We start from the raw sequence: 287500 nt of genomic DNA, 5'->3' as shown, positions 1-287500 counted from the left end.
ATAGAAATGCCACACCCTGACCAAAATAGCAGAGTTCACCTGGTCAGGGCGTGACAATGACTTACTGTTTTTATACGTCAATGAACTCCTTGCTATTTCCCATAGACTGTTCCAGTATAAATAATGCAATGTATAGTGTTTAAACTGGTGTTTCCTTTTAAAGTGATCATAGTTAGAGTTGCTTCCACACATCTGAATACAAAATAAAAAGCCAGACTTTGACACCGTGGTTGGATGTCCCATGTCTTTGTATCTGATAATGGTACACACAGCCCTATCCATTCTGCAGGACTCTACTGAATGTTCTGGTACATATGTACTTGTCTGAAGTGTGATTCCCTCTTAACAACAAATACCTGTGGAAGAGGATGTCTGTCTGTGACCTCAGGGGGCCCACCCTATTGGCTGGCTTTGTGTTCTAACCCATCATGGGAGCCAATCAAAAGACAGCCAAGGGTGGTGACCCCGTCAAAGTTATCATCTTCGAAGACAGCTAATGATCCAAATGAAAGAAAGTATTTATACACTGTTGCTGTATTTTTTACTGTATTAATTGTATGTCTTAATTCCTAAATAAAGACAGAGTAATGTAAACGGTGTGACAGTCTGTGTGAGCGTGTCAAGAGGAGCATGCTATGAGCTACGTCTGGCAGATCTGCATGGGAGAGACTCCAGAGGTGTAAAACATGTTATCATCTAATTGAAGACTTCATGTTAATGTGGCTGCTGGCACTGAAGCACTAACTACAGCTGCAAAGCCACATTTAACATATCCCGGACTATCATCTTGGTAATGTACAAACATGCAGTCATCCAGAAATATCATCCTGCTGACCTCCCAGTCACACACTAGATATTAATGGAGAGGATTTCAATCCTTAAATGTAAATAAACAGAAGTGAATGAACATTTAGCTGTACTGCATGAATTGTCAATTCATCAAAGTGCCCTTGTTGGCTACACACACAACTAGGCACACACACACACACAGTCTTGTACAGCTAACCTTGTGGGGACACACAATTCAGTTCCATTCAAAATCCTATTTTCCCTAACCCCTAAACTTAACCGTAACCCTAAGCCGTACTCTTACCCTAACCCTAACCTTAACCCTAAACTTAACCCAAAAACCTAACCCTAAACCTAACCCTAGCTACTAACCCTAACCCTGAATGTAATTCTAAGCCTAACACTAATTCTAACCTTAACCCTAAACCCCCTAGAATTAGCATTTTACCTCGTGGGGACTAACACAATGTCCCCAGTTGGTCTCACACACACACACACACACAGGCACACACATGTATTTGTGGCCCTCCCTCCCCAGCTGGGAAGCCAAGGAGGCTGCCTGACTGGTTGTCTGACTCTGGCAGTCCTGGAGCAGACTCTTGGCCAATATTGATTAGCTTGTCTGTGTGGAGACAGATGAATGCTTTAGTACCCAGCTCACCATGCCACTGGAAATATATTAACTTGGTGTATTAGGCACCCTGTCTGGTTACCATGGAGACACACCGAGAGAGAGAGATGGGGAGAGTGGGGGTTGTGGGGGGAGGGGTAGGGGATATGGGATGTGATGAGGCAGTGGGCTTGATTGGTAGTCTCTCTCCCTCTCTCTGTTCTCCTTTATCTCTCTGTTGTCTCGTGATCTCTCTTTTTCTCTCTCTTCCATGTCTTTAACCTTTTTTCAATCTCTCTCTCTTTCTCTCTCATTAATTAGGGATTGGCACTTTTTCCATCACTCATTATCTCAATGATTTCAGTGTCCTCCACTGCTCAGGGTTTATTTCCCTTTCTGTTTCCCTCTCCCTCTCCAGACCACCAGTGAGCCTATCTTCTTTCATTATTGTTTTGGCTCCTTCACAGACAAACTTCTACTCTGTATTGTTACAGTTTCATGAGCATTTTACACTCGCTCTTCACTCCCCCCCTAGTTTCCCCTCCCTCCCTCCCTCCCTCCCTCTGCTCTGCAGTAAAACTGGTGCATTGTGGTAGCAGAGAGAGGGGACCAGAGACAATGGAATTGAGAAGAAAGGTGGGGAAACTGAGGCAAAGGGAAGGCTTTGGTGCTCTTCCTATACCTAGCCATGAAGTGGAAGAGCATTTAACATGTATTACACTGTCATTGTCAGATATAAGTGGAGTGGTTTAAAGACACTTACACCTCAAGTGAAGATGAACATCTGCTCTGCACAAAGCACCATGGGCTCAAAGACACGGCATTTCATTTAGTGTGTCATGCAAATGGAATATCCATGGAATCTGAATTAGAATTCTATGTGAATTTCTTGTATCTCAGTGACATCCTTTATGACATCATACATTCCCATTCAACACCACAGTAAGTTTTGGAACCTCAACTGACCTTTCCCACCTGACAGCACATCATCCTGAAGATGTGGAAGTGGGGTTTGTGGGTTCTGTATGCCAGCACGTTGTTCAACCCCTCTTCTAGCTGCTATCAGTGCTTTGTGGAGGTTGAAGACAGCATACGTCTGTGTTGGGGACACGTCCTCACCGAATACAACATACGAAATGTAGACTCGTGCTTTAAAAAACTAGGGAATATATTCAATAACAACCAGAAAGTGATTGAGGCAGGGCGAGTTGGTGAGAAAACTGATCCTGTTTTATTTAAGCACTGGGATTTGGCTTCCTAGGTGGGTTATAAAATAAGAAGATGATAAGAACTCAAACTTTGTATTTCTCAGGGAAAGGTTATGATCAGAAGCTGAAGGAGATCCTAAATGCTGAGATCATGCCCATGGCGGAGGAATTTGACAAGAAGATGAATGATGGTACAAGTCCTGCTGTCTGCGTCACTCCCAACAAAATAGTCCTTTCCTCATGTGCTTTCCTCACTGCTAATGGTGTTTGCTAATGGTGTTGGGAGACGACATGAAATAATTGTTTTTGGAGAGAGAGTTAGATTATTACTGTGGATTTTGTTTCTGCATACTGTATCACAGTCATGAATGTTCAAAGTTTGATCAGAAAGAATACTTTGCCTTCCAAGAATGGAATGGACATTTTATTTGATGCACACAACCACCATTACTAGGTATGACTGTGAGATGTGGTTGTCTTACCGAGCTACCTTAAGATAAATCCTCTACAGATGTAGGATCATTATTTGAGACAGTTTGCTACAGCAGGAAAAGAATCCTGCAGCAACAGGAAATGTGATTTAGTATGTGGATCATAATTAATGGACATTTGTGTAGGGGTTGATATATTTTTCTTAAGGTAAAAACAAGTCTGAAATGTCAAAGTGTAAATTGCAAACTTCAGAAGTATTAAAACCTCAAATACACAACATGTTTTACATTTCATGCTTTGCAGGGATGTTCCCCTGCAACAGGGTGATCAAATTAAAATCCTACATCTGTAACTGTAAGTCGCTCTGGATAAGAGTTTCGGCTAAATTACTAAAATCTAAATGTACTGTTAATAACTCTCTCTCAAACTTCCCCACTTCCCCATGCTTTTTGATTCCCTTGTTTTACACTGGATGTTTTACACTGGATGTTTTACACTGGGGTAGTGTTTTACACTGGATGTTTTACACTGGATGTTTTACACTGGGGTAGTGTTTTACACTGGGGTAGTGTTTTACACTGGATGTTTTACACTGGGGGCAGTGTTTTACACTGGATGTTTTACACTGGGGGCAGTGTTTCACACTGGATGTTTTACACTAGGGGCAGTGTTTTACACTGGATGTTTTACACTGGGGGCAGTGTTTTAGACTGGATGTTTTACACTGGGGGCAGTGTTTTACTCTGGATGTTTTACACTGGGGTAGTGTTTTACACTGGATGTTTTAGACTGGATGTTTAACACTGAGGGCAGTGTTTTACACTGGATGTTTTACACTGGGAGCAGTGTTTTACACTGGATGTTTTACACTGGATGTTTTACACTGGGGTAGTGTTTTACACTGGATGTTTTAGACTGGATGTTTTACACTGGGAGCAGTGTTTTACACTGGATGTTTTACACTGGGGGCAGTGTTTTACACTGGATGTTTTACACTGGGGGCAGCGTTTTACACTGGATGTTTTACACTGGGGCAGTGTTTTACACTGGATGTTTTACACTGGATGTTTTACACTGGGGCAGTGTTTTACACTGGATGTTTTACACTGGATGTTTTACACTGGATGTTTTACACTGGGGCAGTGTTTTACACTGGATGTTTTACACTGGATGTTTTACACTGGATGTTTTACACTGGGGGCAGTGTTTTACACTGGATGTTTTACACTGGATGTAGCAGCAGACTATAAGATCAGTTCAGCTCTGGTAAAAATGGACACTGTAGACACTCTTTACTGTAGACACACACACACACACACACACACACACACACGCACACAGACACACACACACACACACACACACACACACACACACACACACACACACGCACATTTCCATGGGAGCAATTGAGATATATTTTTCTCTCCTTCTCTCTCTATCCATCAGACACAGTGTATGACGAGAGGTTACTGACAGCTGCAGACAATTTCATTGCGGCTGCCTTCAAACTGCCTAGAGGTGAGACATGATCCCCTCCTCTCCCTTGTATTTCCTTTTCCTCACTACTACCTCACACCATATTTCAGAACCTTTCTTTCATATCCAAACCTCCGTTACTTGCCATGGGGTAAGTAGCATCAGAGAAATGTCTTCATTCTTACCTTTTCCCAACCTGTCATCTGTATAGTATGGGCTCTGTATAGTATGGGCTCTGTATAGTATGGGCTCTGTATAGTATGGACTATGTATAGTATGGGCTCTGTATAGTATGGACTATGTATAGTATGGGCTCTGTATAGTATGGGCTCTGTATAGTATGGGCTCTGTATAGTATGGGCTCTGTATAGTATGGGCTCTGTATAGTATGGACTATGTATAGTATGGGCTCTGTATAGTATGGGCTCTGTATAGTATGGACTCTGTATAGTATGGGCTCTGTATGATATGGGCTCTGTATAGTATGGGCTCTGTATAGTATGGGCTCTGTATAGTATGGGCTCTGTATAGTATGGGCTCTGTATAGTATGGGCTCTGTATAGTATGGACTCTGTATAGTATGGGCTCTGTATAGTATGGGCTCTGTATAGTATGGGCTCTGTATAGTATGGACTATGTATAGTATGGGCTCTGTATAGTATGGACTATGTATAGTATGGGCTCTGTATAGTATGGGCTCTGTATAGTATGGGCTCTGTATAGTATGGGCTCTGTATAGTATGGGCTCTGTATAGTATGGGCTCTGTATAGTATGGACTATGTATAGTATGGGCTCTGTATAGTATGGGCTCTGTATAGTATGGGCTCTGTATAGTATGGGCTCTGTATAGTATGGGCTCTGTATAGTATGGACTCTGTATAGTATGGGCTCTGTATAGTATGGGCTCTGTATAGTATGGGCTCTGTATAGTATGGACTCTGTATAGTATGGGCTCTGTATAATATGGGCTCTGTATAGTATGGACTCTGTATAGTATAGGCTCTGTATAGTATGGGCTCTGTATAGTATAGGCTCTGTATAGTATGGGCTCTGTATAGTATGGACTCTGTATAGTATGGGCTCTGTATAGTATGGGCTCTGTATAGTATGGGCTCTGTATAGTATGGACTCTATAGTATGGACTCTGTATAGTATGGGCTCTGTATAGTATGGGCTCTGTATAGTATGGGCTCTGTATAGTATGGGCTCTGTATAGTATGGACTATGTATAGTATGGACTCTGTATAGTATGGGCTCTGTATAGTATGGGCTCTGTATAGTATGGGCTCTGTATAGTATAGACTCTGTATAGTATGGGCTCTGTGTAGTATGGACTCTGTATAGTATGGACTCTGTATAGTATGGGCTCTGTATAGTATAGGCTCTGTATAGTATGGGCTCTGTATAGTATGGGCTCTGTATAGTATGGACTGTATAGTATGGGCTCTGTATATTATGGGCTCTGTATAGTATGGACTCTGTATAGTATGGGCTCTGTATAGTATGGACTCTATAGTATGGGCTCTGTATAGTATGGACTCTGTATAGTATGGACTCTGTATAGTATGGGCTCTGTATAGTATGGGCTCTGTATAGTATGGACTCTATACAGTGGTGGAAAAAGATTCTCATTTGTCATACTTGAGTAAAAGTAAAGATACCTTAATAGAAAATGACTCAAGTAAAAGTGAAAGTCACCCAGTAAAATACTACTTGAGTAAAAATCTAAAAGTATTTGGTTTTAAATATACTTAAGTATCAAAAGTAAATGGAATTGCTGAAATGTTCTTAAGTATCAAAAGTACAAATAAAAGTATAAACCATTTCAAATTCCTTATATTAAGCAAACCAGACGGCACAATTAAAAAACACTTTTTTTTACGGATAGCCAGGGGCACACTTCAACACTCCATAATTTACAAAAAAGCATTTGTGTTTAGTGAGTCCGCCAGATCAGAGGCAGTAGGGATGACCAGGGATGTTCTCATGATAAGTGTGTGAATTAGACCATTTTCCTGTCAAAATGTAACGAGTACTTTTGGGTGTCAGGGAAAATGTATGGAGTAAAAAGTACATTGTTTTCTTTAGGAATGTAGTGAAGTAAAAGTAAAAGTTGGGAAAAATATAAATAGTAAAATACAGATACCCCAAAAAACTACTTAGGAAGTACTTTAAAGTATTTTTACTTAAGTACTTTACACCACTGGCTCTGTATAGTATGGGCTCTGTATAGTATAGGCTCTGTATAGCTCTGTATAGTACTTTTATCAGTCTAACGATATACTTGGTTCTACACTGAACCATGTTAATCAAGACAACTTGTCATGTCGATGTTCATCAGTAAAAATGTTGTTGTTGTTTAAATAGTTTTCTCTGCCTCTTCTTTCTTTCTTGTCATTTTTTTGTTTTCCCCCTATTATCTCTACCCAGCTTCTGGATGTTTCCCTCCATGTGGTGAGTGACTGTTTCCTCCTCAATTGTTCCTCCTCGCATGACCTTCCTGTTGAACCTCATGAACTCTTAGTAGCTCTGCTCAGCTATGGCCTCAACGTGTTAAAAAGATTCCAACTATTCTATGAATCAATCTATGATAGCAAGCTAGTTGTGACATCTGCTGTCAATATAATAGTTCGTTAAATAGTTATACTAAGACATGTTATACGAAGTATTAAATAGATTTAATTTCCTATTGAATTCCTATGGTATTTCCTTTCTATTCTACCTTATTCTAGAAACATATAGGCTGTGTTGCATTTCCTCCCATGGGTTCTTCAGGTTTTCAGGCTTCTGGTTATGTCTACAACTGTATCACCTGTCAGTATGACTCCTGTGAGTTCCCACTTGACTGTCCAAGTGAGTAACAAAACACCACCACATCAAATCTATTGACCATTCACACCGATTTGTTTCATAACTCAAATACCCTCATCTGCCCAATGCCTGGTTAAAAGACTTCATCCTAAACCAGCCTTAACACTGTCTGTGCAGCACTGTCTGTGCAGGACTGTCTCTGCAGGACTGTCTGTGCAGGTCCGTTTGTGTTGGACTGTCCTTGTAGGTCTGTCTGTGTAGGACTGTGTATGTAGTTCTGTCTGTGTAGGCTATGTGTTACATAAGTGCATTTTCCCCTCGTGAAAACATCCACTTGGTGCCTTTCATCCTTGAAATGTTCTTAGCAGTGAAGTCTGAGGGTTTTTTGCACAGAAAGCCTCCCCAAGGTACCCTTTAAATCCTTGGCTTCTTTATGTAAGGTGACAGTCCCCTCCCACACACCATGGTATTCATATCCACCCAGTGCTGCACAATTACTGTTCAGCATATCATCCCTTTCAGTGCACCCCGCTAGAGGCTGTATTTAAATATGATCATTAGGAGGGCTCAGACTGCCGCTGTCTGCTGCCCCCTGAGAACAGCTTCACCACAAGGTGAGAGGGTTTCACTGTGTGTGTGTGTGTGTGTGTGTGTGTGTGTGTGTGTGTGTGTGTGTGTGTGTGTGTGTGTGTGTGTGTGTGTGTGTGTGCGCGCGTGCGCGTGCGCGTGTGCGTGCGCGTGCGTGTGCGTGTGTGCGTGCGTGTGTGTGTGTGTGCGCGCGTGCATGCTTGCGCGTGTGTGTGTGTCTACAGCAAAGAACATCACAGTCCTGGAGAACAACCGGACACAGATGAGGTGTGACGTCCCCTTTCCCCTGCCTTATGAAATGAAAGTGGTCTGGAGGTTTGCAGAGGAGGTTGGTGGATGTTATGGGATGTAGCTAGTTCTCCTATCCTTAGAGTGCCAATGCTGGAGATAATGGCCTAGCCCTAGCATGTCCATCATTATACAGTACCCACTACAAATCCTCACAATCAGGACCCAAGTATGTTTTTAGATGAGAAACTCTCCCAAAAAGATGAGCTGAATTATTAAAGTCATATTATAAAACCCTCCCTTTTCCTGAAATTTCCATTTAGACATGATTCCTTTGTAGTGTGAAAAGATCAGAGGATTGTGCAGTCATGTTGTCCCCTGACTTGCAGATCAGGACCCAGCAGGTGGATGAGTTTGAGGAGGTGACAGTAGGGATAGACAGGCTCTACTCTATCCCCTCAGCTGGTCTGCGACACCAGGGAACATACCAGTGTGAGATCTACTCTGACCAGCGCTCCTTAGTCAGACTCTACTACCACCTCATAGGTGATGATAGTGTTGTAAAGAGACGTTCATTCAAGTCCCATATTCCTTTATGTGTGTTGTATGGTGGTGACTCCCCATTCACCATCAATGTGTAGCACTGTGGCCATTTTGTGCCAGAGAGCTTCACCACACATCTTTGTATATATCTTTATAGTCGATGTATACCCTCTCTTTTTCTCTGTTATCTCCTCTTTCTATCTCTCTGTGCTCTGAGTCTCTGACCTCACTCTACACCATCTCTATCTCTCCCTCCATCTCTCCATCCCCCTTCCCTTCCTCAACCCTGTCCACCCGTCTTCTCTCTCTCTGTCCATTTCTCTCTCTCTCTTCTTCATCTCTCTATCTCTCCTTCCCCCCTCTCTCTCTGACCCAGTCATCCCCCAGGTGGTGGTAGGCCACAGTGAGCTGCAGGAGATATTTGATCTGTCTCTGCTTCCAGGGGGTCGAATTGTCCCTGTGCCTGGTGGATGGTCCCTCGCCCTCCTCCGTCTCCCCCCTCCCTCTCTCCTCACGGCCTGTCTGACTTCTCTGCTACTGCTGCTCTTCCTCTCCCTGGGGTAAGTGAACAAAGCTGTACAGTACTGTAGATATACCCTTCACTGCCCACATACAAAGTACACTGTTAGAAAAAAGGGTTCCAAAAGGGTTCTTTGGCTGTTCCCATAAAAAAACCTTTTTGGTTCCAGGTAAAATCCTGATGAAGACAGCTTGGCTGTCGAAACGATGTTGCTCCTAGAGTGTGCGGCTCTCCTTTTCTTTTTCAGTAACTATTTTTTGTTCCATGTAGAACCCTCTGGGGAAAGGGTACTATGTGGAACCCAATAAGGTTCTACCTGGATCCAAAACGGTTCTAACCTGGAAACACATTTTTTTTTCAAAGGCAGCGTTTCCCAAACTTGGTCCTCGGGACCCCAAGCTGTGCACATTTGGTTTTCTGATTCAAATGATCAAATCTTGATGGTTAGTTGATTATTTGAATGAGCTGTGTAGTGCTAGGACAAAAAACAAAACGTGCACTCCCAAAACAGCCCTGTCCTATGGGGACAGCCACAGAACCCTTTTAGGTTCTAGATAGCACCTTTTGTATACACCCTATATACCCTCTGTGTCAGTGTCCCAGCTCACATTCACAGAGCTGTAGATATACCTTTGACTGTGTTAGTATCCCTCCTCCCTCACAGATGGAGACAATCATTTATATTCTATAGGCTATAGTATAGACAGTTATTAATGCAGAAAGTGCCTTAATACCCCTTAGCAGTGGCATATTCACCATACCGTGCCTCTTCAGGCCTTATTGCTTTATTAAAGCCATGTTGCTTTGACAGCATTGGATTGCTTTTTTGCCATGCTGCCAATAAAGATTGTTTGAATCTGAATGTGACTTACCCAGAGAAAGAGCTGTCCCTGTCAAATACGGACAGGCAGTTTCAAATCCTATCATATCTTGTTTCCGGAACAGTACAGGTTCATGTTTGCTATGTAACTGTGACACTATATCTAATTTCTTGGGGCCTGAAAAGATATGGCCACTGAAAGCTCCTAAAGGACCAAAAATATTAGATTCTCCCTCAAAAATCACACATATCTATTCTCATATGATAGCCATCATACCTAATTCAGCATTCATACCAGAACTGTTTTATTTATGCATTATGTCATGTGTATATTACAGATATTACCAAGGGGATATCCTAGTCTAGACATGGGTATAGACATGGGCTTACATATCATGGAGAAGCTCTCGTCTGGACTAACTCATCTCCGTGTACCTGGTTGTTACAGGATTCTGCACTGGTGGTCGATAAAGGAGAAGAGTGATGTGGAGCAAGCTGAAGACGATCCAGATTCAAGGTGCCCAGTGCGGGAGATATATCTACTGCAATAAAAACAGTCTGATGACACTCATCCATTCCCTTGTCTGTGATGGTAAAGAATATCTGGGTTTGGTCAGAGTAATCGGTCTTTAGCTGGTTTCACCACTAGAGGGCGATAAGCACATGTTAATATCTACAACTTCAGTGCTTTAAGGCAGGAGTCATTAAGATCGGTTGCCTTACTTTCCTGATGTAAGACATTATTTGTTATAATGACAATGATTAGGTTACTATTATCACCACACTGTGGCATGGTGAGACCAGTGAATGCTTCATGGGACAGATTCAACACATTTTTATTTGTTCAAAGACCCCTACTGTTATGACAGATTCATTGTGATACATAATGTGACGTTTTTAGTTAAGAAATCCTCAAACCTCAACCCTAACCTAGCCTCAACCCTTACCGTAACCCTAGTTTCATTTCCACATCCTGGCTCAACCCTAACCTAGCCTCAACCCTTACCGTAACCCTAGTTTCATTTCCACATCCTGGCTCAACCCTAACCTAGCCTCAACCCTTACCGTAACCCTAGTTTCATTTCCACATCCTGGCTCAACCCTAACCTAGCCTCAACCCTTACCGTAACCCTAGTTTCATTTCCACATCCTGGCTCAACCCTAACCCTCAACCCTAACCCTCAACCCTAACCCTAACAAAAAAAATATTATACACGGATTGTTAACTGTTAACTGATCATTAACTGTGGCAGACGGATGGGTTAAAACAATTGTATGAATTAACCCCTTCATTGGTTGAAAAAGATAGATCTAAAGAATGGTTTAAGCAATTTAGAAAATACAAAGTAATCTATTGTATTGTGTTTAATATAGAACTTTATTTTGCCCTGGTGAGGCAGACAAAGTTATGCTACAGTATTGAGTATTACTGTATTATAAGTTCACTGTATTCTGGCTAGGTGGTTGTGAGACTATTGTGACACTGACCATACCATGATGGAGGGAACATGATCTGAGGAGAGGCGGAGCGTTACTGGCGTTATAAACCCTCAGTGTGTGTCTAAATATATACAGACATGACTCATCGTTTAACCCAGCCATTTAACAGGCGCTGAGGGTGTATTTTTTTCCTATGGGTTGTTCAGTTGTCTGGGCAATGGATGATGCATCAAGGGGCCTCCTAGCTCGAAGTGTATTCTGGATTTTATCAAACCTGGAATTAAAGTTTCCACTTCATGATTTGCTGTTGTGGTTTGTGGCTTTTTGACCACCTACCGGACCAAACACTCTTTTTATTTTGTTTTATTTAACCTTTATTTAACTAGGCAAGTCAGTTTTAAGAACACATTTTTATTTACAATGACGGCCTACCCCGGCCAAACCCGGACGACGCTGGGCCAATTGTGCTCCGCCCTATGGGACTCTCAATCACGGCCGGATTTTATGGAGTTAATGGAGAAACCAAGGTAGAATCTCAAATTTGATGAAAATCAAAATGTGAAGTCCACTATATACAGTTGAAGTTGGAAGTTTACATACACCTTAGCCAAAAACATTTAAACTATCATGACTTCTGCCGAAGTCGGTCCCTCTCCTTGTTCGGGCGGCGTTCGGCGGTCGACGTCACCGGCTTTCTAGCCATCGCCAATCCACTTTTCATTTTCCATTTGTTTTGTCTTTGTTTTCTACACACCTGGTTTCTATTCCCCAATTACATGTTCATTATTTAACCCTCTGTTTCCCCCATGTTTGTGTGCATGTTTGTATATAATGTTCAGGTCGTTACTTGTTGGCTGGTATTGTTTGCCGGGTTCGTTATTACGCCCGTTATTTACGAGTGACCGGTAACTTCACGCACCTTTAGTATTTGTTTTATACTGTTGCTGTTCGTGGAATAAATTACCTTGTACACTCACCTCTGCTCTCCTGCTCCTGATTCCATGCACCAGTTACCCACAGCCTGACATAAACTCAATTTTTCATAATTCCTGACATTTAATCCTAGTAAAAATTCCCTGTCTTAGCTCAGTTAGGATCACCACTTTATTTTAAGAATGTGAAACGTCAGAATAATAGTAGAGAGAATGATTTATTTCAGCTTTTATTTCTTTCATCACATTCGCAGTAGGTCAGAAGTTTACATACACTCAATTAGTATTTGGTAGCATTGTCTTTAAATTGTTTAACTTGGGTCAAACATTTCGGGTAGCATTTCACAAGCTTCCCACAATAAGTTGAGTGAATTTTGGCCCATTCCTCCTGACAGAGCTGGTGTAACTGAGTCGGGTTTGTAGGCCTCCTTGCTCACACACGCTTTTTCAGTTCTGCCCACACATTTTCTATAGGATTGAGGTCAGGGATTTGTGATGGCCACTCCAATACCTTGACATTGTTGTCCTTAAGCCATTTTGCCACAACTTTGGAAGTATGCTTGGGGTCATTGTCCATTTGGAAGACCCTGAAAACAAGGCTCCCTAAATTTTATCAGCATATCGAATGCGCGACCCGGGCTGGCAAAACCCCGGATCATTGTTATTCTAACTTCCGCGACGCATATAAAGCCCTCCCCCTCCCTCCTTTCGGAAAATCTGACCTCGACTCCATTTTGTTGCTCCCAGCCTATAGACAGAAACTTAAACAGGAAGCGTCCGTGCTCAGGTCTGTTCAACGCTGGTCCGACCAATCGGATTCCACGCTTCAAGATTGCTTCGATCACGTGGACTGGGATATGTTCTGCATAGCGTCGGACAATAACATTGATGAATACGCTGATTCGGTGAGCGAGTTTATTAACAAGTGCATCAGTGATGTTGTACCCACAGCATCTGTTAAAACATTCCCCAACCAGAAACCGTGGATTGATGGCAGCATTCAGGCAAAACTGAAAGCGTGAACCACTGCTTTAATCAGGGCAAGGTGACCGGAAACATGACCGAATACAAACAGTGTAGCTATTCCCTCCGCAAGGCAATCAAACAAGCTAAGCGTCGGTATAGAGACAAAGTAGAGTCGCAATTCAAAGGCTCATACACAAGAGGTATGTGGCAGGGTCTACAGTCAATCACGGACTACAAAAGGAAAACCAGCCCCGTCGCGGACCACGATGTCTTGCTCCCAGACATACTAAACAACTTCTTTGCTCGCTTTGAGGACAACACAGTGCCACTGACATGGCCCGCTACCAAAACCTGCGGGCTCTCCTTCACTGCAGCCAACGTGAATAAAACATTTAATAAACGTGTTAACCCTTGCAAGGCTGCCAGACCAGACGGCATCCCCAGCCCTGTCCTCAGAGCATGCGCAGACCAGCTGGCTGGGGTGTTTACGGACATATTCAACCAATCCTTATCCCAGTCTGATGTTCCCACATGCTTCAAGAGGGCCACCATTGTTCCTGTTCCCAAGAAAGCGAAGGTAACTGAGCTAAATGACTATCGACCATAGCACTCACTTCCGTCATCCTGAAGTGCTTTGAGAGACTAGTCAAGGACCATATCACCTCCATCCTACCTGACACCCTAGACCCACTCCAATTTGCTTACCGCCCCAATAGGTCCACAGACGACGTAATCGCAATCAAATCAAATTCAAATCAAATGTATTTATATAGCCCTTCGTACATCAGCTGATATCTCAAAGTGCTGTACAGAAACCCAGCCTAAAACCCCAAACAGCAAGCAATGCATGTGAAAGAAGCACGGTGGCTAGGAAGAACTCCCTAGGAAAAACTCCCTAGAAAGGCCAAAAACCTAGGAAGAAACCTAGAGAGGAACCAGGCTATGAGGGGTGGCCAGTCCTCTTCTGGCTGTGCTGGGTGGATATTATAACAGAACATGGTCAAGATGTTAAAATGTTCATAAATGACCAGCATGGTCAAATAATAATAATCATAGTAGTTGTCGAGGGTGCAACAAGCACGTCCGGTGAACAGGTCAGGGTTCCATAGCCGCAGGCAGAACAGTTGAAACTGGAGCAGCAGCACGGCCAGGTGGACTGGGGACAGCAAGGAGTCATCATGCCAGGTAGTCCTGAGGCATGGTCCTAGGGCTCAGGTCCTCCGAGAGATAGAAAGAAAGAGAGAAAGAGAGAATTAGAGAGAGCATATTTAAATTCACACAGGACACCGGATAAGACAAGAGAAATACTCCAGATGTAACAGACTGACCCTAGCCCCCCGACACATAAACTACTGCAGCATAAATACTGGAGGCTGAGACAGGAGGGATCAGAAGACACTGTGGCCCCATCCGATGATACCCCCGGACAGGGCCAAACAGGCAGGATATAACCCCACCCACTTTGCCAAAGCACAGCCCCCACACCACTGGAGGGATGTCTCCAACCACCAACTTACCGTCCTAAGACAAGGCCGAGTATAGCCCACAAAGATCTCCGGCACGGCACAGCCCAAGGGGGGGCGCCAACCCAGACAGGAAGACCACGTCAGTGACTCAACCCACTCAAGTGACGCTCCCCTCCCATGGACGGCATGGAAGAACACCAGTAAGCCAGTGACAGCCCCTGTAATAGGGTTAGAGGCAGAGAATCCCAGTGGAGAGAGGGGAACCGGCAAGGCAGAGACAGCAAGGGCGGTTTGTTGCTCCAGCCTTTCCGTTCACCTTCACACTCCTGGGACAGACTATACTTAATCATAGGACCTACTGAAGAGATAAGTCTTCAGTAAAGACTTAAAGGTTGAGACTGAGTCTGCGTCTCTCACATGGGTAGGCAGACCATTCCATAAAAATTGAGCTCTATAGGAGAAAGCCCTACCTCCAGCCGTTTGCTTAGAAATTCTAGGGACAATTAGGAGGCCTGCGTCTTGTGACCGTAGCGTACGTGTAGGTATGTACGGCAGGACCAAATCGGAACGATAGGTAGGAGCAAGCCCATGTAATGCTTTGTAGGTTAGCAGTAAAACCTTGAAATCAGCCCTTGCTTTAACAGGAAGCCAGTGTAGGGAGGCTAGCACTGGAGTAATATGATCACATTATTTGGTTCTAGTCAGGATTCTAGCAGCCGTATTTAGCACTAACTGAAGTTTGTTTAGTGCTTTATCCGGGTAGCCGGAAAGTAGAGCATTGCAGTAGTCCAGCCTAGAAGTAACAAAAGCATGGATACATTTTTCGGCATCATTTTTGGACAGAAAGTTTCTGATTTTTGCAATGTTACGTAGATGGAAAAAAGCTGTCCTTGAAACAGTCTTGATATGTTCTTCAAAAGAGAGATCAGGGTCCAAAGTAACGCCGAGGTCCTTCACAGTTTTATTTGAGACGACTGTACAACCATCCAGATTAATTGTCAGATTCAACAGAAGATCTCTTTGTTTCTTGGGACCTAGAACAAGCATCTCTGTTTTGTCTGAGTTTAAAAGTAGAAAGTTTGCAGCCATCCACTTCTTTATGTCTGAAACACAGGCTTCTAGCGAGGGCAATTTTGGGGCTTCACCATGTTTCATTGAAATGTACAGCTCTGTGTCATCCGCATAGCAGTGAAATTTAACATTATGTTTTCGAATGACATCCCCAAGAGGTAAAATATATAGTGAAAACAATAGTGGTCCTAAAACGGAACCTTGAGGAACACCGAAATGTACAATTGATTTGTCAGAGGACAAACCATTCACAGAGACAAACTGATATCTTTCCGACAGATAAGATCTAAACCAGGCCAGAACTTGTCCATGTAGACCAATTTGGGTTTCCAATCTCTCCAAAAGAATGTGGTGATCGATGATATCAAAAGCAGCACTAAGATCTAGGAGCACGAGGACAGATGCAGAGCCTCGGTCTGACGTCATTAAAAGGTAATTTACCACCTTCACAAGTGCAGTCTCAGTGCTATGATGGGGTCTAAAACCAGACTGAAGCGTTTCGTATACATTGTTTGTCTTCAGGAAGGCAGTGAGTTGCGGCGCAACAGCTTTTTAAATTTTTTTTGAGAAGAATGGAAGATTCGATATAATCAATCACACTGCACACTGCACTGCAATCACACTGCACACTGCCCTAACCCATCTGGACAAGAGGAATACCTATGCAAGAATGCTGTTCACCAACTACAGCTCAGCATTTAACACCATAGTACCCTCCAAACTCGTCATTAAGCTCGAGACCCTGTGTCTCGACCCCGCCCTGTGCAACTGGGTCCTGGACTTCCTGACGGGCCGCCCCCAGGTAGTGAGGGTAGGTAACAACTTCTCCACCCCGCTGATCCTCAACATTGGGGCCCCACATGGGAGTGTTCTCAGCCCTCTCCTGTACTCCCTGTTCACCCATGACTGCGTGGCCACGCATGCCTCCAACTCAATCATCAAGTTTGCAGACGACACTACAGTGGTTGGCTTGATTACCAACAACGACGAGACAGCCTACAGGGAGGAGGTGAGGGCCCTTGGTGTGTGGTGTCAGGAAAATAACCTCACACTCAATGTCAACAAAACAAAGGAGATGTTCGTGGACTTCAGGAAACAGCAGAGGGAGCAGCCCCCTACCACATCGACGGGACAGTAGTGGAGAAGGTGGAAAGTTTTAAGTTCCTCAGCGTACACATCACGGACAAACTGAAATGGTCCACCCACACAGACAGCATGGTGAAGAAGGCGCAGCAGCGCCTCTTCAACCTCAGGAGGCTGAAGAAATTTGTCTTGTCACCAAAAACTTTTACAGATGCACAATCGAGAGCATCCTGTCGGGCTGTATCACTGCCTGGTACGGCAACTGCTCTGCCCACAACCGTAAGGCTCTCCAGAGGGTAGTGAGGTCTGCACAACGCATCACCAGGGGCAAACTACCTGCCCTTCAGGACACCTACACCACCCGATGTCACAGGAAGACCAAAAAGATCATCAAGGACAACAACCACCCGAACCACTGCCTGTTCACCCGTTATCATCCAGAAGGCGATGTCAGTACAGGTGCATTAAAGTGGGGACCGAGAGACTGAAAAACAGCTTCTATCTCAAGGCCATCAGACTGTTAAACAGCCATCACTAACATTGAGTGGCTGCTGCCAACATACTGACTCAAATCTCTAGCCACTTTAATAATGAAAAATTGATGTAATAAATGTATCACTAGCCACTTTAAACAATTCCACTTTATATAATGTTTACATACCCTACGTTACTCATCTCATATGTATATACTGTACTCTATACCATCTACTGCATCTTGCCTATGCCGTTCTGCCATCGCTCATTCATATATTTTTATGTACATATTCTTATTCATTCCTTTGCACTTGTGTGTAAAAGGTAGTTGTTGTGAAATTGTTAGGTTGGATTACTTGTTAGATATTACTGCATGGTCGGAACTAGAAGCACAAGCATTTCGCTACACTCGCATTAACATCTGCTAACCATGTGTATGTGACAAATAAAATTTGATTTGATTTGACATTTGATTTGATTTGATTTGAGACCCATTTGCGACCAAGCTTTAACTTACTGACTGATGTCTTGAGATGTTGCTTCAATATATCCACATAATTTTCCTACCTCATGATGCCATACATTCTGTGAAGTGCACCAGTCCCTCCTGCAGCAAAGCACCCCCACAACATAATGCTGCCACCCCTGTGCTTCACGGTTGGGATGGTGTTCTTCGGCTTGCAAGCATCCCCTTGCATTTTACTTCAGTCATATACTGTAGATTCATTCAATCAAATGCATTCAATTCAATATTTGAAAAAAGTACTTTTATTTTCATTGAGTTGACATGAATTGGCTTGAAAATTGACCACAATCCTGTACAACACATGATCGCAGCATTTTATCATTAAGCATTAACCTTACCTTAGAGCGACCGATATCGCAAAAGCTGAATATATGTCACAAATTAGCCCTACGTTAGAGCCGACCCCAGCCTCGACCACACCTGTAGCTTTCATCCTCATGGGGCTCTATGTCACTCTGACATCACTGACCTTTACTGTCATTTTACCAGAGAAAGGGTAGTGTTATGTAATCACATCAGGTAAACCTGTCACTTGGCTATGTTTGAAGTCTCCATTGAAGTTCCCAGTACTCTACAGTATAGCCATTATCCTAACAGATAATGATGGACTGCACCCTCGAATTGTATTTAGCTTTTATAAGGGAGTCAAGCTGAGACCAAGGTCTCTTTATTTGATGGACGATTTGGCTGCCTTTGTGTGTCCGTCATCGTTTGGAAAGGATTATGCTTTGGAAATGACATGCATTACACACAAACTTATGTCTTGGTATCTGGGAGCCTGATCCTTTTCATCTCAACAACGAAGGCCTTTCCTTCAACTTGACTGGCACAAAGCATGATTGTAATACAATTATATCATCAGGTTGACATCTTTTGAGACCTCATGGTCAGGTTGTTGTAAAATAAGGTTTTTAAATGTCTTTTTAACGACCAGAAAAACACTTCTTTACCTGGTTATCTGACCTGATACCAATCAAAATATGACATATATCCCAGACGTCTCGATGTCGTGGTGATAAAATATGTACAGTATTTTGGGTGTAATAACGTCTGACGTCTTTTCAACCAGAAAAACTATTTACAACCAGAAAGTTACGTCTTGCCAATTGTCCCCTGTCCATAAGCATCTCAGCCCATAGAAAGAATCAGTGTAGTTGGAACCAAGACAAATGTTTTTGCGATGATTCCAGTAACGGATTGTGACCTCACCAAGTGAGTGTGCAGTTTGTTGCCTAACCCAATCAACCCTAAGGAACTCTCAGACAATCCATAGGCTCCCCAGCCTGAGGAAACTCCCTTAGCTACAGGCGTTGAAATACAGTATGACAAAAATAACCACTGAGAAATGGTGTAATCTTACAGGATATTCCATCCTCCACCCATTGTCTATGGTCCTTTTCTCAACTCTGAGAGGCAAACCTGGAGGTTTTACCGTAAATCTCACTGGGTGGGAAAAGTAGCATTGTTTCCATAGCAGTTGTTGTGTTTTAGTGGTAGTTAGGGGTAGTTAAAACTAGTGGAAGTCCATTTCATTTGCATTACAATGCTTGTCCCCTGTCCTCATTTCACTTTTGTCCTTCTTGCTGTCTTCGTCTTTCATGCCTCACAACACGATTCACCTAAGACCTCATCATCTACTGGTTTCTCTGCATCTAATGAGAATCACGATCATATGGATTGCATTTACATAGCACTTCTCACAAGGCCTCAAAGCACTTCACTGTGCGTTGTCATCCCGTCCACAGTGAGTTGAGAACATCAGCTCCATTGATATCAAAGTGGGTGACTGTTGATATGGAATGACTTTGAAACCTTGATTGGGAGGAGGAGGTGGGAAGGAGATAGATCCGACCCTCAAACTTGCAATACACACACACTCACCACATCTTTCAGTTTAGTCACATTACTGTGCTTCCCCTTTTAATGGGAGCAGCATGTCTCTCGTTGGGCTGCCAGCTGAGAGCACTCCTCCCTGACGCAGGGCAGGAGGCCTAGACAGGGTGGGGGAGGAAGGGATAATTTGAACCAGCTGCCAGGGGAAGTGATCTCCTGCTTCGTCACACAGAGACCTCCTCAGCACTAGCGGTTCTGTGGGGGGGCAGGGGTGGTACCCCTGTGACAACAATTTTGGACCCCCTTGTGGCCCCCCTAAATGTGGAGTATGAAATCATTTTTACATAACAAATTTTTGCTATCGTTCTTTTTTTACATCCGTTATTAGACAGTGGCAACAATGATGATTATGAACATGGTCTTTTGCCTGCTAATGCAGTGAAGAAAACGATATGACAACAATAACGTCTAATGTAACTGGCCCCTCTAACAGTACAACTGGCCCCAGCTTGGCCCCCCCAGTTGAAATGGTCTAGAACTGCCACTGCTCCTCAGACCCTGTGTGACCAACTAACAGCCTGGGAACCCTGGCCTGGGTCCCAACATAAACCCAGCCCCTCGTATCAGCATCCTCCATCCACATCTCTGCATCTGGGCTTTCACAGACGGTCAGGGCGTTTGGGGATAGTCACGTCAAATATGTCACCTTATCAGATAGTATATATATCACATAGTCCCCCTCCGAAGCCAAGAAGTTAGTGAAGTCAGAGGTCTATAACATGATATCAACCCACATCTAGTGAGTGTGATGAGTAATGGTGATGACATAAACAGCACCCATTCAGACCCTCACATACTCACCACAAGAATGTTTTGACTCATTTTAATCACCACCCTTGTTGTACTCGCAGTGTTGACCAGCACTGGCTATCACCAAGGAGTACTCTCCCCTCTTTGGTTAGATTGATACGGTTCTAATACTGAAGACAGGGAAGCTGTCCAAAGTCATCATTTCTGCATATCATTTTTTTTTTTTTTTTATATATTTTTTTTTTTATATATATATGTTTTTTACCCCTTTTTTCTCCCCAATTTCGTGGTATCCAATTGGTAGTAGTTACAGTCTTGTCTTATCGCTGCAACTCCCGTACGGACTCGGAAAAGGCAAAGGTCGAGAGCCATGCGTCCTCCGAAACACAACCCAACCAAGCCACACTGCTTCTTGACAGAATGCACACCCAACCCGGAAGCCAGCCGCACCAATGTGTCGGAGGAAACACCGTACACCAAGCGACCGTGTCAGCGTGCACTGCGCCCGGCCCGCCACAGGAGTCACTAGTGCACGATAAGACAAGGATATCCCTGCCGGCCAAACCCTCCCTAACCCGGATGACGCTGGGCCAATTGTGCACCGCCCCATGGGCCTCCCGGTCGCACAGAGCCTGGGCTCGAACCCAGAATCTCTGGTGGCACAGCTAGCCTTAGACCACTGCACCACCCGGGAGGCCCTATTTATGCATATAATTAATGTCATGTTAGTGCTCCCACATCTTGCACCAGAATGTGTTGAGGTGAGTAGGGGTTCATGATCCATCACCAATTGTAAGGGAAGTTTTCCATATATTCAAATAAAGGTTGCCATATCTTAACAAAAGTACTAAGTTTGTTCCTTAGAACACGGTTTCCCAAAGTGGGGTCCAAGCAGGTACAAAATAAATGAAGAAGAAGAAGAAAATGTATGAGTATTGCCAGATTAAGCACATTTTGGACAAGGGATCTGTGCAGTGGTTTGGAGGGTGCAATACAATACCCTGTAATATTATACAATTAATGTTCTTAATTTATGTTCTTGCTTTTATGAATTATGTTTATTTTGTTACTGTGTGCTGAATTAAATTGTTTTATACACATATACATGTATGTTTTATTATTCTGTTTTTATTGTAATGTATACAGGGCTCTCCTGTAAAATAGATTTTTAATCTCAATGTGATTCCCTGTTAAAATAAAGGTAAAAAAATAAAATTTAAATAAATACAATTAATTGGGAGATGCGATGCATAGGGATATTGATACGCCACAGTATCAATCTCAATACCATTTCTGGGTAAAAACTTGCAAGAAATTAGCTTTAAATTGCAAGAAATTAGCATAAAAACGAAAAACAAATCCCTGCCCCAAGGCAACATATTTTGAATTGCAGGAAATTTGCTTTATAACTGCAAAATGTTCTCTCTGATGCCAACAGGGTAGCCTTTAAAATGTTTTTTTCCCCAGGACCCGAGTGTTGATTAATTAAGCCATGCACTGCAGAAGTCTTAGTAAAACTGCAACAACCTTTCATTCAATAGAATAAAAGTACAGTACAGAAATAACGGGTATCAGAATAAAAACGTCAATAACAACAATAACGTCAACGACGTCAATAATAACAAAAAGTTCATTTGAGTATGTTTTGTCCTAATAAATAAATAAATAAGCAAAAAAGGACCAGGCTTGAAAAACATCTGATTGGGTTTTAAGACCTGTTGTTGTGGACTATAGATAGTGTAACTACTACAGAAGATATCTGTCAGAACTTACTGTCACAGAGACTCACTCAGGTGCAGCCCTGTATCATGTAATGCTGACTGACTGACTGATTAGTAGGATTTGTGTTATTATATTATGAGGGGGTCTCTGATGAATTTGCTATCAAAAAAGGGGTCCCCGACGCAATTTTTTTTGGGAACCCCTGCCTTAGAATATAAACTCAGCAAGAAAAGAAATGTCCTCTCACTGTCAACTGCGTTTATTTTAAGAAAACTTAACATGTGTATATATTTGTATGAACATAACAAGATTCAACAACTGAGACATAAACTGAACAAGTTCCACAGAGATCCGGGCTCTTCGCTGGCCATGGCAGAACACTGACATTCATGTCTTGCAGGAAATCACAGCAGTATGGCTGGTGGCATTGTCATGCTTGGAGGGTCATGTCAGGATGAGCAGGAAGGGTACCACATGAGGGAGGAGGGAGGAGGATGTCTTCCCAGTACGGGGAAAATAATGTATGAAATATATGCATTCACTACTGTAAGTCGCTCTGGATAAGAGCGTCTGCTAAATGACAAAAAAATGTAAATGTAAGCTAAAAAGATATGGAGACGGAAGAGGAAGAAAGAACTTCCCTGTAACGCACAGCGCTGAGATTGCCTGCAATGACAACAAGCTCAGTCCGATGATGCTGTGACACACCACCCCAGACCATGACCCTCCACCTCCAAATCGATCCCGCTCCAGAGTACAGGCCTCGGTGTAACGCTCATTCCTTCGATGATAAACGCGAATCTGACCATCACCCCTGGTGAGACAAAACTGTGACTCGTCAGAGAAGAGCACTTTTAGCCAGTCCTGTCTGGTCCAGCGACGGTGGGTTTGTGCCCATAGGCAACGTTGTTGCCGGTGATGTCTGGTGAGGACCTGCCTTACAACAGGCCCACAAGCCCTCAGTCCAGCCTCTCTCAGCCTATTGCGGACAGTCTGAGCACTGATGGAGGGATTGTGCGTTCCTGGTGTAACTCGGGCAGTTGTTGTTGCAATCCTGTACCTGTCCCGCAGGTGTGATGTTCGGATGTACCGATCCTGTGCAGGTGTTGTTACACGTGGTCTGCCACTGCGAGGATGATCAGCTGTCCCTCCTGTCTCCCTGTAGTGCTGTCTTAGGCGTCTCACAGTAGGGACATTGCAATTTATTTCCCTGGCCACATCTGCAGTCCTCATGCCTCCTTGCAGCATGCCTAAGGCACGTTCACGCAGATGAGCAGGGACCCTGGGCATCTTTCTTTTGGTGTTTTTCAGAGTCAGTAGAAAGGCCTCTTTAGTGTCCTAAGTTTTCATAACTGTGACCTTAATTGCCTACAGTCTGTAAGCTGTTAGTGTCTTAACGACCGTTCCACAGGTGCATGTTCATTAATTGTTTATGGTTCATTGAACAAGCATGGGAAACAGTGTTTAAACCCTTTACAATGAAGATCTGTGAAGTTATTTGGATTTTTACAAATTATCTTTGAAAGATAGGGTCCTGAATAAAGGACGTTTCTTTTTTTTGCTGAGTTTGTTATTAAAGGAATGCATTTATTCATTTACACACTTTTTTGCTACACAAAGAGCAATCTTAGTAAATGTTACATGACAGATTTGGACCAGTGGTTTAACCAGTTGATAATGCTGTTGTCATTTTCATTTAACCGGTTGATAATGCTGTTGTAGTGTTCATTTAACCAGTTGATAATGCTGTTGTAGTGTTCATTTCGGTCCGTTACACATCTATAAACGAAAGACCACTAATAAGTCAAGAACAATCATTATTGTCAAAGCAATATATCTGTTTATTAACATTTTGATAACATCACAAGGTATTCGCTTATAATCTTTAAAGTTAGCTCTGACAAGCTCGTTCAGCTTATCATAATTGGGAAAGGAGATACCTAGTCAGTTGCACAACTGAATGGATTCAACTGAAATTTGTCTTCCACATTTAACCCAAACCCTCTAAATCAGAGAGGTGCAGGGTACTGCCTATAATTGACGTCCACATCACCTTGTTGTTGGGGGTTAACTGCCTTGCTCATGGGCAGATCGGCAGATGTTTCAACCAGGGATTTGAACAAGTGACCTTTTGGTTACTGGCCCAACACTCTTAACCGCTAGGCTACCTGCTGCCCTCGGCATGATGCTTCACACAGCTAATATTTTCTCTGCAAGACAGGCTCTTTAACGCTCTGTTAGTGTTACATAGCAGCGTTGAAAAACAAATGGGTGTCACTTACACAATTAACCAGTCGATAAGGCTATTGTAGTGTTCATTTAACCAGTTGATAATGCTGTTGTAGTGTTCATTTAACCAGTTGATAATGCTGTTGTAGTGTTCATTTAACCAGTTGATAATGCTGTTGTAGTGTTCATTTAACCAGTTGATAATGCTGTTGTAGTGTTCATTTAACCCGTTGATAATGCTTCTGTAGTGTTCATTTAACCAGTTGATAATGCTGTTGTAGTGTTCATTTAACCAGTTGATAATGCTGTTGTAGTGTTCATTTAACCAGTTGATAATGCTGTTGTAGTGTTCATTTAACCAGTTGATAATGCTGTTGTAGTGTTCATTTAACCCGTTGATAATGCTATTGCAGTGGTCATTTGACGAATTGATAATGCTGTTGTCGTGTTCATTTAACCAGTTGATAATGCTTCTGTAGTGTTCATTTAACCAGTTGATAATGCTGTTGTCGTGTTCATTTAACCAGTTGATAATGCTGTTGTAGTGTTCATTTGACCGGTTGATAATGCTATTGCAGTGTTCATTAAACCAGTTGATAATGCTGTTGTAATGTTCATTTAACCAGTTGATAATGCTGTTGTCGTGTTCATTTAACCAGTTCATAATGCTGTTGTAGTGTTCATTTAACCAGTTGATAATGCTGTTGTCGTGTTCATTTAACCGGTTGATAATGCTGAGGAAGTGTTCATTTGACCAGTTGATAATGCTATTGCAGTGTTCATTTAACCAGTTGATAATGCTTCTGTAGTGTTCATTTAACCAGTTGATAATGCTGTTGTCGTGTTCATTTAACCAGTTGATAATGCTGTTGTAGTGTTCATTTGACCGGTTGATAATGCTATTGCAGTGTTCATTAAACCAGTTGATAATGCTGTTGTAATGTTCATTTAACCAGTTGATAATGCTGTTGTCGTGTTCATTTAACCAGTTGATAATGCTGTTGTAGTGTTCATTTAACAGGTTGATAATGCTGTTGTCGTGTTCATTTAACCAGTTGATAATGCTGTTGTAGTGTTCATTTCGGTCCGTTACACATCTATAAACGAAAGACCTCTAATAAGTCAAGAACAATCATTATTGTCAAAGCAATATATCTGTTTATTAACATTTTGATAACATCACAAGGTATTCGCTTATAATCTTTAAAGTTAGCTCTGACAAGCTCGTTCAGCTTATCATAATTGGGAAAGGAGATACCTAGTCAGTTGCACAACTGAATGGATTCAACTGAAATTTGTCTTCCACATTTAACCCAAACCCTCTAAATCAGAGAGGTGCAGGGTACTGCCTATAATTGACGTCCACATCACCTTGTTGTTGGGGGTTAACTGCCTTGCTCATGGGCAGATCGGCAGATGTTTCAACCAGGGATTTGAACAAGTGACCTTTTGGTTACTGGCCCAACACTCTTAACCGCTAGGCTACCTGCTGCCCTCGGCATGATGCTTCACACAGCTAATATTTTCTCTGCAAGACAGGCTCTTTAACGCTCTGTTAGTGTTACATAGCAGCGTTGAAAAACAAATGGGTGTCACTTACACAATTAATATATACAGTAATTAACTGTTTTCAGCCTCTTTTAGAACTTCCACCCGCCCAGACCTGTCATAAAATGTTTGTATGGAACAAAAACAGCAACAAAGACTCTCCTCCCTCCACCAGTCAAATGAAACCAATGCAAAGCAACTGGCCCTCTAACTGCCCTGAGAGGTCAGAAATGTTGACTCTACATCAGTAATTATACCTCTTGATGAGCAACGATGACCCTCCTGATGATAGATGTCTCTAACAGAACCACGCATTTCTCAGATTATCATGTGTTGCACAATGGAAATGTCACGTCTTTCCTACAGTCAACAGAACCATTAGTGGATAGCACATCATGCAGACTTCCATTGTAAACTAGGGGCCAGTATTAGGGGCTACAGTAAAGGAATAAATGGTAGATTATGGGTAATAGAAATGATTGGAATTACTCTTACCTATCAACTGTCAGGGAAATCAGGGGTATAGTTAGCATTGATAGTGGAGTCAGATGAAGCAAACACTAAGACACTGATTTCAACATCCTAGATTGATAGGATCATTGAGAGATGGGTGTGGTAACCAAAACAATCCCTCCTCAACAAATCAACAGTAGGCTACTGTACTTCATTTTCCTCACAAAATACATCATTTTTATTTAATCATTTTGATCAAATTCCCAAAACATACATACATTCATTCACATTTGCAAAATAATATGGTAAAGGAAATCATCACATACAATGAAAAATGTGCATAAACAATGAATACCGATGTGCTCAGTCAGTTCAGTTCAAACCGAGCCAGGTGCATCTCTCATGTTTATACTCAACATGACAGCAGAACCACTGTCCATCTATCTCACAGGGCTTCACATGTATGATTGTCTTACTACGGAGTCTGTCACTATTATTTACACTGAAATAAATAGTTTCACTTCCAACCAACCACAAGACATTTTGCTAGTTTGCTTCCAAGGTAATGTTTAAAAAAAAGCTGTGATTAAAATCCAGTCCAATTTCCAGTGCATTATTGAGAGAAGTATATTTAAAAACAAAGAAAAGCTACTATGTCTGATATGGTATTTTGTTGTGTAAGGCACATATCAAGTCATGTACAGCGTGATCTAATAACGGTTCAATAATGTTGTGCTCAAGAGAGATTACAAATCCTTATATTAAACAAATGTAACACTCGTTCGTTAGGCAGTCAGTAGAAATAAGCAACAGCAAATCAAGAGCCATCTAGAATAGATTATTAGTCTTATATCGTCAACTGCTGAGAGGACTCCTGAGAGGTATACTATACTGCTTCTGTATACAGTTTCAGTTATAAAGTATGTGTAAAGACAACTGAATGTCAAATATTCACTCACTTAACAACTAACAACTCTATTCTCCATCTTCAGTAGCACGGCAAACTGTAGTTATCAACAATATATTCTCATCTTTGACACTATTCTTGATGAAGCTTCCCAGAGTCTAGGTAATTGTTCTCATATACAGTGCATTATATCCATTTATATATTCTCTGGTTCAGTTGATTTAGCAGCTGTATAAAGTTTATCTGTTCACAAACAGCTACTGTACTGCAAGATGAAATAAATAAATGAAAAAGATTTGATGTACAAAATACTAAATAAATACTAAATATCCCGTTTTTTCTCCTTGTATAGAAAACTGTCCCTATACGCTTACGTCATAACTTTGTGAGCGTTTCCTACACAGCCTGCGGATCCACACCCAGTAGAGGAAGATCATGAGGAACCAGTAGCAGACGTACGCCACACAGCCGTAGATCAGAAACCTGGTCTCTAGTACCTTAGCCGGCGTGAACCAGCCCTTCTGGCTCTCCTTGTAGATGGTGTAGCAGGACCCGCCCAGCAAGATGGCCGCCCACACTGACAGAGGCAGCAGGGGGATGTAGTTCCCAACCATCTTGCGGCGGCCCGACGTGCCCCAGCTGCTCTTGTTCATGGTGATGATGGCAAAGTACTTGGCGGGCAGCAGGCTGGTCATGTAGAGGGCAGAGTAGAGGGACATGAACACCATGACCAGGTCACGGCGCAGGATGCAGGCATAGGCCGCCTTGATGAGGCCGATGAGCTGGATGCAGCAGAGGACCCAGAGGATGTCCCACAGAGTGCCTGACCAGAACAGCTGGATGATGGTGGCCGTAACGAAGAAGGGGAAGACACCAGAGACGATGGACTCGTAGGTCATCCACAGGTGGTGCTTGTGCCACCACATGGCGTTGTAGAGCCACTCGCGGAAGTAAGACTTGGTCCAGCGCGTCTGCTGGTTGAGCCACCGGAGGAACTGGCCTGGCGTCTCCGTGTAGCACTTGGAGCGGGCCGTGTATCTGAGAGCAGAGGATGGATGATGATGAATGAGTCTATTATCATCCTATCTCCAGTAAAGTGTTGTGCTTCAGTTTATTTGTGTATGAGGAGTATTTGTGAAGAAATGTATACTCACTTGGTGGCATAGCCCATGCTGAGCATGCGGTTGGTGAGATGTCTGTCATCCCCAAATGTACAGTGAGTCCCCAGGAACTTCTGGTTGTACCAGGACTCTAAGAATTGCTGGAGGAGGTCATTCCTGTACAGACCTGAGGATGAAACCAAATCTATGTTATAGTACTGCACTTACTGAATACAAATAACATAATATTACACGACTCCCAGTAACATGAACAAGAGAAGCAAGGTTATGACTCATGTTTATCGCGATCACAGGAAAGTGTAATTTCCTTACCCAGGGGGCCGCTGATGCAGGAGACACAGTTGAAGAAGGACTGGCAGGACCTCTCGATGTTGAACGCCATCCAGTAGCGCAGGCTGCTCATGAAGCTGATATAGGACTCCTTGAGGTTGAGGATCATCACGTCTCCTCCCACCGCCCCGTACTTCTGGTTGCTCTCCAGAACCTTACACAGCTCCACCGTAGCCAAGGGGTCTAGCTTGGTGTCAGAGTCACACACCTGGAGGAGAGAGAGAGAGAGAGAGAGAGAGAGAGAGAGAGAGAGAGAGAGAGAGAGAGAGAGAGAGAGAGAGAGAAACAGAGAGAGAGAGAGAGAGAGAGAAACAGAGAGAGAGAGAGAGAGAAACAGAGAGAGAGAGAGAGAGAGAGAGAGAGAGAGAGAGAAACAGAGAGAGAGAGAGAGAAACAGAGAGAGAGAGAGAGAGAGAGAGAGAGAGAGAGAAACAGAGAGAGAGAGAGAGAGAAACAGAGAGAGAGAGAGAGAGAGAAACAGAGAGAGAGAGAGAAACAGAGAGAGAGAAACAGAGAGAGAGAAACAGAGAGAGAAACAGAGAGAGAAACAGAGAGAGAAACAGAGAGAGAAACAGCGAGAGAGAGAGACAGAGACATTATTATTAACATTAACTATTAACAATTATTAACATTATAAGACAAGAAACAGAATGAAGATACTGTGTGCTCTGATCCAAGGTGTTTAAAAAAAAAAATTGAAATACAGTATTTCCCTAATGTCAGGAGATGTAAATCAACTCCTCACCTGTATGTAGTCCACCGACTGTCCCAGTGCCTTGAACGCTGTGTACATCACCTCCCTCTTTCCACCCCACTTCTGCATGATGCACACACACCTCCTGCTGTTGATCAGATCCTCCACCTCCCTCCTCTGGGGGTCCTCTCCCAGCCCATAACTAGCATCCTGGGTCTGGGTGGGGTCCCATGTGTGGTAGTTATTCCTCCACACATAACAGCCAGGGTCCTGGTCTGCAAACACCTCCCTGAACATCTCCAGCATGTAGAGGTCGTCCCCTGAGTTCCCATCCACCACCATGATGACCCGCAGCAGCTCTGGAGGGTACTTGAGGGCCCGAATGGAGTTGAGGCACTCGCGCAGGTACTCTGGGTCCTCCTGGTAGGCTGAGATAGTGAAGCCAATGGTCTTGGTGAAGGTGCAGGCCTTGCTTCGGGCCCTCATGCGGCGGTGCTCCACGAAGGCGAAAAAGCTCTGGACCAGGATGTGGAGCCCCAGCAGGAGGCCGTAGAAGCCAAAGGAGATGATGCCATATGGGGAGGTGGCCAGCTGGAAGCCCTGGACGTAGGCCCACACCATCACCCCCAGCACCACCAGGGCAAAGAGGAATGTCAGGATGGCACGGACTATCGAGCCCACCTGCCTTAGCAATAGTTTCAGTTCCATTTTTTCCCCCTTTAGATACCTGTTGTCAATCAAGGAAGATGAACATTTAAGATAAATACATTGGAGGAGGAACAAATATGCTAAATTAAAGATAATATTTAATTTATTGAATTAAGTGAATTGATTAATTGAATTAGGCTACTGAAAATACAACTGAACGTTAACAATTAGGATAGCTTATTACAAGATAGAAAAAAATTGTTGGGCTTCATTCTGTCAAGTAAGTTCCAGATAACTATAAATACCAAAGATCCTACCACAAAAGCGTTATCATGAAGAAAAAATGTCAATCTTCAAAAGATATCATAAAGAAGTTACCTTGTTTCTTTGTGACGTAAACAATGTACCGCAAAACGAAACTGTATTTCTAATGGTAAAAAAAACTAAAAACAAATTTGGATTAAAAAATGTATAGCCTTACCTGACTTTGGTGCCAAATTACTCCACTCTTGAAATGCCCTTTCCTCCCTGTCTCCTACTCCCGCTCTACTCTGCAATTTGCGTGAAGTTGGATTACTTTATAAACTTGAGAAACACGCTTACTCCAGATGCTGCCAGATGTGAGCGCACATACAGTGGCCCAAAGCAAACCATCATAGGTATAACGCCCTTAATACTGGGCTTGTGAGTCAGCACGTGCTGCGTCAAAGTAGAAAGGAGGTCCATAGTGAATTCGCCAAATATAAATCAACAGGGATTAGTTTTACCTCGGTAAAAGTAGTTATAGGCGTACATTTTATAGATTTGTTTTAGGCTATTGTTTGTTTTGTCGATAAAAAATATTGAACTTGATCAATTATAGGCTACTTATTTACAGTTCTGTAATTCATTTTGGTCACATTTTAGAATACAGTCATTTAGATATTATTCACTTGACTATTGGATAGAATAGAGTAGAATAAAATAGAATATCCTACTAAATTTTTCCCATAGGGAACTTGTGGCATTTGGATTCGACAATAAATACAGCACAATTCACATATGACGCAAACCCCTTATACAATATCAACCAAAAGTGTGGGAAATATGACTACCCTCATCTCCATCATACATTTCCATTGAGGAACATGACTACCTTGTCCTGACCAGTCACTGCCATGATCTGTCAAGAAGTTGAATGATGCCCTCTGGTGGCACAATAATAACCCTGCATCCTTTCTCTTGTACTGAACATTGTCAGGCAATGCCAGTCACAAGGCTAACAAATGTATATCCACCACCACACATGAATGGTGCATAGAGATGGGCACATCAAGCAGTGTTTAAGACCATATATGACCATATGACCATATCTTATCTCATGGATCAACCTGAGGGTCTTTGTTTTGGTTCAGTGACAGTGAAACATGACACTCTATAATACTGCCTCAGTCATGCACATTCCTTGGTAAAGAGGCTGAACATACTACAGTAAAACCATGGGAGTATTTGACATTGACTTGTTTCCCAAATGGTGGGTCGGAACTCGTGCCCCATGGTCAATCACCACTAACTCCGCTTGGGATGCAGACTCCCAAAATATTGGTTTTATTTGTGGTTTTGCATGGGTCACAAGGAAACGCCAACAGCCTCAGAGAGCAAATAACTTGGGAACCACTGCCATATGTATTTTGGCAGGTTTAATATCAATGACCTCGAAAGACCTTGCTGCAGTGGTGTATAAAGTACCTAATTGTCATACTTGAGTCAAAGTAAAGATACAGTACCTTAAAAGAAAATAAATAAAATACTACTTGAGTTAAAGTCTAAAAGTATTTGGTTTTAAATATACTTTAGTATCAAAAGTAAATATAATTGCTAAAATATACTTAAGTATCAGAAGTCAAAGTATGAATCATTTCAAATTCCTCATATTAAGCAAACAAGACATCATGATTTTCTTTTCTTTCTTTTATTTACGGATAGCCAGGGGCACACTACAATACTCATAATTTACAAACGAAGCATTTGTGTTTAGCCAGTCCGCCAGACCAGAGGCAGTAGGGATGATCAGGGATGTTCTCTTGATAAGTGCTTGAAATGGACTATGTTTCTGTCCTGCTAAGCGTTCAAAATGTAACAAGTACCTTTGGGTGTCAGGGAAAATGTAATGGGGTAAAAGTTACTTATTTTCTTAAGGAATGTGGTGGAACAAAAGTAAAAGTTGAATAGTTGAAAAATATAAATACTAATGTAAAGTACAGATATCCCAAAAAAATACTTAAGTAATACTTTAAAGTATGTTTACTTAAGTACTTTACACCACTGCCTAGCTGTCCATTCTACTTTATTTACCCTGACTACATCTTCAGGGACATAGAAATGTGTTGACGAGATCGTTGAAGGCCCACACCCATAGCCACCGGCACTGTTGTGAATGAATCTACACGCCTCAGGTCAGACCCAAATAGACTGCCTCAGGCCACAGGGCCAACAGAACCCTTGGCCTGGTCACTATGATGTCATGGTGAAGGGTGTGGTACTTGGGGTATTTTGGATGGTGGGTGGACTTGACAAATCTGGGTAGTCTACCGTATTGTGAGAATATTCCCACACTGGAAGACTGACTAAGACCATAGTCTAAATGGAATATGTATTCTTTGCTTCTCTTTGCTAGACATGATTTGGTCATCTTTTTTGATTATCGCTTAAGATTGATCACTGTTTATCCAGCAGAGGGAGCCAAGTGTTCCATTTTTATCTCTTAAACCCTCTAGCTAGCGCCTTCACGATAGCTCAAATTCTGATCTGACTTTTCTAAATCCTCTCATAAGAAGTCAACCCTAACGAAGACCACACAATAAAACATTCAATAAACAGACACTCTTTATTTGATGTCGTCAGTTCAAATAGTTAATTTCATGATATCAGGGCCAGCCTTTGCTACTTAGCCAGATGTCATGGTGTTTTGGATCCATGACACATAGTTGCAGACTTTGGTGTAGATGCCAGGCTTCTTCCTGAGAGCACAGCCATGACCCCAGGACACAACACCCTGCAGCTCCCCATCACACACCAGAGTGACCCTGAGAGTGGGGGTGGAGAGAGAGAGAGAGAGAGAGAGAGAGAGAGAGAGAGAGAGAGAGAGAGAGAGACAGAGAGACAGAGAGACAGAGAGACAGAGAGAAAGAAACAAACAAAGAAACAAACAAAGAAACAAAGAAAGTGACAGAGAGAGGTGGGGTAAGATGGGGAGGTGATGGGAGAAATAAAGAAAGAGAGAGCGCAACGAGCCAGAGTGACTGGAACAAAACAGAGAGATTCAGTGACAGAGAAAAATGAAGAGAGACAAGAAAAGATATAACCAGAGATCAGTGTAATGGCATCATGGTAAAAGCTGTGAAAACAAGAAGTTGAAATATGAAGTATACAGTGAGGGGAGAAAGTATTTGATCCCCTGCTGATTTTGTACGTTTGCCCACTGACAAAGAAATGATCAGTCTATAATGTTAATGGTAGGTTTATTTGAACAGTGAGAGACAGAATAACAATGAAAGAAATCCAGAAAAACGCATGTCAAAAATGTTATAAAATGATTTGCATTTTAATGAGGGAAATAAGTATTTGACCCCTCTGCAAAACATGACAGTACTTGGTGGCAAAACCCTTGTTGGCAATCACAGAGGTCAGACGTTTCTTGTAGTTGGCCACCAGGATTGCACACATCTCAAAAGGGATTTTGTCCCACTCCTCTTTGCAGATCTTCTCCAAGTCATTAATAGGTTTCTAGGCTGACTTTTGGCAACTCGAACCTTCAGCTCGCTCCACAGATTTTCTATGGGATTAAGGTCTGGAGACTGGCTAGGCCACTCCAGGACCTTAATGTGCTTCTTCTTGAGTCACTCCTTTGTTGCCTTGGCTGTGTGTTTTGGGTCATTGTCATGCTGGAATACCCATCCACAACCCATTTTCAATGCCCTGGTTGAGGGAAGGAGGTTCTCACCCAGGATTTGACGGTACATGGCCCCGTCCATCGTCCCTTTGATGCGGTGAAGTTGTCCTGTCCCCTTAGCAGAAAAACACCCCCAAAGCATAATGTTTCCACCTCCATGTTTGACGGTGGAGATGGTGTTCTTGGGGTCATAGGCAGCATTCCTCCTCCTCCAAACACGGCGAGTTGAGTTGATGCCAAAGAGCTCCATTTTGGTCTCATCTGACCACAACAATTTCACCAGTTGTCCTCTGAATCATTCAGATGTTCATTGGCAAACTTCAGACGGGCATGTGTATGTGCTTTCTTGAGCAGGGGTACCTTGCAGGCGCTGCAGGATTTCAGTCCTTTACGGCGTAGTGTGTTACCAATTGTTTTCTTGGTGACTATGGTCCCAGCTGCCTTGAGATCATTGACAAGATCCTCCCGTGTAGTTCTGGGCTGATTCCTCACCGTTCTCATGATCATTGCAACTCCACGAGGGGAAACCTTGCATGGAGCCCCAGGCCGAGGGAAATTGACAGTTCTTTTGTGTTTCTTCAATTTGTGAATAATCACACCAACTGTTGTCACCTTCTCACCAAGCTGCTTGGCGATGGTCTTGTAGCCCATTTCTGCCTTGTGTAGGTCTACAATCTTGTCTCTGACATCCTTGGAGAGCTCTTTGGTCTTGGCCATGGTGGAGAGTTTGGAATCTGATTGATTGATTGCTTTTATACAGGTAACAAACTGAGATTAGGAGCATTCCCTTTAAAAGTGTGCTCCTAATCTCAGCTCGTTACCTGTATAAAAGACACCTGGGAGCCAGAAATCTTTCTGATTGAGAGGGGGTCTAATACTTATTTCCCTCATTAAAATGCAAATCAATTTCTAAAATTTTTTACATGCGTTTTTCTGGATTTTTTTGTTGTTATTCTGTCTCTCACTGTTCAAATAACCCTACCATTAAAATTATAGACTGATCATTTCTTTTTCAGTGGGCAAACGTACAAGATCAGCAGGGGATCAAATACTTTTCCCCCTCACTGTAGTACAGGTCTATTATGTCAGATACCTGGCAGGAGTCCTTGCCTCCCTCCATGAATGTCACGACTTCCGCCGAAGTTGGTCCCTGTCCTTGTTTGGGCGGCGTTCGGCGGACGACGTCACCGGTTTTCTAGCCATTGCCGCTCCACCTTTCATTTTCCATTTGTTTTGTCTTTGTTCCCACACACCTGGTTTACATCTCCTCATGAGTACTATGTGTATTTAGCCCTCTGTTCCCTCCATGTCTGTGTGGGGTATTGTTTATTGTCTAGGCTGCCACGCTTCCGGCTGGTTTGCGCCGGGTTTTATTTTGTACCCGTGATTTGTGGCAGCCAGTACTTTGTACTTGGTTGTTGTACTTTGTGCTGCCTCACTTGTTCTTTGGGCATTTGTTTTTGTGACGCGGTTGCGTTTTGTTCTTATAATTGCTTCAGTAAAGTGCTTCTTTGTTCACTCATCTGTGCTCTCCTGCGCCTGACTTCCATGCGCCAGCTACACCCACCGTTGACAATGAAGCAAGCACAGATCATGTTCTCAGTCATCTGGAAGAAATAGACTTCCAGGCAGGTGTTATCTGTCCAGAAGGGGACCTCCACACACTGCAGTGTATCAGGGTACCTCACTGGAACAGAACATTAAAGAAAGTAAGAGGGAGCAAGAAAAGACACAGACATGTAACAAGGCATTAAGACTTTCCATTTAAATAAATCAGAAGTGGAAAACTTTTAAAAGACTGTAAAAGTACCAATCACTGTAAAATAGCTGTTGTCCTCAGCTGTTAACCGTTTATAACCAAGGCAGCATGGTATCTTATCAGGTTCTGTACACACTGTGCAAGTAGGTCACCTGGGGTAAAAGACACAGCTGTTTTACACACCCACACAAACACACGCACAAATGTTTGTATTATTATCGTTTCTTATTTCTTATTGTTGTTGCATTGTCGAGTAGGAACCTGAAAGTAAGCATTTCATTGGATGGTGTATAACATGTGTATCCCGTACATACGACTAATAAAACTTGAAACTTGAAACACACATTCCACTCACAGCCTTCGTTGCTGGCACGAAGGCTCCCCAGCCAGAGACCTGGCACATGGCTCCCCAGCCAGAGACCTGGCACGAAGGCTCCCCAGCCAGAGACCCGGCACATGGTTCCCCAGCCAGAGACCTGGCACATGGCTCCCCAGCCAGAGACCTGGCACGAAGGCTCCCCAGCCAGAGACCTGGCACATGGCTCCCCAGCCAGAGACCTGGCACGAAGGCTCCCCAGCCAGAGACCTGGCACATGGCTCCCCAGCCAGAGACCTGGCACATAGTTCCCCAGCCAGAGACCTGGCACATGGTTCCCCAGCCAGAGACCTGGCACATAGTTCCCCAGCCAGAGACCCGGCACATGGTTCCCCAGCCAGAGACCCGGCACATGGTTCCCCAGCCAGAGACCCGGCACATGGTTCCGGCAGCGCCACACTTAGTGGGGAGAGACACAGAGCTCACATAGCTGTTGAGGGTGGCAGGCTGGCTTAGCTTGATCAGCGAGATGTCACTATCCTGGGTACCGGAGTTGTAGTCTGGGTGGCCTTCCCTGTGGCTCAGTTGGTAGAGCATGGTGTGTGCAACGCCAGGGTTGTGGGTTTGATTCCCACGGGGGCCAGTATAAAAAATGAATAAATAAATGCATGAAATGAAATGTATGATATGTATGTATTCACTACTGTAAGTCACTCTGGATAAGAGCATCTGCTAAATGACTAAAATGTAAATGTAAAAATGTGGCGGATGAACAGGGCAGACATGATGTGCTGCTCTGTGTCCTCAGGCTCCTTGATGTTGTGCTCCCCCAGACAGACCTGCAGGGTTATAGCCCGAATGGAGATTATACTGTGGTTGTTGGAGGGGAAGGAGTGTCCTGCACTAGGAATCTTGTTGGATTTGCTGTATGCTTGGTTTACCCATTTCATGCAAACAGTCGGTCTAAGATCCGAATGGACTGAACCGTTAAACATGATATTACAAAGAGCAAAGCATACAATTCTAGATTAAATGGGGTTTTTAAGGCCTACACCACCTGAATGTTCATAAAAATAAAATTCTGTGTAAAAAAAAACATTTCAACTATTTTTTAAGTACTCTAGCACATAGTAACTCTGCAGTCTGAACTTACGATTTGTAGCAGTGGGCAGCAGAGAGCACCCATTCACTAGAAACGCTGTACACAGTTGTACCCTATGTACAGAGACACCTGGTAGGGAACAGAGTTCTTCCTGCACTCATACCCTGCTACAATCTTGTCGTCCCCCTCAAGGGCAAATAAAATTCAAAGGAAAAAAAATATATAGCCTGATATAGCCTGATTGAGATTAAATGACGTCTTAGGTTTTTCATCAGAATCCGGTGTTAACATCGACCAGCAATTTCTTATGTTATGTATTCTGAGCAAATGTTTAGGTAAAATAACAAGTTACTCTCCAACCTGCCCCTCCAAACAGTGCCAGAAGAATGAGAAGTTTCATGTTCTTGTTTCAGTCTGTTTTGCTGACAGGATCAGTGTGTCTCCCCTCTCTCTTTTTTTTGTTTCACTCCTCTAATCTCACCTGTTTCAAGGACTTTCTTTATCTCAATTTGGAGCTCAACTTGAACCAATGACACTCTTGGGGATAATAACTCCCCCCTCCCCCCTCACTGGGAGTCACTGATAATAACATAGACAAGTCATGCCTGCATATAATCATATCGAGCTGTAACTACCTTACTGATGTATGAGTAATAGTTAGACTTATTTGTTAGGTTCTAACCAGAAATACATCAGTCCTCTACACAGTCTAAATTGTACATGCTTTAATTTACAACATTATAAGGAAAAGTGTATGCTTCCCAGTTATAATGTAACTTATTGACACATTGTACACTCATAGAAAAAAGGGTTCCAAAAGGGTTATTCAGCTGTCCCCACAGGTAGAACCATTTTTGGTTCCTGGTTGAACCCTTTTGGGTTCCATGTAGAACGCTCTGTAGAAAAGGTTCTATCTGGAACCAAAAGGGTTCTACCTGTAACCAAAAAAGGTTTATTCAAAGGGTTCTCTTATGGGGACAGCCGAATAACCCTTTTACGTTCTAGATAGCAAAAACATTCTAAGAGCGTATAGGCTACAACTAGAATGGAAGTTGTCCTCAAGTGAACAGTAAATGAACTTGTTAGGTGTTGTTTGACAATTGGAATTTCCTCCTAAGATGTGCTTGTCCTGTTTTCAATTATACTTTCAATAAAACTGTTTTCTAATGGGTAATCACACATATTTCCCTTTGTCCTGTTAGAACATGTGAATTCAAGCTCAACTGATGTTGAATATGAATCTGTCATAAAATAGAAAACTGCATGGGCTAAACATCAGGCAGTGTGTGTAGGTTGGTTCCTTAAAACTCTGTCATTTCAAAGCCAAAGATAGCAGTGTGTCATTTCTATATGACGCCACACATGAGAATGTTGAGCAAGAGTGGTAAACCTGCAGATTACTCAAAATGTGGTTGTAGTTATAGATGTGGTCATGACATGCTGAAAATGATGCTCTTCTTCCCCAAAATTACATCATTCCAAGTGTCACCGAATAGTTGTAAATTAGTAACAAACTGCAATATGAAAATATGCCCCATAGGCCTACAACTAAGGGGCAGAGTGTGTTACCCTGTATCTACTAGTTACCGAGTTACAGAATACTGGAAAACCATATAATTATTCACAGAATATGACAAGCGATATATAGATTTTTTACAGCAGTCAAATTATGTTATCTTGTGAGTGGAGCATGAGATGACTAATAAACAACAATATTACAATACTATCTCCATGACAACAACAATCATGTTCAGCGGCAGAGCGTTGCAAATCAGGATGAAATCAAACACTCATCATGAAACTGCATTTGGGTTAACTCTGTGGTATGTGGAATGATAATGTTATTGACGATGGCGATTGTATTGTACCTTCCCATCCCTTGAGTATATGGTGTGCAGTGCAGTGTTGCTCAATCCTCAGGGGAAAGATTAGTGATTTTACTTCCTGCAGTCATCATTAATTTTAGATGCGTGACATGTTGAGAGACAGGAACAAACACAAGTTCTTCTTTTTGAGGGACAGTTTGTCCATTTCATGACACAATGTGATTTCATAAGGTGGTGTCCTGAATGTTTCAGAGATCAAACACAATCACATTATTTGTTGATGGTTTATGATCACAGATTAAAGAAGTTGGTGCCTCTCCTTGTTCGGGCGGCATTCGGCGGGTCGACGTCACCGGCTTTCTAGCCTCCACCGATCTACATATCTTTTTCCATTTGTTTTGTCTGTATTGTTCACACCTGGTTCCCATTTCGTGTGAATTATTTCCCTATTTAACCCTCTGGAGCCATCATGGTTTTGTGCGTGTTTATTGTTGTCAGTTGTCTCGTTTATGTGATTCTGGATTTTCATTCTCCTTGTTGGAAGATTAAAGTTACTATTCTTACTCATCTCTGTGTCCTGCGCCTGACTCCGCCTTACCCACATCACCTAGACTCTGACACTTGCTGGAGATGATGCAGACAATAGACTGCATGAATATAGTCCAGCTCACATTACATGCCTCTGAAATAGTATTATTAACATATCTAAAATATCTTTCCTGAGTCAATTACTTCAGGAAAGTAAGAGGTAGAGAAAACTTCTACCACAGTGTGTGCCAAGGTGTTTATCAGCACCTAACAGGGTGCATTTAGCCATACCCTGTGATTATATGCACTTACAGTTTAAATATAACACACTCCCATCCAGCAAAGGCAAGTTGTTCTCTTCATTTGCTGTTTGTCGCATATCTTAAGTCTGGGAGAATAATGCCTCATTCTTTGTGTATATTGAAATGTATTTTGTGACCTCCTCTCTCTGACTATGTTGACATTGATGGATGGTTTATCAACTGGATTTTTTTCAAGAGTCACTACAGAATACATTTTTTTTTATTAAACTACAGCTGAAAAACTACAGCTGCATATTGTTCGGGCCAATCAAGTAGCTCAGCCTTTAGATTACAACATGTTTCTGTCAACAGTTGGGTTGGATGGATCACCTTTCACCAGCATCAACCAGCAACATCCACAGCGCCTGCAAAATTGCACAATTTGCAATAAGCGGAAAGTAGTGCTTTCCTCTTCGTCTGATATCAAAGTTGAAAATCTGTGTAAAAAGTATTATTTAGTCACCCAACATGGGAGTGCACACAGTGGTGTACACACTGTACCATGTGTCACCCAGATGCCCGCTTTCTTGAGGCTCCGCAAAACAGAGCTCACTGGATGTGGTCAACAGGCAGGGGAAAAGCAGCAAGAAATATGTCACAGTCCTCTCTTATGCGGCCAGAGGAGGCTATTGACCTTGACAGTGGGCCAGCACCGCTGCTCACATTTTCCCCAAAACACACATATTCACTTCCTCCTTGCTTTTCACAGCCCTTTGAGTCCAACGAGGGACAACAACCCTTATTCTTCTCTTCATCTTCACCATCTGGGGCTCGCTCCTCCTGTTTCAACCTCCCCCTCCCAACCCTCCCTACCCATCCCTCCCTCCCCCCTTTCTCCCAGATGCGCTGGAACACAGACTGTCAGAAGGTCCTCTGCCACAGATCTGTATGGCACATGTCCCCGTCATCTTGTATGATGTCAGTCTCTGCCATGCTTGATCATTCTGTGTCCCTTAGGTCTGCCCAGGGGGGCTGGCGTTGTGGTTGGAAGTAGGGACATACTCTATTTAAGGAAATCGTTGGAGTAGTGACGTTCAGCTCTTTCTTCACTTGTGTGGTGAAACTTGGGGGAGCGTTACGGGTTTGAGCGGTGAGGGGAAGGTCGGAAGTCATTTTGACTCAAAAACAAAATTCCTGACCTCTCCACGCCCGTGACACTACAGCCTGATTTTCGGTCAGCACCGCAACTAAATCAACAAACTTTAGAGGTTATAGGACCAGAATAATCCCACTGTGTATTGGCTCTCTGTCTTCAAGACAAGACAACTGGAATGTTATGGGAGCTCTGGCAGCTCTCTGCAACACCATAAGGCTTTCACTCCCTCAACAAACAGATTTGGGAGATGTAGAAAAGCAATGAGCCCACATTTTCCCCCCTCGACAGCTACGAACACACAGGGTGGATCACAACATGGCTGTGAGCTGTGTCATTAGTTTGTCACTACCCTTGGGCTAGGCAATAACAAGTGAATTTAGCCTGGCTCTCTCTTGTTGATGCCACACCCTCTCAATACAGCTGTTGTGAAGAATAAAACCCCCAACACCAGTCCAAACCTCCCTCCCCCACATTTCACCACCCTCCCCCAACCTCTCCCCAAAAAATCTGAATTCCCCTCAAACTCCCACTGGTTGTTTTACACACCCAAATTGGTATTTGTGCAGCCCGGCCTAATTACAAGTTTGGTTGGTGAATCAAGAAGTATGGCGAAACATGGTCTGAGAAAGCTTCCCTCAAACTATAGCTTAGGGATAGCTATTAATATCCACTCCAGACACTGTCGTTTTGAACCACTTGCTATAGAGCTGCACAGAATGACTGGAGAACAATCAATTAGAATAACACTTTCAACAATAATAACCAGAGAGATAAGATGTTAATTTAAAGGCAAAATATATGACTTAAATACAGTATTTCATCCGGTCCGGACATCAGTACAAAGAAATCTGTAACGCCCTGGCCATAGAGAGGGGTTTTTTGTTCTTTATTTTGGTTAGGCCAGGGTGTTACATTGGGTGGGCGTTCTATGTTCTTTTTCTAGGGTTTTTGTATTTCTTTGTTTTGGGCCGTGTGTGTCTCCCAATCAGGCACAGCTGAAGTTCGTTGTTGTTGATTGGGAGTCACACATAAGGAGCATGTTTTTCCTTTGGGTTTTGTGGGGGATTGTTTTCTGTCTCGTTCGTTTTTGACCAGACAGGACTGTTTGCTATCTTTGATGTTTTGTTTATAGTGGTTCATTTTATTAAATATTCGTAATGAATCCACAACCTCCGCTGCATCTTGGTTTTCTTGCGACGACAGCCGTTACAAAATCCACCAGAAGTGAAACATATGGGCCACCTCAAGATTACATAAGCACAGACTTATCAGTGCATTCCTTGAGGATAAATCAACATAGAATCAATTCCCTTACTGCTTTGAACTGTCCCCAGCAGGGCGGAAAGAATTGCTTATGTTCCAGTGTCAGATATCTCTCCTGTGGCAAAATGTGCAGACACTGAATATTTATGCATGAGTGAAAAAAGACAATGAAACGAGAAACATGAGTTCTCCCACACACACAAATGTGGGTGTTGTTCTGACTCAAAGCAGAGGTTGACACACACGCATGCACACACAGCCACACCAGCACATGCGCACACACACACACACCAGGGGCCTTCATTCTCTTCCCCCTCACATCTGCTCTTTGGTAGTGTGCAGAGTTCCTGCGTGGTCTGTTCACTGGCTGGGGATCCAGTTTTGGGTTGGGTAAACACTAGCCGCTCACCCTGGGAAAAAAGTTTGATTGCTCCAAGCTTTTGGGTTTGATTGCGTTCAAGCAATGTGCAGACAAGTTTCTGGGGTGCAAATGCTTTGGATAATTAATGACGACAAGCACCCAGCAGTGTTGTGCCAAGTCAGAGTGTGTATGTTTACAATGGAAAAATGTCCAAGAACCTGGTTAGACTGTAACTGTGTACTGTTTTGGCAGAGTGAAAGTCCAAACTCTTCCTACATTCGAACACACACACAAGAGACACCCACATCAAAGCACACCTCCAAGACCCAAGTCTCATTCTCAGTTGCATTTCCTAATGAGGAGAATTGAAATTGAAATCAAGTTCAGCCTCCTTAAAGGATCAGCATAAACACATTCTGGTTCCCAAACTCTAGGCCATGACCCAAGTCCAACATCATACTGTCTGCCAGCACTTGTTTAAACACTTTGGACAACTTTTAGTGGAGATGGAGAAAGGTCCACAAAGCATCGGCCAAAATTCACAACCGCCCTCCCCCACAGATGTATGCTTGTCTGTGTGGTGTGGGTGTATAATGAACGGTGAGGGGGAACAAGTGGGAGGAAACGAGCCGAATTGGATGTTGATCAAAAGTTCTGTACTTCCTCCCGTTTGGACTGTGTGTGTTTGTGGCAGGGCTCGGCTCACAGTTCCTTGGGAAGAAGCGACGGAGGCGGAATCTGTAATCTCAGCAGTCAGCACTCACTCACCTCCATGTCTACAGCTTGGACTGATTATGATATTCCCATGTTCCTCTCCCCTACGGTTTAGTTCAGGTGGTTTGTTGAGCGGAGGAGGACACATGTAAGCTACACACAGTACTTCAGGGCTGATCTCCCCTCCCTGGCCTGGTCTGGGCTATGTGTGGGTGGGTCTATGGATGTGTGCACTGATAAATCTTAAGTGTGATTCACCCCATTTCTGTTGTTTTAAGACAAAAAACATTTGGTTTCTGTCTCATCATTGTAAGCGGTTGTGAAAGAGAGAGATTATAATATTTAGAGAATGACCAGCTGAATTTAACCCACTTGACCAGCACAAATAGACCTATTTATACAAGCTATCCATACAGATTGGATAAACGCAGTGGACATGTCTCAGTTTCCCCTCTGGGATTAATAAAGTATTTCTTATTTTATCTCATCTTATCTACAGTATCTCAGCATACTTTATGTCAAAGAATTGTGTCTTTCCTCAGAAATAATGTGCATTTAAATAGTTAGGGTTCATGTCAAGGTTAGCCTTAATTCTCAATGAGGAAGTGATCTTTGATTTACTGTGAGCTTGTGTGTGTTTCATTCTGGGACACTGTAAAGTCCAAGGAGAATAAGAGCACCTCCTCCCAGCTGCCCACTGCACTGAGGCTAGGAAACACTGTCACCTCCGATAAATCCACTATAATTGAGAATTTCAATAAGCTTTTTTCTACGGCTGGACATGCTTTCCTCCTACCCCGGTCAACAGCCCAGACGATAGGAAAGAGAGGTTGAACAGGCTAGTAATAGGGGTTGCAACAATTTCGGCAGATCATTTTAGAAAGAGAGGGTCCAGATTGTCTAGCCCGGCTGATTTGTAGGGGTCCAAATTTTGCTGCTCTTTCAGAACATCAGCTATCTGGACCCCTACAAATCAGCTGGGCTAGACAATCTGGACCCTCTCTTTCTAAAATGATCTGCTGAAATTGTTGCAACCCCTATTACTAGCTTGTTCAACCTCTCTTTCGTATCATCTGAGATTCCCATAGATTGGAAAGCTGCCGCGGTCATCCCCCTCTTCAAAGGGGGAGACACTCTAGACCCAAACTTCTACAGACCTATATCTATTCTACTCTGGTCTTTGAAAGCCAAGTTAACAAACAGATTACCGACCATTTCGAATCTCACCGTACCTTCTCCGCTATGCAATCTGGTTTCAGAGCTGGTCATGGGTGCACCTCAGCCACGCTCAAGGTCCTAAACAATATCATAACCGCCATCGATAAGAGACATTACTGTGCAGCCGTATTCATCGACCTGGCTTAGGCTTTCGACTCTGTCAATCAAAACATTCTTATTGGCAGACTCAACAGCCTTGGTTTCTCAAATGATTGCCTCGCCTGGTTCACTAACTACTTCTCTGATAGAGTTCAGTGTGTCAAATCTGAGGACCTATTGTCCGGACCTCTGGCAGTCTTTATGGGGGTGCCACAGGGTTCAATTCTCGGGCCGACTCTCTTCTCTGTAAACATCAATGATGTCGCTCTTGCTGCTGGTGATTCTTTGATCCACCTCTACGCAGACGAAACCATTCTGTATACCTCTGGCCCTTCTTTGGACACTGTGTTAACAAACCTCCAGATGAGCTTCAATGCCATACAACTCTCCTTCCGTGGCCTCCAACTGCTCTAAAACGCATGTAAAACTAAATGCATGCTCGTCAACCGATCGCTGCCTGCACCTGCACGCCCATCCAGCATCACTACTCTGGACGGTTCTGACTTAGAATATGTGGACAACTACAAATACCTAGGTGTCTGGTTAGACTGTAAACTCTCCTTCCAGACTCACATTAAACATCTCCAATCCCAAATTAATTTTGCAACAAAGCATCCTTCACTCATGCTGCCAAACATACCCTCGTAAAACTGACCATCCTACCGATCCTCGACTTCGGCAATGTCATTTACAAAATAGCCTCCAACACTTTACTCAACAAATTGGATGCAGTCTATCACAGTGCCATCCGTTTTGTCACCAAAGCCCCATATACTACCCACCACTGCGACCTGTACGCTCTCGTTGGCTGGCCCTTGCTTCATACTCGTCGCCAAACCCACTGACTCCAGGTCATCTACAAGTCTCTGCTAGGTAAATCCCCGCCTTATCTCAGCTCACTGGTCACCATAGCAGCACCCACCCGTAGCACGCGCTCCAGCATGTATATCTCACTGGTAACCCCCAAAGCCAATTCTTCCTTTGGCCGCCTCTCCTTCCAGTTCTCTGCTGCCAATGACTGGAACGAACTGCAAAAATCACTAAAGCTGGAGACTTTTACCTCCCTCACTAGCTTTAAGCACCAGCTGTCAGAGCAGCTCACAGATCACTGCACCTGTACATAGCTCATCTGTAAATAGCCCATCCAATCTACCTCATCCCCATACTGTATTTATTTATTTATTTAGCTTGCTCCTTTGCACCCCAGTATCTCTACTTGCACATTAATCTTCTGCACATTCTATCATTCCAGTGTTTAATTGCTATATTGTAATTACTTCGCCACCATGGCCTATTTATTGCCTTACCTCTCTTATCCTTCATCATTTGCACATGCTGTTGATAGATTCTTTCTACTGTATTATTGATTGTATGTTTGTTTATTCCATGTGTAACTCTGTGTTGTTGTGTGTCGAATTGCTTTGCTTTATCTTGGCCAGGTCGCAGTTGCAAATGAGAACTTGTTCTCAACTAGTCTACCTGGTTAAATAAAGGTTCAATAAAAATAAAATAAAATAAAAATGGTGCTGTTCTGCAGTGTAATGTTCAAACCTAAAAATGGCGAGTCAAGTGTAAAGGCTTAAACATTAACATTAATCAAGTTTCACGTTTTCTTCTACAGTGAAATGCCTTTCTTGCAAACTCAAAACCCAACTATGCAATAATCAATAACAATTTATTACTAGAAAAAACACAAGAAATAAGAAGAAATATGAAGAACACAATAAGTAAGAAAATAAGCCTATTATATACAGGGTCAGTTCCAACACCATGCTGTTGTGCAGGGACACTGGAATGATGGAGGTATGTATATGGGTAAGGTGACTAGGCAACAGGATATAAGATAAACAGAGTAGCAGCAGCTTGTATGTGAGTGGGTGTGCGTGTGTGTAGAGTCAGTATAAATGTACAGCGCATTCGGAAAGTATTCAGATCCCTTGACATTTTCCACACTTGTTACGTTACAGCCTTATTTTAAAATTGATTAAATCATTTTTTTGCCCTCATCAATCCACATTACAATACCCTATAATGACAAAGCAAAAACAGGTTTTTAGAAATGTTTGCAAATTTATATATAAAAAAAAACTGAAATGTCACATTTACATAAGTATTCAGACTCTTTACTCAGTACTTTGTTGAAGCACCTTTGGCAGTGATCACAGCCTCGAGTCTTCTTGGGTATGATGCTACAAGCTTGGGACACCTGTATTTGGGGAATTTCTCCCATTCTTCACTGCAGATCCTCTCAAGCTCTGTCAGGTAGGATGGGAAGAGTCGCTGCACAGCTATTTTCTGGTCTCTCCAGAGATGTTTGATCAGGTTCAAGTCCGGGCACTGGTTGGGTCACTCAAGGACATTCAGAGATTTCATTCACTCCTGCGTTGTCTTGGGTGTGTTCTTAGGGACGTTGTCCTCTTGAAAGGTGAACCTTCGCCCCAGTTTGAGGTCCTGAGTGCTCTCGAGCAGGTTTTCATCAAGGATCTCTCTATAATTTGCTCCATTCATCTTTCACTCGATCCTGACTAGTCTCTCAGTCCCTGCCACTGAAAAACATACCCACAGCATGATGCTGCCACCACCATGCTTCACCAATGGGATGTTGCCAGGTTTCCTCCAGACGTGACGCTTGGCATTCAGGCCAAAGAGTTCAATCTTGGTTTCATCAGACCAAGCCTCTCAGAGAATCTTATTTCTCATGGTCTAAGAGTCCTTTAGGTGCCTTTTGGTAAACTCCAAGCAGGCTGTCATGTGCCTTTTACTGAGAAGTGGCTTCTGTCTGGCCACTCTAACATAAAGGCCTGATTGGTGGAATGGTGCAGAGATGGTTGTCCTTCTGGAAGGTTCTCCCATCTCCACAGAGGAACTCTGGAGCTCTGTCAGAGTGACCATTGGGTTCTTGGTCATCTCCCTGACCAAGGCCCTTCTACCCTGATTGTTCAGTTTGGCCGGGAGACCAGCCCTAGGAAGAGTCTTGGTGGTTCAAAACTTCTTCCATTTAAGAATGGTGGAGGCCACTGTGTTCTTGGGGATCTTCAATACTGCAGAAATGTTTTGGTACCCTTCCCCAGATCTGGGCCTCATCACAATCCTGTCTCGGAGCTCTATGGACAATTCCTTCAAACTCATGGCTTGGTTTTTTTCTCTGACATGCACTGTGTGTATTGTGTGTAGATTGATGAGGACATTTTTTTATTTCATCCATTTTAGAATAAGGCTGTAACGTAACAAAATGTGCGTGCTCAGAGTCCTAACCCAGAGTCCTAAGCTTGGTGACAAGCTTGGAGGGAACACTGTACTGTAGTCAGTGAACAGCATTCTCATCTAGGTGGGTGAGGGCAGTGTGGAGAGCAATTGAGATTGCATCATCTATGGATCTGTTGGGGCAGTATGCAAATAGGAGTGGGTCTAGAGTGTCTGTGGAGTTAATGTGTGCCAGCCTCTCAAAGCACTCAAAGCACTTCATGATTACAGAAGTGAGTGCTACAGGGCGGTAGTCATTGTGGCATGAAGCCTTAGAGTTCTTGGGGAAAGGAATGATGGTGGTCATCTTAAAACATGTGGGGATTACAGACTGGGACAAGGAGAGGATGAAAATTACTGTGAATATGCCTGCCAGCTGTTCTGCGCATGCTCTGAGAATGCGCCGTGGAATACCGTTGGGCCTCGCGGCCTTGCGGGTGTTGACCTGATTAAAGACCTTTCTTGCGTCGGCCTCACAGAGCGAGATCACCCAATCCTCTGGGTCGGTGACGGCCCTCACACCCTGCATGATGTTGTTGTTGTCAAATGCATAGAGTTTGTCTGGTAGAGAGGAATTGTTGGGCAGATCATGGTTGGGTCTTCCTTTGTAATCCATAATGGACTGTAGCCCCTACCACATCTGGGCGTCGGAGACTGTGCAATATGATTCCACCTTATTCCTATGTTGTCGTTTTTACAAGTTTTATGACTCTGCAGAGGTCATTGCCGGAATTCTTGTACTTATTCCTGTCCTCGGCCGTAGACTCAGGGTTGTCTACGATAGCGCTGTGTTTAGTTTATTGCCAACCTTGTGTTAATCCAGTGCTTTTGAGGTGGTTAGCTCGTCAATATTACTGTCGGAGTCTCCAAACATATTACAACCAGTGATAACAAAGCAGTCCTGTAGCATAATCTTTGATTCTGGTGACCATTTCTCAATGGAGAAAGTCACGGGTACTTCCTGTTTGAGTTTCTGCTTGTAAACAGGAAGCAGGACTACGGACTCGTGGCCTGATTTGGCGAATGGTGGAAAAGGGAGGGCTTTGTATGCTTGCTTGTGAGTAGAATAGCAGTGGTCATTATCGCCCCAAGTGGCGTTGGAGACGTGTTGACGGAAGTTGGGCATCACGTGTTTTAGTGACGTGGAATTAAAATCACCGGTAACCAGAAAAGCAGCCTCTGGTTGTAGGTTTTCTTGCTTGTTTATAGCCTTGTACAGTTTGTTAAGGGCCAGTTTGCTATTTTTCTTGTCCTGAGGTGGAATGTACACAACAGTCACGATAACAGCTGAAAACTCCCTTGGGAGGTAGAAGGTATTCCAAGACTATCAGATATTCCAAGACGGGTGAACAGTGGGTTGACACTTCCACCGCGCTGAAGTTAGCACACCATTGGTGTTGATGTAGAGGCAAACACCTCCCCCCCTCAATTTACCCGACTCCACTGTCCTGTCCTCCCGGTGAATTGAAAATCCATCGAGTTGGATAGCCATGGTGGGTATCTTATCCGAGAGCCATGTTTCGGAAAAGCAAAGAATGTTGAGGTTTCGAGAGTCCCGTTGGTAGCATATTATCTCCTCCCCCCTCCGCCCCCCTTGCCTTTGTAATGCCGACGTTTCCTCTTGGGTAGCTCGAAAATTGGGTCGGAATTACAGGGCAGATGAGTCAAAGTTGAAGCCGGAATTGGGGTAAGTAACTGCCGATCTGATGTTCAAAAGTTATTGTCGGTTGTAAGAAGTAATAGAGGATACATTTATTGAAAATAAAGTAAAAATAAACAACAAAATAATCACAAAAAAGCTAAGTTGGGTCGGAGCTTCAGAACAGCGGCCATCCAATACGGTGCCATCTTTCTTCAGGATGTAAGTGAGTGTAATATGCTGTGATCGTCAACATCAAATTTGACCATAGAAGTAGCAGTTCATGAAGGTTCCTGTCAATGAATGACTGCTGGTAGGTCACTTTTGGATTGGACATTCTTTTACAACGTGTTTAAGAGCAGACATCCAATATGCAAAACTGCTAAAGAAAGTGTCAAAAGGTCAGTGGAAGCAATATTCTGCAAACGTTAAAAAACACCACAAAGTCCACACTAATCAGGAAAAGGTGAATGACAAAATGACGCATTCGCAGCTGGCCTAGATATTAGGATTTTATCACACAGGCCAGACAAGGTCATAAAATACACATTTTTGTATTGTAACTTGATATTCAAATGTAACTTTTAGTGCACTTGTGTAATTCACTCATCTCACCAAGCAACGGAGATAAAATAAGCTGTGTATGATGTACGTAAGTCTGGGTGTTCAAAATCCAAGTAACGATAAAAGAGGGAAGTTCCTTATAAGAAAGTGACCTTTGTTGTTTGCATAAACTTTTAGTCCCATTATATTTTATATCACACATCCGTATTATTGTAAAACAGGCCCTTGACAGTTACTGAGTAAATGCTGAGAATGGGGTCAACTTGATACTGGAGTTTCTTGGTAATTGTGCCTGAATGTAGCACTATATATTTAGCAAATATACACATTAAAAACAAAGACTACATAAAGTATGGCCATGTTTTGATGGATCCAGACAACAGGCTGTCTGTGTCACCAGAGCTTCTGGTTTTAATTATAAAATGCAGAGGCAACATTATGCCCATAATGTCCAGCTCAGGACTCAGTGGACACAGCAATGGAGGGAGTAACCTGCCATTTGAGAGAGCTGCGGTGGGCACACCAAATTACTGACAGATGCTGTGAGTTGCTTGTCACATGCTCGGCAGTGCAGAGAGGGACATAAACACATGTATATGTCCAGATGTTGATTCAAACAGTCAACACAGAGTTATTACACTGAACCTCAAGCAAACATGAGCTCACCCCACAAAGAGCGAAACACATTGCAGTCATGCAGGCCACAGCCACCCTTTTCAGGGATGGGTTTAGGAGTCGGTGGCCTTTATAGGTAGTCTGGCTCAAGGTCTGTAGGGCTTTAGCCATCTATTCTAAATACTGTTGTCATTGCCATACAAAACCACATAAATGGTAACAGGCTTTAGCATCAAGGTGCATGACATTGTTCCTGGACACCTGGCCAGGCAGCAACAGAACATAGGCTAATTCACTCACATAGAGCTACACTGAGTGTACAAAACATTAAGAACACCTGCTCTTTCCATGACATAGACCGACCAGGTGAATTCAGGTGAAAGCTATGATCCCTTATTGATGCCACTTGTTAAATCCACTTCAATCAGTGTAGATGAAGGGAAGGAGACAGGTAAAAAAATATATATTTTAAGCCTTGAAACAATTGAGACACGGATTGTGTATATGTGCCATTCAGAGGATGAATGGGCAAGACAACATTTTTAAGTGCTTTTGAATGGAGTATGGTAGTAGGTGCCAGGCGCACTGGTTTGTGTCAAGAACTGCAACGCTACTGGGTTTTTCACATTCAACAGTTTCCTGTGTGATCAAGAATGGTCCACCACCCAAAGGACATCCAGCCACCTTGACAACTGTGAGAAGCATTGGAGTCAACATGGGCCAGCATCCCTGTGGAACGCTTTCAACCCCTTGTAGAGTCCATGCCCCGAAGAATTGATGCAACTCAATATTAGGAAGGGGTTCCTAATGTTTGGTATACTTAGTGTATATTGTTGATAGGACTAATTGCAACCTAAAACATCTCTACAAACTATGCTTAAAATCACCAACAAATCTATAGATACTCCCAATAGGCTATTCAAGTTTCAATGTACCCATAGGAACACCCATTTGGCTTTCAACCATAATAAGTGGATAGATTGTAGTTAATGAGGAAATATTGCAGCATAGTCACTTAGCTATATAAAGACCATTTCTACCCTCAAAGGAAATGGAAGAACTTTCTCTGGTTACAGATTCCAAACCACATTTTGCTACCTCTCTTCCACCACAGAGAAAATCAGGTGTTCTTTGTTTTTGTGCTGCGTTCAAGTCCTATTCGGAACTAGGACACTTTGAAACGTACGACTTGCTATATAGTTGTAGTTATACACGTGCAGTGTTCAACGAATCAGACTTTTCCGAGTTTCCTATGTTCCAAATAGCATGTGAACGCGGCATCTATCAAGGTTGACGAGTACGCATGAATGTCATACAAGTTGTGGCGGTGATGACTGTCGTATAGCGCCACTAGCCTTCTCCATAATGAGAAAATGGTACGCACGGCTCTTAAGCGTGGACACCACTGTTGCTGCTCAATAGCAATTCCATTGATTCATAATTATTCTAATTTGGAGAATTGTGTAGTTAGGCTATATAAATTGGTTCCTGTGTCCCCTGTGGCTCAGTTGGTAGCGCATGGTGTTTGCAACGCCAGGGTTGTGGGTTCGATTCCCACTGGTGACCAGTACAGAAAAAAAAATGTATGAAATGTATGCATTCACTACTGTAAGTCGCTCTGGATATAAGCGTCAGCTAAATAATGTAACTGTGTCATAACATTTCAGCTACTTTTGTAATTGTGGGTAAGCAATGCGTTGCTCTACACACAAACACTTAGCCAACAAACATTGTGTAAAAATGTATATTTGTTACGTGTTGAATTCTGTGTTTCTTGCACAGAATGTGGATATTTTCCTTCGAAAAGCATCTCATGTGAAGTGCCTCTTACAACTTTGTCTTCCAGCTGAACATATGAAGAACTGACGTCACACACTTCAAGATACTACACAGTCTGCGCTCCTGACTACAGCAGTGTAGTCGTAGCGGTTTCGTGCCAGACAACGTCCTTCAAGCTGAAGAGACAACTCCGTTCGCCTCTTCTGATTGGAATATACACGTTATTCAAGGTATGTCTATAAAAAAATTCACGATTCATTGGAGTAATCATATTACATTGGTATTTGTAGGCTTCTACGTCAACAGTTGATGAACGAATAAAACAATAGAAATTCTGTACCATCCGTTTTAAAAACTTTGCAAATAAATAGCCTACCGAGCAACAGTTACATTCATATCATTTGTATGTGTAGCTTATGTCTTATGGTCACGATATACTAGTTGAGGGTAACATTAACTTATTAATAACAAACAATTGAGAAGAAATGCTATAATAACGGTATGAACTGTAATAAAAAAAGAACTGAATGAATCCATAATTCCTAACAAATTTGAATAATCAATACTAAATCAATAAATGACTCGTACAGGATAAATAGTTAACTTAAGCAGTGCATTTTATAGGCATATTACTCATTATCCAACTAGATGAGAAATATCAACTGAATTACATTTTCATTTTCATTCTATATGAAAAACCTTCCTTCCTCATTCCACAGTTCTATTCCATAGTATAGAAGATAGGCTACTGTACTGTGAAACTCTGAACAAATCCTTTTCCTTAATTACTCCCCCCAAAAATCGAATTATAGAGTGCACATTCTCCAGTTTTATAATGGTCTTGGGGTTTCCAAAATGTTCTATCTTTGTGGCTTGTGAGGGCAAGTTAAGGAGATATACCTTAATTAAGAATTTCACATTATTGCACAACACATTTGCTGCTAAATTCATGCATTCTCAGCACATTTAAAGTGTGTCAGTGAACTCTAGGGGATGTAAATAAGAACAGCAAGTAGTGGGGGGGGGGAATAAATTGTAAAGCAGCATGCCTGAAGAATGGTGAAGGTCATTTATCCAAACAATAGAACAACATACTAAATATGAAAATATTAAATGGTTTATGCAGATTAGACAACTTTGCGCATAATTAATTTACTGCATATTATCAAACTGTCATCTTCCCTGAAAATAATTTTTTTTTTTCTTTACCCTCTCAGGTTCTCAAACACAATGATGGCCTTAACCACAACTCCTTTGTATCCTGAGATCTGGACAGAGCTGTCTCACAACGACTCCTTGCCAGGCAACTCGACAGACGACTATGAGGACTACGCTGACGAGTATGCAGAGCTCCGGCAGTCCCTCAACATCATGTCCCTCATCGTTTACTGCCTGGCCTTCGTGCTGGGGGTTCTGGGAAATGGACTTGTCATCTGGGTCACGGGATTTAAGATGAAGAAGACGGTCAACACGGTGTGGTTCCTCAACCTGGCTGTGGCCGACTTCCTTTTCACAGCGTTCCTGCCTCTAAGCGTATCCTACACAGCCATGGACTTTCACTGGCCTTTCGGCAAGTTCATGTGCAAGCTCAACTCCACGATCAGCTTCCTCAATATGTTTGCCAGTGTCTACATCCTGGTGGTCATCAGCGTGGACAGGTGTGTGTCCGTGGTGCTCCCTGTCTGGGCCCAGAACCACCGGAACATACGCAAGGCATCCTGTATCAGTCTGGGTGTCTGGCTGTGGGCCCTGGTCCTCAGCTCCCCCTACTTTGTCTTCCGGGATATCGGGGCGTCCTACAAGAACGAAGAAATCCTCAACTGCTTCAACAACTTTGCTTTCTCCGATGACTACGACACAAAGGAGGTGGCAGAGCTGCAAGTGTTCCGCCATCAGGCCATGATCGTCACCCGCTTCCTATTGGGCTTCGTGGTGCCCTTCGCCATCATCGTCACTTGCTACGCCATCATCATCCACCGGCTCAAGAGGAACTGCAACCTGGCCAGCCACTCCGGGCGGCCATTCAAGATCATCGCCGCTGTCATCACAGCGTTCTTCCTGTGCTGGGCCCCCTACCACATCATGGCCCTGATCGAGATGGTGAACAACGCGGCCGCTGAGTTCAGCTACACGTTAGACCACGTCACCACCATCGGGGTCCCCATAGCCACCAGCCTGGCCTTCCTCAACAGCTGTCTGAACCCCCTGCTGTACGTGTTCATGGGCCAGGACTTCAAGGATAAGCTGCGCAAGTCCATTCTGACGGTTCTGGAGAGTGCCTTCACTGAGGAAGTGTCAAGGTCCAACCACACCTACACAAACTCTTGACTCACAAGCCGTTGCAAGGAGTAGTCCTATTCTGATGCTGAGGTATAGGGTCTTATATTATAATGAGAAAAATGTTATTGACCACACAATCTTGAAATTTGACTTTGGCTTTATGATAATATGATTGACATCCTTTAAAGCAAAGAAAATACAAACATTAGAAGACCTTGTCATTAAGGTAATTCAATAATGTTTTCAAACAGCTCGAGACTTAGTTTAAGGGAAAGTTTAAGGCAGGATTTCAGAATTTGAATGCTGAGCATGTACTCAGTTTTAACAAGGTGAATCTCCAGGACTGAATTCGAATCAACAAGTTTGATTTCAATAATCTTTTGTGTCTCAGAAAATGATGGGGTCTGTGGACACATTTCAGCACTGTTTTTGAATGAGCAATACAGTTACTAATGAGAATGTTGAAAGTGGGGTAGACTGTTAATAAAATAGTGGATAAGATCAGAATAGTTTGTATGATACACATTGGTCAAGCTGAATATATAAATTGTCTGTCTTTTCATTCAAAGCCACTTTTTGTACATGCTTGTTTTTGTAAAAAATGAGGCTAATATAATAACAAGGTGACTATTATCTGTGGTTTAAACTTCTATAGTCTATTATTGAAGGAATGTTGTTTTTCCTTAATACTTTGATGTTTATGTTTGTATTTGTATACGTTTCTATGTATGTATGATGTTATTAAATGGTTGACTAGATGACTACTTATTCATTTCTATTTTCCAGAAATCTTTCTGAAGGCAGCACTTGGTAGCAGCAAAGCTCTGTCACAGTTAGAATAAATAGAAACGTAATTTTGAAAAGAAATCCTCTTTGCCTTGTGTGGAAAATCCATCCCTATCTATTTAGGATTATCCCTGTCATGTTTTTTAATTTACAGATTGGATATCAATTCATACTGTATTGCTTTGACCTGTCCAATGGCATTAGATCAATGAGGGAGGAAGCAATTAACAATTTGATTCCCCCTCTCATTTCAACTGGGTTTAAACCTTTTTTTCCCCAACCATTTCTAGGCCAATTGAACTTCATGCATTGCAGCTTTAGAACAGTAAATGTTTTCATGATGATGATGATCATCATCATCACCACCACCATCATCATCAACACCTTAATCATAACTGAATTTAACTTGATTTTATCAACTCTTTAATCCTTTCACATTTTGTAGAAGTTCAACTTGCTACAGGCAAAATATGATGGTGTCCTTCAAGGTAGCCTGTTTTTATAACTTCAGTCAACCTAGCTATATTTCTGCTTCAGTAGGGTGAAGGCTATAACTGATATTTTGGCCACAATGTATCACAAGAGTAGTGGTCAGCCCAGCCACAGTGTACGAGTTTACAAGACTGAGACTGGTAAAATAATAGCTTATGGAGTGGCCATGAGGTGGGGGTAAGATGGTGGACAGGAAAACATTTAGAAAAGTGGAACACACTACAAAAGTATGTGGACACCTGCTCGTCGAACATCTCATTCCAAAATCATGGGCATTATTATGGAGTTGGTCGTCACTTTGCTGCTATAACAGCCTCCACTCATCTGGGAAGTCTTTCCACAAGATGTTGAAACATTGCTGCGGGGAATTGTCTAAAATGTCTTTGTATGCTGTAGCATTAACGTTTCCCTTCACTGGAACTAAGGGGCCTAGCCAGAACCATGAAAAACAGCCCCAGACCATTATTTCTCCACCACCAAACTTTACAGTTGACACTATGTATTCGGGCAGGTAGTGTTCTCCTGGCAGCCCAGATTTGTCCGTTGGACTGCCAGATGGTGAAGCGTTATTCATCACTCCAGAGAACGCGTTGCTACTGCTCCAGAGTCCAATGGTGGCGAGCTTTACACAACTCCAGCCGACGCTTGGCATTGCGCATGGTGATATTAGGCTTGTGTGCAGATTGTCGGCCATGGAATCCCATTTAATGAAGCTCCCGACGAACAGTTCTTGTGCTGATGTTGCTTCCAGAGGCAGTTTGGAAGTCGGTAGTGAGTGTTTTAACTGAGGACAGACAATGTTTACACGTTACACGCTTCAGCACTCAGCAGTCTCGTTCTGTGAGCTTGTGTGGCCTACCACTTTGCGGCTAAGCCATTGTTGCTCCTAGACGTTTCAACTTTACAATAACAGCACTTACAGTTAACAGGGGCAGACATTTGACAAACTAACTTGTTGGAAAGGTGGCATACTATGATGGTGCCATGTTGAAAGTCACTAAGGCCATTCTACTGCCAATGTTTGTCTATTGAGATTGCATGGCTGTGTGCTCGATTTAATACACCTTTCAGCAACGGGTGTGCCTGAAATAGCAGAATCTACTCATTTCAAGGGGTGTCCACAGACTTTTGTATATACACAGTAGTGTATTATAAGTAAATATGGAATGGGGGCATGCACAAGCCATCTGGAAGATCTGATGAAGGAGAACATGGCGGACATTAAAAAAGGAGAAAAGTGGAACATGTTTTGAATGAACATGGAAAGGTGGATCACACATAACTTTTGGAAGAGCTACAGAAGGAAATTGAATGTGACCAGTGTGAGGATGAATTAACTGCGGTGGCAGGTGCGGTGAAGAACGTAGAGTTTGATCCTCATTGTGATTATGACAAAGAAGATTCTGGCCCAGTGGGAGTGATATTTTTGGAGAGAATGGATCCTTGCCTTCTGACAGATCCATATATGGTGTCAGATTGGGTGGTAAAGAGGTTTGGGAATGTTGGGTCGGTTTAAGTGACTCAAAGTGGAATCGTGCAGATTTTTTGCGTTTCTGCCTTCCAGAGGGAGCGTGCGATCTGCACCACACGACTGGGTACAATAACTGTGACTTGTTTTCGTCTCCGGAGCAGGGCGCCATTAAAAGGAGTGATAACTGGAGTGGTGTTAAGCGTTATGTGGATCAACTGAAGTTGAAGATGTGTTTGGTGCGACGCAGACCCGGTGGAGAATGTGGTGAAACAAAGAAGACACTGTCTGTACTTCTGAGTTTTGATGCAGAGTTTGGATGTGTCATGTTAGCTTTTGTCCAAAATCCATTACGGTGTTTTAGGTATCAAGCTTATTATCATGTAGCAGCACTGTGTAGGAGGGAGATTCCTCGATGTGCGAAGTGTGCAGGAGGACATGAGACAAAGGAATCTGTAGTATTGGTGGAAAAAGTTGTGTGTGTAAACTGTAGAGGTACCAATGGTGCTGGAGATCAGAGGTGCCCGGTGAAAGAAAGGCAGTTTGAGATTGCCAGCATCAGAGTAGTGCAGGTGTTGTATACTGAGGCTGCGAAGAGAGTAATAGAAGAAGATGAATCCCTGTGAGTAGGCCGAGGCCAATAGAGAGTGATAGGAATTACATGTAAGGTAGATTTTTTGGGGCATTCAGGGCCATGGTTGTCAATTGTACCGCAGGAATGGAATGTAAATTACAGAGGATAGATGTTCTGGTGGCAGCTGCTGAGAAGCACTTGGGTGTACACGATTTTACTGCAGCGGAGTCACAGATGTTTTGAACGATAGTGTCCTGTCCTCCCAGGTTGCAGGACCCCATGTAAGATCAGATAGGGCCAATATAGTGGAATAGTGGTGAGGTTTTAATGGGTGCAGGGTTAGTTGGTAGGGCAATTTTTCACAAAGGTAATACATTCATTCTACAGAATAGAAGGGTGATACACAGCCAATACAGTAGGTGGCGGCATTCGCCTATAATATTTGTTTGCGGACCGCCATAATACCAAAGAAGAAGAAGAAGAAGAAGAAGAAGAAGAAGAAGACGAATAGGCGATGATCTCCGCCCCTTTCTCCTCCCCTGATTCTTATAATTACTATGTAGAAAAAATGGGGCTAACTAGTGGGGAACCGGGTGGATACAACACGATTCACAATGTAACATAAGTGGAGCGATATAAAGAATGGGCAGAGAAAGTCAAACCTAATCGGACTTTAGAAATGTGGTAAGTACATTCCAGAGTTCGGTCCGATACAAGTGGTACCTAACCTTGTTAGCTAGCAAGCTTTATGGACGGTCAGATAGGCCTCGCGCAATCTACGCTAGTTAACGTAGTTGTAGCGGTGGCATTATTGCGCAAACAAAAGCGAAGAATTGAGCGAGCTAGCTGTCTTGCCGCTGTCAACCGGTTGTCTCTTTACAAGCCAGATGCAATGCATTTCGTTTAAATACATTGTTGTTTTTTTCTCTAACAACGTAGTTCGCTAAATAGCTTTTGTAGAGTTTGAGGCAAGCCACAGCCCGACATTTTGTTGTTATCAAGACAGCTGTCACGATGCTTTAACTCTGGCTGTTCTCTGCATGTGTGGCCATTGGCCAGACTGTCATAAGGGTATCTAGTGAAGTGTTATATACCAAAAAATAAAAAAATAAAAATAATATATATTATATATATATATAGATTTATTTGTGCATAGAGGGTTGTGAAAGGTATCTAGCTAGCTAACTCCGTTTAGATAAGAATACAGTTCATGTAGCTACGCTAGCTAGCCAACTTATTCAAAATGGACACTTCTGGTGTATTTTTGAGTATGGATAGCTAGCTAGCTGATTTAGGTAGCTAAGTTACATGTTTTTAAAAATTATCTGACATCTCTAGCGTTTTCAACTGTTACTGACTTATTTTTCATAACTGTACAAAAGTTTTCATGAACTGTAAAGTTAGCTATTTTGTAGAACCTGACTGATATGAGATGTTTGGATCTGCTTTTAGTTTGGAAATGTTCACCATAACCAATATATCTGCCAAGGTTTTTATTATTATAGCTGGAATAAAAAATTAAAACAATTCTGTAAGTATTGTGCATAAAACAGCTCTACAAAGGTACCTCAGAAAACAACATTTAATGTAAGCACCATATAACATTTAGGAGCACCAGAAAGGCAAAAGTATTTTTTGGGGGGGAAATGTTTATTCAGGGGAAAGGAGGGTAAACTGCAGAGATTCCAGCAAAAAATGTGCCTCTGAAGACTGAGCTGCATCATGCTAGCCAGTTGGAAAACAACGGACAGGACAAGTTTTCTATGTTTTGGTATTTAAAAATGTTTTCATCGATTGTACGGCTGTAGACACTAAATTCTGGTAATTGTCAATTGAAAGGAAAAACTTAAATGAGCACGGTTACGTGCACACAATATGATTATTGTGGATAGTCAGATTAATATAATAGTTTTTTTAAAACAATGCATTTCTCAAATCCTGTTTACATGGACACATTTGAAATCAAGCTACTTGATGGGACTTACATAAATGCAGAAAATTGCTAATAAAAATAAACGTCCTAGCACCTTGACAGTGTTCATTTTTGCAAAGCCTATTTGATTCGGATCAAATACACAGCTGGAAAGCCGATTTAAGCTGTTTACATGTCTTAATAAATCGAAAGATTGCTCAGAAAACCAGGTGTTTAATTTGGTGCATGCATGCTTCGATTTTGACCGTACGCCGATTAAGATAAGCAGATACGTTTCGAGTTAGGTCAGGGGTTATGGGTAGGATTTAGCGTAGGGATGTCCCAAGGATACCAGGTGGCACTAATCCTCAGTGAACGGTGTCAAGTACTCTCACGCAGCTAGTTAGCTGGCTAGCACTCGTCATGGAAATGCGGGTGGCGAAACGTGAATATGAACCAGTCTCTGACAAGTGTCAACCCATACATTAAAACTTAGCTACGATGCGCTACTTTGTAACATTCTATATCGTTTGTACCTATGAAAACATTTGAATGACAGAGCTTGAGGAATACCCTTTGCAAAGATGAAATACAGTGCATTCGGAAAGTATTCAGACCCCTTCCCTTTTCCATATTTTGTTACGTTACAACCTTCCTTATTCTAAAATGGATAAAAATGAAATGTAAATCTACACACGATACCCCATAATGACAAAGCGAAAACAGGTTTTTAGAAATGTTTGCAAATTTATAAAAAAAATCAAAACAGTTAACTTATTTATATAAGTATTCAGACCCTTTACTATGAGACTCAAAATCGAGCTCAGGTGCATCCTGATTCCATTGATCATCCTTGATGTTTCTACAACTTGATTGGAGATGGCCAAGAACCCGATGGTCACTCAGAGAGCGCTCCAGAGTTCCTCTTGGAGATGGTTGTCCTTTTGGAAGGTTCTCTCATCTCTGCAGCACTCCACCAATCAGGCCTTCATGGTAGAGTGGCCAGACGGAAGCCACTCCTCAGTAAAAGGCACATGACAGCCCACTTGGAGTTTGCATAAAGGCACCTAAAGGACTCTGACATGAGAAACAAGATTCTCTGGTCTGATGAAACCAAGATTGAACTCTTTGGCCTGAATGCCAAGCGTCACGTCTGGAGGAAACCTGGCACCATCCTTATGGTGAAGCATGGTGGTGGCAGCATCATGTTTTGGGTATGTTTTTCAGCGGCAGGGACTGGGAGACTAGTCAGGATTGAGGCAAAAATCCCCAAATACCGGTGTGCCAAGCTTGAGGCATCATACCCAAGAAGACTGGAGGCTGTAATCGCTGCCAAAGGTGCTTCAACAAAGTTGAGTAAAGGGTCTGAATACTTATGTAAATGTGATATTTCGGTTTATTTTTAATACATTTGCCAACATTTCAAAACTTGTTTTTGCTTTTTATTTAGGGGGTATTGTGTGTAGATTGAGTGGGAAAAAGTAATGTAAGAAATTTTCGAATAAGGCTGTAACGTAACAAAATTTTGAAAAAGTGAAGGTCTGAATACTTTCCGAATGCACTGTATAACACACCAGTTTTCATGGGCTTCACTAAAGGTCTGTGAGGTTACCAGAGTTTAACGTTCTCAGAACGGCACATGCTTTACATCCGTTGTTTGTCACGATACCCAACACCCTTCCATGGCACTTCAAGTAACAGTAAATGGCTGGTGTGCATTTTTGGCACTTTACTGAGCTGGCAAGCTTCTATCTATTCAGCACTCACCGTAGACGCAGTAACAGTTAGTTCACAGTAGTTCACTCTCCTCTCTGACAGGTTTAGTTGCGTTGGGTGATATTGTCTTATACAGTCTTGCTGTAACGCACTAAGGCAAGTTATAGCTATAATCCTATGTAAAGAGCTCACCCTTCTGCAAAAAGAAGTCAATTTCTATGAAGAACTAGGTGTTTTAACAGTTTATGCTTACTTTGCTTAGGACCTTATGCTAATTTAAGATAATCAGAGGAAAGTGTTTACATGACTAATGCAAAACTCTGAGTATTGCCATAATCAGTTTAATATTATTAGTAGTTCCGGGACGATGCCAGTATTGCAATACTCATTAGTAACGTGACAAGGAAATAAACACAAAGCATATTTAATTTCTTTAGGAAGTCAGCCCTAATGTTGGAAACAAGCATGATTATGTTGTCATTGAGTCACATTTATTTATTTTCCAAGCTATAGCACACAATATTTCACATACATCATGTTTTTAAAGGACCAAAGAGTTTGGTCTGCTTCGTGTCTTCATTTTTGCCATGGAAAAAATATTGCAGTAGTGGTATCGTCACAGCCCTAATTATTATTGACAAAAGTGATTTTTACGAAATTTAGTTGGTTAGCTAATTTGGATATGTCTCAGACACAAATAGGCCTATGGGAAGCTGTATTTTCCTCAAGAGTAGCTAGTGTATATGCATTGGTAATCTGTCATTGCTAACATCTTTCATCTGTAAAAATATGATCTGCATTATTCCTAGAGCGGGTACTAATGCTAAGGTTGATGTTAAATGATTGTACTTGTATGCAATAAAGCCCAGCAATTTTAACGTAGCCTAATGTCTGGAAACCACATGTTGCTGCGCTCCACTCTAATAGTTTAGATAGGCCATTTGTGGAACTTTAACAATGTTTTGTATATATATTGTAAAAAACAGCCAGGCACCAAGCTGCTAGCTATGTAGTGTGAGAGATGGTCTATGGAAATATCTCGGGAAGTGAACGATAGAAGTGACATGCAGCCAAAATGGATGTGCACATTTGCCACACTCAAGGGATACGAATGTTGTCATGGACCTGCTGAATTTTTTTACTCTGTGTACGCCATAAGTGTTCCGTATACTTCACTGTGTAAAGCCGCCTTGAAGACGCTGTAAAGCACAAGTCTAAATGCTTAAAAGATTGAGGGTGTGCGTACCATTCACTTTTGTCATGGGGAAACCCGTTGGATGACATTTTTTACTACAAAAAGTGGACTTTCATGTTTTGCGTCAGACTGGGTTAAAAAGGAGCATAATTTTAATCATTACTGTGTCCATTTCCTACCAATCTCTGAAATGTGTTTGATAGTTACTGTCACATAAAACTTGATCACTCATCCATCCTTACTGGGTGTGAAGAAAGCTTATCAAAATGGTTGACCTGAGGGTATTGGAAGCAAAGTAAGGTTTCGATCAAGGTAACTGTTTGGCTGCTCTTTTTAGGCTGTTTTGATAATAGGAGGAGCTAGTATCCGGACAATACAGGTGTGTCAATTGTCTCCATCTAATTTGAATGAGACTGAATTCCTTTGTTTCAAAAAGTGTCAGCCTTTTTAACTGAATTGAAAGCCGATATAGGAGAGGCTTTGCAGCGCAGGAGAGGCTTTGCAGCGCAGGAGAGGCTTTGCAGCGCAGGAGAGGCTTTGCAGCGCAGGAGAGGCTTTGCAGCGCAGGAGAGGCTTTGCAGCGCAGGAGAGGCATAGAAATTTGTAGCATCCAATAATTTTTGTTCCTACTCATGGTGTTGTAATAAAACTGTTATAGTTAGTCAGGACCAGCACCCCATATGTTTGGTGAAGTAGTAACTTATTTTTTCTCTTTCAGTTGTTGACCAGACAAAGGAAGAGTTCTACAAAACAAGGTGCTCATGAAGAATGGAACTAACCATGTTTAACATTGAACTTTGATCATTGAACACACCCTAATGGATTACGTAAGCTCCGCTGAACCAGATGTTGATGCCTTCATCTGCACAGAATGTGGGGATGGCTTCAGGCGCTACCTTGACTTGGTTAAACACATTACTGTTCATGAACGACTCAGGACTCATGAACGAACAGATTCATTTTCCCTTGACAGTTTGCCCAATGGGTTTCAAGTTCCCCGTGAGTATGCTCTCCATGAAAATGGAACTTTCATAGTGGTTGACAGATCTGGACCATCAAACAACCCTTCTTCTGTCAAACAGCCATCTTCAACTCCTTCACCTTATCAGAATTCAAAGACCATTGTACTTACAACTAAGCCAGCAAAAACTGATCTACGTGTTAACACAGTATCTCACCTCCAGTGCCGCAGTGTCTCTCCTCTAAAACAGTACCGATGCGAAACATGTGGAAAATCGTTTAACAACCAGCTGAGTTTACAACGCCATCAACAGTATCGGAATTTAGAGCAAGGTTATAAGTGCACCTTGTGTTGCAAGATCTTCACAGATAAAGAGAGGCTAAGGGAACATCTCCAAGAACATGCCCATGAAATATTTTACTGCTGTGGTCAGTGTGGAAAACGCTTTCTGAAACAAGAGACCCTGTATGCACATCAAAAAGAGCAGCATGGATCGCTGGGGCTCAAACAAATGGGGAAGTCAGACAATGGTCAAGAGAACATAATACAGAAAACATATCTCTGTAAGAAGTGTAATCTATGTTTTTTCTGGCTCTCTGACTTGCAGAGCCACTTACTCAGTCATTCCAAAGACAAACCATTATCTGTGAACTCTTCATCCAAAATCGAGCAACAGTCTCAGAAAGATGAGCTATCACATACCATAGAGTACAGCGACAGCACCCCTACCGATGTGACCAAACAGTACAGCAGCGGCACCCCTACTACCGATGTGACCAAACAGTACAGCAGTGACGCAACTGTTGATGTGAAGACCCACAATGGCAAATCTGATTCCAAAACACCATCCTCTTTCAGACCATACCGCTGTGGTTTGTGTGGAGACCGCTTCCAGCAGTTAACAGACTTGAAGGAGCATCATCTTACCCATCAAACACAGGAAGAAATTGACAAGTTAAATAAGGATTCAGAGTCACAAAGAGTTGTAAAAAAGTGGCAAAGGTATACTCGCATTGAGTGCATCGTAACAAAAGCACCTGCAAGGAAGGGAGGAAGGCCGCCTCTTTATAAAAAAGGCTCTGGGACAAAATTACATCCATGCAAACACTGCCACCGTGTATTCAGTCACTCTAGTAGTCTGTCTCGGCACAATAGATCCCACAAGGGAACTCTTCACACTTGTGTTCTCTGTGGGAAACATTTTCCACAACGCTGTGATGTCCGGAGGCATATAGCCATGTATCACAAACCTGAATTAGAGAAGAAGCCAAGTCTTAAGTACTTGGCATTGCATTCTAAACCAGATGGCGGTTCCCAATTGAATTCTGATGTGTTGGAACAGAATGCGTCATCTGAAATAAAACCCAAGAAGTCTTTAGACGGTGTTGTTGCAGATTTGGACAGTGACAATGGTGAAGATCAGCAAACCACATCTACTGGAGAAGTGTCCGCTGCTCCTAAGGTACGGAGGAACTACAAGTGTGACGAATGTGGGAAAACGTTTGGGCTGCTGTGTGTGTACCAACGGCATTTGCGGTACCACAAAAGGGAACCGGGTAGTGAAATGGTTATGTGCCCTCACTGTCCAAGTCGCTTCCGGAGTTCTTCTGCTCTAGGACGCCATCTTGAGATTCACCCAAGTCAGTCAAGGGGGGAAACGGACATGGAAGGACAGGCATCTCCCACTGCTGACTCCAATCCAGACCTGGACTCTGACCAAGACAATGTAAAGGATTTAGTGGGTCATGGGGACATTGACGATGTCAAGGGTGGGAATGGTGAAAAAATTGGTCCAGCAGAGGTGCTGTATGAATGCACTGAGTGTACAGAGACTTTTTCCTCCTTGCAGAAGTTTCTGAAGCACCAGAGTTCTCATGGGTCCGATAACCTTGGATAATGGAAACTATGCATGGTATTTATCCGGAGGTCCGAACCCTAACTTGAGATCGATGCACATACCATATATTGTTGCGCTGTTATGCAGACCTCAATTCATGATTTACGGAAGTCCGAGTTACGTGCACGTCTGAAGTTAGGATTCTTTCCTTGATGATGGAGCAGTTTAACAAGTGTTAAAAAAAATTTTTTTAAATTAACAATGAATTGAGGAACTACAACCAGTATGGTTCTTGGGTTGGGTGGGTCATTCATTCTGAACCAGAGTAGGATGACATTGATGTAGCGCTGCATAGATCGAGATGGTGTCTTAAGAACTGGGAATTACTGAGATTTTTTATGTATTTTCTACAATCATGTGAATTTGAGGTTTGTTTTGTATCAATGTTTTAGATTGTTTTGGTTACTTCAGTTAAACCTTTGACATTACCCCTGGAAATGCTATGGTGTGGGAATAATATCTTAATATGCTCTGAGAGCATTATTGAAGCTAGTAGTTGAGCACAATTTGCTAAAGACCAAGTGGCAATAATGTTTTTGCAGATAGATTTGGACACATGCAAACCGTTAAGATGGTCTGCGGTAATAATGACTGTCCATTTTGTAAAGTAATTAGAAAAGTTTTTTTTTACATGTGCAGTTCCATTGGGATTTCACTTTAAAACAATTTAAGAGATTATTTATTTGCAATTGCCAAGCCTTTAAAACCATGGTGTCTTTCTCAAGATCAGAAAACCTGTCAAGGTGAGGTGTTCCCAAACTACCAGACCAGGAATGTTGGTATCATTTTGAAAGGCTTTCTCATGTATCATCTTTTCACTATATTGTGGTCATGTTTCTCAATTCACAAAATGGTTCTGCTACCTAGATCAGTGGTTCCCAATGAGGGGTACTAGGACCCCTGGGAGTACTTAGCCTATCTAGAAGAAAAAGAAACGCACACCTATTAAGGCGAGGTGCTGGCTAGCGGAGTAGAAAACTTGAAAATAAGGGAGAGTCGCACACTCTAGGAGCTCAGATGCTAAAATGTAATATCCAACGTTTCGACAGCCAAGCTGTCTTCATCAGGGTATCATCACAAACACTGCGAGATGACTCGTTTATATAGTGTCAGAAGACACACAGGTGTCTGTAATCATGGCCAAATGTGGCCTAATATCATTGGTTAACTCTGAAATATAAAAATGGCATACAAAGAACATACAAAAGAACAAATGGATAGCATACGATCATAGATACATTTTAGACTACACAAGCTTACAAACAATTACAATGGCAAAGTCACAATAATCACAAGAATGGCTTCAGATCAAAGTCTACGTTGAGACCGAAGGGAGCAAGGGTCTTTAAATTAAAGATCCAGGCAGCCTCTCGTACTTAGCCTATCCACAGGGGGTACTTGAGAAGACTCATGAGACCATAGGCCTACTGGTAAAATGCACATGGGGGGGCACTTCAGGGGTTGTCTGGGCTGAGCAAAATTCAATTGGTGGTACAGTAACCGAAAAAGATTGGGAACCACTGCTCTCGATGATTTATGCTGCCAGTCTGTTAACACATGATCATGTTTTTCCTTAGGACACTGCAAAGACCAGTGATTCCAATGCAAGCCACACGTAGCATTGTGATGTAAATTTGCCTTTTCAAATGGTACTGTTGCTTCCTTTATTGCCTACCAAATGTAAACAAATGCATTGGCCCTGATTTAAATGTTACTTTTGTGCCATTAAAGTTGAAAGAAATACATTTTTTCCTAGAAGTCAAAGATTGACCCTTTTTTTAAATGACCCATCAGTCATGGTTTTCAACTAATGATGAATGTTATCATGTGGAAATTTCATTTTTGTGACTTTCCAACTCGTGGTAGGCTAGATATTATTCTGCCAGTGCTTTGTTGCCTACACACTGGAATGTTCATCCTACACAAGTTATTATAGAAGCACCATGTCTAGGATCCATAGGATGATGGTTTTATATCAATTATATGTAAGATAGGATGTAGTTTCTCGACTATAAAGAAACATCATGGCGGGTTCAGACTTCTAAATGGATCTGTGTTGAACACAAGCAATTCAGTAGATCAGACTTGTTCAGAATCATGTAGCCAGAAGGACAGAGGTGTCTTTGGGGAATAGGAAAATTGCCTCTTTATGACAAGCGTGATCTTGTTCCAGAAACTTCTGCCCAAATGCTCAAAGAGTCTGGTGGATCAACGAGTCAAACTTGGCCTTTGTTAGCCAATACAGAAAGACCGGGAGAAACTCCCAGTGCATAGGCATTGATTGGTTCAATCTGCTTAATCTACCAACCAATCATCTTCCACAAACACTTCCCCATAACCTCGCAGTCGTGTGATTTGCTCAAATTAAATAATGACAAATACTTTACTCAAGTCACTCTTCTAAGGCCAACTTTGAACCGTTCATATCCCGGGCTTAGATACACTGTGCGCAATAGCCTGGGGACAAGGTTATGACAAGCGTCACTGTCCTTTGCACTGGTCTCTCCTATTGTGCCTGTCCTTCACCTGGCAGGTCTCCCTAGGGCTGCTTCCTGATTCCTGACCCTTCTCCCAGAAGTGGGCACTGCCGTCTATACAATGGAAACTAATGCTTACACCAATCCAATGCCTTGAGGGAGCATGAGCAAGTGCACACTTTGGTGAGAAAGGTAGAGGATCGCTGTATTCAATGGCCCAATCCAAAATCGACCCCTAGACCCTACCTCCAATGCACTTTTGGGGATTTGACAGGTGTTTGCAACATTGTGAAACTTCCACCTAGCCCATCGGTGAGCAAGTGGAGCTATTGCCATATTGCTTACACCTGTCAAATCCTATCAAATCCCCACAAGTGCGTAGGGGTCGATTTGGGATTGGGACAATGTGTGCACGATTTGGCTTGCTGGATGGGTGGAGTTAACACGTTACAATCAACTTACACCAAATGGAACGGTTCCAAAAGTGCATACTCAGTCAACAGGGGGTGCTCAGCTTAAGTGGGTGCATTCCAGCTCAATTTATTGGTTTTGTTCCCTGTTGACTGAGTATGCACTTTTGGAACCATTCCATTCTGAGCAGAGGAACACGGCCGTTGTTACCACAGCCGCGAAGGTCCGTGCACATGACTCATTTTCATACCGGATGAAATACAGTCCTGGAGCATTATCTATTGCTTCCCAAAAGCAATGAATGTCCTGTGCAAAGCAAAGGAAACAACAACCGCAACACTTGCATGATGGACTCTACTAGCGCACCACCAACTAGCTAGCGATTCCACATTGGCTACATAAGTGTCTATGTAAAGGACGTGTAAGTAAGTACCAATTTCTCCTGATTAGGCTTGCACTAAGGCTGAGACCTTTGCCTTACTAGTGCACTTACTAGCCCTCCTGAAGTGTCTTACCAGTTGGACGATTGCAAAAAAAACTAGCTATTTGCTGGCAGAAGTGGGGACACTACAGGCTGAGAGTAATTTTCACACATGCCCATGTGCTATGCTCACTCATCAAACTTACTCAATAGTGACCCCAGTGCAACTATAGATCTGGGTCACGGCACCATTGTAAAGGACGTCACGCTGCTTGCTTAGCGAGTACCACTTTCGCCTGATTTGGCTCACACGAGGCTCAAACCCAAGATATCTGCCTTGCTAGCACACGTGACCGCCCTCCTGAAGTGTCTTACCAGTTGGTGCCATGCAAAAAGCTAGTTATTCGCTGGCGCAAGTGGGGACAGTTCACGTAAATCATTCATTAACGCCAATGGGAGACTTACAGAGAAATTTGTTTTAAGGGTACGGATCTCAAGGCTGAGTAACCTTATTTACTTTTCTACAATCATTGGTTAGCTTGTATGACCGGTCTTTACACCGATAATCAATCGGTAGTGAGTCAAGAAAGCCTTGGGTTTTCTCCACATGATCAGTCAAAAGCACACTTCATTCCAAGAAGCCACGCTGATCATCATGGATGCACCCACTTTAACTTACTGTAGCCAAATTCAATCAAGCGGTTTCATCCATATGAAGGTGACGGTATGCTTGTAGGCCTGTCTATTTTTTTTTTACTGATGTTACATTTATTTGTGTCATTGTCCCTCATGATGTCCACACCCAAGGTACATGCTGACCTCAGGGTTAGAGCAAAAAAACAAATGTGGATAGCAGTTCTGCAGCACCATGGCCACCTACTGGTGACGTGATGCACTGTGCATTCTATGATTAGTGTGAAAAGTGCATTTGTTACTTACATTGAACACATCAGCTCCTCCCGTTTTACCTGCCTTGCGTTATTTGTCCAATAGAGACATTCATCATTGAACCTCTTACAGATCTCGCCTTGTTCATGAATATGCCCAATTTGTGGCCTTGTCAAACCAGCTTCTAAGGATAGATTGACTCAGGATTTGTTTCCTCTTAAATCACCTGTAAATTGCATATTGGTTTGCAGAACCATGCAGTCCAAACTATCTCAGGTCATACCACTGGCTATCAAGTTTCATTGGAGTTACATATAGTATTACACAATTCCTATTGTTTATGCCATATATTGGCCCTCAATTTGTATCTTAGGAAGAGAGTCTAGTTTTATTTACCAAACCAATAGTTCTTAACTGGATTGATTTGACACAAGAATGCTTTACATTGGGGGTAGCTTAGTTGTTGGTTAAAGAGTGGTGTGTACAGGTCCTTGACAATCCATGATGTTCTCAACCCCCGGTGTAGACTTTATCTTATCAATAGCACCATTCCAACCTATTGCTTGGTTAAATATAATGGATTTGCAGTTGGTTTTGGAATAAACATACCCCAAAAGACAGTGAATAGCACTAACTGGTCTATGGTAAGGCTCTTACATGTGGCCCAGGCTTGCTCATAGAAGACACGAGTGGTTTCCCTTTATTTTTTTGTACAAATTCTACTATATGCTTGAAATACTGTCCTTACTAGGACATGGCATGTCATTTTGGTATTTCACTTCACTGGTATGATGTAAAGTGGTGCCGTTGCTGGAGCCCATAAAAAAAAATAAAGCCACCATTTTGTCTCCAGTCCTTCTTGATTCTTGCAACCAAGATGGTGGCAACTAGGCAGAAGCTATCCAGGGCAGACCTAAAGCAGGTAGACTGCTGGTTGTTGTTCTGCTATGTAGACCAACCTAACGGGCTGCTCTGAAATTGAGATGGGATTACACATTGGTTCTTAACAACACAAGTGGGGAGAGCAACACAGGACAGCAGTCGTCGCCTGCTTTTGAGCGAACGGAGTCATGGCACTCTCCGCAGTAGCAGCCGTCGTCCTGCACGCATAGCGATCACACAGAAGCCTTGATGCACGCGGCAGGATGTGCGCAGAAGCTGTACTGCGCAGCCATAGAACGTGTAGGGCGGGTACTTGCAAGGTTCTCCTTCCTTTTCATTGGTTCTAATAGCATAGAGTCATAAATGTTCCCGGGGTTCGGGCACATTGTGTGATTCGATAAAGAGAAAAACAAGAAAAAGACATTTCTGAAAAACGACCAAATTATCAATATGTTCACGGAAATGTCTAGCTAGGTAGTTACCTAAAGCATCGTGGGACCGTGGATAACAACAGGAGTCAGGACGGCGGCACGCAAAACTGAATTGCCTGGTGAGTGCGGTTCTGAATTGAGTTCTAGATTAGAACCATTGTAGTTTGTATGGTAGTAGCTAGTTAGCTAGCCTGCCTGGAGGCAGTAGATGACAATTGCCAAGCGAACATAAGCACATTTTAAGCATTGCAAGTGATGCCACCCTTTCCACTGACATGAAACCATTATTTAGAGTTATTTTGTTTATTGAGTGGTTAGTTAAATGCATGCTTCTTCAGACATTCTGCTTTCTGGCGACCTGGCTGGGGCTTCACCCCTACCCACTAGGCACAGACCATACGTCAATTCAGCGCACATTCCACGTTGGTTGAACGTAATTTCACTGAAATTACGCGGAAACAACGTTGATTTAACCGGTGTGTGCCCAGTGGCAGTGGGTAAGGTCTAACGTTGTTGTAGTTGCTAGTAAAAGTACTTTAGCAATTCCATACAAACCTACCTGGGGTATACATTAATTACGCCGATTCTGTTGCAAACCGTTTGAAACCGTTCACTCTCAACTCCAAACATTTTTCATCTTCAGTTGGGCCCTCGTCGTTCCGCTTGGTTCTTAAACGGTAAACTTAAAGTTATAAGACATAATGAAGACACCCCTGGATGGTACATTGACGTGACCTGTAACTAGCGAGGTAATTAAATGCATGATATCATGCATAGTTTATGTTAAACGGCACGCAATTCCTTATTCCGTGTACTGTTAACCAGAGAATAGCTAAATCAATTTACTTAGATCAAGTTTCACGTTTCCTCAATGTTTGGGAAGTAGAGATAGGCATGGGTACATGTTGAACTGTGTAACCCATGTAGGTAGGTGTGTGATGGAAATACTGCTACACTGGGATTATTGTAGTAAATTCCTTTTTTCCTTTTTTTTGTTGTTGCAGTAGACAACCTAGCCAAATGATATCTTATTTCTGCATGCAGAAAGCTGAAACATGTTTTTGTTGTCACCACACAGGTTAGGCCTAGTTACTAATATAAGTATGGCATTATTGATGTTATGATGCGAATGTAAGGAAATCAAACACCCCTGCCATTATAAAATTGTGTTTCTGAGTATGCAGCTTAAGTCACTTGAAAAATAGTGCAGATACGTTCATGCTGCTTTTCTGCTTTAACACCAGTGTTAAACTAGTTGTATACACCTTGCTGTTATACTAGGTGTATACACCCTGATCCATATCAGAGCAGGTCCGTTGGTGCCATGACCCAGTGAGACATGGGTGCCAACCTGCGTAGATGGAAACAAGTCTGAGCCTATTGGGTAAAATATTGTCAAAGACCCCAGCCACCCGTCATAGACTGTTCTCTCTACTACCGCATGGCAAGTGGTACCAGAGTGCCAAGTCTAGAACAAAAAGTATTCTCAACAGTTTTTACCCCCAAGCCATAAGACTCCTGAAAAGGTAATCAAATGGCTACCCGGACTATTTGCACTGTGCCCCCCCCACCCCTCTTTTTACACTGCTGATACTCTGTTTATCATATATGAATAGTCACTTTAACTGTACATTCATGTACATACTACCTCAATTGGGCTGACCAACCAGTGCTCCCGCACATTGGCTAACCAGGTTATCTGCATTGTGTCCCACCCACCAACCCCTCTTTTACGCTACTGCTACTCTCTGTTCATCATATATGCATAGTCACTTTAACCATATCTACATGTACATACTACCTCAATCAGCCTGACTAACCGGTGTCTGTATGTAGCCTCGCTACTTTTATAGCCTCGCTACTGTATATAGCCTGTCTTTTTACTGTTTTATTTCTTTATCTACCTATTGTTTACCTAATACCTTTTTTGCACTATTGGTTAGAGCCTGGAAGTAAGCATTTCACTGTAAGGTCTACACCTGTTGTATTCAGCGCACGTGACAAATAAACTTTGATTTGAGTTGGCTGGATGTCCTTTGGGTGGTAGACCATAATTGATACACATGGGAGCATGTTGAGTGTGAAAAACCCAGCAGCGTTGCAGTTCTTGACCAACTCAAACCGGTTCGCCTGGCACCTACTACCATACCCTGTTCAAAGGCACTTAAATCTTTTGTCTTGCTCGTTCACCCAGCGGACTTCCATCTTATACGCAGTGGTGAATTTAGCATGTAAATCTCGGTGGGGCACACATTTCTTTCTTCAATGCATGCCAGCAAAGCCACTACAACAGTAAACAATACATTGCACTATAACGGTGACAAACGGTTCCCACTAACTGTTAGGGCCTACAGAAAGCTGTCCCAACACCTTACTACTGCTACACCTGACTATCAGCGGAGCCTTGTCTGGCAGCGAAACAGTTCATTCAGCCTCATTTACTGCCTTTTAAAAAAAACTGCTAATATGGCTGACTTGCTTAACCAAATGTGGTTTCTTCTGACAACTGACATGTACAAACCGTGGCATAAGGGGACAACAAGCGGTTAAGAGGCAATCCGTAATTGCGATTTTAAGACATTAATGTGCGAGCTAGGACGGATGTAGTCATAACTATTTGTTCAGCACTTTGAAATGTACAGCGACAGAATTCAGACCATGGACCTTTCTTACAGTGTTCTCCCTGTACACCAAGTCAGAACTGCAGGATACATAAAGGGGGTATATAAGCAGACAATGAAAGCTCTTAAAATATTCAATGATGACTTTTCTCTAAAACAGGCTATAGGCTACATGTGCACCACCAAGTCAGAACAGTAGGTGAAATTAAGAGTGGTGTGAATAGACCAAATTATTAGGGTGATGCACTTGGGCTACTAACAGCTTACTACACAACATACAATTAGTATTACTTTCTTAGCTGCAGTATACATATCTCCCTGTCATATTACATCATTTATGCAGCAGCATACAATACATTTTTGGGCTCAACTTGTTGTCCTGTGCTCACTTGAACAGGAAGGTGGCACAGCGGTCCTTTGTGGGGACATTTTGTCATCAAAGTCTGGCGTTCTCTGGATTTATGGTGCTTTCAAGACAACTGGGAACTCGGAAACAAACAGGGTTGAATCATGATGATGTCAGTGATCTTCAGGTCGGAGCTCTAGAAATAGGCCCGACTTCCCGATTTGGCATTCTGAGTTGAATGACCGTTCAAACGTATTTTCCCAGTCTGAGCTAGTTTTTTCCCCGAGTTTCCAGTTGTCTTGAACTCACTGATGTCTGAGATTTCCCAGTTCTGAATTTCCAGTTGTTTTGAATGCGGCAGAAGTCATGCTGTATTGACAGCATGACCAATGTTGAATGTTTATCCTTTTAAGCTTGGAAAAGAGACCCTTAAACTTGGACCATACACCCACTCCACGGAATAGCAGGCTAGTGATTGCTTTTCAATGCTTGCAGTTAGCCACTGATTCCTTCCAAACCACTCATTGTTGAATTTGCGATTTCCAACTTGTGTAATGTTTATGTCCAAAGGCCGATGAGCACCGATACGGCCATCTTTGCCATCGGGCCAAACAATCAGCCAAGCAAGGGAAGTTGGCAACGTAATCCCCTCATCCCTCATTTGTGATCGAGTTTGCAAATGTACAATTCTGTTCATTCCGCAATAATTCAAAAACTGGTATGTAAAGGCTGCCAGAACCTTATGTATGTTGGCTTCTTTATATTGATATTGGTTTAAGTAAAAACTAATGTAAGTAAGTTAGAAATTGTGCTACTAACGCACATGACGGCAGGAACACGTATCGTAAAAGTAATGTTTTTGTTTGGTTAGCTTTCGGAAATGTCAGGGAAAGTTGTATGCATTAGTAACATCACACTTGTACATTTTGTTATTTTCCTTTTACCTGATATCGTCGGATGGCTAGCATTCGTTGTCAGCAGATGCCTTGTCTTCTAGCAAAGATTTGAAATGCAGTCATAATTGACTGTAGCGCATATAAAGCACACACAACAGCCACCGGTGGTACCATCATGACTGAAACAACCGTTGGACGAAATAGTGACGCATTTCCAGGCACGGGCGATCCATTTAAAATTCCTTCATTTTCCCCTTGCCCTACCTGTGTCAACTCATCATACGTCATGGTACGGCATCAGTGTTCACTTAATTTGAGGGCTGAGGGGAGAGGGTGTCTTTTACGTGTTTGGAACTGTGTTTAAATCTCCTCCCGCTCCACTTCAGCCCCGTCGACGCTAATGGGGGCCTGGTCGGCCCTCCTTTTCCTATAGTCCATGATCTGCTCCTTTGTCTTGCTCACATTGAGGGAGAGGTTGTTGTACTGGCACCCCATTGACAGGTCTGATCTCCCTATAGGCTGTCTCATCGTTGTTGGTGATCAGGCATACCACTGTTGTCGTCAGCAAAACTTGATGGTGTTGAATGATGGTGTTGGAATTGTGCTTGGCCACGCAGTTGTGGGTGAACAGGGTGTACAGGAGGGGACTAGGCACGCACCACTGAGGTGCCCCAGTGTTGAGGATCAACATGGCAGATGTGTTGTTGCCTACCCTTACCATCTGGGGGTGGCCCATCAGGAGGTCCAGGATCCAGTTACAGAGGGAGGTGTTTAGTCCCAGGGTCGATCGCTTAGTGATGAGCTTTGTGGGCACTATGGTGTTGAACACTGAGCTGTAGTCAATGAACAGCATTCTCACACAGGTGTTCCTTTTGTCCAGGTGGGAAAGGGCCTTGTGGCGTGTGATTGAGATTGCGTCATCTGTGGATTTGTTTGATCTGAATTGCCATCTATGTATGGTAAATCTGAACTATTAATTATGGGCTATTTTGTATTTTTTTTAAATTTAATAATAATTGTACTTTTACCCCTTTTTTACCCCAATTTCGGGATATCCAATTTGTTGTTCATTTTGTTCCATCACTGCAACTCCTCTACGGACTCGGCAGAGGCGAAGGTTGAGAGCCATGCGTCCTCCAAAACACGACCCTGCCAAGCCACACTGCTCGCTTAACCCGGAAGCCAATGTGTCGGAAACACCGTCCAGCTGGTGATCGAGAATCAGCTTGCAGGAGCCCGGCCCGCCACAAGGAGTCGCTAGAGACAAGGAAATCCCGGCCAAACTCTCCCCCTAACCTGGACGATGCTGGGCCAATTGGGCGCTGCCTCATGGGTCTCCCGGTCACGGCAGGCTGTAACACAGCCTGGGGTCGAACCCGGGTCTGTAGTGACGCCTCAAGCACTGCGATGCCTTAGACCGCTGCGCCACTCGGAAGGTCTATGGCCGATATTTATTTAAAAAAAAATATATATATATATATGTAGTAGTAGTAGTAGTAGTATTATAATTTTTTTAAAATTATTTATTTTTTATTTTATTTTTGCTCTGAGCTAAACCTGACTTATTTTGACAAATACTCCAGATAAATATGTTGCTAGTGGAGTTTTCTCACTGGATTTCAGTGACCACTGTCCAGTTATCTTTGTCAGATGTGAAAATGCATACATCTAAGCCTCATCATTTCTAAGAGGCAGAGTTGTGGACTGAAGTCACATGACTTGGACTCGAGTCTGACTCGACTCCCAAATTTAAGTTGAGACTCGACTTAATAGAAAATTACTTGACTTGGAGATTCGACTTTGACTTGAGACTGTTGACTTAAAATTATCTGGCCAGGTTTTTTAATGTTTTGTCACTCATTTTGTGGCAGTCTTTGTGGATTACTCTACACATAGCTGGAGAACCGCCTTTGCAAAAACACCTGCAACAAGTTGGCTAGTGAAACTCGCACTCGTCCCTTTGATTGGACCAGCAAACTCTCAACTCAGGTCAGGTGAGCTAGCGAACAGATTGCTAATTTGCTGTACAGCTATAGGATTGTGTGCAGCGCAAATGTCAAATTGTGGGGAGAGAGAATTACCTTAAATATGCAGCTCCAAAAATTGTTTGCTGGTCAAGAATATTACAGCTGCAATATACAGTGGGGAGAACAAGTATTTGATACACTGCCGATTTTGCAGGTTTTCCTACTTACAAAGCATGTAGAGGTCTGTAATTTTTATCATAGGTACACTTCAACTGTGAGAGACAGAATCTAAAATAAAATCCAGAAAATCACATCGTATGATTTTTAAGTAATTCATTTGCATTTTATTGCATGACATAAGTATTTGATACATCAGAAAAGCAGAACTTAATATTTGGTACAGAAACCTTTGTTTGCAATTACAGAGATCATACGTTTCCTGTAGTTCTTGACCAGGTTTGCGCACACTGCAGCCCACTCCTACATGCAGACCTTTTCCAGATCCTTCAGGTTTGGGGCTGTCGCTGGGCAATGCGGACTTTCAGCTCCCTCCAAAGATTTTCTATTGGGTTCAGGTCTGGAGACTGGCTAGGCCACTCCAGGACCTTGAGATGCTTCTTACGGAGCCACTCCTTAGTTGCCCTGGCTGTGTGTTTTGGGTCGTTGTCATGCTGGAAGACCCAGCCACGACCCATCTTCAATGCTCTTACTGAGGGAATGCGGTTGTTGGCCAAGATCTCGCGATACATGGCCCCATCCATCCTCCCCTCAATATGGTGCAGTCGTCCTGTCCCCTTTGCAGAAAAGCATCCCCAAAGAATGATGTTTCCACCTCTATGCTTTACGGTTGGGATGGTTTTCTTGGGGTTGTACTCTTCCTTCTTCTTCCTCCAAACACGGCGAGTGGAGTTTAGACCAAAAAGCTCTATTTTTGTCTCATCAGACCTGGATCATCCAGATGGTCATTGGCAAAGTTCAGACGGGCCTGGACATGCGCTGGCTTGAGCAGGGGGGCCTTGCGTGCGCTACAGGATTTTAATCCATGACGGCGTAGTGTGTTACTAATGGTTTTCTTTGAGACTGTGGTCCCAGCTCTCTTCAGGTCATTGACCAGGTGATGATCCTCATGATCATTGATGCCCCACAAGGTGAGATCTTGCATGGAGTCCCAGACCGAGGGTGATTGACCGTCATCTTGAACTTCTTCCATTTTCTAATAATTGCGCCAACAATTGTTGCCTTCTCACCAAGCTGCTTGCCTATTGTCCTGTAGCCCATCCCAGCCTTGTGCAGGTCTACAATTTTATCCCTGATGTCCTTACACAACTCTCTGGTCTTGGCCATTGTGGAGAGGTTGGAGTCTGTTTTGATTGTGTGGACAGGTCTCTTTTTATACAGGTAACGAGTTCAAACAGGTGCAGTTAATACAGGTAATGAGTGGAGAACAGGAGGGCTTCTTAAAGAAAAACAAAAAGTTCTGTGAGAGCAGGAATTCTTACTGGTTGGTAGGTGATCAAATACTTATGTCATGCAATAAAATGCAAATTAATTACTTAAAAATCATACAATGGATTTTCTGGATTTTTGTTTTAGATTCCTTCTCTCACAGTTGAAGTGTACCTATGATAAAAATGACAGACCTCTACATGCTTTAAGTAGGAAACACTGCTGATTTTTGCAGGTTATCAAATACTTCTTCTCCCCACTGTATAACTTTTTGGGCAACCAAATTTGCATAAAAATGTGTTATTCTCATTGAAGCAAGTTTAAGAAGCGGTAGATCTGGTCTGTGCGCTATTTCAATTTTCAATTCTTACTGTAGAAGTTCTGTTGATTTACTACAATGTATGGTTTCCTTTGTTTGTATTTCCTAGGTTATGTCGGAGTTCCGAGTGTCTGTCCTATGTCTGTCATTTTTGTTGTGCGTAATAGAAGCACACGTTCCTCAGTGCGCACAGAAATCATAATGTGCTTTCACCGAAAAGCTATTTTAAAATCGGACATAGCGAGTGCATAGAGGAGTTCTGTATCTATAATTCTTAAAATAATTGTTATGTTTTTTGTGAACGTTTATCGTGAGTAATTTAGTAAATTCACCGGAAGTGTTCGGTGGGAAAGCAACGAAAGCAAAACATTAGATTGTCAGCAGAGTACCCAGCCAGAAATAATCAGACACCCATTTTTCAAGCTAGCATATAATGTCACAAAAACCCAAACCACAGCTAAATGCAGCACTAACCTTAGATGATCTTCATCAGATGACACACCTAGGACATTATGTTATACAATACATGCATGTCTGTTCAATCAAGTTCATATTTATATCAAAAACCAGCTTTTTACATTAGCATGTGACGTTCAGAAAAAGCATACCCCCCGCAAACGTCCGGGGAATTTACTAACAATTTACTAAATTACTCACGATAAACGTTCACAAAAAGCATAGCAATTATTTTAAGAATTATAGATACATTACTCCTCTATGCACTCGATATGTCCGATTTTTAAAATAGCTTTTCGGATTAAGCACATTTTGCAATATTCTGAGTAGATAGCCCGGCATCACGGGCTAGCTATTTAGACACCCACCCAGTTTAGCCTTCACCAAAATCACATTTCCTATAAGAAAAATGGTCTTACCTTTCCTGTTCTTCATCAGAATGCACTCCCAGGACTTCTACTTCAATAACAAATGTAGGTTTGGTCCCAAATAATCCATCGTTATGTTCCATCAGTGACGTTTTGTTCGTGCGTTCTAGACACTATCAGAATGGTAAATCACGGTCGTGCGCATGGCGCATAACGTGACAAAAAATTTCTAAATATTCCATTACCGTACTTCGAAGCATGTCAACCGCTGTTTAAAATCAATTTTTATGCCATTATTCTCGTAAAAATGCGATAATATTCCGACCGGGAATCTGCAATTAGCTAAACAGCCGAAGGAAAATATTGCACGGGGTCGAATCGGGCACGCGCCTAATTCCATTGTCCTCTGATGGGCCACTTGGAAAAGGCGATAATGTGTTTCAGCCTGAGGCTGCCTCGTAATCGTTCATGTTTTTCCCGGGCTCTGTGAGCCTATTGGAGCCGTAGGAAATGTCACGTTACAGCTAAGATCCTGACTCTTCAATAAACGGAGACAAGAAGAACGACTCCTTGTCAGACAGGCCACTAACGGCATGAAACCTTCTCAGGTTTTTGCCTGCCATAGGAGTTCTGTTATACTCACAGACACCATTCAAACAGTTTTAGAAACTTTAGGGTGTTTTCTATCCATATATAATAAGTATATGCATATTCTAGTTACTGGGTAGGATTAGTAACCAGATTAAATCGGGTACGTTTTTTTATCCGGCCGTGTAAATACTGCCCCCTAGCCCCAACAAGTTAAGAGTGGGCTAAATGCTGATTTGGGAATTTTGCAGATTGACTCAGAAAATGTTACTCAAGTTTTAGCATTTCAGCAATTCACAGAAAAATAAGTCCCTGATGCCTTACTTGCTATAGATTCCAATAATTCCAGGGGCTGGCTCAGTAAGCCATATCTTAAATCTAACATTATCAGAAAATATTCAAAAAGTTTGGAAAACAACTTATGTGCTGCCACTTTATAAGGGCGGGGATAGTAGTGAACTTGATAATTATCATCCCATCTCCAGGCTTCCTTGTCTAGCCAAGATTCTTGAATCTTTGGTAAATAACCATTTTTTAATTTTTTTATCTGGGCATTGTATTTTGAATATAAATCAATCTGGGTTTAGGCCAGGGTACAGCACTATCACAGCAACCACATTAGTTGTTATTGACATTGTCAATGCTTTAGACACAAATGAATTGTGCTACCTTGTTTATGGACTCCAGTCACCGAAGTCAGACTGTTCTCTCTGCTACCGCACGGCAAGCGGTACCAGAGCGCCAAGTCACTTTACCCCTACCTACATGTATAAATTACCTTGACTAACCTGTTCTGTCTGTGTATATAGCCTCTTTGTTTTAGTAAATATTTTCTTAACTATATTTTCTTAGCTGCATTGTTGGTTAACCTCTCTAGGGGGTGTGGGACGCTACCGTCCCACATGGCCAACAGTGAAATTGCAGAGCGCCAAATTCAAAAACAGAAATACTCATAAAAATTCATAAAACCGATGTTATACATCGGTTTAAAGATTAACTTCTTGTTAATCCAACCACGGTGTCAGATTTCAAAAAGGCTTTACGGCGAAAGCACACCATGCGATTATCTGAGAACAGCACCCAGCAGACAAATCATTACAAACAGTAACAAGCCAAGTAGAGGAGTTAAACAAGTCAGAAATAGTGATAAAATTAATCACTTACCTTTGATCTTCATATGGTTGCACTCACAAGACTCCCATTCACTCAAATGTTTGTTTTGTTCGATAAAGTCCCTCTTTATATCCAAAAACCTCAGTTTTGTTCGCGTTTTGTTCAGTAATCCACAGGCTCAAAGGCAGTTATAACAGACAGATGAAAAATCTGAAAAGTATCAGTAAAGTTTGTAGAAACATGTCAAACAATGTTTATAATCAATCCTCAGGTTGTTTTTAGTCATAATAATCAACAACATTTCAACTGGACAATAGCTTCGTCAATATAAAAGGAAAACAAGAAAGGCGTGCTCTCGGTCGGGCGCACGAAAACCTCTGGGACACTGAATGGTCCACTCATTCAAAGTGGTCTTACTCTCTCATTTTTCAGAATACAAGCATAAAACACTTTCTAAAGACTGTTGACATCTAGTGGAAGCCATAGGAAGTGCAATTTGAGTCCTAAGTCAATGGATACTGTAATGGCATTCAATAGAAAACTACAAAAATAAAATAATCCCACTTCCTGGATGGATTCTTCTCAGGTTTTCACCTGCCATATCAGTTCTGTTATACTCAGACATTATTTTAACAGTTTTGGAAACTTTAGTGTGTTTTCTAACCAAATCTACCAATTATATGCATATCCTAGCTTCTGGGCCTGAGTAGCAGGCAGTTAACTTTGGGCATGCTTTTCATCCAAAATTCCGAATATTGCCCCCTATCCCAAAAAAAGTTAAACATCTCCAATCCAAAATTAAATCTAGAATCAGCTTCCTATTTCGCAACAAAGCATCCGTCACTCATACCTTCGTAAAACTGACCATCCTACCGATCCTGCGATGTCATTTACAAAATAGCCTCCAACACTCTACTCAACAAATTGGATGCAGTCTATCACAGTGCCATCCGTTTTGTCACCAAAGCCCCATATACTACCCACCACTGCGACCTGTACGATTTTGTTGGCTGGCCCTCGCTTCATACTTGTCGCCAAACCCACTGGCTCCAGGTCATCTACAAGTCTGTGCTAGGTAAATCCCCGCCTTATCTCAGCTCACTGGTCACCATAGCAGCATGCACTCCAGCAGGTATATCTCACTGGTCACCCCCAAAGCCAATTCTTCCTTTGGCTGCCTCTCCTTCCAGTTCTCTGCTGCCAATGACTGGAACGAACTGCAAAAATCTCTGAAGCTGGATACTCTTACCTCCCCCACTAGCTTTAAGCACCAGCTGTCAGAGCAGCTCACAGATCACCACACCTGTACATAGGATTTGGATTTACAGATGAGCTATCTACCTCATCCCCATACTGTATTTATTTATCTTGCTCCTTTGCACCCCAGTATCTCAACTTGCACATTCATCTTCTGCACATCCTACCATTCCAGTGTTTAATTGCTATATTGTAATTACTTTGCCACCATGGCCTATTTATTGCCTTACATCTCTTATCCTACCTCATTTGCACAAGCTGTATATAGATGTTTCTACTTTATTATTGATTGTATGTTTGTTTATTCCATGTGTAACTCTGTGTTGTTGTATGTGTCGAACTGCTTTACTTTATCTTGGCCAGGTCACAGTTGCAAATGAGAACTTGTTCTCAACTAGCCTACCTGGTTAAATAAAATAAAAAAATTGTTGAAGCTCCTTTGGTAGTGATTACATCCTCAAGTCTTCTTGGGTATGACGCTACAAGCTTGTCACACCTGTATTTGTGGAGTTTCTCCCATTTTTCTCTGCAGATCCTCTCAAACTCTGTCAGGTTGGAAAGGGAGTGTCGCTGCATAGCTATTTTCAGGTCTCTCCAAAGATGTTCGATCAAGTTCAAGTCCGGGCTCGGGCTGGGCCACTCAAGGACAATCAGAGACTTGTCCCGAAGCCACTCCTGCATTGTCTTGGCTATGTGCTTAGGGTTGTTGTCCTGTTGGAAGGTGAACCTTCGCCCAAATCTGAGGTCCTGAGCATCCTGGAGCAGGTTTTCATCAAGGATCTCTGTACTTGGCTCTGTTCATCTTTTCCTCAACCCTGACTAATCTCTCAGTCCCTGCCTCTGAAAAACATCATCAAATCAAATGTATTTATAAAGCCCTTCTTACATCAGGTGATATCTCAAAGAGCTGTACAGAAACCCAGCCTAAAACCCCAAACAGCAAGCAATGCAGGTGTAGAAGCACAGTGGCTAGGAAAAACTCCCTAGAAAGGCCAAAACCTAGGAAGAAACCTAGAGGAACCAGGCTATGAGCGGTGGCCAGTCCTCTTCTGGCTGTGCCAGGTGGAGATTATAACAGCACATGGCCAAGATGTTCAAATGTTCATAAAGGACCAGCAGGGTCAAATAATAATAATCACAGTGGTTGTTGAGGGTGCAACAGGTCAGCACCTCAGGAGTAAACGGCAGTTGGCTTTTCATAGCCGATCATTCAGAGTATCTCTACCGCTCCTGCTGTCTCTAGAGAGTTAAAAACAGCAGGTCTGGGACAGGTAGCACGTCCGGTGAACAGGTCAGGGTTCCATAGCCGCAGGCAGAACAGTTGAAACTGGAGCAGCAGCACGGCCAGCTGGATTGGGGACAGCAAGGAGTCATCAGGCCAAGGTAGTCCTGAGGCATGGTCCTCGGGCTCAGGTCCTCCGAGAGAAAGAAAGAGAATTAGAGAGAGCATACTTAAATTCACACAGGACACCAGATAAGACAGGAGAAATACTCCAGATATAACAGACTGACCCTAGCCCCCCGACACATAAATTACTGCAGCATAAATACTGGAGGCTGAGACAGGAGGGGTCGGGAGACACTGTGGCCTCGTCCGACGATACTCCCGGACAGGGCTAAACAGGCAGGATATAACCCCACCCACTTTGCCAAAGCACAGCCCCCACACCACTAGAGGGATATCTTCATCCACCAACTTACCATCCTGAGACAAGGCCGAGTATAGCCCACAAAGGATCTCCGCCACCGCACAACCCAAGGGGGGGCGCCAACCCAGACAGGAAGATCACGTCAGTGACTCAACCCACTCAAGTGATGCACCCCTCCTAGGGACGGCATGGAAGAGCACCAGTAAGCCAGTGACTCAGCCCCTGTAATAGGGTTGGAGGCAGACAACCCCAGTGGAGAGAGGGGAACCAGCCAGGACAGCAAGGGCGGTTTGTTGCTCCAGTGCCTTTCCGTTCACCTTCACACTCTTGGGCCAGACCACACTCAATCATAGGACCTACTGAAGAGATGAGTCGTCAATAAAGACTTAAAAGTTGAAACTGAGTCTGCGTCTCTCGCATGGGTAGGCAGACCATTCCATAAAATAGAGCTCTATTGGAGAAAGCCCTGCCTCCAGCTGTTTGCTTAGAAATTCTAGGAACAGTTAGGAGGCCTGCGTCTTGTGACCGTAGCGTACGTGTAGGTATGTACGGCAGGACCAAATCGGAAAGATGGGTAGGAGCAAGCCCATGTAATGCTTTGTAGGTTAGCAGTAAAACCTTGAAATCAGCCCTTGCCTTAACAGGAAGCCAGTGTAGAGAGGCTAGCACTGGGGTAATATGATCAAATTCTTTGGTTCTAGTCAAGATTCTAGCAGCCGTGTTTAGCACTAACTGAAGTTTATTTAGTGCTTTATCCGGGTAGCCGGAAAGTAGAGCATTGCAGTAGTCTAACCTAGAAGTGACAAAAGCATGAATTAATTTTTCTGCATCATTTTTGGACAGAAAGTTTCTGATTTTTGCAATGTTACGTAGATGGAAAAAAGCCTTCTTTGAAACAGTCTTGATATGTTCGTCAAAATAGAGATCAGGGTCCAGAGTAACGCCGAGTTCCTTCAGTTTTATTTGAGACGACTGTAAAACCATCAAGTTTAATTGTCAGATTCAACAGAAGATCTCTTTGTTTCTTGGGACCTAGAACAAGCATCTCTGTTTTGTCTGAGTTTAAAAGTAGAACATTTGCAGCCATCCGCTTCCTGTTTCCGAATGACATCACCAAGAGGTAAAATATATAGTGAAAACATTAGTAGTCCTAAAAAGGAACCTTGAGGAACATCGAAATTTACAGTTGATTTGTCAGAGGACAAACTGATTTCTTTCCGACAGATGAGATCTAAACCAGGCCAGAACTTGTCCGTGTAGACCAATTTGGGTTTCCAATCTCTCCAAAAGTATGTGGTGATCGATGGTATCAAAAGCAGCACTACGGTCTAGGAGCACGAGGACAGATGCAGAGCCTCGGTCTGACGTCATTAAAAGGTAATTTACCACCTTCACAAGTGCAGTCTCAGTGCTATGATGGAGTCTAAAACCAGACCTGGAGCTTTTCGTATACATTGTTTGTCTTCAAGAAGGCAGCGATTTGCTGTGCAACAGCTTTTTCAAACGTTTTTGAGAGGAATGGGAGATTCGATATAGGCCGATTAGTTTAAAAAAATATTTTCTGGGTCAAGGTTTGGCTTTTTCAAGAGAGGCTTTATTACTGCCACTTTTAGTGAGTTTGGTACATTTTAGTCATTTAGCAGACACTCTTATCCAGAGCGACTTACAGTAGTGAATGCATACATTTAATTTCATGCATTTTTTTGTTGTTTTTTGTCCTGGCCCCCGTGGGAATTGAACCCACAACCCTGGCGTTGCACACACCATGCTCTACCAACTGGTACACATCCGGTGGATAGAGAGCCGTTTATTATGTTCAACGTAGGAGTGCCAAGCACAGAAAGCAGCTCTTTCATTTAGTTGGAATAGCTTGAAGGTTTAGAGGCCATGATTATTTTCATCGTTGTGTCAAGAGATATAGTACTAAAACACTTGAGCGTCTCACTTGATCCTAGGTCCTGGCAGAGTTGTGCAGACTCAGGACATCTGAGCTTTGGAGGAATACGCAGATTTAACCTGTTATGGATAGGGGGCAGTATTTTCATGGCCGGATAAAAAACGTACCCGATTTAATCTGATTATTACTCCTGCCCAGAAACTAGAATATGCATATAATTATTAGCTTTGCATAGAAAACACTCCAAAGTTTCTAAAACTGTTTGAATCGTGTCTGTGAGTATAACAGAACTCATTTGGCAGGCCAAAACCTGAGAAGATTCCTTACAGGAAGTGCGCTCTCTGACCATTTCTTGGCCTTCTACACTCTCTTTATTGAAAACTGAGGATCTCTGCTGTAACGTGACACTTCCTACGGCTCCCATAGGCTCTCAGAAGGCGGCAAAAAGCTGAATGATGTCTTTGCAGGCCCAGGCTGAAAAACAGTAGCGCATTTAGATAGTGGTCGATCTGAGAACCATGAGACTGAGGTTCGTGCACGAGGCGACACCATGTTTTTATTCTTTCGTCTTTGAACGAAAACAACGACTCCTGGTCGGAATATTATCATTTTTTTTACGAGAAAAATAACATAAAAATTTATTTTAAACAGCGGTTGACATGCTTCGAAGTACGGTAATGGAATATTTAGAATTTTTTTGTCACGAAACGCGTCGGGCGCGTCACCCTTCGGATAGTGTCTTGAACGCACAACAAAACGCCGCTATTTGGATAGAACTATGGATTATTTGGAACCAAACCAACATTTGTTATTGAAGTAGAAGTCCCGGGAGTGCATTCTGACGAAGAAAAGCAAAGGTAATCCAATTTTTCTTATAGTAAATCTGAGTTTGGTGAGGGTCAAATTTAGTGGGTGTCAAAATAGCTAGCCTGTGATGGCGAGCTATCTACTCAGAATATTGCAAAATGTGCTTTCACCGGAAAGCTATTTTAAAATCGGACACCTCGATTGCACAAAGGAGTTCTGTATCTATAATTCTTAAAATAATTATGTTTTTTGTGAACGTTTATCGTGAGTAATTTAGTAAATTCACCGGAAGTGTTCGGTGGGAATGCTAGTTCTGAACGTACCAGGCAGTGATGCAATCAGTCTAGGATGCTCTCGATGGTGCAACTGTAGAACTTTGAGGATCTGAGGACCCATGCCAAATCTTTTCAGTCTCCTGGGGGGAGTAGGCTTTTATTGACTGTCTTGGTGTGTTTGGACCATGATAGTTTGTTGGTGATGTGGACACCAAGGAACTTGAAGCTGTCAACCTGCTCCACTACAGCCCCGTCAATGAGAATGGGGGCGTGCTCGGTCCTCCTTTTCCTGTAGTCCACAATCATCTCCTTTGTCTTGCTCACGTTGAGGGAGAGGTTGTTGTCCTGGCATCACACGACCAGGTCTCTGACCTCCCTATAGGCTATCTCATTGTTGTCGGTGATCAGAGCCATGACCAGCCTTTCAAAGCACTTCATGGCCACAGACGTGAGTGCTACGGGTCCTTTATCATTTAGGCAAGTTACCTGAGTGTCCTTGGGTACAGGGACTATGGTGGTCTGCTTGAAACATGTTGGTATTACAGACTCGGACAGGGAGAGGTTGAAAATGTCAATGTAGACGCTTGCCAGTTGGTCAGCGAATGCTTTCAGTACACATCCTGGTAATCCGTCTGGCCCTGCGGCCTTGTGAATTTTTACAGTGTTTTAAAAGTCTTACTCACATTGGCTACGGAGAGGGTGATCACACAGTCGTCCGGAACAGCTGATGCTCTCATGCATGTTTCAGTGTTTACTCACCTCGAAGCGAGCATAAAGTAATTTAGCTCGTTTGGTAGGCTTGTGTCACTGTGTGCTTCCACTTGTAGTCTGTAATAGTTGGCAAGCCCTGCCACATCCAATGAGCGTCGGAACAGGTGTAGTACGTTTCAATCTTTTTTTTTTTTTTATATTTTATTTTTGCATTTTCCAATTAAGAACATTCAAAACAAAAGTGAAAATATGTTAGATAACAAAGGACAAAGTGACGGTAACAGACGAGCGTAATAAAAAATGATATATACGGTCATACATAATACATAAAAAACATACATGATACATAAATCATAATAAAATAAATAAAAATAATAATGAGACATTGATTCATATGGTCACCTGCTGTAAGCTACATATTATACATTACGTGTGAAACATTATATAAGAATTATATAGAGATTCAATCAATGTGATGTGAGGGGAGATTCTGCATATAGTCAATAAAAGGTTGCCAAATTCTGTAAAATGTCTTTTAACTTATTCCTCAAGCAGTAAGTAATTTTCTCCAGTGGGATACAACTATTAACTTCCGATAGCCACATTGCAACTGGCAGGAGGGAATCCGATTTCCATTTCAAGGCAATACATTTCTTGGCAATCGCTAGCAATATTTCTGTTAGCTTTATAGTATGACTTTGCCTAAGATTGGTGTTAGTATAGTTACCCAGTAGGCAGACCTCCGGGTCTAAAGGGAATGCAACCCCGTGGATTAAGGATATGGTATCGCATACCCCCTGCCAGAAACCATGTCGTTTTGAACACTGCCAAGTGGAATGGAGGAATGTTCCTTCATCTGAGCCACATCTAAAACATAGGGAGGAGATATCAGGGTTGAACTTGTGCAGTCTAGATGGGGTGATGTAGAGCTGATGGAGGAAATTAAACTGGATCAGTCTGTATCTGGAGTTCAATGTGGATGTAACACCATCCCTGCATAGGTCACTCCATAGGCCCTCATCAAGATCAATACCCAGATCTTTTTCCCATCTAAGTCGGGGTTTATCTAGCTCAGGCAGTGTTAGTACTGACATTAGAGCATCGTAAACACGGGAAATGGTCTTGAGTAGTGGTTGGTCTGCATGGCAGAGTTGTTCAATAGGTGACATCTTAGGTAGGTTCCATTGTCCCTTGAGAGTCACCCTAATAAAGTCTCGTAGTTGTAGGTAGCTAAAGAAGTCCCTGTTAGACAAGTGGTATTTCTGTTTCAGCTGTTCAAAAGACCATAAGAACTCCCTCCTCATAACAGTGTTCCAGAAGAGTGATCCCCTTATTATACCATGGTCTGAAGTTACTATTCTGGAAAAACACAGGGTCAATCTATTGTTCCATAAAGGGGTTTTAGGGGAGAGAAATCCCCCTCGTCCGAACAGCTCATGCAGTTTGCACCATGCCAGGACAGAATGTATGATTAAAGGGTTGTCTGTCCTGGTTTTTATAGATTTTCTGTCCCATTTGTAAAACAATTCTGCCCCCGTGTCATCATTTCATCTCAAGCTTTTCAATGTTCAACCATGAGGGGGAGGGACCATTGTCAAACCTCTGAGCCAGAAACCTAGACTGTGCAGCCCAGTAGTACATTCTAAAATTGGGGAGGTTTAAGCCCCCTTGACCGTAATCCAGGGTCAGTTTGTCCAGGCTAACCCTCGGGGTTTTGCCATGCCAGATAAACCATCTGGTCAGCTTGTCGAGAGAGGAAAATAATGCCGGATTGTCAGATTAAAACAACAAGCCCAACAATCAAAAATGAATACACTTGTAGAGATACGTTGCTGCTCGCTTTCCACCTTACTCTTACTAGCTAAACCTTGGCGTAAACTAAAACCTGCGAGCTTTCTAAATTGAAAACAAACGTTGTGAATAGACATTTATGGCTGAATAATTACTGCCCACGGTTAGGGCTGCTTGAGTCTCTTTTCGGGAGAGGAGAAACATAAATGGGGGGGAGCGGTGGGCCTAAACCCACTTATTGCTTCGCCCAGTGGATATTGACTAAACCAAAATATAGTCTCCTGTAAATATAATAGAACTCACCCCAGGGAAAAACGGTTAGTTGAAAATGTACAAATCAATTATAGCGACCGGATAGCGGGGTAAACGGATCCGATATCAGCAGTTCAGTCCAGATAAGAGAAAACAAACAGATTGGATCTTATCCCCCAGAGAGACCGTTTTTCAGTCGCGGTTCGGTTCTTTGAGAAAAGTGAACACTTCTCCCGGTATGTTGAAGATATGGCATCGGCCTTTGTACTGAACTTTCATCCGCGCAGGGTGGATGAGGTAGCCGGTGATGTTCTTCTCCTTCAGTGCTTTGGCGGCAGGTCTGAACTGCTTGCGACGTCTGGCGAGATCGGCACTCATATCCGGGAAAAGGCTGATCCTCTTGCCATCAATGGTGATGTCCCCTTTGGCTCTTGCGAGTTGCAGTATCTTCTCTCTGTCTTGGAAACGGAGGAACCTGACCAGAACGGCACGTGGGGGCTCCTCTGGCCGGGGTTTCGGCGCTGATGTTCTGTGGGCGCTTTCGATTTCCAGCGGCTTGGTGAAGTTGATTATGCCTAGGACATCCGGGATCCATTGAGTGAAGAAGCGGACCGGGTCACGGCCCTCGCTGTCCTCTTTCAATCCCACCACACGGATATTACTGCGTCTGCTCTGGTTCTCCATCTGGTCTACTTTGTTTTTGAGGTAGGCATTATCCTTCTGCAGTTCTATCAGAACCTGGTCATCGAGCGACGGTGTCCTCAACTGTGCTAATGCGCATCTCGGCCTCAGTCGTTCTCAGAAGGAGATCATTCATGGAGGATTTCAGGTCGTCGATGGAAGAATGGAGTTCAGCTGATTTCTTGTCAATTTTCATAGAGAGACCTTTGTTACCATCCTGAATTTCCCGGAGGAGAGTAGCCAGCATGTCTTGCGAGGCTGCCGAGAGCAATAGTCTGGAACTGTCGTCTGAGATATGAGGGCTAATGCTAAACTTGCTAGCTGTGGCGTTATCGTTGTCTTGGGATTCAACGACGTTTTGGTCGTCCTTCTTGCCTCTCGGTCGGAGGTCCATGGCTCTTTGGGAAGGTAAGTATTTGACAATTTATCAGCCGATGTTAGAATATTGTTTCAACGTTGTTATCTAGGTAATAATAGGATAAATTTGAAGAGCTCGGTTTGTCAACGTCTGTTCAGCTCCGCGGCATCACATGTCTCCGTACGTTTCAATCTTAGTCCTATATTTACGCTTTGCCTGTTTGATGGTTCATCGAAGGGCATAGGGGGATTTCTTATAAGTTTCCGGGTTAGAGTCCCGCTCCTTGAAAGCGGCAGCTCTACCCTTTAGCTCAGTGTGGATGTTGCCTGTAATCCATGGCTTCTGGTTGGGTTATGTACGTACGGTCACTGTGGAGACAACATTATAGATGCACTTATTGGTGAAGCCAGTGACTGATGTGGTGTACTCAATGTCATCAGAAGAATCCCGGAACATATTCCAGTCTGTGCTAGCAAAACAGTCCTGCTTCATCTGACCGCTTTTTTTATATTAACCACTGGTGCTTCCTGCTTTAGTTTTTGCTTGTAAGCAGGAATCGGGAGGATAAAATTATGACTAGATTTGCCAAATGGAGGGAGAGCTGTGTGGAGTAAAGGTGGTCTAGAGTTTATTTTCCCTCTGGTTGCACATTTAACATGCTGGAAGAAATGAGGTAAAACGGATTTGAGTTTTCCTGCATTAAAGTCCCCGGCCATTAGGAGTTCCGCCTCTGGATGAGAGTTTTTCCTGTTTGCTTATAGCGGTATACTTGTCATTGAGTGCGGTCCTAGTCCCAGCATCGGTTTGTGGTGGTAAATAGACAGCTACGAAGAATATAGATGGAAAAACTCTCTTGGGAAATAGTGTGGTCTACAGCTTATCATTAGATACTCTACCTTAGGCGAGCAAAACCTTGAGACTTCCTTAGACTTCTTGCACCAGATGTTGTTTACAAATCTACACAGACTGCCACCCCATGTCTTACCAGAGGCAGCTGTTCTATCCTGCCGAAAAAGCGTAAAACCCACCAGCTTTGTTATTCATGTCGTCGTTTAGCCACGTCTCCGTGAAAGTTTTTATCGTCCCGTTGGTAGGATATACGTGATTGTAGTTCTTCTATTTTATTATCCAGTGATTGTACGTTGGCTAATAGGACTGGTGGTCAAGGCAGATTACCCAGTCGCCATCGGGTCCTTACAAGGCACCCCAACTACTTCCCCGATATCTCCGTCTCTTTCTCCTGCGAATGACAGGGATGAGGGCCTTGTCGGGTGTCTGGAGTAAATCCTTCGCGTCCAACTCGTTAAAGAAAAAAATCTTCTTACAGTACGGGGTGAGTAATCGCTGTCCTGATATCTAGAAGCTCTTTTCGTTCATAAGAGACGGTGGCAGAAACATTATGTACAAAATAAGTTACAAATAATGTGAAAAAACACACAATAGTACAATTTGGTTAGGGGACCGTAAAACAGCAGCCACCAACTCCGGCGCCATTCTTAATTCTTCTCTTGGAGACCTTCAATGATACAATCCTGTCTCGGCGCTCTACGGACAATTCCTTGAACCTCATGGCTTGGTTTTTGCTCTGACATGCACTGTCAACTTTGGGACCTTTTTATATAGACAGGTCTGTGCCTTTCCAAATCATGCCCAATCAATTGAATTTACCACCACAGGTGGTCTCCAATCAATTTGTAGAAACATCTCAAGGATATTCAATGGAAACAGGATGCACCTGAGCTCAATTTTGAGTCTCATAGCAAAGGGTCTGATTACTAATGTAAATAGGGTATTTCTGTTTATTTATTTTTTATACATTTGCAAAATTGACTCAACCTGTTTTTGCTTTGTCATTATGGGGTATTGTGTGTAGATTTTATGGGGGGGAAATTATTTAATCCATTTTAGAATAAGGCTGTAACGTAACAAAATGTGGGAACGGGGAGGAGGTCTGAACACTTTCCGAATGCACTGTAGCTTTTGGGTTGTTTCTGGACATTGCCATCTTACTACTGCTCTTAGTCCTTACTAGAGGGATCTATCAGCTATGACGGTGTAGTCTTATACCTCTTTCTCTATCGTGCCAACCAAGACTGTACTGCGCTGCCTTAGATATTTTATTTTTACATTGTCCTTTCCAGCGCAGTTCCAACAACTATGGTGGATGCATAATCGGGTAGGCAAAGTACAGCTTGGGTACATGGCTCCACAAATTCTTCTAAATTGACTATCCTACCTCCACCAAGAAAAATGTCTGCAAATTGTGGGCAAATAAACATCAGGACAATCCTTTTGCAGCCACCACTTGTCCCACTATTCAAAGCAATGCCTGTACTGAGCAAGAGGAGTTTGAATTTGAAATCCTTTTGTATTTCGACTCATGAACCTCTGCAAGCTCTGTTCCAATGGCATTGGCCCATTCAGAAATGGTTAAATGTAGTGACGCATTGACTTGGTGTTATTTTCTATCAACATAAAAAATGTAGAAGATCAAATTTGATTACCTTTTTCTGTTTTATTTTCTAGCTTCATGGGTAAATGTACCCTTACCCACATCAACCTGGACCCCATTCACACATGCTAAAGCAGGTGGTGAGTATGTGGTCTAATTGTTTTGCATGCAGAGACAAATGTGACAAATGTAGCCTAACAAATATAGACATTTGCCTTAATCTTGATATGGTGTACTCTCCTTGTACAGCTAACATTTGATCACCAATACCCACTTCTACCAAGGTATTTTAATGAACTGTATGTGGTATCATTGAATATTGGACACACTATCTGTCATTTATATTTATTATCTTTCAGGATTGGGTGTTGGAAAACAGTGGTCCCAGGTCCCCTGTGGAGGTTGAGCATGGCTCAAGGATTTAACACTTGTTTTCGTAACCTTCCGCCATTGTCGTCGGATTCAAGGACTTTGAATGTGCCTTCGGATTCTGAAGATAGTTTGGCGCACCACCTTGAAAGCCTCATTGAGCATAATGACCTTTCCAACACTGTGGTTTCGCCAGAGAACATTTCCTCGGACTTGAACAGGAGTTCAAACTTTTTCTCAAATTCCAATACTAGTTCTGATTTTGTACAACAGAAATACTGTGATGACGTCGTTTGGCAAGATGAGGGTCAACCAGTACATCATGAAGGTCAGTTTAACCACACAAGCAACAGCTTCTTTACCCCAGCTAGAACAGCCAGTTCAAGTAATTGCCTCTCAACTTCAGGTGCAGACCTAAACCCCCATGATCTTAAACAAGAGTGTGACTTATTGAACCCTTCCATTCCGGAGGACTACTCAGATGTTAGTAGCTGCTCAGAGTCTGATGTTGATAGGACAGGGCCTTCTTGTGAAATGTTAAAACATGGTTCAAATGATACTCCACTAGTTGCAGATTACAAGAAGGAAAATGAATGTGCATGGAAGAGCCCAGAGACCAACACAGATTTCCCAGAAAGCATGTCTACTTCAGAGAGTGAGGTAGAAGAGGATCAAGATGAACCACCAGAGAAGGAAAAGGAGACATTCATGATGCGAGAGAATAAATGCTCAGAGACCTCTGGTGCTCCAGAAAGCCTATCTGTTTCAGAGGACGAGGGAGAAAATAATCATCTGGATGGAGAAGCACATGGGAAAGATGAGATTTGCATGGAGAAATATGGTCAACACACAGATTTTTCCTTGGGTGCCGAAGAAAGCCAGACTGCCTCAGTGAATGAGAGAAAAGAGGAACTGGATGATGAAGCACAGAATGCGGAAGAGGGATGCATGGAGGAAGAGGATCGGTACTCAAATGTCAGCAGCATAGAGGGCCAAAATGAAGGAACCATTGTAAGAGAGAGCTTTAAAGAGAAAGAGGAGCATTCATTATCCCAAGGAACTATGGATTCGCAGGGTATCAATGCATCCAACGCTCAAGATTCTGCTAACAAGCTGAATGATAATACCTGTGCCTTTGAATATCAGGATTCAGTTAAGGATAATGACTCTTTAAAGGTTGCTGGTCAAGAAAATTGCAAAAGTTCCTCTGTCATTTGTGGATTAGGCCTAGGGAGTAGCAATCAAACGTTTGAGTCTTGTTTGGAATTCCCTGAAAATCAATCATTGAAAACTAGATTTCAGGAGATCGTTGGCAGTGGCGCTCAAAGTACAAACTCAACCTATGAAAGTGCGAGTGATTCCATTCGTGCAAGTGGAGGGAAAGAGGATCACAGTAGCTTTGATTTTTTGGAGCGTTGTTTAGGTCTGAACAACTTTGGAATTGAACAAAAGACCTGTATTGAAAATGAGTGGCTAAGACCTATGGATGAGTCAAATGTATCGTCTTGTTTGGAAGAGGACCAGGCATCCCAACAGAACCTAATGCGACATATCGAGCCACCAGACCTTGTGAGAGCTGGTCTTGAAAACACAAGAGAGACATTTCATAAAGTATTCACGGCAGATGATGAGCAAGAACCCCCAGTGCTAAGTGAATGCTACGGTGAACCATTGTCAAGAGAAGATTGTATGAGTGACACCGAGGGTAATCAGGAAAGGGGGGAGACCGGGTCTATTGATTCAACTGAGTTGAACCAGGAGGGAGGAGATTCAACTATTGATAACATTGAAGACGAGAGGGATTTTGAGGACCAAGCAGCTCAGTTGCAATCCTCACTGCATCTGAGGAAAAGCATGCACCCTATTGTACTGCTCAGGAACTCCGAACTAAAAAATGACACAGATGGGGCTTATCAGTGTGCAGCGTGCCAACAGGCCACACAAAGTATAGACCATCTCATTGAGCACCACCATTGTAACCACTCTGAGAACAAATTCAATTTCTGTCAGATCTGTGGTACTTACTTGACATGTGATTCACTAGCCAAGAAACATCAGTGTGGTATTATTGATGAAAACGCAAAACTCTCTTCTAATATGAAACCCCAGAAGAGAAAATCAACCGGGCATGCTTTTCACAAATGTAGATACTGCACACAGACATTTTACAGACTGTGTGATTACAACAAGCATGTGCAGAGCCACTCGGGTAGAACTGATCACACGTGTCATAGGTGTGGCTCTAACTTTTCACAATGCCGTAGCCTGAACAGACATTTACGTGAAAAGAAATGCCGGCGTCGAAGTTCACAAGTTCCTGGTAAACAGATTCAAACAACCCCACGTATCAGCATTTACAAAAAGGGAACTGTCCTCCCACCAGACAGCCCCTATGCCAATCTTCCAGATTGTTTTGTGAAGCTAGTGGACATTTGCAAGGAGCATGTTTGTCGTCTTTGTGGGAAAAGCTTTGCAAGCAGTGCAAAACTCTACAAGCACGGATACAATGTACACCATACAAAAACTAGGTCATATAACGTTCGGCCTAAGTGTCAGAACACATACAGGTCATATAAGTGTCAGAAATGCCTGATGACATTCAATTATTCAAGCAATTTTAGCAGGCACAAGAAAAGATGCAAAGGAGCTGAGACGAATGAGAAATTCAAGTGCCCTCTTTGCCCACGCGTTTTCAAATATTCCTACAACCGGTCCCGCCATTTGCGCGAGCAGTGCATTAAAGACTTTACACAGGGAAGCTCGGGGAAAGTTGAAATGAAATTTCGATGCCCCTTCTGCACCACCACCTTTAGTAATGCATCTAACCGACATAGACACATAAGACTGGTGTGCCTCAAGGAATATATACACAATGAGACTTCAAGGACCAAAGCTGAACGCCAGGAAAACATGGCCCAGAAAGAAACACAAAAGCCGCCACTGAAAACGACACTGAATCAAAATGAGCCGGGTATCAAATGCAACTACTGTCCGGCCGTTTTTGCTCATTCTTCTGGAAAGTACAGACACATGAGGAAACATAAGTTGTTTGAAAACACTGGAAAAAAGATCAAGTTCAGGTATTCAAGCCTAGTTCCCATTTCTAACAACTCCAAGGCTAGTATTGAGGAGCCCAAAGATGGTCCACTCTCCAGTGAAGCCAGCAGCCAGCCCTTTTCCTGTCTCTTCTGTGGAAAATGGTTCAACACTTCATATTCCCTGAAGAAACACATCTGTAGTATGCACATGGGTGACAAACCATATCGCTGCCTTGAATGTGGAAAACGTTTTGGGAAAGAAATCCATCTTGTCGCTCACAAAAAAGTGCACCAGCGAAGGATACAGTGTACTGTTTGCAAGAAGATACTTCCTACCATTGGGGACTTGATTCAACACAGGCAATCTCACATCAAAAAGGGCATGCTTCAGTGCCCAGACTGCCCATCGCAGTTCCAGTACCCAGTGTATCTTCTTCGACATATGGCATCACATCACAAACTTCAGCAAGAGCAGCCACTCAAAGAGAAAAAACAGAGACACCCCTTAAAACTTGAGCCGATTGGGTCCTTGCCACCACTCAAAGAGCAGGAAGAGGAAGAAAAGTTGGGGTGTCCCCTATGCCCAGAGGTCTTTCACAGTGGCACAGAACTGAGTAGTCACTGCCTAAACCATGTATCGGAGTCCTCTTCAAGTTGGTGTCCATTTTGTAAACGCCTCTTCTCTTCCCGCACATCTTTGGTACGCCATATACGCATTCATACAGGGGAGAAACCATTTTCTTGTCAGAGTTGTGGAGAACCTTTTCGTCGAAAAGAGTATCTCCAGTTGCACCAAGAAAAGTGTCCAGGTCCACAAAGCAAGCAAGAACTGCCCACTATTAAAGAAAGTGAAGATGTCTCATCAAAATCTTTGGTGACAAGAATAAGGAAAGTATACAAATGTTCATACTGTCCTCGGGAATTTGAAAAATTGCCCCGTTTATTACTGCACCACAATGGCCACATGCAAAATACAGTAACCCCCTGTCCAAAATGTGGTAAATGTTACAGACAAAGGCGCAAGTTACATGAAAGACTTTGCAATGGCTCAAACATAAAATCTGTAGAGCCAGTGAGCACTGTCTGGCATCCTTGTAGGAATTGTGGGAGGAAGTTTTCAAGGGATTATAATCGAGATGTCCATGAGAGGATTTGCCACTCTGTAAAGCCCTCGCAAAAAAACACCAGCAATTCTGGCAACTCAAACATACATCCTTGCAGGAATTGTGGAAAGTACTTTACAAGGAGTGATAATCGGAATTTCCATGAGAAGACTTGCAACTCTGCCAATCCCTTGCAAAAGAACACCATAGAGATTGGGACCAGTAGCAGGGACAAGTTGCAGCACAAATGCCCCCACTGTCCAAGCAAATTCAAGTACAGAAGTTTTCTCCTGAGACATATTGGGTCACACACTGGAGAAAGATCATATCCATGCATGCACTGTGGTCACAGCTATGGAATCCAGTCACGATGCTTACAGCATGAAGCTTTCTGTGATGGTGTTAATAGACAAAAGCCACCAAGCGCCAGCCTTGGTGAATATAAGTGCAATATCTGCACCAAAATCTTCATGAAATCCCGAAACTTAAGGCGGCACATCCTAACACACACAGAGGTCAAGCCATATCGCTGTAAGGCCTGTGACAGCTGTTTCTCCAGACATGATCATCTAAAACTGCACCAGAGTCGCTGCAAAGGGAAAAGACAACGTTTAGAGGTTCGCATTGCCAAAATTAGTCTTGCAGATGTTGGAATGGGCTGGCAAAATAACCTGAACATTACCAATTCAGGAAAGCAACAAGGGTTTGACTGCAGCATATGTTCAAAGAGCTTCCCCACTCATAGCATTATGGCCCGACATATTGCCATGTCACATGCTATAAGAACCGTCAGTTCATTTACTCGTGAAAAATCGCTTAAGAGACATATAAACATCAGTGCATGTCAAAGAATTTATGCAAAAACAAAGCATTCAGAAAAGCTAAATGTTACAAGCCCACCATCAAGAGAGACAAACCGACTCCTACAGAGGCTCCAGCTGCAATATAAAGACAAACGCAAATTCAAATGTACTTTTTGCCCTCGCCTTTTCAAAAGTGGTGAGCAATTGAGGGTGCACACCCGCTTGCATACAGGGGAGAAACCTTTTGGATGTTCTAATTGTGGTGAGAGATTTATCCGTAGGGACTACCTGCAGCGCCATTTCAACAGGTGCAAAGGGGAACCTCTTGACAGAGTGCTTTGTGACAGATGTGGCGATGTATTTTCGCAAGACGAACTCGAGAACCATCAACTGACGTGTGTTGTCAAGTGTAAATCACCTGCCCGTGGTCGAACTGAGTCCACTGCTCGCAGTCCCCCAAAAGGGTTCTCCTGTGCTAATTGCAGTGCCCGCTTCTTGTTGTTCTCTCAGCTCCAGCAACACTTTCTCAATACGCATAGAGACACTCCAACAAATCAGGCTTCACCTCTACAGGAGCAGTTGTCTAGCATGGTGAACATAAAAGAGGAGCCTATGGATGAAGGATATGGTGACACTCGGCTGAATAGTGATAACAATCTCATGCTTGATCAAGACAGTGATCCAAATAATGATATGAACAAACCCATTAAGTGTCCACAGTGCAACATGAACTTTGGAAATAAGGGTGGATTTGCCAGACACATGCATACACATTTAGGACAATACCCATTCAACTGCAAGAAATGCAATAAAGGCTTTTGGAACAAAAACTTATTTCGGACACATGTAAGGAAATGTAGACTTGTAAAGGTCACGAAGGAAGAAGTTAACACTGACTCTGTAATTACTTCAGAGCTGGATCCTACTCTTAAAGAGACTGTCCTAGTCTTCAACCAAGGTTCCAAAACAACAGGCACTGGGGTTCTGCAGACTAATTTCTCCTGCAAAGATGACTTGAATGATTTAACACTGCAGAATTCCTCTGGAAATCAAGGCAAAGGAAGATCTTCCCATGATAGGAGAAATAGTGGTCAACAAGTCCCAGGCAACAAGTACCAGTGCTCAGAGTGTGATAGAAGTTTCACAGATGGGCTTCTGCTCATCAGCCATTTAGAGGACCATGGGCGCGAGGAGCTAGAAAGAAAAAAGAAATTCTGCCAGCCTTGTGGTAAAACATTTGCTAATCCTTCAGACCTAGCAAGGCATATGAGAGGCCACTGGAATGAGAAGACATTTTCTTGCCCACAATGTCCACAGACTTTTCCCTGCCCTTCTGACCTTGACATCCATAGAACTTGTCATGACTCAAATAGACCATTTGTCTGCAAAGAGTGTCAACAACGGTTTTGGACCAGTCAATCTTTAGAAAACCATCAAAGCCAAGCACATTCAAAAGAACTAATTCATACATGCCATGTCTGTAACAAGAACTATTCAATCAGAAGTTCACTTGTTAAACATATTAGGATGAAGCATCAAACCCAGAAGAACATGGATGTTGTTATCCACGTGAAGGAAAAGGAGACTGCAGTGCAAGAGGAATTTGACATGGAAGTTGATGTGGATGGAGGAAGTAATGCAAGTAATGAAGATGAAAATGATGCTAATGAGGACAATGACTCTGACTCTGCAGACTACTTCCCCTGCCATGTCTGTGGGAAAACGTTCACCACATCAGAAAGCCTTGAGGATCACCAACGCTGTCACCTCGGTGAAAAACCTCATGAGTGTGCAGAATGTGGCAAATGTTTTTTCCAGGCAGGGCAACTGCAACAGCACCTTCGGAGCCACAAGTCTGAGTATCAGTGTCAAATATGTGGCAGAGGCTTTGTCTCACTCTTTGCCTTACGCAAACACAAGCATACTCATGGAAAGAGCCGTCAACACCGTTGCTCCAAGTGCCCGCTCAGCTTCACAGGGCCCTCGCAGCTGGCAGAGCACATGGGCACTCACCGCGATGACAATTTCCCTTGTGATATATGTGATCGCACATTCTCCTGCAAGATGAGTCGGGCAGAGCACCGGAAAATCCACATTGAGACAGACGATGTTCCACCACTTTTACTTCCACCAGAGAAGACTGCATCCTCCTCTCCTACTGCCTCTTCCTCTACAATGAAGCACCTTCAATATCGTTGTGGGGTTTGCAATGAACGTTTCAAAGAACCAGAACAACTGTCTGAGCATGGGTGCATGGCTGCCAGAGAGCGACCTTATTCATGCCAAGAATGTAATAAGCATTTCTTGCATGCATCTCACTTAAACAAGCACGAGCTCAGTCACTACCAAATACCACAATCATATGTGTATCAGTGCAATCAATGCCACATGAGTTTCAACTACCGTCACAATTTTGTCAGTCATTTAAATAAACATGGTGACGATGAGGCTGCAGCAGAAGCTCTGAAAGGAGGCTCAGTGACAAATGCTTGGGAAACTGTTTCAGAGAAGAGAACAATTTACAAATGCCCCATTTGCTCTCACAGGTTTGCTCATGCCATAGAATTGGCAAGTCACCTTTCAATACACTCTGAGAACACGTTTGCTTGCGGTGTTTGCAAGTTGACATTTCCCACCAAAAGCAAGCTTGCTGAACATGAGCGGAGCCATCTGACTGCTGCAACACATTACGAGTGCACGGAGTGTGGTCAGAGCTTCTTGGGCAGTGATTTCCCCCAGCACCACTGTGCACGTCGGCAACATGCTGTTACAGACCATGAACGCCCACATCTGTCTAATAGACAGTCAATGGAGGAAGAGGTGGATGTTGGGGAGGACTTCTTTAATTGTACTGTCTGCTTAAAGCGATTCTCTTCTCGCGATAGTCTCCAGCAGCATCTAAACAAAGAGCATCACAATGAACGGCCATTCAAGTGCCAGTCTTGTGGAAAGACCTTTGCTCTGAAGAGATATCTCAGAGACCATGAGCGAAGACAACATAAGTTTGGCACTGAACGAGCCCACCCGACATACAAAGCCACGGACAGTGTAAGTCAGTACAAGTGCTCAGTTTGCCCCAAAACATTAACCTCGGCACACGACCTGTCATTGCATATGAAAGTGCACACCGAACAGGAATCTGGAGGAGACCACCGTTGTGACATGTGCTATAAATCATTCAGTCGACTGTTTCTTCTCAGGCAGCATCAAGAAAGTCATGTTGGACAAGTTGTATATGAATGCACAGAGTGTGACAAAGCGTTTGCTTTCCCACATCTTCTAGAGGAACATCAAAAGACTCATGCTGCTGGACCATAAGTCTTTTTCCCACCCTCAAAATCCTCCCACTAACTAAATGTAAAAAGACAAGTTGGACAATGGACATAGAAAAGACCTCCTGCATCACTGATTGTGTTCAATTATCCAATGAACTCAGTAATGTCATAGAAATGTTTTTTATTTCTGGTGCTGTTTGCAGTCATCAAGCAATTTTGTGTTCACACTTCCATCTTAATCGTTTAAAGTTTTTGATTGGCTCACAAGATGTTTAACTGTGGTTTTTACCCCATGTCTTCTCAGAAATGTTTGGCCTACAACCTGGTTTGTGAAAAGGTTTATATTTACAGATTTCCTCCTATTTTAACATTTTATATCTGGTCAGAACTGCAGTTCATTGATACTATTACCTTTCCATAGAGCACTAATTTGTAATAGCCTCCATATTCAATTGTATATAGTTGTTTAAATGTCTTTATGTGCCCTGAATGCAATTACAAAAGTTTCAGTTCACGTTACACAAAGTGAAATGTAAGCTTTTGACCATGGAATAAATTCCTTACTCTGATCATGTGGAATGGGTTGTCACTGACAGTTTTAGGAATCCATATTGACCCGGTTGTTGTTTTCTTCTGCTGGCTAATCCATTACTCTGCCTAACCTTCTAAACATATTATCACTTAGACTTTAATAATGACGTGGGATACTTTTAGCCATGTATGATCCATGTAGCCCTTCTAAACTTTCCAAATTCAAAACCACAGCATTGTGTATATTATGTAAATATGACATGATCGTAACCATTTAAGTATTTGACATGAAATTGACCATTGTTGTAAGCTATTAATTTTCCCTGTGTTCAGAAACATTCTATCATTCATTCAAATGCCTTAAATATGTGTTTTGGATGTACTAGTTCAAGGGCAACATTTAATGACATTTTTTCCTTATTGGGTGTTACTTTTGTATGAAAGATATTTCAATCAAAAGACATTAACAAACAAAATAAACCAGTCAATCTGTTGTATTCTTATTGATAACTTTATTTTAACTGAGTGTATGATTGTCTTTTTGATTATAAAGTAAGAGGATCTTGAAACTGTAGTTGTCACAAGCAAAGTAATGTTTGCTCATGCATTGGTTTTATATATACTTTTTTGTTGACTTAATTTGATTTTCCAAATTTGATAGTTGGCTTATGCTTTTACACTACATTCATCTTTTGGACATTTGAACAGGTAAAATAAATTGTGCCATGCCCATGCTACATAAACTGAGTGTACAAAACACCTTCCTAATATTACGTTTGCCATCAGAACAGCCTCAATTTGTCAGGGCATGGACTACAAGGTGTCAAGTGTTCCACAGGGATGCTGGCCAATGTCTATGCCAATGCTTCCCATAGTTGTCAAGTTGGCTGCATGTGCTTTTGGGTGGTGCACCATAGTTTTTTTTAACTAGGCAAGTCAGTTAAGAACAAATTCTTATTTACAATGACGGGCTACCCCAGACAAATCCGTACGACGCTGGGCCAATTGTGCGCCGCCCAATGGGACTCCCAATCACAGCCATATGTGATACAGCCTGGATTCAAACCAGGTACTATAGTGATGCCTCTTGCACTGACATGCAGTGCCTTAGACCGCTGCGCCACTCGGGAGCCAGAGTGATACACATGGGAAACTGTTGAGTGGAAAAACCCAGTAGAGTTGCAGTTCTTGACACACTCAAACCTACTGTACTCCTTTCAAAGGCACTTAAATACTTTCTTGCCCATTCACCCTCTGAATGGCACACATACACAATCCATGTCTTAATTGTTTCAGGGCTTAAAAGTCCTTTAACCTGTCTCCTCTCTTTCATCTACACTGATTGAAGTGTATTTAACAAGTGACCTCAATAAGGGATCATAGCTTTCACCTGGTCAGTCTGTCATAGAAAGAGCAGGTGTTCCTAATGTTTTCTACACTGTAGATTTTGTTTCCATCCATGTCTAATCAGTGATTGTGACAAAGGCTGTGTTTAACATATTCAAACAGTTAAAGGGGCAAACGGCAGTTGCTACATCCATTTTGGACTTATAAATTAATGATAAAGTTCAAAAAGTATTCATACTCCTTGGCTTATTCCACATTTTGCTGTTACAGCCTGAATTCAAAATTGATTACATTTATAAATTCTCACCCATAATGACAGTGAACATGTTTTTAGAAATGTTTGCCAATTTATTGAAAATTAAATAGAGATCTCATTTACATTAAGTATTCACAGCCCTGAGTCAATACTTAGCAGTAATCACTGCCAAAGGTGCTTCTACAGAGTTTTTCTGGGTACGTCTAAGAGATTTCCACACCGGGATTGTGCAACGTTTGCCCACTATTCTTTTAAAAATTCTTTAAGTTCTGTCAAATTGGTTGTTCATCATTGCTCAACAACCATTTTCAGGTCTTGCCATAGATTTTCAAGTAGATTTAAGTCAATCCTGTAACAATGCCACTCAGGGACATTTACTGTCTTCGTGGTAAACCACTCCAGTGTAGATTTGGCCATGTGTTTTAGGTTATTGTCCTACTGAAAGGGGAATTAATCTCCCAGTGTCTGGTAGAAAGCAGATTAAACCATGTTTTTGGCCATGATTTTGCATGTGCTTAGCTCTATTCTATTTATTTTTTTTATCCTGAACTCCCCAGTCCTTAACAATTACAAGCATACCCATAACATGATGCAGCCACCACTATGCTTGAAAATATGGAGATTGGTACTTGTGTTACATTGGATTTATCCCAAACATTACACTTTGTATTCAGGACAAAAATTGAATTCGCTTTGCCACATTCTTTTCAGTATTACTTTAGTGCCATGTTGCAAGCAGGATGCATGTTTTGAAATATTTTTATTCTGTACATGCTTCCTTCTTTTCCCTCAATAAGGTTAGTGTAGTGGAGTACCTACAATGTTGTTGATCCATCCTTCATTTTCATGTTAAACACCATTGCACACAGTGAGTCCATGCAACTTACACTGAACAAAAAATTAAAAGCAACATGTAAAATGTTGGTCCCGTGTTTCATGAGCTGAAATAAAAGATCCCAGAAATTTTATTTCTTTCATTTTGTGCACAAATTAGTTTACATCCCTGTTAGTGTGCCAAGATAATCCATCCGTCGGACTGGTGTGGCATATCAAGAAGCTGATTAAATAGCATAATCATTACACAGGTGCCCCTTGTGCTGGGGACGATAAAAGGCCACTAAAATGTGCAGTTTTGTCACACAATGACAAAGATGTCTCAAGTTTTGAGGGAGTGTGCAATTGGCCTACTGACTACAGGAATGTCCACCAGAGCTATTTCCAGAGAATTGAATGCTAATTTCTCTACCATAAACTGCCTCCAACATCATCATAGAAAATATAGACCTCCACATCCGGCTTCTTCACCTGTGGGATTGTCGGAGACCAGCCACTCGGACAGCTGATGAAACTGGGAGTATTTCTGTCTGTAATAAAGCCCTTTAGTGGGGAAAAACTTATTCTGATTGGCTGGGCCTGGCTCCCCAGTGGGTGAGCCTATGCCCACCCATGGTTGTGCCCCTGCCCAGTCATGTGAAATCTATAGCTTAGGGCATAATTCATTTATTTCAATTGACTGATTTCTTTATATGAACTGTAAAACTGTTGCGTTTATATATATTTTTCCAGTATTTATTTCTATACAGTACGAGTCAAGTTGGGACAACTACTCATTCCAGCATTTTTCTTTATTTTTACTATTTTCTACATTGTAAAATAATAGTGAAGACATAAACTATGCAATAGCATGGAATCCTGTAGTAACCCAAAAAGTGTTCAACAAATCCATCCCTCTCCTTCTTGGTCAAATAGCCCTTACACAGCCTGGAGGTGTGTTTTGGGTCATTGTCCTGTTGAAAAACAAATGATAGTCCCACTAAGCGCAAATCAGATGGGATGGTGTACCGCTGCAGAATGCTGTGGTAGCCATACTGGTTAAGTGTGCCTTGAATTCTAAATAAATCACTGACAGTCACCAGCAAAGCACCATCACAACTCCTCCATGCTTCATGGTGGGAACCACACATGAGGAGATCATCCGTTCACCTACTCTGCGTCTCACAAAGACACTGGTTGGAACCAAAAATCTCAAAAAAGGACTCATCAGACCGAAGGACAGATTTACACCGGTCTAATGTCCATTGCTCGTGTTTCTTGGCTCAAACAAGTATCTTCTTATTGGTGTCCTTTAGTAGTGGTATCTTTGCAGCAATTCGACCATGAAGGCCTGATTCACGCAGTCTCCTCTTAACAGTTGATGTTGAGATGTGTCTGTTCCTTGAACTCTGTGAAGCATTTATTTGGGCTGCAATCTGAGGTGCAGTTAACTGTAATGAACTTATCCTCTGCAGCAAAGGTAACTCTGGGTCTTCCTTTCCTATGGTGGTCCTCATGAGAGCCAGTTTCATCATAGCGCTGGATGGTTTTTGCGACTGCACTTGAAGAAACTTTCAAAGTACATTTTCCGGATTGACTGACCTTCATGTCTTAAAGTAATGATGGACTGTCATTTCTCTTTGCTTATTTGAACTGTTCTTGCCATAATATGGACTTGGTATTTTACTAAATAGGGCTATCTTCTGTATACCAATCCTCTCTTGTCACAACACAACTGTTTGGCTCAAACGCATTAAGAATGAAAGAAATTCCACAAATTAACTTTTAGCAAGGCACACCTGATAATTGAAATCCATTCCAGGTGACTACCTCATGAAGCTGGTTGAGAGAATGCCAAGAGTGTGCAAAGCTGTCATCAAGGCATAGGATGGCTACTTTGAAGAATCTCAAATATAAAATATATTTTGATTTGTTTAACACTTTTTTTGGTTACTACATGATTCCATATGTGCTATTTGATACTTTTGATGTCTTCACTATTATTCTGCAATGTAGAAAATACAAATAAATAAAAACCCTTGAATGAGTAGGTGTGTCCAAACTTTCGACTGGCACTGTATTCCTGTATTGTATACATGTATTCTGACGGGAGAGTAAATCATAATCAGGTGGGATACAGCTTCCATTGCATTGGCAATCTTTAGCCATAACCATTCAGGCCTACATTGAGCAGAGAACAATATCCTTCATATCTTGTCTATTTTAAATAGCAGTTAAAACACATCTCAATAATAAATATAAAGCGCACCAGTTTCAATGGTATAATGTGCAGGGATTACATTTCTCGGTGCATTATTGATTTGAGTCGCCATCAAATTGAAGTACAAAAAGTAGGCTATAGAACAAAGTTATAATATAGAAACGTACATTAAACGATGTTTTTGGTGTGAATAATTATTTACAGTTATCATCAGTATGCCATTATGAGTTTGGGTTTATCCCTCTGACTCCGAGTCTATAGTTGGCAGAATGTTCTAAGATTACAGCAGTCTGCTGCCCAGTTGATTGGGAGGATTTAGAAAAAAACTCTCCCAGAGCGAGTGGTTACGTTCCAGTCCGTTGTTAACTTAGCCGCGCTGCGCAGATCAGGTTTGACAAGTCCAAGACGACAAGTAACATGTGCGCGCGACTGGTGATGGAGACCACCTGGAACGCACCCCCCTTTGCTACAGCTGTGCAGCAGCACACATCAACCGAATGCACGATCCGAACAGCATCGTGGCTACAAATAATACGTCTAAAATATTCAAATGAATCGGTATTGAACGAAAGTAGCCCTGGATGACACAAAATACTGTAATAAACAAAATTACTGATGGTAAGTTTACTAAATATATTATCGTTGTCATTGAACGACGAGGACATTTCAGAATGACATACCTAAATTCTGCTTTCTAACGTTACTATTTTCCCAATATGTTCATTTGACCTGTTATGCGTAATAAGCTAAACTTTCACAATTATCTGGAATAATTGTATTGAAAGATGTCGGGGTAACGTTAACTAATCACATTATTGTGTGTTAGCAAGGCTAGCTAGTTGGCAAGCTAGCTGGCTTTTGTTCACTAACGCTTTCTTGGACATCATCAATGCATTTTTTTATTTTTTTTCTTAGGTAATTTTGTTCTCAACTACACACGGCACATACATACGTTTTTGTTAGCTAGCTATAGTTTAAAAGCAGTAGTTAGGTCACTCATTTTTGGAACTAGTTAGCTAATGCAATGGTTGATTGTGTGGCTAACATTAGCTGGCTAACGTTACGTCTGCCATCGTCGAATTGAATTGCGCGACCAAAAGCTTAGTTTGATTGTTAGGTACTACATGTACTTTTCCAAACGTTTTATCTAATTAGCAAACTTTCATTAGACATGTCATGGATTATTATAAAGCTATAGATACCTCACCAATATGGCGTGAAGTGCTGTTTTGCTACTACAACAACAAATGTCATTGCAATCATGCATGCTTTTTTTCTTATTTTAGCGCGCTCTTGTCAGGTGCAAAGTTCATAATTTTAGGGAAGTCGATACATTTTACTAGATTGTGTTATGCAAGGAACACGTGTTGATGTGCAGTAAATCAGATGCATGTGGTTTATTTCTTGATATTAGGGTCCAGCGGTTTTCTTGACTTGTGCATAAATATCCTAAAATAATGTTTTAGACCTACACCGTCGCTCCATGTAACATATACTGCCTAACACCTGAAATCCACCTAGCACGTTGGGGGCGATAAAACAAAATTTGCAGATGAGCGAGGCAATTAATGAATATTCACGAGTATCGACAGTGCGTGACGTCACTCTGAGCCCTAACCAAAACCGAAAACTTGGCATACAATTTCTTGCCTTGGATCTGAAACCAGTAGTTACCACCAATTTCAATGAATGTTAACATAAAATGTAAATACGAATCCACGCCCAACAACGAGGGCTAGCTATGGTGTTTATTCATATAATCTGTTTTCTTCTAAAACAGCTCAGTTAGCTAGCGATGTACTAATTTGCAACGCCAGTTAGCTAGACTTGGGAGCTAATGGGAACGGGCTTCAGGAGCCAGCGGGTTAGATTCGTTTCCACCAGTGTTGGCTGGTGGGAGGAGCTATAGCAGGACAGGCCCATTGTATTGGCTGGAATGGAATCAATGGAACAAAATCAAACATGGTTTCCATCCCTGAGTCGCCTCTTCACTGTTGACGTTGAGACTGGTGTTTTGTGGGTACTATTTAATGAAGCTGTCAGTTGAGGACTTGTGAGGTGTCTGTTTCTCCTCTTGCTCAGTTGTGCACCAGGGCCTCCCACTCCTCTTTCTATTTTGGTTAGAGCCAGTTTGCGCTGTTCTGTGAAGGGAGTTGTACAGTGTTGTACAAGATCTAAGATCTTCAGTTTCTTGGCAATTTCTTGCATGGAATAGGCATAGTTTCTCAGAACAAGAGTAGACTGATGAGTTTCAGAGGAAAGTTCAATGTTTCTGGCCATTTTGAGCCTGTAAACGAACCCACAAATGCTGATGCTCCAGATACTCAACTAGTCTAAAGAAGGCCAGTTTTATTGCTGCTTTAATCAGCACCACAGTTTTCAGCGGTGCTAACATAATTGCAAAAGAGTTTTCTAATGATCAATTAGCCTTTTACAATGATAAACTTGGATTAGCTAACACAACATGCCATTGGAACACAGGAGTGATGGTTGCTGATAATGGGCCTATGTAGATATTCCATTAAATCTGCTGTTTCCAGCTACAATAGTCATTTACAACATTAACAATGTCTACACTGTATTTCTGATCATTTGATATTTTAATGGACAAAAATGTGGACAAAAACAAGGACATTTCTAAGTGACCCCGAACTTTTGAACGGTAGTGTAAATGCCGGCTTTTGGACAAAATAAATAATATATAAATTGTCGGCCAAATTGCTTAATGCTTTTTATTAATTTATGTAAATACCAGTCGATGTGCTCAAACTTCAAAGGCAAATATACTTTATAGGCTAATATATCCTCAAGCTGCTTGGCAAATGGTGTCGGCTTTGTGTTTCTATTTTTACTCACGCAAAAAACGCGAGGTCCTCATAAGCAATGTTACCTCAAATGTTTTGTCACTGAGCAAATTTCAGGTCTGCAGAGTGCAAACTTGAACGTTGTGAAAATAATGTGCAACGTTCGGAGCGTGTTTACTGTGAACACTGAGGCTGTACCCCCTTTAAATTAAAGTTAAGTGGTCAGGTAGGCAACTGTGGCTATTTGATAATGTAGCCTATCATCAAAAATAATGGAGGAAATGCATCCCATAACATTTTAGATGGAAATAGCTGTTCTATCATTCAGCCTACAGTAGCAGCCAATGTGTGGACTGCCCCTTTTTAAAACAAAAAAAAGCTCTTTACCAAACTTGCTTTTCTAGGATGGCTGGACATGCACACGTGTTGTGCTCTTGTAGGAAGCAGTCAGTCCTCTTTTGCTGACTGTAAATTTATCTATAACTGGGCTAATAACTCACTAACTAGCAAAGGATATGAACACAGACTACCTGAAGATCGAGCCTTCTTGAAGACAAAGTAACGAGGCTGATGAGCATTGCAAGCTGCTTCAAAGAGTTGGACAGTTTTGACTTCGCAACAGCAGCTGTTGACTTTAAGCAGGCCAAGGTTCGCCGCTAAGGCAAATAAATTAGAGGCAAATTTTGTTCGTCAAGCCTAGGTCTAGCAGTTGTGCTGCCGCCCTAGGCAAGGTCAACATATGCTGCCCTCTGGGTCGTGTATAGTATAAAGATTTGGAATGGATTGATAGATTACAGTAGAGTAATGATGTGTATCACGGGCAATTAGTGCATTTCACTTAAGATTTTTCAGTAGCACTTGGAAACTTAACATCATTGCCAACTATTCACATTGGAGAGTTGCAATCACTAGGCAGCCAATAGTATATAGGAAACCGTTATCAATAAGCCACCTATATCACATGGCACGAGTCACGACGCCATGATAGTTAAAAAAATGTTTTAAACAACATTTATTTACATCATCCAGTGGAACTGTAAGAAGAGTTAGGTGTACACTGAACAAAAATATAAATGCAACATGCAACAATTAAAAAGATTTGACTGAGTCGCCGTTCATAGAAGGATCAGTCGATTTAAATAAATTCATTAGGCCCTACCGCCCAAATCTATGGATTTCACGTGACTAGGAATATAGATATGCATCGGTTAGTCACAGATACCTTTTTTTTTTTTTAGTAGGCCGTGGATAAGAAAACCAGTCAGTATCTGGCGTGACCATTTGCCTTATGCAGTGAGACACATTTCCTTGGCATGGAGTTGATCAGGCTGTTTGTCGAATGCTGTCCCTCTCTTCAATGGCTGTGCGAAATGCTGGATTTTGGTGGCAACTGGAGCATGCTGTCGGTCCAGAGCATCCCAAACGTGCTCAATGGGTGCCATGTCTGGTCAGTATGTAGGGTTGCACATTTTGGGGTATATTCAGAGGTTGAAACTTTCCGTGGGAATTAACCGGAATATATATGGGAATAAACGGAAATATGTAAATATATATTAATGCTATTTAAATGTAGATGTTTTTTGCATTGGATGTATTTACCATAGCATATGGAGATAGAAATGTAAACCTTTTACCTTATTATAAGTACACATAATTGCAAATTATTAAATCCTTCAAATAAAAACAATTTAGTGACGAATTGAACTTTAATAAAATGAGTTGACTAATCACATGGGATGATTTCACTGAACAACAAAAGGAAGGGAATATTGAATGATCCATTGCATCTCCCAAAAACATTTTCAACATATGCATCTAAAATTATAGTCTAGAAACTAAAGCTTTGGTTGTCTTCCTCTCAGGCTTCCATGTCTTCTCCCTGGACCTCCTCAATGTCCACCTCTTGAACATCAGACTCAGGCCTCATCTTCACTGTCACTTTCCAACCTTGTTGTGGATGGCTCGTTGTCAGGCCCAAAAAGCCAAACATTTGCCCGGATGGCTACCAATTTTTCAACCCTTGTATTGGTCAGCCTGTTGCCTGCTTTTGTGTCTGTTTCCAAACAAGACCAGTTGCGCTCTGAGGCGGCTGATGTTGGTGGGATTTGGAGGATGGAGGCAACAGGGGAAAGTGCCTCCGATCCACAAAGTCCCTTCCACCAGGTGGCTGATGAGATATGTTGGCACGACTGCCATATTGGATCTCCATCCCAAAGCCCTTGCTTAGAAGTGTCCTGTGTCAGACTGCCAAGAACCTTGCCCTCATCCAGGCCAAGGTGGCGAGACACAGTAGTGATGACACCATAGGCCTTGTTGATCTCTGCACCAGACAGGATGCTCTTGCCAGCATACTTGGGGTCCAACATGTACGCTGCAGCGTGTATGGGCTTCAGGCAGAAGTCTTCACGCTTTTTGATGTATTTCAGAACTGCAGTTTCCTCTGCTTGGAGCAACAGTGAAGTGGGAAGGGCAGTACGGATTTCTTCTCTTACATCTGTAAGCAGAGTCTGAACATCAGACAGGATGGCATTGTCTCCCTCAATCTGTGCAATGGCTACTGCTATAGGTTTAGGCTGCTTACCACTCTCTCCCAAAATGCATAATCCAAGAGGATACTCTTGATGGGGCTGTCCATATCGGCAGACTGATATGGCCATTTGTTGGAGAGACTCCTTCCCCGCCAGAAGACTGTCAAACATGATGACAACACCACCCCAACGGATGGTCTTGGGCAGCTTCAATGTGGTGCTCTTATTCTTCTCACTTTGCTTGGTGAGGTAGATTGCTGCTACAACTTGATGACCCTTCGCATACCTAACCATTTCCTTGCCTCTCTTGTAGAGTGTATCCATTGTTTTCAGTGCCACGATGCCCTTGAGGAGCAGATTCAATGCAGGAAGCACAGCCAAATGGGTGTGATGTGAGGGTAGGACTCTTCCACTTTAGACCAAGCAGCCTTCATGTTTGCAGCATTGTCCGTCACCAGTGCAAACACCTTCTGTGGTCCAAGGTCATTGATGACTGCCTTCAACTCATCTGCAATGTAGAGACTGGTGTGTCTGTTGTCCCTTGTGTCTGTGCTGTTGTAGAATGCTGGTTGAGGGGTGGAGATGATGTAGTTAATTATTCCTTGCCCACAAACATTTGACCACCCATCAGAGATGATTGCAATACTGTCTGCTTTGTCTGTGATTTGCTTGACCTTCACTTGAACTTGGCATCCAGCAAACGAGTAGATAAAGTACACTGCTCAAAAAAATAAAGGGAAGACTTAAACAAAACAATGTAACTCCAAGTCAATCACACTTCTGTGAAATCAAACTGTCCACTTAGGAAGCAACACTGATTGACAATACATTTCACATGATGTTGTGCAAATGGAATAGACAACAGGTGGAAATTGTGGCAATTAGCAAGACACCCCCAATAAAGGAGTGGTTCTGCAGGTGGGGACCACAGACCACTTCTCAGTTCCTATGCTTACTGGCTGATGTTTTGGTCACTTTTGAATGCTAGCGGTGCTTTCACTCTAGTTGTAGCATGAGACGGAGTCTACAACCCACACAAGTGGCTCAGGTAGTGCAGCTCATCCAGGATGGCACATCAATGCGAGCTGTGGCAAGAAAGTTTGCTGTGTCTGTCAGCGTAGTGTCCAGAGCATGGAGGCGCTACCAGGAGACAGGCCAGTACATCAGGAGACGTGGAGGAGGCCGTAGGAGGGCAACAACCCAGCAGCAGGACCGCTACCTCCGCCTTTGTGCAAGGAGGAGTAGAAGGAGCACTGCCAGAGCACTGCAAAATGACCTCCAGCAGGCCACAAATGTGCATGTGTCTGCTCAAACGGTCAGAAACAGACTCCATGAGGGTGGTATGAGGGCCCGACGTCCACAGGTGGGGGTTGTGCTTACAGCCCAACACCGTGCAGGACATTTGGCATTTGCCAGAGAACACCAAGATTGGCAAATTCGCCACTGGCGCCCTGTGCTCTTCACAGATGAAAGCAGGTTCACAGTGAGCACGTGACAGACGTGACAGAGTCTGGAGACGCCGTGGAGAATGTTCTGCTGCCTGCAACATCCTCCAGCATGACCGGTTTGGCAGTGGGTCAGTCATGATGTGGGGTGGCATTTCTTTGGGGGGCCGCACAGCCCTCCATGTGCTCGCCAAACGTAGCCTGACTGCCATTAGGTACCGAGATGAGATCCTCAGACCCCTTGTGAGACCATATGCTGGTGCGGTTGGCCCTGGGTTCCTCCTAATGCAAGACAATGCTAGACCTCATGTGGCTGGAGCGTGCCAGCAGTTCCTGCAAGAGGAAGGCATTGATGCTATGGACTGGCCCGCCCGTTCCCCAGACCTGAATCCAATTGAGCACATCTGGGACATCATGTCTCGCTCCATCCACCAACGCCACGTTGCACCACAGACTGTCCAGGAGTTGGCGGATGCTTTAGTCAAGGTCTGGGAGGAGATCCCTCAGGAGACCATCCGCCACCTCATCAGGAGCATGCCCAGGCGTTGTAGGGAGGTCATACAGGCATGTGGAGGCCACACACACTACTGAGCCTCATTTTGACTTGTTTTAAGAACATTACATCAAAGTTGGATCAGCCTGTAGTGTGGTTTTCCACTTTAATTTTGAGTGTGACTCCAAATCCAGACCTCCATTGGTTTATAAATTGGATTTCCATTGATTATTTTTGTGTGATTTTTGTTGTCAGCACATTCAACTATGTAAAGAAAAAAGTATTTAATAAGATTATTTCTTTCATTCAGATCTAGGATGTGTTGTGTAAGTGTTCCCTTTATTTTTTTTAGCAGTATATGTCTGGTTGGAGGGGTGTATGCTGGGGGAAGAACATTCATAAATCTCTTCCAATACACATTACCTGAGAGCATCAGAGTTGAACCAGTTGCATACATAGCTCGAGCAAGACATTCATCAGCATTTCTCTGACTACATTCCTCCATTGAGTCAAAAAATACTTCTGATTCCAGGAGGACCATGAGCTGTTGCTATCGATAAGGTCTCTCATCATTTTCACCTCGACTAGAAGTAGAGGGACTTTTGTCAGGGCGCTGAGGGAACTTTATGCACTTGGCCAGATGATTCTGCATCTTTGTTGCATTCTTCACATATGATTTGGCACAGTTTTTGCAACTGTAGACAGATTTTCCTTCTACATTAGCTGCAGTGAAATGTCTCCACACATCAGATTGTGTCCAAGGCATTTTCCTGTAAAGATTAGAAAGAAATGAGTAAAAACAAAAAAATACAATTCCATGTATAGATAAATAGTTTAGCAGTTAGATTAAACAACTCCTTTGTAAGATAAATGTTTTAAAATGATACAAGTATGGAAACAGGTGAATTAACACTGTTAGCAGTCTCATGTAAGCTAAAACCCACATGGTAGCAAAAACTAACTAGCAGAAATTGTTAACAATTTAGAAATGATTTAAACAGACTTTGCTGTAGGCTACTATTTACTAGTTTACATGTTTTTTTTATGTCATATAAAATATTTTCACCCCACCTGGTATTGTAATCAAAACTTACCAGAAAGTATGTAGTCCTTGGCTCAGACAGTGTAGTGGTGTGGGCTCAATGTGTGCAAGATCTTGAGAATCAGCTGTACATGTGATGGAAGAATGCAATGTGCATGCAGAGGGTTGCAATTCCATTGAATTGGGGATAGTTTAACCAAAATATGCCACAAGACCTAGAATTGCCTTATGTGTATCCCACAAAAAGGTTCACTGTTATTAACACATCTTTTTTGATGAATTTAAGCAAATTTCCCGGGCTTATCTTCCCATGGAAAATTTCTGGAATTATTCCGGAAGTCTACTGGAAAGTTTCCTACCCTTTGCAACCCTATCAGTATGTAGGCCATGGAAGAACTGGGACCTTTTCAGCTTTCCAGAATTGTGTATTGATTTTTGCGTCATGGGGCCGTGCTTTATCATGCAGAAACGTGAGGTGATGGCGTTGGATGAATGGCACAACAATGGGCCTCAGCATTTCGTAACCAGTGGTGGAAAAAGTACCCAATTGTCATACTTGTGTGAAAGTAAAGATACTTCAATAGCAAATGACTCAAATTAGTCACCCAATAAAATCCTACTTGAGTAAAAGTTTAAAAGTATTTGGTTTTAAATATACTTGAGTATCAAAAGTAAATTGAATTGCTAAAATGTACTTAAGTATCAAAAGTAATAGTATAAATAATTTCAAATTCCTCATTAAACAAACCAGATGGCACAATATCTCTTTTTTTTTTACGGATAGCCAGTGGCACACTCCAACATTCAGACATCATTTATAAACAAAGTATTTGTGTTATTAAGTGAGTCCGCCAGATCCGAGACAGTAGGGATGACATCTTGATTAATGTGTAAATTGGACCCTTTTCTGTCCTGCTAAGCATAAAAAATGTACCGTGTACTTTTGGGTGTCACGGAAAATGTATGGAGTACTTTTTGTGGGGGTGGGGGGGGGATGCAGTGATGTAAAAGTTATCAAACATATAAAAAGTGAAGTACAGGTACCCCAAAAAACAACTTATGGAGTACTATAAAGTATTTTTACTTAAGTACTTTACACCACTGCTCGTAACGGTATCTCTGTGCTTTCAAAATACTATCAATAAAATGCAACTATGTTCATTGTCCGTAGCCTATGCCTGCCCATATCATAACCCCACTGCTACCATGAGGCACTCTGTTCACAACGTTGACATCAGCAAACCGCTCGCCCACACTACACCGGTCCACTACCGTCTGCCCGATACAGTTAAAACTGGGTTTCATCCAAGAAGTGCACAATCCTACACTTTTTCCATGGGGCAGAGTATTTGTTTTAGCTTCTCATGCTATTCTACACATTTTGCCTTGAGGCAGAGAATTTTGCAGTTTTTAAAGCTATTTTCCTGTAATTCTAAACATTTTTGTGGGGGGGCCTCGCAGGGGTGCATCCTACGCCACTGATCCAGTATTTATACATGAAACACTAATAACTTGAAATTAAAGTTCTACTACAGTCTCCTTTTCACCTCATGTATTACCTGATTTACTGAACAAAAGGCTCATCTTAACAGGTGGCCCAGGTATCCTCACGACATCAGTGTAGCTGAAGTGTTATGGTGTGTACCTACAGTATATTATATCATCATTGCTGAGATTGTGGGGGTGCCTGAGCATATGGAATTACAAATAAGAATGTAGGCTAGGTCATTTGGTAAATAGTTTCAGAAATGAAGTATATATACTGTATCTGTAAACTTTATTTTGTTTGGAGATTCACAAATTTGACATTGTTTGAGGGGATACTTTTATCATATATTCCTGACAAATGTGTTTTCTTTATTTATCAGGAAACTGACAACCCAAGATCAGCCAGTTGAGGACACCTGGGCCCCCCTTTGTACTGTGACTGTCTTGTACCACAATGCTTGGCCTTCAGGGAAGTACCTCATCCCCTAAAATGTATCGCTGTGTGGCTTGTTCAGCCACCTTTACTGGATTGGCATCCTTGTTGGTGCACCAAGCTTCTCATGCAGTTCAATATGACAAGCAACCACCACAATCTGAGAAGCAGCCTATCTGCACTCACTGTGGTGAAGTGTTTTCAAACAAGGAGCTCCAAGACCAGCACTGCTGCAAAGCAGTACCTGAGACCCCAGCTCTCTCTCTTTTTATCTGTGATTGTGGGGATGAGTTTCAGAACTTTAATGAAATGCTGGAGCATAAAAGATCTCATGTCTCAACCCCCCAGCAGCAGACCCAGACGACTGATGCCAAATATTCGAGCCAAGAAGAATGCAGTCTGGTTGAACCTGCCCAACCAGTCTCCCCTCAGCCAACCCTTAGCCAAACCATTTTGGGCCTCAGTCCCCCCTCTCATCTCTCACCCCTATCTCCTGTCATTCCTAGTTCAATTCTCCCACAGCTTAATAGCACATCCACCGTTCCTGAAGTCTATACAAATAAGGGGTTTATTGCCCTAACCAGACCTCAAGAGCTGAACAACCTCCCTCCAGGCGCAAGTGAGCAGGAATTACAGCCTGATGGGCTTGACCAACCTGAGAACATCTCTACTGCACAGGAACCCTCGCCACAATCCGTCCAGGATGAGACTCCTGAGGATGCAGACTGTCCCGTTACAAGTGGCGCATCTTCTGAAGATGGTGGCCCAGCTAAGAATGAGACAATAATGAGAATGATAGCAAATGCCTACATGAAACGTTATCAACCTGCTCAACACTACCCATTAAGACACAAGAGACTTGTGGTCCCCAAAAGAGAGCTTATACCAGTGGAGGTGATGTTACAAACCAACCAAACAGCAGCATCCACACCAGGGCCCTCTATTGGCCAGTTAAGACACCTGCTTACAAAGTCTGGTGCAAAGACAATAGCCCGTCCATCTGGCATCATATCTTTGACTCAGACCTTCTGCCCTGTAGTAGTTCTTGAGACCCGCCAAAAGCTTATTGATTCTAGAAATAGGGCCACACAGGGGAGATATCAATGTGGCCGCTGCCGAAGTGTTTTTCAGGACTTGGACAGCTTGACAGTGCATCATGCCTTACACAGGAAGGAGATAGTGAAGTGTTGTCGTCACTGTAAACAACTGATGATTGGAAAACCACCCCTTCCAGACAACCACATCTGTCCCCTGGCTCCCCACCAGCTTACCTCAGTGGGGAGTAAATGCCACTCTATCAAAAAGACTGCATCATTCCAGAAGCAAAAGAAGCAACAACCACAAAGAATCTTCCAAAATGTTAAAGCTAGGACGCCTTACTTTTGTCAAGTGTGCAAGCACAGCTATGCCCGTAGGTATAATCTCAATGTGCACAAGTGTCAGGGGCCACCCCGTCCTCCTCAGCATGCCTCCAATTCTGCCCTGTACAAAAATACTGCATTTTGGGAAAACATTAAAGCAAGGGAGCCTGTCACAGGCGTCCACCAGAGGCCTCTAATCTCCAAAACCATTGATGTGGGCACTGACAGCACTCGTCAGATAAAGGAGGAGGTGATTTCTGCAGAATCAAGGCCACATCCACAGTTTCCTGATTTGCTCTGGTCTGGTTCACCTAAAAGCTTCTCATCCTTCTATCCCAAAGTTTCCAAGCATGTAACACCAGAAGAAATTGATTCAGGATCTGCAACACTACAGCAAGGAGATGGTGAAGGGGACAACGCAGCAAGTAGTTTTAAACAAGAAGGGAGAGATGGAGAATGGACAATGCCTTTAGATGATTCTGAGATTGACGTACTGATTGAGGCAGTAGATGCAGAAGACGACGATGATTTAATGCTACAAGAACCTATTTCTCAGGGTCATGTCAAGTCCACAAAGGATGGCGTGCCTTATTTCATAAAAGATGGTGCTAGACGTTTTCCCTGCTATAGATGTCAGAAAACGTACAGTCGAGGGTGCACATTAAAAAAGCATCAAAGACTGTGTGGAAATAGGTCATTTTTGCCACAATCTACCTTCCGGGCAGTAGCGCAGAAAGTCAACAAGGGTCAATTCCAATTCGATTGCTATGTCTGCGGGAGGAGCTTTAACCGCAAAGATAACATGCTGATTCATAGGAAGAAGTGCCAGTTAAGTAGAACCGTGGCCAAGAATGATAATGGACTTTTACAACAGGGCTTATCAGCAGCCCAGGCACCACAAAGTAGTAAAACTCTGGAGGATAATGGGGAAAATTGGGGTATTATGTCATTGCCCAATGTTCTCCCCAGGAGAGTGACGTGTGAGTGTGGTGCAGGCTTCACATCCCCACGACTCCTCCTAGAGCATTTGCAAAAGCATGCACAGGAGTCCTATACCTGCCCCACATGCGGTGAGACACTGAGTTCCTGGGCAGACTATGAAGTCCACCTACAAGTGCACATGCAGCCTCAGCACCAGATGTATGGGGGAATGCAACAACAGCGCTCTCCACCTCTACTGCTGAGGTTTCCACAGCAGCCACGTCAACGTCGGCAGCCCCTGCCAAAGCAGCGACATACGCCTCCGCAACACACTCTGCCAGCACAGCGCCCTCAGCCAAATCAACAACCTCTGCGGAAGCCTAGGAAGCCACAGCCACGCTGCGTGTGCATACGATGCAGCAACACCTTTTGCAGTCGTGGTGCGCTGCTAAAGCACCTCTCCTGGAATCGGTGTAAAGGTGACAGAGGAGCTATTTCAGCGAAGGCAAACCACTGTTCCCGCTGCAGCATGGACTTCCCCAATGGCCTCAGCCTCAAGTTTCACCAGCTAAATGGGATGTGCAAGCCTGCCTTCAAGCCCATGCGTTGCCCTGTGTGCGTGCGCTGGTTTGGCACTGTGGAGGGACTCCAGAAACACCTGCAAACACATGACCAGACCAACTCGTTTCGCTGCCTCATCTGCCAGCGCCTCTATCCCAGCCTACGGTCACTGAAAGACCACCGCAGAAAGGTCCATTGCATTTTGTCTGGAGACACAGCGCAGGTTACACAATGAGAATGAATACTCTGAAAATCATAATCCAACAGAACATATGAACAATGATTTTAGCTAAATGTTTTTGCAAGATCGGTTATTGATTTGAGGGATTAATTTTGTCTTGTGTAACCATATATAATCATTATTGTACTATACTACTTTGATTCTATTTTCACTGTCCATCAATAGACTTTTCTTGCTCACTTGAACCTATTTTCATGGTCATAGTTGTAAACTGTTGTATTGTGCTGTAAAATGCAATGATGTTCTTAGCTTGTTCTTAAAGGGATACTTTGGGATTTTGGCAATGAAGTCCTTTATCTACTTTCCCACTATGAAGGAAGTTCGAGGTAGTTACCGTAGACTTCGTCATTGTGCTAATGCTAGTTAGCAACTTCCTTCAAACTGCACGCAGAGACATAAAAATGGTATCGACAAGTTCATCTGACTCTGGGAAGTAAATTTTAAGGGCTTTATTGCCAAAATCCTGAAGTATCCCTAACTCTTCAGCCATTATTAAAATGTACCACTTATTGTTCAACTGCTATTTTAGGTTGTGCAAAAACGTTGATGGTTATATCTTAGTGTGGTAGGTATCAGTGCATTGTGGAGAAAACAATTAAGTGAATATACACTACAAAGTATGTGCACACCTGCTCGTCGAACTCCTCATTCCCAAATCATGGGCATTAATATGGAGTTGGTCCCCCCCTTTGCTGCTGTAACAGAATCCACCCTTCTGGGAAGGCTTTCGTGTAGATGTTATAACATTGCTGAGGGAACTTGCTTCCATTCAGCCACAAGAGCATTAGTGAGGTCGGGCACTGATGTTGGGCGATTAGGCCTGGCTCGCAGTCGGCGTTCCCATTTATCCCAAAGGTGTTCGATGGGGTTGAGGTCAGGGCTCTGTGCAGTCCAGTTAAATTCTTCTACACCGATCTTGACAAACCATTTCTGTATGGACCTCGCTTTGTGCACGGGGGCATTGTCATACTGAAACAGGCAAGGGCCTTCCAAAACTGTTGCCACAAAGTTGGAAGCACAGAATCGTCTAGAATGTCATTGTGTGCTGTGGCGTTGATTTCCCTTCATTGGAACTAAGGAGCCTAGCCTGAACCATGAAAAACAGCCTCAGATATTATTCTTCCTCCACCAAACTTTACAGTTGGCACTATGCATTGGGGCAGGTAGTGCTCTCCTGGCATCCACCAAACCAAGATTTGTTTGTCGGACTGCTAGATGGTGAAGCGGGATTCATCACACCAGAGAATGTGTTTCCACTGCTCCAATGGCGGCGAGCTTTACACCACTCCAGCCGATGCTCGGCATTGCGCATGGTGATCTTAGGCTTGTGTCCGGCTGCTCGGCCATGGAAGCCCATTTCATGAAGCTCCCGACTAACAGTTATTGTGCTGATGTTCCAAACTGCCTCTGGAAGCTTGGTAGTGAGTGTTGCAACTGAGGACAGCCCCCCCCCCCCCCCCCCCGCGCTTCAGCACTCGAGTTCGTTCTGTGAGTTAGATGTTTCCACTTCACAATAAAAGCACTTCCAGTTGACCAGGGCAGCTCTAACGGCAGACATTTTACAAACTGATTTGTTGGAAATGTGGCATCTTATGATGGTGATACGTTGAAAGTCACTGAGCTCTTCTGTAAGGCCATTCTACTGCCAATGTTTGTCTACTCTATGGTGATTGCATGGCTGTATGCTCAATTGTATACACCTGTCAGCAACGGTGTGGCTGAAATAGCCGAATCCACTAATTTGAAGGGATGTCCACATACTTTTGTGTGCGTATGTGTATATATACTGCTCAAAAAAATAAAGGGAACACTTAAACAACACAATGTAACTCCAAGTCAATCACACTTCTGTGAAATTAAACTGTCCACTTAGGAAGCAACACTGACAATAAATTTCACATGCTGTTGTGCAAATGGAATAGACAACAGGTGGAAATTATAGGCAATAAGCAAGACATCCCCAATAAAGGAGTGGTTCTGCAGGTGGAGACCACAGACCACTTCTCAGTTCCTATTCTTCCTGGCTGATGTTTTGGTCACTTTTGAATGTTGGCGGTGCTTTCACTCTAGTGGTAGCATGAGACAGAGTCTACAACCCACACAAGTGGCTCAGGTAGTGCAGCTCATCCAGGATGGCACATCAATGCGAGCTGTGGCAAGAAGGTTTGCTGTGTCTGTCAGCGTAGTGTCCAGAGCATGGAGGCGCTACCAGGAGACAGGCCAGTACATCAGGAGACGTGGAGGAGGCCGTAGGAGGGCAACAACCCAGCAGCAGGACCGCTACCTCCGCCTTTGTGCAAGGAGGAGCAGGAGGAGCACTGCCAGAGCACTGCAAAATGACCTCCAGCAGGCCACAAAAGTGCATGTGTCTGCTCAAACGGTCAGAAACAGACTCCATGAGGGTGGTATGAGGGCCCGACGTCCACAGGTAGGGGTTGTGCTTACAGCCCAACACCGTGCAGGACATTTTGCATTTGCCAGAGAACACCAAGATTGGCAAATTTGCCACTGTCGCCCTGTGCTCTTCACAGATGAAAGCAGGTTCACACTGAGCACGTGACAGTCTGGAGACGCCGTGGAGAACGTTCTGCTGCCTGCAACATCCTCCAGCATGACCGGTTTGGCGGTGGGTCAGTCATGGTGTGGGGTGGCATTTCTTTGGGGGGCCGCACAGCCCTCCATGTGCTCGCCAGAGGTAGCCTGACTGCCATTAGGTACCGAGATGAGATCCTCAGACCCCTTGTGAGACCATATACTGGTGCGGTTGGTCCTGGGTTCCTCCTAATGCAAGACAATGCTAGACCTCGTGGCTGGAGTGTCAGCAGTTCCTGCAAGAGGAAGGCATTGATGCTATGGACTGGCCCGCCCTTTCCCCAGACCTGAATCCAATTGAGCACATCTGGGACATCATGTCTCGCTCCATCCACCAACAGTTGCACCACAGACTGTCCAGGAGTTGGCGGATGCTTTAGTCCAGGTCTGGGAGGAGATCCCTCAGGAGACCATCCGCCACCTCATCAGGAGCATTCCCAGGCGTTGTAGGGAGGTCATACGGGCACGTGGAGGCCACACACACTACTGAGCCTCATTTTGACTTGTTTTAAGGACATTACATCAAAGTTGGATCAGCCTGTAGTGTGATTTTCCACTTTAATTTTGAGTGTGACTCCAAATCCAGACCTCCATGGGTTGATAAATTGGATTTCCATTGATTATTTGTGTGATTTTGTTGTCGGCACATTCAACTATGTAAAGAAACAAGTATTTAATAAGATTATTTCTTTCATTCAGATCTAGGATGTGTTATTTTAGTGTTCCCTTTATTTTTTTGAGCAGTGTATATTTGAGCACTTCCATCAAATCAGAAATGTATAGGAAATAGCATGTAGTGTGTGTTGCTCCTTGTTTTAATAAAGCCCCATTCATAGATGAAATATTTGAGTTGATTGTTATTACTACTAACCAGGTTTCCAACCATTTTATGTGTACCTGACGCAGTAATTTACTCACGACAGGCCTGATGGAAACAGCTAATGTCGACAAAAGAAAATATGCCACACAAGTTAAGAATGCAATGGAAACCTATTGAATGTTAAATGTATTTAGTACATGGAAACTTAAGCAAAAAATGCTTTTCATGTGGGGTCCTATTAGTTTGTCGCCCAAACGGTTAGAACGCTACCAAACAAACTGTGCACGTCGACCTTACCAACTTCAGACAAGTCTCGACACTTGTAGTGTTTGTGAGAGTATCCTCTTTCCAAAGAGTGGTCATAATAGTTTTTTAGGTCAAACCGTTCAGGCTAGAGGTCGACCGATAAATCGGAATGGCCGATTTAATTAGGGCCGATTTGAAGTTTTCAAAACAATCGATATTTTTGGCCACCGATTTGCCGAAAATGTTATTTTTTTATTTTTATTTTTTCATTTATTTTTGATTCAAAAAAAATATATTTATTATTATTATTTTTTTTATTTATTATTGTTTATTTGTTGAAAAAAAACAATAAAAAAAATAATAATAATAAATATATATTTTTTAGACCTTTATTTAACTAGGCAAGTCAGTTAAGAACACGTTCTTATTTTCAATGACGGCCTAGGAACGGTGGGTTAACTGCCTTGTTCAGGGGCAGAACGACAGATTTTTACCTTGTCTGCTTGGGGATGCAACCTTATGGTTAACTAGTCCAACGCTCTAACCACCTGCTTTACGTTGCACTCCACGAGGAGCCTGCCTGTTACGCGAATGCAGTAAGAAGCCAAGGTAAGTTGCTAGCTAGCATTAAACTTATCTTATAAAAATCAATCATAATCATTAGTTAACTACACATGGTTGATGATATTACTAGTTTATCTAGCCTGTCCTGCGTTGCATATAATCGATGTGGTGCGCATTCGCGAAAAAGGACTGTCTTTGCTCCGACGTGTACCTAACCATAAACAGCAATGCCTTTCTTAAAATCAATACACAAGTATATATTTTTAAACCTGCATATTTAGTTAATATTGCCTGCTAACATTAATTTATTTTAACTAGGGAAAATGTGTCACTTCTCTTGCAAACAGAGTCAGGGTATATGCAGCAGTTTGGGCCGCCTGGCTCGTTGCGAACTGTGAAGACTATTTCTTCCTAACAAAGACAGCCGACTTCGCCAAACGGGGGATGATTTAACAAAAGCACATTTGCGAAAAAAGCTAAATCGTTGCACGACTGTACCTAACCATAAACATCGATGCCTTTCTTAAAATCAATACACCGAAGTATATATTTTTAAACCTGCAAATTTAGCTAAAAGAAATTCAGGTTAGCAGGCAATATTAACCAGGTGAAATTGTCAGTTCTCTTGCGTTCCTTGCACGCAGAGTCAGGGTATATGCAACAGTTTGGGCCGCCTGGCTCGTTGCAAACTAATTTGCCAGAATTTTACATAATTATGACATAACATTGGAGGTTGTGCAATGTAACAGGAACATTTAGACTTATGGATGCCACCCGTTAGGTAAAATACGGAACGGTTCCGTATTTCACTGAAAGAATAAACGTGATAGTTTCCTCATTCGACCATATCAATGACCTAAGGCTCGTGTTTCTGTGTGTTTATTATATTATAATTAAGTCTGATTCGATAGAGCAGTCTGACTGAGTGGTGGTAGGCACCAGGAGGCTCGTAAGCGTTCATTCAAAATAGCACTTTCGTGCGTTTTGCCAGCAGCCCTTCGCAATGCATTGCGCTGTTTATGACTTCAAGCCTATCAACTCCCAAGATTAGGCTGGTGTAACCGACGTGAAATGGCTAGCTAGTTAGCCGGGTGCGCGCTAATAGCGTTTCAAATGTCACTCGCTCTGAGACTTGGAGTAGTTGTTCCCCTTCCTCAACATGGGTAACGCTGCTTCGAGGGTGGCTGTTGTCGATGTGTTCCTGGTTTGAGCCCAGGTAGGAGCGAGGAGAGGGACGGAAGCTATACTGTTACACTGGCAATACTAAAATGCCTATAAGAACATCCAATAGTGAAAGGTATATGAAATACAAATCGTATAGAGAGAAATAGTCCTATAATTCCTTTAATAGCTACAACCTAAAACTTCTTACCTGGGAATATTGAAGACTCATGTTAAAAGGAACCACCAGCTTTCATATGTTCTCATGTTCTGAGCAAGGAACTTAAACGTTAGCTTTCTTACATGGCACATGCGAATTTACACACTTTTACTTTCTTCTCCAACACTTTGTTTTTGCATTATTTAAACCAAATTGAACATGTTTCATTATTTATTGGAGGCTACATTTTATTGATGTATTATATTAAGTTAAAATAAGTGTTCATTCAGTATTGTTGTAATTGTCATTATTATAAATAAATAAATCGGCCGATTAATCGACATCGGCTGTTTTTGGTCCTCCAATAATCGGTATCGGTGTTGAAAAATCATAATCGGCCGACCTCTAGTCAAAGTTTTTGTGAGAAGACCGGTTTATGGGTTGTCTCAGATGTGGAAGTATGACACTGGATGCGGTGGATTGAGATGCATCCAATGCAAAAAAAAAAAAAAAAAAAAGTTTGAAAGTACTTTTGAAGGGGATTTTTTAAATGTAATTTAGATTGAAGCAACGGTGCTTCAATCGACGCTAGGGGGCTAATGCCCGTTTTTTGTGTGTGTGTGTGTGCCACCAATTAAGTAGGAGGTAAAGGCTTTACTATTTACCGAATCTTATTTAAAAGGCTTGTACTGTTGGTGAAATGTAAATGGTTCACAGGGAGGACTGACTGGTTAGCCATTAAGGCATAAAAAGTAGTTTTTAGGAATGCATGTGTGATGATAAATATGTTGATGATTGAGAATTTTTCCCATATTTGCCTTTTTAGCGTCATACAAACCGTCCTGATCTCGCGAATTTACATTCTTTGTTGCGAAACGGAATGTAAACTAGGTTTGTATTAGGCTAGCTTCATTCACTCATTACCAGACTCAACCGGAGATACTGGAGATAATGACACGATGCTTGTCTCCGCCCTGACAATGAGATTCTTTGTCCACAGAGTGGAACAGCGGCCTGTCAAGCTCACGCCTATTCTCTTTAGATTGGTGGATACAACGTCATTTTAATATAATTTTGAATATTCAATTAGGGGTGTTGCTGTCAACCGCCTGTATTCAATGGAGATGCTACGCCAGCTTCAGAAATATACCTTGACAGTCTCAAATTACACTAGGGATAACTCCATAGTTGCCCGGTTATCCCGTGGGTCACGCTTATATCAGGACGCTTTTTACAACCTAAGCATTACGAAACTTCTATTAGATCAAATAAACCTCACGTATCAAAACAGCTATTCATTTTTATCTTGACTAAATTCGACACTCATTGACCCCATGCAAAAACTCCTCTCTTGCTTTAATAATGAATGTTCTGTGGAAAGATTTTGGGCGGAGTAAACCCTCTCGCTTCGCCTCTTTGTCTTTGACTCAACTAATCAACTTGCATACTCCAACCCGACGGGCGGCAGTGTTACAGTGCATTTGGAAGTTTACCCGCCAACGAAACGAAGTAAGTTGTATTTTCCACCTCGCTCCCGCGGATGCGTTCCAAAATTCAGCCTGTAAGGTTATGAAATATGAATAAAGCTACGTAGCAGTATTGTAGCTAAGTTACAAATGTCCGAATTGTAGATGATCGATGGCAGTAATATGAACGTGGACAGCTGTGACTCGCCGGTGTAAGGTAATGCTGCTAACGTTAGCTAGGCTAGCTATGTTTTGGGGATGGATAGCTAACGTTAGCAAGCTAGCTATACTAACAAACATTTCCTAGGCTGACTAGCTAGCTATCAATATAGTTAGGTATATATGTCAAATATAATTACTTGTGTCGATGTACTATTAAGCTTTAGTTTGTATATTGGGTTTAAGCTTTTGAACACCCCGTTGGTCCAAGAAACAAAGACCCCCAAATTTGGGCCAGCGCCGGGCTTGGGGTGACGACGTTAAATAGTGATTTACGACCAAGGTGTTAGCTAGCTACATAGTGAAATTATCGATATCACACAACTACTTAACAAGTTAGCTATTTAAGTCTAAAGGCTAGCACGCCCTACAGATACCTAATGTTGTGTTGCTGAATTATATGCCCTGCTTTTTATGCAATACTTCCCTGTGGATATATAATTTCTAATCAGTACAGTTGAACAGGCTTTCTAAAATAATATTTTTTTCTGTTACCTCAGACACTCCAGAGAGACCCTGTTCTACATGAATCATCACATCAAGGACAGGCCAAGATGCAAAAGCGGAACTATATGAAAGGGGAAAGGGAGCTTGGTGATGGTGGACCCCCTTTTTGCTTTAGTTGTGAAAGGATCTTTCCAGACCAAATGTCATTTCATGACCACTTTTGTCCTGCGGCTGGTTTCATCTGCTCCTGTGGAACAGAGTTCTCCATGTATGTTGATATGATGGACCACAGTGGGTTACATGAACCAGGCCACACTGTAATTAATTATAGCACCATAAAGAAGGAACAATATCAGAGGGAGAGAGAGTACAAGGAGCAGCTTTCGAGGCTGGTATTGACGGCGGGGCAGGGAAGCTGGGCTGTGCCTGGACCGACTCCGATGCTATCGGCCCCTATTCCACGAGCCACAAAGCCTCCACCTGGTCCACGTGCCCCAACAACGGACCTCTGGCACCAATTCCAGCCAGTGGTGTTGGTGGAGACCCTGCGCAAGTTTGGAAGGACAAAGCCCTACAGGTGTGCCTACTGTGAACTGGGCTTTGCAACAAAAGACTTACTCGTATGGCACCACAACACTCACGCCAGAAATAAAGTCCATGGCTGCCTGCGGTGCGGGGTTCTCCTGCTCAGTAACAACAAGTCACCACAGCCTGGCCACCACCAGTGTGGATCATATCGGGCAACTCCTGAAACCAGATTCACCACTGCCACAGTGCTGAGTAACAGGAAACAGCCCGCGGGGTATGCTAAGAAGGTTGTCCAGCGTCAGCACTGTCCTGACCCGTTCAATGGGGAGCTGCAGCTAGGGATGCATATGGTCTCACAGCAGCCCATTCCAGGGACTTCTGGAACAAAATACTTGAAGTGTAGAGTGTGTCAGGAGCCCTTCCAAACTGTCAAGCTGCTCGAGAGGCACCGTTGCACAATGGCGGCATCCTTTTTTGCACAGGAACTGGGTCTGACGTCTGGCAAACAGCTCAATGGTCACAGAAAAGGGAAGGAGGGAACCAGCCCATACTCCTTGCCTCGAAGCAATGGTGACAAGGAGCTGGCGTTCAACATTCAAACTTCAACGAATGTAACTGTATACGACCACAAGGCAGTAGGCCCGGATAGGGGCACCGGGTTGTCTGCTGTCTCTGTAAAAACTGAGGTTTCGGATGATGACTGTTTTGTGATTGAGGATGCGTTTTCGTGCTAGTCGGAACTAAGAAACTCTGAAATTTCCGACTTGCTAACTGGTTGAACGCGGCATGTGTATAAAAAAACAGTTAGTAAATCGGAAATTTCCGTGTTTCCTAGTTCCGACTAGCACGTGAATGTGGCAGAAAAGCTCCTTCACCAAACCAAGTCAGCTGTTATACCAACAATTAACCTCTTCCCTCCCAGTACCACAGAGATGAACAGTGCAAAAAGCATTCCCAATGTGAACCTTCTGCATTTGCAACAGACTTAAACATCTATGGGTTATGGGTATGGTCCCTTTTTGTGGGTATGGTCCCTTTTTGTAAGGTACCGGCTTAATTCTTATCTGACTACTCAATTTACAACTAATCTGTCAGTAGCCTAGATTTTATTTTTTACCTTGATATTTTTTTTTCTTTCATTTGTGTGTTTGTCAAATGACATTGAAAATGTTACATATGCACTATCAAATCAGTCTGTATGGTTCAGATAACCACAAACATTGTATGATAGTTTGTCTTTTGAAAATGCGTTTTTTTTTTTACAGTAGCTTTACTGAAAAGGTGGTATAAGCAGCATTGGCCATATCACAAGAACATGTTGGTTCTTTCTAGCCATTTCTGTGGTCTTGGAATAAAATATTGTTTTGTTTCCGCTCTCTCCCTTTCTTTTGTAGCAACTAAGGTGTAATAATCTGTGTTTTTTCCGTATTTTAGGGACCAAAGCAATAGCAGCAGCCATAAGTGATTGCATGAAAAGGCTATATAGACACTCCTGACCTGTGTAACAGTGTAGGTTCCGTCCCTCTCTTCGCCCCAACCCGGGCTCGAACCAGGGACCCTTGCACATATCAACAACTGACACCCCACGAAGCATCGTTACCCATCACGCCACAAAAGCTGCGGCCCTTGCGACGCAAGGGGAAACCCTACTTCAAGTCTCAGAGCGAGTGATGTCACCGATTGAAATGCTACTAGCGTGCACCACCGCTAACTAACTAGCCATTTCACATCGGTTACACTCACCCCCCCTTTGACCTCCTCCTTTTCCGCAGCAACCAATGATCCGGGTCAACAGCATCAATGTAACAGTGTAGGTTCCGTCCCTCTCTTCGCCCCAACCCGGGCTCGAACCAGGGACCCTTGCACACATCAACAACTGACACCCACCGAAGCATCGTTACCCATCGCGCCACAAGAGCCACGGCCCTTGCGACGCAAGGGGAAACCCTACTTCAAGTCTCAGAGCGAGTGACGTCACCGATTGAAATGCTACTAGCGTGCACCACCGCTAACTAACTAGCCATTTCACATCGGTTACACCTGCAAAACATTTATTTTTCTCCAGAATTACTTAAATTAGGTTACAGTTAGAGGTAGGTTTAAGGTAAGAGACCGTTTTAGATTTTGGTTAGTTTTGCAAGTCAGGGTCTGTTATAGCCTCTGCCAAGAGAGCATGATGAATATGCAGATAATGTATTCACTGATTGCTTGGGATAGCTCTCTGACATAGTTTGTCACTTGTGAATGCACATAGCAAAATATTCTAAGACGACTATCTCATGAGAATTGTATTATCACTGCACAAAGTTTTTGGGTAAACTTTATTTTTTGACCGGTTGTCCATCTTTGATGAGGTAGGCAGGCATCGCGACACCATTTCCGGCCTACCGGATGTTGAGTGAGGAGAAAAAAAAACAATTGAATCACGAATACAATAAGCTAACGTTTAAAATTATGGCACACCATTGTATCTGAACGTTGGCGAAAACAAACATGTTATGTGCAATGCATTATTTATAAATATTGATATTCGTCGGATTTGGACAACAAAACGGTATGTTGACATTAGCTAGCTAGCTTTCATCATGTCGACAGCTTTCTAACTGGTGGTTCGAGGACAAGTTTGCACTAACACATTTTTGGGTGAGTAACTGCGAGTCTTACATGAAACAGATCTAGTTATGGCGTGCATGTTTCTTTAGCTAACTAACTGGATTTAGAGCATGTTTTCCAACATGTCGGCCTACCTGCAGAATTTCGCTATAGCTAACGTTAGTTGACACAGCTACATACAGTGCCTTCAGAAAGTATTCACACCCCTGACTTTTTCCACATTTTGTTGTGTTATAGCCTACATTTAAAATGTATTAAATTGAGATTTTGTCACAGACCTACACAATACCTCATAATGTCAAAATGGAATTATGTTCTTAGAAATTTTTACAAATGAATTAAAAATGAAAACTTTAAATGTCTTGAGTCAAGTAATCAACCCCGTTATGGAAAGCCTAAATAAGTTTAAGAGTTCAAATGTGCTTAAGTCACGTAAGTTGCATGGACTCACTCAGTAAAATAATGTTTAACATCTTTTTTGAATGATTACCTCATCTATTGGTAGATGGGTCAAAATTGTGAAGTTATTAGTTACATTGGATGGTGTATCAATACACCCAGTCACTACAAAGAGACAGGAGTCCTTCATAACTCAGTTGCCGGAGAGGAAGGAAACTGCTCAGAGATTTCAACATGAGGCCAATGGTGACATTAAAACAGTTAGAGTCTAATGGCTGTGATTGGAGAACACTGAGGATGGATCAACATTGTGAGTTACTCCACAATACTAACATAAATTTACATTTACATTTTAGTCATTTAGCAGACGCTCTTATCCAGAGCGACTTACAGTAGATGACAGTGAACAGAAGGAAGCTTGTACAGAATATATTCCAAACATGCATCCTGTTTGCAATAAGGCACTAATGTAAAACTGCAAAAAATGTGTCAAAGAAATGTACTTTATGTCCCGAATTCAAAGTGTAATGTTTGGGGCAAATCCAATACATCACTGAGTACCACTCATCATATTTTCAAACATGGCGGTAGCTCCATCATGTTATGTGTATGCTTGTCACCGGCAAGGACTTTAGTTTTTTTGGTTTGTTAATAAAAAAAATAAACGGAATAGAGTTATGCACAGGCAAAATCCTAGAGGAAATCCTGGTTCAGCCTGCTTTCCAACAGACACTGGGAGACATTAATCTTTCAGAAGGACAATAACCTAAAACACAAGGCCAAATATACACAGGAGTTGCTTATCAAGATGACATTGAATGTTCCTGAGTGGCCTAGTTACAGTTCTGACTTAAATCGGCTTCAAAATCTATGGCAAGACTTTAAATTGACTGTCTAACAATGATCAACAATCATCTTGTCAGATGTCAGAGCTTGAATAATTTTTTTAAGAACATGTAAATATTGTACAATCCAGCTGTGCAAAGTTCTTTGAGCAGGTGAGTCAAACTCATTCACATGGAGGTCCTAGTGCCTGCTGGTTTTTGTTTTTTTACTTTCAATTAAGACCTAGACAACCAGGTGAGGGGAGCTCCTTATTAATCTGTGACCTTAATTCATCAATCAAGGAAGAGTGAAAACCTGCAGACTCTTGGCCCTCCATGGAATGAGTTTATCACATGACTCAGAGACTTACCCAGAAAGACTCACAGTTGTAATCGCTTCCAAAGGTGATTCTAATATGTATTGGCTGAGGCGTGTGAATAATTATGTACATTTGATATTTCAGTATTTAATTTCAATAAATGTGAAAACATTTTCAATAAACATGTTTTCGCTTTGTCATTATGGGGTATTGTGTGTAGGAGGGTGAGAATTGTTATTATTTTGAATTCCGGCTGGAATAGAACAAAATGTGAAAGTCAAGGGGTATAAATACTTTCTGAAGGCACTGTAGCTAGCTGCCTACAGTGACAAGAGGAATAGATTTGATTTGGGAATTCCCGTAGCTAGTTCTTTTCACTTCAATTGGATCATCTGGATGTCAGCCAGTCTATGGGTTGTGGTGCCTACAACCTATCAATTTGATTCAAGACATGGAAGACACAAGTTGGAACATTCAAACCCAACAGAACAACACTACATCAGTGTGTGAGTATGTGAGATGCATGTAGGCTGTTGTTTGGTGAGACAATTTGAATGACAGCATGGGGATAAAATGTTGCACATGCTGCTAAATCTTGTGCGAAAATACAGATGCAAAATGTAGTGGTACCAGTGGTATGGTTGTTAAATTATTATTAAAAATGATTTAAAGTCAGTGGCACAGCCCCATCCCTGTCTTGTCCCAATCTATAGAAGGGGTGTTCTTGGCCATTCTTGCCAGAGGTCCCACGGGGTGGGGGGGGATTGTGTTGTTAGGGGCCCTAGAGAGACTACCGTTTCTGCGTGCAAAGGGGAAGTAAACTCCAAATACAACATAACATGACCGTTAGTTCATTAAACCAAGACCGTTTTCAATGTTATGATATAGAATCACGTGGCTCAAACCTCTGTTTCTTCTGTTTAGGTACCTGGGAACAGTAGTGGGGGTTACCTGGCTAGTTTGTGGTGGAAGAGGTTTGAACAAAAGCTGGATGATCGTTCTTGCCTGGGCTGTTATTGGAGGATCTACGTTGAACATTTATATTTTCCTCATCAGTCCTGCCAGAGAGCCTGCCTAAAAATAAAGACAGTAAGTATTAAAATAGCATAAGAAAGTCACTCATGTATGTTGGAAGTAGTAGCATACCCTTATATTTGTGCGATATGTGCTGCGTTTGGCTGTTTCTATATTTGATTATGAAAACTAAGCCCGGCCGGCGCAAAATAAAATTATTAACGCGTTATACCCTTTTTTTAAATATATATTTTTTACAGCCATCTGAAGAGAAGATCAGCAAGGAGGTAGACAACTGCCATAACATGCCCCCAATGAAGGTTCCCTTACAAAGACCCCAACTACAGAGAGAAAGTAAAAGCCAACAGAACAAAGTGGTAGCTGAACCCACTGACACACGGTCACTACCAGATACCCCTGTTTCGGTTGTCCATCCTAATTCTGGAAAGGTAAACTCTGGTGACATTAATCACAGAAGAAAGCTCACAAAGACCCAGGCAAACATGGAGAAAATGCATGTTTATTCACCTGCTGCTGGTCATGCTAGAACTCAATGTGAAAGTGCCAATCCTGAAGTGCATTTATCACTTACTGGGAGTGAGCAAACATTGAACTGTATCACAAAAGAGCTGGTGGGTGTAACAAGGCCAGCAGCGGTAGACGTTGTTAGGAAACGTGGTCGCCCTCACAAGAAGGCAAAGATGCTGCATACTGTGCTACAAACAGAGGAGAGTTCTTCTCATCTGAGCACTGCAGAATCAAAGGATTGGAGTGAAACAAAGTCTGACAGAGCGAATGCTATTTCTTTTACTACAAACTGTGTAGAAAACAGGGATGACACGTCTCTCAGAGCTATTGAAACAAAAGCAATACCTCTAAACTGTGAACCAAGCAATACAGCGGTGTCTGTTCTTGACTCGTCCCCCCAAGACCTTCAACCAGCTGAATCCAGCCCTGTGGCTATCTCACCCTTGGAACCAAAAAGGAAAAGGGGACGACCAAAGGGGTCGACCAAGAAACGACCAGGAAGAACCATGAACACTATTTCAGTGCAACAATCCCATGTAACAGAAGAAAAAATTGTAATTAAAAAGGAACCTGATGAGATGCTATCTGAAAAGGAAAAGAGAGGAAACATTGGTCCTCAGCCTGAGGAAGCTCCTGTTAAGCCTAAACAAAGAGTAGGACGACCATCAAAGAAAACAACGCTTGTGAGGCAGTTTGCTTTAGCACAGAGAAAATCACAGAGAAAATCATGTTCTATTACAGCATCTGTGAATTCTCAGGATATTCCACCACAACATCAGAAGATTGAGACTGAGCATTCACTAGATTATATAGCAAGGCATGTGTCTGTGTCACTTAGTCGCGTTGATTCTCAGAGAGGTGGGAGGTCAAGTGGGACTGCTGAGATGATGTCTAATGTGAAGTGTGAGGATATTGAAATAGAGCTGGGTGATTTTAATTCCCTGGCACAGTCAAATTGTCTCATGTCTTTTCAAGGCCACACTGACACCAGTGTGAAGGTTGAGCCCTGTAATACTAGTTGTGATGGCACTGAATTCAAAAAGCCATTCAAAGTTGACAAACGCAGAGAAACTGCTGGCACTGCTCCCAGAAAGCGGTCCCGGTTCGTTTTTGGAAAAACTAAATACAAAAAAGGAAAGAGGAAAAGGTGCATTGATGCTAGAGGTAGACTCCAAAGTGTGACCACACAGGCAGATCCAGACACCATGTCAAAGCAAGCCGATGAAGGCAATGGTGATGTTGGAAAGGAGATGGACTGTGGCGAGTTAGCTTGGGAGTATGAGGGTAACACAAATGACAGCTTTTCAAATGGAAGTAAGTCAACAGATGAAGGATTTAAAGATTTGCCTGAGAGTCATCAAAATCCAATCATCACTGATGTAAACATATTAGAAACTATGTCGCATGAGTCCTTTTCGAAATCAGATGTCGTACAAGGTGAAGAATTCACAAGTAAGAAAATCAAGAAAGAGAGAGATGGTGTAGGCGATGAAACTGAATATAACCCAACAAGCAGTTGTCCGAAGGCTAGGGGTCGACCAAAAGGGAGACCAAAAGGCACAGGGAAAACGTGTGAATACTGCGGACGCCATTTTGATTTTGTGTCTGTATATACCGTCCATCTACGCACTCATACAGGCGAAAGGCCCTATAAGTGCATTGATTGTGACCAAGACTTTGCCCAGCTATCCAACTTAAAAAGTCATATCAAGAAACATAACAGGCGCTGTCAGCCTCTGAAGTGTCCTTATTGCAAAATGAAGTTCAGTAATTCAAACGAATTGCTTGCTCATTGCAAGTGGCACTCGCAGAACCCGAACCAGGACTCTGAGTCTGAGAGTAAAACAAAGGATAACAGAAATGAGGCCACTCATACACCCCTTGTTTCTCTGAAAGAAAGGAGAAAAAGGGGAAAGGGGGGGATACTCAAATGCCACATTTGTGGGAAAGTATTTCCCTTTTGGTCTGGTCTGCAGGTTCATATACGTATGCACACTGGGGAAAAACCATATATCTGTAAAGTATGTGGGAAAGCCTTTAGTAATCGCTCATCAATTCGTATTCATGAGGTGACACACTGGTCCATTAAGCCTTACAACTGCACATGGTGTGGAAAGAGTTTCACTCAGTTGTCGTCTGCAAAAAAACATCCCTGCAAGGGTCTGAGGGAGAGTAATGACAGAGAGAGCCGGAAGAAGCCTTTCATATCTTTTACATGCCACATCTGCGAAGAGAGATTTGTTCAGAGGCGTCAGTACAAAACCCACCTGAAAACCCATGCTGGTGTGAAGCTCTTTCGCTGTTTATTCTGTGACCAGCTGTTTAGTGTGATGTCAGAATTTGAAGAGCACCACCAATATTGCACCAAAGTTAGGGGGGAGAAGATGACATCCAAATCTGAATTTAGGATTTGGAAACCTAGAGCCCTTAATCAGCGAAGATCGCAGCAACCAAGTGTCAAGAGTCATTCACCAGTCAAGAGTCATTCACCAGTCACCCAATTAGTATTTCCTGCAGCTGCTGATAGTCAACCATTTCAGAACCTTGGACAGAGTTCAGCTTCCTCTGCCTCATTGCTGAACTGTGAACCTACCTCACAGCAAAAACAAAGTGGTCATCTGTCTTCACAAACACATGCCAATAAAGCCATTGCTACAACTCTGCGCCCCTTCCAAACATGCATTATACCCACAAATAATCTCACCCCCCTTGTATCAAAGTTGAACAGTCTAGATCGTAAATCTGACCCGAGGAAGTACTTATGCCCACGTTGTGGAAGACTTTTCAGACACACAGGGAGACTCCGAGCCCACATGCTAACTCATGCCCACAGTCAGAGCTACACCTGTGACTGCTGTGGAAAGACCCTGGAAAGCTGGAAAAAGCTTTGGCTTCACCAGCGAGTCCACAGACAGAAATTAGGACGATTCTCATGTCCAAAGTGTCGCCAAGGTTTCCGATTCGTTGGGCCCTACAAGCAGCACATGCTGCGAGAACACCCGGAGTACCAGTGGATCGATGAGAGACCAAACAAAACTCTCCAAGGACTTGACCAGCAGCAGTGCCTGCCTTATCAATGTGAGGAGTGCAACACCAGCTTCAGGACACTAGATTTGCTTTTCAATCATCAGCTTTGCCATTCCTCACCAGGTGACCACAGTATGTGGATCCAGGACGACTGCTATGATTATTCTCCCTCGACACATGAACATGATGTACCTTCCAACATGAATGGATTTGACCCTCACATGAACAGTGGCATAACACACTCCCATCAGGAACTCCACCATACCTACTACCCTTCTCCGGCTCTTCAAGCAAACCACCCACAAGGTTCACATCGCCTTCATTACTTTTCCAATCATTCAGACCTAATACATTCACTGTCACCCCTTATACCCGTGCCTCCCCCAATGCAACACCCAGGTTTCCAACCAGGCCTCCAGTCATATGCCTCCACCCAGCCGCTCACAAGCCCTCTATCACCACTGTACTCACAGGTAGAGACCATTCCATACCCTGACAGAAAAGATGGGAATGTAAACAGGAAGCGGAGTAGAATTTATGGGAATGCGACTAAACGTGCTGCTAGATCAAAGGAGGACAAGGCGACGATGGGGGGTTTGGATTGTGCGGAGTGTGGTGTTAAGTTTCCTGCTGTCTCACAACTCTATGAGCATTATTTGCAGCATGCCAGGGGAGAGGTGTAAGAAGTGAAAATGAGGGACCTTTTTCTATCACAAAGGCACGTTATCCTCCCATCTCTTTCTCAGAGGTTTACCTCTATCAGTTTAGAAATGACTTATAGGTCAACCAACAAAAGCGGATTTTTTAACACACAAGGGGTTGTTGTATTGATGTGTTTGAGTGAATATTCTGTTGAGTGGAGATTGTTACTCTGGTTGCTTGTTGGTCATTAGGGAAGCTGATTACTTTTGGTTGTTATTTGAATTACTTACACTATGATCAATTTTAAGTTGACAGTATTTTATTTTTCTTTGGCAGGTGTCCCTTAATCTGAAAAGATGGTCAGTGCTTTTATACATTTGAGTAGTTGTAGCAGGTTTTGAGACGAGGACAGATCATGGCCTGCAATCTATTTTTCAATGGAAGTTTGAGTGTAAATTACAATGCTTGATCATAGAACATTGTCATACCTCTTAATGTCATTGTTAACCTCTTACTGTCAGACTGATTCTCAACTGATGAAAAATAATGTTGTAATTTAGCCTACCAATACAAGTGATTAACATACATCTTTATTCTGTCCATTTATTTAAAAGAAAATTAGAAACCTCATGTTTTGCAAGTTAGTCATTTATTCTATGGTTAAGTGTTGATTTGTAACTTATGCAAGAAAAATATTTTCACTGCCAATACTCTAGTCGTTTTACCTAATAGGCCTACATTCCCTCATGTTTACATGAACTGACAGCTGTTTACATACTGTATATTTTACTTTCTAGTTTCACTCAGTTATTGTGTCATATAAGAATAAAAGCCACCTTTCTAATGTTGTGCTTATTTAATTACAGACATATAGCCTAGCACAAGTACATATGTAGGCCAACAGGACACATGTCATGTGGGATTCACTTGCTGGTTCGAATTATTTTGTTGTAGAATGCCCTTTTGAAGGCAGTGCTCTCATGGAAGTATTGAATGGTAATGTCGTTTGCTCACTGTGGAGAACAAACTAACTTTCCCCAGATGATGGGGAGTCAACGTAAGATTCAACATTTTTCAAGACTTTTATAACTTTGAAATCAGATTGATGTGTTATGGACTACATTTTAATTTTAAGACATATGTGAGACTCATTTCAATTGTTATTAAATGTAATTACTATTCAGGGATTGTATTTTTTTGCTACCTTATGTATAGTGTCAAATTGTGATAAAGCTTTATTATAATGGCGAGGCGCCGCTAATAGTTTATTACGGTTACAGACGACAGAATGGGGCGTGATCCAAATGGGCGGCAGTAAATCAGTCATGCCACTGTCAAAACATTGGGGTGAAAAAACATGTTCTTCTCAATTCCATCATCGGATGCGCACCGGTTGACGTCAAACATGGAGAACATGCATATAATTTAGTTATAATGCAAATATGTTTATTCTACTGCAAACAAGAGATGTAGTTTACCGGTATCTTTGAAATATTTTACACCCGTGCATTTAACCGCAAGGGACAGAGGATCCATTGAATCTTGAGGAGCAGGCAAGGTAGGCGACGGAATTTGAGGTCATTGACGGTCACAGCCATGTTCTGTCCACGATATATTGTACAAATTAGTTACTGAGTTATCCTTGGAAACTAAACAGAAGGTGTTCTGTTTTGACCAAAATATGTTATCGTTACTGCGTAGGCTATAAACTGAAGGAATTACACGTTTTATTTAACCATATTTGGGAAAGTAGTCTGATCGGTGACCAGAGTATGGTTCTACAGCTGACAGACTGTTTATAATAAGCCTTAGCAATAAGGACCAAATGTTAAAGCTATTTCTTTTTGATCATACCCTATTGATGTGCCTACTAATCTCAAAGAATACAATAGGATGGAGACAGTATGTGGTAAAGGAGGGATATTGGATGGTGACATGCTGATGGTCATCGTTAAACAAGAGGAAGAAGACCATATGGAGCAGATGTCCAATGATCCACTGTTATCTGACACGCTCATCAAACAGGAGCAAGAAGAGGGCCTAGAACAAGGCACTACAGGTGGGTCCAAATAAGTGTTTAGGAGCCTGCAAGCCAACACTTGCACAGAAACGGAATTGTAGTATTGATAATTTTACAGCACGATACAATATATTAGCCTCTTATTTCCCTCTTGATTCTCAACACATTTACATTCTTCGCTCCTGCTATCCCACTAAATCACGGTCGCGCTTCAACTCCAGCTCCCGACGACCAACTCCCTGAGGAAACAGACACCCTGGAAGAAGCAGAGGAGGAGAAAAAGAGGAGGAAGGGAAAGACAGAGGAGAGGTGCTGGTCTGCTGTTGAGACTGAGGATGTCTCTGGGTCAGACTCCAGTTGGTGCTGCAGACTGTGTCAGCGCTGCTTCAGTTCCTCCTGGCAGCTGACGGGACACTGTTGTACAGGCATCGCGGGGGAGGACGGAGTCGCCCACGGCCACAAGGTCAAACTGGAGTTCCGGTGCCCAGTGTGTGGCGACCGCTTCCTCCGCCCCACAGCCTTCATCATGCACAAGCGCAGCCACATGGGCCAGTCCCAGTACGTCTGTGGGGTCTGTGGACGGACGCTCAAGAGCCTGCGCAAGCTGGCCTCCCACAAGCGCTCACACTCCCGCCGCCGCGGGACTGTGGCTGAACGACAGCAGTGCCATGACTGCAGCCAGAGCTTCTGCAACCTGACAGCACTCAGAAGCCACCGGGAGAGACAGCACGGAGAGGAGAGGATCTGGGAGGATGAGGAGGACAGGGCGGTGAGAAAGGAAGAGGAGGGAAGCACTGCAGTAATCTCTAATGATTCAACCAGAGTTTCAGGTAAGGCTGGTTCTTTATTAGTATTTCCTCTTGTTTAGGCTATGGATTCACCTCTCATTTGCAAGGTACTTGGAATTCTGTGAACTTGTGTCTTAAAACCGATTATTCTGATCTAGATATGGTATGTATCTTGTTATTTTCTCTTTTCAATGACTCAGTATTTACCTGTATTTGACAGTCTTTCCTCTTTGCAGCAAATCACCACATCACTTGTGTATCCACTGGTTCTCCTGACCCTGTCTAATTAGCTTTCTCTTCCCGTAGCCCAGCCTCCCCAGTCTCCTCAGTGCCACCAGTGTTTCATGACCTTTCAGGATGCAGAGACAGAAGAGAGGCATTTACGCTTCAAGCACCCAGTAGAGTATGAGAGACATCTCAGAGGTCGCACAGTGTTTGCCTGCTGTGTCTGTGACCGTACGTTCCCCTCCTCCCGCCTGCTCTCAGCTCACCAACGCACCCACAGCAAGTGGAATCTTCCCCCTACTGGCCCAGAAGACTCTGTCCAAGAAAGCACAGACGGAGGAGAGGCTGAGGGTATATAGAATTTTTTATTGTTTTTAATACAGTCTATATACTTATTATTTCTTTCAGTTTTCACATGTTTTATAATTATACATTTTCTGTGTTTTATAAAAAAAATGACAACGTTTCTATTGTCACACACCGAATAGGTGCAGTGAAATGTTTTGTTTTATAAGGTCAGCCATAGTAGTACGGCGCCCCTGGAGCAAATAAGGGTTAACTGTCTTGCTCAAGGACACATCAACAGATCTTTCACCGTGTCGGCTTGGTATTTCAGGTATGGACAATGAAAAACACCGAGCTGGTCCAACGAGCTGTGAGCACTGTCATATCATCTTCAATGACCCTCGAACCTGGGAACGTCACATGACGGCCAAGCACCCCCCATCCCTGTCGACACTTACTTCACCAGGGAATGCCTACCTGACTTCTAGACCTGCCAGGGGTCAACTACGACCCTATCGCTGCTCCTCCTGTGGAGAGAGATTCATACAGGAAAGCACCCTGACCAAACACTGCACCGAGGCACACGCCAGCTGAGAGAGGATGGTTCTGGGAGCATAGATACCAAGATGAAGAGGACAAGAGGCAAGTTGGAGTGATGTGTATATATATATAGGATTGTTTTCCAGGAGGGCCTTGACTAACTATTTATAAAGTTGTTTAATGAAGAAATTTCTTGTCACTTATGAGATTTCTCCTATAATTTCATTGTAGGTCTTAGTGTCAACCCTTATGCCAACTTTCTCCAACAAGAAACAGAATCTTCACAAAATCGATTTTGAATTAATATCTCTTTTAGGGCTGTGACGATACCAGTATCGCAATATTTTTTACATGCCAAAAATGAAAATGCGAAGCAGACCAGACTCTTTGGTCCTTTTATTTTCCAAGCTATAGCTTTGAAAATAAATATGTGATTCTGGATGAAAACATAATGATGTTTGTTTCCAACTTCAAGGCTGTTTCCCCAAAGAAGTTAAATCCACTTTGTGTTTTGTTTCCTTGCCACGATACTGGTATCGTCCCGGCCCTAACAACTTGAAAAGCACGAGTGTCAAAATGGAGTAGTTTTCAAAATAAAAGCATGACCATATTTATTAGAGATTCACATAAAAAAAGAATAGTTATTCACCTGTGCCATGAATAAAGATAGGATGAAAACAGACCAAACCAGCTTTTGATAATGTTGATAGCAATAATGTTTGTACTACGACATGTAAACTACATGAACAAAAGTATGTGAACACCTGCTCATCAAACATCTCATTCCAAGATCATGGGCATTAATATGGAATTGGTCCCCTCTTTGCTGCTATAACAGCCTCCACTCTTCTGGGAAGGCTTTCCATTAGATGTTGGAACATTGCTGTGTGTATTTGCTTCCATTCAGCCACGTGCATTAGTGAGGTTGGGCACTGATGTTGGGCGTAGGCCTGGCTCGCAGTCGGCGTTCCAATTCATCCCAAAAGTGTTCGATGGGGTTGAGGTCAAGGCTCTATGCAGACCAGTCAAGTTCTTCCCCACCGATCTCAACAAACCATTTCTGTATGGACCTCGCTTTGTGGACGGTGGCATTGTCATGCAGAAACAAGAAAGGGCCTTCCCCTAACTGTTGGAAGCACCGAATCGTCTAGAATGTCATTGTATGCTGTAGCGTTAAGATTTCCCTTCACTTTAACTAAGGGGCCTAGCCCAAACCATGAAAAAACATTATTCCTCCTCCACCAAACTTTACAGTTGGCACTATGCATTGGGGCAGGTAGCATTCTGGCATCCGCCAAACCCAGATTCATAGATCGGACTGCCAGATGGTGAATTGTGATTTATCACTCCAGAGAATGTGTTTCCACTCCTCCAAAATCCAATGGCGGCGAGATTTACACCTCTCCAGCCGACGCTTGACATTGCGCATGGTGATCTTAGGCTTGTGTACGGCTGCTCGGCCATGGAAACCCATTTCATGAAGCTCTCAACCAACAGTTATTGTGCTGACGTTGCTTCTAGAGGCAGTTTGGAACTCGGTAGTGAGGGTTGCAATTAGTTCTGATACGGTGACAGTATTACCGGCACACATGTCATGAGGGCAGTCAAATTCCACGTGACCATTTAGTCACGGAAATTAGGCTTCTCCAAGCTCTGATGCTGCTGGTGGTCATTAGTAGCCAACCAAACCTGCTAACTGCATGCTACTCAGCAGCCTATTGTTCCTCTAATCACTCTGACATCAATGCAAATGTGATCAAAAATCTAATCAAACACTTAATGAGAGCCCATGAGCTTATGTTATGCAACATTTCTATAGGCTATGCAATTGAGAAAACAGAGTGATAGCCTCTATTAAAAAGATGAGGATCCCATCAGCTTTCTATAGGCTAGGCATACTATATTTATTTATCAACTTTCCTAATATTTAGCACATTGCTTCTCTTTGAAACAGGAATATAGCCTATCTGGCTGGAATGAAAATGAACCACGAGAAAAGCGTCCTCCATTCACTATTTAAGTGCCTAGATGACATGTGTTTTTTTTCTCCCCGCTGCCCCTGTTTCGAGACAGTTGCATGATAATGGTCCATTATAAATCAAAACAAATTTCACACATATGTTATTTAGTATACAGTGTCTTCGAGAAAGTATTCATTGACTTTTTCCACATGTTGTAACGTTACAGCCTTATTCTAAAATGGATTTAAAAATAAATGATCCTCAGCAATCTACACACGATACCCCAGAAAGCGAAAACAGGTTTTTAGAATTTTTGCAAATGTAATAAAAACAGAAATACCTTATTTACATAAGGATTCAGACCCTTTGCTATGAGACTCGAAATTGAGCTCAGGTGCATCCTGTTTCCATTGATCATCCTTGAGATGTTTCTAAAACTTGTTTGGAGTCCACCTGTGGTAAATTCAATTGATTGAACATGGTTTTGAAAGGCACACACCTGTCTATATAATGTCCCACAGTTGACAGTGCATGTCAGAGGAAAAAAACCAAGCCATGAGGTCGAAGGAATTGTCCGTAGAGCACCGAGACTGGATTGTGTCGAGGCACAGATCTGGGGAAGGTACCAAAAAATGTCTGCAGCATTGAAGGTCCCCAAGAACACAGTGGCCTCCATCATTCTTAAATGGAAGATGTTTGGAACCACCAAGACTTCCTAAAGCTGGCCACCCGGCCAAACTGAGCAATTGGGGGAGAAGGGCCTTGGTCAGGGAGGTGACCAAGAACCCGATGGTCACTCTGACAGAGCTCTAGAGTTCCTCTGTGGAGATGGGAGAATCTTCCAAAAGGACAACCATCTCTGCAGCACTTCACCAATCAGGCCTTTATGGTAGAGGGGCCAGACGGAAGCCACTCCTCAGTAAAAGGCACATGACAGCCCACTTTGACTTTGCCAAAAATGCACCTAAAGACTCAGACCATGAGAAACACGAGTCTCTGGTCTGATGAAACCAAGATTGAACTATTTGGTCTGAATGCCAAGTGTCACGTCTGGAGGAAACCTGGAGGAAACCTGGCACATCCCTACAGTGAAGCATGGTGGTGGCAGCATCATGCTGTGGGAATGTTTTTCAGTGGCAGGGACTGGGAGACTAGTCAGGATCGAGGCAAAGATGAACGGATTAATGTACAGAGATCCTTGATGAAAACCTGCTCCAGAGCACCCAGGACTTCAGACTGGGGCGAAGGTTCACCTTCCAACAGGACAACGACCCTAAGCACACAGGCAAGACGACGCAGGAGTGGCTTCGGATCAAGTCTAATGTTCTTGAGTTGCCCAGACTTGAAGCCGATCAAACATCTTTGGAGAGACCTGAAAATAGCTGTGCAGCAATCCTACCCATCCACCCTGACAGAGCTTAAGAGGATCTGCAGAGAAGAATGGGAGAAACTCCCTAAATACAGGTGTGCCAAGCTTGTAGCGTCATACCCAAGAATGCTGTAATTGCTGCCAAATGTGCTTCAACAAAGTACTGAGTAAAGAGTCTTACATAAGTATTCAATGTCATATTTTATTTTGTATAAATTAGCAAACATTTCTAAAAACCTGTTTTTGCTTTGTCATTATGGAGTATTGTGTGGATGAGGAAAAAAGCCATTTAATCATTTTTAGAATAAGGCTGTAACGTAACAAAATGTTGAAAAAGTCACGGGGTCTGAATACTTTACACATCAAATGTACTCATGAAACAACTTTTTCAACTTTGGTTGAAATTAGAGGGACACAATTATTTCAAATCAGATTGTATAAGAGAAAATAAATAAAGTACATCAAAGTACATAAAAGGGTCTGAATACTTTCCAAAGGCACTGTATGTAAAGACAAGATTAAATCAAGAATAGTGTGATTGGTGACAATATCAGCCTATCACTTGTGAGTGATATACAGTATTATCGCTTGTGAATTATGCCCAGTTTAAGGCAAACAGCGCTTGCTTTTTCTTTTTTTTGTGCAACTTTTCAAATCATAGTTGCACACCTCATGTAGCCTGGCCTATATGCTATGATAAGGTTTGTGTCACAACTAAAGTGGCCAAATAACTGCTTAAAATGAAGCACATTAATCCGCTTTACAACGGGTGTAGAGCCTAACTTGCGTACATACTGTATGCAGGGCGTGAGTTTCAAGTTTGTGGCAGGTAATTTTCACAATAAAAAATGCACCTTCATAATAAAAGCATTAAATGCATAATTGCATTTGTGGTCACTTTTGAGAATGGTGTTTTCCTGCTAATGGAACATTTGTGCTTATAGCATTCTGCCGTTTGCGCATTGCTGGGCTTATAATGTGAAGAAATAAGCAAAAATGTCTCATCTGTTCCGTCAGGCTCATTGCTTAAAACAGTTTTTTTTTATGCTAGTGGTTGTATTAATTTGGGATCTATCGCATCCCACAACTGTCCCAGACTATGTTTGGAAAATGTATTTCTCGCACAGAATAGAATAGGTCAACTTTTGTACTACGGCGGATAGTCGTTTGTTAGGCCTACTCATCTTGTTGGCTGACGAAAAGCAAATGTGGACAGTTCTTCCAATATCTTCAATATGCGCCTCGGAATTGGATAAGGATGTGTGCAGTTGTCTGTCTTCACTTGTAGCCTGTGAGAAAGACCCAATCACGTGACTGCGAGCCATGTGAGTGAGAGGTGCTTCGGCACCCACCCAGGAAAAGGGAATTGTAATTATTGTATTCAGCCCAAGGGCACAACGGTCACTGGCCTCAAAAAGCATGGATTTTTTTAGGGGGCATTACGGCCATAGAAAGGGGATTCAGCTGGGGAATTCAAGGCTCTTCAAATTGTAAATCAGACTGATGAAGTGTGTACAACCTACGCAAAAAAACAAAGCAGAGCTCATGCCTTTCATGTGACTTTTTTCAAATCATTATTAGTTGCATCATGCAGCCAAGAATGTATTAAAAATCAAAACACAACCCAAGTGAAGTTACATAACTCTAAATGAAGCATATAGGAGTACCTGTTTCTTTGTTAACCACTCAACACAAAAATGTGCGCACTCCCTCAAATTGTTTGGAGAAAATATATTTTATTCAGCTATGTCCAATTGTATTCTTCATACTATAAACTAATGCTACGGAATTCTAAGCAAATCATGTCTGCTAAATGAACTAGTGTAGACCACAGCCATATGGCATAGCCAGATCAGGGCCTAACATAAGAAAAATGCTATTCTGTTGTTCTGAAATAGACTACATTTTCTTCATATCATGTTTCTTTAGATCTGTCTAAAATAAATCATGGATTTATTATGATGGTGTAGGCTATATTACATGGATTTATTAAACTTTTTAAAATGTAGATGTTCCAAAAGTCTGCATCAGTGGCAATCAGCAAGGCAATTCTACTGCCAATGTAGGCCATGTGTGGAAGCCAGGAGATGCGAAATGTATTTATGTTCATTAACGGTCAATTACTGTGAGACCGGCAGATATTTGCTTGAGAATCACCGGCTGACAAAATTTCATGACCGCCACAGCCGTAGTTGCAACCAAGGACAGACAATTTTTACACACTACGCACTTCAGCACTCGGCTGTCCAGAGCTTGTGTGGCCTACCACTTCGCGGCTGAGCGGTTGTTGCTCCTAGACGTTTCCACTTCACCATAACAGCACAGTTGACCGGGGAAGCAGGGAAGAAATTTGACAAACTGACTTGTTGGAAAGGTGGCATCCTATGACAATGCTACCTTAAAAGTCACTGAGCTCTTCAGCAAGGCAATTCTACTGCCAATGTTTGTCTATGGAGATTGCATGGCGGTGTGCTCGATTTTATACACCTCTCAGCAATGGGTGTGGCTGAAATAGCCGAATCCACTCATTTGAATGGGTGTCCACATACTTTTGTATATATAGTGTATGTTCCTCTAGAACAGTTAGTGAAAAAATAACCGAAGGTGTTTAAAAGTAAAATATAATTTATTTTCTCATGACAGTTATCATAGATTTCTGTCTTAGAGAAGATGTCTCCTCCAGTCTAGATCAATTAGTTGGAGGACATGGTGCTGCTGATCCAGGATTTGTAGTTGCAGACCTTGGTGTAGACACCAGGCTTGTTCCTCTGGGCACAGCCGTAACCCCAGGATACAGCACCCTGCAGCTGACCATTGCACACCACGGGGCCACCAGAGTCTCCCTAATAGAGAGATGGGGAGACAGAAATTAAAGGTGAGCAGATTTGTTTCAGGGTATCAGTCAATCTAGGTTGAAGGATGGTTTTTGGAAATTCTACAATCGTATTTTCATTAACTCTGTTAATGGATCAGTGGAAGTGCTTCAACTCAGCTTACCTGGCAAGAGTCCTTGCCTCCCTCCATGAAGCCAGCACAGAACATGTTGGAGGTGATCTGTCCAGGATATGCGCTGTTGCAGCTGCTGCTACTCAGGATGGGGAGATCCAAGCACCTCAGTGTGTTGGGGTAGTTGCCTAGAGACAGGCAGAAGAGGATTAGTCTCTCGATCATTCTCTCTTTGGTTCTGAGTGGTCAGTGATATAATTTATCATCAGTTTGAGAAACAATGAATACCAAAAGTCTTTGTGGGCATATTGTTAATGCTAGTCACTGCTGCTGCCGGATAGGTTACCCCAGCCAGAGACTAGACAGGGGTGCCAGAGCTGGCACAGCTGGAGGGCAGAGCCACGGTGCTCACATAGCTGTCAGGGAGGCGGGCTTGCTCAGCTTGATCAGCATGATGTCGTTGTCCAGGTTGCGGCTGTTGTAACCAGGGTGCATGATGACCTTCACTGAGTCGATGAACTGCTCAGTGCCCTCGTTGACGACAATGTTGTGCTCACCCAGACGCACCTGGATGCGGCTGGGGAGAGAGCGAGGGGAGGGTTAATCAGATGTACTCAGACAAATACAGTTTCATGTTGAACATACTGTAGATGGCTTTGGTAAATGTTTTTGAAGAAAGTTTCATCAGTCACTTACGAAATGTAGCAGTGAGCAGCAGACACCACCCATGTGCTGGAGATCAGGGAGCCACCACAGAAGTGGTAGCCAGACTGCAGTGATGCCTGGTAGGATGCAGAGTTCTTTCTGCACTCATACCCTCCAACAATCTTGTCATCCTCATCCTCAATGGGGGCAGCGATTGAGTGGGGATGTAAAGAAAAAGGTCAAATGTACCAAACTTTTCAAGCAGTGTATAGTTATAGCTTTATCCAGAGTTCTATATTTTCATGCAGTCGCCAAGATTTTGGCCCACTTATTCTTTCCTGTTGAATATACCGGTACTCACATGCCACAGCGAACAGAGCGAGAAGAATAATGACCTTCATGGTTGTCTGTTTTTGCCTCGGTACTGAGCCACTGTCAGAGCCCCCTTATAAACCCACCCTGTTCTCTCCATTGGTCAGTCTCAAGGGCATACATGTATACATTTCCATTGGTACCTGTCCAACAGTAACATGCGTGTGAACGGACATATGGCTAACGAGGCTCCTCAACTGAGGATGTGTGCTTAACAGCATTACCTATCATCCCTATGTAAATTCCTAGAATGTTAAACTGAATAGACATTTGCCCTTTTTTTGACTCCTCATTGAAGCAATATAGAAATGTGTATTCATACGCAGTGCTTGGTTTTGTGTCACATACTTTCTCCAAAATAGATTCACTATGAGGCCACAAGGGGGAGTTTCATGACCTAGCATTTGAAGTAAGCCTGGCATTTTGCAACTGGTTCGAGTATTGGTCAGAAAGGAGAGTGTATAAGGGTTCCTCGGCTTAATTTATCAATATAGGCTGTTAGTTACTGAGCCTGTTTCTTTGATATAAAAAAGAGCTATAAAACAAACAGTATAACAACATGGATTGTATAACAACATTAATCATATGATCTTGATATCTAATTGTTGTAATCTAATGATATGTTTTTGTTCCTTTATTGGTTTATTGACCTCAGAAATACCTATAGATGCTGTACAGTATTATAGATGGTGTTACAAATACAGCAGAATGTCACTCATCATTTGTACATTTTCAGAATGTATTTGATTGGATATAAATCCATGAAAGGCTTTCTTTTCCAATATTCAGAGACAGGAAATTATTTTTAGATTGTGACTAGAATGTATATAAATGAAATAGAATAATGTAATACTCTATTATGCATTAGGCATTTTTCTTGGTATATGACAGGAAAAACATGGCAGACATGACAAATAAACATAAGGTTAATACGTTTGGTACAATGTAAACACAATAAATATAATAGATGTTTAGTCTGGACATGAACAGTTGGTACTGTTTGCTCAGTGAGATTATTATGTCATGGGGAATTGTTTCGGTCTGCAGATGGTGTGTGACCTGTAGGTGTGTTTGCGCGCGTTTATCAAGAGCATGTACCAAGTTGAGCTACTGATCAGGTAATTTCACGCAAATCCAGTGCCGCCGTTCACTACACCCGAGATCATTCCGGTTTTTCTCTTGGTCATTGATGGTGTTAACCTCAGCACAGTCCTCAGTAGAGTCGATAGTGGCACCATTTGGCTCACCAGAAGACCAGAACCCTGTGGTCGTTAGTGTCTCGTCCACCCATTTCCAAGTCCCCTTTGTCTCTCTGTCAGTCAGACCAATCCAGAAAAACATTTTAAATGTACAGATGAATTCCTGTTCCCCTCTGTCGTTTATGATCATCAGGTCTGCTCCTCTCTTTAGACAGTTCTGTCTGCTCTCATCCCAGGATTCAGTCCTGTCAGAGATGTAGTACAAACTGGAACCAAACTCCTTCCAGGCAGGTTTGATTCAGCATATTGTACCTTCTCTTTAGATCGGCCTTTTCTTTATCCAGGTTTTTGTTTTGGACCTGTAGCTCGTCTCTCTGTTCAGTCAGGTTGTTGTTGCTGGTTCTATAAACTAACATAGAAATATAAACTCTCCTCCAAACTGACAGTGACTCCATTATAGTAGACAAACAGGACCATGGTCCCAGCCAGTAGAAGGCACAGCAGGCCCAGACACGCTGCAGCAACTCTGGAGTGTCTCCCCATCGAGCCCTCAGAGCCGTAGTTACTTTCTCCAGGTCTACTCTTTGGTGTGGTGTCTTGTGTCTTGGTACCAGAATCATGTCCTTTCATGGTCTCTACACTGACAAATATGACCGTAGTCCACTCATCAGAATCACCAGTCTCGTTCCTCCCTTTTAAAGCATTTTGTGCTGTCAATGATACACTCAGACATCGTCATGTTCTTTTCCTCTGTCATTCCAATTCAACTATTACATACACTGTATTCTAATATGTCTCTGCTGCTCTGTGACTGCACTGTGCTGGGGTTAAGACCCTAGGGAACAGGAAGACATTTTTTACACCTGTGAGAAAGGAAATGACAACGGAACCACCCACCATGCAATTGTTAAAAGTGTTACAAAATATACAACTAAGCTGCCACCTAAGTTGTGTGTATGAAAATAATAAGAAAAATGCAGATGCTTGTGTCACTTCAGGTGGACATAATTCTTTCCCAGGTAGGGTAATGTCTGAGCGTCAGCTATAGGCCTACTGTTCACAGAAGTGCAAATCCTTGAGAAGATCAGATAATGTGGCCGGTGGAGTGGGTATATAACAGTTTGTCTTCGTGAGTCCTGTGTAGCAACCAAAAAACACAATCATGAAGTACGTTATTCTCCTGGCTCTGTTTGCCGTTGCATGTCAGTCCTTGCTTTACTCGTTGAGAGAAATTGTTTAAGTTCGCATTGGTGTCCATCCTGTGATAATACTCAGTGAATAGTGAATATTTACTGAACACAGGCACTGTTATGTTTTCAAGTGTTGTATTTCCATGCAATTTCACAGATTCTTCCTGTCTGTATTTCAGTCGCTGTCCTCATTGAGGATGACAAGGTTGTTGGAGGGTATGATTGCAGAAAGAACTCTGCATCCTACCAGGCATCACTGCAGTCTGGCTACCACTTCTGTGGTGGCTCCCTGATCTCCAGCACATAGGTGGTGTCTGCTGCTCACTGCTACATGTCGTAAGTGACTGATGAAACTTTTTTCAAAAACATTTACAGTTTGACATGAAACCTTTTTTGTACATCTGATTAACCCTCTCTCCCCAGCCACATTCAGGTGTGTCTAGGTGACCACACAACATTGTCGTCAACGAGGGCACTGAGCAGTTCGACTCAGGGCAGTGGCGGTTCTAGACCATTTCAACTGGGGGGGCCAAGCTGGGGCCAGTTGTACTGTTGGAGGGGCCAGTTACATTAGACGTTATTGTTGTCATATCGTTTTCTTCACTGCATTGCAGGTAAAAGACCATGTTCATAATCATTAGTGTTCCGCGTTACCACTGTCTAATAACGGATGTAAAAAAAAGAACGATAGCAAAGATTTATGTAAAAATTATTTCATACTCCACATTTAGGGGGGCCAAAATTGTTGTCACAGGGGCACCATGTCCTACAACTAATTGATTTAGACTGGAAGAGACATTCTCTAAGACAGAAACCCATGATAACTGGTATGAGAAAATAAAAACACCATATTTGACATTCATTCTTTAAAGTGCATTACTATGAGTGCAATATGTGCTTTTAGGAAGGTATGAAACAGGTATCTGGCTAGTGCTTATTATGTCTAACTTGTAAAGCAAGAGTTGCAGACAACTGCTCAATCTGTTAGCTGGTGAGCCATTTCCTGGAAACTTAATGACATGAGAATGAACAACTGTCAGTGGAAATATGATGACACATGAACTAGCAACTGCAATAGACATGAGTAGAACATGCTTTGGTTTCTCTTCATATGTTAATTCATGGAATTTACACAAATGTAGTCTTTCAGCTGTACAGAAAACATTTTAAATGTAGAATGTTGACAATATGCACACAATTAACCTAAATGTGGAGCATTCCAATTGTGTAGCTATTCAGCTAAGACAGATAATGAATAAAGGTTTGTGTTTGTTTGTCTGCTGACTTAAATTGGTGAACTTCAAATGGCAAATGCCTCTTCGATGATGTTTAACGGCAGCTGGCATCCAATAAATGTTGCATTACCACCACCTACTAGACTGGAGCACAACTCTCGTATACTTCGCTTGAGAAAAATAAGTAAATACCCTACCATCTAACACTACACTCATAACACCACCATACTCCACTATTTAAATCTATTTAGTATGACCTCAGGCCAACAACCTGAAAGGATGGGACACCACCACTTAACACACCCTGTAACTCTGATGTCAAGTCTCACACACCCAAATACCTCTCTGCAGCTGCCACCACAACTTTCTGCGACTTATGTTCTATCCCTGCAGGACAGTTGATAACCGTTGCTATAAAAGCTAAAAAGCCAATCTTACTGAAACATATACCACTTGTTGACCTCTCTCTGTACTGGTACGTATCTACTACTCACACCACTCGTCTCAGGATCCCTCCCCCTTGACCCATCTTCCTCTACTTTCTTCACTGCCTCAGCATATGACAACTTCTGCACTACTCTAACCCTGGAAAGCACAACCTGCCTCTCACACGGGACATTTCTGATCCCCAGCTCCATGGGCACCCTTACAATTAACACATACCACTACTTTCCCCAATGCTACACCTTCCTTTGTCTCATGCCCTTCTGCACACTTCTCACACCTAGGAACCTTCCTCCTACACACTGCTGCCACATGCCCATAAGCTTGACACCTGTAACAACGTAATGTATTCAGCACAAAAGGTCGTACAGGATAATATCCTATCACTTTGTCGGGCAAAGACATCAAAACTCAAAAGAACAGACAATGACTTCTGTTTCACCACTCCCGCCCTGTCTGCGTCACACCAAACGACAAACATCAAACACTGGGAATCTTCCCCTTCAGTTGGTCAACTTTTACAGTTACTGCTACCCCAGTATTCACTCCTTTCAATGGCGCCCATTTCTTGAGAGTAAAACAATTCACATTTCTTGCCTCCATTCGTTTAACGCAGAGAGCCTTCTCTCTCCGACCAGCAGAAACACAAACAATTATCACAAGACCACTTCTGGATATCCTTACTGATTCCACAGCACAGAACTCTGTTTTCATCCACCCTGAAACCACAAATGGATCACCCAAAAGGCAAGGGTCCACTTTCAACAAAAACGTCACTCCTAGTCACAGACTCATCTTTATCCTAAGCCTCGGCCCCGAGAACTTCACCACCCCCAACCATTAATTTCCACATTCATATTCCTTTATCTAACACTTGAAACATGTGACAGTGGAATGGTGACGTAAATATTCAGCGACGCTCTACGGTTTGTGTACAATTTCAAGCTTAACGGGTGGGTTACGTTTAGGACAACTGCATCAAATGTGTCTTTGTTTTGTCTTATAATCGTGAGGTGAGTAAAATAAGATTTTATCCCACTAAGTGTATTGACATTTTCGAGATTAAAGCTAGCTAACTTGAAGCGAAGTGCCCTGCATTGCTATATCAGCATCACCAGTAATATATGCGGAATGCGCAACCATTGCGGATGTGGTGCAGAAAGAATGCGCATTGCTGCGACAAACGCAATTATAAAGGTGTTAGACATCGTCATCATCAAGTTGAAACCTATATTGTAAATTATTTGATATTTGTAATTTATGTAACAATTTGGTAACATGTATTATATTTCTCTCTTTTGTAGAATTCCCTCGATCCTCTATTTACTCAAGTCTATCTGCACATCTCTGTTGATGGATACTGGCATAGTTGTTTTTGCACTAACATAAATGAATTTTAAATGATAGTTTTCAGAGAGAGTACATGTTTCTCTTGGCCAGCTTTTACAGTTGATGAACGTCTGCTCCAGGACTTTAGCTGTAGGCTACCTGGTATGAATGAATAATATATTATGCAAACGAACGCACATTACAGTGAATGTTGATCTCAGTATGTCCCTGCACAAGATGGTCTCCTAGCGCCCCTATTTTTTTATGTGCCACTTAGTTGTAGCCTGTGAACATATGCCTTATGCTGCCCCCACTGAAGGATTAGTTAGTTGTCAGGCAGATATTGCTCGTCCCCAACAATGGTGTGGTACGGCCAGCCATCTGTCGCTGTGTGAATGGAACTGTCAGTTGGTCCGTCTGTAAACCAGGCCTGACTCATGACTGAGTACTACGAGGAGGGGGGCCTGCTGTACGAGCACTCGCCTCCCATGCACATCAAAGTGGAGTCTCCGGAGGGACCCTTCGGAGGGGGCGTCTCAGAGGACGGCTTTCCCAGGGAGGATGAGGACTCGGAAGGCAGCTGCGACCAAAGCAGTGGGCTGCCTGGTGGACTCCCTTTCAACGTGGTGGTGGTGCATCCTAACATCATGACCCCTGGCATGTCCTCGGATGACCTCCTTTCCATGGAACAGCGTAAGCTTTAACCAGCTTTTAGCTATTAAACGCATGTCTATTGTTCAATATTGATGCTTGCAGTGGTGCTCTGTACTGTTATGATAAATATGTTTTGACTATTACATTTTTGTGTTTCACCTCATATGACACATAGTAAACACCTATAGATCAACTCTGTCTTTCTGTAGACAGAGGTATGTCCTCTGTGTTGGCAGCAGGGGGTGCAGGCAAGAGGAAGAGTCGTTTTAGCGGTGCAGAGCTGGAGGTGCTGGTTTCTGAGGTGACGCGGTGTGAGGGAGAGCTTTTTGGTCCTGCTGGGAGGCTCCGGCGCAGGGAGAGAGAGAGGATCTGGGCAGGGATCCTGGAGCGGGTCAACGCTGTGTCCAGAGTCCCTCGTACCCTCCGCGAGGTCAAGAAGCGCTGGGACGACCTGAAGAGACGCAATGGAGGCAGACTGGCAGACGCTAGGCACCGCACTTGTTACCTGCCATCTAATAGAGGGGCTTCCATACTGGAAAGGTCAGCTCAGGCAAGCCCCAGGCTTCACCAGGCCAGACAGAAGCAAAGCACCAGAGGGAAGGCCAGTTTCACGTGCTTCACTGATACAGAACCAGGTAAATCTGAACACTAACAATGAGGTAAAGCCTTAGATTCAAGCCTTGTAGGAACATTCAGATAATGCATATAAAAAACAGATTTTTTTAACCACTGCTTTCTACTATATCTTGTTTACTGCAGTGGGTGGAGGTGAAGGGTCGGAGAGGGATGGCTTTGAGAAGGATGAGGATAGTGGTGAGCGGGAAGGGGAGGTGGGAGAGGTGGAATGCGAGGGGGCAGAGAGCAGTATGGAGGAAAAGCTGGGTTTAGGACTGGGAATAGGGCCTCCCCCTAACTCAGAACGCTGGCTGCCTCCATCTCCCCTCTACAGCGCCCCTTTCCTCAATGGGACCCCTCAGCCTAGTCCCCAGCCCTCACTAGGGGCCCAGCAGGGACCCCTGGAGGCCCCTCCTCGCGGCTTATGGCTGGAGGACGAGCTCCGCGGCATGGGGGAGGCAGCTCTGCAGCTGGGGGATCGGGTGGAGCAGAGTCTTCGGGAGTTTGGGGAGGGATTCAGACGTGAAATGAGAACATTAGTGGCCTCTCAAGAGGCACTGGCAACCAGCCTACAGCAAAACAATGTTCTCCTGCAAAGGCTGCTGGGAGTCCTAGAGGCACAGCAGCAGCAACAACAACAACAACAACCACCACCACAGCAGCAGCCACATCATTCCCAAAAACAACAGCCACAACAGTCAATAACGCAGCAACCACAACAGTTACAGCAGCAGCAACCACAGCCTCAACAACCGATTCAGCCGCAGCAGCAACAACAGATACAGCAACAACTGTTACTACAGCAACCCCAACTGGTGCAGCAACAACAGATACAACCGCTACCACAGCAACCGCAACACCCCCAGAGTCCAAGTAATCAACCAACTTTAGCAGTTGCCCCTGTACCACCACCCCCAGATATTCTTGATGGTACCACCCGTCCAGATCCACCCGCAGTCATTAATGGAATCGTCCAACGGCCAAGGCGGGGGAGAATTGTTGATCATAGACGAAGAAGAAGGCGTTAGATAAAGAGATGTAAATAAGCTTTGATGTACTTTATTTATTTTCTTTTATACAATCTAATTTGAAGTAATTGTGTCCCTCTAATTTCAACCAAAGTTGAAAAAGTTGTTTCATGAGTACATTTGTTGTGTAAAGTATTCAGACCCCTTGACTTTTTCCACATTTTGTTACGTTACAGCCTTATTCTAAAATTGATTAAATTAATGTTTTTCCTCATCAATCTACACATAATACACCATATGACAAAGCGAAAACATGTTTTAAGAAATGTTTATAAGTATTTAGACCCTTTGCTATGAGACTTGAAATTGAGATCAGGTGCATCCTTTTTCCATTGATCATCCTTGAGATGTTTCTACAACTTGGAGTCCACTGTGGTAAATTAAGGTCCCATAGTTGACAGTGCATGTCAGAGCAAAAACCAAGCCATGAGGTCGAAGGAATTGTCTGTAGAGCTCCGAGACAGGATTGTGTCAAGGCACAGATCTGTGGAAGGATTATACAAAATGTCTACAGCATTGAAGGTCCCCAAGAACACAGTGGCCTCCATCATTTTTAAATGGAAGAAGTTTGGAACAACCAAAATCTTCCGAGAGCTGGCCTCCCGGCCAAACTGAGCAATTGGAGAAGGGCCTTGGTCAGGGAGGTGACCAAGAACCCGATGGTCACTCTGATAGAGTTCCTCTGTGGAGATGGGAGAACCTTCCAGAAGGACAACCATCTCTACAGCACTCCACCAATCAGGCCTTTATGGTAGAGTGGCCAGACAGAAGCCACTCCTCAGTTAAAGGCACATGACAGCCTGCTTGGAGTTTGCCAAAAGGCACCTAAAGACTCTCAGACGATGAGAAACAAGATTCTCTGATCTGTTGAAACCAAGGTTGAACTCATTGGCCTGAATGCCAAGCGTTACGTCTTGAGGAAACCTGGCACCATCTCTACGGTGAAGCATGGTGGTGGCAGAATCAGTCTGTGGGGATGTTTTTCAGCGGCAGGGACTGGGAGCCGAGTCAGGATTGAGGGAAAAATGAACAGAGCAAAGTACAGAGAGATCCTTGAGTGCTCCAGAGCACTCAGGACCTCAGATTGGGGTGAAGGTTCACCTTCCAAAAGGACAATAACCCTAAGCACTCAGCCAAAACAACGCAGGAGTGGCTTCGGGACAAGTCTGTGAATGTCCTTGAGTGGCCCAGCCAGAGCCCGGACTTGAACCTGATCGAACATCTCTGGAGAGACCGGAAAATAGCTGTGCAGTGACGCTCCCTATCCAATGGGAGAGGCTCCCCAAATATAGGTGTGCCAGGCTTGTCGCGTCATACCCAAGAAGACTCGAGGCTGTAATCGCTGCCAAAGGTGTTTCAACAAAGTAAGTAGGGTGTGCTCTGTACTGAGTAAAGGTCTAAATACTTATGGAAGTGTGATATTGTTTTATTTTTTTTACATTTGCAAACATTTCTAAAAACCTTGCTTTGTCATTATGGGGTAGCGTGTGTAGATTGATGGAAGAAAAAAAACAATTTAATTAATTTTAGAATAATGCTTTAACGTAACAAAATGAGCAAAAAGTCAAGGGGTCTAAATACTTTCCGAATGCACCGTATATATATTATTTCAATTAAACACAGTAGGCTAATTGAAGGTTCAGCCCTGATCTATATATATTAGCATAATGTATTGGTTGGAAGTTGCTGCAATAGAACCAAGAAATGTCAGCGATTTCTGTTTTGTCCAAATCTTGTAGATAGACAATAAGCATTACATTAACAGAAAGCACATTGGAGTCTGCAGCAATCTATCATTAGAGCATTTTAGTAAATGACCATTGAAATGTAACATACCAATGCATATATACATGTTCTGATTGCTCTTCCAGTTTTATGATACATATTAAACATGCATTGTATGATAGGCTGGACATACACATGCAAATCTTAGAAAAAAGTATTATACAATGTGTATTTAACATGTAATGATAAATCCTTTTATAATTGGGCTATAATGTTTAAGATATGGAAATGTTTCCCTACATAGCTCTTAAATTAAAATCTGCGTCAGTATGTATTTTGCTTCAGATTTTCTTTGTTTTTCGTTGTTATCAATTAATTAAGCATTATCTACAAGTATGATGTATGTGTTATCTTGCATGCAGTGTCTGATGTGTAAACAAAATGCAAGGGATCTGTAAAAAAAATTAAGCATTTGTGTACCTTTTTGCACAATTTATATACCTAAATATAGTTGAAGGGTCTGACTCTGTTCTGAGACATGTATTGAGTAAAGATTAATAAAGGCAACCCTGAACTATATCTCATCACAGCTCTTCAATAGCTCTTTATTCAGACAAGTGCTGCTGGTGCAACCTGTTGACTGATTTGAGTGAATGCCCATTGATAAATGTAAAATGCATTGCTTTCGTTTCAATACTCATGACAATCTGAAGTGGATAAACATAACATCACATGCAGAATGCAGGGCAGGCGAAGACCTTTCACTTCACACCATCACACTCTAGCGGCCAGTAACATAATATACAATTCGATTCGCCTTCTGCTTTCACGTTGAGGAAGAGGGGGCATAGAGAACCATTTTTGGAGGAGTGCTGCATGGGTAAAACATGGCTGCTGTGAATTCATCAGAGAGACGCCAGGGCGACCCCAACGATGAGCTGGGGGACCCGGGGGATGTAGCACAGAAATGCGAATCATTTGAGTATAAATCGACAGACCCCGATAACACTTTTGCTGTTGAAGAAGACAGAATTCCCAAGGACTCCAATGAAAATAGAGAATCTAGTATTGTTACCGATGGGCTTGCTAGCCAGATTGAAAGTAGCATTGCGCTTCGAGCTAATGATAGATCAGAGATAGGTAATGAGTTAGTAGATTTAACGTCTTCTGAAGAAAATACCCACAACACCGATGTTTCCTACAACAAGCAGCGGCATTTCGATTGGTCTGAGACGGAGGACGAGGAAGACCGCACGGATGCAAAAGAGAATGGAAACGACGGTAAGTTTGTTTGCTAGCTAGCGTTGACTATGTTTCTTTCTTCGAATAGCCTGCCTTATCAATATAAGCTATCTAAGCTCACCGTCTATCTATTTTGGAAAACAGTCGTGTGCAAAAACAGACTGAAATGTACGGGGTATCCCTGGAAACATGCAGGATGCAGCATTGACTGTAAATGTGCTCCTGCTCACTTTAATTGCCAAGATGCTAGCGAGTTGTCTCATGCACTTAATGAGCTAGCTTTGTTATTGGCCAACCGTTTATCCAATAGAATATTGATCATGCAGGTGACTCAAAATAGTACACTAATCGTACCCTTTGATGTCATAAATGCCTTTTCATAATATTTTTGTGGAGATTGATTTGTGTAATAGGCCTGTTTTCATATTTAGTCTCAAAACGTTTGTATTCATGCTTACTCATGAACGCTTCACAATGACAATGTTGTATTTCTTTTGTATTTACAGTTCGTAACGGTGACATGGGGATGACTGAGGTGCAGCAGGAAAAGATTACTGAAGATGTCTCAGATGCAGAGGATGTGGAAAAGGAAAAATCACGTTCTGACGAGGAGATGGATGTATCCAAAGACACAGGTGAAGAACAAGACTGTAATGGAGGAGAGGAGGAGGAGGAGGAGGAAGGAGGAGAAGAGGAGCAAACAGTGAAACGGAGGAAATGTAGTCTGGAATGCAAAGACTGTGGGAAGAGGTTCACCCGTCGGGAGACATTTAACCTCCATCGTCACTTCCACGCTCACCAGGATGAACTGGCCTCACTCACCTGTAAGGAGTGTGGCCTTACCTTCCATCACCGCAGCAGCCTCATCAAGCACCGCAGTGAGCACCAACAGAAGGTTGAACAGCCTGTGGAGCGGAAGAGGAGAAGGAGCCCACAGGGAATCCACAAGGAGGAGAGGCCAGGCTTCCAGTGTGACCACTGTGAAGAGACTTTCCCAACACTGAGCAAACTGAGGCTCCACACCTGCAACTGTGCCCCGGATAAGGCGTACCGTTGCCCCCTGTGCCGCAAAGAGTTCCGCATGAAGATCTCCATCACCAGCCACATGCAGACCCACTCCCTGAGCACCCATCACTTCCGCTGCCAGGAGTGCCACAAGAGCTTCTCTGACATATTTTCCCTGCGTGACCACCAGGGCTCCCATGCCTCCCTCAAGCCCTACGCGTGCCCCGAGTGTGGCATGGTGTTCAGGCACCGCTCTGTCATGGAGGACCACCGTCGTAAGCACACAGAGGACACACAAGGCCCCCACCGGTGCAACATCTGTGGGAAGCACTTCAAGTATTCCAGCCTCCTGCAACAGCACCAATACCTTCACACAGGCCAGAAACCCTTCCGCTGCCCAGACTGTGGCAAAACGTTTGCCTTAGCCCAGAACATGAAGGCGCACTGCCGCCAGCATAGACGGCACCCTCACGCCTGCTCTGTTTGCCCCCTCACTTTCCCCGACCAGGGCAGTCTGCAGGCTCACGTGTCATGCCACGAGACAGTCGGGGGACTAGACAAGGAGAACACAAACCACGGGGTGGAGCCAAAACGTATATTCAACTGTCCTCTCTGTCCTCAGAACTTTCCTTCACCAGCTGACCTGAGGGCTCACATGCTGATCCATGAAGCAGAGCATGAGAGGATGGAGAACGGGGCGTGTAAAGACTGGGAAACAAACCGTTACACCTGTCCCCACTGTCCTGCCACCTACTCTGACCAGTCTAATATGATGGCCCACCTGACAACTCACACGTCTGCCCGGGTCAGTGTAGAGAGGCAGGGTAATGGACTTGAAGTAGGGAGATCTGCTCCACTTAACACTGCCAACGTTCCAGGGAGGTGGCATAGGGAGGAGATGAGTAGTAAGCCTTTAAAGTGTCCAGACTGTGGCAAGTCGTTCCGTCACCGCTCTGTGTTAACGCTGCACATGCGTATTCATTCCAAGGACAAGCCTTACCAGTGCAGGGTGTGCAACAAGTCCTTCAGATTCAACAGCTACCTGCAGCAGCACATGATCATTCACACCGGGGAGAAACCATACAAGTGCCCAGACTGCAGCAAGGACTTTGCTTTCCTGCAGAACATGAGAACCCATCAGAGGCTGCACACCCAGAAACCGTTCCGCTGCACAAAGTGCCGTAAGGGATACAGCGACGAGAATCAGCTTCAGCGCCATTTGCTGTCACACAACGGCGAAAAGCCCCACAAGTGCCACCTCTGTGAAAAGAGCTTTGGGCTGGCCTACCTGCTGCGGGACCATCTGAACACCCACACAGGCGAGAGGCCCCATCGCTGTCAGGAGTGCCACAAGACATTCCCCTGGCTCGGCAGCCTGCTGGTGCATCAGAAAATCCACGCTCGAAAGCGCCAGGGGTCGAGTCAGCCTTATTCTTTTCCAATGGCCATGAGGATAAGAGGCAGGGGTAGCAGGGGCCGGAGTGGAGGCAGGCTGGCATCAGGCTGGCCCAGGTGGGGTGGAATGGGGCAATCAGGTATGGACACGCCCCAACAAACACCTCCATATCAAGTCCCAATGTCAAGGAGTCCTGAGTGGCAGAGGAGGCCGGCCCAGCCACAGCCACCCATGTTTTCATCCCAGATGGATATGCAGCAGCCAGGGGAGACGTCTGCGAGAAGGCCTCCACCAGTCCACCAACAGTGGCGGGTGGAAGGTGGAGAACTGAGGCCTGTCCCACTGCCAAACCAGTCTCAACCGTCTCAGGATCCTGAAAGACAACCAGTGCATGTTCAACAGCAGCCATCTCCACAAACACAGCCACAGCAGGTACCACAGTCTCCACTGATACAACAACAAGTACAGCTACAGCCACATCTACATCCGCAGCTGCGCCAACAGCAGGTTCAGCATCATCTACAGTCTCCGCTGATCCAACAGCAATTACAGTGGCAGCAACCAGGTGGACAGCTCCAGCCACAGCTAGTACCACAACAGCAGTGGCAGCCTGACAGACAGTTGCTCCAGCTCCAGCAAAAGCTGCCCTGGTTACCAGATGCTCAGTCCCGGCCCACCCCACCACAGCAACCCCAGCAGTGGCACTCAGACGGCCTGCCTCGGCCACCCCCACAGCAGAGGAGTTCAGGCAGGGCAGAGGCACCTACAACGTCACAGCCTGGTCTTGGTGCATCTCAGAGCCTAGAACCCCCTCCTCCAGGAGAAAGTGGAGGGACCATGCCCTTGGGTAACAAAACACCCCCAGTGGCCGGGCCACAGAACCCCAGCCCATTAGCTGTGAGTGAGCAGGAGCAACACAGGCAACAGCCGAAGCCCTTGAGCTGGGGTAACACAGCCACTACACCACCAGTCCCCACAATGAGCTCTGTTCAGCTTGACTTCCCTGGGTCCCCCATTTACATGGATGGGGCTGCTTTGTGGGGTGGGCTGAGAACCTCTCCAGCAGTGCCACCATCCCAGAGCGCATCAAACAAACTGGGCCAAGAGCTTAAGCTGCCAAGATGGTCGAGCATCTCAGTGCCAATGCACAAAGCTGTTAATGAATCATCCACACCTCCTAGAAAAGAGGACACTAGAGTTTGGGACTTTAATGCACCTCTGGTAATGTCCCCAACTGTTAGTTCATCAGAGAAAGCTGGAAGTGGGCGTGAGCAGCAGAAACAGTGGTCTCCAGCTCTACTCAGTACATCCTCCTCAGCTCAGATGGGCCACAGCTCTGTCATGTCAATTTCAAGCTCTCCATCTCATGGGATTGGAGGTAGTCCCTGGGATTTCAAAGGATCCCCCTCAAACAAATCAGGCCTTAGCCAGGAGTTAGAGCAGCAGCAACAAAAACATCTATCTTCCAGCTGGACCAATGTACCCACATCCACCCAGAATGTTCCCATCTCCATTCAATATGACCCACAACGTTTCACTCACGGGGTGGGACCCACTGTGTGGGGTTTCCAAACCACTCCAGCTGGCCCGCAGCAGCAGCCAATGGTAACAGGCACTCAAATCATCATAAATCAGACCTCTCCTTTCTTCTCTCCTCTCCCTCCGCTCCCTCCTCTTAGTTTGCCTGGCTCACACCCTCTTCACTCTGTAGCAGTCGGCTCTATACCAAGGCCTCCACACCCAAACATTTTCTTCACGCCACAGGCGGTCATGAGTGAGAGGCCACACATGACACAGACCCTGTCGCTACCTCAGCTAGCCCCACGGCCTGTTCCTCACAAACTGGGCCGTTTGCCTTATGTCCCAGACCGCCTTCTCCAGTGCATGATCTGTGGGTGCTCTCTACCCCGGGAGTTGGACTTGCAAATGCACTACATGCAGCATGCACAGGGAGAGATTTGACACTGGCAAAGAGTGCATCTACCACTCTGTTTTTCCAAATGTTTTTAATGTACATTTATTGTATAACTATAGCAATTTAGCTGTGTTTTGTGTCCGTTTTGGACATTGTCTATGTTGTTGATCTCTCACTCTATAAGAAAGGGTCAGATACTCTCAAAAAGTGTATAGTTTGTTAACTTGATCAAGCACGGTTGTCAGTTTTCTGTGTTCACAGCTTTGCCTTGAACTGCAAAGAACTTAGAAATATGACGGTTTAATGGATTTCTTGGCCAGTACCATCATATTTATGGTGTTGTAAACATACCAAGGATTTACACTCGCAGGCCAGTTATTAGGTACACCACCCCGTTCACAAAAAAAAGTTGCTTACAGTATCTCATAAATGGCAGACCTCCTGGGTTTTTCACACACGACAGTGTCTTGGGTTTACTGAGAATGGTGCGAAACAGTCAGTGGTACTACATTTACATTTCCGTCATTTAGCAGACGCTCTAGATGGGTGTACCTTAAACTGGCCACTGAGTATGTCAACTTATGGATCTTTGTTAGTTTTTCTTTCTGTGTACACTCCTGTCTTTGTTACACCATTTACGTTTATTCCTCGAACAAGTGGATTTCACCTGTGTTGCACTGTATATTTGTGCCTTTATTGTTTCAAAACACTGCATGTTCTTTCTGCTCTCTCTAAATGTTGTAGTGGGTGTTATTCAAGTTGTCAGGTCTCTGAATAATGAGTCATTTGTATGAGTCATTTCTTATTCTGTCTTCATTTGGGTGAACATGTATCTTGTTTTGGTGCTAGAGTTATGAAATTAGGGTTATTGGGAGGAGCACACATTTTATCCAAACAGTGTGGCATGGATTAGTATACAAATTAATTTATTGCATTAAAATGAATAACTAATAACTAACTTTACCTGTTGGGTTTGTGATATTGTATCAACAACATGACAATGTTGCCAGAAGATACGCTTGTTTACACTGACCTGCAATGGGGTCGGAAAGCAATCATGGTTACATTAAGACACTGTGGAGCAGACGCGAGATATGGGTCGGAAAACGTACATCAATCCGAGGATGGGATATGCCACTGTATGCCAAATGTTACCTTTATCCATATTGTACATATCTTGCGCCGGCTCCACAGTGTCTTAATGTAACCATGTTTGCGTTGAGACACCAGTACAGCTCAGTGTAAATCAACGTAATGGTAGGGTCGTTATCTTCTGGCAAAACATAATGTAACATATTTGACGTTTTACTACATCTGTGCATTAGCAGTAGTTTTAAATATGTAAATACCTGGTAATAAAAATAATTGGGAAAGAATGCCATATTGTCGTCTGTATTCAATAAAACACAATGACATAATAGTCGTGCAATAATGAAAACAGTCTACCAAATCGATGTTTTCAACACAAAATGCCTTGCATAATATCCGTTACATTGCATGTTGAGAACTAATGGTTGGGTGTAATGGTGCTTGGAATTCAAGACGAATGGTAACTTGGAAAAAACGAGGTCAAATCATGCCGTCAGTTGTCTTCAGGTCGTAAAGTCGGAGCTCTAGAAAGAGGCCCGAGTTCCCGATTTGTAATTTCGAGTTGGATGACCGTTCAAAACGATTTTCCCCAGTCCAGTCGGAGCTCGTTTTTTCAGAGTTCCCATTTGTGTTATTGAACGCACTGAAGTCGGAAATCACAAATTTCCGAGTTCCCAGTTGTTGTGAACGCGGCATGATACGCTGATGTTCTCGCGACAGATCTGTGGCAAGGAAGTTGTCATTTGTCGTAATTTCCTAGGACGGAACCACTGTGCGGAGGAGAAGAGTAAGAGGCGCTCCGAACAACGTTCTAGGCCGCCTATGTCATTGTTTACTCCGTGAAAGGAGTTTTATTTTTGTATGCATTAGATGAGGCCCCCCTCTGAGAAAACTCAGGGGAAGTTAAGTAATAGAAGCGGTAAACACTAAGAACCAAGTTGCAGTGGCCTAGTAACAGCAAATCAAGCACCACGCTGAGTGTTAGCTATGGAGGATGTCTCCGCTGTAACGATCAAATACGAGGGAGGAGATGAACAGGAGTCGGAAGATGTCAGTGAAAATTTAACCAAGAAGGCCGAAAACAGCGCCAACAAGTCTGCCAAAGATGACAGTACCGATGGTAAGGGACCCCATCCGTTCACTATCATCTAAACACAGCTAACCTTAACTAATGCTACAACATGCTCAAATCCATGTTTTCTAGTTAGCTAATTAGCGTTAGCTAACTATTCTAACATGATCATATCCTAGCTAAGGTTATTGTTCGGTAGCCATTGACCAGATAGATCCATTTGTCCCATTTGATCTTGTTCACATGTTTAGCTAGCAAAGTAGCTTACTTAACTAGTGGTGACTAGGAAGCTGTGCGTGTAGTCTGTAACGTTGCTTAGGTTGCTAGCTAGCAAGGGTAAATAGTCGATCATCGGAATGACATTAGTACCGTTAGAGTTAAACGTCTACTCTTTGATCTTACGGTTTCTTCAATGTTACGTGAAATAAAATAGGCTGAAATAATACTGGGGCATATTTATTACGCCTATTATGTTGCAAAACGTTCCTTAAGTGGAAGCGAACGAAACGGGGACCTAACTCAATTTGTCCAGTAGGAATTCTCGTTTTAGTTGCCAAATGAAACGTTTGGCTAATAACGCCCCTGGACTAGCGTGATCACCTCACCAATGTTTGTTTTTGGAACTTCCCCGTAGGCCAGAGCCATCTAATTGTCCCCCACGATTAAATATTGGGTTGCTGCTGCTAATTTGGCGACCGGGGTGTGGGTGTATGGAAAGTGAATCAGCTAATTGGGAAGATACTATATGTTCCAACTCAAGAGCGTTTTGCGTTGCTGATTGGGCTACAGGACGAGTCGATAAGCCGGCGACCAGTGCACCTGCGTTGTATGGACATCGCTGCCGACCTGATACCTGACCGTGATACTCAGGAAGCGTCCTACTGGATATCATGGTCCTGTCGCCATGGGTAGCTAACGTGCCCCCCACAATAAATAACTAATATTAATAACCATCTAGACGTCCCCATGATGCATGCACATACAGTATACTCAGTGGGGAGGGCATGAATGGCAGCAACACCGGGACACTGCCCTTCGTTCCCGTTTGACAGTCACAGTAAGCACACTCATACAACGCATGAAGAAACAGTACACCCGTCATTGCTACTTTTAATAAAAGATAGGCAATTGTCAGTTTTAGAACTGAAATTGTACAATTTGTGTAAAACAGCGAAATGAGACTCATACTAATCCTCTGTCTTCAAAACAGAAGTACTCACGGTATGGCAGCTGAATCAATGTACGTAACCTATACTGCCCTACCAAGCAAAAGGGCAGTAACTTCTCATTTGGTTGAAAAATTAGGTAATGTCATTTTTGCTACATTAAGAACACGCTTAATCATGTGGACAAGTATCCTGCCTCTATTGTATTGTGTTTTGGAGACAATGGAGGTCATGTTAGCAGTAACTGCATAAAGTTACTTTGAAACCAAGGTAAAGAAAAGCCAATTCTCTCAGTTCCACGCTATGAGCAGTTACTGCCTTTTTGCTTGGTAGGGCAGTATAGCAGAGCGTTTCGACACATCCACTCCTTTCCACACGCCCACACCCACTCACCCATACTCAGGTCGCCGTATTGAGCAACATCTACCCACCTCTCAATTGGAGGGGGGACTATGGATATGTCTCTGTTGTACGTATGTTAGTCACACACGATATTGTGGTAATTTGGGTGAATGATGCATCTTGCCATAGACCTGGCACTTACACAATTACAATGATTGGCCCAAGGGTGGCACTATAGTAATCAACTAAAATTCCAAACGTTGAACAAGCATATGCCCTGTCCTGTTTGAGCTTGAATTGTCACTAATTGGCCCAAGTGCTGCATCATTCGTGGGGGACGACATGTTTACTGTTTTAGAGTAATACCTCTTAAAGGGCTCTGTCATAGGCTATTTATCATATAAGCAAAACAGAAGGTCTGAGTTTATTTGCCCAGGAGCTGAATAGGTGAATCTTTGATCATTTTATTCAATATCTTTGGGTGAGATTCTCCTATTTGAGACATGATGAAATGTTTGATATAGGTAACTTTATGGGGTCTCTCTAGAGTAGACCTACATTTGGCTCCATTCACCTCAAGGGAAATCATATGATCCCAATTCTTTCTCTGTCCACAGGTCAGTAGTGAATAGGATCACTTGACTGATCTGAAAGCGTGATGAACATTTAGGTTAAATCAAACTTTCCCAATACAGAAGTTAGTTTGAAATCCTTTTTAAATTAAGCTGCTTCACACATTGATGTGTCTTTTTATAACAATTACATTTCAGAAGTATATTATCCACAATGAGTTGACTCTCCATCGTTAGGGTGATATGCACTTTAGCAAAGATGTTCATAATTGTCAAGTAAAATGTCTTTCTGTCAAAATATACGTCCATCCAAACAAGTTGTATCCATTGCACTTTTTATCTTGATGATATGTATCGTAATAAAATATGCTTAAGTCTTGTTTCTTTTTGACAGTAATGGAATTTTGGATGATGGTCACCGTTTTATAATCGTTTTAATTTTTTTAAGACAAACATTTTCTCCTCTCCTCCTGAGCTGTGCTGCTGCAGGAGGGGGGGCGTTGCCTTGGCAACCCAAGACTTGATCGCTACAACACCTTGCTTATTCAGCAAGGAGCAACAAAGTTTCATTACGTTGTAACTAGTCCGTTACCACTGAAATGGACTCCACAGCATAAATGCCCAGCTGTCCTGTCTTCAGTCAGCTGTTCTTTCCACACCAAAAAATTAAACGGTTATGACGATTATTTTAATTTTCATGACTGTCTTCATCCATATTCGTTGCTTACACGATTATACGCTAATTGTGCAAGCCCTAATTTTACATGGAGGCACATAGTCATTATCTGACATAACTATTCATTTGTGTTATTGTTTGGTTTTCTTTTCTCTTTTCTTTGGCAACAGGAGTCGCCCTGACCTCCCATTTTCCCCTTTCTATTTTTAGGGGATGGGCTTTTCCGCTGTCTGGATTGTGGAGAAGCTTTTGGGGAGGAGGCGGCCTACCAGGAGCATCAACATGAGCACACCCATGATGGCCCAATAGTCTGCCTGGACTCTGACTCCCAATTGGATGGCTTGCTTGTTTCAGAGAGTGGTGGCCAACGTACACTATGTTGCGCTCTTTGTGGGCGCAAATTTGCAGACTCAAGGGGTTTTTACTCACACCAGGTCAAACACCGTAATGAAGCCCTCAAGCAGTCAACTCCTGTTTTGCAATCAACTCCTGTGGCCCAGTCAACAGCTGGGCCCCAGTCAACTCCTGATCAGAGCTTGGGGGTGGCTAAGCAGTATGTCTATGAATGTGAAGACTGTGGTAAATCCTATACTTCAATGGGCTCTTTCATTAGTCATACACGCTCACACAAGCAAGCTTCCAAATCAGTTTTCCATGAGCTGGCACACCTGAAAAAGAAGTCCTTTGAGTGTCAAACTTGTGGTCGCTGTTACTCCCGTTCATCAGCTCTTGATGCTCACCGCCGTTGTCATGAGGTCAAACTAATCCCAAAGTCCCGCAAAAGGGGTGCAGAGAAGCAACCGCCCGCAGAGGAGCCTGCCATTGCAACAGAGGACAGCAACAAAGCTTCTGAACAGGTAGATAGGGCACAGGAAAATCTGTTTGGGTGTTCATGTGGCAAAACATTTCGCGCCCAGTCTGGCCTGAAAACACACCAACGATTTAGCCACAATGACAAATGTTCTCCTGAAAAGCTTAAGAGAAAACCCCCAAAATTTGACTGCAGTGAGTGTGAGAAGACCTTCAGTTCTTACGCCGGCATGCTCTGCCATCAACGCTATCATATGAAACGAGGTGGTAGTGGTGGCAAAAGGTTTCCATGTGAGGAGTGTGGCAAGGTCTTCACAACGCTCACATTCTACTACAAGCACCAGCGTTTGGCTCATACTGAAGAGACTCCAGCAAAGTCTTTCCTTCATCAGGTTTGCCAGCTCCAGAAGAAAGCGTTTGAGTGTCAGGAGTGTGGGCTCCGGTTTTCCAGGGCCTCGGCTCTCCAGTCCCATCGGCTTTGCCACAACGATGTTTTTGGACGGACTGAGAAAGAATCCCAGACACAAACATCCCCACTACCTCAACATAAGCTATTACTGGATAACAAAACAGAAACTGAAACATTTGCTTTAGGGGCTATTGTCTACCCACAGGACACCCTTCAGACCCCTGTGACCGAGAGAGACCCCTGTTTCTATGAAACTGATGGGGATGCAGAGGCTGATGGAACTGATGATGTCAATGTAGAGGTGATCAGTATCAGTGCCTCAGATGGCTCTGTAAGGGATGAAGAAGAGTCACTACAAGAACTCAACCCTGATCTTGAATTACTGTGTGAATCAGACCAGGATGGAAAAGAGGAGATGGATGCTGTGTTGTGTCCAACGGAGTACATCTCTAATACACTTAAGTCTAAACCAGAGATTGATCTGAAAATTGTACAAATTGACTTTCCACCATTTTTAGGCGAAGGAGCTCAAACGGAGAAGGTTCAGGGACAAGACCCACCTAAAAGATTTAACTGTCCTGAGTGTTACCGCTGGTTTACCAGTGCTGCATCTTTGCGCTCTCACAAACTGTGGCACAGAGTAGATGGCAAAAAACGATGGAATCCTGAAAAGGATATTTTCAAGTGCGATGTTTGTGGGTTTGACACTACACATCGGAAAACCTACCACAATCACATGCGAAAACACGATGGCCGAAAACCCCACAAGAGTGTGTTGTACCAGCTTGCCGGACTACAGAAGAATAGCTTCAAATGTGAGGTGTGTGGAAAGTGTTTCTCACGCATGTCTGCCCTACACTCTCATCAGCGACAGCATCCAAAAAGCAAAGCTCATCCATGTCCAGATTGTGAGAAGACTTACTCTAATGCCAGTGGTTTGTACAACCACCGCAAAAGCTGCCACGCTCAAACCCCCACCCAAGATGAAGTATCAGACACTAAAAGTGAAGTGTTTAATCCAAAGAAGACTTTATTAGGCCCAAAGGTTTATTCTTGCGAGCGATGTGGGAAGGGCTTCTGGTCATTGGGTGCTTACGCTCACCACAAGCAGAATCAAGCTCAGTGTGCACATTTGAAGGAGAAGAATGAGCCAACAGTGTCTTCACATTCTGTCAATGACCCTCCACATGTTCGTGGTAAAGTTGCCTGCCCTGTATGCAGAAAGAAATTTCGTCACCAAGGGATTATGAAATCTCATATGAGGACGCACGAGAATGGGAATCATAGATGTGAACTTTGTAGCAAGTCTTTTCGCATGTTCTCAAGCCTCCTCAGGCACCAGGTTGTACATAATGCTCAAGTCCTCCCGCCTCCTATCAAGTCTTTTCAACATCAGGTAGAACAAGTGAAGAAGAACGCATACAGCTGCCCTGATTGTGGAAAACTGTTTTCACGAGCAAAGGCACTTAAATTCCACATGAAGAGCCATGGTTATGAGACCGACTACTCTGCCTCATCGCCTAAATCTGCTCTTGAGCTCGAGGAGCTGAAGTGTTCAACATGCCTTTCCCATTTCAGCAACAAATCTTCATTGCACACTCACCAAAAACAGTGTGGCAAGATAAAGACTGTCAGTAAAAGCCACAAGGAGGATATTGCCCAACATGACACAGTTCCTAAAGCAAAGAAGCTCAAATGTCCCTCCTGCCCTTCTCTTTTCAACAATTTACTGTCATTGCAGTATCATCGAAAAGAATGTGGCAAGCCGAGGGCAGTTGGAGGCTTGGATGTCAAAGTGAAAGGAGGTTTAGAGAAGGTGACAAAGTGCATTGTCAAAGACCTTGTGAAAACAACTCTGTCAAACAACTCGGGCACTGCGAAAATTACTAAATCTGTTACTGAAAAGGAACGTGGTGAACAAAAGGAGACCAATGAGTCCCTAACCTTGAAGAAAGCTGCCACAATCAACACAACTGATCTGAAATACAAATGTAAAGAGTGTGAGAGAAGCTTTGCTGTTGTAGGAGCACTGAATTTCCATAAAAGGATTCATGTTCTAGGTCACAAGTCTAAAGTAAAACCAAAGCTGAAATGTAAAGTGGGCGCAAGCCATGAAGAACCCAAGCAACCCATAAAGGTAGAGCAAACAACTAAAGGCCAATTCTGTTGTCCAGAATGCGGAAGACGTTTTATCTCCAATGCAGCCCTTGGCACTCACAGACGATGGCACACAGATAAGAAGTTTGCTGGGTCACTGATAAAAGATGACAATACAAATTCTGTTGGGCACAAGTCAGTGGACGAGGGACCTTTTCAGTGCAACAAGTGTGGAAAGGGCTTCTTTTACCTGTGTGTTCTCCGCCGACACCAGTTGTATTACCCGCCATGTCAGACCAAAGCCGAACCAGAGCCTACAGCACACACCAGCATGGAAGGCAACCGCAAACCCTTACGCTCTGAATTTGCATGTCCAGAATGTAACAAAACTTTCGTCAAGGGCTCACTTTTAGCAGCTCACTATGAAAGTGAGCATAACAAACCCATTGAGTCTGCAGATCTTCAGGGGGACCAGTCCATGACCATGTCCATTGAAGAGGTCCCGGAGCAGCCTGTCACATCACACAGCAAGTCTGAAGCCATTCCATTAAAGAAGCCAAAGCTTAAATTAAATCTTCACCAGTGTCCTCATTGTGATATGAGCTTCTTCAAGGTTCGAGGCTTGCGTGCCCACAAATGGCAGGCCCACTCCCAGGGCAAGAAGGTTAAGAGCAAGGGCACTTTGGCTGAGAGCGGGGACTCCGTTGCCATAAACAACTTGGCTACCAAGGGAAGTGAACCGGTTAATGAGAGTAAGGACTTTGTTACAGAAAACAAAGGCACGGTTGTCAAAACCGAACACTATGTTACAAAGAGTAAGAATGCTGTTGGCAGAAGGAGGAAGAAAGGTCGACCAGGTTTCAAATCCATCCCTTGCATTGATTGTGGGAAGAGATACAGTTCTTCTGGGGCACTTTATAATCACAAGAAAATCTGTGGAGTGCTCAAGCAGGAAGTTAATCCAGGAATGGCAGAAGTAGTGGAAGAGGAACCCACACCATCAACCCGCCTCTATGAGCAGACAATCAAATGCCTCTTCAAGTGTGACAAGTGTGGCAAAGCTTTCCCAACTGAAGAGCAATTAGGAACCCACAAGGACTTGGCAAAGAGCCGACCTCACTCTTGTGCCCTGTGCTGCCGTGGATATTGGACTGAGACTCAGTTGCAACAGCACCTGGCCTGGCATGACGAGGTCCGCCGGCGACTACCAACAGAGCTTCGTTACAGACTCAGTGCTTCTGTAAGCACAGGGCCCGCTAAACTCAATGTCCCTCTGCCTGATTTGAAGACGAAGTCATCCCTCAAGCCACCACCTACACCCCCCTCCCGGCCACAGAATAGCCACAAGTGTCAGCACTGTGGAAAAGCGTTTCTATCTCCAGGTGCTCTGCATAAACACGAGGCTCAACACGACAGCGATGGCTCCTACCGTTGCTCCCTTTGTCCCCGGACCTTCAGTGAGATTCGGGACCTCATTGATCATCACCAGGAATGTATGGGTGATGACAAAGGGCAGAGAGATCCCTACACTGCTGTCTCCTCTAGAGACACCGATGGCCTTACTTGCATTGAATGTGGAATGTCTTTCAGTCGAGAGTTGGAGTTGCACCAGCACTACATTGAACATGCTCGTGGAGCATATTAGATTAACAATGGAACTAATACAAATCAGCAGATATTAGAAGTGGAATTTGACTTTTTCATGCACTTATGCACCTCCTTATACTTCAGTTCAATTTCCAAGGTGGACATTCTTTTCTCCAGGGTATTTTTCAAGGACTAAGTGTCCAAGAGACTTGCTACATTTTACTATTCTAAGTATATCTATAGAATGCTGTTAACATTATTGCAAATATATCCACTAAGTGCTTCTTTTAGCTCTTGACACCATTTTATCTTTCTCAGGCTTTATTTCACACTGGACCTGTACATAAATGTAAAAATGTCTAAAGAAAAACTCATTTTATCAGTTCCACTGATTTGAAATGTGTCCTCTTGGTGTAGAAATGTGTAGTTATAGAGAAAGATAAAGTTCGCTAACTGCGTTTTCCTTTAGAAAATGGTGCTGTTTCTCTATGCCGAGAAATGATTACACCCTGTAAAGTACAGCGATTTGTCTGTCAAGGTAGGCACTAATTTAAGTTTGTTTTGCTTGACTTAGTATGCAAGGGGAGAATGTGAGTCACCCACTTTCAGTAACATGCACTTGACTTTTGAGAAATTAATCAAGTTCTGGCATTAACCTGTCTATATAAGATGGATGTTTATAGTATTATTAGTACCTATTTTTGGCTGTTTTCTTTTACAAAATATTACCAAACTAACATTGTATCATTTAATAATTAGAAAATTGAATGTTTTCATGGATTTCACTACCAAAGTTCCCAAATACTAACAGTTCATTGTGTTACTTTCCTGTGTTGTGAAAATGTTTATCTATCGTAATGAGTTTGATTTAACAAACTGGTTTAGCATTTGTTCAAGGAGTTGTTATTTTCCTTGTTGGCTTAAATGAAACGTTAAAGTTTTTAGACTATTGCTAATCTTTTGAAGTCATTACCTTTATGATCACTAATTTCAATGTAACCTTTTCCTTGTACCTTTAAACTACTACTGGTGTCTTATTAATGCAGACATGAAGAGTTTTAGTAAATGGTTAAAACTGTAGTTAAGTTTCCTGTGTGGTTCATTGTGTGGACTGAGTTACTGGTTTTAACGGACCTTTAAACTTGACTCAATAGATTCTAGTGGGCTTCCAGTCATGACGCGTCATGTTTACCGTTGGTCAGAAATGGTTGAGAAACATCACTACAATATAGATTATAAAATGCTTTCAAACTTAAAGCTGCAATATGTACAGTGCATTCGGAAATTATTCAGACCCCTTTACTTTTTCCACATTTTGTTACGTTAGCCTTATTCTACAATGGATTAAATAGTTTTCCCCCTACACAATACCCCACAATGACAACAGGTTTTTAGAAAGTTTAGCAAATTTATAATTTACATAAGTATTCAGACCCTTTACTCAGTACTTTGTTGAAGTACCTTTGGCAGCGATTACAGCCTCAAGGCTTCTTGGGTATGACGCTACAAGCTTGGCACACCAAAATATTTGGGGAGTTTCTCCCATTTTTCTCTGCACATCCTCTCAAGCTCTGTCAGGTTAGATGGGGAGTATTGCTGCACAGCTATTTTCAGGTCTCGCCAGAGATGTTTGATCGGGTTCAAGTCCGGGCTCTGGCTGGGCCACTCAAGGACATTCAGAGATTGTCCCGAAGCCACTCCTGCGTTATCTTGGCTGTGTGCTTTGGGTTGTTGTCCTGCTGGAAGGTGAACCTTCGACCCAGTCTGAGGTCCTCAGCGCTCTGGTGCAGGTTTTCATCAAGGATCTCCCTGTACTTTGCTCCGTTCATCTTTCCCTCGATCCTACTTGTCTCACAGTTCCTGCCACTGAAAAACATCCCCACAGCCTGATGCTGCCACCACCATGCTTCACCGTAGGGATGGTGCCAGGTTTCCTCCAGACATGTAGCTTTGCATTCAGGCCAAGGAGTTCAATCTTGGTTTCATCAGACCAGAGAATCTTGTTTCTCATGGTCTGAGAGTCCTTCAGGTGCCTTTTGGCAAACTCCAAGCAGGCTGTCATGTACCTTCTTACTGAGGCGTGGCTTCTATCTAGCCACTCTACCATAAAGGCCTGATTGTTGGAGGGCTGCAGAGATGGTTGACCTTCTGGAAGGTTCTCCCATCTCCACAGAGCAGCTCTGTCAGAGTGACCATCTGGTTCTTGGTCACCTCCCTGACCAAGGCCCCTCTCCCCTGATTGCTCAGTTTTGCCAGGCGGTCAGCTCTAGAAAGAGTCTTGGTGGTTCATAACTTCTTCCATTTAAGAAATGTGTTCTTGGGGACCTTCAACACTGCAGAATGTTTTTGTACCCTTCCCCAGATCTGTGCCTCAACACAATCCTGTCTCCGAGCTCTACGGAAAATTCCTTTGACCTCTACCTGTTTTTTGCTCTGACATGCACTTTCAACTGTGGGACCTTACATAGACAGGTGTGTGTGTGCCTTTCCAAGTGATGTCCAATCAATTGAATTTACCACAGGTGGGCTCAAGGATTATCAATGGAAACAGAATGCACTTGAGCTCAATTTCAAGTCTCATAGCAAAGACACTGAATACTTAAGTAAAGGTATTTCATTTTTTTTTTATCAATTTGCATACATTTCTAAAAACGTGTCTTTGCTTTGTCATTATGGGGTTGTGTGTGTGTGTGTGTGTGTGTGTGTGTGTGTGTATAAACTTTGATTAATACATTTTAGAATAAGGCTGTAATGTAACAAAATGTGGGAAAGGGGAAGGGGTCTGAATACTTTCGGAATGCACTAACTTTTTGGGCGACCTGACCAAATTGACATAAATGTGTGTTATGGAATTGTCATTGAAAGCACATCTAAAAAGCGGTAGATACGTTTTGTGTGTGCTATTTCTATGCTTCCCGTTAAGTTTCTAGTTTTTGTCTTTTACTTTCGGTTTTGTAAACCAACTGAAATTACAGTATTTTTGTTTATGGCAAAGATATTTCACAGCAGTTTAGATGTTACAGTGATAATCTACTCTATACTTGCTTGTTTTGTCACAAACTGAAACTAGTTTAGCAACCAGGAAATGGCGGGGGGATTTCTGCATAGTGCTTCTTTTTAATTGTTTCACACTCAAATGATAACCTATGCAGTATTAGATACACTTCTTTTATACAGTTAAACAAGTTATGGTACAGTCGTTTGTTTTGGGGGGGATAATCCTGAATCAATCATGAATAATGAGTGGGAAAGTTAGACTCGCATATCACCCGGCTGTGATTGGGAGTCCCATAGGGCGGCGCACAATTGGCCCAGCACAATTGGCCCAGCATCGTCCGGGTTTGGCAGGGGTAAGCCGTATTTGTTCTTAACTGACTTTCCTAGTTAAAGGTTAAATAAAAAATGAAATACCCCCTAGACATGCTAACCTCTCACCATTACAGTAACACTGGAGGTTAGAATTTTGGGGGGGCATGATATTTGTGCGTCCAACTTTCTCACTCATCTTTATTCACGTTTCATTCAGGATTATCTGTAATCATGGTAGAATCCACATTAATGTAGAAGTGTTTAGAAACATTCTTATTTACAGTAAAAGTGAGTCCAAAATGACATGATACATTATTTACCATTTAATTTATATTGGGCACAGAATTATCTGAAACAACCAAAACAAACCGCAAATGCATCCAACAAATCTGTAGTCACCAGCTTGATGTAGTCATTGCGTGGAAGTGTTTCACTTTTTAATACACCTACAGTACTAGTCAAAAGTTTAAACACTACTCATTCAAGGGTTTTTAAAAATATATATATTTATTTCTTCTAGAATAATAGTGACATCAAAACTATGAAATGGCACATGGAATCATGTACTAAGTAAAAACATGTTAAACAAATCCAAATATTTTATATTTGAGATTCTGCAAAGTAGCTACCTTTTGCCTTGATGACAGCTTTGCACATTCTTTGCATTCTCTTTGCAGTCTTGAAGGAGTTCTCACATATTCTGAGCACTTGTTGGCTGCTTTTCCTTCACTCTGCGGTCCAACTCATCCCAAACCATCTCAGTTGGGTTGAGGTCAGGTGATCGTGGAGGTCCGGTCATCTGATGTAGCACTCCATCCCTCTCCTTCTTGGTCAAATAGCGCTTTCACAGCCTGGAGGTGTGTTGGGTCATTGTCCTGTTGAAAAACAAATGACAGTCCCACTAAGGGCAAACCAGATGGGATGGTGTACCGCTGCAGAATTCTGTGGTAGCCATACTGGTTAAGTGTGCCTTGAATTTTAAATAAATCACTGACAGTCTCACCAGGAAAGCACCCCCACACCATCACACCACCACCTCCATGCTTTATGGTGGGAATCACACATGTAGAGATCATCCGTTCACCTACTCTGCGTCTCATAAATACACGGCGGTTGGAACCAAAAATCTCATATTTGGACTCATCAGACCAAAGGACAGATTTCCACAGGTCCAATGTCCATTGCTCATGTTTCTTGGCCCAAGCAAGTCTCTTCTTCTTATTGGTGTCTTTTAGTAGTGTTTTCCTTGCAGCAATTCGACCATGAAGGCCTGATTCACACTGTCTCCTCTGAACAGTTGATGTTGAGATGTGTCTGTTACTTGAACTCTGAAGTATTTATTTGGGCTGCAATTTCTGAGGCTGGTAACTCTAATGACCTTATCCTCTGCAGAAGAGGTAACTCTGGGTCTTCCTTTCCTATGGTGGTCCTCATGAGAGCCGGTTTCATCATAGCGCTTGATGGTTTTTGCAACTGCACTTGAAGAAACTTTCAAATTTCTTGAAATGTTCTGCTTTGACTGACAAAGCAATTATGGACTGTCGTTTCTCTTTGCTTATTTGAGCTGTTCTTGCCATAATATGGACTTGGTCTTTTACTAAATAGGGCTATCTTCTGTATACTGTCACAGCACAACTGTTTGGCTCAAACACATTAAGAAGGAAAGAAATTCCACAAATGAGCTTTTAACAAGGCACACCTGTTAATTGAAACGCATTCCAGGTGACTACCATTTGAAGCTGTTTGAGGGAATGCCAAGTGTGCAAAGCTGTCATCAAGGCAAAGGGTGGCGACTTTGAAGAATCTAAAATAGAAAATATTTTGATTTGTTTAACACTTTTTTTTTGTTGGTTGCTACATGATTCCATATGTGTTATTTCATAATTTTGATGTCTTCACTATTATTCTACAAAATAATAAAAATAAAGAAAAACCCTTGAATGAGTAGGTGTGTCCAAACTTTTGACTGGTACTGTATGTGTCCCTATACTTTTGGTCCCCCCATTTTAGGGTACCATGTACAAAAGTGCTGTAATTTCTAAACGGTTCACCTGATATGGATGAAAATACCCTCAAATTAAAGCGGTCTGCACTTTAACCTCAGGTATTGCACACTACATCAAATCCAATTTTATTGGTCACATACACATAGATTTAGCAGATGTTATTGCCGGTGTAGTGAAATGCTTGTGGACACCTGCTCGTCGAACATCTTTTTCCAAAACCATGGGTATTAATATGGGGTTGGTCCCCCCCTCTTTGCTGCTATAACAGCCTCCACTCTTCTGGGAAGGCTTTCCGCTAGATGTTGGAACATTGCTGCAGGGACTTGCTAATATTCAGCCATGAGCATTAGTGAGGTCGGGCACTGATGTTGGGTGATTAGGCCTGGCTCGCAGTCAGCGTTCCAATTCAACCCAAAGGTGTAAGATGGGGTTGAGGTCAAGGCACTGTGCAGGCCAGTCAAGTTCTTCCACACTGATCTTGACAAACATTTCTGTATGGACCTTGCTTTGTGCACAGTGGAATTGTCATGCTGAAACAGGAAAGGGCCTTCTCCAAACTGTTGCCACAAAGTTGGAAACGCAGAATTGTCTAGAATGTCATTGTGTGCTGTAGCGTTGATTTCCCTTCATTGGAACTAAGGGGCCTAGCCTGAACCATGAAAAACAGCCTCAGACCATTATTCCTCCTCCACCAAACTTTACAGTTGGCACTATGCATTGGGGCACGTAGCAATCTCCTGGCATTCACCAAGCCCAGATTCGTCTGTCGGACTGCTAGGTGGTGAAGCGTGATTCATCACTCTAGATAACTCGTTTCCACTGCTCCAGAGTCCAATGGAGGCGAGCTTTACACCACTCCAGCTGACGCTTGGCATTGCACATGGTGATCGTATGCTTGTGTGCGGTTGCTCGGCCATGGAAACCTATTTCATGACGCTCCCAGCGAAGAGTTGTGCTGACGTTGCTTTTAGAGGCAGTTTGGAACTCTGTAGTGAGTGTTGCAACCGAGGACAGATGATTTTTATGCGTTTCAGCACTCGGTGGTCTCGTTCTGTGATTTTTATGTGGCCTACCACTTCGCGGCTGAGCCGTTGTTGCTCCTAGATGTTTCCACTTCACAATAACAGCACTTAGTTGACAAGGGCAGAAATTTGACCAACTGACTTGTTGGGAAGGTGGCATCCTATGACGGTGCCATGTTGAAAGTCACCTAAGGCCATTCTTCTGCCAATGTTTGTCTTCTCTATGGAGATTGCATGGCTGTGTGCTCAATTGTATACACCTGTCCGCAACGGGTGTGGCTGAAATAGCCAAATCCACTAATTTTGAAAAGGTGTCGACACACTACTTTCTTTATATGTATCATTTAAAATCTGAAGTGCTGGAGTAGAGAGCCAAAACAACATGTAACACTCCCAATACTTTTGTAGCTCACTCTATATGTTGGGGGTGTAAGTGGTGTGTGTTTGTATTATGTGATTAGTCTTGCAGTGTATTGTCATTATGTATCCAATCATGTCAGTTATTAATGAGCCTAAAATATAGAACATTTTGAGGTGACAAGGAGTGGGATTGAGCATGTTCAGCCTAGCAGTGGAGAGAACTACATAACTGTAAGTTTGAGTTTTCTGGTGCACTTAAAGTTGCAATATGTAACTTTTTGGGAGACCTGACTAAAATCACATAGAAATCTGAGTTAAAGATCTGTCATTCTCATTGAAAGAAAGTCTAAGAGGCAGTAGATCTGTTCTGTGTGCTATTTCTATGCTTCCCATTCTTAGCTTTGTTTTTCCGTCTTTTACTTTCGGATTTGTGTACCAGCTTCAAACAGCTGAAAATACAATATTTTTGGTTATTGAAAAGGTATTTCACAGTGGTTTATGTTACAATGATTCTCTACACTATACATTGCCTAATTTCAGTTTGTGGCAAAATAAGCAAACTATTAGAATTTTAGCAACCAGGAAATGTTCACCTTTTAAAACACTATATGGTTGTGCTAAAATGTGTCAATAGTTGTAAACATCTTGGTTGTGAAAAATATGCCCCTTCATCCTAAATTCCAAGGTGATGCTATTGATAGTTTGGCAATTCAATCTGAGATAGTATATCTTAACAAAAGGATTGAAACAAGTTCAAGTAAATTATTGAAAGTTTAACAAAATTACAGGCATGTCATGGTACTATATTGTCCTAATTTATGCTCCCTTTCTCTCCTCCACAGTGAAACTAGCCAGTATGAGGTGTCAGGACTGTGGACAGCAGTTCACTCGCTGGGAGGCCTTCAAGACTCACCTGCGCAAGCATGTCCTGGAGGAGGCGATGGCGGAGGAGGAGGAACGAAGGCAGGGCATTAAGAGAGCCCTGGAGACGAACGGGAGCATCGGCAATGTGGAGTCGGCAGCACCTGAGAAAAAGCAGAAAAATAATGCCGATGGTGATTACGAAGAGAACAGTGATGTAGACGTGGAAGGTGATGAAGAAGACGATGAAGAGTTCTTCGACAGTTCCTGGCAGGTCAGACCATCAGAGATCCTCACAGTTCGTCCGCGCGTTGCCATGCTGTCTGAGGAGGAGAAGCCAGTCTTCAGCGGCTCCCACAAGGTCTATGCATGCTCCATCTGTGGGAAGGTCTACTCCTACCTCGAGTCGTTTAGAAATCACCAGAAGACACATGAAAAAGAAGAAAAAAAACAACCCACAGAGAACAAGTGCCCGGACTGTGGGAAGGTCTTTGCTCGCCCATCCCTTCTGGTGACTCACTTGAAAGTGCACAGGCCTCCCGTGCCGATGGAACCCTCCACTCTGAAGTGCGATCAGTGTGTAAAAAACTTCAATTCCTTGCAGACGTATTTGATCCACATGGACCTGCACAAGCAGAAGCCTTTCTGGTGCCTGGCCTGTGCTAAGGGCTTTAGGGATGAGCTCTCTCTGGACAAACACCTGCAGGGCCACAACCTGAGGCGCCACAAGTGTGACCTCTGTGAAAAGTCTTTCCGCGTGCCCGCTGAGCTCCGCTACCACTACAATACTCACACCGGCGCCAAGCCCTACAAATGCATGCTCTGCAAGAAGAACTTCTCCCAGCTGGGCAACCTCATCACACATCGGAAGAAGCACGTAGGGGTCTACGTCGGGGCCAGCAAGACCCCACTGGGACCCAGGAACCACCTGTTTGCTGGGAGGCGAAGGGTGACAGAGATGAAGAGGCTGGTGTTCACAGGGATGGGTAGCACAGAGGAGGCAGAGGTGATAGATATGCTTCAAGAACATCAAGAGGAGGAAGAAGAGGAAGATATTGAGGTGGGTGAGGAGGAATCTGGATCAGAAGAGTCGGGGTCTGAGTCGAGTTCTGAAGATTCTGGCGCTGAGGAATCGTCTAAATCAGATTCATCAGACTCTTCTGGATCTGATTCCTCTGACAACTCTGATTCCTCTGGATCGGGAGTGGAGGAGAAGGAGCAAGAGGGGAAAGAAGAGACTGCATTGGAAGCACATGTAGCGGAGCAACAGAAAATAAATAAGGATTGGGAGTGTTTTGAATGTGGTGAAGGGTTTGATCAAGAGTCAGCGTTGCACCTGCACTATATGAAACACGCCAGTGGGGAGCTGCCAGTACAATGACGGCCCAGTACATGAGATTAGCGGTGAAATTATTGGTGAGTTGGGCACTGTTCAATGTGTTTCTACTACTTCAGAGTTGAGTCACTGCTGAGCCCTTGAATTGGAGAACACTGAAGAAAATTCCAAATGATCCAAAAAATTGTTGATCCCCTGTATGACTTATTTTTGTCCTTTTTTCTGCCATGTTTTTTTTTTCTGGCTCCAAGTGTAAATGTTTTGAAGTGTGGGATGAATGGGTGAATTTAGTTGTATGAGTTGAATGCCATGAGGAAGTTAGCTTTTTTTTCTTGCTACTTTGTCTTTACATTTAGATTTGTTTCTCACTAATCCAAATGTTTTTGTGCATTTTTGGTAAGAAAGAGGTGGGGGTTTTTTGTAGACTCAGATTTCCAGAATTTAATTTCTTCAACTGTGCTTATCTATACATGATATTGAAAGAAGACGAGGCAGATTGGCGTTAGTTTTTCACACCCATTTTCAATCCGAGAGGTCTAAATTCTGTATTTACACCGACCATATAGAAAATTGTAATTTGATAAAACTTTGATTAGATTTAGTGTTGCCGAGTTCCCTGAAATGTAATCTAAAAACAACTTGCTTTCTTTCTTTCCCTCTTCAATTTTATTCAATCATGTTTATTTCTATCATGTTTTTCATTATGAAATCTAGCTTTCTTTTGAAGTAAACTTGGGTTTTTCCATTTATCAGTAATGGGAAGACATTGTCTGAACATGACTCCTTTGCAGAGATGAGAAATTATTTTGTTATTTATTTATTTATTTATATATATATATATATATATATATATATAGTACCAGTCAAATGTTTTGACATCTACTCATTCCAAGGTTTCTTTATTTTTACTATTTTCTACATTGTAGAATAATAGTGACATCAAAACCATGAAATGACACGTATGGAATCATGTAGGAACCAAAAAAGTGTTAAACCAATCAAAATATATTTTATATTTGAGATTGTTCAAAATAGCCACCCTTTTCCTTGATGACAGATTTGCACACTCTTGTTATTCTCTCAACCAGCTTCACTTGGAATGCTTTTCTAACAGTTTTGAAGGAGTTCCCACATATGCTGAACACTTGTTGGCTGATTTTCCTTCACTCTGCGGTCTAACTCATCCCAAATCATCTCAGTTGGGTTGAGGTCAGGTGATTGTGGAGGCCTGGTCATCTGATGTAGCACTCCATCACTCTCCTTCTTGGTCAAATTGCCCTTTCACAGCCTGGAGGTGTGTTGGGTCATTGTCCTGTTGAAAAACAAATTATAGTCCCACTAAGCACAAATGAAATGGGATGGCGTATCGCTGCAGAATTCTGTGGTAGCCATACTAGTTAAGTGTGCCTTGAATTCTAAATAAATCACTGACAGTGTCACCAGCAAAGCACCCCCACACCACCACCTCCATGCTTTATGGTGGGAATCACACATTTTGAGATCATCCATTCACCTACTCTGCGTCTCACAAAGACATGGCGGTTGGAACCAAAAATCTAAAATTGGGACACATCAGACCAAAGGACAGATTTTCACCAGCCTAATTCCATTGATTGTGTTTCTTGGCCCAAGCAAGTCTCTTCTTATTGTTGTCCTTTAGTAGTAGTTTCTTAGCAGCAATTTGACCATGAAGGTCTGATTCACACAGTCTCTGAACAGTTGATTTTGAGATATGTCTGTTACTTGAACTCTATGTAACATTTATTTGGGATGCAATTTCTGAGGCTGGTAACTCTAATGAATTTTCCTCTGCAGCAGAGGTAACTCTGGGTCTTCCTTTCCTGTGGCGGTCCTCATGAGAGCCAGTTTCATCATAGAGCTTGATGGTTTTTGCGACTGCACTTTTTCCGTATTGACTGACCTTCATGCCTAAAAGTAATGATGGGCTGTACTTTCGCTTTGCTTATTTGAGCTGTTCTTGCTATAATATGAACTTAGCCCTATTTGGTAAAAGACCATCTTCTGTATACCGCCCCTACCATGTCACAACACAACTGATTCGCGCATATGCATTAAGAAGGAAAGAAATTCCACAAATGAACTTTTAACAAGGCACACCTGTTAATTGAAATGTATTCCAGGTGACTACCATATGAAGCTGGTTGAGAGAATGCCAAGAGCATGCAAAGGGTGGCTACTTTGAAGAATCTCAAATACAAAATATATTTTTATTTTGTTTTACACTTTTTTACTGCATGATACCATATGTTATTTCATAGTTTTGATTTCTTCACTATTATTCTACATTGTAGAAAATAGTAAAAATGAGTAGATGTGTAAATGTTTGACTACGTTACTGTTACCATGTACTCTAGTATGTACCAGGAATTCTTATTCTATACAACCATATCACTCGCTCTTCTGTCAGTCTGATAACCTATTCAGCTTTATGGTTTTTGAAAAAGCTTTGTGTAGGATTTTTTTTTTTTTCGATGAAATTTCTGTTTTTGTAATCATAGAATTGTAACTTGTGTGACAAATTAAATGCATTTTGAGTCCTCTCTTTGTATGTGTACATTCCATAGATAAGATGGTCTTTTTTACATCACAATTATCTTCTCACTATAGTCATTACAATCTGAATCTAGACTATGTTAAGTATTTAAGCCTCCAACCCTGCATTTGTGTGCGCATAATAAGGCATGTTTTCTGCTCTGTGTGGCGCAAAGGGGCGACATCTACTGGCCTATGTGCATTCCTTGATCTGGCTGTTGGAAAAGGAAATAGAGCTGCTGCACGGGAGCTTGGTCTTAATGAGTCGATGATAAGACGTTGGAAACGGCAGTGTGAGGAATTGACTCAGTGCAAAAAGACACTGAGTTTTAATTTTAAATTTTTTGTTACAAGCTGTGTTTCGTTAAAGCTTATTTATTTCTGTTACAAGCCGTGTTTCGTTAAAGCCTGTGTAAAGTTCATTTGTTTCAATGTACCGGTAGGCACCTGCGGCTTATAGACATGTGCGGCTTATTTATGTTCAAAATATATATTTTTTAAATTCAGTGGGTGCGGCTTATATTCAGGTGCGTTTAATAGTCCGGAAATTACGGTACATCAGTGGTCACCAACCTCTTCTGAGTCAATATCGCTTTCTGAGTCTAAAAGCAAGCAGAGATCTACCACTCAGATTTTGTATTTTTAAACATGACTTAAAAAACATAAGCTTATGCAACATTAACCTATTAAAAACTGTTCTGTAGCAATGAGGTTTGTGCAGTAGGCTATAGGCCCAATACATTGTCATTGCATATTGGCTGTGTTTGAATTGCCCTGCCAATGTTCTTCTCAGACCATTTTGAAGTTATTTTAGTTATATGATCACACTGGTAATTAATAATGTGTGGTATTACTTGAGGCACAGCTGAGGGAGCATAATCATTTGTTTTTTATTTTACTGATAGCCTGCATCTGATGGTCAATCTGAGAGGCGGGAGAGAGCAGTGGTGAGTGCCTCTCCCTCCCTCTGCTGAGAAAAGGGGACAGTCTTCCTGCTTATGGATAACTCAAGTTGTACTGCATTATTTCTACCTCATGCACCAATTCATGTTGTTACTACTATGACCAGAGAAAGTGAAATATTCCTCGATATTAAAAGCCGCTAATAATAACAATGCAAGCTTGTCGAAACAATTTGCTATACTCATTCATTGCTGCTGCTGATTTGATTGTAGCGTGAGTGGAAGTAGGGAGAACATTTTCTGGCTTATCAAAGTGTTGACAGTGCACAACTTAAACATTAAAACAGCAGCTCTTTGCTGTATTCATTGAGTCTCTAGTCATGGTTTTAAATGTTTTGAAATCTCACAGTATCAACTTTGCTGTGCGCTCAAGGCTTCTTTTTAGACATGGCGATCTGAGCTATCTGATTGGCCAGCGGTAGGTCTATAGGTGCACTTGATTTGCTCTCTGGACCTGACAGGTATGCAAAGTTCTAGGTGCACTTCCCGGTGCTTGGCCTGCTGAATCAAGTGCATCTACCGTGAATAGCGATAAATGAATGGGAACACAAGGCTTTATTGTTGTTGTTTTTGTACAGAAATGTTTGGTGATCAACCAGGCGATGGCAATCGACCGGTCGGTGACCATTGCTCTACATCAGTGGTTCCCAAACTTTCTATATATATCTCGTACCCCTTCAAACATTCAACCTCCAGCTGCGTACCCCCTCTAGCACCAGGGTCAACACACTCTTAGATGTTGTTTTTTGCCATCATTGTAAGCCTGCCACACACACACTATACGATACATTTATTAAACATAAAGAATGAGTGTGAGTTTTTGTCACAACGCGGCTCGTGGGAACTGACAAAGAGCTCTTATAGGATCAAGGCACAAATAATAATATAATAACAATCAATAATTTTGCTCTTTATTTAACCATCTTACATGTAAAACCTTACTTGTTCATCGAAAATTGTGAATAACTCACAACAGGTTAATGAGAAGGGTGTGCTTGAAAGGATGCACATAACTCTGCAATCTTGGGTTGTATTGGAGAGTCTGTCTTAAATCATTTTCCACAGTTTCTGCCTGTATTTAGTTCATGCTAGTGAGGGCCGAGAATCCACTCTCACATAGGTACGTGGTTGCAAAGGGCATCAGTGTCTTAACAGCGTGATTTGCCAAGGCAGGATACTCTGAGTGCAGCCCAATCCAGAAATCTGGCAGTGGCTTCTGATTAAATGACATTTTCACAGAACTGCTTCACGGAGCCCGATGCATTCTTACAACATTTGGGAGATGCGCGGTGATGAGGTACCCATGCAAGCGCAATGCCTTATTTTTATTTGCTAAACAAGTTTGAACAGATTTTTGCTTTTTTCAAGAGCCTCACTCAATTTTTGCTGATGCCATATAGTTTGGCGGTCACAGTGGGGCAATGATATTTGTCTTTCCCATGGATCTGAACGCTCCGCTGGGGTCACTACAATGAAAAATACCTTTTGGTGGTAATATTCTACACTCGGAATGTGACCCCTTTGGTCACTTTATTTGTCTTGTGATCAGTTATGTAACCGATGTGAAATGGAAGAGAGGGACGGAACCTACACTGTTACATTGGTGCCGTGACCCGGATCATTGGTTGCTGCGGAAAAGGAGGAGGTCAAAGGGGGGGTGAGTGTAACCGATGTGAAATGGCTAGTTAGTTAGCGGTGATGCGCGCTAATAGCGTTTCAATCGGTGACGTCACTCTCTCTGAGACTTGAAGTAGGGTTTCCCCTTGCGTTGCAAGGGCTGCGGCTTTTGTGGCGCGATGGGTAACGATGCTTCGTGGGGTGTCAGTTGTTGATGTGTGCAAGGGTCCCTGGTTCGAGCCCGGGTTGGGGCGAAGAGAGGGACGGAACCTACACTGTTACAGTTACAATGGCATTACTCTCATTACTGTAAACTACTATGGGTACAACACCAAACATGAAAATGATGAGTTCCTTGAATGTATAGAGAAACATATACTTCATGGGACATTTAGATAACCAAATTCATTATTATTGATAGTAGGGGACTTTAACATTACTATAGATAATTCATCTGATAGATGGCCCCCAGGTAGGCCAACCAGTCAGAATTGTGGTTTAATACTTTTTATGGAAAAGTTTGATCTTACTGATATATGGAGAGAGAGGTTTCCGGCCGACAGATCATTCACTTGGAGTAACAAAACAGGTTCCAGACAGTCCAGAATAGATTTTTGGCTTATATCCAAATGTATTGATAGTGAGTGTGTTACTACAAATATTTGTACTACTCCCCTCACAGACCACAGGGCCATTTACATTGATATCAAAATATTTACCCCTGATACTAACCTTGGTAGAGCATCCTACTGGAAGCTAAATAGCTCGTTATTAAATAATGATGTAGTTAAGTTTGAGGTTAAAGATCTGCTCTCACACTTTTGGGAAAGGGCTTGTGAAGAAAAATCTTAATCCAAGAACTGGGAGCTCTTAAAATTTGAGGTGTCCAAATACCTTAGAAAATATGGTAGTAATGTTGCTAAGACCAGAAGAGCTGAGGAGGAAAAGGTGATCATTAAGATAACTTCCCTTTCTCAGTGGTCCCCAGCCGGCCTCTGGGGGGAGGAGAAGATGGAACTGATTGAGTTACAAAATAAACTGGATAATATATATAGATTAAATCAACTGGATAATATGTATAGATTAAATAAACTGGATAATATATATAGATTAAATCAACTGGATAATATATATAGATTAAATAAACTGGATAATATATATAGATTAAATAAACTGGATAATATATATAGATTAAATAAACTGGATCATATATATAGATTAAATCAACTGGATAATATATATAGATTAAATAAACTAAATCATATATATAGAGATTAAATAAACTGGATAATATATATATATTAAATAAACTGGATAATATATATAGATTAAATAAACTGGATAATATATATAGATTAAATAAACTGGATAATATATATAGATTAAATAAACTGGATCATATATATAGATTAAATAAACTGGATCATATATAGAGATTAAATAAACTGGATAATATATAGAGATTAAATAAACTGGATCATATAGATTAAATAAACTGGATAATATATATAGATTAAATAAACTGGATAATATATATATATTAAATAAACTGGATAATATATATAGATTAAATAAACTGGATAATATATATAGATGAAATCAACTGGATAATATATAGAGATGAAATAAACTGGATAATATATAGAGATGAAATAAACTGGATAATATATAGAGATGAAATAAACTGGATATTATATATAAATTAAATAAACTGGATAATATATAGAGATTAAATAAACTGGATAATATATATAGATTAAATAAAATGGATAATATATATAGTTTAAATAAAATGGATAATATATATAGTTTAAATAAAATGGATAATATATATAGTTTAAATAAAATGGATAATATATATAGATTAAATAAAATGGATAATATATATAGATTAAATAAACTGGATAATATATAGAGATTAAATAAACTGGATAATATATATAGATGAAATCAACTGGATAATATATAGAGATGAAATAAACTGGATAATATATAGAGATGAAATAAACTGGATAATATATAGAGATTAAATAAACTGGATATTATATATAAATTAAATAAACTGGATAATATATAGAGATTAAATAAACTGGATAATATATATAGATTAAATAAAATGGATAATATATATAGTTTAAATAAAATGGATAATATATATAGTTTAAATAAAATGGATAATATATATAGATTAAATAAAATGGATAATATATATAGATTAAATAAACTGGATAATATATATAGATTAAATCAACTGGATAATATATATAGATTAAATAAAATTGATAATATATATAGATTAAATAAAATGGATAATATATATAAATTAAATCAACTGGATAATATATAGGGATTAAATAAACTGGATAATATATATAGATTAAATAAAATGGATAATATATATAGACTAAATAAACTGGATAATATATATAGATTAAATAAACTGGATAATATATATAAATTAAATTAAATGGATAATATATATAGATTAAATCATCTGGATAATATATAGAGATTAAATCAACTGTATAATATACATAGATTAAATAAAATGGATAATATATATAGATTAAATAAACTGTATAATATAGATTAAATAAACTGGATAATGTATATAGATTAAATAAACTGGATAATATATAGAGATTAAATCAACTGGATAATATATTGAGATTAAATCAACTGGATAATATATCGAGATTAACTGGATAATATATATATATATATATATATATATATATATATACATAGAGAGAGAGAGAGAGATTAAATCAGCTGGATAATATATATAGATTAAATAAACTGGATCATATATATATAGATTAAATCAACTGGATCATATATATATATATAGATTAAATCAACTGGATCATATATATAGATTAAATAAACTGGATCATATATATAGATTAAATCAGCTGGATAATATATATATATAGATTAAATAAACTGGATCATATATATAGATTAAATAAACTGGATCATATATATAGATTAAATAAACTGGATCATATACTGTATATAGATTGAAAGCAGAAGGAGCCTTTATTAGATCTAGAAAAAAAATGTATTGTTAAATACTGTAGCAATTTGTACAATAAATTGTATAGCTCTATGTACTCTCAGGAATCCACAGATATGTTTTTGGACTCACTGAATAATGTTCACTCTATCAGTGATACAGAATCAGAACAGTGTGATGAACCCATCAAAGCTGAAGAGATTATAGAGTCTATCAAACATCTAAACAACACAGCCCCAGGTGTTGATGGAATTACAGATTAAGTGGGAAGTTTACATACACCTTAGCCAAATACATTTAAACTCAGTTTTTCACAATTCTTGACTTTTAATCCTAGTAAAAAGTCCCTGTCTTAGGTCAGTTAGGATCACCGCTCTATTTTAAGAATGTGAAATGTCAGAATAATAGTAGAAAGAATGATTTATTTCAGCTTTTATTTCTTTCACATTCCCTGTGGGTCAGAAGTTTGCATACATTCAATTAGTATTTGGTAGCTTTGCCTTTAAATTGCTTAACTTGGGTCAAATGTTTTGGGTAGCCTTCCACAAGCTTCCCACAATAAATTGGGTGAATTTTGGCCCATTCCTCCTGACAGAGCTGGTGTAACTGAATCAGGTTTGTAGGCCTCCTTGCTCGCACAGACTTTTTCAGTTCTGCCCACAGATTTTCTATAGGGTTGAGGTCAGGTTTTTGTGATGGCCACTCCAATACCTTGACTTTGTTGTCCTTAAGCCATTTTGCCACAACTTTGGAAGTATGCTTGGGGTCATTGTCCATTGGAAGACCCATTTGCGACCAAGCTTTAACTTCCTGACTGATGTCTTGAGATGTTGCTTCAATATATCCACATAATTTCCCTCCCTCATGATGCCATCTATTTTGTGAAGTGCACCAGTTCCTCCTGCAGCAAAGCACCACGCACAACACTCCCGTGCTTCACGTTTGGGATGGTTCTCTTCGGCTTGCATGCCTCCCCCTTTTTCCTCCAAACATTACAATGGTCATTGGGGCCAAACAGTTCAGTTCTATCAGACCAGAGGCCATTTCTTCAAAAAGTACGATCTTTGTCCCCATGTGCAGTTGCAAACCGTAAGTCTGGCTTTTTTATGGCGGTTTTGGAGCAGTGATTTCTTCCTTGCTGAGCGGCCTTTCAGGTTATGTCGACATAGGACTTGTTTTTACTGTGGATATAAATACTTTTGTACCTGTTTCCTCCAGCATCTTCACAAGGTCCTTTGCTGTTGTTCTGGGACTGATTTGTCTCTAGGAGACAGAACGCATTTCCTTCCTGAGCGGTATGATGGCTGTGTGGGTCCATGGTGTTTATACTTGAGTACTATTGTTTATACAAATGAACGTGGTACCTTCAGGTATTTGGAAATTGCTCCCAAGGATGAACCAGACTTGTGGAGGTCTACAATTTTTTTCTGAGGTCTTGGCTGATTTCTTTTGATTTTCCCATGATGTCAAACAAAGAGGCGCTGAGTTTGAAGGTAGGCCTTGAAATACATCCACGGGTACACCTCCAACTGACTCAAATTATGTTAATTAGCCTATCAGAAGCCTATTAATTAACCTATCAGAAGCTTCATGACATAATTTTCTGGAATTTTCCAAGCTGTTTAAAGGCACAGTCAACTTAGTGTATGTAAACTTCTGACCCACTGGAATAGTTACACAGTGAAATAATCTGTCTGTAAACAATTGTTGGAAAAATTACCTGTGTCATGAACAAAGTAGATGTCCTAACCGACTTGCCAAAACAATAGTTTGTTAACAAGAAATTTGTGGAATGGTTGAAAAACTAGTTTTAATGACTCCAACCTAAGTGTATGTAAACTTCTGACTTCAACTGTACATGAGAATTTTACCAATTATTTTCTGGACAACTTCCTACTTAATGTCTTTTAAGACAGTATTAAAAACAATGTTCAATTTCCTACAATGACTCAGGGGTTAATAACACTGATACCTAAGCCTAAAAAATAAGTGGTGCTCATCGATAACTGGCGTCCAATTTGTCTTCTTAATAATAACTGTAAGATATTAGCCTTAATTAAAGAAGTCCTGGATGCAATCATTGATAAAACACAGTCTGGCTATATGAGGAACAGACATATTTCTAACAATATCAGACTAGTATTAGACATATTTGACTACTCAGACCTAATAACCAAGGATAGTTTCATATTATTTTTAGATTTATATAAAGCATTTGACACAGCAGAGCATCAGTTCCTCTTCCACTCCTTTGAGAAATTTGGCTTTGTTTTTTTTCTGTAAGGCTATTAAGACTATACAAATGGTAACAGCTCTATCAAACTGAAACATGGCACCTCACCTAGATTTGAGTTAAAGAGAGGAATTAGGCAAGGTTGTCCTATCTCTCTGTAGCTGTTTTTTTTAATCACCCAACTTCTTTCAAATTCTTTAAATAATAGTCCTGTACAAGGTATTTCCATAGCTGGTAAAGAAATTATTATAAGCCAGCTGGCTAACGATACCTCACTTTTTCTGAAAGACGCTAACCAAATTCCCATATTGATCAATGTGATACAATCCTTTTCCAAAGCATCTGGTCTATATCTTAACATTAATAAATGTGAACTCATGGCTATCAAAACTTGTGTGACACCTTCATATTATGGTATTCCAGTAAAAGAAGAACTTACATATTTAGGCATAACCATTACAAAGGATCAGAAGTCTAGAGGCTTACTAAATGTTAACCCTCTTATTAAAAAACCCAGAAGAAGCTAAATCAATGGCTACAGAGGCACTTAATCTTTTAAAGGAAGAGTCCTAATAACCAAGGCTGAACATATGACGCTCTGTCTTTAAATCTTGACGGTAAAATCAGCACCGAGATAGACCAGATGCTTTTCAACTTTCTGTGGAGAAACCGTACCCATTACATTAGGAAAACTGTTGTAATGAACACTTATGAGTATGGTGGGCTGAATTTTCTGGACTTCACTACCTTAAATAATACTTTTAAGATCAATTGGATAAAACAATTCCTAAGAAGACCCACTTCAATGTGGAATTGTATTCCTCATCATGTCTTCTCTACTTTTGGTGGCCTTAAGTTCATGTTGGTTTGAAATTATAATATTGACAAAGTTCAAGTGAAGCTGCTTTTCATCAGCAGGTTTTCTTGTCATGGTCCTTCATTTATAAGTGTAACCGGTGTGAAATGGCTAGCTAGTTAGCGGGGGTGCGCGCTATTAGCGTTTCAATCGGTGACGTAACTCGCTCTTAGACCTTGAAGTAGTTGATCCCCTTGCTCTGCAAGGGCCGCGGCTTTTGTGGAGCGATGGGTAACGATGCTTCGTGGGTGTCAGTTGTTGATGTGTGCAGAGGGTCCCTGGTTCGAGCCCAGGTAGGGGCGAGGAGAGGGACGGAAGCTATACTGTTACATTGGTGCCGTGACCCGGATCACTGGTTGCTGCGGAAAAGGAGGAGGTCAAAAGGGGGGTGAGTGTAACCGGTGTGAAATGGCTAGCTAGTTAGCGGTGGTGTGTGCTAATAGCGTTTCAATTGGTGACGTCACTCGCTCTGAGACCTTGAAGTAGTTGTTCCCCTTGCTCTGCAAGGGCCGCGGCTTTTGTGGAGCGATGGGTAACGATGCTTCGTGGGTGTCAGTCGTTGATGTGTGCAGAGGGTCCCTGGTTCGGGGCGAGGAGAGGGACGGAAGCTATACTGTTACATAAGCATAATTTTTCTCCACACAGGTATTATATATGGAATAATCAGGATATATGGTATAAAAATACTTCTTTGTTTTTAAAATATTTGTTCCGAAATAATATCCTATTGGTGAGCCAACTTGTAAATGCAGAGGGTGTTTTACTTAGTTATCAGGAATTCTTATCACTTTACAAGATCCCTGTAACACCTAAAGATTTTGCAATTGTTTTAGATGCCATTCGCTCAGGCGTTGCTTTATTATTCAGGAAGGTGTCAAGACCTGACCCTCAGAACCTACCTTCTATTAACCCTGTTGACTCATCAGTAGGAAATATTTGTTTCTCTTTTAGTCCATACAACAGAGCTATACGAACCTTGTTTCAGCAGAATGTTGTATCTATACCTTATGTATAGATGCCTTATTGGAACGGTTTTATTGTTAATATCTGTTGAGAAAAAGTTTGGATATTGCCACACACACTTGTAATCAAAATTTAGGAAGTTTACTTTAAAATGGTTCATAAATATTATCCTGCCAACCACCATATGAAGAAGTTTGAGGAAAACATCAACTCAAATTGTACCTTTTGTAATGACCACCCAGAAACACTGTTGCATCTTTTTTAGCATTGTATTCATGTAAGGAAACTGTGGCAAGACATCAGTAGATTTATAATTGAACACATTTATGAAAATTTTACACTATTCTGGAGAGATGTACTGCTTGGATTCTTTACCTACAATAGAAATAAGCTGAAACAATTTTATGTAATTAATTTCATTATTCTTTTGGCCAAATGTCATATTCACAAATGTAAATTTACAAACAAAACACCACATTTTCTTACCTTACAAAAATAAATTGAACTAAATTTTAAGACAATTAAATACTCTACTAACAAAAAAGCTGTTAGAATTATAAGTGTGTGTATGTCCCTTCAGGTCCTTGTGTAATGTGATGTTGTACCCCCTAGCCCAATTGTCCATTGTATATTATTCATATATACTTGTGTTCCCAATGTACTTTCTGTATTGATTTGTTGTTAACAAAAAAAGAAAAGAAAAGAAGATAACCATGCGGTATGGATGATGTGACGCAATCGTGGGGCCTCTGGGGGCACGTAGAGGGCAAATTGAGCTCTTTACCGCATCGCTGTGCGACTCTCAAATTATATAACAATACGGCGGGTTCCGTATAGCTCCGCATTGACATGATTGGTTGACGGTAGGTGAGGGCGGGAGGTCCTGTATAAACACAAACTCACTTCCTTCACAACAGCTCTGCGAAGCATGAATACCCTAATTTCTGCAGAGGCTATATCATGGTAAAGGCTGCACGGCCAATTCGAACAGAAGATTTACCATGCAGCGCCTTTAAGGCTAAGCAGTGAATGAATGCATCTCAGGAAAAACTACAAGTCCCATTCTGCAACCTGGTTTGTGTATGACGCCATGATCTCTGCAGCTCGTTTGTGTTGGCTTTGTGCGAAGCGAGAAACGACGCGGAGATGTCTGGGCTAAAGAAACCAACATAGGTAACGTTATAGATTTACACGTAGTGGTGTGATCATATGGGTAGTCATGCCGCGATACAAAGGCCGCTTGTCTGTAGTGCTGAGTGTTGCAAATGTTTTAAATCCACGCAATATAGGCCATTTGTATGACTTTCATCAATGCCGTTTCTGAGCTGTCCAGTAGCCTAGCAGCATGACATCCGAACAATTAAAGATGATGGATGGACATCAGTTAGTTGTGAGCAATAACGTTCCTCATCATTATTTGGCTTGTTTAGTCGGCCCGTCATTTGCGCAGCAGTAAAGTACCCCTGGTTGTCGGCTTGTTGGTTTTCTGTTCTAGCGCAGTGTAAAATACCATCCTTGTAGCCTATTACCCACCCCTCTTTGAGAGCATCTTTGTCATACAAATATAGTGTCTATTCATTTGCCTGCTAGCTGTCGATAAAGGCAGCGGCATGTAATGATTCCCATGGAATCAGACCCAATAGGCTTAGCTTGGGGTGGTCCTTTTTAAGGGCGTATACTCTCTTATAAGAAGGTGTCGGTTGCTTTACATGCACACATTGTTTCGGTGTCTTTTTTTTATTTTCTTTTTTTTATAAATACATTTTAACGTCTCTTTTGGCCAGTGTTTTAGTGTGCAGTGTGTGCTTCACTGTTTTCCACACCATTGTGTTTTACCTTAATACAGATTTATGTTTGTGTGTGTGTGTGTGTGTGTGGTGTTCAACTTGTCAGTCTTCTGCAGGGAATTCGTTTTACAGACATGGTTGAACCTCCAGTCGTGGAGGCAGGAACCAAGTCGGTCATGGAGCGCTTGACACAGCCAGTGGAGACAGTTGAACAAACAGAAGTCGAGGAACAACCAATACTTACAGGTGAACAACACATGAAAACTGATGAACAACCAATGGAGACAGGGTTACAACCAGCGGCAACTGAAGAACAACCAATGAGTGAACTGCTACCTGCCACAGTAGAAGAGGCTTTGGAGTGTGTCTCAGACCCCACTGCTTCTACGGAGATAATACTTGAACTATCCGCTGTCCCTCTAGAGTCTGCTGCTCCTGAAGAGTCGGAACTGGGCCAACCTGAGGATGCGCAGAAGGAGACGCATGTGGATGACGTGGCCGCTAGTGACAGAAAAAATATTCCCCCCAAGAAGAACAGAATGGAGCCACTCAAGATGGACATGTCCAGGCCACCAAAAATGGTGACACCTCTCACATGTGAGTATTGAACTTCTCTGATCGTCTGCTGTGATTGGTTACCATGTAATACATTTTTGTATTTATCTTTCAAGGCTTTATTATTGCAGACATCTCATAATGTTCCCTGTAGTGTTTTTAGGTGTTTTATTTGTAGTTATTTCATAAGCAGTTTTAAGCTATTACTACAGTTCATACATTTTTTTGCTCTTATGATAACCTCCATTGTGTGTTTAATATAGGTTTGAAGCTGGGAGATACAAGTGTTCTGTCCTCTAATCCCCTCTCCCTCCCCCCAGCTTCCCAGATCTCTCTGCAGTGCCTGGAGTGTCACATCATCTTCAGTGACCACAAGAGCAAAGAGCGTCACCTCAAGCAGAGTCACCCGGCAGAGTACGAGCAGTGCATGCTGGGGGATGCCCTGTTTGCCTGCTACGTCTGTGACCGGCAATTCACTAACTCCAGTGATCTCATGCTTCATCAGCGTGCACACACGGAAAAGACGCCCTTCAAGTGCCCCATCTGTGGTGAGGCCTTCAGCCGCTCCTCTGAGCTCACCCTCCATAAGAAGCATCACTTTGGTCTGTACGGGTACACCTGCTCAGACTGTGGAAAACCCTGCAAGACACTCACCTTACTGAAGTATCACCGCCGCACGCACACAGGGGAGAGGCCCTATGTCTGTAAGGAGTGTGGCAAGAGGTTTAGCATGTCCAAGGCCCTCCAGAAACACGCACTAGCGCATTCGCCGGAAGGAATGAAAGGAGAATGTGGAGGGATCACACCACTGACGAAGGCACAGCTAAAGAAGAATAGTGGTGAGTACTGAAAAACATGTTTGTTTTCATGTCATACAACTACTGTGCTATACTGGGATGTGCAGTAAAACACTAGTGATATACACTATACAGTGCTAAAGCTAGTGATTCTATGCAGAACCAAACTTTTTTGTTAGTGACAAATGACAACCTCACCTTTTACACCAAGATGTAAACTTTCATCTTTATTTTTTGTATCTAGGCACTGCAGTGGTAAAATTGTCCTGCTCCGTGTGCAAGGCAACCTTCAAGACTGCCAAGACACGGCTGCATCACATGAAACACAAGCACAACCTGTGTGTTACAGCACCCAGCAGCAGCAGCAGCATCACACTAGCTGGTCAACAGGTGAAGCCAGGTCAGCCCATCATAACCCAGGTTCCTATGGGCCAGCCAACCTTTCTCCACATGGAACCCCTTGGGCCCTTCCAGCAGGTGGACAACATAGACACTGAACAAATCCGGAAACTAATCGAGTCTTTGGGGAACGTGCGCAAAGTGAACCAGGTGGTGATACTGGGACAGGTACCGCCACACGGTCAGCCATTGGCTCTACAGCGGCTACAGGGAAAGAGAGAGCATTTGCAACTCTGTTTTACTCAACCACAGTTTATAGAGCTGAAAAAGTCTGGGGGTGGAGAGACTAAGTCAATGGGACTGGAACAGGCAAAGCCACAATGTCAATCGCTGGAACCAATTATTACATTGGAACCTGTAATATTAGATGGACAAATGGAGACCCCATTACTTTCACACACACAGGAAGTTGCATACGCTGAGCATGCTGGATTAACACAAACGCAGATGATTCCTCAGCGGTTACTTGGTCAGACAGTTGAAGTGAACACTATGATTCAGACTGTGTCAGTGGAACAGGTGTTCTGTCACAGTGAAACAGTTGAGCTCAGGGAAACGACTGAACAAAGTCAAACGGTTGTGTTGGAAGTCACTCCCTCACTGATACCAACTCTGGAATTGGAACAGACTCAAACCGATCAACAAGGACTTATGTCTGCTTCCTCACTACCAACATTTCTATTTGAACGGACTTCTGGACAGAATCAAAGGGTTCAGGAGGGAAATATCTCTGTCCCATCGCTCATACCAACAGTGGAGTTAAAGCTGACGCCATTAAAAACTGATCAGCAGGAAGAACTCTCCACTTCCTCATTGGTACCAACAGTTAAGTTTGCACAAACTCCTCCTGGACAAACAAGCCATGTAGGAGAGATGGCCACACAGATGGAAACATTACAGTTAGATAAGATCTATTCCAGTATTGGACAGACACAACAGACAGGAATAGGACAGCGAAGATCAGTTGAGAAACCTCTTGTAGAAAACACAGAGAATGACCAGCCGCACATTTTGGAAAAGCCTTGTGAAGGAAATAAACAGACATCACAAGAGCAGTTGCAGACACTGATAGATAAGTCTGCTTCTAACAACGCACTGAACAGCAGAGAGATACAACCTCGTACTCAGACGTCAGAAATATTCCCTCCGCCCTCAGAGACAAAGGCGCCACAGAGTTCACAACTGCCTGTGCATTTGATGTCGGTACAAGAATTTGTAAAAGTGAGGAAGAGAAAGCAGCCGAAGAACTCTATAATGCAAGGAAATATGCAACAGCAGACGGTTGAGTTGAAAGAGAAGCCTGCCAAACGACCAAGAGCAAAGAAAGCTCATCTTGTCGTGAAGTTTGGTCCTAAAGAGAAACAAAAGCCTAAAAACCAGAAGAAGCTTCCACAACCATCTAAGCTGCTTCAGAAAGGAGACCAGATTCAGGATATGAACCAAATGCGTGTCTCAACTCTACCTGAAAATAAATTGTCCTTAAAGGTTGGTAAAGAAAAAAAAGTCAAGAAGAAAAACAATATTTCCAAGTCAAAAATCAAATCCCCATCTATATTGTGTGACCCACATGTGCAGCAAGTCTTGCAGGTAGACGAGCAGGTTCAGCAAGTGAAGCCGAGGAAGAAAGTAAAAAAGCTAAAATATGTAATTAGTGAGACTTCTGAGCAGATTTGCGCTGAGCCGATTAGCGAGCAAGAGGTGATCGCTCCACCCAAGCCAAAAAAGAAAAAGCAGCAGGAGGACCAGCCTAAGAAAACAAAGGGGCAAAAGCTGTCAAAAACGGGGAGAAAGAAAAAGAAACCGAATGTGGAAGCAAGCCCAATATCAGAAGATATGCCCGACCCTGAAATAAAGCAACAGTCCCTACTCCTACTGAAGGGTCACAAACAGCCCCAATTGAAAGTTTACAAATTAGATGCCTCAAAAGCCCCCCAAGGTCAAACAGATCTCCATCAAGACACCCATTTCATCCATAAGAAGAAAGGGCCAAAAAGCAAGCAACTAAAAATGCTAGCTGCTGGAGGGAAAAGAAGAGTAGGGAGACCCAAAAAGAACCACACAGCGCTCTCTGTGTTGGCTCCTTTAAAGACTACGTCTCATTCTTCTGACACATCTCCAACCAATCCAAAGACCAGCAGGAAACGTAAGGCCCAAAAAGTGGAGACAGAGGGGATCATCAGTGGCTCTCATTCCCGGCGAGCCCTTGAATGTAAGGACTGTGGAGAGAGGTTCTCTGACGTCTCGTCCCTCCAGGAGCACAAGGCAGCCTTGCATGCAGTGGAGAGCCCTGGTCTCACCTACACTAACGGCAACATCTTTGAGGGTGTTTCTAGGTCAGATCTAGGCCAGTCTCCACTAAAAGTGACTGAAGAGGTCATTGAAAATTCATTGCGTCAAAACACGTTTGGAATGCAGGTAGCATCTGACTGGGATGTGGAGATGGGAGAGATAGGGTTGGGAGAAAGAGGGGAGCGAGTCTCTTTCCCAGCCCTAAACCCTTCCCCCTCTCTGCCTCTGGCTGCTGCGCTTGTTCAAGGTGGACAGAAGGAAAGGAAGAAGAGCATTAATAAAACTACAGAGGGGATGGAATCATTTTCTCGTATGGCTCCAAATTCAAATCCATCTTGCACCCCTCCACAAGTTCAATTCCCTTGTCTGGCCAAATCTGACAAGGTCCAACCCCCGCTGTTCGAGAGTCTTTCGCCTCCTCACCTCACACCCATAGCCCCCCTCCACAGTTGTCACCAAACGGAGGACACTAAGTCAGAGAGTCAGGGCAATATGAATTACACTGCTGATGCTCTCATACCTACTGTTTCTGGATTTGAGCACCTAGGGCATATTGAGGATGAAATTAAAGAGGAGTTACTACTTGAGGTGGATTTGGTCACTGTTGGGGATGGGGACCAAAATGATGGGGAACACCAGAGCTCACCTCATGAAGACAGTTCACCAAATGAGGGATCCAGCCTTCATGAAAACAACCACACTCATGCACTACCTGCACATGCTCTGATTGAAAATGTGAATAGAACTGTAACAACACAAAATGTACAGACCGAATCCTGCCCCTCTGACCCGCTGGAGATCAAGCAAGAAGAGGAGGAGATTATGGTGCAGAGGAGAGAAGTGGAAAAGAGGGGAGTGGGAAGAAAGAATTACACCAGGGGCAGGAGAAGAGGAGTTGGCCGTGGGAGGAGAGGTTCAGCCACAAGGAAGGGTCTAGGAGGACATGGCATGAGAGAAATGGAACCAGAGAAAGAAGGGGATGAATGTCAGGTAGTCTACCAGCTGTATTCACTCAATAATGATACTGAAATCAAGGATGAAGCAGATGTCACTACTCTCCATCCTGGTCAGTCATCTCCCATCAGTTTACAGACCGAGATCAGATCTATCTCTGAGCAAAACATGCTAACAGCTCCATGTCCATCTGGATCCTGCATCTCACCACTTGAGGAGGACCCAGAGGATCAGGTAGTGTTTGAGCTAGAGTCAGTCACCACCAGTGTAGTGGAGGTGTTGAAGACTGAAGATGGGATGGTGATGAAGGGCGTAGCAGGGGACCAGGACGACAGGGACACTGGCCAATCCCCAGGCATCATACTGGAGAGGTTCCTCACCTCAAGGCAGAGCGAGGCAGCAGTGGGGGAGAATGGAGTGGTGCTCATGGCAGACTTGAGAGGTCAGGAGGTCAAGGTGGAGGAGAACACCTCCGATTTGGTTCCCGTGCCACACACCTCTCATGCCAGACACACAGTGGAGCAGAGGGGGGTCAGGATGTATCTCGTGAAGCAGGAAAACAACCTGGTTTTGAATGATCCCCAGGTTAGTCAAGGTCAATCCCAATTGAATGTGGAGCAGAGCAGTACCAGGCAGTGCATATTCTACCCAGTGAAGGAGGAGAGGGAGCTTCTGGAGGAGCCATCTCAAAGTGAGCAGGGGGTAACAGCGCTGGTGGAGCCTGGAGAGGCCGGACTCAACCATCCAGTGGAGACTCTATCCACTACCAACCCTGCAGTAGAGGAGTATGAGGTGAACAGGAGCACAGCAAAGTTTGGATCTGAGATGAATGAGTATGGAGAAGGTAAGATCTCAACATGAGTCATGTGTTGTAGCAATGTACATTTTCATAAGCAATAGTGAAGATGGTTACATCTAAGTGGTGTTTCTTTTTTTCCAGGTGACCTGGACTTTGAGCAGCAAGACACTGAGGAGCTTGTTGATTTCCTACTTCAGAATTCTGACGAAGTGGAGTCAGAGGTTGTTGAATGTTCTGACCCGCAGCCTGACCCTGAGGCTGTAGTTATGGCCTGTTACCATGACAGCCAAAGCCATGCCTCACTGCATTCAAATGATATACCATACAAGTAAGTATTGTAATTTGCCTTTTTCTCATCATGAATACACTGTACAATTTCATTTTAATGTTTCTACTTTGTCATGTACTGTATGTATCCTTAAGGACATGTCATGTCAGTTTTGATGTAAATTGTTGCCCTCTCTCAGCTTGCCAACCACAGAAAGCCAGGCTCATTCAGGATCTATGGGAGGGTCCCAGACAGGAACTGGCTACAGGAAACCAATTGATTACTTCTCCAAATATTTTGGTTGGGATGCTTGGGCTGAGATTGCCCGGTGCACAAATAAAGTGTCCCATCTATCGAACCCAGTGACAGCAAAAGAGGTGGCCCAGTTTGTCGGAATCCACATTGCCATGGGAACATTGAAGGTATATAAATGAAAGTATTGGCGTATAATCTGAATCTTATTCCTATGGTGTCTAGTTTTATTGCATCGTCATCCTTACTACACTGAATGGGACATGTAAAAAAACAAAGTAGTTAGGCCTAGTGGGTCAAACTCATGCTAATTTCTGCACTTTTGAATGTCTACAGTCATTCTTATGTGCATACTTTATAATGCTGCATAAACTAACATTGTCTTCAACGTCTTTCTCCCTTTCTCTTCTCCTAGTTCCCCAGTCTCAAGCTGTATTGGCAGGACTTCACCAGGGTGCCTCTGGTTGCTGACACCATGTCTGCCTCCCGCTTCTCCCAACTCGCCTGCAAACTGCAACTGGCATCTCCAGCGCCAGCAGGGGATCCCACGGACACCCAGGAAGCTGGACACAGTGGTAATCCAGACGGGCCTAAGGAGGGAGACACTACACGCAATCAACTCAGAGCTTTACACACCCCAGCTAACCCTACAGTTGGCACAACTAGAGGTGAACTGGATGGCAGCGGCCACACACTTACACGCGGCCACAGTCAAATACAAGCTCTCAGCTCCAAGTCTGTGTCTGCAAAATCCACAACATCCACAATCCCTCACAGCATTTGGCAGAGGTGTGGGGACATACCATCCAGCCAGGACTGTTTTAGTTTTAAAACTGACCCCCTTTGGAGGGTTAGACCGTTAATGGACCACGTTCGGGCCGGATACCTGATGCTGAGAAGAGAGGGTGACCATGGAGTCGATCAATACCCTCTCCCTTTGACATGTAGAGCGGTCAACAACAAGCGGCCCTCCTTGCACAGCACTGTCTTAGTTAGATCTGACGGTCTGATCATAGATTTCAACCTTAGTCTGGATCTCTCCAACAAAGAGGCCACTGTTGAGAAAATGGTGCCCAGAGATGGGATGGTGTATCTCTGCAAGCAGGAGCTCTCTACCCCTGCCATGTTGGAGCACCTCCTTGGTTCTGGGGTGCACGGTGCGGGCAAGGTGGGAGGAGCCAAAGGACAGATGGGTGATGAGTTTGTTAGCTCTGACGGGCGGCTGATGCTACACAGGTACCATCTCGGCTTCATCCTCTGTACTGTAGGGAAGGCCCAGCAGAACATGGCATCGCTTGTCGACAGCTTCGAGAAGGCCCAAAAGGCAGCCAGCCTCAATAGAGACTTACGGAATCTCTACCATTCCCCACTCTCAGCCTCAGCACCATCTAGCTGGCCACAGGCCGTTCTGTGGTACCTTGCCGATCTGGCTCTGGTAAACTCATGGATGCAGTACAGGCAGGATCATGTTCCTCTTCCTGAGCCTCTGAACCTCATGGCATTCAGGCTAGAGGTCTCCAAGGCCTTGATCCTCTCTAGTGGCTCAGACACCCAGGACTCAGCCCCTCCGCACCCCCCTCCTCAGAAATTACACTCACCGGGCACAGCCCCAGATCCTGGCCTGTTACAGGATAGTCCTCTCCCTGACGTGGCCACGCGGTACGACGGTTCGGGCCACTGGCCGGAGCAGCTTGGGGAGGGAGAAGGTGGCAGGTGCCGCTTCGGAGGCTGTGAGCGACTGTCTCGAGTACGATGCCTCAAGTGTTGCGTGTTTCTTTGCATCTCTCATAACCACAACTGCTTCTTGAATTTCCACAGTCAAGAGAGTTTTTGAAGCTGATAAGATTTCTGTTTTTCTTAAGTGGTGCATGTTTTATTTAATGCTATGTTTAACTTTTTAAAAATGTTTTTTTATTTTAGGTTCGAAGCTCTGATTTCATATTTTCTCCCCCTACACCATAGTTTTTTGACTACTTCTCTCTTTTCAGTGTGAGCTTCAGTCATTTAGATTTTACATTTACCTCTTATCCAGAGTGACTTACAAATTGGTGCATTCACCTTATGATATCCAGTGGAACAACCACTTTACAATAGTCCTGTGCAGCAAATTAGGAACTTGGTCCCTTTGTAGCTTACTGTGTAAATGTAATCTTGATGTATGCAATGGCTTTTGTTGTATGAATTTGCCTACAAAAGGAAATGTGAATGGAGAATTAATGATAACCATAAAGTCAATGTCTCTGAAACCAAGTGAAAATACATTTGAAGATGTTTTTGAAATTCTCATTTCAAAATAGTGCTGCATTTTTTTTTCTTCTGAACCTAATTTTGTTTACATGCCAATAAGCTTTTGCATGTGTTTTTGGCGTTCCTTGTAAATTGAATAATTGAGTTATTTAATACTGTTGGAGCAAATACATGTACGTTTTCTAACAGTTTGGCTTGTGAATTGTATTGGTCTGCCTGCTGCTCAATGTACATTATTCACCGGAGTTATTCATCTAGTCTTTAGCTACAAACAGCAAATTAATTCGATGTACAAAATCAACCGCACCCAAGCATAGACAAACACGTGACTATGCATTTGCTCACGTTTAGGGAAAAAGAGCAGAGAAGCGTTCAAAATGGATTTTTTTTTTTTGAAGACCCAAATATTGCCCTTGTCACGTGACAAGGGTTAATTCAATTTCCACATTCACTTCACTGTACTGGAAGCGGTTTGAGGTAAGTGGGTAACTGCTTGTTCGCTTGTGTACAATTCAGGTTTAGCTGTAACGTTAGTTCGCTAATTAGCTAATATCGTTTAAGACGTATGCCTACATATTTACCATATTGTTATGGCGGGGCAGTTGGTTTCTGTTAACTAAACGTGTCCGTAATATGCTAAATTCCTATTTCTCCGTTTGAATTGTTAGCCTGCCAGCTAATGTAGCTAGCTAGGTTATGTTATTCGAACTTGGTGGTGTTGGCTCAGCAAACCATTGAGGGAGAAGACTAAGGTAAATACACAGCTGACTGTTAAACCGTCTAGCAAGAACCTAAAACGGACCCCTAACCATTAAAAAAAAAAAAGGTAAAAAAAAATTCTTAACGGAAATATCGGTTTGGGTATCAGGCGTGTCTGTGTAGCCTTTAGCTAACAGGAGTTTCGCCAAGTCATATTTAGACAACTAATTTTGTATAAATGTAACATGTATATCGTCATAGGCATACTGTATACATCTAGCCATAGTACAACTATCGTTGCTTCACTTCGTGAAAATTAAGTTGTTTTTGGGGAATCTCGCAATCCTAATGACTGACTTGCGGTAGCTAGCTACCGTTAGCTGATATGGGCATCCTTATTACCGCTAGCTAACTTTAGGGCCTTGTTGGTTTGGGAGCCTATTTTAGCTAACGTTAGCGTCTTGAGCTGCTAGCTGTGTATGTTTTAACGTTATCTTATGTTTACCTTACTGCAAGCACATTTTAAAGCTAACAAATCAATTCATTGCGGGCACTTAGCTAGCTGTAGTTCATTAACGTTAGCTAACAGCTGGCTATGTAGTTAACTACTCAAAAACTTAGTTCGCAATTAACATCGAGTTAGCTGGCCAGCCATAAAGTCAGTGAACCCTTTTCCTTTTTAGCATTCAGTCCAAATAAGGGGGATTTAATTGAGATACGCCTGTGCACAATACTTAGTTATTGAAAATGTCTGTCATAACTTGTTATCTAGCTTGCAATGTGAGGATAACTATTAGCTATATTAAAGCCGATCTGGCTACATTACATATTCATTTACCTCCCTGGTTGGCTAACTTTACCATCCTTATATTTAAACTTTTCAGGACATCCAGTCTCCCACGATGGACTCAGACATACTGAATATTGAGGAAATAGTGATGGGGAAAGCGCCACCAGATCCCCCTGCAGAACTGACCACTGAGAAACCAGCAGAACACTTCAAACCCATTGCCTCCTTCAAAGCACCACCTCCACCCACCATTCAACCATGTGAGTTGGGTGGAAGTTTATTTATTTTTGTTGAAATTTAATAAAAATTATTTTTTTTATTGTAGAAAAGTATACTTACAAGAAGTATACAAACAAGACAATGATAACATGTTATGGGGTACAACAAATTACAGATTATACAAAGACCTTAACATGCACACATTGGGTGTCAGTTACTCTACTGTTTGAAGTTTTTGTAATGACTCACAGATAGGGCTGTTACGGTGACCGTATTACCGTCACACTGGCTGTCACGAGTCATGACTGCAGTCAAATTCCATGTGACTGTTTAGTCACCAAAGCCCCATACACTACCCACCATCGCGACCTGTACGCTCTCGTTGGTTGACCCTCGCATCATACTCGTCGCCAAACCCACTGGCTACAGGTTATCTACAAGTCTCTGCTAGGTAAAGCCCCGCCTTCTCTCAGCTCACTGGTCACCATAGCAGCACCCACTCGTAGCATGTGCTCCAGCAGGTATATCTCATTGGTCACCCCCAAAGCCAATTCCTCCTTTGGCCGCCTTTCCTTCCAGTTCTCTGCTGCCAATGACTGGAATGAACTGCAAAAATGTCTGAAGCTGGAGACTCATATCTCCCTCACTAGCTTTAAGCACCAGCTGTCAGAGCAGCTCACAGATTACTGCACCTGTACATAGCCCATCTGTAAACGGCCCATCTACCTACCTCATTCCCATACTGTATTTATTTATCTTGCTCCTTTGCACCCCAGTATCTCTACTTGCACATTCATCTTCTGCATATCTACCATTCCAGTGTTTAATTGCTATATTGTAATTACTTCGCCACCATGGCCAATTTATTGCCATAACTTACCTCATTTGCACTCACTGTATATAGACTTTTTGTTTTCTTCTGTTCTACTGTATTATTGACTGTGTTTTGTTTATTCCATGTGTAACTATGTTGTATGTGTCGAATTGCTAATCTTTATCTTGGCCAGGTCGCAGTTGCAAATGAGAACTTGTTCTCAACTAGCCTACCTGGTTAAATAAAGGCGTAAAAAAAAAAAGTCACTAATTAGCCTTCTCCTAGCTCTGATGCTGCTGATGGTCATTAGTAGCCAACCAAACCTGCTAACTGCATGCTACTCAGCACCCTATTGTCCCTCTTATCACTCTGATACCCATGCAAATGTTATCGAAAATGTTATCAAAATCTTCATGAGAGCTCATGTTGCGCAACATTTCTATAGGCTATGCAATTGTGTGAGAAAACAGAGTGATGGTCTCTATTTAAAAAGAGGATCCCATCAGCATTCTATATGCAAGGCCTACTGTATTTATTTCTCAATTTTTCTAATATTTAGCACATTGCTTCGCTTTACAACAGGAATATAGCCTACCTGGCTGGCATGAGAATGAACCATAGGAAAAGCATCCTATATGTAAAGATGAGATTAAATCAAGAATAGTCTGATGGGTGACAATATTAGCATATCACTTGTGAATGATACCCAGGTTAAGACAAGAAACTGCATGCTTGTTTTTGCAACTTTTTCAAATCACAGTCACAAACCTCATGTAGCCTACCCCATAGGCCTCAATGTTTTGATAAGGTTCGTATCACAACTAAAGTGGCCAAATAACTGCTTAAAATGAAGCACATTAATCCACTTTACAACGGGTGTAGAGCTTAACTGGCATAAATACACCGCGTGTAATATCCTTTCTATTTCATTCAGCTATGTTCAATTGTATTCGTCATACTATAAAATCACGCCATGGAATTCTAAGCAAATGTCTGCAAAATGAACTAGTGTAGACCACAGCCATATGGCATAGCCAGATCAGGGCCTAACATAAGCACAACTGAGTATGCTATTCTGTTCTTTTGAACTAGACTAGATTTTCTTCATATGTTTCTTTAGACCTGTCTAAGATAAATTGTGGTTTTGTGATATTACATGGATTTGCTGGACTTTTTTTATTTTCATGCAGACCTTTGGAACATCTACATCAGTGGCTTGTAGGCTTAGAAGACAGATGCTAAATGTGTTTGTTAATTACTGAGACCTTTGGTTATTTGCTTGACAATCACCGTCTGACAAAATGTAATGACCGCCACAGCCCTACTCATAGACAAATACAGATTTTCTTTGGTTTCAATTAAATCAATCTGGTAGGTAGGGAAGGCAATGCATTTTCAGTTGTCATATCGCTGACCCCCTCTTCTCACAGACCAGCATGAGAATCTGCAGTGCTTCCAGTGCTTCATCACCTTCTGTAACTCCAAAGCCAAGGAGAGGCACATGAAGAAGAGCCATCGTGAGGAGTACAAGCAGCAGCTCCAGCAGGTATGCTACTACACAACCTGCCTAACAATCAAAACACTTTCTAGAAAGTATTAACTACGGAAACCCTGTTTTTACCTTAAACAGTTTTCTGTCATATATAAAGCTTCAGACCAACATAACAATACTTATTTCCAGACTAGGCCAGTGGGAATTTGCGCCACCCCCCAATTTAGCAAATGCGTTCATAAATTGTATTTTCTTCCCAGGGAGATACTCTGTTCACTTGCTATGTGTGTGACCGTACCTTTCCGTCCTCGGAGGAGCTGACCCAGCACCAGGGCTCACACAACAAGGAGGACAAGCCCTTCAAGTGTCCCCACTGCCAGGAGAGCTTCCGTACCTTCTCTGAGGTGAGTGCAGAACAGTGACACAGGTTCTGAACCAATATATGTTTAGTGTAACACTGCTTGAATAGCTTGAAATGAACTCGCAAAGTGTCAGACTCAAGGTCTCAACATAATAAATAAATGTGTTTTATTGTCCGATACACCAGATAGGTGAAGTGTGTTGTTTTACAGGGTCAGCCATAGTATGGAGCCCCTGGAGAAAATAAGGGTTAAGTGCCTTGCTCAAGGGCATATTGACAGTTTTCACCTTGTCTGCTCGGGTATTTGAATCGGCAACCTTTTACTTACTGGCCCAACACTCTAACCACTAGGCTACCTGCCACCCAGGCTACATTAACGCTTGCCCAGGGCAATACATTTTTTTTCCCCAAGCAAGCAGATTATCGATTTAAATTGTTCAAATGGACAAGTAAAAAAATCACTGTCAAACAGTTAGACTACTCTGATCAGACTTGGATAAAAGTGTCCTCCGGATGTCATGTGGTGTTCACTGTCCTCCCAATCTATGCAGAGTGCATCGGAGTGTAATTATTGTAGTCCTGTGTTGACAGATATGAGGGGTCTTTCAATCATGCAGTCGCGAGATGTGTTTTTTTGGTCAAAGTGCATATTTGTTGATTGCTAGTTAGTAAGTTATTTGCCCAGTTATAACTCATTTTTGGTCAGCAATGAAAATCCTGGAAAAGTCATGGTGCGTACATCGCCTGTGCGTGTGTCAGTGGGCTGTTGCCATAGACATTTGCGCTGCAGGTAAAATAATGACATACAACAGACTAACTAATTGCCAATTCAAAACATTGTGTAGTTTGGCTGGTTCTCACTAGCTAACTGTTTAGCTATTAGCATGTATTAATGTTCGATGTCCTAAAATAACTTTCCACTGCCATTCTTGTATAACTGCAAATGGCCGACAGTTCAGTTGATACGGGTGCGCAGTGGATGAAACCAATGCTTCCTACTCCGGTTGTAATACTGTCTCTCAAGCTCAAAATTGGATAGGATTCTCTATTTAATACTGGCCATAAAATTCTGACCAGGTTTTAAAAAACTTTAAAAAAAGCACGTTTTTAGAATAGCCTAATTGACGAGTAACTCCTATGCTGTCAACATCTCCCCAGAACACTGAATATTTTAACCTTAAAAATAGTTAAACATCTTAGTTAGCTACTTCTCCCACCTTAGCCATTTGATCCCTGGTACATTGAGTGAGGGAATTATTTTATAAAGATATCAAAAAGTATTTGGTTGTAATTGTAATATTGCAAGGTGGCAAACTATTCTCCTGGAGAGCTACTTGATAGTGCAGGCTTTTGCTCCAGCCCTGTTCGAACACACCACATTGTAAAACATCAGCTGCTAAACAGGACCTTGACTCTGGTGTGTTTGACCAGGGTTGGATCAAAAGCCTGCACACCCAGTAGCTCTCCAGATGGCGGGTTGATGGACCGTATTTTATACAGTAGCCTTTTTATATCAGTGCAGTATTTTACTTTCTGGGGGGTTATGTGCCTTGCTCAAGGCCACTAGGAGGAGATGTGGTACATGGGATCAGAGACCAGCAGCCTTCTATTATCAATACCAGTGATAATACATTTGGTGGTTCCTTGCAACACAGTTTTCAGTCACCTTTTTGGCCCATGGTGTTAGTTAATGTCAATCACTGGACTCTTCCCTCAGCCTTGACTCACGTGTCTGTTCTCTCTCTGCCCCCCTCAGCTGACGACCCACAGGAGACAGGTCTGTCCAGAGAGGCAATTTGTGTGTAAGGACTGCAGTGAGACCTTCCGCAGCCCTGCCTTCCTTCGTACCCACCGCCTGGCCCAGCACCCCCGTCCAGAGGCAGAGGTGGAAGAGCCAGATGACCCTACCAAGACCCATCGCTGTGGGAAGTGCAACCGGGGCTTCGAGACAGAGTCTGAGCTAATAATGCACCAGGAGAACCACGCCGGTGACCAGCACTGCAACGGCAGCGCCTCGCCCGCCAAGAAGCGCGGACGGCCCTTTAAAGCCGAGGACTCAACAGTCGGAGGGAAGAAGAGAAAGAAGAAGGAAGAGGGCACAGAGGAGGCTGAGACTGGAAACAATGCCGAGGAGGCTGCAGCAGCTCCGGCTGACACCAAGGGGAAAGCAGGAGGCGGTGGCAGGCGGGGCCGTCCTAAAGCAGCAGTAGGCGAGGAGGCCAGAGAAGACCACAGTGAAGCCCCAGCAGAGGAGAAGAAACCCAAAGCGGCTCCCGCTTTGCCCAAGCAACACCCCTGCCCTGAGTGTGAGCTCACCTTCCCTGCCCTAGCCCAGCTCCGCACCCACAAGAAGGAAAAGCACATCCCACGTAAGGCCCACCCCTGCGAGGAGTGTGAGGAGAGCTTTGCCCGTCCCGAGCAGCTAGAAGCCCACAAGAACCGGGCACACATCAAGGGGCGTTACGCCTGCCCTACCTGTGGCAAGAGCTTTGGCCGAGAGAGCAACCTGAAGGGCCACCAGCAGAGCAGCCACCCAGAGGAGGAGGAGAAGCAAGAGGCAGCGGGCCGCAGCAAGAGATAATTCCGAATGGGGAAGGGGCGATTTTCTGTAAAGTGATTGGGGAGGGGGGACGAAGAATCAAAGGGATTTTAAAGAATTTGAATTTGGTCAAGGGTTTTTGTTGGTTTGAGGTTGGGTGTGAAATTTAGATCCTAAGTTTGAAGTGTTTTTAGAATGTGAGAAAGACAGGTGAGGAATTTCTTGCAGGATTTTTAACAGGTGAGCTAAGGCGTCCCACTGATTGTTCAGCATTTGCCATTTTTGGATTGTTAGGATGTTCAAGGCACACATCACACTTGGAGTGACTGACTTACTAACCAAAAGATGTAAGCTGTTGTTAAACCCATCTTTTATACACCTGTCTTATCTGGACTAAGAACAACAATTAATTAGTTTTGGGCATCATGTTTGTTCCCTTTGTTTTGATTAATATCTTTAAATGATTATCATAATTGAGTTACTGTTTTTACATTATTTTTAGAGGTGTATGTAAAATGCTTTTCATGCTGTCTGACAAATGGAGCTTTTCTTGTTTTATGATTTTTATATTGCTAAGTATGTGTTCTGTAGTAGCAGATGAAATGCAACTACTGTGCATTTTATAAAACCTGTTGGGGATATTTACTTTTTGAAAGATTCTTGTGATAAGTGAACATGGATTGGAATGTTTGGGAGTTATATAACGTCTCTTAGAAATTGCATCTATTTATATACGGTTTCTGGTGCATTGTAATGCCACACTGTTTCAATTCTGATTAACTCCTAAATTATACTGCTATTGTTAAATGCGCAGGGTATAAAAAATATCAATGTATTTATCCTCTTAAGTTTGTTTGGTTTAGGCCCAATGGTTCTTCTTTGGTGTCATGCATGGATTTTAACTTGTCATCCTAAACAATGGTTGTAATGAAGACTAATAGTCAGACTCAAATTAAGATAATCCTGCCACCAGCTACACCTTGTCACCTGTATTTTTGATTTGTTATACTTAATTTAAATGTCATAGATATTCTAATGAACTTTCCATAAAGGATTTGCTTAAAGTTTGGCATGATGACGAAATGACCAGAGGCCTGAATGGACGTGTTCTTGTTTTCAATATTCTCCCCATGTAATATGCCTGGACACTCTGCCAATATGTAATAAAGGTGCCCCAGGGGCTGCTACAGAATGACACATTTGTCTCTATGCCTTTCAATGTGTCCTTCATTACCCAACATGTTCTATTAATTGTGCTTTGTGATGTCACCTGCTATTGCCTAGCAGCTGTAACTACAGATGATCGATTAACTTCAGAATTAAAACATTCTAAAAGGTAGTAAGTAGGCCCCCAAAAAATCACTTACCATAGGTAAATCAATGGGAGGCCAATCTTTCTGTGGACAATCCCAAACGTAATCCCTCACCAGCGCAGGTAATTGAATAAGTGGACAGGCTATTTGTAGAGTGATAGATAAATGAAATATAGGGTTTTAGCTGTTGCCCAAGGAATTATTAGGACTACAACGGATGCCCTGTACCGATAGCAAGATGAACATAATTTAGTTTACTTCACCCTTTGCTGTTTAAAAGAAGTATTGCGTTTCTAAAATGACTTACCTTTTGAGTTTTGGCCTATGCTTTTTTGTATTATCAAAACAAATCTAAGCTTAAAGTATCTTGTGAGCTTGCTGATTTCTAAAACAGTTTCCTACACACATAGTTGCTGTCTTTATATTGGAACCACTGCTTATTATATAGCTATTAAAAACGTAAACCTACAATTTACTGAACTTTCTTATCCAGTTGATCTCACCTGATTAATTTGGTCCCCTGTTTCACGTGTTCTCAATCACCCAGCTTCAATACCATATTCGATCTGAGGGTGGATACATTTAGAGATGCCACCAAAAAACAGGGAGACCTGGGTTTGATCTTACAGGTATTTTGCATCTTTATTGCACAGCTCTCCTGTCTTCATTTTATGCCAGGGACTTGCACATTTTATGAATGCCCACTATGAGCCGCTTGCACTGTGGACTTCTAGGCAATTTTTCCATAAGTTGGTTTTGCTGATTTGATGTCCTTGTCATATATATTTAGTTCTACCTACCTGGAAATCCCACTGCTCCACAATCCTCTGCATCTCCTGAGGAGGAGCCATTAGACCTGAGTCCAAAGAAGATCTACTGCCATAACTGGCTGGAGAGATTCCCTTAGAAATGTGTCATTCTGTGCCCAGTGCCCTGTGGTCCTTAGGGATCCTGTTCTGAACCTCTCCCTTGACATGGAACCAAACCTGAGCCAGACAACTGCTGAGCCCACCTGGGATATTCCACCTCAGCTCCCCTCTCCTGATGCCATAGAACTGGGCTACTCCTCGTTCTCCTTTCCACCATCCCTGGAGGCAAGCCAGACTGTCTGGCTTGAGCCTGATGTGAGCCTGATGTGGTGTCCCCGGGTCCCTTGCTGTGCCGATTCTGCCAAGAAACTTTTGCACTGCCTATTCTTCTGCACCGTCATGTCAAGGAAAGGCACCGTCATCCATGCAACGTGTTGCCGCATATTCAAGAAAGGCATGCTCCTCATCAGACACCAGGTCAACATGCACATCTTAGCTCTGCCTTGCCATCCTCGACCTGCCCTCTTGAAACGTGGCCCAGGCCGGCCTGAAGGCGTTGCTCACATGCTGCTGAAACCCTACACCCACCCCAAACCTACTCAGGCCTGCTCTCGAGAGTTCTGGTCACCTGGCGTGCTCCACAAACACAAGTGCAACCCTCGGCTGGTCCAGTGTACCAACTGTGGGGGCTATTTCGGCAGCCATCATTTGTTCTGCAAGCACAAAAGCTAGAACCTCTGCAGCAATGCCTGGAGGGCCATAGGGAAGGCAATGGCTCAGGCAGCATATGCTGCAGCTCAGGCAGCGCACAGAGCAAACTCCAGCAATGAGGAGGAGGAGCTGCAGAGTATTGATCATTCAAACACAGAATCCCCTTCTGCATAGTCTTGTCAGGACTGCATAGTCATGTCATAATCTTTACTTTTTTATTGCAGGATTTTGTTCAGAAAACAGGAGGCACATTCTTATTTTAAAAGATGTTGAGAATATGTGAAATCATAATTTTATACACACAAATAATAAAAAAATATGTTCTGCCATTAAATGTCCCCCCTGTAGTTGTATGCACTTTCACACTCAGTGTAAAGTTCCATTCACAGGTCAGGCAGATAGCCTAGTGGTTAAGAGTGTTGTCCAGTAACTGAAAGGTCGCTGGTTCGAATCCTGAGCCCACTTGGTGAAAAATCTGGCAATGTGCCCTTGAGCAAGGCACTTTTAACCCTAATTTCTCCTGTAAATCACTCTGGAATAGAGCGTCTGCTTAATGAGTCACATATAATTTGTTGTTGTAATACCCCTCCACGACAGTAGGTGTCATTAAGTGTGTAAAGGGCCAGATGTTTTTGTCCCATTGTTGTTGTAGAAGACGGAAGCAGATCGGTCGCGGTTTGTAAGTGATTCAATTACAACAAATTGTGTGTTACAAAATAAATTAAACACATTGTTTTAACCCATATTTAGGCGAGATAGTAACCTTGTGCAACAAGCGTTATACAGTATCACAGATCAATCACATAAGATAGTTTCTGGATACTTTTCGGACAGTGAAGAGCGCATGCCTCCATGGCCACAAGGTGTTTCTGTCCAGGTGGAGCTTCTGAAAATTAGCCATCTTCACTGTTGCAAGCAGAGCTGAGGTGAGCTGCGGAAGTCCTTATGTCGTCATAATTTACCTGCTTATTCTGTCAATAGTTATCGTAGTTAGGTCGTTTTTATTGACGTGGGGCATTTTGTGCATATGATTTTAATTAGATTGGCTAAATAACTAGCTACCGTTAGCTAGCTACAATTCAAAGTTAACATGGTGAATGTTGCCGTCACAGTCAGTACATTCATGTATTCTGCCTGCTCACTGCACTTGCTTGAAAATGGCTAGTTACGTTTTCTATATTTCAGAATCAGTGTCAAACATAATACATTGTCTTAGCTGTTTTCTGCCAACATTAGCATAAAAGCATTCAACATTTTTGTTTTCTAATGGCACTTACTTTTAGTGACATTGGAATTGTATTATGGTCTGGTCTTACTGTACATAATTCTGATGGCGTTTGTTCTGATCCTGAAATGGTGGCATTAGAGAATTACATCAATCGATTGTGTTTGTCTCACAGGCAGCATGTCAGACTTCACCATCGATATCCAGCTGACAGAACTAGGGTTCCCTGACATCTTGCAGCCCAGAGAAATGACCTGTGTGAAGGAGACACCATCGCCTTCAGCCTCTAACAATATCTCCCCTGGACCCCTGGCCAACCTCCAAATCCCCAGTTCCTCGCTGCCTCCTCCTGCTGCACTCACCCCTACAGCTGTGGACCCAGAACTGGTTGGTGTAGATCAGCTGGTTTCTGTAGCCTCACAGACTGCTTCTACAGTACAGCAGGTTGCCTCACAGACTGGCCCTCACATTACAGTAACCCCAAGTCCCTCTGGGCCCCCAGAGATACTGACAATACTCTGCCCACCCCCTCCTTCTACACACAAACCGGTGGTAGTGGCACACACTTCACGGCCTGTTAGTCCCATATTGCTACCCAAGAGTTTAGTAAGTGGTCAAAGCAATAGCCTTCACCAAACCCCCAAAATAACTAAAACTGTCTTGATATCTGTGTCTCGGGCTGGAGCTGGTACTGTGTTGACTACTGTACCAGCTCCTTCCACTCCCCCTGTTGAACACTTAAGAACCATTAAAAATGATTCCAAGCTGCTGCTTGCAGACCAGACTGCAATGTTTCAGACCACTCCAAAACCTGTAAACACAGGGAAGCCAGGAAGGGCGGTCACTGAGGAAGAAGAACCAGGAGAAAATATTGGAGAGGGAATAGGAGGGAGAAATGGAGGGAAAGGTGTTTTCGATGATGGGAAAGTGCAAGGACTGAAAGAGAAAGAAGCAGAAGTTGCAAAGAGTTTAGAGGAGGATTCTGAGGAAACAGATGACAGTGAGGTTTCTGAGAATGAGGATGATGATGAAGAGGAGGAGGAGGAGGAGGAACTGGACCCAGGTAGGCTTCAGCTCAAATCATACCTTATTGTGAAACATTTTTTTTTAGCTTAAAGCAGTTGTAAGTTCACATCTGTTAAAGTACATGTCTATGCTTGTTTCCTATTCATGTTGGTTGTTAAAGCTCCCAAACAGTCATTCTGATTCCATTGTAAAATACCCTTTTGAGTGACTAAAACGTCAACCATCATTTTTTTCCCCATGATTAAAAATGCTCAAAATTTCTGTAAAATATGTTTTCTCTTATGTCAAACTACCAGGAAGTCTGAAAAGACAGACTGAGTGGGCCGGGAGCTAGTAGGCTGAGTGGGTGAGGAGCTCACCTTGATTGAAGTTTTTTTTAAACACTGATGTCAAGCAACATGGTTGCAGTGAGATTGTCTCAAGCAAATTTGCTGATGCAAAAAGCAACTAAAACAACATTGAAATTTGCATGCAACATTCAATCCTGTCATACATCACATAATGTTTTCACAAAAAAAATGTATCCAACTGTTTGGTTATTGTAACAGCATCAATATATAAAACATGTTGGCTGTATAATTCAGCTAGCTAGCCCAAATAGAATTGTCAGCACTGTTTATCAAGTGAGCTAGCTAGATTAACTTGGACAATTTCAGTTCACTTTCCAAGGGGAGGTCTGGGTACTTTTCATTACATATATAGTACTTTCAGAAAGTATTCATACCCCTTGACTTTTTCCACATTTTGTTGTGTTACAAAGTGGGATTAAAATGGATTTCATTGTAATTTTTTTGTCAACAATCTACACAAAACATGTTTGATGGAAAATAAAACACTATCTTGATTATATATGAATTCATCCCCTGAGTCAATACATGTTAGTCACCTTTGGCAGGGATTAAAGAGCTTTGTCTCTAAGAGCTTTGCACACCTGGATTGTGCAATCTTTGCCCATTTATTCTTTTTAATAATATTCTGGGGCAAATTGGTTGTTGATCATTGCTAGACAGCCATTTTAAAGTCTTGCCGTTGATTTTCAAGACAGTTTTAAGTAAAAAATGTAACTAGGCCACCCAAGAACATTCAGTGTTGTTTTGGTAAGCAACTCGTGTATATTTGGCCTTGTGTTTTAGGTAATTGTCCTGCTGGTGGATGAATTTGTCTCCCAGTGTCTGTTGGACAGCAAACTGAACCAAGTATTCCTGTAGGATTTTGCCTGTGCTTAGCTCTATTCCGTTTCTTTTTATCCCCCCCAAAAAACGTCACAGTCCTTGCTGATGACAAGCATACCCATAACATGATGCAGCCACCACCATGCTTGAAAATGTGAAGGGTGGTGCTCAGTGATGTGTTGTGTTGGATTTTCCCCAAACATAACGCTTTGTATTGAGGTAAAAAAAGTTAATTTCTTAGCAATTTTTTTTGCAGTATTACTTTAGTGCCTTATTGCAAACAGGAAACCTGTATTCTGTACATGCTTCCTTCTTTTCACTGTGTCATTTATCAAATCAAATTGTATTAGTCACATGCGCCGAATACAACCGGTGTAGACTTCACATTGAAATGCTTACTTACAAGCCCCTAACCAAGAATGCAGTTTAAACAAATATGGATAAGAATAATAAATAAAAGTAACAAGTAATTAAAGAGCAGCATTAAAATAACAATAGTGAGACTATATACAGGGGGGTACACAGGCAATGTGCGGGGGCACCGGTTAGTTGAGGTAATATGTACATGTAGGTAAAGTTATTAAAGTCACTATGCATAGATGATAACAGCAGAGAGTAGCAGTGGTGTAAAAGAAGGGGGGGGCAATGCAAATAGTCTGGGTAGCCATTTGATTAGATGTTCAGGGGTCTTATGGCTTGGGGATAGAAGCTGTTTAGAAACCTCTTGGACTGCTTGCCGTGCGGTAACAGAGAGAACAGTCTGACTAGGGTGGCTGGAGTCTTTGACAGTTTTTAGGGCCTTCCTCTGACAACGCCTGGTATAGAGGTCCTGGATGGCAGGAAGCTTGGCCCCAGTACTGGGCCGTTCGCACTACCCTCTGTAGTGCCTTGCGGTCGGAGGCCGAGCAGTTGCCATACCAGGCAGTGATGCAACCAGTCAGGATGCTCTCGATGGTGCAGCTGTAGAACCTTTTGAGGATCTGAGAACCCATGCCAAATCTTTTCAGTCTCCTGAGGGGAAAAGGTTTTGTTGTGCCCTTTTCATGACAGTCTTGGTGTGCTTGGACCATGTTAGTTTGTTGGGGATGTGGACACCAAGGAGCTTGATGCACTCAACCTGCTCCACTGCAGCCCTGTCAATGATAATGAGTGCCTGTTCGGTCCTCTTTTTCCTGTTGTCCACAATCATCTCCTTTGTCTTGATCACGTTGAGGGAGAGGTTGTTTTCCTGGCACCACACGGCCTGGTCTCTGACTTCCCTATAGGCTGTCTCGTCGTTGTCGGTGATCAGGCCTACCACTGTTGTGCCATCGGCAAACTTAATGATGGTGTTGGAGTCGTGCCTGGCCGAGCAGTCATGGTTGAACAGGGAGTACAGGACAGGACTGAGCACGCACCCCTGAGGGGCCCCTGTGTTGTGGATCAGCGTGGCTGATGTGGTGTTACCTATTCTTGTCACCTGGGGGCGGCCCATCAGGAAGTCCAGGATCCAGTTGCGGAGGGAGGTGTTTAGTCCCATGGTCCTTAGCTTATTGATGAGCTTTGAGGGCACTATGGTGTTGAACGCTGAGCTGTAGTCAAGGTGGGAAAGGGCGGTGTGGGGTGCAATAAAGATTGCATCATCTGTGGATCTGTTGGGGCGGTATGCAAATTGGAGTGGGTCTAGGGTTTCTGGGATAGTGGTGTTGATTGATGTGAGCCATGACCAGCCTTTCAAAGCACTTCATGGCTACAGACGTGAGTGCTACGGGTCCGTAGTCATTTAGGCAGGTTACTTTAGTGTTCTTGGGCACAGGCACTATGGTGTCTGCTTAAAACATGTTGGTATTACAGACTCGAACAGGGAGAGGTTGAAAATGACAGTGAAGACACTTGCCAGTTGGTCAGCGCATGCTCGCAGTACATGTCCTGGTAATCCGTCTGGCCCTGCGGCCTTGTGAATGTTGACCAGTTTTAAGGTCTTACTCACATCGGCTGCGGAGAGCGTGATCACACAGTCTTCCGGAACAGCTGGTGCTCTCATGCATGTTTCAGTGTTATTTTCCTCGAAGCGAGCATAGAAGTAGTTTAGCTCGTCTGGTAGGCTTGTGTCACTGGGCAGCACTCGGCTGTGCTTCCCATTGTAGTCTGTAATGGTTTGCAAGCCCTGCCACATCCGATGGGCGTCCGAGCCAGTGTAGTACGATTCGATCTTAGTCCTGTATTGACGCTTTGCCTGTTTGATGGTACGTCGGAGGGTATAGTGGGATTTCTTATAAGCTTCCGGGTTCCGGGTTAGAATCCCACTCCTTGAAAGCCGCAGCTCTAGCCTTTAGCTCATTGCGGATGTTGCCTGTAATCCATGACTTTATGTTAGTATTGTGGAGTACTACAACGTTGTTGATACGTCCTCAGTTTTCTCCTATCACAGCCATTAAACTCTGTTTTAAAATCACCATTGGCCTCGTGGTGAAATCCCTGAGCGGTTTCCTTCCTCTCCGGCGACTGAGTTAGTAAGGGTGCCTTTATCTTTGTAGTTACTGGGCGTATTGATACACCATCTAAAATGTAATTAATAACTGCAACATGCTCAAACTATCATCACGAGTCATAGATCCCTGGGAAGTTAGTTTCTTCATTCTACTGATGCGTATCATTGTACAAACCTACCTGGACTTTGGTTGAATCTGTGCTTGAAATTCACAACTCGACTGAGGGACCTTACAGATAGTTGTATGTGGGGTACAGCGATGGGGCAGTCTTTTAAAAATCATGTTAAACGCTTATTGCACACAGGGAGTCCATGCAACTTATTATGTGACTTGTTAAGCACATTTTTACTCCTGAACTTGCCATAACAAAAGGGTTGAATACTGATTGACTCAAGACATTTCAGATTTTCATTTTCTATTAATTTGTAAAGATTTATAAAAACATAATTCCACTTTGACATTATGGGGTACCGTGTGTAGATCAGTGACACAAAATCAACATTTTATACATTTTTAATTCAGGCTGTAACGAAACAAAATGTGGAAAATGTTGAGCGGTGTGAATACTTTTTGAAGGCACTGTATACAATGCATTCGTAAAACTCAATTGAGCTCAGGTGCATCCTGTTTCCATTGAAAATCCTTGAGCTGTTTCTACAACATGATTGGAGTCGACCTGTGGTAAATGTAAATTAATTGGACATGATTTGGAAAGGCACACACCTGTCTATATAAGGTCCCACAGTTGACAGTGCATGTCAGAGCAAAAACCAAGCCATGAGGTCAAAGGAATTGTCCATAGAGCTCCGAGACAGGATTGTGTCGAGGCACAGATCTGGGGAAGGGTACCAAAAAAGATTCTGCAGCATTGAATGTTCCCAAGAACACAGTGGCCTCCATCATTCCTAAATGGAAGAAGTTTGGAACCACCAAGACTCTTCCTAGAGCTGGCCGCCCGGCCGAATTGCTCAGTTCGTGGGAGAAGGGCCTCCGTGACCAAGAACCTGATGGTCACTCTGACAGAGCTCCAGAGTTCCTCTGTGGAGATGGGAGAACCTTCCAGAAGGACAAACATCTCTGCAGGCCTCCACCAATCAGGTCTTTATGGCAGAGAGGCCAGACGGAAGCAATTCCTCAGTAGAAGGCACTCCCGCTTGTAGATTGCCAAAAGCCACCTAAAGACTCTCAGACCATGAAAACATAATTCTCTGGTCTGATGAAACCAAGATTGAGCTCTTTGGCCTGAATGCCAAGTGTCACGTCTGGAGGAAACCCTACTGTGAAGCATAGTGAAAACCTGCTCCAGCACCTCAGACTGGGGCGAAGGTTCACCTTCCAACAGGACAATGACCCTAAGCACACAGTCAAGGCAACGCAGGAGTGGTTGCGGGACAAGTCTCTGAATGTCCTTGAGTGCCCCAGCCAGAGCCCGGACTTGAACACGATCAAACATCTCTGGAGAGACCTGAAAATAGCTGTGCAGCATCGCTCCCCATCCAACCTGACAGCTTGAGAGGATCTCCAGAGAAGAATGGGAGAAACTTCCGAAATATGTGTGCCAGGCTTATAGCGTCATAGTAGCGTCATACCCAAGAAAACTCGATGCTCTAATCGCTGCTAAATGTGCTTCAACAAAGTACTGAGTAAAGAGTCTGAATACTTATGTAAATGTGTTTATTTTTCATAAATTAGCGAAAATGTCTAAACCTGTTTGTCATTATGGGGTGTTGTGTATAGATTGATGAGGCGGGAAAAAAAACTATTCAATCAATTTTAGAATAAAGCTGCGACGTAACAAAATGAGAAGTCAAGGGGTTTTGAATACTTTCCAAAGGCTGTGTGTGTGTGTGTGTGTGTGTGTGTGTTTTTATTTATTTATATATATGTGTATATATATATATATATATATATATATATATATATATATATATATATATATATATATATATAAATATTACTTTCTACTACCGTTAAAAAGTTTGGGCTCACTTAGACATTTCCTTGTTTTTGAAAGAAAAGCTAAAACAAAATTGTCCATTTAAAATAACTTCAAATTGATCAGAAATACAGTGTAGACATTGTTAATTTTGTAAATGACTATTGTAGCTGGAAACTGATTTTTTTTTTAATAAAAAAAGGAATATCTACATTGGCGTACAGAGGCCCATTATCAGCAACCATCACTCCTGTGTTCCAATGGCACGTTGTGTTAGCTCAACTGGCAGCTTCATTAAATAGTACCCGCAAAACACAAGTCTCAACGTCAACAGTGAAGAGGCGACTCTGGGATTCTGGCCTTCTAGGCAGAGTTGCAAAGAAAAAGCTATATCAGACTGGCCAATAAAAATAAAAGATAGGCAAAAGAACACAGACACTGGAAAGAGGGACTCTGTGTAGAAGGCCAGCATCCCAGAGTTGCCTCTTCACTGTTGACGTTGACACTGGGGTTTTGCGGATACTATTTAATGAAGCCTTCAGTTGAGGACTTGTGATGCGTCTGTTTCTCAAACTAGACACTCTAATGTACTTGTCCTCTTGCTCAGTTGTGCACCGGGGCCTCCCACTCCTCTTTCTATTTTGGTTAGAGCCAGTTTGCGCTGTTCTATGAAGGGAGAAGTACAGTGTTGTGCTAGATCTTCAATTTCTTGGCATTTTCTCGCATGGAATAGCCTTCATTTCTCAGAATAAGAATAGACTGACGAGTTTCAGAAGAAAGTAATTGTTTCTGGCCATTTTGAGCCTGTAATCGAACCCACAAATGCTGATGCTCCAGATACTCAACTAGTATAAAGAAGGCCAGTTGTATTGCTTCTTTAATGAGCACAACAGTTTTCAGCTGTGCTAACATAATTGCACAAGGGTTTCCTAATGCTCAATTAGCCTTTTTAAAATGATAAACTTGGATTAGCTAACACAACGTGCCATTGGTTGCTGATTATGGGCCTCTGTACACCTATGTAGATATTCCATAAAAAATCTGCCGTTTCCAGCTACAGTAGTCATTTACAACATTAACAATGTCTACACTGTATTTCTGATCAATTTCATGTTATTTTAATGGAAAAAAAAGCTTTTCTTTCAAAAACAAGGACATTTCTAAGTGACCTCAAACGTGTGTGTGTGTGTGTGTGTGTGTGTTAATATACCGTTGAAGTCTGAAGTTTACGTACACCTTAGCCAAATACATTTCAACTCAGTTTTTCACAATTCCTGACATTTAAACATTTAATCTTAGTAAAAATTCCCTGTCTTAGGTGATTCCCTGTCTTAGGTAATGTGAAATGTCAGAACAATAGAATGATTTATTTCAGCTTTTATTTCTTTAATCACATTCCCAGTGGGTCAGAATGCTACCAAATGCTACCAAATTAGTATTTGGTAGCATTGCCTTTAAATTGTTTAACTTGGGTCAAACATTTTGGGTAGCCTTCCACAAGCTTCCCACAATAAGTTAGGTGAATTTGACTTTGTTGTCCTTAAGCCATTTTGCAACAACTTTGGAAGTATGCTTGGGGTCAATGGTCGCAAATGGGTCTTCCAAATGGACAATCTTTAACTTCCTGACTGATGTCTTGAGATGTTATTCAATATATCCACATAATTTCCCTTCCTCATGATGCCATCTATTTTGTGAAGTGCACCAGTCCCTCCTGCAGCAAAGCACCCCCACAACATGATGCTGCTACCCCCGTGCTTCACGATTGGGATGGTGTTCTTCGGCTTACAAGCCTCCCCCTTTTTCCTCCAAACATAAAGATGGTCATTATGGCCAAACAGTTCTATTTTTCTTTCATCAGACCAGAGGACATTTCTCCAGAAAGTACGATCTTTGTCCCCATGTGCAGTTGCAAACTGTAGTCTGGCTTTTTTATGGCAGTTTTGGAGCAGTGGCTTCTTCCTTGCTGAGCGGCCTTTCAGGTTATGTTGATATAGGACTCTTTTGCCTGTGGATATAGATACTTTTGTACCTCTTTCCTCCAGAATCTTCACAAGGTCCTTTTCTGTTGTTCTGGGATTGATTTTCAATTTCCGCACCAAAGTACGTTCATCTCTAGGAGACAGAACGTGTCTCTTTCCTGAGCGGTATGATGGCTGCGTGGTCCCATGGTGTTTATGCTTGCGTACTATTGTTTGTACAGATGAACGTGGTACCTTCAGGCGCTTGGAAATTGCTCACAAGGATCAACCAGACTTTTTTTCCCCTCTGAGGTCTTGGCTGATTTCTTTAGATTTTCCCATGATGTCAAGCAAAGAGGCACTGAGTTTGAAGGCAGGCCTTGAAATACATCCACAGGTACACCTCCAATTGACCAGCAAAGCACCAGCACACCTACTCCTCCATGCTTCACGGTTGGAACCACACATGCGGAGATCATCTATTCACCTATTCTGCGTCTGACAAAGACACGGCGGTTGGAACCAAAAATCTCAATCTTTGGACTCTTCAGACCAAAGGACAGATTTCCACCGGTCTAATGTCCATTGCTCGTGTTTCTTGGCCCAAGCAATTATTATTGGTGTCCTTTAGTAGTGGTTTCTTTGCAGCAATTTGACCATGAAGGCCTGTTTCACGTAGTCTCCTCTGAACAGTTGATGTTGATATGTGTCTGTTACTTGAACTCTGTGAAGCATTTATTTGGGCTGCAATATCTGAGGCTGGTAACTCTGGCTTCCACGCGATACAACACTCCTTCCGTGGCCTCCAACTGCTCTTAAATGCTAGTAAAACTAAATGCGTGCTCTTCAACCGATCGCTATCCGCCCGCCCAACTAGCTTCACTACTCTGGACGGTTCTGACTTAGAATATGTGGACAACTATAAATACCTAGGTGTCTGGCTAGACTGTAAACTCTCCTTCCAGACTCATATTCAGCATCTCCAATCCAAAAATTAAATCTAGAATCGGCTTCCTATTTCGCACAAAGCCTCCTTCACTCATGCTGCCAAACATACCCTCGTAAAATTGACTATCCTACTTCGGCGATGTCATTTACAAAATAGCCTCCAACACTCTACTCAGCAAATTGAATACAGTCTATCACAGTGCCATCCATTTTGTCACCAAAGCCCCATATACTACCCACCACTACGACCTGTATACTCTCTATAAGTCCTAGGTAAAGCTCTGCCTTATCTCAGCTCACGGGTCACCATAGCAACACCCACCCGTAGCACGTGCTCCAGCAGGTATATCTCACTGGTCATACCCAAAGCCAACACCTCTTTTGGCCGCCTTTCCTTCCAGTTCTCTGCTGCCAATGACTGGAACGAACTGCAAAAATCACTGAAGTTGGAGACATATCTCCCTCACTAACTATAAGCGTCCGCTGTCAGAGCAGCTTACCGATCGCTGCAGCTGTACACAGCCCATCTGTAAATAGCCAATCCAACCAACTACCTACATCATCCGCATTTTTGTTTTTCTGCTATTTTGCACACCAGTATTTCTACCTGCACATCCTCATCTGCACATATATCACTCCCGTGTAAATTGCTACATTGTAATTACTTCGCCACTATTGGCCTATTTATTGCCTTACCTCCTTACTTCATATGCACCACTGTATACAGATTTTTCTATTGTGTTATTGACTGTACGATTGTTTATCCCATGTGTAACTGTTGTTTTTGTCGCACTGCTTTGCTTTATCTTGGCCAGGTCACAGTTGTAAATCTTTTATTTTATTTTATTTCACCTTTATTTAACCAGGTAGGCAAGTTGAGAACAAGTTCTCATTTACAATTGCGACCTGGCCAAGATAAAGCAAAGCAGTTCGACAACATACAAAAACACAGAGTTACACATGGAGTAAAACAACATACAATCAATGATGCAGTAGAAAAAAATAAGACTATATTCAATGTGAGCAAATGATGTGAGATAATGGAGGTAAAGGCAAAAAAATGCCATGGTGGCAAAGTAAATAAAGTATGGCAAGAAAAACACTGGAATGGTAGATTTGTAGTTTGAAGAAAGTTAAAAGTTAAAATATAAATAATATGGTGCAAAGGAGCAAAATAAATAAAATAAATAAAATAAATAAATACAGTAGGGGAAAAGGTAGTAGTTTGGGCTCAATTAAAGATGGGCTATGTACAGGTGCAGAGATCTGTGAGCTGCTCTGACAGCTGGTGCTTAAAGCTAGTGAGGGAGATAAGTGTTTCCAGTTTTAGAGATTTTTGTAGTTCGTTCCAGTCATTGGCAGCTGAGAACTGGAAGGAGAGACGACCAAAGGAGGAGTTGGCTTTAGGGGTGACCAGAGAGATATACCTGCTGGAGCGCGTGCTACAGGTGGGTGCTGCTATGGTGACCAGTGAGTGGAGATAAGGGGGGACTTTACCTAGCAGGGTCTTGTAGATGACCTGGAGCCAATGTGTTTGGCGACGATTATGAAGTGAAGGCCAGCCAACGAGAGCATACAGGTCGCAGTGGTGGGTTGTATATGGGGCTTTGGTGACAAAACGGATGGCACTGTGATAGACTGCATCCAGCTTGTTGAGTAGGGTATTGGAGGCTATTTTGTAAATGACATCGCCGAAGTCGAGGATTGGTAGGATGGTCAGTTTTACGAGGGTATGTTTGGCAGCATGAGTGAAGGATGCTTTGTTGCGAAATAGGAAGCCAATTCTAGATTTCACTTTGGATTGGAGATGATTGATGTGAGTCTGGAAGGAGAGTTTACAGTCTAACCAGACACCTAGGTATTTGTAGTTGTCCACAAATTCTAAGTTAGAACCGTCCAGAGAAGTTATGCTGGATGGGCGGGCAGGTGCAGGCAGCGATCGGTTGAAGAGCATGCATTTAGTTTTACTTGTGTTTAGGAGCAGTTGGAGACCACGGAAGGAGAGTTGAATGGCATTGAAGCTCGTCTGGAGGGTTGTTAACACAGTGTCCAAAGAAGGGCCAGAAGTATACAGAATGGTGTCGTCTGCGTAGAGGTGGATCAGAGATTCACCAGCAGCAAGAGCGACATCATTTATGTATACAGAGAAAAGAGTTGGTAAATGAGAACTTGTTCTCAACTGGCCTACCTGGTTAAATAAAGGTGAAATATTTTTTTTTTTTAAATGAACTTATCCTCTGCAGCAGAGGTAACTCTGGTTTTTCCTTTCCTGTGGCGGTCCTCATGAGAGCCAGTTTCATCGCTAATAGCTTACTAACCAAGACTTCGGACCAAACTTTTTCAATACCTTGTTTACATACCCATTTCCCCCTTTATTGGTAGATATGTTTAACCTTCTTTCCTACCAACTCTACTGGCTACCGATGTCATTCTTCTGTGAGCTGCTCCATGCAACAACCAGTTGAGAGCTGTTCGCTCTTGCTTCCTGTTGATGATATTCTGCTGAAACTAGGCTGTGAGTGGCGTGCATGTGGATATATTTAACATGCTTTGCGATTGTGTAGGCTACTTTACATTATTTTCTTTATTGTACTGCATAATTGTTAGTCGTACACCTCCACTACACTACTTTGATACATATCAGTGGGGATTAATAAGTGAGTGTAGGCAATGCCCACTGAAAGAAAAGTGGGTATAGGGTTTATACCTGCGTATAGCCTCCACTACACTACTTACCCTTTTGTGTTTTACAAAAAGTGCACTCTCCTACATGTGCTGGTATTACGGTTGCTGTCCTTTCAGCATCAAAAGCCTGTAACACACTGAAGTTCCAATAGGTTCCCCACTGCGCAAACATGTCTACTATATATATATATATATATATATATCAAGGCTGTTACAATTTCCCATGGTCTCCCCATACTAATACTGAACGTGCAACTTTCCAAACATTTCCCCCACTCTTCCCTACCAGGCAGTCAAGGAAATTCTGACATAGTTGTGACAAATATTTTTCAACGCAAGTAAAGGATAGTAATGTTACGAGTAAAGTAGGAAGTCCAGGTTTCAATAGGCGACGAGATATTAATGTTTGAAGAAAAAAGGGAATGTGTATATATTTGTCCTGGCGAAGCAGTTTTACACGCTGACTGAAAGGAAGCTGATAATTATGCGTTTTTTATTTTTTCCTCCACTGGTCTCACTGGCCAATTGAGACATGGATTTTGTGTGTGTGCCATTCAGAGGTTGAATGGGCGAGACAAAAGATTGAAGTGCCTTTACAACGGGATATAGTAGTAGGTGCCAGGCGCACCGGTGTGTGTCAAGAACTGCAGCGCTGCTGAGTTTGTTATGCTCAACAGTATCCCCTGTGTATCAAGAATGGTCCACCACCCAAAGGACATCCAGACAACTTGACACAACTGTGGGAAGCATTGGAGTCAACATGGGCCAGCATCCCTGTGGAACCATTTGGACATCTTGTAGAGTCCATGTCCTGACGAGAGGAGGCTGTTCTGAGAGCAACTCAATATAAGGAAGGTGTTCTTAATGTTTTGTACACTCAGTCTATTGACTACCAGACAATGTTCATATGTCATGACTGTCAGTCAGAGGTGGGACCAAGTCATTATTATTCGGGTTGCAAGTCTCAAGGTCCGATTCTCAAGTTGAGTCCGAAGTAGAACGGGTTGGGTCAAGTCCAAGTCGTGCATTTATAGAGCTAGTCGAGTCGCACATCAAGTAAAAAACCCATCTGTTCATGTAATGACTTGTTCAACTACAAGTCTTTGTCTATTTATTGAGGCTACCAGACAGCCCTTTTCTTCATTATTTTGTCTCTAACATATTTTGATTATGTAATTATTCATTTTAACAAATTCCAAATACAAGTAAATTATTAATTTCAAGCAATTTTGACATGCCAAGAGACCAGTAGGACTATGCTAGTAATTGTTGCTTGAAGCCCCATTGCTGGTGAGCTTGCAAAGTAAACAGTTAATATTCTTGATCGCCAAACATTTTTGGAGCTGCATGTTTGCACTGCATCCGATCCTATAGCTAGCTGTACAGCATGTGACTCGAGTCCACACCTCTGCTATCAATGTCAAGAAGTGTGTATGAATCTTCCATTTGGCATGTCTCTTGATGTAATGACGACAACTGCGTCTGAGTTTTTGGCAACCCTTCCCCCGCTTTTGTTTCATGCTGTCTGAAGACCTAGCTAGCCAGCTACTAGCTAACACAAGACACAGATGAAAGCAGAAACCTCTAAGTATCTTTTCCTTAGACGAATAGGGGAAACCTCTAATTATACTGTATTTGCTGACACAGTGCAGTCAAATTTTGGCACCAGTAGACTAGCTACCTAGTTATGTAAACCACGCCCCTCTGCGAACACCCTTCTGCAATTGTTGGTTACAAGGCGGTACTTATTTAAACGAGGTAAGAGAATATGACCGTACCATTGGTGTATTCAAATTTGAGATTTTGTGATGTGATATTAATATTCCCGCCTCTTGAATCCTGGTGTTTGACATTGGGGAGGGGACCAGTAACTTTATGATCAAACTTTATCAATGTAGAAGCAACAGTCATTTTTTTATACTTTAGGTATCCTACTTTGATCTGGTTTCATCCAAATACCATACATTTCCTGAAAAACGTTTTGACTGCTGTACCTTTAACACCCTTCTCCCTCTGCCTTACAGAAGCAGAGCCTGGAGGTTCAGGCGAACACCGCTGTAGCGTTTGTGACCTTGTCCTTTCCTCCAGCTTCCAGCTCCAGGAGCACATGAACCTGCACACAGGGGCACGCCCATACTGGTGTGCTGAGTGTGGGAAGCGCTTCTGTCAGCTGGCCAACTACCGCTCCCACCTGCGGACGCACGCCCAGCCCCAGACCTCAGTCCCACCCGTACAGCTCCGCTGCCGTGTTTGCCTGAAGGGCTTCGATTCTGAGCAGGGTTTGAAGGACCACCTAGCCAAGTCCCACTTTGAGAAGGAGTTTTATGAGTGTGACGCATGCAAGCGCATCTTCACCTGCCTGACCAAGTGTGAGGAGCACCTGGAGGAGCACAAGCGCGAGCTGGCGGACCACGTGTGTCTGCAGTGCTGTCGCCGCTTCCGCCTGCGCCGCTCTCTCCGCCGCCACAAGGAGCGGGGCTGTGTCCGCAGCTATCGCTGCACCGACTGCCCCATGAAATTCAGCCGCAAGAATGCCCTCCTCAAGCACAGCTTCTCCCACCTGGGCCTGCTGCCTTACACCTGCATCCAGTGCCGCGCACATTTCCGCCTGGCCAGGCTCTACCGTAAGCACGAGTGTGAGCCGGAGCGGCTCCACTGCGTGGCATGCCTGGGCGTCTTCCAGAGCCACAACGACTTCCAGAGGCACAAAAGGGAGACGGGCTGCTGGGGCCAGCAGGGGACCAAGGGGGATGAGATCCGCTGTATGGAGTGTGGCCAGGCCTTCTCCACGGCTGACGAGCTGAAGAATCACGCCGGGGCCCACCAGAGGGTGATGACCTGCTCCGAGTGCGGCAAGGGCTTCCGCTCGGCCTTGATGCTGATGTCACACATGGGGGGCCACGCAGGGTCGAGGCCCTGTCTGTGTAAGAACTGCGGCCTGGGCTTCCCTCACCAGCAGGGTTACGAGAGCCACCTCAAGGACTGTGGACGCAAACCCCCTCCTGTGGTGAGTATGGGTTACCCCCCTAAGAACTGTTGAAATATACTGATATATGTTTGTCACTGTATATGGCTCTTTGGAAGAAGTATTTTCAGATTATTTTGATTTAAGTTGGATTGGATAGAGAAGGGTACAAGTAGTTCTCTGTTCACTGTTGTAACTCTCTCTTTGCAGATGGCTCCAAAGAAACCACGGAAGGACGCCCCTGCTGCTCTTTCCAAACCCCTAGCCCAGCTCGCTCCAAGTTATCTCCCTGTCTCTGCTCCTGTGAAGAAACCAGAGAGACAAGCGTCAGCACCACTTCCTACTCTGGTGAGAATGTCAGGCTCTGCCCCTGCCGGAGTCACAATGGGAATCCCTGCTTCTACCCCAGTGAGAATGCCAGGCTCTGCCCCTGCCAGAGTCACTATGGGAGTCCCTGCTTCTACCCCAGTGAGAATGCCAGGCTCTGCCCCTGCCAGAGTCACTATGGGAGTCCCTGCTTCTACCCCAGTGAGAATGCCAGGCTCTGCCCCTGCCGGAGTCACAATGGGAATCCCTAACACCACTGCTGTCCGTGTAGTGAGCCCTGACCAACCCACCAAGGGGCTGTGGAAGCTCAGCCTGGACAAACAGCCTCCTCCTGGGGTGTCCTTGGTCATGTTTGTCCCTGCCAACACCCCTCTGGCCTCTGGCCTCTCTGGCCCATCCTCCACCCCCCAGTTCCCAGCCCTCTCAGGCACCCAGCCCCAGTGGAAGATATTCAACCCAGCACCAAATCCAGCAGCCCTTCCTCCGGTGCTGTGCCAGTCCAGCTTCACCTCTGAGCCGGGTCTGAGCCTCATAGCAGAGGCAAACCGGCGCTACTCCTCTGATGCTCCGCTGGATCTGGCCTTAAAGACAGCTGACTACGAACAGGAGCCTGCTAATATACTACCTCTTGATCTGTCTAACAAGTCGACTTGCTCCACTCCTCCTGCTAACCTTGTAGTCAAGACTGAACCGAGAGACCCTGGGTTTGCAGACGAGACTGAGGAAGAACTATTCACAAGTTTAACAGGTGATAAAAAGGAGATAGTCTTTCAGAGTAAGAGGGAGCCAGGGGAGGATTCTAAAATGGAGGCTATGGCTCAGAAGGGGGAAAATGGAGAAGGGAGTGGAGCTGAAGACAGGCAAAATGACAGCAGAGATGATGGAACAGCGCAGTCTCAAATGAAGAAGGCACCAAAGCTGGGAGTCACGTCAACACTGCGGCTCCTGACCGTCAAACAGACAGAACCTTTGAAGAACACTGCCAAAGTGGATCTAGTGAATCAGCTGAAAATCGAGTCAGTCAGCTCTTTGCACTCCAAAATGCTTCGGGGCTTAGTCCATATAAAGCAGGAACCACTGTCTCTAGAGGCTGACAGTGGAACACAGAGCTCAGACTTCTGTTCGTACAGCCCGCTGACAGCATTGAACAGGAAGATGGAGCCAGACGTGGGGCTGGACTTGAGATGGGATGGGGGCACCCCAGGCTGTGTGCTCGACTTGAGGTTGAATGGAGGGAACACAGCCAATCGTGATGCAGAGGAGAGGAATGTGGAAGGAGACCGTGTAGAGGAGGAGCTTGAGGGTGGCGAGAAGGATGGAACGGAGGAGAGGAAAGAGCAGAAGGATGGATCGGAGCAGAAGGATGGATCGGAGGAGAGGATAGCGGATAAGGATGGATCGGAGGAGAGGATAGCGGATAAGGATGGATCGGAGGAGAGGAAAGAGCAGAAGGATGGATCGGAGCAGAAGGACAGATCGGAGCAGAGGAAAGTGGATAAGGATGGATTGGAGGAGAGGAAAGTGGATAAGGATGGATCGGAGGAGAGGAAAGAGCAAAAGGATGGATCGGAGCAGAAGGACAGATCGGAGCAGAGGAAAGTGGATAAGGATGGATCGGAGGAGGAGGATGGAACGGAGGAGAGGAAAGGGGAGGAGGATGGAACGGAGGAGACTGACACCCCTGTTGATGAACCCACAGCCCATAACCCAGAGACACAGCTCCCCTCCTCTCCCATCCCCTCTCCTCCCTCCTCACCACCATGTAAAAGACGAAGGTCACTAAGGACAAGGGAAAAGCCTAGATCCCTACGTGACTGTTTATTATAAGGGCAGTACTTTAGACAGAGTGAAAAATAGGTTTGCTGACAACAATGTTAATTAGGCTGCTTTTTAATGGTCCGAGAAACAGAGGACAACATAACCAAGCCTAATGTAAAACAATTCATACTAGGCTTGTTATTAAATTATAATAGCAACACATTTTGTGGATTAGTGGTGATTTTTATAAACCATGCCTCTACATTAATTTGCCCTCGGGATTTGGTTGCTTTCCTGTATTCCAATAATTTTTTGCTAGCTATTGAAGACTTACTATGTCTATGTTTAATGTACCTGCTAGTGCTTAGTGAGCTAGCTAACAATCCTTGTTGTTAGCTGCTTACTGTGTGGCAAGAGATTGAGATTAGGGTAAATAATGGCTGTTTTCGATGTTACAGTAGTTGCGTATGTTGGCAATAGGATCATGCACTTCTTCCAGTGTTACCGCACACCTTTCCAAACACTCCATATCTATTTGACTATACCAACATAACTTATTTGGGTTTTTTGTTATAGGTTGTCTAGTTAGTCTTCAATTGAATGTCATTGTAATTTTTGTAGTTTCTATTCTATATAAGCTGCTGTATGGGACTTCAGTCGCAAAGGTTTCTTATTCAGGTACTGATGGGGAGTGTTTGGGAGCCAGGATTGAATGTACTGTCAACTTTCTGAGAAATGTTTCTCAACAGCTCGGTTTTTGTTTGATTTGAGTTCCAGAATGGGTAAAATATGCAAGAAAATGTATGTGCTGTCCAATTATAATGTTGAATTGACATGAATATCTTTTTTCTATCACGTTGAATGTCTTACTTCAACTGAATGGTTGCAGTGTTTTGTAGAGTTTTAAAATATTCTGTTCTGAAATTGGGATCTTAAAGGATACAAATAAAGATCAACGTATTGGAATGGTATGGAGGGTTTTTTTTGGAAAGCCTTCTTTCATTGACCAAAACAGAACTCTTAGAGGAAGCAGGAAGGCACTATGATCAGTGTTTATCTCGTTTTAAACACACTGATAGATTCTGTTATACTAAGATTTCTAACATTTAACCAAAGTGTTGTAATCCATAATTCCAGTGTTGCATTTTGAAACGTTAATAAATTATGCACTTGAAGCAGGTAGGTCTGTAATTATATAGGTCTACATCCTCGAGACAGTTGGATTGTGCAAATGCGCACAGCAAAGAGCTCGGTTGAAGAAAAGACTACAAATATTGTCACATGGTCAGAAGGCCCGGAAATAATTTGTCTGTCAAATCCGGCGAAGATGATAACAGTAGTAGGCTGGCGTAAATGTGGCTGGCGTAAGAACACAACAGTTTGCAATAGATATCCCCTTCGTTCTCGATCGGAAAACGGTTCGGTTACGTACCGCAAATTCCTTTCTCTTGCTTCGAGCAATGTAGGCTGATGAAACGGAACAGACGGCAAAAACTTCGTATAACTACACCATTATTCTACATGGACAAAGACAAGTTAGCTGTGAACGTAAGTATATAGGCCTGTCAATAAAATGCATATTTTGAAGAAGTGAGAATATTATTGTGTAGCCTATTTGTATCCACAATAAAAAAGGAACCAAAAAGCAGCTTGGATTAAAATTGTAATTATTGTAAAAAAAAATCTATAATACAGTTGAAATATTTGTTAAACTGATGTTAAAACTATTGCTAATCTTATGTAAATCACTAATTAAATATGATGTTGTAGTATAAGCAATCACATTGCTATTTACAATTGACACCTATCCTCCCTCTTCATTTCCCCACCCAGCATGACCCATGCTCCTGGTTGGAGATGCACCAGTTCATTGGAGACCTGATGGTCTCTGGGGGGGCTCTGGGACTAAAAGACGCCCCACCAGCAGCCCCAGGCCCAGCCCAGCCCAGACAGGTCCAGGCCCAGGGAGAGAGCATTAGAGAGGCCAGAGACGGAGACATCAGTGGACAAGGTGAGTGGAGAACATTGTGGAGTAATAGGAAAGGACAGGAAATACTAAGGAAACCGCTTTTGTTTTCGTAGGTAATGGCTTGTCTGGCTTTATAATAAATGTATTTCCTTGCTTTTGTCTTTTCCCCAACTTGTACACAGCTCAGCACCATACCTGCACTTGCCCTGGCTGCCCCTACTCTTCCTCATCTTCCTCCTTCCAGACCATAAAGCCCAGCACCACCTACAGCCCAGAGCTCAGTCAGCCCCAGAGTCAGGACAAGGAGACCAGCACCCAGAGCCCCAGCCCAGCCCCTACCACTCTCACTAACCAGGGTACTTCTTCACCAAGCCCCCTGCCCCAAATCCCCACCTTCCCTTGTTTCTGCTGCCGCCGGGGCTTCCAGACCTGTACCCAGCTACTGCACCACCAACAGGGGGCAGCAGACTTTCCATTCTCCCAGACGCTCACCCACTACCACCACCACTGCCCCCTTACCAGCTGCCTGCCCCACCACCACTCCCACCCTGGCCTGGCCCCTGGCACCTTCTCCTGCCTGTCCTGCCAGCATTCCTTCCCCTCCTGCGACCAGCTCTTCCGCGACCAGCAGGGCCACACCCCCCCCCAGAACCATGTTGGAGGGGTGACCTTAGTGTCCCCCACCCTACACCCATGCATGCACTGTTCAGCCTCCTTCCCCCGACCCTCTCAGCTGCTACAGCACCAGCGCACCCAGCACGCTCACAAGGCCGGCGGCTTCCTGTGCACCGAGTGCGGGCGCGCCTTCAACTCCCACTCCAACCTCCGTATCCACCTCAACGTACACACCGGCGCCCGGCCCTACTCATGCCCTGACTGCGGCAAGAGCTTCAGCCAGTCGGGAGCATTGAAGATCCACCGGCGCATCCACACCGGGGAGAGACCCTATGCCTGCACCTACTGTGGGAGGGGCTTCCCCCACCTGGCCGGGGTCCGGGCCCACCAAAGGACCCACACAGGTGAGAAGCCCTACCGCTGCACCCAGTGTGAGAAGTGCTTCACCCAGTCGGGGGCACTGAAGATCCACACAAGGATCCACACCGGGGAACGGCCGTTTGTGTGCAGCCTCTGTGGGAAGGGCTTCTCCAACCGCTCCGGCATCCGCTTCCACCAGCGCACTGTCCATGGGATGGTGTCGGATATGGGCAGGGGTGGAGGAGCCGGTGGGTCCCATAGGAGACAGAGTCTAGGCAGCTCAGCTACTGTGGGACGCCCCAGTGCCAATCCAAACAGGATACGCAACAACCCCCATACTGACGTGAGCTCCAGAATTACTCCTGCCCCGACCAAAATCCTTTCCCCTGGGTCTCTCCTTGCTCCTCCAGGGTCAGGTCCGACTGTAACCTCAGACAAAGAGCCCCAGTTCCAGTCTAGCGGTGTGAAGATCCCCTCCAGGAGAGCAGAACCAGGCAGTAGCAGGGAAGGGAGGGCTCAGCTGTACACCTGTGAGGACTGTGGGCTGCTTTTTGGGGACGCTCCCTCCAGAAACCAACACCAAACTGTGGTGCACTACTCTACAGAAGGGGTAGAAGAGGAGGGCCTGGGGGACACTGGGGGGGAGGGGTGAGAGAGAGAGAGGAGGGAGAGATGGTAGATGGAAGCTTGATGCAGTACATTGTTGGATCAAAGGCTAAGGGAGAGGTGGGGGGAAAATGGAGAGGTGAGAAGAGGCAAAAAGCTTGACACTCATCAAGGAAAATAAATATGTAAAGGCATGGGGGTGAAGGGAGGTGAGAAGATAAAGTTAATTCCACAGTGAAAAATAAACTGTCTCTGTCAATGGGATATATTACTTATTTGAGATTGAATTTCCACTTTAAAAGATGCACAAATTTTTCATTTTGGGAGTCCAATTTTCTGTTTGTCTAAAAGCCAAGTACCATGATTAGGCTACTAAAGATGATTATTTGAGAGCTTTTGATTATTTTTGTATTTATTTTACTGGTTTGGCAAAATCCACAGATAACATAATCTCAAATGTATGACACTGTAAGACATTGTCCCATAGGGCGGCGCACAATTGGCCCAGTGTCGTCCGGGTTTGGGGTTAGGGGAGGGCTTGGCCGTCATTGTAAATAGGAATTTGTTCTTAACTGACTTGCCTAGTTAAATAAAAAGTAAGTGAAGAGGTGAAGCTATGTTGTATTTAGCATCATTATGTAATTTATATTTTGTAATAGAATCTGATATTGTAGGCCGGTATAAACTTGTGTATATCAGTTTATCTATTTAGCTCATTGTGCCTTTGATCTCAGATTAGATCATTCATGTACATAAAAAATACATATATTTGCATAAACCACACTGTACTAAACTTCATGACCACTGATATGTTAGTGGTTTAGTGATTTTATTGAGGATCAATATCTTCACTGTTGGAAGTTTTTTTTTATCAGGATCATTTCACGGGAGACACATGGTTTGTTGACCTGTTTTCTATTGCTTCAGATCTCCACCTAGTGGACATTTAGAAGCATAGCAGCAGAAACACAGGCACTGAAGCTCGTCTGTCTAGGCTACAGGTGTCAAACTCATTCCACGAAGGTCCGAGTGTCTGTGGGTTTTAGCTGCTCCCTTGTCCTTGATTTATGAATTAAGGTCACTAATTAGTAAGGAACTCCCCACACATGGTTATCTAGGGCTTAATTGAAAGGAAAAACCAAAAACCTGCAGACACTAGGCCCTCTATGGAATGAGTTTGACACCCTTTCTCTAGATCAGTGGTTCCCAATCAGTGGTACTAGGACCCCTGGGGGTACTTGAGAAGACTCATGTGACCATAGGCCTACTGGTAAAATGCACACGAGGGGGCACTTCAGCAGTGGAGGCTGCTGAGGGGAGGACGGCTCATAATAATGGCCGGGACGGAGTAAATGGAATGGCATCAAACACATGAAAATAATTTGTTTGATGTATTTGATACCATTTCGCTCCAGCCATTATCATGAGCGTATCCTCCCAAATGAAGGTGCCACCAACCTCCTGTGCTTGAGGGGTAGTCTGGGCAGAGAACAATTCAGTTGGTGGTCCAGTTACTGAAAGGGTTGGGAACCACTGATCTACACATCTGTGTTTCCTTCCACCATTTTCAAATGCTACTGTTGCCGAGGGTATTTCTTTTCACACACTGAAACTATTGAAACTTCTGTTTGGCCAACTTCCCTTCTTTGGTATTCTGTAGCCTCTAGGGCAGTTCAAAAGGCTGATTGTGTACCTTTTTACTGGAGATTGTGTTGGTTTTCTATTTTCTATGATTGTGTATTGATGTGAATATTTGTGTATATTGATGTATATAGTGTGTATGTATACAGGGCTCATCTGTAAAAGAGACCATGGTGTCAAAATACATTTTATATATCCATCTGTTTTTCCACATAGACCTGTTTTCAGTAAATGATTGCCTCAGTCATTCAGGGGTTTTCAAAAACAACATCTATAGGGCCTTTATGTAATGATCATTTCACTCCAGCCTCTTTGACCCAAGATATGCTTCTGAGTGTCACAGATGTTTACTAACTGGTATAAACTGATACTAAAACCACGGTCAGCTGGGATTCCCAACAACAGGCAAGATCTCCCAGATAATTGTATCAAACATATAGCATGACAAGCCACTAGTGATGACACGGCAGAAATGGAAGAATTGGTTTGCCAGAAAGAGAAAAAAGGACATGCATATGAGACGGGCGTTCTTGGAGTTTGACTAATCAAAATGTGTCCATGAAAAGGCTCTGTTTCAAGTGTGTTAACTCGTCCTCGAAACTCTACATCAGCATTTCGCAGTAACTATTGGAAAGAGATGATTTTGTTCTCGGTTTTGCAAGTGTTTATTTGGTCGCGCTGAAACGATCTCAAGTGCTGCGTAAAGTCAGGCGACGCAGAACAGTCCACATGGGTAACAAAACGGCACCCCATGATTAAAGAGCGTCCTTCCACTTGTCATATGTAATTAAGTGTACACGGAACCATTTTCGGGCTCACCTGAAGTATGGACAGGTTTGGTTAAGGACAGGTTAATTGACTTCTAGATGGCGAAAGCTCTCGTGTGTGACAAAAGAGCGCTTTATGATAGCATTACGTCTCTCCAACCATGGTCCTGGTGAGCTACCGTCCTGAGCGAAACACTACAGGAGGGTAGCTCTACAGCAACAGGGTTGCAGAGCCATGAATGACACGATCAGTGCTATCCGGGATCTTTGGGACATTCCTACCCCATTAAAGTCGAATTTTAAAATGTTAGGTAAGTGCTATGGTTGTGGTTAGGGACTTTCCAATGATACCGTATAGCACTGACCTGCGTGAAACTGTACGCCTACATCCTGAGCGCACGGAGACAAGTGACGCACTAACGAGTGATTGGAGCGTATACTCCAATTGTTATCAATATACACACGTCTTGTTTTTACTTAATATCTACAACAGTGGAGAACAGTCATTTAAAACCAAACAGAAATAAACACCTTCATAAAAACATTCTGCACGTGGAAATAAAGAGGTGTGTGTGTATATATAAAGCTTATTCCAAACTTTGAAGACAACCCTGGAAGCAAGCCACGCCTCCCCCAGTATCAATAAGTACAGTTCCAGACGTTTCTTTCGACAGTCAGGCGGTATTGCAGTATTTGGATACAGACACTGAAGCAGAGTGGAAATATTCATCAATACCCAGAATCCAATAACAAACATGAGAGGTTTTATACTCTTTGCGATTTTAGTAATTGCACATGCTCACAGCAGTATTGGTAAATATAATTTGATTTACTTTAACTGAGTGAATTTCATTTTATTCTACTCTCTTTACGCTTACATTTTATGTAGTCTTATTTGTTTTGATTCAACTGCAAACGTGAACTCTGTTCAGCATTGTTCTTCAAATTAGTTTACTTGACAATAGTGGTGTAAAGTACTTAAGTAAAAATACTTTAAAGTACTACATAAGTAGTTTTTGGAGTATCTGTACTTTACTTCACTATTTATATTTCGGACAATTTTTACTCCACTACATTCCTAAATAAAATTATGTACTTTTTACTCCATACATTTTCCCTGACACCCAAAACTACTTTAAATTTTGAATGCTTAACAGGACAGAAACTCCAATTCACGCACTTATCAAGAGAACTCTGGCGGACTTACTACACACAAGGGCATCTTTTATAAATGATGTTGGAGTGTTTTACTTTGACTTTTGATATTTAAGTATATTTTAGCAATTCCATTTACTTTTGATACTGAAGTAGATTTAAAACCAAATACTTTTAGACTTTTACTTAAGTAGTATTTTACTGGGTGACTTTCACTTTCACATTTTTTATGAAGGTTTCTTTTACGCAAGTATGACAATTGGGTACTTTTTCCACCACTGCTTGACAAGATATTGTAGGTCAGCTGTGTTGGCATCACATAAGGGCTTATACTCAGATTTAACTTGCACTCATTATCTCATTGCCTGCACATGGTGTATTATCATGGTTGGTATATTATGGGAAAGAGATTATTTTGTTCTCGGTTTTGCAAGTGTTTATTTGGTCGCGCTGAAACGATCTCAAGTGCTGCGTAAAATCAGGCCACGCAGATGTGTGTGTGTGTGTATATATATTTATTTTTTATCGTCTGTGTTTGTGCCTGTGTAATCGATTCAATTATTAATTGAGAGCGGAACTCCCCTGAAAAGCCAATTTATCTGAATACGAAATTGAAAGTGTGACAAATCAAATGAATCTCTGCACCTCTATCCAACTCCAAGGGATTTGATTTACCTTGGAGACTCAACGCTTGTGGAGAAAAGCAATTTAAGTTACTGTTTTTTTTGTCACTATCTAAAAACATGTTTCCAATTGCTTTTCTTCAACATTAACCATGGTGTGGATCGATAATGCCACAGTCATCCCCGTGAAATGGTGTGCTTTCAACGTGTTGTTCAGCTCCTCTGACAAGTAATGCAAGTGCGTGGTTGGTCTGTGTTTTTGAACTAAAACGCTTTGTCCAGAAGGGGACCTCCTACATACTTTTGTTACCAGCATCTCCTAGTCAAGTAGACAAACCTGTTGTTCATATGACTGTATTTGGCTAAATGCCAGTCCGGTCTGAGTCAGACAAAGAGAAGGAAAAGGAAGAGCTTGTATAAAAATAAAACAATGTATTTGTCACTCAAACAGTAAGCTGCTGCAACAGCCCAGTCTAATGCCCTATATGTGGCCTGATTGTTAGGTGCACCAGCCCATCCACTGAAGTGTATCAAAATACTTCTCAACAAAAACCCCACTGGAATGACTATAGCAGTCGGTGGGCTAAACAGTAATCTTATCTACTACCAGCCATGGGATGAGATTAGCTAAACAATAAACTAGCATTGACAAATAAAGTGTATGATGAGGGTGTTGATTTGGTCCCTGTTGTCTTCCTCTGTCCTGTCTAGCGACTCTGGTCATAAAGGGACCAGACAAGCCTGTTCTGGAGAACGATGAAGTCACCCTGGAATGTCTGCTTTCCGACTCGGAGCTCAACACCAGCCAAGTCCACATTGAGAAGTTTTCCAAGGTCAGGACACAGGTTCCTCTACCTCTGACTTTACTTCTAATTGGGTTATATGACTGCCGATTCTGACTTTACTTCTAATTGGGTTATATGACTGCCGATTCTGACTTTACTTCTAATTGGGTTATATGACTGCCGATTCTGTTGCTGTACTATGTGAAGTAAAGCACGTTGAGGCGCTGCACTTATCAAACTGTGACTTGAACTCGACTTCAGTTAGTGCAGTATGTTTAATTATGTCAACAGGGCTCAGCTTTATCATTTTGTTGTATATAAAATGACCAATGTGTGCAGACCAAGAAGGTAATAATTCTCACTACTACTCATATCACTGTGCCAGTCCCGCATATGACTGCTGTTTGCAGATGAGGTAAATCTGTTTCTCTCTCTGTTCTTCTCTCTCCTACTCTCCATCAGTACATGAATAAGTGGTATCGGCTGGAGGAGGAGCCCATATACCGCCGATGTATCCCCGGTGTTATCTTGAGGCGTGAGGTGAGCCAACTGCTTCTGTCCATCCGCAACATCCATAGCTACTTCCACCAGGGACTCTACCGCTGTGTCGCAGACAACGCCACGGCACCCGACAACTCCTCCCAGCCCCTGGCTATCACCGTCAACTGTGAGTATGGGGTGGGCTATATAGTCACATGCACGTCTGTAACAGCTGTTAGACAAATAAGTCAGCACCGCAGGAAAGACCAAACCTCCTGGAGAGCTGCTAGGTATGCAGGCTTTTAATACAACCCTGCTTTAATACACCTGATTTGTATCAGCTGCTCCCCAGAACCTTGATTAGCTGAATCCGGAGGGTAAGTGTAGTGCTGGAACAAACCCCTGCACACCCAGTAGTAGCTCTCCAGGAGGAGCGCCTGCTATCCACTCCACCGTACAGTATATCTATTCTCCTCGTTGTTTTCAAAAACAATGTTCCAGAAATGGAAATTCACAGGGGATAGATAGAAATACAAAGCAACCAGAAGAAGAGACATATTGTACTGTACAAGGCACATGAAAGGGTGGTCATAGCGTGAGGCCTATTTTCCCTTCCGCTACAGGGGCGATCAAATCGTCCGTCCTGTCTTTTGATAGGCTTCTTTGCCTGTGGAGCAATCGATAATGGGGAATTATGTGTGGACAGAAGGAGAGAACCCAAGGCACATGGAGATGGTTCCGTTGACGTAGAGCGGGAGAAAATGAACCGTCACACTCCACAGTGCACCATTGTGAGGACTTAGGAAGATGAAGGCAATTACCATTATCTGATTGTTCCCTCCTCATGGGCAATTTGTAGAGGATTTGAGGCACGATACTGCAGTCTACTCAGGGATATAGCTCTGTTGACTGATGTCTATGCATGCTTGTACACCGTGCACAGCTGCACACACACACTCAAACCTCTTAAAACCATCACGCATGCGTTCTTCTTGATTTCTGCCTGAACCTGCTGTGTTTCTGGTCCCCTGTTCAGACATGCGTGAGCTGTCTGTGTACGATGTGTCCTCCTCCAGCCGGAAGTTCATCAAGGAAAACCTGCTTGTGACACTAGGTGACGACGTGGAGGTGGAGTGCTCCACCACAGCCTCCGAGGCACCACAATACTTCTGGCAGAAATATGTGAGTTTGGGTCTGTCAGGATCTGGTCTTCTACCGCTCGATCTCTCACTCTCTGTCCCGCTGCTCTTTCTCTCAGCACCATAAGAGGTGTTCAGTATTCATTGGTATTCCCTGGTTTGGGCCCTCCTCTTTCTGGAGAGCAGCTTGCCCATTTACAGAGGATTAATAGTTTAATGAGGTCTAGGCAGGACATTCAACCTGAAAGCCAATCTGTTGATAGAATCCTAATGATTTTTCAATGTTCAGTTAACCATTGTTGAATTATTCAACTTGCTGTTACCAAAGCCACAAACCAAATACCCAGGGGAATTAAGACCTCTCAATGCTAAATGTCAAACTCCGAATGGCCATGCAGGCAACAATAAGTCCTTGGTGAATTGATTTGCTGCTCCCTAGTGGTAACATAAGGTATCACTACTTCAGCACATTGTGGACCACTATTTCAGACCTGATACAATTTCACACCTTTAAAATCAAGTTAGTCCTCATTTTAATACATTTTTCTGAATTTGAATGTCTTTAGAAAGAATACCCCTCCACCCTCCAATATCCGTCGCTGGGAATGTCCTCCATCTAACTTTTGAGCCAGTCTGTCCACACATTCATAACTATTTGCATAACTGTTTCTACATTTGGATTTGGGGTAGAAAGTATTCAAGGATGGGAATGGGAGGAATTATAGGGGCAGAGAAACAAACAGTATGAGCCATTTGATGGGCAGCTGCTGACTGACTGCACAGTCCCGGTCTCCAGTAATGTCCATAGGAGGCAGGCAGGAGGCTGGATGTGTCTGAGCCAGTGGATTTACATACAGAATGCTGTTTGGCCAAACCTGGCATTTCCTGGAAGTCCTCTTAATTCAGCCCTTCATTTAAATTGAAATGGACTTTCTTGGCAGGAAACGCGAGATCCCAGGAGCCAAATCATTTGCAAGGTGTAATGTCTTTTTTTTGGTTTGTTTCTATTCTGTTTCTCCTATTATTCCTCCCCTACTGTGTCTAACTCTCCCTCTTAATAATAGCGCAGCAGCTAGTTCTGTGTCCACAGTGCCTCCCGTTTTCTCATTATGTGTTGTTAACAGTGTTGCCGTGCTATTCTTTGCTGATTGCCTCATCTAGGTCAGTGAATGGGGTTTATGTGGAATTTATTCAATTTGTTCAGGTAAATACACTTTGTCTGGGAGTTTATTGCTTCTCACACAGACACGCATACTGTAACTCCACTGAGAAACGTTTTCTTGACTCATTCGCTCGCTTTCTCCTCCATTCGCTCCCCCCCTCTCTCTCCCCTCTCTCACCCACCATCCTTCCCTCTATCAGGGAGAGGATTGGATCGTGCCCTCCTCCAAGCTGAGGCTGAAGAATGTGAGGATGGAGGATGGTGGAGACTACACCTGCATGGCTAAGCACCCCACCCTGTCCAGCCTGAAGAGGAGCAGCACCATCTCCATAACTGTGCTGACAGGTAGGTGGGGGGTCAGGGGTTAGGAAGGGGGGGACTACGGGGGTCAGGGGTTATGAAGAGGGACAGTAAGTGTAGGGGTTAGCAAGCAGGAAGGAGAGGAGTACAGATGTTAGGGCCAAGGCACATATGGGGAGGAGGAGCTCCCATGAAGGCGAGGGTCTTACGGCTATGTGATGGAGGGAACTGGCCACTGCAGAGAACGTCTCTTAGGACACTGAAGATGTGACTGAAGAAGAGGACTCACTACGTTACAGCTAATCCAATTTATCATACTGATCATTGTTCATTTTTATCAGCGACCTGCAAGATGATTACGCTGCATTAACAGTCACAGGTTTTTCCACACGATCATATCGCCAATATAGAATAAATTATAATCCTTGCGATTACAATCGTTTCAATTATCTAGCCTCCAAGTCAGTTACACCAATCAAACTGGATGCATGTCAATTATAACAGTAAAGACACTGCTTCAGTATGAAGTGGAAGTGAACAATCAATTGCACTTCATTTTACACTATTTTTAATCAATCAAATGTATTTAATACAGCCCTTTTTACATCAGCAGTTGTCAGTGCTTTACAGATACCCAGCCTAAAACCGTAGAGAGCAAGCTATGCAGATGAGCAGCACAGAGGCTAGGAAAAACTCCCTAAAAAGCAGGAACCTAGGAAGAAACCTAGAGAGGAACCAGGCTCTTCTGGCTGTACCGGGTGGAGATGCATGTGGTCATTAAGGCCAGATCGTTTTTCAAGACATTTGAATGTTCATAGATGACCAGCAGGGTCAGATTCTAACCATCTTATCCAGAAGAGTTGGATACACCACAAAATGGACAGTATGGAGCTAGGCTAACAAAATAAACTGTCTGTGAATCAACTGGTATTAAAGCCTGTAGTGTGTCTGACTCTCCGGCCTGCAGCCACCAACAGCCGTCTCAACCAAGCCTGGTACAACTCCACCAACCTGGTGTTGATGACCTCCGTGGCGGGGGCGGTTCTCCTGGTGCTCATCCTGTCTATCACCGTCTTCCTGGTCCGCAGAGCCAAGCAGGCCAAGAGCACCAAGGGACCCATGTGAGTGCTGAGCTCTGTGGCACAGTGCCCTTCTCACCTCTCTCTCCCTGTGTGTGTGGTGCCCCCTCCTTTCTTTTATCTCCTTCCCCTCTTCCATTTATCCCAGGTTATAGCCAGGCCAATATATTATATCTATTGTCTTATATTTCACTCTGACTCTTACGATGGTACCAAGGCTAAGGTGGATTTACAGTGTGTGTGTTAGTGGTCTTGTAGACCGCTGCGTCCCAGTGATGGTGACCAGCTCGACCCAGTCGCTAACTTCCTCCCTGATCTCTTCCCTGCCCACATGAACAAATACTACAGTTTCCTATAAAATACTACAGTACTTACTGTAGAATTATGTGGTATACTGTAGAATACTATACCACACACTGTAGTATCCCTAGATCATGTGTAGTACTTACAATAGAATGTTGTAGAATACTATAGTAAATACTACAGTAATGTCTGCAAAAACACTACACTTTTTTAAAACTAAAGTAAATACTACAGTATTTAATTTGCATATACCCTGCCCATTCCCCTATCCCAATTTGTTCCACCTATAAGTAAGACATCTACATGCCAGGTATAGGCCAATATATTGTGTTCCATACAGGATAGAGAAAAGAGCTGACGTTCAGACCCCAGTCCTACCTACTTACAGGTTAGAGAAAAGAGCTGACGTTCAGACCCCAGTCCTACCTACATACAGGTTAGAGAAAAGAGCTGACGTTCTGACCCCAGTCCTACCTACTTACAGGTTAGAGAAAAGAGCTGACGTTCAGACCCCAGTCCTACCTACTTACAGGTTAGAGAAAAGAGCTGACGTTCAGACCCCAGTTCTACCTACATACAGGTTAGAGAAAAGAGCTGACGTTCAGACCCCAGTTCTACCTACTTACAGGTTAGAGAAAAGAGCTGACGTTCAGACCCCAGTCCTACCTACATACAGGTTAGAGAAAAGAGCTGACGTTCAGACCCCAGTCCTACCTACATACAGGTTAGAGAAAAGAGCTGACGTTCAGACCCCAGTCCTACCTACTTACAGGTTAGAGAAAAGAGCTGACGTTCAGACCCCAGTCCTACCTACTTACAGGTTAGAGAAAAGAGCTGACGTTCAGACCCCAGTCCTACCTACTTACAGGTTAGAGAAAATAGCTGATGTTCAGACCCCAGTCCTACCTACTTACAGGTTAGAGAAAATAGCTGATGTTCAGACCCCAGTCCTACCTACTTACAGGTTAGAGAAAAGAGCTGACGTTCAGACCCCAGTCCTACCTACTTACAGGTTAGAGAAAAGAGCTGACGTTCAGACCCCAGTCCTACCTACTTACAGGTTAGAGAAAAGAGCTGACGTTCAGACCCCAGTCCTACCTACTTACAGGGTAGAGAAAAGAGCTGACGTTCAGACCCCAGTCCTACCTACTTACAGGTTAGAGAAAATAGCTGATGTTCAGACCCCAGTCCTACCTACTTACAGGTTAGAGAAAAGAGCTGACGTTCAGACCCCAGTCCTACCTACTTACAGGTTAGAGAAAAGAGCTGACGTTCAGACCCCAGTCCTACCTACTTACAGGATAGAGAAAAGAGCTGACGTTCAGACCCCAGTCCTACCTACTTACAGGTTAGAGAAAATAGCTGATGTTCAGACCCCAGTCCTACCTACTTACAGGTTAGAGAAAAGAGCTGACGTTCAGACCCCAGTCCTACCTACTTACAGGTTAGAGAAAAGAGCTGACGTTCAGACCCCAGTCCTACCTACGTACAGGTTAGAGAAAAGAGCTGACGTTCAGACCCCAGTCCTACCTACTTACAGGATAGAGAAAAGAGCTGACGTTCAGACCCCAGTCCTACCTACTTACAGGTTAGAGAAAATAGCTGATGTTCAGACCCCAGTCCTACCTACTTACAGGTTAGAGAAAAGAGCTGACGTTCAGACCCCAGTCCTACCTACTTACAGGTTAGAGAAAAGAGCTGACGTTCAGACCCCAGTCCTACCTACTTACAGGATAGAGAAAAGAGCTGACGTTCAGACCCCAGTCCTACCTACATACAGGTTAGAGAAAAGAGCTGACGTTCAGACCCCAGTCCTACCTACTTACAGGATAGAGAAAAGAGCTGACGTTCAGACCCCAGTCCTACCTACTTACAGGATAGAGAAAAGAGCTGACGTTCAGACCCCAGTCCTACCTACATACAGGTTAGAGAAAAGAGCTGACGTTCAGACCCCAGTCCTACCTACTTACAGGTTAGAGAAAAGAGCTGACGTTCAGACCCCAGTCCTACCTACTTACAGGTTAGAGAAAAGAGCTGACGTTCAGACCCCAGTCCTACCTACTTACAGGTTAGAGAAAAGAGCTGACGTTCAGACCCCAGTCCTACCTACTTACAGGTTAGAGAAAAGAGCTGACGTTCAGACCCCAGTCCTACCTACTTACAGGTTATGGAAAATGTGCTCTTAGAATTTCTCTGGTAGGTTTCTTCTAAGTGAAAGCCTCCACTTCTATGTAAAAGATAATAATAAAACAAACACTATAGTGGACACTACAGTAATGTCTGCAAAAACACTACAGTAATACCACATTATACTACGATACACAAAAACACTACATTAATTACTGTAGTATATACTACATGTTTTCTTTTACTACTGTATTTATACTGTAGATAGAGTTAACTGTAGATACTACAGTATACCACACTAAGTAGTGTAGTCCGCAAAATCACTACAATGCTATAGTATTTTTTTCATGTGGGTGTGTTTTCACCAGACTCGTGCAAAACATGTAAAGGATACTGTGGTCATATAGTATGTACTGTTAAAATCATAATACATACACAGTAATCAGACACATTGTGACCCACAACTTCTGTTGATCAACCTCTTATCAGAGTGATTACAACATGAGTACAGTACATGCTTTCTGTAATAGGTATTCTGTCTTATATAATATATGAAAGCTATTGAGGTTAGGTTGCTCTTTACATCTGTGTGTGTTTGACCTACAGTATATTCTGTAGATCACTGGTTGGCAGTCTATATGTTCTATCTTACTTGTCTTTCTTTCCTCTGTAGTTCTCTGGGCAGTCACTCTCTTTCTCTCCTCCCCCTCTCTCTACCTCCAGTGATGACCACTCTCTTTCTCTCCTCCCCCCCTCTCTACCTCCAGTGATGACCACTCTCTTTCTCTCCTCCCCCCCTCTCTACCTCCAGTGATGACCACTCTCTTTCTCTCCTCCCCCCCTCTCTACCTCCAGTGATGACCACACTCTTTCTCTCCTCCCCCCCTCTCTACCTCCAGTGATGACCACTCTCTTTCTCTCCTCCCCCTCTCTCTACCTCCAGTGATGACCACTCTCAGAAGAAGCCCATCTACACAGCCAGTGTGGAGTCTCTGGCCTCTACCAGTGGAGACAAACAACCACTGGTGTGACCGCGCCAAGAGATGGAGAAGTAGGGGAACAAATGGAGAAAGATGGTGAAAGGGAGTGAGGAATAGGAAGGAGGGAAGATGTCAAGGTGGGAGGAGAGGTGCCTGGGTTATGGATGCAGAGTTGCAGTGAGCCAGGATGCAGAGTAAAATCGAAGCTATTATCAAAGGCTGGCTGCGTGTAAGAGGAGGGAGACAAATGATTGTTTTACTGGGGTGGTTTGCTTCCAGCGGGGTTGGCTGAATTGTTCTTGAACAAAAGGTGTGCAATTTTCTCTTTATTGATCTCGCAACCTGCAAAATTGAGATTCACGTTCTTATCTGAGGCAAGGCGAGGGGGAGGAGTCTTATATACTGTGTGAACCCAATGCAGCTGCAAACATTTTTCACAAGGAGGTTACCTTGAGTTAAACTGCTCACCACCAGCACTTTTGCAGCCTTGGGCTCACAAAAAGGAATGCCTCTTACGTTGCAAATATGTGACTGCTGTATCACAAATGTGCCTTTTCACCTCAATGCTTTTACATGGTGTAGAATATTGGTGTGGATTCTTTTTCAAGGAAATGTATAACCTTATGTAGCATACTAGTGGTGACACACTTCACAGTACACAGACGAGATGTAGACTTGTAGATTATTTTGTATATCTATATTCCAATGACAACTGAAGCACTTTGAAACATTACCCTCGGAGCTATCTATTTGCTGTATTTCCTGTACTTTTAATAGGCATGATATAAAGTTGATTTGAGAAATTCTAATAGTAATTCCCCAGTGTCTTTTATCATTGATTTAAATGTAGGACATATCGAGAGGGGGAGGAGTATTGACAATGCTGTGAAAGCTGGATGCTGGTACAAGCTTGGCCACACATACAGTAAATCCAATGGCCTCTTGACCTCCTATCCTCTCTATAACCTCAGTTCCCTCCACTTCCTATCCATTCTGCAAGGCCTTCCTCTACAGCTAACCTTTACTGCACCTCACTCACACCATCTAACCATGGAGAGAGAGCCTGCATATGATATGCCCAGTCAATAACAGAAGACAGACAGACAACCTTGAGGCATCGATAGCCTCACTTAAAACAATGGGCATGTATGTGGTTACACATCATTCATTCCCCACTGCATCCTACAGCACCATTAATAACTCTCCCTCTCTCAGCCAGGCCACAACTTCATTCTTTCATTTTCTCCTCTGTTGCCTTGTAACCTTAACATATTTGCATCACCGCTTATCACTATAACGGCTCTTCTCATAACTATTTATTTAATTAAGCCTGGACTGTCTGATGTTTTATGTGTGCGTGGTTGAAGGTAGGCTGCCGTTAAACCCCAGCATCTCCTTCCCGTTATTAACAATGACACTCCATTAAAGGGTACCGTCCACGCTACAGAGCACAGCGAGGATAATGTTATTAAACTGATTATTCAAGTCTTCACTGCAGCTCCTTCTCCAGCCACCGTCTGGCTTTTTACAGGCTATTTGTGTGTCCTAGCTGCTAGGTGTAAAGGCTGAGGTCAAAACTGTGTAGCCAAAAGTCCATAAAACAGTCATGCTTCATCAAAATATCATTTGGAAATTTGAAGTGCTCTTCATTTGAAATGCCAGTGAACAGCGTTTTATTTTGGCCTTTGAGGCATTTATGGGTGAAAAGTGTACGCCTTCATGGATGTTACTGGGTCAACAGGTTGGCCCAAGGACTACTAGACTACAGCAAGGTCAGTCGCATGAGCGCTTTCTGCCTCCATGGTTGTATTTGGATAACGCTGGCCCCTAGGCACTGACCTAGAATCAGCTTTCCCTTCTAAGGTCACCAGGTAAAGTTGAGGACTGCCCTTAGACACTGGCATAGGGTCTGGCTTCTGACCTCATGTCAGTAGCTAAAGGTCTAGGGTTGGAGTAGGCTTACAAAAAGATGACCAGCTACACTTTTACCTCACATATCATATAGGAATAATTGTTAGGAATCATTGTTATTACCTTACACCAAGTATTTATCATTGTTGATTCTGTTTCCTAAGAATATCCATGCACAATATAGTGGTAAGTATACCCATAACCACACATTGGTTATTACATTAGCCTATAGTTGGGTGACTAGCTGATGCCACTATGCTGTGAACTGGAGTGCAACATGTCTCAGCAAGACAGACAGCAGCAGCACACCGGTCTATGGAAGCCTGTCTCAGTGGACATCTCCATTGGAATGACTAGAGCAGGCCACTCTTGAATAATATAGCAACTAGGGCCCGCTCAAAGACATTGTTTAGAACACATAGTCTCTATTCTGTTAAATTGCATGTATGTATGGGTTGAAATGAAAGTTAGGTTTTCGCTGGAGAGGCAGGTGTTCCCCCATCATTACTCTCCAACAATGCCCCATCTGGTGCGGGGGAGCCGCCGCTGACTCCCGCCAACCGGGGAACAAACACTCCGAGAGAAAGTGACAGGGGAAAATGAAACGGGACGCGAAATGCGGGGGGCGGATATTATCCTAGCCAAAACAACATGATGAAAGAGAACATATCTCGGCGTGGGACAAATAGAAATCAAAAGACAGAAGGAACGGAAGTGTGGTTGAGCGGGAGAAGTACAGAAGGGTAAATCAGTAGCCTACAATCATGTCAGGCTACCAATGACTACGGGGCAGAATCATTTATACAGATGGGCCTATTATTGAGACTGAGAAAGGCCACTTTTTATGTAGCAATTTTAGAGGAACATACAGGCTTAGGGCTACAGCATTTCCATCGAGCAATTTTCAAAGCTGAAAATGAGAATGTGCCCTACTTCAAATATATTATAATTTTCAGGCTGAATTAATTAATTAACAAATACATGTTAATTATAGGCTCATGTTCCGAGCTGATCTGACATGCTATGCACTTTCCCCATCCAAAGGTGTCGCCAAACACTAACTTTGAAACATTCATTCACGTATAATAAAATATTCACTGATGTATATTCAAAAGAAAATACAATTTTCATAATAGGTCCGTTTGGTGCCACGCTCTGACTGGAAAACTCAATTTAGGGTGCAGTGCAACCACAGCTTGACGGTAAACTGAGTCTCCGGTGCTTCTTATTCAGCCGTTGTTTGCACCCCCAAGCTCTGTCTAGAACAAGGATTTGAAACCGCTGGAGAGTTTTGTTGGTTTCATTCCATTAGCGCTATTCCAAGCGGTAATTTGCTCAAATATACCTGTTATTTAGGCTAGTGCTCTCATCTACACTACACTGATGATTTCACTTTACATTTAGAACACAAACAAACACAAGTTTTTTGTTTACTCCTAGGCTACTCCAATATCAAACAAGGTCTAATAAATTCCATTGATCGACAATAAGTTCTATAGCTTCCATGTATATGCCATGATAGCACATTTTAATCTTCAGCCTAGTATGTTTTGAATGTTGCATTTACAAATATGTGTATATATATATATATACACACAGTATGTTATTGTATCTCATTGAATATCAAACAGTCTTATAATTATAAATGTTGGCTTAACTATGCATGTTTTGTAAATACCTTTTATTTGGTAGGCTATTAATGTTTGTTATCAACCCTGCCAACCTACATTGATTGATAGTTTGTAGTATGTTTCCTCCCTCTCTCCCCTTGTTTTCTGAACCCACCCTCATCTTGATATACAATCCTCCACCTGCTCCTTGCTTCTTATTGGTCAGAGAACAGTTCAGAGTCCCGCCCTCTGCGCTTACTTTTAAATATATTTACATCTTTAAGTAACCAAGAAAAACTGTCCGAACCACGGTCGTTTAGTCACGTCCACGAGAAAAAAAGTGGGCGTATGTGTCTAGTAGTAAGCACGTTTTTTTGTATGTTAAAAGACCCCAGCGAATGTTGTTAAAGAGAACAAGACACACTCCAGGCTTTATTCGCGGGTGAACCTGCGGGTTCACGTCACTTTGATTTCTCCGAGGAAGAGGAATATCAAAAAGATCAGCGGGACTATCAACGATGGCATTTACGGCCGTGTGGAACTACTCCGTTCCCTTGTCTGTCATCACTTTGCTATCTCTTGTGGGGACAGGTAAGAACATTTTCTGTTTGGGAATCATATAAAGAATGGGCTATGTGCTCGTAAAGAAAGACATCATACTTTCTGTAGGGACTTGCCCTGACCTTTTGGTGACTATTCAAGTTGAAAGGAGTGCGTGATAACCTAAACGCTAAATATGCACCGCAGGCTTTTTCGTCCTGTAAATGGGATATTTTGTCAGTGGATAGGACTGCGCGCTGCCTGCCCGGGACAGTGGTGATTGTGTATGTGTGATTACGCGCCTCCTGCGGTCTTCTGTGAAGCTTTCTAAGCTCGATGTGGTCTGTATCTCATTGAACACACATCGTTGGTGTTTAACCTACACATCGATATATTGATGCTATACGGTAGCATGGTTTATTTTATGTTTGGACAGGTTGTATTATATGCAAACATGCATTGTTACGCCCCCATATTGAAAACAAAAAGTAAAAATCTATTGCCACCATCGTACCTTCTGGCCAGTGTTCAGATCTTATATGATATTGAAATGTACATTGCATCGCCATCATACTCCATAACCTATACGTCTTTCACTTCATCATTTGTATCGACAGAATATAGTTGGGATACACATAACGGGGTGTATAGCGAGATATACGACTGTGCACGTCATGCGCATAGGCTATGTAACCGCACAGTGTGAATATCGATTCAGCCACATGCCTGATCATAACAAATACCGCAGCAGAGCAGAGAATCCCGCTACTACCACACATTCCCTGTCCAGTCAGTCAATGCTGACAGCGTCCTCGGCAGAGTCATTTTGCTTGCCTGGGTTCTGGGGACAGATAGTCGCAGTGTGCTATCCCAGTATCCCTAGCCTCATGTGTTCGTCTGATAGAGTACTACTCATTTCCTGACATTCTCCACATGATGTGTTCTGGAAGCTTTGAGTTCTCAACACCTTATCAGCTAGTCTGATATCTATAAATATTGTATTGCAGAATGTTCATTAAAGCCAGCCAGGCACCCTTAGGCAGTGCTGGAGACTACTATTGTCCTCTCTCCCTTGTATGTCTGTGTGCCTAGGGATAGTCCCAACCTGTTCCGTTCTGTTCCCATAGGGACAGCCTATTTCATGCTCACCATCCCATGAGAAGTGCATGTGCTGCACACTGGAGATATGGATTAATGTCATCTCCAAGACAACTTGCTTTTTTACTGCATGGCTTTGGTTTCACCATCTGTTTGTATCCGAGAGGAATTGTTTTAGCTCAGCTTGCATCAATGTTTATTAGAATGAGTTACAATTGTCATGATTCTAACACAGGAATTAGAAGTGGGTTGTGTGGATAGTCTTGTTTTATAGGTTTCCATATGGTACCCATGAGCTATTACTAAGTTATATCACGCTGTAGTGTAGGCTGATGTCATTATATTCAGTAATATTGATTATGCTTCTAGCAAGGCAGTGAATGGGTTAAGATCTTGCTTCTTACTGTAGTGTATTGTCACAGAGCGGTGCTGTGCCTGCCGATAATGTCTACTGTTGGAGAAACATTACTCTTTCCTCCATACCCCTATGTTATTGTATTCCACAGCTGCTGCTCTATAGCCAAGAGAGGGAGAGAGAGAATGATGTTATATGCATGATTGTGTTATTCTATGTGCATGTATCCTTTACTGGAGTAAGAGAGAAAGGTGTGTGTTTGTGCTGCTTACAGTGCAGGGTTTTGTCAGAGCTGCAGGCTGCCTTGGCTGGGGCCTGGTTGGTGATCACTGTCATTAATCAAGCTAGTGACAGGGCTGGGGGGGGGGGGGGAGTCAGCCGAGGGGAGTAAGGAATCATGACATGTAACATGGTCGAGTTTATGGGGAGCTGGAATGGGGAAGGGAGATGGAGGAGAGCAATAGAAAGAGGGGGTTGGAGGAGAGGCAGAGCTGCAGTGAGGAGATGGAGCTGGAGAGATGGCTGGTTTTCAACACCCCTTCATCATGCAAATCAGGATGGAAATCAGGAAAACTCATTTAGAGGGGAGGTGGAGGAATGGAGGAGGGAGACGAGGGGAAGGGAGAAAAAGAGAGGCCCTCTGACAATGGCAGAGAGAGAGAGATGGATGGATTGATTGGATGGATGGATAGACAAGAGTGATGTAAAGACAGGGAGGCAGCCCGAGATGGCTACCTAAGAGGAAGAGAAGGAGAGGGACAGAAAGCGATGGAGAGTGGGGGGGAAAGAGAGAGAGAGCGATGGAGAAGAAAAAAAGCAAAGCAGAGGCAAGGAGGACTTCACAGCGCGTGTCTGCTGGGCAAGCCTGAGACACACACACACACACACACACACACACACTGAGAGCTCTGTATCGGGGTTCTGGTGTGTGGGTGATCCACTACAGCTGCAGGCCAAACTGCCAGAGCAAATCAAATCAAATTTTATTTGTCACATGTGCGGAATACAACAGGCATAGACCTTACAGTGAAACGCTTACTTACAAGCCCTTAACCAACAATGCCGTTTAAAAAAAAATACCTACAAAATAAGAAATAAAAGTAACAAATAATTAAGGAGCAGCAGTAAAATAACAATAGCTTGACTATATACAGGGGGTACTGGTACAGAGTCAATATGCGGGGGCTCTGGTTAGTCGAGGTAATTGAGATAATATATACAGTTGAAGTCGGAAGTTAACATACACCTTAGCCAAATACATTTCAACTCAGTTTTTTCACAATTCCTGACATTTAATCCGAGTAAAAATTCCCTGTCTTAGGTCAGTTTGGATCACCACTTTATTTTAAGAATGTGAACTGTCAGAATAATAGTAGAGAAAATGACTTATTTCAGCTTCTATTTCTTTCATCACATTCCCAGTGGGTCAGAAGTTTACATACACTCAATTAGCATTTGGTAGCATTGCCTTTAAATTGTTTAACTTGGGTCAAACGTTTCGGGTAGCCTTCCACAAGCTTCCCACAATAAGTTGGGTAAATTTTGGCCCATTCCTCCTGACAGAGCTGGTGTAACTGAGTCAGGTTTGTAGGCCTCCTTGCTCTCACACGCTTTTCAGTTCTGCCCACAAATTTTCTTTAGGATTGAGGTTAGGGCTTTGTGATGGCCACTCCAATACCTTGACTTTGTTGTCCTTAAGCCATTTTGCCACAACTTTGGAAGTATGCTTGGGGTCATTGTCCATTTGGAAGACCCATTTGAGACCAAGCTTTAACTTCCTGACTGATGTCTTGAGATGTTGCTTCAATATATCCCACATAATTTCCCTCCCTTATGATGCCATCTATTTTGTGAAGTGCACCAGTCCCTTCTGCACCAAAGCACCCCCACAACATGATGCTGCCACCCCCGTGCTTCATGGTTGGGATGGTGTTCTTTGGCTTGCAAGCCTCCCCCTTTTTCCTCCAAACATAATGATGGTCATTATGGCCAAACAGTTATATTTTTGTTTCATCAGACCAGAGGACATTTCTCCAAAAAGTACGACCTTTGTCCCCATGTGCAGTTGCAAACCGTAGTCTGGCTTTTTTATGGCGGTTTTGGAGCAGTAGCTTCTTCCTTGCTGAGCGGCCTTTCGGGTTATGTCGATATAGGACTCGTTTTACTGTGGATATAAATACTTTTGTACCTGTTTCCTCCATCATCTTCACAAGGTCCTTTACTGTTGTTCTGGGATTGATTTGCACTTTTCACACCAAAGTACGTTCATCTCTAGGAGACAGAACGCGTCTCCTTCGGTATGACGGCTGCGTGGTCCCATGGTGTTTATACTTGCATACTATTGTTTGTACAGATGAACGTGGTACCTTCAGGCATTTGGAAATTGCTCCCAAGGATGAACAAGAACTGTCTACTGGTCAGAGGTCTACTTTTTTTATGAGGTCTTGGCTGATTTCTTTAGATTTTCCCATGATGTCAAGCAAAGAGGCACTGAGTTTGAAGGCAGGCCTTGAAATACATCCACAGGTACACCTCCAATTGACTCAAATGATGTCAATTAGCCTATCAGAAGCTTCTAAAGCCATGACATAATTTTCTGGATTTTTCCAAGCTGTTTAAAGGCACAGTCAACTTAGTGTATGTAAACTTCTGACCCACTGGAATTGTGATACAGTGAATTATAAGTGAAAAAATCTGTCTGTAAACAATTGTTGGAAAATGACTTGTGTCATGCACAAAGTAGACGTCTTAACTGACTTGCCAAAAGTATAGTTTGTTAACAAGAAATTTGTGGAGTTGTTGAAAAACAAGTTTTAATGACTCCAACCTAACTGTATGTAAACTTCTGACTTCAACTGTACATGTAGGTAGAGTTATTCAAGTGACTTATGCATAGATAATAACAGAGAGTGGCAGCAGTGTAAAAGGGGGGAGGGCAATGTAAATAGTCCAGGTAGCCATTTGATTTGATGTTCAGCCGTCTTATGGCTTGGGGGTAGAAGCTGTTAAGAAGCCTTTTTAACCTTGACTTGGCGCTCCGGTACCGCTTGACGTGCGGTAGCAGAGAGAACAGTATATGACTAGGGTGGCTGGAGTCATTGACAACTTTTAGGGCCTTCCTCTGACACCGCCTGGTATAGAGGTCCTGGATGGCAGGAAGCTTGGCCCCAGTGATGTACTGAGCTGTACGCACTACCTTGTAGTGCCTTGCGGTTGGAGGCCGAGCAGTTGCCATACTGCTGAGCTCCGAATACTGATAACTCCACGTCTGTTGCTACCAGCACCACTTCCACCACACTGCACCCCAGCCAGTCTGCTATTACTGCTGCTCCTATCACCTCTGGGCATTTAACCACCTCCATTTGTTTACGTGACTGTGTAAAATGAGAGCCATCCGTTTGAGCCCCTTGTCATCATGCATCCGGGCCATGGATCTGCTAAAGACACTGGCGGTTGAAAAAACGGCAGCAATTGGGGGGAGAAGATTTGAATATCAATTATCGTAGGTGTGCACACGTAGATATTCACATGCGCAGAGTATAAATCAATGTCGGTGTGAGTCACCGTCTTATTCTGCCTTAAACACACTAACATATAGGGAAGCGGGCATATACACACACACACACACACACACACACACACACACACACACACTGCGACTTCAGAGGACAGCTGACACAGTTTGATCAGGTTACTGTCTAATGCAAGAAGATGAGTGATTACGCAAGACGCTCTGTCAGCCTGAGTTGTTTTTTTATGCTTGTCAGGCATAGTTTGCATCATGTCAGAGTAGGATTCACTTGTGCTTTCTTCTAGATTACGCCGGAATCACTAGTTCACTTTGTTCTTTAATGCGTCGAAGAAGTCTTCAGCGTAAGCCAAGATTTTATCCTTTGATCCAAACCTTTGAGGATAATTCTACTCCAAATAAAATAAAGTTGTCGACAATTTAATTAAAATAGTGGGACGTCCTCCTCTTCTCACACGCGTGCCATAATAAAGATCTTGAGTGATGCCAGTGTTGGAATTTCTCTGTAGTACATCCTTATTTCATGATTCCTCTCTAGTGGGACTACATGATGGGAAAATCAAACGTTGGCATACGGTGCTGGCGTGCCCGTTAAGTCAACATGATTGGGCCAATACTCATGTTTGTTTGTATTCAGCCTGGCACGGCAGTATCACAGCAGTTTGATCAGCTGATTTAGTTTAAAGGCTATCTGCTGTCAAAACAGAAGCTCTGTCTTCTGCACTACGGAACACTGAAGGGATCAACTCATAAACAAATTTGAGTGTGTCGCTTTTCACAAAGTCACAACGGTGAACGAGAGAAAGCGAGAGAGGGTGAGTTACGGAGCGTAACGTGGGCGAGTTTTATTCTTTCTCCTTTGGTTTTATGGTTCCATTACTCATGGATTGAAGATTTCCTAGCTGACTGTTTAGTGCAGGTGATGCATTTTACTGTAATGATTCTCTCATTTCCAACTAGCCCACCGTCTCATCCATAACAATGGAAATATGGGCAATATCTCATGTCTTAAGTATATTCCTCTTAGTCTTTTCTCCCTTCATCTACACACTGATCTGAAAACACAGGATATGTGAAAGCAACATGGTAGAAGCCCATCAGGAATGTCTAGCTCATCAATGTCAGTGCAGACTGCAGAGGGAGGGAAGGAGAGGAAGAGAGGAAGCCACTTTGAGATTATTGAGATGACTTGGCCTCTATCAGACTTGGCCGTCAGTCACATGCCATAGTTCACTTCCTGTTTACTACTTACAGTAGCTGGTCTGTCCTCAGTGAGAAGTTGACAGGATATAAATATATTGTGGACACTGGCATCGGAAATGCAGAAGGCAACCATGTTGCTGATTTTAGTTACATCTAATTTATTTGTTTATTTTCAGTCCAAAAAAAAATAAAAAATCTCGACTTGTGAGGGATTATAAAAATATATATTGACTTGATTGTTTAAAGTGGAAGTTAATTTAGAATAATTGACCTCTCCTCAGAGAGTGCTAAACATGCTAATAATAACGGTGATTTACCTAAGCTGTCCTTATGACATGTCTGAGTAATTGGCTTTCCACCAACTTCTCTGGGAAGATGTTATGGTGAAGAGGAGATGTCAAGGACATCCTTATTTTCTGGCTCTCTCAGCCTGTCAATCAATCTGTTGTTTAATATCCCGCTGAGTGTCTGCTCTTCTCAGCTTCTTGGTCAGTAAACTGCGACAGCCTTTTCTCATGTCCCTCTGTATGTTCTGACCTTCTGTCTCTTGGGCCGGTGCTCTTTATGTTCCTTACCGCTGTCTGTCTGTTTGTTTTGCTGTTGAGACTGTGAAATCAGAGCATCGATTCCCACTTCACCATCGCTTGGCACTCTGTGTAGTATAGGTGCTACTGCTCTGTGTTCGTTGTGCGCCACACACTTATGTGAAGGACCTCGGAATTGAATTCAACAATAGCGAGAAAAAGGGACAATGAGAGAACTAGGGAGAGGGAGTGGGAGAGAGAAAGAGGGAAATAGAGGAAGAGAGCGAGAGAAACAAGGACAATGAGAGAACTAGGGACTGGGAGAGAGAGAGAGGAAGAGAGCGAGAGAAACAGGGCTAAAGAGAAAACAGGATATAGATCTTGAAGAAGGGGAAGTCACAAAGGTGAACATTCCTTCCTATTGAGGACACTGTTGCCATGACTCTGGGTAAACACCACCCCCCTCCCCTTCGCCCCCCGTGCTTGTTTAACACCCTGTTCCACCATGCTGACACCTGTCTCCGTGACTCCCGGATGGCCTGGCACTAACACAGCGGGATGGAGGGCCCCCGGTAACACTGTAACCACAGGGATTATACCCACTCAGAAGGCGTTAGAGCCCTCGCCAGCCTTGATTGGATGATAGGAGCTGATTGAACTGAAAGGCTACCCATCTCAAATTGGAGTGTTGGAACTTGGGCGCTGCTTGAGCGCCGGAGCTAATACATGCCTCCCATTGTTTGATGAGGATGAAGAGAGAGACAGACAGAAGCACTCCCGCTCACACACACACAGACACACACACACACGCACACACTTCAAATCACCTGTGATGAGTGGCTAGCCATCTTACATTGGAGTGTAAGGCACAACAGTGTAATGGGGCTAATACTGTCTCCCATCGTTAGCTCATGATGAGTAGAGTCTGAGTACAGATTCTGAATGGGCTATATGAGGGGCTCCTCCAGGGTCAGGGGGATGAGAGACAGAGATTAGCCCAGTTAAGGCTACCTCAGCAGGGCATGACACGCAGACCAGTCCTCCTGGAGTCTGGCTCTGTTGGAGGTAGTTTTTGCTGAGCAGAGAGGGGCAGGGAGAGGGTGATTGGAGAAGAGAGGATAAAGAGGAGGGTGTATATTGCTGCTTGCTGGGCCTGGGAAAGAGGGAAGCTGGGAAAGGAGGGCATGATCCCTGAGCGTACGTCACAGACCAGTGGAGCGGACCGGCTGAGAGCCGGGGTGAGAGACGGAGAGAGGAGTCCAACAAACGAGTGAATGATTGCAGGATTTGGAGTTGAAAATGGAATTGTGGAGAAAGACAAGGGAGAGGAATCTGTCTGTGCAGAGGCTTTTTATTTTTATGTAACCTTTATTTAACTAGGAAAGTCAGTTAAGAACAAATTCTTATTTTCAATGACAGCCTACCAAAAGGCAAAAAGCCTCCTATTGGGATTAAAAATAAATAAAATAAAAATATAGGACAAAACCCACATCACGACAAGAGAGACAACACACCACATAAAGAGAGACCTAAGACAACAACATAGCAGGGCAGCAACACATGACAACACAGCATGGTAGCAACACAACATGACAACAACATGGTAGAAGCACAACATGGTAGAAGCACAAAACAGGGTACAAACATTATTGGGCACAGACAGCAGCACAAAGGGCAAGAAGGTAGAGATGCAAAGCAGCCACAACTGTCAGTAAGACTTGAGTCTTTGAATGAAGAGATTGAGATAAAACTGTCCAGTTTGAGTGTTTGTTGCAGCTCGTTCCAGTCGCTAGCTGCAGTGAACTGAAAAGAGGAGTGACCCAGGAATGTGTGTGTGCTTTGGGGACCTTTAACAAAATGTGTCTGGCAGAATGGGTGTTGTATGGGGAGGATGAGGGCTGCAGTAGATATCTCAGATAGGGGGAGTGAGGCCTAAGAGGGATTTATAAATAAGCAACAACCAGTGGGTCTTGCGACAGGTATACAGAGATGACCAGTTTCCTGTGTCCTATAACGAGCATTGGTGGCAAATCTGATGGCCAAATGGTAAAGAACATCTAGCCGCTCGAGAGCTAGAAATCTGGAGGAAGAGAAGAAGAAAGAGGGGAGGAGAGAAGAAATGAAAGGGAGAGATTAAGAACAGAGGTGTGCCCACAGGCAATGTACAGAGATCCAAGGCAGCAGAGTGGAAAGAGGAGTGGGAGAGAGACACGATGTCCATGTAGAGAGGAGTGGGTGCTGTGTAGGTGAACACAGACTACGCAGAGAAAAGAGGCCATGATCGATAAGCTCATTCTACACACACACACACACACACACACACACACACACACACACACACACACACACACACACACACACACACACACACACACAATGATATACACTGTCATTCTCTCCGGTCGTTATGCTCCCACTTACATAGTGTGTAGAACAGCACAGTAGTACTCAGCTTTCAGTATTAACTCCCCCACCCCCCTCTTCAAATGACTAAGATTTCCTCTTGAAATGACCTTCTCAGAAACCCCCCTGAACCCCCTCCGTAAAATACACACACACAGACACACACAGCCATTCAGCAGCTTGCTATTTACCAGGAATTCTCATTTTTAATAATGGGACGTCTTGATGAGCTCTGGAAATGTCCAGTCTCTCTCTCTTAAAGAGCGACTGCCTTTCAAAGATATTTGTTGCTTTTTAAAACGGCCTATGTGGCACCGATATGAGTCAGAAACAGTTATTCTAATGTCAAAATTGACTGCTAAGTGTAAATAGGATAATTTTGGTCATAATGGCATCTTGTCTAAAACAGAGCATTGGTGCATCACAACAGGTAAATGAAGGTTGGGTTTTGGTTTGATTATGTCCGTTTGTCCACTAACATAGGGTGAACAGCTGTGGTGATCGCTCTCTATCCAATAGCATAGACAGTGAGACAGACCTGCCCAGCAGCTCTGACTTTGTTTACATAAGACAACCCGTCTCACATTTCTTTACTTGAGAAATACTGCACCAAACGCCTTAGTTAGATGGAAAACTGTGCAATGAAAACATCTTCTGCAAAAACATAAAAAAGAAGATCTCTTGAGTTCTCTTACATTCATTCTGGGGATTTTTAGGGAAGTGAAATAGGCTTCTGTGTCTACAGTGTCTCATGGGGGACAAACATCCTTAACCAAAAGCGGAATCGGACAGGAAACACAACTCCAAGACTGAAATCTCATTTTTCTAATGAGCAACAGAAAAACACGTGCAATTATGAAAGGAAATCATACTAACGTTTTTAGGTCACCACAACACTTTTGAAAAGGTCTGCGATGAGATCGCCTTCTTACAATGTCTCCGAATGCCCCCGTCTCAGTGCAGACTCATATCTACTGTGAATATGGCTGTTGGCTGTGGTTGTTTTTTGTCTTGAAGGAAGGAGTTTTTTAGGACTTGGATGAAACATTGATATTCCAGACTGATTATGTTCCTTATTCAGGCCAGCTAATTACGATAATGGCGATAATGAGTTATTTGGCTCCTAATGTGTGTTTGAAGTGGGGGAGATGCAGAAGAAAGTTTCTCAGTGGGCTTGTCATTATTAGCTGTTACCAACAGTGATATAATGCTTTGTTTATCTGAGCCGTCCCATATGCTCTTTCAACAACAAGCATGTCTGTTGATTGCTAGATTCAGTGAAAAGGATAGCTGCCACTAGATCAAATACACAAGATTGAGCAATATGGTTGTGGAGGGAGGCCAGATAATTGTTGACTAGTGCTGAGCCAATTAATCGAAAAGTCAGTTTACATTTTTTTTTTAAATTAACAGCTAATTGATAATAAATTCATCAAATAAAACAAATGTAAAATACACAACAACAGAAATATTTTAGTAAAGTAATGTGAATAAATGATGGTTAATAAGTGATAATCATGGGACGTGTGTTAATTGTTAGATTCTGTGTTATTGCATTCAACCCAAATAATCAAAACCGAAATCGAAAACCGTTATAATTGAACCGAAACCAAACCGACCTCAAAAAGCACTAATCGCTCAGTACTATTGTTGACACACCACTGGAATCTCTCTACAGTAACATCGCTCTTAATCGCATGAATCACACCCAACTCTCTCTCTCTCTCAGCCTGAGACAACAGCGTTAGTGTCAGGAGTGAGCTTTGTTCCGCTTCATTAGTAAACCGTAAACCACCATTAATTAGGGGCAATTAATTACCAGGACATGAAAACAATCCTCAAAGTTCGACACACTTAAAGACCCCCAAGCGTTCCAGAAGAAAGAGAGGGGAGAGGGGCCGGAGAGGGAGAAAGACTCCAGTGAGGTGCTAAATGTTGCTGCGGGGAGATTTACCGAGATGATTTGCAGGGCTTTTTAGAGATTCATAAGATCATCAATTCATGCAGTCCTTTCGATGAGAAACAAAGCGGTGCGGGCCACCTGCGCAGAGGGAAGAAAGGATCTCTGGCTCACAGTGGAACTCTCCTTTTTTAAAGGGAGAGATTGTTAGTCTCTGAGAAGTGTGGCCGGAGCTAAGAAAACAGCCAAGCACCAGCGACCTTGAAGATGGGTTGGTGCTTGTTGTGTTTATAGCTCTGTCTCTAAGGAGTCATTTTGTCAGGATGGTTAGGTGATAAGCAGGTAGAGCTGGATTCACCTCATTTCAGTGAGCGTGGTGTGCTGTTCTCTGGGCTCTGTAGTTTACAGCGGTGCATGGAGCGATAGATGTACCGCTGCCTGGCTCTGTGGCTGGATGCAGCCTCTCGGAGATGGTCCAGTGTGGCTGCAGATGCTGATATCGCCATGTTCATCTGAGAGGGTATAATGTTATCAGAGGCTGCAGACGGGCCTATCCCTGGCCTCTCTCTCTCTCTGTCTGGCAGAACAGGACAGTCATACAGCCTAACAGCGAGCCAGCCATTTATATTGAGGTGATTCGACAGAGAGGACCCAAATATGGACGTTAGTCAGCACAGCCAGAACCACAGGCAGAACATTGGAACGGTTGCCTACTCTGCCTTGTTGGGGAAATGGAAAATGAAAATGAACAGGCTTGTTGTTGCCAATGGATTTCGATGGAAAGAGTCCACGAAGGGACTGGTATTCTAGTTGGTATTCATTTCTGTTCCATGGATACGCCTTGTTATAGGCCTGTTATGTGTACTGGTCTCCTCTCTCCACAAAGCACTCAGTTTGAAACAATACAATACCCCTGTATTTATTGTCAGATGAGGGGTGGATAGTGTCTGCCCCAAAATGTCCTTCTGTGACCTTTCTGTTGATCAGATCATGAGAGGTCCCTCCACTACGTCTGGCCTACTTTTATATGCCTTTATATGCCTCATCTCCCCAGAGCTAGGGGAGATGGATTTGAGTGGTGTTGAGGGGAAAGTGATTTATGGGCTTACACAGAAAATTAAAAACAAACATAAAACATTGGTAATTTAAAAACCAGGTTGATCCCAAAAGATGGGTGATGGATACATCATTTAGCAGTGTGGCAGGCAATGTGGAGGATACACACTCTCTCCCGGGGAGACCTTGGATTTTGCAGAGGAATTTACTTGACTGCGTTTGGACAAAAGTTTTCTCTGCACAGTTCAAATGTCAGGCCACATGCTGGCCTTTTCTGATGAGCTTCTAAGGATGATGTATCAGAGGGGAGGAACACCTGGTGCAGCTCGTCAGTGTTCTTAAACACATCTTCTTTCTCTTTGTTTTCCTTGTAGCTTGGCAGGTTCTCTTCCCTTTGTCCCTGCTCAGAACCTGTTTCTCTCTTTTCATGGCTTTTTTTCATTTACATTAATCCTCTGTCCTTATGATCCCTCTCTCTCTTTTTCCCTCTGTCATTCTTTCAATGTCCCCATCTCTCTCTCTCTCACACACACACACACACACACACACACACACACACACACACACACACACACACACACACACCCCAGAGTGGTGAAGGCCCAGAAGTGATTAAGTGGTATTGTGTGTACTCATCACAGACTGTCAATAGCTTTTATTGCCATCTCTCTATCCCCTCCCCTTGTCAGTCCATCTCCATCCCAGCAGTATTTAGCAGCTGCACAATGGTTGAATCAGAGCCGGCCACGATCGGCAGGATACAGGCTCCTCAGTTAAAAAGGAATGAGGGAGGGAAGGAGGGACAGACAGATTTCTGCAGGAGGGGACGTTTTCTACCTCGGCAGCCCCGCTGTTTGGTGATTGATCTCTTGGCCGTCATCCTCCATCGTCTCCCCGATCTCTCCCCCGCCACGCTGTGTCTCCCTCCTCCCCTCTCTGATTCTGACCCCAGGATACAGGGATGTGATGGCCAGGTGTGTTGGGAAGGTTTGACTGGGCCCAGGTGGCCAGCATCAACGCCTGTGGTATTGCTTTCCCTCCTCATTTGCATAGAGAAAATGTGTTTTCTCCCTCTGTGCAGCCCTCTTGTCTTTTCCCTGTCTATGTTATTGTTTTATTTTGGACCTCTCTCTCTCTCTGTTTCTCTCTGTGTTTCTCTCTCTCTCTCGCTCTCTCTTTCTCTCTCTCTCTGTGTTTCTCTCTCTCTCTTTCTCTCTGTGTTTCTCTCTCTCTCTCTCTCTCTCTCTCTCTCTCTTTCTCTCTCTCTCTCTCTCTCTCTCTCTCTCTCTCTCTCTCTTTCTCTCTGTGTTTCTCTCTCTCTCTCTCTCTCTCTCTCTCTCTCTCTCTCTCTATTTTGCAGTTGCTCTAGCTTACCTTCCACATCTCTCTTGCACAGGGCTTGCTGAACTCTGCATTTTCCCGTGCTGTGCTGCACTTCTCAAATGAGATATTTCCCCCATTGGCATTCCCTTTTATATACCTCCATCTCTCTATGCTTTCATCCACCTCTCCTGTACTCCCTCGCTTCCAACCAACCTCCCCTCTTTTACTCTCCTGCTTTCTCCCTTTCCCCATCCATCTTTCTCTCCATCTCCTGCAGTCTCTCTATCCGCTAAGTCTGAATGAAAGCGGATGGAAGCTCTTATTTACAGCAGAGGGGAAGTTTAGCTCCGTTTATAAACATTCATTTTTAATTAATCTTTCTCTGCAGCCCAAACCGGGATGATGTTGTAGAGAAACCAACCAATCTGTCTGATCTGATGCCCCTCTCTCTCTTTTCCTCTCTTTATTTCCTCTGCCCTTTCCTCTCTCAACTGCTCTTTTTTCTCTCTTTTCCTCTCCTCCATCTCCTCCATCTTTCATCTGTTTATATTAGATCTTAATGTGTTATATGGCCATCTATACTGAACAAAAATAGAAACGCAACATGCAACAATTTCAAAGATTTTACTGAGATACAGTTCATATAAGCAAATCATTCAATTGAAATAAATTCACTAGGCCCTAATCTATGGATATTACATGACTGGGAATACAGATATGCATTTGTTGGTCACAGATACCTTTAAAAAAAAGGTAGGAGCATGGATCAGAAAACCAGTCAGTATCTGGTGACCACCATTTGCCTCATGCAGCGTGACACATCTCCTTCACATAGAGTTGATCAGGCTGTTGATTGTGGCCTGTGGAATGTTGTCCCACTCCTCTTCAATGGCTGTGCGAAGTTGTTGGATATTGGCAGGAACTGGTACACGTTGACCCAGAGCATCCCAAACATGCTCAATGGGTGAAATGTCTGGTGAGTATGCACATTTTCAACTTCCAGGAATTGTGTACAGATCCTTGTGACATGGGGCTGTGCATTATCATGCTGAAACGTGACGTGATGGCGGGGGATGAATGGCACGACAATGGGCCTCAGGATCTCGTCACAGTATCTCTGTACATTCAAAGTACCATTGATAAAATGCAATTGTGTATGTTGTCCGTAGCTTATGCCTGCCCATACCATAACCCTACCGCCACCATGGGGCACTCTGTTCACAACGTTGACATCAGCAAACCGCTCGCCCACACGACGCCATTCACGTGGTCTGGGTTTGTGAGGCTGTTGGACGTACTGCCAAATTCTCTAAGAATTAACATTCAATTCTCTGGCAACAGCTCTGGTGGACATTCCAGTCAGCATGCCAATTGCATGTTCCCTCAACACTTGAGACATCTGTGGCATTGTGTTGTGTGACAAAACTGCACATTTTAGATAAGCCTTTTATTGTTGCCAGCATTGTTCCAGGCACACACACATGGGCATTATATAAATACACATATACACATTTAACCGTGAACACTTTCATATAAACACTATGATATATATATTACAGTTGAAGTCGGAAGTTTACATACACCTTAGCCAAATACATTTCAACTCAGTTTTTCACAATTCCTGACATTTAATCCGAGTAAAAATTCCCTGTCTTAGGTCAGTTCGGATCACCACTTTATTTTAAGAATGTGAAATGTCAGAATAATAGTAGAGAGAGTGATTTATTACAGCTTTTCTTTCATAACATTCCCAGTGGGTCAGAAGTTTACATACACTCAATTAGCATTTGGTAGCATTGCCTTTAAATTGTTTAACTTGGGTCAAACGTTTCAGGTAGCCTTCCACAAGCTTCCCACAATAAGTTGGGTAAATTTTGGCCCATTCCTCCTGACAGAGCTGGTGTAACTGAGTCAGGTTTGTAGGCCTCCTTGCTCTCACACGCTTTTTCAGTTGTGCCCACAAATTTTCTTTAGGATTGAGGTTAGGGCTTTGTGATGGCCACTCCAATACCTTGACTTTGTTGTCCTTAAGCCATTTTGCCACAACTTTGGAAGTATGCTTGGGGTCATTGTCCATTTAGAAGTCCCATTTGCGACCAAGCTTTTAACTTCCTGACTGATGTCTTGAGATGTTGCATCAATACGTATCCACATAATTGTCCTGCCTCATGATGCCATCTATTTTGTGAAGTGCAGCAGTCCCTCCTGCACCAAAGCACACCCACTACATGATGCTGCCAACCCCGTGCTTCAACGTTTGGGATGGTGTTCTTCGGCTGGTAAGCCTCCCCCTTTTTCCTCCAAACGTAACGATTGTCATTATGGCCAAACAGTTCTATTTTTGTTTCATCAGATCACAGGACATTTCTCCAAAAAGTACAATCTTTGTCCCCATGTGCAGTTGCAAACCGTAGTCTGGCTTTTTTATGGCGGTTTTGGAGCAGTGGCTTCTTCCTTGCTGAGCGGCCTTTCAGGTTATGTCGATATAGGACTCGTTTTACTGTGGATATAGATACTTTTGTACCTATTTCCTCCAGCATCTTCACAAGGTCCTTTGCTGTTGTTCTGGGATTGATTTGCACTTTTTGCACCAAAGTACGTTCATCTCTAGGACACAGAACGCGTCTCCTTCCTGAGCGGTATGACGGCTGTGTGGTCCCATGGTGTTGATACTTGCGTGCTATTGTTTGTACAGATGAACGTGGTACCTTCAGGCGTTTGGAAATTGCTCCCAAGAATGAACCAGACTTGTGGACTTGTTTTTTCTGAGGTCTTGGCTAATTTCTCTTGATTTTCCCATGATGTGAAGCAAAGAGGCACTGAGTTTGAAGGCAGGCCTTGAAATACATCCACTGTTACACCTCCAATTGACTCAAATGATGTCAATTAGCCTATCAGAAGCTTCTAAAGCCATGACATCATTTTCCAAGCTGTTTAAAGGCACAGTCAACTTAGTGTATGTAATCTTCTGACCCACTGGAATTGTGATACAGTGAAATAATCTGTCTGTAAACAATTGTTGGAAAAATGACTTGTTTCATGCGCAAAGTAGATGTCCTTAACAACTTGCCAAAACTATAGTTTGTTAACAAGAAATTTGTGGAGTGGTTGAAAAATGAGTTTTAATGACTCCAACCTAAGTGTATGTAAACTTCCGACTTCAACTGTGTATGTATATGTGTGTATCTATGCAGACAGACATAGAGGCTCTCTGTGTAGTTCACCTTGTTAATTAACTGAATTTATTGATGTTTTAATTTTGATATATCAACTAATATAACCCACAATCAGGTGTCAATCCTCCCAATTCCTTTCCTTTCTCTCTCTCTCTCACACACACACACACACACACACACACACACACACACACACACACACACACACACACACACACACATACACACACACAGCCATTGTCTCACAACACATTTTTTGGGGGGGTGCTCAGTTAAGAAAGAGGTGAAAGAGACAAAAAACAGGGCCCTATAGTATTCAGCACTAGTCAATAACTAAGGGCTGCAGCTAACGGTGTGCTCAGCTAACGGTGTGCTCAGCTAACGGTGTGCTCAGCTAACGGTGTGCTCAGCTAACGGTGTGCTCAGCTAACGGTGTGCTCAGCTAACGGTGTGCTCAGCTAACGGTGTGCTCAGCTAACGGTGTGCTCAGCTAACGGTGAGCAGAACCACTCATGAAATGATGTGAATGGCTGCGGGTGGGAGAGTGGAGCGCTGCCTTGGAGCCACCCTGACAATTACACAGCTGTAACTGACTACATGGCCCTGCCATTCAGACGCCCAGGTCCTCTCTCTCTCTCTCTCTCACACACACACACACATACTGCACCACACTCTCATCCACACACACACATTGTAATCTAAATCACACAAATAAATAGTTTCATATTATACTGTGCTTTCACCTACGTAGACTCATTCATGCACGTGCAGACTCACACACACTCATTCACGCACAGATTTAGATTCATATACTAGTGCTGAGCAATTAACCGACATTTAGGTTATTTTTAATTTTTTAACAATTTATCGACCGACTTCTGTGAGCTCGATGTGCAGTTTCTGTAAAGATAAATCAGATCCAGCCTGAACTGTGCGAGGTAGTAGGGAGTTGTAGTTTCCAACAGGCCAATATTCTATATAGTTTAGTGCAGAAAATTTGGTAATTAAGTACATTGACCATAATTCATTTTGCGCCTGCTTCAACTTGTCCGGTCTGTGCGGAGCAGACACAGAGACTGAGAGAAGAGAGAATGCAAGATGGAGAGGGACAGAAAGCCTGAAAATACATGATCTAAGTGATTGATAGTTGGTATTCAGCAGTCATAAAGGAATGCCTTATTTAATAGAACTACAAAAATTGTGATTTTGTCAGAAAATAGACAGCAAGTCTATAGAAATGATGACTTGGAATGAAATAATAAAGTCATCAAATAAATATAAAGTAATGTGAATAAATTATGTTAAATAAGTGATAAGCAGTGTTAGGTTCTAATTTTTCAGAGTTAATAACTCACGGACACTAGAGAAGCTTAACCAAGTTTAATTCTTCCCAAAGGGTCTATACAGCTGTAATTCAGACACAGACATGGCTTCCCTCGTGGTAGTATTCATACCCCACTTTGGGTGGAGTCTCGTACTTATTGCTAAACATTGCATCATTATTGCTAAGCAGGGAGCTAAGTGACATGAGCCTTCAACGGTTTCAGTGCTGCCACATGTGATCGTGTTCCCTGCACTCAGCCCCTCCCAAGCTTCATTATGTGATTGTGTTCCCTGCACTCAGCCCCTCCCAAGCTTCATTATGTGATCGTGTTCCCTGCACTCAGCCCCTCCCAAGCTTCATTATGTGATCGTGTTCCCTGCACTCAGCCCCTCCCAAGCTTCATTATGTGATCGTGTTCCCTGCACTCAGCCCCTCCCAAGCTTCCCTCATGTCTCTTTTGGAACTAATGTTCCTATACCTCTGAGTATGACAATGTTCAAAGTTTCACCCAGAATCCAACATTTAGTAATGGGCATCATGGACTTTTATTCATTGTTTTCTTCTGTGTTGTTACAGTATTCAACCCACAAAAGTTATATAAAAAAATTATAATTGAAAACCATAATAATCGAACCAAACCAACCTCAGCACTATCAGATTCACAATCACCCATATCACACATCCTACAGAAACACAGATTTACTCACATACTCACATACATACTCACCCATGCAGAGATGCTCCATTTTAACCTAAGGTAAATCAATTACTCCTCTGAGATTCGTTCATTTACACAGTGTATATATAGTATGTATGTATAAAGGAGTGCAGAGCATGCTACTGGTGTTGGGAACACGGCCTACAGGGAGACAGCCTACAGGGAGGAGGTGAGGGCCCTCGGAGTGTGGTGTCAGGAAAATAACCTCACACTCAACATCAACAAAACAAAGGAGATGATCGTGAACTTCAGGAAACAGCAGAGGGAGCAGCCCCCTATCCACATCGATGGGACAGTAGGGGAGAAGGTGGAAAGTTTTTTAAGTTCCTCGGTGTACACATCACGGACAAACTGAAATGGTCCACCCACACAGACAGTGTGGTGAAGAAGGAGCAACAGCACCTCTTCAACCTCAGGAGGCTGAAGAAATTTGGCTTGTCAACAAAAACACTCACAAACTTTTACAGATGCACAATCGAGAGCATCCTGTCGGGCTGTATCACTGCCTGGTACGGCAACTGCTCTGCCCACAACCGTAAGGCTCTCCAGAGGGTAGTGAGGTCTGCACAACGCATCACCAGGGGCAAACTACCTGCCCCCCAGGACACCTACACCACCCGATGTCACAGGAAGGCCAAAAAGATCATCAAGGACAACAACCACCCGAGCCACTGCCTGTTCACCCTGCTATCATCCAGAAGGCGGTGTCAGTACAGGGGCATCAAAGCTGGGACTGAGAGACTGAAAAACAGCTTCTATCTCAAGGCCATCAGACTGTTAAACAGCCATCACTAACATTGAGTGGCTGCTGCCAACATACTGACTCAAATCTCTAGCCACTTTAATAATTACAAATTGGATGTAATAAATGTATCACTAGTCACTTTAAACAATGCCACTTTATATAATGTTTACATACCCTACATTACTCATCTCATATGTATATACTGTATTCTATACCATCTACTGCATCTTGCCTATGCCGTTCGGCCATCGCTCATCCATAGATATTTATATGTACATATTCTTATTCATTCCTTTACACTTGTGTGTAAAAGGTAGTTGTTGTGAAATTGTTAGATTACTTGTTAGATATTACTGCATGGTCGGAACTAGAAGCACAAGCATTTCGCTACACTCACATTAACATCTGCTAACCATGTGTATGTGACCAATAAAATTTGATTTGATTTGAACACTGGTTCAGTGGCTCGGTGACTGCATCTCACAGACTTAAACACTCCCATAGAGATTTTGTTCCACCATACACACACACACACACACACACACACACACACCTATGCATTTACATGAATAGGATTCATAAACATCTTTGAAATGAGCTGAGCTTAGAAGATACAGACACCCTCCTTCACCTCCCTCACCTCCAACTACCTTTCAATCTATTCCCCTCTATCTTTTATTCATCTCTTCATCTCTCAGCCCATCCATATTTCTCTCTTCCTCCGAATTTACTCTGTGTGTCTTCCTCAGAATTTACCACCACAGCTTTCCATTTGGCAGTATCTCTCGCTCTCTCTCTTTTGCTCAGTGTCGGTAACAAAATGATATTTTTTTTGTTCAAGCCTCTGTCTCTTTCTCTCTCCGGCCTCTTTCAGCAGAAGTTGGACTTGGCAGAGGGTGTGAGGAGAGGAAGACAGAGAGAGGGGGGATAGGGAGAAGGAGGTGGTCCCAGTGGGCTGAGGGGTAAAGCTGTAAAGAGAGTGGGAAACACACGTCTGCTGGCTTTAGATTCATCTCATTAATTGCTCTTGTGAAATTTCGGGTTGTGACACACTTGTTATTGCTTTGTATTATTAATAAAAGTGTAAGGGGAGGAGAGGGAAGGAGGGAGACGGGGACAGGGATGGGGGAGATAGGAGGAGGGAGACTGAGGGATAGAATCAATACACGGGCTTAGGAAGGAAATTAAAAGTGGCGAGAGGACAGAATGGGACAGGCATGGCGGGGTGGTTGGCAGGTAGTTTTATTAGTCGTGGCTGGGTTAATGACTGTCATTTTACAGGAAGAAAAGAGAATAACACCAAGCAACACAATGCTCTGTAATTGGCAGTGTGATTGGACCGTCGCTAGGTCAGCTGATTTCAAACAAAGCTGTTTTTCCAACCGAAAACAATGGCCGGAATATGAAGGGCTTAAGTCGACAAAAGGAAATGGGCTCTCTCACTCTCTGTCTCACTCTCTGTCTCTTCCCCAACCTCCCTTAACAGTAAATTAACTGTAGATTGTATTATAAAAGAACAATTTACAATAAGGTGCGCTAGTAATTTGGGGTGTGTCCAGACGTTAAGAATGGTGTACATTAAACTGGGTTGTAATTGCATGTAGCTGCAAAATGAAAGTAACCCAAATATAAGTTCTCTCTTTGCACCGCTGCTCGCCACATTGCGTCAGAACGTTCATCGTTGGATCATGGATGAAACAATGTTTCACCATTAGAGATCAATAGAAGAGTACACACTGTAGTGTAATCAAAGTCGATTCCATTCAAATGCTTTATTCCATACCACGCTGCCGCCTTCAGCGTTACAGCATCTTCTGTTCATAGATACTCATGCTTTACTTGAATTCAACCTGTTATTGCTTTCAAGATTCAATATTTACATTTAACGAGCGCTGTATCTGGATGTGACTTTCGTTCAATTATGTTGTGTGTGTGTCTCGCCATGTAAACATGCAGGAGAGATGTAATGTAATTCTATTTAATAGCCAGATCTCTGGGATGGATGACAGGGATAGATGACAGGGATGGATGACAGGAATGGATAGAGTGAGACAGGCAGAGGATAGTTGAGTGCTGCGGGAGAGGCCTTAGTGATGGAACTGCAGCTAGACGGCTACCATGTCTGTTTTATCTGTCCAACTTTTCTCAGTTTCTCCATCTCGTCTGTCTCTTCCACGGTTACACCAACGATGATAAAGACGCCGATAATGATGAGGATGAGTTAAATGGCTGCGACACACACACACACACACACACACACACACATGCACGCACACACACACACACATATGCGTAAACTCTCATGCACGCACGTATATACACACTCAAACTGGTCCCATGGTTAGTAAAACAGAGAGGGTAATGAGTGTGGATGCAGCTCTGTGGAGATTAATCTGTGCTTCGTAGACGTGACCCACTTTATTTGAAGTGGAGGGGCATCCGTTATTATCCCAATTCATCACCATTAGGCCTTGGTTCCCCTGCTGTTAACCACACACACACTGCTAACCAGTCCCCGGGACACACACGATCACACACACGATCACACACACACACATGATCACACACACGATCACACACACGATCACACACACACACACACGATCACACACACGATCACACACACGATCACACACACACACACGATCACACACACGATCACACACATGATCACACACACGATCACACACACACACACACACACTATCCCCTAGGGAAGCATGGGCAAAAGCCTGGGCAGGAGGGAAAGGCGAGGGGGATCAATGTTTTTACACACAGATATGTGGGTATAGGCTGCGTATTGGCAGTGATGTTGTGTGCTCGTGAGTGTGTGTAGGTAGAAGGGAATGGTGAGTGTAATGACTTTGTGGGGTTGGATGAGGGGAATGAACCATGGGGGATGGCAGAGGATTGGGGGATGAACGGGGAAAGAGGAAAGTATGGAGGAAAGAGATAGAGCCCACTAAGCATTTACCATCAGGCGACGTCTTTTGGACGTTTTTTTTTAAATTTTGATTTAGATTTTTTTGATTTCAAAGTCCACGGATGTTGATTTTTGGTCCGGACCTAATCTAAACCAATAATAGACATCTATGTTTCACAAGTTTGGAAAGCACATTAGAGTAGAGCACAGCAGAGTACAGTGTATATTAAATAAAAGTATAGTACTCTAATGTACTCTATGCTACTGAACAAAACTGTAATGTACTATACTCTACTTTACCTTACTGTACTGTAATGTACTGTACTCTACTGAATTAAACTCTACTGTATTCTACTGTACTCTACTGAATTAAACTCTACTGTGCTCTGCTCTACTGAATTAAATTCTACTGTGCTCTACTCTACTGAAGAAAGCTTGACTGTCCTGTAACATACCCTACTGTGCTCTATAATGTATTATAAACTGGGTGGTTTGAGCCCTGAATGCTGATTGGCTGACAGGTATACCTGATTTGTATACCATGGGTATGTCAAAACATTTATTTATACTGCTCTAATTACATTGTTAACCAGTTTATAATAGCAATAAGGTACCTCAAGGTTTGTGATATATGGCCAATATACCACGGCCAAGGGCTGTATCCAGGCACTCCTCATTGTGTTGTGAATAAGAACAGCCCTTAGCCGTGGTATATTGGCCATATACCACACCTCCGTGGTATATTGGCCTTATTGCTTAATTAATCTGCCATACTGTAATGTGATGTTCAAACTTCTGAAACTGCTTAGATGTCTATGATTCATTCAGATTGGATATGGTCCACACTGACCAAATTTGTACTTGTTGGAGCTCATTAGAATAATACCCAGCATGCTTTGCTAGTGTTTATTTTTTACATTTCTATTTTGGTCATACAGCAGATGTTCTCATCCAGATCGACTGACATTCAGGGCATTCAACTAAGGTAGATAAACAACAAGATATCACAGTTATAGCAAGAAAATAAAAACATCTGTAACCGTTACTAAGAATGTTATTATAGTTGAAGTGTTCCGTTGGTTGAACATTGTTGCTGCCAGTATTAAAGCTTTTGAAAAAGCTTACATAAATGCTTGTGACAGATTGGATCAATAATAAATATTCTGTTGCAGTCGTCAGGTTGCTCTTCTTTCCTATATCATTGTGATATTGAGAATTCTTTGAGAATGTACAGTACCAGCCATTTTACACATTATAGAATAATAGTGAAGACATCAACACTAGGAAATATCACATATGGAGTCATGTAGTAACTAAAAAAGTGTTAAACAAATCAAAATAGAGTGAAGGAAAATAGTGAAGGAAAAGCAGCCAACAAGTGCTCAGCATAAGTGGGAACTCCTTCAACACAGTTGGAAAAGCCTTCCAGGTGAAGCTGATTGAGAGAATGCCAAGAGTGTGCAAAGCTGTCATCAAGGCAAAGGGTGGCTACTTTGAAGGATCTCAAATATAAAATACATTTTCATTTGTTTAACACTTTTTTTGGTTACTACATGATTCCATATGTGTTATTCTATAGTTTTGAGGTCTTCACTATTATTCTACAATGTAGAAAATAGTAAAAATAAAGAAAACCATTGAATGAGTAGCTTTATCATTTAATTTTTTTTAACCTTTTTTAACTATTTAACTAGGCAACTCAGTTAAGAACAATTTCTTATTTACAATGACGGCCTGCACTACCTGTGTCCAAACTTTTGACTGGTACTGTATGTGCAGTTGAAATTTGTCAATAGAATCAATGACTGAAAATATATTTTCAATGTTGTTGTTCAATTGTTTTTAAATGTCCACATAAGATGTCTTTTCAACATCTCTTAAAAGACGTATTTTTGACATCCATTTAAGACGCCTTTTTGATGTCCGTATAAGATATATCTTTTAAATACATATTTTCGATGTCCACAAAAATATGTCTTCTAACATTTCACTCAGCACCTCATTCAGTCTTTTCAACGTCATTTTGTTTACTGGGTGATAGCATTTGAGCCAGAGACCAGAAATGATTAGAATTACCAGCAGTATCCCCTTAATTACTGAGAGAATGAGCGAGGGAGAGAGAGCAAGGGATGAGAGAATGTCAGAGGTTATGAGATGCATAAGGTGTGTGTACAGAGAGAAACATTTAACCTGAGGAGGTGGGGTTGAGGAGGAAATTAGTGAGAGAGTGGGTGAAAGAAAGAGAGCAGGGAGAGAGAAGGAGAAAGAGAGATTAAGATTTAATTTAATCCTGGTGGGGATATTACAGTGAGTTATTTTGGGGGGAGAGAGGGAAACGGAGAAAGATTACATCTGTAAGTCATTTTAATGATGTCTCTTTCACAACTAGGGCCTGAGCCAACAGGCCAAACAAACACACTGTCATTAGAATGGGAACGGACTTGGTCTCACGTAGCGCAGTACTCAGAAAAGACCTTTGGATGTAATTAATGGTTGTGGCCTTCATCAGTAGACACAGGAGGAAATGAGAAGATAGCAACTATGCTGAGACTCCTGGAGTGATGATGATGATGATGATCAGCAAGACTAGATTAAAAGTCAGAAAAGGGCAAATCAGAGATATGACATCGATGATGATAATTATGATGATGATGATTATGTTGACAATAATGATGATTCTGATGATAATAATGATGGTTACCAAGGATAACATGAGAAGTCAGGAAGGGCATGACAGAGACAGGACCCTTGCAGTCCCTCCTGTCCCTCCCTGACCCTAGATTCACCCCCTAGATCTGCAGATTCCATCCAATACATAATTCATATAGTATAGCCCTGCTGCACTGCGCTACAGAGATTCCTATCTCCCCAACATACTGTGCATTAGGAAAGTATTCAGACCCCTTAACTTTTTCCACATTTTGGTACGTCACAGACTTATTCTAAAATGGATTAAATAAAACATTTTCCTCATCAATCTACACACAATCCCTCATAATGACAAAGCGAAAACAGGTTTTTATACATTTTTGCAAATGTATAATAAACAGATATGATATTTACATAAGTATTCAGACCCTTTGCTATGAGACTCCTTATAAGTTCCTTACATACATGAAGGGCACATTTTGGCATTTGCTATATGATCGATGAGAAACTCCATATTGCAAATGTACGGTCCCTTACTAGATGTCCGCGAATGTTTGTAAAATTCGTGGACGGCGGCAGGCCGTGCACCGGGGCCAGATCTTCCGGGAAGTCATTGAACGGAGTCTCTCGGACATTCGGTTTCCGTTTTATAAAATGTTGGTCATTGTTCCGCTGTCCCAGTAAATTCCACCAGATGGCGAATGGAATCTTATTGCAAATGTACAAAACATCACCAATCACGACATGGCCATTTCTCCTAAATGGCAAAGACTTCAAAGACGAAACTTGGTGAGCATAGGTTTGGCATAATGGGCAGTTGGCCCCAAAAAAGATGGCGTCAAGGCCTCAACGCTTTTTGAGTTAAGGCCATTTTTCTGGGATTAAAGGTCAAAAACTAAAATAGAGCGCTAATTTGACCACTTCACGTCAAAGTACTTGAACCTACGGTGTCAGGGGAAAAAAGAACCAGCCATTTATCTATTGTAATTTAAGAGAAATCGTACAATGTACAATTGGTGATGCTCAAAGAAATGTGTTTTTTCCCCCAAAATAGTTACAAATCCAGTTGCGGCGTGTTCAGACAAATCCGTTAAGGTGGGTTTTGGAGCTCTGCGAGATTTCTGTGATTTTCTGTGATTTTCTTAACCTGTTGTGGTATAAGGGGCAGTATTTTCACGGCCGGATAAAAAACGTACCCGATTTTAATCTGGTTACTACTCCTGCCCAGAAACTAGAATATGCATATAATTAGTAGATTTGGATAGAAACCACTCTAAAGTTTCTAAAACTGTTTGAATGGTGTCTGTGAGTATAACATAACTCATATGGCAGGCCAAAACCTGAGAAGATTCCATACAGGAAGTGCCCTGTCTGACAATTTGTTGTCCTTCTGTTGCATCTCTATCGAAAATACAGCATCTGTGCTGTAACGTGACACTTTCTAAGGCTTCCATTGGCTCTCTAAAGCCCGCCAGAAAGTGGAATGGGGTGTCTGCTGTCTCTGGGCAAAGTACAGCAGCTCTGTTTGTGAGTGGTCAGCCTGGGGACAGTGAGACTGAGATGCGCGTTCACGAGACTTCTCCATTTTTTTCTTTCAGCCTTTGAATGAATACAACGTTGCCCGGTTGGAATATTATCGCTATTTTACGAGAAAAGTAGCATAAAAATTGATTTTAAACAGCGTTTGACATGCTTCTAAGTACGGTAATGGAATATATATTTTTTTAAATGTCACGAAATGCGCTCACGTGTCACTGTTTGGATAGTTACCTGAACGCATGAACAAAACGGTGGTATTTGGATACAACTATGGATTATTTGGAACCAAAACAACATTTGTTGTTGAAGTAGAAGTCCTGGGAGTGCATTCTGACGAAGAACAGCAAAGGTAATCCAATTTTTCTAAAAGTAATTCTGAGTTTAGGTGACCCCGAAGTTGGCGGATGTCAAATTAGCTAGCCTGTGATGGCCGTGCTATGTACTCAGAATATTGCAAAATGTGCTTTCGCTGAAAAGCTATTTTAAAATCGGACACCGCGATTGCATAAAGGAGTTCTGTATCTATAATCCTTAAAATAATGTAAGAATTTTGTCAACGTTTATCGTGAGTAATTTAGTAAATTCACCGGAAGTTTTCGGTGGGTATGCTAGTTCTGAACATCACATGCTAATGCAAAAAGCTGGTTTTTGATATAAATATGAACTTTATTGAACAAAACATGCATGTATTGTATAACATAATGTCCTAGGAGTGTCATCTGATGAAGATCATCAAAGGTTGATGATCACTTACAAACTCTGCTGCTGTACTTTGCCCAGAGACAGCAGACACCCCATTCCACTTTCTGGCGGCTTTAGAGAGCCAATGGAAGCCTTAGAAAGTGTCATGTTACAGCACAGATGCTGTAATGTCGATAGAGATGTAACAGAAGGACAACAAATTGTCAAACAGGGCACTTCTGTACGGTGCCAATAAGATCCCAATCATTTTTGTCCATTTCAGGGGGGTGTTCCCTTACAGTTGACAGTGCGTCAGAGCAAAAAAACAAGCTGTGAGGTTGAAGGAATTGTCCTTAGAACTCCGAGACAGGATTGTGTTGAGGCACAGATCTGGGGAAGGGTACCAGAAAATGTCTGCAGCGTTGAAGGTCCCCAAGAACACAGTGGCCTCCATCATTCTTAAATTGAAGAAGTTTGAAACCACCAACTCTTCTTTGAGCTGGCCGCCAGTCCAAACTAAATACATTTGCAAACATTTCTAAAAACCTGTTTTTGCTTTGTCATTATAGGGTATTGTGTGTAGATTGATGAGATATTTTTATATACATTTTAGAATAAGGCTAAAACATAACAAAATGTCGAAAAACTCAAGGGGTCTGAATTAGAGGTTGACCAATTATGATTTTTCAACACCGATACCGATTTATTGGAGGACCAAAAAAAGCCAATACCGATGAATCTGCCGGTTTTTGATTTATTTTTGTATTTTTTATATTTTTTATATATATATATTTGTAATAATGACAATTACAACAATACTGAATGAACAATGAACACTTTTATTTTAACTTAATATAATACATGAATAAAATCTATTTAGTCTCAAATAAATAATGAAACATGTTCAATTTGGTTTAAATAATGCAAAAACAGTGTTGGAAAGTGCAGTTTGTGCCATGTAAAAAAAAGCTAACGTTTAACTTCCTTGCTCAGAACATGAGAACATATGAAAGCTGGTGGTTCAATATTCCCAGTTCTTCAATATTCACAGTTAAGAAGTTTTAGGTTGTAGTTATTATAGGAATTATGACGCGTCGACTATTTCTCTCTATAACATTTGTATTTCCTATACCTTTGAGTATTGGATTTTCTTATAGGCACTTTAGTATTGCCAGCCTAATCTCGGCAGCTGAAAGGCTTGAAGTCATAAACAGCGCTGTGCTTCAAGCATTGCTAAGAGCTGCTGGCAAATGCAGTAAAGTGCTGTTTGAATGAATGCTTACGAGCCTGCTGCTGCCTACCACCACTTAGTCAGACTGCTCTATCAAATATCAAATCATAGACTTAATTCTAATATAATAAACACAGAAATACGAGCCTTTGGTCATTAATATGGTCAAATTCGGAAACTATCATTTCGAAAAAACATTTATTCTTTCAGTGAAATACGTAACCGTTCTGTATTTTATCGAACGGGTGGCAACCCTACGTCTAAATATTGCTGTTACATTGCACAACCTTCAATGTTATGTCATAATTCTGTACAATTCTGGCAAATTAGTTCACAGTTTGCAACGAGCCAGGCGGCCCAAACTGTTGCATATACCCTGACTCTGCTTGCACTGAACGCAAGAGAAGTGACTCCATTTCCCTAGTTAATATTGTCTGCTAACATGAATTTCTTTTAACTAAATATGCAGGTTCAAAAAAATATACTTCTGTGTATTGATTTTAAGAAAGGCATTGATGTTTATGGTTAGTTACATTTGTGCAACGATTGTGCTTTTTTCGCGAATTCACTTTTGTTAAATCATCACCCGTTTGGCGAAGTTGAAGTAGGCTGTGATTCGATGATAAATTAACAGGCACCGCATTGATTATATGCAACGCAGGACAAGCTAGTTAACCTAGTAATATCTTCAACCATGTGTAATTAACTAGTGATTATGTGATGATTGATTGTTTTTTATAAGTTAAGTTTAATGCTAGCTAGCAACTTACCTTGGCTCCTTGCAGCCACAAGGTCCTTTTGACACTGCACTCGTGTAACAGGTGGTCAGCCTGCCACGCAGTTTCCTCGTGGATTGCAATGTAATCGTCCAGAATTGGCATCCAAAAAGGCAGATTACCGATTGTTATGAAAACTTGACATCGGCCCTAATTAATCGGCCATGCCGATTAATCGGTCGACCTCTAGTCTGAAGACTTTCCAAATGCACTGTAAATGGCCCTTTTATATGGGTGTAGAGCTGAATATACATGGATGCCTGAGAGATCGAGAAACCTATAGATTTATCTCAAGTGAAACAAATGCAGGGAAGGCAAATGAACAGAAGGAGAGAGGGAGGGAGAGAGGGAAAGAGGGAGGGAGCCAAGTGGATGAGTGTTATACTGTGCATTCAGGTGAGGAAACAGGTGTGTGTGTGTGTGCGTTTGCCGACTGTGAGCAGGATAGAGGGAGAAAGCTGTTCAGGTGTGAGAGGGATTTGTATGAAGGAGAAGAGGAATGAGAGTGGGAGCAGCCCAGACATGTCTGTGTCTGATAACTCTGTGACCTGCTGCTCCTCGCACTTTGTCTACAGCGACCCCTTGACTGGCGCATCAGCACTGATGCTGCTAGACACACACACACACACACACACACACACACACACACACACACACACACACACACACACACACACACACACACACACACACACAAGGTAGTCTAAATCCAATGAGTAAATCCCGCCAGGTCCCAGGGTGTAGTCAGGTAAAGCTACCCCAGAACCCAGCTGCTCCTTCTCTCTTCTCTCTCTCTCTCTTTGTGGCTTTCAACTCCAAATCCTCATCTCCATATTCATGGAGTGTCACTCCTGCAGAGTACTGGGGAGAGCTATCAGAAATGGGCCTGCAGCATGCAGTTTGTTTGTGGCACGTCAATCGGAGAAAAGCCATTTCCTGTTCCTGTCTAGCGTGTAGGCCCGTGTTTGTGCAGCTGTGTGTGTGTGTGTGTGTGTGTGTGTGTTTAGGAGGGGGTTCAGGGTTGTTTTTAAGAAGGTCATTCCAAGAGCAAATCTTATTGGCTCAACTTGGGCAACAGTTGGAACAGAAGAACCACTTCCACTTTCAGAATGACTTTGTAAATCCCCCTACACTACCAGCTCAGCTATGATGAGAGATAGAGAAGGGGAGGGGAGGGGGGAGAAAAAAGAGAGGGGAGTAAAGAGAGAGACTCAGACAGACTGACTGACAGAGTTGTAGGAGTAATAGGGAGAGCTTTCTTCTCTTCTCTCTCTCCTTTTCTCTCTCTTTTCTCTCATGCTCTTGCTTTGCTCGTGATGCAACAGGGGGCAATGTATTTCTGCGGGGGAAATTCAGCCAGCCATCATCACAGTAGACAAATACCCCCCCTCTCTCATTTACACTTTCTCTCTCTCTCACACACACTCACACTTTCTCATGTGGCCTGCTGCCACCCACCTGATAAGCCTAGCTTAGACCAGGCTTGTGTTAGATCAGAGGAATGATGTTGAGGTATCATGTCAAGGTAACGAGGTCCCCCCCCTACATCACAGGGAGGAACAGGGAGGATCGTGTTCCTGCTACTGAAGGTGAAATGATGAATGTCAATGAAAAGCCATTGCACCTTATTTCAGTGACAGAGCGAGTCGATTCACATACTAGACCAGTGTTTCTCAACTCCGGGCCCACACAAGCACACCTGATTTAACGAATCAAGGGTTTGATGGTTAGTTGAGGTAGTTGAATCAAGACTTGCAGGCCTACACTTTTTTACATTTTAGTCATTTAGCAGACGCTCTTATCCAGAGCAACTTACAGTAGTGAATGCATACATTTCATACATTTTTTTTCTCCGTACTGGTCCCCCGTGGGAATCAAACCCACAACCCTGGCGTTGAAAACACCATGCTCTATCAACTGAGCCACACGGGACCTAGACCAACACGTCTTCCATATTTCAGCCCTGCCCTATTAAATGTACTGGACAGTCATCAGAGTAGTGTGACATGCTGTAGACTGGTCCTGTGAGCTGCCCCAGAGAAACTGCTGAGCCGGCATCACTGTGTCACCTAGTCCCAGGAAGCCAGTTTTACATGCTGGGTAATATTATTGGGTTAAAAGTGTGTCCTGACGATGACTCAGCTAGTGTTGAGACGTTGCATGTTTTATACAGAGCACTTCTAGGACCAGATACTAGTGTAAGGATTCCCTTTGTTCTCTGCTAGTGTGTCAGTGGAGGCAGATGAGTTTGTCAGTGTGAATACACAGTATGTTTCTATAGGTATATGTTGTCCCTAAGTACCTCCCTGTGTGAAGGCGGTCTAGCTAGCTCTCTCACCAGCCCTGCAGAACCAGTCCCATCAATCACTCAGCTGTTACTCTATATATATATATATACACCTTTCTCATCCACTTATTCACTCTGCTACCCTCCCATTCTTATGTTCTCCTCTCGTCCACCCCTCCTCCCCTTTCCCTGTTCTTTCTCTTTCTCCTACAGTATGTCTCTCTTCCCTCACCGCTGTCATTCTTCACCTTTCTCTCTCTCTCCCCCTCACTCTCATTCCCTTTCTCCCCCTCCCCCTCCTATTCTCTCCCTCCATATCCATCTCTCGCTCAGTGTTTCAGTGCAGACCCATGTAGTCAATTACCCTGGTTGTTAACGAGTAGATAAATGTAATTGCTCTGCAGCTCACAACTGCACGGCTGCTGCTCACTCTGCTCAGACCCCTGGAACACGGCACACACATCACTCCTCCACTCCTTCGCTCTCTCCATTCTCCACTTCTCTCTCCCCATCCTGCCCTGATGCTACTCACTCTTCATTGTACTCTTTGTACTCTTCCATCTCTTCTTTACCGCTCATCATTAACCTCTCTATTCCTTAACCCCCATCAGCTTTTCTTCTGGAGCAAAAAGGGGCTTAGGTTGTGGGCGTGGCAGGGGGGGGGGGGCGTGGCAGGGGGCACGGTTGGCACAGCTGAATTTCAGAGAACATTTTAGAGGTATAGAGATATTTTTGTATATTTATACCTATTTCTGGAAATTCTACAGATTTCTCCATGGAGTTGAGATACATTTTGCAGTTTTATAGCTAATTTCCTGTAATTCTACACATTCTGCCATGGAGCTGAGTATATTGCAATAAAAAAAGTCCTTATACCTAAGGATTTCAATGACAGAAAAAATCCTGCCCATGTTCCTCCATTTTCTTCTCCTCCCTACCTTTCTCCCTCCATCCTTCTTCTGCATCTTCCTTTCTGCCCCTTCTCTTCTCTCTCATTCTAGTCTATTCTCTCTCTTCTCTCTCATTGTAGTCTATTCATTCTCTCTCTCTCTCTCTCATTCTAGTCTATTCTCTCTCTTCTCTCTCATTGTAGTCTATTCATTCTCTCTCTCTCTCTCATTGTAGTCTATTCATTCTCTCTCTCTCTCTCATTGTAGTCTATTCATTCTCTCTCTTCTCTCTCATTGTAGTCTATTCATTCTCTCTCTCTCTCTCATTGTAGTCTATTCATTCTCTCTCTCTCTCTCATTCTAGTCTATTCATTCTCTCTCTCTCTCTCATTCTAGTCTATTCATTCTCTCTCTCTCTCTCGCTCATTCTAGTCTATTCATTCTCTCTCTCTCTCTCTCTCATTCTAGTCTATTCATTCTCTTCTCTCTCATTCTAGTCTATTCATTCTCTCTCTCTCTCGCTCATTCTAGTCTATTCTCTCTCTTCTCTCTCATTCTAGTCTATTCATTCTCTCTCTCTCTCGCTCATTCTAGTCTATTCATTCTCTCTCTCTCTCGCTCATTCTAGTCTATTCATTCTCTCTCTCTCTCTCTCTCATTCTAGTCTATTCTCTCTCTCTCTCTCATTCTAGTCTATTCATTCTCTCTCTCTCTCTCTCTCATTCTAGTCTATTCATTCTCTCTCTCTCTCATTCTAGTCTATTCATTCTCCTTCTCTCTCGCTCATTCTAGTCTATTCTCTCTCTCTCTCTCATTCTAGTCTATTCATTCTCTCTCTCTCTCTCTCTCTCTCATTCTAGTCTATTCTCTCTCTCTCTCTCATTCTAGTCTATTCTCTCTCTCTCTCTCTCTCTCATTCTAGTCTATTCTCTCTCTCTCTCTCATTCTAGTCTATCTCTCTCTCTCTCTCATTCTAGTCTATTCTCTCTCTCTCTCTCATTCTAGTCTATTCTCTCTCTCTCTCTCTCATTCTTCTCTCTCTCTCTCTCTCTCTCTCTCTCATTCTAGTCTATCTCTCTCTCTC

The 287500-nt window shown here is 42.9% G+C and overlaps 17 protein-coding genes and 2 pseudogenes across 32 annotated transcripts; 16 read left to right on the top strand and 3 right to left on the bottom strand.

Moving 5' to 3' along the window:
* The first annotated feature begins 2619 nt into the window (after positions 1 to 2619).
* spaca6 (sperm acrosome associated 6) lies at positions 2620 to 10604 on the top strand. Of its 2 annotated transcripts, none has more exons than XM_029737614.1 (8): positions 2620 to 2798; positions 4489 to 4560; positions 6950 to 6973; positions 7295 to 7372; positions 8143 to 8246; positions 8536 to 8692; positions 9132 to 9249; positions 10478 to 10604. In XM_029737614.1, exons 1-8 carry the CDS (start codon positions 2681 to 2683, stop codon positions 10578 to 10580), a joined length of 774 nt encoding a protein of 257 aa, XP_029593474.1. In that variant the 5' UTR covers positions 2620 to 2680; the 3' UTR covers positions 10581 to 10604. The 2 variants fall into 2 exon arrangements, with proteins under 2 accessions (XP_029593474.1, XP_029593473.1); XM_029737613.1 differs by having other exon boundaries at positions 9066 to 9249.
* A 16188-nt stretch (positions 10605 to 26792) lies between these two features.
* Positions 26793 to 30877, bottom strand: LOC115177180 (hyaluronan synthase 1-like). Its single transcript, XM_029737740.1, has 5 exons — positions 30764 to 30877; positions 29686 to 30361; positions 28923 to 29148; positions 28644 to 28776; positions 26793 to 28527 (listed from the first exon to the last, which is right to left on the bottom strand). Exons 2-5 carry the CDS (start codon positions 30340 to 30342, stop codon positions 27852 to 27854), a joined length of 1692 nt encoding a protein of 563 aa, XP_029593600.1. The 5' UTR covers positions 30343 to 30361; positions 30764 to 30877; the 3' UTR covers positions 26793 to 27851.
* Positions 30878 to 52704: 21827 nt separating this feature from the next.
* fpr1 (formyl peptide receptor 1) lies at positions 52705 to 55675 on the top strand. Its single transcript, XM_029736903.1, has 2 exons — positions 52705 to 52867; positions 53855 to 55675. The coding sequence occupies exon 2, from the start codon at positions 53868 to 53870 to the stop codon at positions 54963 to 54965; it is 1098 nt and encodes a 365-aa protein (XP_029592763.1). The 5' UTR covers positions 52705 to 52867; positions 53855 to 53867; the 3' UTR covers positions 54966 to 55675.
* Positions 55676 to 58762: 3087 nt separating this feature from the next.
* LOC115176616 (zinc finger protein 2 homolog) lies at positions 58763 to 66849 on the top strand. The gene is made up of 2 exons (XM_029736725.1): positions 58763 to 58921; positions 63779 to 66849. Exon 2 carries the CDS (start codon positions 63879 to 63881, stop codon positions 65916 to 65918), a length of 2040 nt encoding a protein of 679 aa, XP_029592585.1. The 5' UTR covers positions 58763 to 58921; positions 63779 to 63878; the 3' UTR covers positions 65919 to 66849.
* A 4170-nt stretch (positions 66850 to 71019) lies between these two features.
* On the top strand, positions 71020 to 103294 carry LOC115177528 (uncharacterized). The gene is made up of 3 exons (XM_029738402.1): positions 71020 to 71547; positions 93753 to 93818; positions 94038 to 103294. Exon 3 carries the CDS (start codon positions 94087 to 94089, stop codon positions 102307 to 102309), a length of 8223 nt encoding a protein of 2740 aa, XP_029594262.1. The 5' UTR covers positions 71020 to 71547; positions 93753 to 93818; positions 94038 to 94086; the 3' UTR covers positions 102310 to 103294.
* Positions 103295 to 107696: 4402 nt separating this feature from the next.
* On the top strand, positions 107697 to 121377 carry LOC115177531 (uncharacterized). The gene is made up of 2 exons (XM_029738405.1): positions 107697 to 108052; positions 117615 to 121377. Exon 2 carries the CDS (start codon positions 117689 to 117691, stop codon positions 120743 to 120745), a length of 3057 nt encoding a protein of 1018 aa, XP_029594265.1. The 5' UTR covers positions 107697 to 108052; positions 117615 to 117688; the 3' UTR covers positions 120746 to 121377.
* Positions 121378 to 127702: 6325 nt separating this feature from the next.
* LOC115177533 (zinc finger protein 54-like) lies at positions 127703 to 130325 on the top strand. Of its 3 annotated transcripts, none has more exons than XM_029738409.1 (2): positions 127703 to 127803; positions 128480 to 130325. In XM_029738409.1, exon 2 carries the CDS (start codon positions 128534 to 128536, stop codon positions 129686 to 129688), a length of 1155 nt encoding a protein of 384 aa, XP_029594269.1. In that variant the 5' UTR covers positions 127703 to 127803; positions 128480 to 128533; the 3' UTR covers positions 129689 to 130325. The 3 variants fall into 3 exon arrangements, with proteins under 3 accessions (XP_029594269.1, XP_029594271.1, XP_029594270.1); XM_029738411.1 differs by having other exon boundaries at positions 127760 to 127972; XM_029738410.1 differs by having other exon boundaries at positions 127760 to 127977.
* A 996-nt stretch (positions 130326 to 131321) lies between these two features.
* On the top strand, positions 131322 to 139502 carry si:dkeyp-84f3.9 (uncharacterized). Of its 2 annotated transcripts, none has more exons than XM_029738403.1 (3): positions 131322 to 131597; positions 134035 to 134199; positions 134385 to 139502. In XM_029738403.1, exon 3 carries the CDS (start codon positions 134430 to 134432, stop codon positions 138360 to 138362), a length of 3933 nt encoding a protein of 1310 aa, XP_029594263.1. In that variant the 5' UTR covers positions 131322 to 131597; positions 134035 to 134199; positions 134385 to 134429; the 3' UTR covers positions 138363 to 139502. The 2 variants fall into 2 exon arrangements, with proteins under 2 accessions (XP_029594263.1, XP_029594264.1); XM_029738404.1 differs by lacking the exon at positions 131322 to 131597 and adding an exon at positions 133282 to 133616.
* Positions 139503 to 139627: 125 nt separating this feature from the next.
* LOC115177534 (zinc finger protein 90 homolog) lies at positions 139628 to 152431 on the top strand. 4 transcript variants are annotated; one of them, XR_003872420.1, is made up of 7 exons: positions 139628 to 139879; positions 140204 to 140380; positions 140563 to 141171; positions 141436 to 141705; positions 141971 to 142281; positions 152041 to 152197; positions 152285 to 152431. XR_003872420.1 is itself a non-coding variant. In XM_029738414.1 (6 exons), exons 2-5 carry the CDS (start codon positions 140215 to 140217, stop codon positions 142231 to 142233), a joined length of 1308 nt encoding a protein of 435 aa, XP_029594274.1. In that variant the 5' UTR covers positions 139628 to 139879; position 140214; the 3' UTR covers positions 142234 to 142281; positions 152041 to 152431. The 4 variants fall into 4 exon arrangements, 3 of the variants coding, with proteins under 3 accessions (XP_029594274.1, XP_029594272.1, XP_029594273.1); XM_029738414.1 differs by having other exon boundaries at positions 140214 to 140380; positions 152041 to 152431; XM_029738412.1 differs by having other exon boundaries at positions 152041 to 152431.
* On the bottom strand, positions 148167 to 149501 carry LOC115176471 (trypsin-3-like; annotated as a pseudogene).
* Positions 150078 to 151632, bottom strand: LOC115177535 (CD209 antigen-like protein C; annotated as a pseudogene).
* Positions 152432 to 153818: 1387 nt separating the features above from the next.
* Positions 153819 to 157315, top strand: si:ch211-261d7.3 (chromatin modification-related protein eaf-1). 2 transcript variants are annotated; one of them, XM_029738408.1, is made up of 4 exons: positions 153819 to 154553; positions 154845 to 155562; positions 155760 to 156158; positions 156283 to 157315. In XM_029738408.1, the coding sequence occupies exons 2-4, from the start codon at positions 155307 to 155309 to the stop codon at positions 157164 to 157166; spliced, it is 1539 nt and encodes a 512-aa protein (XP_029594268.1). In that variant the 5' UTR covers positions 153819 to 154553; positions 154845 to 155306; the 3' UTR covers positions 157167 to 157315. The 2 variants fall into 2 exon arrangements, with proteins under 2 accessions (XP_029594268.1, XP_029594266.1); XM_029738406.1 differs by having other exon boundaries at positions 155733 to 156158.
* A 2424-nt stretch (positions 157316 to 159739) lies between these two features.
* On the top strand, positions 159740 to 165825 carry LOC115176737 (zinc finger protein 628-like). Its single transcript, XM_029736981.1, has 2 exons — positions 159740 to 160172; positions 160640 to 165825. Exons 1-2 carry the CDS (start codon positions 159779 to 159781, stop codon positions 164494 to 164496), a joined length of 4251 nt encoding a protein of 1416 aa, XP_029592841.1. The 5' UTR covers positions 159740 to 159778; the 3' UTR covers positions 164497 to 165825.
* Positions 165826 to 166286: 461 nt separating this feature from the next.
* LOC115176385 (zinc finger protein 569-like) lies at positions 166287 to 183943 on the top strand. Of its 4 annotated transcripts, XM_029736394.1 has the most exons (3): positions 166571 to 166658; positions 169577 to 174807; positions 181809 to 183943. In XM_029736394.1, the coding sequence occupies exons 2-3, from the start codon at positions 174768 to 174770 to the stop codon at positions 183206 to 183208; spliced, it is 1440 nt and encodes a 479-aa protein (XP_029592254.1). In that variant the 5' UTR covers positions 166571 to 166658; positions 169577 to 174767; the 3' UTR covers positions 183209 to 183943. The 4 variants fall into 4 exon arrangements, with proteins under 4 accessions (XP_029592253.1, XP_029592250.1, XP_029592254.1 ...); XM_029736393.1 differs by lacking the exon at positions 169577 to 174807 and having other exon boundaries at positions 166287 to 166658; XM_029736390.1 differs by lacking the exon at positions 181809 to 183943 and having other exon boundaries at positions 166287 to 166658; positions 169577 to 175349.
* A 12330-nt stretch (positions 183944 to 196273) lies between these two features.
* Positions 196274 to 205901, top strand: znf576.1 (zinc finger protein 576, tandem duplicate 1). Of its 3 annotated transcripts, XM_029737751.1 has the most exons (8): positions 196274 to 196539; positions 197260 to 197399; positions 197577 to 197750; positions 198029 to 198547; positions 198750 to 202991; positions 203088 to 203274; positions 203414 to 203636; positions 203882 to 205901. In XM_029737751.1, the coding sequence occupies exons 2-8, from the start codon at positions 197288 to 197290 to the stop codon at positions 205298 to 205300; spliced, it is 6876 nt and encodes a 2291-aa protein (XP_029593611.1). In that variant the 5' UTR covers positions 196274 to 196539; positions 197260 to 197287; the 3' UTR covers positions 205301 to 205901. The 3 variants fall into 3 exon arrangements, with proteins under 3 accessions (XP_029593611.1, XP_029593610.1, XP_029593609.1); XM_029737750.1 differs by having other exon boundaries at positions 197270 to 197750; XM_029737749.1 differs by having other exon boundaries at positions 197260 to 197750.
* A 213-nt stretch (positions 205902 to 206114) lies between these two features.
* Positions 206115 to 213824, top strand: znf576.2 (zinc finger protein 576, tandem duplicate 2). Of its 3 annotated transcripts, none has more exons than XM_029737753.1 (5): positions 206115 to 206190; positions 207297 to 207462; positions 209666 to 209781; positions 209988 to 210131; positions 211845 to 213824. In XM_029737753.1, exons 2-5 carry the CDS (start codon positions 207315 to 207317, stop codon positions 212667 to 212669), a joined length of 1233 nt encoding a protein of 410 aa, XP_029593613.1. In that variant the 5' UTR covers positions 206115 to 206190; positions 207297 to 207314; the 3' UTR covers positions 212670 to 213824. The 3 variants fall into 3 exon arrangements, with proteins under 3 accessions (XP_029593613.1, XP_029593614.1, XP_029593612.1); XM_029737754.1 differs by lacking the exon at positions 206115 to 206190 and adding an exon at positions 206197 to 206465; XM_029737752.1 differs by lacking the exon at positions 206115 to 206190 and adding an exon at positions 206197 to 206539.
* A 2275-nt stretch (positions 213825 to 216099) lies between these two features.
* On the top strand, positions 216100 to 234905 carry LOC115176644 (uncharacterized). Its single transcript, XM_029736780.1, has 4 exons — positions 216100 to 216386; positions 216861 to 217748; positions 230909 to 231891; positions 232060 to 234905. Exons 2-4 carry the CDS (start codon positions 216866 to 216868, stop codon positions 234001 to 234003), a joined length of 3810 nt encoding a protein of 1269 aa, XP_029592640.1. The 5' UTR covers positions 216100 to 216386; positions 216861 to 216865; the 3' UTR covers positions 234004 to 234905.
* Positions 234906 to 235248: 343 nt separating this feature from the next.
* On the top strand, positions 235249 to 238262 carry LOC115177002 (zinc finger protein 629). The gene is made up of 3 exons (XM_029737436.1): positions 235249 to 235482; positions 235768 to 235945; positions 236086 to 238262. The coding sequence occupies exons 1-3, from the start codon at positions 235405 to 235407 to the stop codon at positions 237528 to 237530; spliced, it is 1701 nt and encodes a 566-aa protein (XP_029593296.1). The 5' UTR covers positions 235249 to 235404; the 3' UTR covers positions 237531 to 238262.
* Positions 238263 to 240550: 2288 nt separating this feature from the next.
* LOC115176932 (sialic acid-binding Ig-like lectin 16) lies at positions 240551 to 250837 on the top strand. Its single transcript, XM_029737331.1, has 7 exons — positions 240551 to 240705; positions 242382 to 242503; positions 242918 to 243122; positions 243972 to 244117; positions 245437 to 245581; positions 246504 to 246657; positions 249989 to 250837. Exons 1-7 carry the CDS (start codon positions 240648 to 240650, stop codon positions 250074 to 250076), a joined length of 918 nt encoding a protein of 305 aa, XP_029593191.1. The 5' UTR covers positions 240551 to 240647; the 3' UTR covers positions 250077 to 250837.
* Positions 250838 to 287500: the final 36663 nt, after the last annotated feature.

This window comes from Salmo trutta, chromosome 37 (assembly GCF_901001165.1).
Source record: "Salmo trutta chromosome 37, fSalTru1.1, whole genome shotgun sequence".
NCBI classification, from domain to species: Eukaryota; Metazoa; Chordata; class Actinopteri; order Salmoniformes; family Salmonidae; genus Salmo; species Salmo trutta.
The sequence above is the reverse complement of the archived record's forward strand: the minus strand, read 5'-3'. Positions and strand labels throughout refer to the sequence as shown.

Coding starts and splice junctions, on each gene's coding strand:
- spaca6 (XM_029737613.1), top strand. CDS start 2,681: ATGATAAGAACTCAAACTTTGTATTTCTCAGGGAAAGGTTATGATCAG. Junction 7,373..8,142: donor GTTCCCACTTGACTGTCCAA/GTGAGTAACAAA, acceptor GTGTGTCTACAG/CAAAGAACATCACAGTCCTG. Junction 8,247..8,535: donor TCTGGAGGTTTGCAGAGGAG/GTTGGTGGATGT, acceptor CCTGACTTGCAG/ATCAGGACCCAGCAGGTGGA.
- LOC115177002 (XM_029737436.1), top strand. CDS start 235,405: ATGAAACGGAACAGACGGCAAAAACTTCGTATAACTACACCATTATTC. Junction 235,483..235,767: donor AAGACAAGTTAGCTGTGAAC/GTAAGTATATAG, acceptor TTCCCCACCCAG/CATGACCCATGCTCCTGGTT. Junction 235,946..236,085: donor CGGAGACATCAGTGGACAAG/GTGAGTGGAGAA, acceptor ACTTGTACACAG/CTCAGCACCATACCTGCACT.
- LOC115176932 (XM_029737331.1), top strand. CDS start 240,648: ATGAGAGGTTTTATACTCTTTGCGATTTTAGTAATTGCACATGCTCAC. Junction 245,582..246,503: donor CTCCATAACTGTGCTGACAG/GTAGGTGGGGGG, acceptor TCCGGCCTGCAG/CCACCAACAGCCGTCTCAAC. Junction 246,658..249,988: donor AAGAGCACCAAGGGACCCAT/GTGAGTGCTGAG, acceptor CTCTACCTCCAG/TGATGACCACTCTCAGAAGA.
- znf576.1 (XM_029737750.1), top strand. CDS start 197,288: ATGGTTGAACCTCCAGTCGTGGAGGCAGGAACCAAGTCGGTCATGGAG. Junction 197,751..198,028: donor AATGGTGACACCTCTCACAT/GTGAGTATTGAA, acceptor CCCTCCCCCCAG/CTTCCCAGATCTCTCTGCAG. Junction 202,992..203,087: donor GATGAATGAGTATGGAGAAG/GTAAGATCTCAA, acceptor CTTTTTTTCCAG/GTGACCTGGACTTTGAGCAG.
- fpr1 (XM_029736903.1), top strand. CDS start 53,868: ATGATGGCCTTAACCACAACTCCTTTGTATCCTGAGATCTGGACAGAG.
- LOC115176385 (XM_029736390.1), top strand. CDS start 166,526: ATGGAGGATGTCTCCGCTGTAACGATCAAATACGAGGGAGGAGATGAA. Junction 166,659..169,576: donor CAAAGATGACAGTACCGATG/GTAAGGGACCCC, acceptor TTCTATTTTTAG/GGGATGGGCTTTTCCGCTGT.
- LOC115176616 (XM_029736725.1), top strand. CDS start 63,879: ATGGATTACGTAAGCTCCGCTGAACCAGATGTTGATGCCTTCATCTGC.
- znf576.2 (XM_029737753.1), top strand. CDS start 207,315: ATGGACTCAGACATACTGAATATTGAGGAAATAGTGATGGGGAAAGCG. Junction 207,463..209,665: donor TCCACCCACCATTCAACCAT/GTGAGTTGGGTG, acceptor CTCTTCTCACAG/ACCAGCATGAGAATCTGCAG. Junction 210,132..211,844: donor GCTTCCGTACCTTCTCTGAG/GTGAGTGCAGAA, acceptor TGCCCCCCTCAG/CTGACGACCCACAGGAGACA.
- LOC115176737 (XM_029736981.1), top strand. CDS start 159,779: ATGGCTGCTGTGAATTCATCAGAGAGACGCCAGGGCGACCCCAACGAT. Junction 160,173..160,639: donor AAAAGAGAATGGAAACGACG/GTAAGTTTGTTT, acceptor TTGTATTTACAG/TTCGTAACGGTGACATGGGG.
- LOC115177180 (XM_029737740.1), bottom strand. CDS start 30,342: ATGGAACTGAAACTATTGCTAAGGCAGGTGGGCTCGATAGTCCGTGCC. Junction 28,777..28,922: donor CTGCATCAGCGGCCCCCTGG/GTAAGGAAATTA, acceptor TTTCATCCTCAG/GTCTGTACAGGAATGACCTC. Junction 28,528..28,643: donor AGCATGGGCTATGCCACCAA/GTGAGTATACAT, acceptor CTCTGCTCTCAG/ATACACGGCCCGCTCCAAGT.
- LOC115177533 (XM_029738409.1), top strand. CDS start 128,534: ATGCAAAAGCGGAACTATATGAAAGGGGAAAGGGAGCTTGGTGATGGT.
- si:ch211-261d7.3 (XM_029738406.1), top strand. CDS start 155,307: ATGACTGAGTACTACGAGGAGGGGGGCCTGCTGTACGAGCACTCGCCT. Junction 155,563..155,732: donor CCTCCTTTCCATGGAACAGC/GTAAGCTTTAAC, acceptor GTCTTTCTGTAG/ACAGAGGTATGTCCTCTGTG. Junction 156,159..156,282: donor CTTCACTGATACAGAACCAG/GTAAATCTGAAC, acceptor TGTTTACTGCAG/TGGGTGGAGGTGAAGGGTCG.
- LOC115176644 (XM_029736780.1), top strand. CDS start 216,866: ATGTCAGACTTCACCATCGATATCCAGCTGACAGAACTAGGGTTCCCT. Junction 217,749..230,908: donor GGAGGAGGAACTGGACCCAG/GTAGGCTTCAGC, acceptor TCTGCCTTACAG/AAGCAGAGCCTGGAGGTTCA. Junction 231,892..232,059: donor GACGCAAACCCCCTCCTGTG/GTGAGTATGGGT, acceptor CTCTCTTTGCAG/ATGGCTCCAAAGAAACCACG.
- LOC115177531 (XM_029738405.1), top strand. CDS start 117,689: ATGCTTGGCCTTCAGGGAAGTACCTCATCCCCTAAAATGTATCGCTGT.
- LOC115177528 (XM_029738402.1), top strand. CDS start 94,087: ATGGCTCAAGGATTTAACACTTGTTTTCGTAACCTTCCGCCATTGTCG.
- si:dkeyp-84f3.9 (XM_029738403.1), top strand. CDS start 134,430: ATGCCCCCAATGAAGGTTCCCTTACAAAGACCCCAACTACAGAGAGAA.
- LOC115177534 (XM_029738414.1), top strand. CDS start 140,215: ATGGAGACAGTATGTGGTAAAGGAGGGATATTGGATGGTGACATGCTG. Junction 140,381..140,562: donor CCTAGAACAAGGCACTACAG/GTGGGTCCAAAT, acceptor CTTCAACTCCAG/CTCCCGACGACCAACTCCCT. Junction 141,172..141,435: donor TGATTCAACCAGAGTTTCAG/GTAAGGCTGGTT, acceptor CTCTTCCCGTAG/CCCAGCCTCCCCAGTCTCCT.